The following is a 288,358-nucleotide window of genomic DNA, read 5'->3' as shown; positions in this document are numbered from 1 at the left end:
GCATACAATTGTTTAATAGCAAGACTATGGATTCAAACTAGTTCTACCTTGAGACAAATCCCAGTATAATTTAATTGGACAGTGTTTCTAAAATATTGGCTGTTTATACACCATTATTTAGGAGTTGACTATTGTCTGCATGCCAATTATATTATCATTTACTTCCTATTTTCCTTGGACTTCTTTTGTTATTATTTAGCCAAACCTTAGACAATAACATCCATGGAATTTATGGATTGACATACTCAATATTGTCCTAATACATATTAAAATAGAAGCATAATTATTAAAATTAAACATTTTTGTTTGCTTACCACCAAAATGACCTTGAGTATAATCAGAAATACATACACTTCCTAAGGCAAATAGTGCTTCCTGTAATGCTGCAGATTTAACTTGTACAAGGGTGGGGACAAGTATGATGGTCATATTTGTTGTCCTGCCTTCAGTTTAAAGGAAATAAATCAACTTATTTTGGAAGGAGCCTGACTCATGCTTCCTGAGCAAATTCCCATTACACCAAACAAGGAGGTTTACAAAACCTTCTTTCTTGGTCATTAAAACCTTCCAAGCAACTGAATTGGAATTAAACTTGGCAAAGATTACTAAATGCCACCAGTGTTAGACAATTGAGGGTTTCTGCAGCAAGAACAGAATTCAAGAAAAATAAAACCAAATTGTTGGAAAGCACCTACGCTGAGAGGCATGCAGGATTCAAAATTCTAAGAAAAGCTTCCTTGCATCTGTGCTGCCCCAGCTGGAGTTGACAGAATTGTTTCTATTCTTTCCTGTAAGTGTGTAGGGGGAGGAAGTAGTTGAATTGTCATTCTTGGCTTTTGAGTGGGAAGAATAATACAGCATTATCAGAGAAAATGGCCAAGGGGAAAAAGGGAGGGGGCAATATTTTTTTGAACTGCCGTAAAACTAAATTCATATTTCTGTGAAAAAAAAAACCTGGATTTGGTTTAATAGATAATATGGAATGTTTTCTAACATAATTAAAAGGAAAAAATAGAAGAGCCTCAGAAACTATAATAGAAAAGACCACAGTGGTAAACAATATAAATTAATTTTTTTAAAGTTTGTGAAATATAAATGTCTACATTGGACTGGAGGGTGCAGCTCAGAATACTTGCCTGACATGTGCGAGGCCCTGGGTTCAATCCTTGGCACTGGAAAAAATAATCTACTTTTGGCTTTTTAATATATCTCCTTTACAATGTCTTCAAGTCCCTTCACAAAACAGTTCCCTACCACATAGCCAATCCTCTTCTACCTACAAATGTTTTTGGGCATCCTGTGCCCCAATTAGCCTAAATCCAGGGTCACTAGCATGAATTTCATCTACATCTGGTCTTTAAGTAGATTATAATTTACAAACTTTAGAATTGCTGCCCTTTTAGTTTTTAAAATGAAAGATTCCAGATAGGATTTAGAACTAGTCTTGTTTTTCTTGAGGAAATGGAATCTTTTACAATAATTAGGACTTCATGATTGAGTGTGTGTTTTCATCTTGCCTTGGCCAACTGTGCGGTTAGTAACCTCGGTGACAAATGAAATGACTTCTAGTTGCTGAGGAATCATCATAAAAGAATGTGAGATAATTTCCCCCTCTGTCTTGGAATAGGATAGCTAGGACTTTGTATTCTGTTTGGTGAGGTCTAGGCTTCTTCACTGAGTTAAGAAAACATTTTTTTTTTTTAATGTAGGGTCCTGGAGACTTGCTGGATTGACCTTCAGGAGAAAATCTTCCAGAGTTAAAAGAGAAGGGGCTGGGTTACAGATGATTTGTAGAGTAGGAAAAAGGGCAGTCATAGGTCCTCCCACTGTGGGGATCAATACTGGGCTTCCTCAAAGGACTAGAAGTAGCAGGAGTTTTGAGGGACATGGGTTTGCATGCATCTGAACCCTAAGCTGCAGCCTTTCCTCTTGAGTGAAGTCCCAGTTGCTGAATTTGACCAGGAGGGAGATGTTATCTTTACCTTTGAATGGTTTACAACAATAATGTGGACAATGTGCATCTCATCAGCAAGGAAATGGTTAAGGACTCTCTTCACACCCCTCTCTATTGGTGTTCTCAAATTATGTAAGTTTCTTTTATGAAGGATAAGGTAGAGCCCTCTAAAGATTACAGGTTAAATTATCACTTTAATAGGCTCAATGGATTTAATTTAACCTAGGAAAATAATGAAATGTGACATCTTCTACACTTTAATTGTACTAGCTATCTATTGCTGTGTAACAATATTATCATGAACTGAATGGTTTAAAAAAGTATTTGTTGTCTCATAATTTCTCTGAGTTGTAAATCTGGGCATGACTTAACTTAATCCTCTGCTTCAGAGTCTCTCATAAGACTTTAGTCACATGTCAGTCGAGGATGGGGTTTCACGGAGGAAGGCCCTCTTTCCAAGCTTGCATGCTGTGAGCAGCATCTACTTTCTTGTAGGATGTTCGACAGAGACCCTCAGGTTGTCCACAGTAGAATGGAGGCAGCCTTCAATTCCCTGTTACGTAGGTCTTTGCTTATGGTGACTTGCTTCATCAGAGCACCGGTGAATCAATAGAATCCACTAGCAAGATCAAAGTTACAATCTTACATTATGCAATCATGTACAGACATAACATCATCTTTGTCATGTTCCATTGGTTAGAAGCAAGCCACTGGTCCCATATACATTCAAAGAGAGGTGCATACATGAGGGCATAAATAGTAAGGACTGAGGATAATGTGGGGCCATCTTTGTATTTATGACATAAATTATCAAATAATTTTATACTGGTTAATATTAAGAAGTTTGTGGGGAAAAAGTGTAATTTAAATGCAATAATTTATCAAGAACTATGCAATGTTTTGAACAACCAACAATAAAAATTAAAAAAATAAAAAATAAAAATAATTGCAATAATTTACAATGGTTATCATGTTAGTGTCCCAGAAGAATGGGGAGGTGAAGTTCCAAGACTTGGTTTTTGGGTCCTGATGAAAGAAAATTTAAAGACAGACATGAAAAGTCAAGCGAGAGAATTTTATTATAAGAGAAGGCAAAGTAAGGCTCAAGCGAAGAGCAGGGGGTCTGGGGGAATGGGTTGTCTCTGAGCAGAGAACGTCAAGGGAAATAATGCTGCTTCCAAAATTATTGCTGTTTGATGTTCTCCAGAATTGCATTCTGCCTTCTGCAGTCTTTACTAATCAGATGTTTGTCTCCTTCACATAGGACAGGGGAGTTTTTGACCCTAGTTGGTCCTCTCTGGAATTGTTTCGGTGGCTATCCTATTTGGGGGGCTTCATGTGTATGTCAATCCTGTGTTAACATGGGTTAATGGCTGGACAAAATTTACTTTAATGTGCCTGTGCTGATAAGGAAATTTCTCTTCTGAAATACATTGAGAAACCCCTATGGCCACAAATCCTAACTTTAGGATGACCCCTACTGATCCTGTCAGGAGTTAGTCCCATTGATCTTTCTTTCTTGAAATATTTCTTGATTGGCTCTATTCATTTCCACCTGTTCATTCTCAAGGTATGTGTGCCTTATTTTTCTATAAGTTAATTTGATTATTCATTTGCCTTAAAAGTAATTTAAAGAAAACCCATGATCCTGACATGTTATTGGTTTGCATTCCATTTCTCATAGTACTTCCTAACATTAGTATTCACCTTTTTCTCAGCCTATTTTCTTCTTTCATTTATAATTTACTACTATTTTTCATGTCTCTTAAACTTCTCAAATCTTTTGCAAAAAGAGGTGGATAGGGGCTACGAATGTGACTCAGTGATAGAGTGCTTGCCCGGCATGTGTGAGACCCTGGGTTGATTCCCAGCACCACAAAAAGGTAAAAAGGAAAAGAAATAATGTACTTAATAAATAATAAGTAAATAAAATAAGTGTACTTAAAATACTTAGTATGGAGGAAGATGGCCGCTGCGTGCGGGGGTTGCTGAAGTGCTGAGCGTGGTGCTCAAAGCAGCGGCTTTAATAGAGATTTCGCACAGTCTGTTAAAGCTCCTTTCACCGTTAATCTGTAGTGGACCACTTTGCCAAGGAGCAGGAAGAACAAAGAAATCGAAAAAGAGACGCTTGGCTGCTCAGAGCCGCGGGCGCTTTGCTCCCATCTGCTTCCTCTTTTGCTTCGCTCCGGGCGGAGAAGCTGAATGTGTAATCAGCAGTGGATTGTAAGTACCCGAGGCAAAGAAAGCTCAGTGCGACCCGCCTTTTTTTTTTTTCTTTTTTCTTTTTGAATATTTTTTATACAGGGAGAGTTTGTGGATTGGGATTGCTGGCGGGGCTGTGGTTTCTGTGCCGAAAATCCACTCCGCGGGAGCCGCCATTTGCTTTCTGCTTGCTGTCTTGATGGCTCTGTATACACTGTCCGGCAGCCGCACCTAGAGGTTGGAGCTGGGCTGCGTGCCGAGCCCTGTCCTCCGAAGGCTGGACTGCAGCCTCGAGCGTCTCTGTGGCCTGTTTGCCGCTGCACCTTCGGGCAGAGCCTGCTCTGGGGTCGTTCTGCACCCCCCTGCCAGGGGACCCGTGCTCCGGAGGAGGGGGACGGAGAGCCGCGGCGGCAGCCGCTTGGGCCCCTGGGGCCTGGCACCGGGCTGAAGAGCTGTGGAGGCCAGGGCGGCTCTGCTACGGTCGCAGACAAGCGCGGACGCTCGTCAGCGCGGCCCAGAGTTTCATTCCTAGAAATCTGGACTGGAAACAGAAGCAGCAGTTTGTATAATCCCAAGAACTTGCTTATACCAGGAAGCTGTAAGGGCAACATGAATATCACTGAGGAGATGTAACATGGTGGCAGGCGCAGAGAGATCAAGTCTCTGACATCTTCAACTGCGCAGGCATAGGGAGCCGTAAACTGTCTAAATGCTGTTTGCTCAGGATCACTAGGCAATGCTGAGCTGACGTGGATCTGGGGTGTACAGGCTGGGCCCCTCAGAACACACACACAGAGCCCGAATCGGAGGCAATTAAGCTCCGGTTCGCCTGCTTCGTGTGACTCAGCACTAACGATCCCGCTGAAATAATTGGCCGGCCCTTAGGAACTTACAGAGGTAAAAGCCAACCGAGCCTTCATAGGCAGTGGCCACAGGACTGAAACGGGGATTGGGAGAGACAGTCAGGACCCACCCGTTGCATTGGTCATCCGGCAAAGGGAACAAACGGTCACCATTTGCATGGGATATCACCATGGCAGAGAAATGGCGTCACGGGCGGAGGAGATAACTGCATTGAAACCAGCGCGACAGGTGTGTAATCCCCTAGCCATCTCTCTCCACACAGCGGGGAAACCTTAAGGGCCACTCCCAGCTCTCCTGTGAACGCAATAGCCAGACCGAGGGAATCAGGAGTGGCGCGGGACTCGCGGCGCGGAACTCCCGGCTACCGCTCCCACCAGTGCTGACAACTGAGGTCTCTTGCACCAGCTACCGGGGGCGTGGCTACAGGAGGGCAAGCAAATTCGCTGGGGGATCTCAGCCCCAAGCTCTACAAACTTAGGGTCTGAGGGAGGCAAACAGGGAGAGTGAGCCCAGGTGTTCATGAAAACAGGGCTCCCAGGAGCAGCAGACCTGGCGTGTAGCCAGTATTGTGGTGAGCGCCACAGGTGAGCACGGCCTGGCTTGAGGAAACACAAGACAAGGCCCTAGACACTCAGGATTGGAGACCCGCCCAGTCTAGGAGAAAGAGCTGCTGCACAGTGAATGGTTCCCACCTATTGAGAGGAGAAGCTTGGCCCAGTGGGCACAGCTCCACCTACTGGAAGAGAAGTTAATAGAACTCTAGGACTGCATTTATTATTATTATCATTTTTTTTCTTTTCTTTTTCTTTTTTTTCTTTTCTTTTTTTTTCTTCTTTTTCTTTCATTTTCAATTTTTATTTGTTGTTGTTCTTTAATTTTTTTTCAATGTTTCTATTTTTTTAATTTTTTTTATTTTATTATTATTATTTTTTTAATTTTAATTTTAATTTTTTATTATCACTATTATTTTTGTTAAAATTTTTTTTTGTCTTTTCTTTCTTTCTTTATTATCTAATCTTTGTTATTCTTGTTTCTTTTGTCTTTTCATTTCTTTTCAATCTTCTTATTCCCCCTTCCTTGAATTCTACCTGCCTACTCTCATTCTCTTTAGTGACTTCTTCCCTTCCCTTCTAATATCTTTCCTCTCAAGCATCAAATAAATCTATAAGAGTAAACAGTAACTCAGCAGTCAAACGGAACAAGAAGTAACATGAGCAGCATAAAAAAGCAAGGAAGAAAAGGAGTACAAACAATGAAGGACAGCCTAAATATTCAGGAGGACCTAGAGTCAGCAGAAAAATGGTCATATAAAGAACTCAAGGAATACCTTAGACAGATGGAATGGAACCTTAAAGAAGATACGAGACAGCAAATCCAAACAGTGAAAGAACACTTTGAAAATGAATTACATAGACAGATAAAAGAAGAAGTTAAGCATCTTTATCAGGAGATTGAGATTATAAAAAAAAACCAAACAATAATTCTAGAAATGAAGGAAACGATAAACCAAATTAAAAACTCAATTGAGAGTATCACTAACAGAGTGGAGCAAGTAGAAGCCAGAACATCAGATAATGAAGACAAAATATATCATCTTGAAAAGAGCCTAGCCAACTCAGAAAGGCTGGTTAAAAACCACGAGAAAAACATCCAAGAGATATGGGATAACATAAAGAAACCAAACCTACGAGTCATCGGGATAGAAGAAGGTACAGAGATTCAAGCCAAGGGAATGAGTAACCTGCTGAAAGAAATAATTACAGAAAACTTTCCAGAAATAAAAAAGGAAACGGATATACAAATTGTAGATGCATACAGGACACCGAGCACACAAAATCACAGTAGACCAATGCCAAGACACATTGTTATGAAGATATCCAATATACAGAACAAAGAGAAAATACTAAAAGCTACAAGAGAAAGGAGGCAGATTACATTCAGGGGTAAACCAATAAGGTTAACAACGGATTTTTCATCACAGACGCTGAAAGCGAGAAGATCCTGGAACAACGTATTTCAAACACTGAAAGACAATGGATGCCAACCAAGAATTCTGTATCCAGCAAAATTAAGCTTCAGGTACGATAACAAAATAAAAATCTTTCATGATAAACAAAAGCTAAAAGAATTTGCAGCCAGAAAACCAGCACTGCAAAGCATCTTGAGCAAAACACTACACGAGGAAGAAATGAAAAACAATAACCAAAACCATCAGTGGGAAGTGCCTCTATAAAGACAGAGGGCGGGGGGAAAGCTAACCATGGAGAAACAAACTAAATTAAAAAAAAAAAAAAGAAGATAAATAATCAAACATGGCTGGAAGTACAAACCATATATCAATAGTAACTCTAAACATTAATGGCTTAAACTCTCCAATAAAGCGACATAGGCTGGTAACATGGATTAAAAAAACAAATCCAACAATATGCTGCCTCCAGGAGACACATCTGATTGGAAAAGACATACACAGGCTGAAGGTGAAAGGTTGGGAAAAAATATACCATGCACACGGTCCTCGTAAGCAAGCAGGGGTGGCCATCCTCATATCGAATAAAATTGACTTCAAGACTAAATTAATCAAAAGGGATAAGGAAGGACATTATATACTGTTAAAAGGAACCATTCACCAACAATACATAACAATTATCAATATTTATGCACCAAATAATGGTGCTGCGACATTCATAAAACAAATTCTCCTCAAGTTCAAGAATCAAATACACCACAACACAATAATTATGGGTGACTTCAACACACCTCTCTCACCATTGGACAGATCCTCCAAACAAAAGCTGAATAAAGAAACTATAGAACTCAATATCACAATCAACAACCTAGACTTAACTGACATATATAGAATATATCAACCATCATCAAGTGGATATACTTTTTTCTCAGCAGCACATGGATCCTCCTCAAAAATAGACCATATATTATGCCATAGGGCAACCCTCAGTAAATATACAGGGGTGGAGATAATACCATGCATTTTATCTGATCATAATGGAATGAAACTGGAAATCAATGATAAAAGACGGAAGGAAAAATCCTACATCACATGGAAAATGAACAATATGTTACTGAATGATCAATGGGTTACAGAAGACATAAAGGAAGAAATCAAAAAATTCTTAGAGATAAATGAAAATACAGACACAACATATCGGAATCTATGGGACACAATGAAAGCAGTTTTAAGAGGGAAATTCATCGCTTGGAGGTCATTCCTCAAAAAAAGGAAAAACCAACAAATAAATGAGCTCACACTTCATCTCAAAGCCCTAGAAAAGGAAGAGCAAAACAACAGCAAATGTAGCAGAAGGCAAGAAATAATTAAAATCAGAGCGGAAATCAATGAAATTGAAACAAAAGAAACTATTGAAAAAATTAACAAAACTAAAAGTTGGTTCTTTGAAAAAATAAATAAGATCGACAGACCCTTAGCCATGCTAACGAAGAGAAGAAGAGAGAGAACTCAAATCACTAACATACGGGATGAAAAAGGCAATATCACAACAGACACTACAGAAATACAGAAGACAATTAGAAATTATTTTGAAAACCTATATTCCAATAAAATAGAAGATAGTGAAGACATTGATAAATTCCTTAAGTCATATGATTTGCCCAGACTGAGTCAGGAGGATACTCACAACTTAAACAGACCAATAACAATAGATGAAATAGAAGAAGCAATCAAAAGACTTCCAACCAAGAAAAGCCCAGGACCGGATGGGTATACAGCGGAGTTTTACAAAACCTTTAAGGAAGAATTAATACCAATACTTTTCAAGTTATTTCAGGAAATAGAAAAAGAAGGAGCTCTGCCAAATTCATTCTATGAGGCCAACATCACCCTGATTCCGAAACCAGACAAAGACACCTCAAAGAAAGAAAACTACAGACCAATATCTCTGATGAACATAGATGCAAAAATCCTCAATAAAATTCTGGCGAATCGGATACAAAGGCACATCAAAAAAATTGTGCACCATGATCAAGTAGGATTCATCCCTGGGATGCAAGGATGGTTCAATATACGGAAATCAATAAATGTTATTCACCACATCAATAGACTTAAAAATAAGAACCATATGATCATCTCAATAGACGCAGAAAAAGCATTCGACAAAGTACAGCATCCCTTTATGTTCAAAACATTAGAAAAACTAGGGATAACAGGAACTTACCTCGACATTGTAAAAGCAATCTATGCTAAGCCTCAGGCTAGCATCATTCTCAATGGAGAAAAATTGAAGGCAGTCCCCCTAAAATCTGGAACAAGACAGGGATGCCCTCTATCACCACTTCTATTCAATATAGTTCTCGAAACACTGGCCAGAGCAATTAGACAGACAAAAGAAATTAAAGGCATAAAAATAGGAAAGGAAGAACTTAAATTATCACTATTTGCAGATGACATGATTCTATACCTAGAAGACCCCAAAGGGTCTACAAAAAAACTACTAGAACTAATAAATGAATTCAGCAAAGTGGCAGGATATAAAATCAACACGCATAAATCAAAGGCATTTCTGTATATCAGCGACAAAACTTCTGAAATGGAAATGAGGAAAAACACTCCATTCACAATATCCTCAAAAAAAAATAAAATACTTGGGAATCAACCTAACAAAAGAGGTGAAAGAATTATATAATGAAAACTACAAAACCCTAAAAAGAGAAGTAGAAGAAGATCTTAGAAGATGGAAAAATATACCCTGTTCATGGATAGGCAGAACTAACATCATCAAAATGGCGATATTACCAAAAGTTCTCTATAGGTTTAATGCAATGCCAATCAAAATCCCAACGGCATTTCTTGTAGAAATGGATAAAGCAATCATGAAATTCATATGGAAAAATAAAAGACCCAGAATAGCAAAAGCAATTCTAAGCAGGAAGTGCGAATCAGGCGGTATAGCGATACCAGACTTAAAACTATATTACAGAGCAATAGTAACAAAAACAGCATGGTACTGGTACCAAAACAGGAGGGTGGACCAATGGTACAGAATAGAGGACACAGAGACTAATCCACAAAGCTACAACTATCTTATATTTGATAAAGGAGCTAAAAGCATGCAATGGAGGGAGGATAGCATCTTCAACAAATGGTGCTGGGAAAACTGGAAATCCATATGCAACAAAATGAAACTGAATCCCCTCCTCTCACCATGCACAAAAGTTAACTCAAAGTGGATCAAGGAGCTAGATATCAAATCAGAGACTCTGCGTCTGATAGAAGAAAAAGTTGGCTCCGATCTACATATTGTAGGGTCGGGCTCCAAATTCCTTAATAGGACACCCATAGCACAAAAGTTGATAACAAAAATCAACAAATGGGACTTACTTAAACTGAAAAGTTTTCTCTCAGCAAGAGAAACAATAAAAGAGGTAAATAGGGAGCCTACATCATGGGAACAAATTTTTACTCCTCACACTTCAGATAGAGCCCTAATATCCAGAGTATACAAAGAACTCAAAAAATTAAACAATAAGAAAACAAATAACCCAATCAACAAATGGGCCAAAGACCTGAACAGACACTTCTCAGAGGAGGATATACAATCAATCAACAGGTACATGAAAAAATGCTCACCATCTCTAGCAGTCAGAGAAATGCAAATCAAAACCACCCTAAGATACCATCTCACTCCAGTAAGATTGGCAGCCATTATGAAGTCAAACAACAACAAGTGCTGGCGAGGATGTGGGGAAAAGGGTACTCTTGTACATTGCTGGTGGGACTGCAAACTGGTGCGGCCAATCTGGAAAACAGTATGGAGACTCCTGGGAAAGCTGGGAATGGAACCACCATTTGACCCAGCTATTGCCCTTCTTGGACTTTTCCCTGAAGACCTTAAAAGAGCGTACTACAGGGATACTGCTACATCGATGTTCATAGCAGCACAATTCACAATTGCTAGACTGTGGAACCAACCCAGATGCCCTTCAATAGATGAATGGATAAAAAAAATGTGGCATTTATACACCATGGAGTATTACGCAGCACTAAAAAATGACAAAATCATAGAATTTGCAGGGAAATGGATGGCACTAGAGCAGATTATGCTTAGTGAAGCTAGCCAATCCCTAAAAAACAAATACCAAATGTCTTCTTTGATATAATGAGAGCAACTAAGAACAGAGCAGGGAGGAAGAGCAGGAAGAAAAGATCAACATTAAACAGATACATGAGGTGGGATGGAAAGGGAGAGAAAAGGGAAATTGCATGGTAATGGAGGGAGACCCTCATTGTTATACAAAATTACATATAAGAGGTTGTGAGGGGAATGGGAAAATAAACAAGGAGAGATATGAATTACAGTGGATGGGGTAGAGAGAGAAGATGGGGGGGGGATGGTAGAGGATAGGAAAGGTAGCAGAATACAACAGTTACTAATAGGGCATTATGTAAAAATGTGGATGTGTAACCGATGTGATTCTGCAATCTGTATTTGGGGTAAAATTGGGAGTTCATAACCAACTTGAATCTAATGTATGAAATATGATATGTCAAGAGCTTTATAATGTTTTGAACAACCAATAAAAAAAATTAAAAAAAAAAAAAGAATGAGATCCTAATTAGAATAAGTTACACTCCATGTGTATATGTTAAAATACATTCTATGTGTGTATCTAAAAAAGAACAAATGAAAAAAAATGGCAGAAGTAAAAAAAAAATAAATAAATAAAAAAATAAAATAAAATACTTAGTATGAAAATAACACTTTTATTAAAAGGAGAAGATAGGTTCTATAGTATTTATATTTACTAAAATGGAGAAAAAACAAATTTCTACTAAATAGTTATGAAGGATATTTCTGTGATTTTCAACTTTACTCATAGTAAGAAATGTAAATTAAAACTCACTGGTATACAACATACATCAGATTAGCAAAAATTTGAAACCTCTCATGGTGAGGCTTGAGGAAAAAATAGATAAAAAACTAATAAATCTTATTATGTTAGATATTGATAGATACTTTGAAGAAAATTAAAGTAGGACAAAGTTAGAGTGACAGTATTTTTATTTTTATATAGGGTGGTCTAAATGGCACTTCAGAGAAGAAATTGGTGCAAAAACTTAAAGAAGCTGAGCCTTCAAGTATTTAAAGAAAAAAGTGTTCCAGGAAAATACAAAGCTAAAAAACAGGAAAAGTTCATAAACTTTAAAGAATAGGAAGAAGGTTTGAACAGCTGAGGTATAATAATAAAGAATAATGGTGAGAAATCAGCAGGAGAGGCAGCCAGGGGTCAGATTGAATAGGGCTCTGAGGACCACAGCAAAAAGCTGTTTGCTCTGTAAACCAAATCCACTTGTGACTTGAGAGCAATCATTATGGTTGCTAAAGAGAATGAGGGTAGGGAGGGGAATTGGGCAAGAGAGGAGGCGAAGAAACCAATTAATGAGAAGACTATATCATATAAAAACTGTCATTTTGGACAAGTTGCTTAATATCTCTGGTAGCACTTTCCTCATCTGAAAAATGGGAATGATAACTCATTCATTCAAATACATTTGCTGAAGCAGTTACTATGCGAACAGGACAAAAAAGATAGCCATCTGTCTAAACTGAGCCTGTATGTACCCTTATCTCATATTCCCTTCTTCATTAAAAATAATAATAATCAGTTTACAGTCTTTTTTTTTTTAAACAGTTCCAGGAATTGAACCCGGGGCTTCAAGCATGCTAAGTGACTAGTCTTTCACTGAATCACACACCCAGTTTATCACTGTAATATATAGCATTGTCCCAGACTATGAATAGTTTCCCACAATCAGCAATGTGATTCATTCAAAATGGATTATTGGAAAATATTGTGACTTTGGGGAAGCTCGTTCTTGTCATCTCACTTCATTTTGTGCTTTTCTCTTTTCTTTTTAGGGGTTTCGTTGACATTTCCCTTTGAGGCATATTCTGGGTCAGGAAAGTTTTCCAACTGCCCTGTCTGTCCATAATACCGGCCCTGTGTCCAACCCACACCAACTCCTGGGCCTCTGAGAGGTTAGTCTTCCCTCACCACAGCATGTAATAACTATTTCCATTTCCTTTTCTTCCCATGCTAATTTCTCTCCAGGCAGCATACGTGGCCCTTCTGACTCTGAAAACCCAAATTATGGAGTATTTTAGAGAGAGCTCTCCACCCTCTCTAAAAATCTCCCTTCCTTTAATACACCTCTTTCTGTTATATTCACATGTTGCTATAGATAGTTGTCCCATTTAAGGTCTCACAGTGGACTCCAATGACTCAAAACAACCAAGTAAAGCTAAGAATCCAGCCTGTAAAACACTTCCTCAATAGTCTGACATGAAACAAAGATAATCACACTCAGGCATTTAACCCAGGCCCAGGAGTCCACGGAAGTTAATTGTTTGGTGATTTCCTGTACTTGAAGCACAAATGCTTCCTTTTCCAATAATAGGCTCACTAAAGCCTCAGTCAATGCAATGAAATTAGGGACTTCGAGGGCAGCCTGTATTCAGGTAATGCAGTGGTAATTTAGGAGGAGAGGTTTACAGGATTGAAATGTGGTTTATAAAGAAACTACAGGTCCTCTCTCAGTTTGGGGATTCTTGATTATGTTTCTGAGTACTTCTGGAGGGGTGGTGACTCTCCTACCAATGATTCCTTGATTTGATTGCACTCCGTGGAGTTTGAAGCCTAAATCTTTCAAAGGAGAAAAGGGTGGGTGTAGAAGGTATGCAAGCATAAGCTACCAAGGAGTCCGAACTCCTAGGCTTAATACAAAGATCCTTCATCAATTGGCTCTTGACTACCAAGCCAGCATTTCCTCCCCTGTAGAGACCCTGTGTTCCAACCACACTAAATTATTCTACATTTCTCAAAACACTCCTTGCTTTTCCACGCCTCCCTTTCTCTCCACCTGCCTGGGAATGTCCTTCTTTGACTCTCTGCCTGATTGACTACTAGTCACACTTTAAGACCAAGATGACATCATTTATTAGCCGTGTCCCCTTTTTTCTATTCCTAAAATTACTACTACAGCTCAGGGCCTCAGAATTTTTTGGCCGGATGGCTTCCAACAACACATTCTTCAGATCTCTGGTGTTGAACCCCTTCAAATCCTTCTTCCATCCATTAGACAGAACAATTTACCTAAAACAATTTGATCATCTTATCACCTTCTCAAATTCTATTTTTGGGGGGAAGGGGGATTTATTGGGAATTGAACTCAGAACCTATGCATGCTAGGCAAATGCTTTACCATGGAGCTATATCTCCAGCCCTTTACTTTTTTTTTAACACAATACCTTTATTTTATTTATTTATATATGGTGCTAAGGATCAAACTCCGAGCCTCGCAAGTGCTAGGCGAGCACTTTACTGCAGAGCCAAACCTCAACCCATCTAGCCCTTCATATTTTTTATTATGAGATAGGGAGTCACTAAGTTGCCTAGACTGGCCTCAAACTTGTAATCCTACTGCCTCAGACTTCTGAGAAGCTGAGATTTCAAGGTGTGTACCTCCGCACCAGTGTTACTGCTATTGACCGGTGAGGAGTACTTGCTTCCCCAATGTTGAAGAATAACACCAGAGAAGCACGCCAAGGCAAGGTCAGAGTGGAAAATTAGAAGTTTATTAAAGGACAGCAGAAAAGACTTCTCCTGGAGGAAGAAGGGGACCCAAGAGATGGAATCCATTGAAGTGCGAATGTGTTCCACTTTTTATAGTTTTCAGTGATGGAATGTAGGTGGGAAGGCCCGAAGGGTTGGGACACAGGTGGGCCAAAGAAGTAATCTGGGCACTTCGGAGTCAGCATCTTCAAGTTTGCTGTTCATTAACACTTCTTTGGGATGGGCTATCTTCATGTTTGCTGGGGGCTGTTCATTAACTCTTCTTTGGGCTTTTTCCTAGACTTCATTAACATTTCGAGAGTTGCTCAACTTTTCTGGGAATTCATTCTCAACATGGCCTCCATTTTAGATTTCACTCAATATTAGACCCTATTTACCTAACTACACTGACTACCTAACTTTAAATCTGGCTTCACCAGGCCCCACTTGAATTCTTAAAGTTTTTCTCTTAACTAGAATATAAGATCATTAAAATCTCACACTCTAGTTAAGAAGGTAATTTTTGATCTTCCTCCAGCCCATCTCTGCCATTTCATCTTTCATCCGATGTTGCCTGCTAGTTTTCCTCTAGTGAAACCAAATTGCATGAGCCTTCCTCCATATACATCTTCTCTCCCTGTTTCATTTCCAGATTATTTCTCTTTATGTCTGCTTAAGTTTTTCTCCAGGAAACACTACCAATTGCACCCCTAAAATGTATGGTAATATCCTATAAATAGGATATACATTTTGGGAATGCATATTCCTAAACGTATATATTATAGGAATACTTTCTATATACAAATGTGCATAATACCCTTTATATGATCACTATTTTCTGCATTTACTATGTTAACTTATATTTTAACTTTTCTTTATTTCAAATGAGATTATTGCATTCTTAGGGCTTGGGCCAGGTGTGCGATCCTCAATGTTACTGTGTGATACACCGTAAGCTCCATAAAATATGTTTTCAATGAAGAAACAAAAGATTCATCAAAGTTATGTACATTTTTTTGCATGTCAACCATATTGCATGTCAATAAAGTGGTTTTTAAAAGAGGCAAACTAACACACAATTTCAAAAAAGAAATAAAAGGAACATTAGAATTATTTCCCTCCGTACACATATTTCCACAGCCAGGGGTTTATTTGGGTTAATAAGCTCTTCCTTAATTCTTTTTTTTTTCAAAGAGAGAATTTTTTTAATATTTATTTTTTAGTTTTCAGTGAACACAACATCTTTATTTTATTTTTATGTGGTGCTGAGAATCAAACCCAGCGCCCCATGCATGCCAGGCGAGCACGCTACCCTTTGAGCCACATCCCCTGCCCGTCTTCCTTAATTCTTAAAGAGGTATTAAAACCATCACTCATTCACATGTCATTGTGAATTACTTCCATCTGCTGAATACTGGGTTCAGATCAATAGGAATAGAGAGTTTAATCTATCTATCTATCCACACATATATAAAGATATTTATACATATGTTTATAAATATAAATAAATATATTTCTCTACTACATTGAATAGAAGCCAATGTAGAGAGGGTGGAGAGAGCCCAGTATATTTTGAAATATATTGAATATGTTTCTCAGTCTCCTTGCAGTTAGAAACTTGTAATCAGATAACGTTTGTACTGGACTTTGTGAAGGATAAAGAGATTAAAAAGCAGGCAATACTCAGGCCGGCAAGAGTGAGGCAGGTGCATCCAGACACCCAGGAAACAGTATTAGAGGTTCTGTTGGCAGGGTCCATGTCCCACATTAGTCAGTGTACAGGCAGTGACATTTCCCTGGTAGAGTTCTGCAATCTGATTTGGGTACTGCTCTTTCAAGACTGGTTCTTCCAATTTTCAGGAGATTCTGTGAAATACCTAAGGTTCCTTTCCTTCCTTCTTTCCTCCCTCCCTCCCTTTCTTTCTTTCCTTCTTTCTTCCTCCTTTCCAATTAAGTTTTAATGAACAAATTATAATTGTGTATATTTATGGAGTACAATGTGATGTTTTGATCTATGTACATATTAAATAAAACTTCAAGCTAATTAACATATTTGTCACCTCAACAACTTATCATTTTTTGTAGTGAGAATATGAAAAATCTATTTTAACAATTTCAAATTTTACAATACATTATTATTACCATGCAGCACAATAGATTGCTAAAAGTTATTCCTCCAGTCTAAATGAAACTTTGTACCCTTTGTTCAACATATTCTGTTTCTCCATTTCTTCCCCTCATCCCTAGCCTCTGGTAGCCCACCTTTTTCTGAGCTCATCATTTTTATATTCCACGTGCAGTGAAATTTTGCAAAATTTGTCTGTTCCCTGCTTATTTCATTTGGCATATTGTCCTCCAGTTACTTTTATTTTATCACAAATGACAGAATCTTCTTATATGTTAAGCTCTGTATAGTAGGTAGATTAGATAAATATATAGATAGATAGATATTTCCCCATTTTCTCTGTCTTTTCATCCACTGATGGACACTTAGGTAATTTCCATATCTTGGCTCTTGTGAATAATGTTGCAATGAACTTGGGAATGTGGAGTCTCTTTAATGCATTAATTTCAGTTCCTTTTGATACACAATCAGGCCAGATGCGGTGGCGCAGGTCTGTAATCCTAGCCACCTGGGAGGCTGAGGCAGGAGGATCACAAGTTTGAGACCAGTCTCAGCAATTTAGTGAGGCCCTAAGCAACTTAGTAAGACACTTTCTCAAAATAAAAAATAAAAAGTATTGGGTATGTGGTCGGTAGTAAAGTGACTCTGGGTTCAATCCACATTAAAAAAAAAAGCTGGATACATGGCCAGAGAGAGATTGCTGGATCATAACTTGGTTGTAATAACTTACATTCCAACCAATAGCGTACAAACATTGTTTTCTCTGCATCTGTGCCAACACTTGTTATAATTTATCTTATTGATAAAAGCCGTTCTATCAGATAGGAGGTATATCTGATTGTGGTTTTAATTTGCATCTCCTTGATGATTAGAGTGTTGAGCATTTTTTCATATACTGATGGCCATTCATAGTTCTTATTTCAAGAAATGTTTGTTCAGAACCTTTGTGGATTTTTAAATTTATTTTTTTGCTGTTGAATTGTTAGAGTTCCTTATCTATTTTGGATATTAGCCCCCTTACCAGCTGTATAGTTTGTCAGGGAGTCTCTTCACTCTGTTGTTGTCTCTGTGCAGCAGCTTTTCAGTTTGATACAGTCTTGTCTTTTGTTGTTGTTGTTGCTGGTACCTTTCAAGTACTGTGCAAGAAACTGCCCCAACCAACATCATGGAGTTTTTCCCCTGTTTTCTTCTAACAGCTTTATGGTTTCAGATCTTATGTTTAAGTCTTTTATCCATTTTTAGTTGATTTTTGTATGTGGTGTGAGAGAAGGGTTCGGTTTCATTCTTTGGTATGTGAATATCCATTTTTCACAATTTATTGAGGTGTCTGTTTTTCCCCATTGTGTGTTCCTGGCTCTTTTGTCATGCGTGCGGCCCGGGTTTGATACTCAGCACCACATACCAACAAAGATGTTGTGTCCGCCAAGAACTAAAAATAAATAAATTAAAAAAAAAAAAAAAGTCAATTGACAATAATACTTGGGTTTATTTCTAGACTTTCTATCCTGTTCCAATGGTTGATGTGTTTGTTTTTAATCTAATGTCAGACTGTTTCAATTGCAATAGTTCCATATATGTTAAAGTCAGGGAGTGTGATATTTCAAGCTTTGTTCTTTTTGTTCAAGATTTTCTTTTCTATCCAGGGTATATTATGGTTCCATATGAATTTTAAGATTTTCTTCTTCTATTTTAAAAATTTTTTTAATTTAGTTGTAGTTGGACACAATATCTTTATTTTATTTTTATGTGGTGCTGAGGATCAAACTCAGGGCCTCACATGTGCCAGGTGAGTGCTCTACCGCTGAGCCACAACCCCAGCCCCTTCCTCTATTTTTGTGAAAAATTACATTAAAATTTTTGATAGAAATTGTATTGTACCTATAGATCACTTATATCCTGGACATATTAACAATATTAATTCTTCCAATACATGACCATCGGCCATCTTTCCATATAATTATGTCTCCTTCAATTTCTTTCATCAATATTCATAGTTTTCAGTGTACAAATCTTTCAATTCCTTGGTGAAATTTACTCTTAACTATTTTATTTTTTCATACTATTGTAAATTGGATTAATTTATTTTTCAGATAGTTTATTGTTTGTATTTAGAAATGCCACTGATCTTTACATACTGGATGTGTAACATGCAACTTTACTGAATTTATTTATCCATTATAACAGTTTTTTGTGATGTGTTCAAGGATTTTTATATATAAGATCATGTCAACACATGAGACAATTTCATTTCTTCTTTCCCAATAAGGATGACTTTTTTTTTTGATTGTCCAATTGCTCTGACCAGGACTTCAGTTCTATGTTGAATAGAAGTGGTGAGAGTGGTCATCCTTGTTTGTTCCTGATCTTAACAGTAAATGCTTTCCACTTTCATCTTTGAGTAACACATATGGCCTTTATTGTGCTGAGGTGCATTCCTTCTATTCCTATTTTTTGAAGGTCTTTCAACATGAATGAATGTTGGATTTTGTCAATTTTTTTCTGCATCTACTGCAGTAACCATGTGGTTTTTACCCTTCTTTATGTTAATATGGTATATCATATTCATTAATTTATATGAGTTGAACCATCCTTGTTTTCTTGGAATGAATTCCACTTGATCATGATGGGTGATCTTTTTAATGTGCTTTTTAATTCGGTTTGCTAGTATTTTGTTGAGGATTTCTAGCTCAGTGTTCATCATGGATATTGGTCTGCTGTTCTCTTTTCTTGTAGTGACCTTGTCTGGTTTTGGTATCAGGGTAATGTTGACCTGTAAAATGAGTTTGGATGTATTTCTTCCTCTCCAATTTTTGGAAGAGTTTGGGAAGGATTGATGGTATTTCTTGAAAAGTTTGGTAGTGTTCAGTAGTAAGACCATAATATCTTGGGTTTTTATTTCATAAGAGACTTTTTATTTCTGATTCAATCTCCTTATTTGTTATCAGTCTGTTCAATTCCTATTTCTTCCTGATTCAAATCTTGGGAGATTGCATATTTCTATGAATTCATCCATTTCTTTTAGGGTAACCAATTTGTTGGTATGTAATTATTCATGGTTATCTCTTATGATACTTTGTATTTCTGTGATATCAGTCATAATAATCTCTCATCTTTCATTTATGATTGAGTCCTCTCTCTCTGTCTGTCTCTCTCTCTGTCTGTCTCTTTCTCTCTCTCCAAAGGTTTGTAAATTTTGTTTCTTTTCAAAGACCAATGTTTAGTCTCATTGATCTTTTCTATTGTTTTTCAAGTCTCTAGTTTATTTATTTCTGCTCTGATCTATTTTTTTTCTTCTTAAGTTTGAACTGTGTACTTTCATCCTAATTCCTAGAGGTTTTTAATTGGTTGCTTATGTGATATCTTTCTCTTTTTTTTCAAAAGATTGACACAATAATTGTATATATTTTTGTGGTACAATGTGGTATACTTCAATGCATGTATATATTATGCAGTAATCAAACTAGGATAATTAACATATGCATCATCATTTTTGACGTAGACATTATGACCTTAAACTTCCCTTTCAGAATGGCTTTTGCTGGATCCCATAGCTTTTGCTATGTTGTATTCCATTTTCATTTAGGTGCCCTGTTTAGAGTTATAATATATGTTTACAATTATTATCTTTTCTTGGTGAATTGACACCTTTATTATTGTATACTGATATTTTTTGTCTCTTTTTGCAGTTTTCAACTTAAAGTCTTTTTTTTTTCTCCTGATACAAGACAAGCTACTCCCACTCTCCTTTGGTTTCTGTTTGCATGGGCTCCCTCGTTTTCATCTTTACATTTTCGGTCTCTGTGTGTCTTTAGAGGTGAAGTGAGTCTCCTATGCACCTTGTTTTTCAAATCTATTTAGCTACTCACTACCTTTTTTAAAATTTTTTTTAAATGTCAATGGATCTTTATTTATTTATTTATTTATTTATATGTGAGAATACTGAGAATCGAACTCTGTGCTTTATACATGACAGGCAAATGCTCTACCACTCAGCTATACCCCAGCCATCAATGCCTTTTGATTCATCCATTTATAAAGTAATTATTGATAAGTAAGGACTTACTATTACGATTTTCTTACTTGTTTTCTGGATAGTTTTTAGATCCTTGTTCCTCTGTTCTTCTGTTGCCGTCTTCCTTTGCCGTTTCATAATCCTCTGATAATTATATACCAACAAATTGGATACCCTAAAAGAAATGGATGAATTCCTAGAAATATGTAACCTCTCAAGACTTGAATCCTCTGATGAACTTTGAATGTTTTTCTTTTTATCTTTTGTGTATCTACCAAATACTTTTGCTTTGAGGTTACCATAAAATATCTTACATTAATAATTGGCCAGCTTAATCTGATAATAACTTTGATCACTTACACAAACTCTACACTTTTACTCCCTCTGTACAATTTGTTTTTGTTGACATGTTTTGTATCTTTTACAGTTTGTGTCTTTTAAAAAATTACTATAGCTAAAATTTTAATTAATGAATTAATCGTACCAGGGATTGAACCCAGGAATGTTCTGTCAAGCTACATCCCTAGTCCTTTTTATTTATTTATTTTTTATTTTGAGACAGGGTTTTGCTAAGTTACCAAGGCTGGCATCGAACTTGTGATCCTCCTTCCACAGTCTTCCGAGTACCTGAGATTGCAGGCAAGTACCACCATGCCGAGTTTATAGTTGTTGATAACAGTTTTATCTTTTAATCTTCACACTAGAGCTATAATTGATTCTCACACCACCATTACATTATGAGTGCTCTGAATTTGACTATCTAATTACTTGGTTGGTGAGTTTTATATTTTCATGTTTCTACTTAATGATCTTTTCCTTCAGCTTTTAGTCTTAATTTTAAGAAGGTTTTAATGGTGGTAAATTCTTTCAGCTTTTGTTTGCCTGAAAAAGTTTTCATTTCATTTGAAGGATAAGACTGCTGGGTTTAGTGTTCTTGGTTGGCAATTTTGCTCTATCAGCTTTTTAAATTTATCATCCCATTATCTTCTGATTTGCAGGGTTTCTGATTAAAAATCTGCTGATAATATATATATATATATATATATATATATATATATACATATTATATTAATATATATAAACATATTATATTAATATATATATATAAACATATTATATAAATATATATAAACATGTATGTAACATGTTTTCCCTTGCAGCTTTCAATATTTTCTGTATTTAACTTTTGACAATTTGATCATAATGTGACTTGGTCTTGGTGTGAGAGTCTTTGGATTCATCATATTAGGTATTCATTGAGATTCCTAAATCTAGATTTCTTTTTCCTTCCCTACACTTAGGAAATTCTCTGTTGTTATTTCTTTGAATATTTTTTCTGTCCTTTTCTTTCTCTTTTCTCCTTCTGGTACAATGATAATGTGTATACTATTCCATTTGATGGTGTCCTTGTAAGTCTCTTAGGCTAAAATTTTCTCTCATTTTCATTGTTTTTTTTTTTTCATACTCAAATTGGTTGATTTCCAATGATCTGCCTTCAAGCAGGTCAATGATCCTTTCTTCTGCTTGATCTAGTTTGCTGTTTGATCCTTCTCTTGAATCTCTGAGTTCAGTTAATGTATTCTTTCTGTTCTTTGTTGAAGTTATCAGCTTGTCCATGCATTGTTTTCCTTACTTTGGTGAGCATATTTATGACTTTTTTTTTAAATTTCCTTCCAGGTAAATCCCTGCTTTTCACTTTTCTTGTTTGCCTGTGTTGATTTAGACATGTTAGATAAAAGAACTACCTAAGTCTACCTAACTCCTTCATAAGAGTCTTATAGAGGAGATGTTCCTCCCAGTCAGTCTTGCCAGAGAACCTCAGTGATTCTAAGGTCTTTGTACTTGTCCAATCTACTATCTTTGTTCTAAATGCTCTTCCTTCAAATTAGAGAGTGTCAAGTCATGCTATTGCCTTGAAAGGTGTGAAACCAATCCCTTGTGTTTCAGTTTAAGAATTTGAGATGTCAGATGTGTGTGTGTCCCAGTTTCTTCTTGCCTTACAGAAAGGCTAAGAGCCAAAGTTTATCTCCTACTAATTCTGTCCTACACCAAGAAGACAATCTGAGGCAGATGTCTGTACATTTGATCAAATTGTTTCCTTTGACCATGGGGAGATAATCATTTAAGGTTTGCAGATTTAAAAGTCACCTTTTTATTTTCTAGGAGACTCAGAAATACAGAGTTCCATCAACTCTTGAGAATTGGGCAATTTAGGAGCCAGTCCCTTGAGTGAAGGATGCCAAATTTGTAGTGCTTTTTGTGTGTAGACACTGCATCCAGGAGTCTGTAAATATGGATTTACTGTTGGAGTCAACTAGGAAAGAAGGAGCAGAGAGTGCTCATTCTCCTGTTCAAGAAAGCAGAAGTATCATTCTCCTAGCAAGACTTGTGGTATGGAGTTATCACTGAAGCAAGTCAGGGAGAAAACAGCAGGGAGTACTCACTTTCTTCACAGGCACAGACAGGTCCTTCTTCCTGCTTCTAATGAAAAAATTTCAGGCATTTATCTCTAAGGTCAACCAGAAGAGAAGGCACAAGGAGAGCCTTTCTTCGTTTTTGTTTTTGTTTTTTTTTTTTCCCCTGACAGTGGCCCACAACCTATTTCCAAGAAGAGATTGCAGAGCCAGGATTATCATTTTTTTTTCCTTTGGTTTATAATACTTTCTTTTTTTTTTAATTTTTTATTGTTGGCTGTTCAAAACATTACATAGTTCTTGATATATCATATTTCACAATTTGATTCAAGTGGGTTATGAGCTCCCATTTTTACCCCATATACAGATTGCAGAATTTCTGCAATCTCTTGTCACAAGAAGACTAGGAGGTCTCTGCGTGCTCAGAAGGGAAAGTGAGCATTCCATGTGACTCGTAGCTTGACTTGTTTCAATGATAATCCAGAGATTATCCTAGTCTTCTTGTGACAAGAGACCTCCTAGTCTTCTTGTGACAAGAGATTGCAGAAATTGACCTTGGGAACAATCAAGGGGAGAAAGCACAGAAAGTGCTGTCCCTCTTATTCTTGCTGATAGAGAGCTCATAGTGCTGGAATTATCACTGGAGCAAGCAGAGGACAAAGGTTCAGGAACTTGCCACTCTCCGGTTCAAGAAAGCAGAAGTTTCACACCCTCCTTTCTGGGGAGTGGGAGCGGGGGAGCCTGCTGGTCTAGAATTACTGATGAAGCCAGTGATAATGTGTTTTAATAAATTTGTTTTCTGCTTAAACTAGCAGAACATATTCTTACATTTTCTGTCTGATACTTCTGACTAACATGGAAACATGGAGGAAGAAGGTAGCATTTTATACATGGTGCTTTGGGGAAGATGAGCCTGAAACAGGATGGAGAACTTTGATCAGGAGAACAGCATTATAAAGACCCGGAGTCCTTGAAGAAACAGAAATGAAAAAGCAGATGTGATAGTAAATGGGAGCCACTGAACTTTGCCTACTTTGTAATTTTGCCTGTAATCTTCACAGGACTCACTAGTAACCAAACATGATTCCTCAGCATTGGAGAGCAAGGACTATTGGTACTTCAGTTGGTTTTGCAGATTTTAGTCTTCTCCAATCTGTTCAAGCCCCTAGGTCCAGAGCACCATGAACTCCTCTAATGCATATGGGGCCTTCTAAAATGATTTAGTTCCTTCTTTTTTTAAAAAAAGATTTTTTTAGTTGTAGATGGACACAATATCTTTATTTTACTTATGTATTCATTTTTTTTCAATGTGGTGCTAAAGATCCAACCCACTGCCTTACACATGTGAGGTAAGTGCTCACACTAAGCTACAAATCCAGCCCCGATTTAGTTATTTCTTGTATCATGTCTGTCCCTCTTTTGGTGAGAAAGAAAGGAAGAGAAGAAGGATAGGAAGGAAATAAGCTTTGGAAGAATAAAATGAAAGGAAAAAAGGAGGAGGGGGAAATGGAGATGAAAAACTACTCTGGAGAGAATAATATGTGCAAAAAAGATCAATGTATTTTTTATTTGGTTGGGGTTACTGGGGATTGGATCCAAGGGCATACGCTACCACTGAGCTATATCCCAGCCCTTTTTTTTTTTTTATCTTGAGATAGGGTCTTGCTAAGTTCCCAGACTAGCCTGGAACTTGTGATTTTTCTGCCTCAGCCTCCCATGTAGCTGGGATTACAGTGTCGCCACCACCACTGCCTTTTCTCTTCTTCACTTTTTCCTCGAAGTCATACACACAGTTCAAATGTTTTCCCATTTGAAAATCGTCCAGAACATTTTTCTCTGAAAATAGTAAGACCCTCCTGTAAACACTATCTTAGATATGGAATACCAAAATAAGTATGGTGTGGGATTTGGGAAAATATATTCATTTATTCTTTTACCTCCCAAAAAATATTTATTGAGACCCTTTATGTGCCAGCCACTAAATTTAGGAGTAGTGCTGAATGATAGATAATGGCCTTTGGGAACTTTCATTAGCACTGAACTCATCTATACACTCATGTTTCATAATCTATTAAAATAAATGTCCTCTCTTGAAATCATAGCAGCGGTACAATGGCAGATTAAGGTATCTATCCCAAGGTTACATACAGGTAGATGCTTAGTATAATTGCTTTGTAATGATAAAATGATGATACTATTAAAACTCTGAGTATAGTCAGGGTAATTTCTTGAACTTTATAAGGCATTGGAAAAAATTAATTTTTATCAAGAATATTAGAAAGAGCTATCCATCAGCCCGTCAGGACCCTCTAGTTAGACAAAGAAATGTATTTAACCTGTGAGTATGCTATTAGTGCCATTAAATACTTCTTTATGGTTCTTGATGTTTCTTCCTTTTGACAGGAGCCCATTCATGTATCTATTAGTATAGTGCTCCTGATCTTCTGCCAGTGTTGCACTCATTCCACCCTGGGGGTGATCAACGGGTCTGAAAAAGGAAACTGGACATGAACAGCTTAGCCTGTCTCTCTCTCTCTCTCTCTCTCTCTCTCTCTCTCTCTCTCTCTCTCTCTCTCTCTCAGAATATGTCTGAAGAGAGGCAGCACATGCTTTTAATTTTCCTGCTCCTGTAGCAACAGGCACTGGTGGTAAAGGATGGGTCTGCTTAGTTCCAGCACTGCCTGCAACTGGGTATACCTACCATCCAAATAATTCTGAACTCACTATTACAAAGCATACTTGCTCAGACATCAATTCCCCAAGCAAAGCTTTACCTATAATAAAGATAATTTATTTGTTCTACCTGCCTTACTTTTATGTCTTGTTTTTCCATTGATTCAGTTCAGCAAGAAAAGGGGCTAGCTATTGGTCTTTCAAATTAAATATTTTCCCAATAATTTTGAAAATAAAAACAGAAAGTTCAGTGGACAGTTCCAAGCTCTTCACATCCTCTCCAGCATTTATTATTGTTTGTATTTTCTAATTCTTTTCGTACCTGGGATTGAACCCATGGGCATTTTATCACTGACAGACCTTTTTATTTTTTATTTTGAGACAGGGTCTTGCTAAGTTGCTTAGGGCCTCCTCAAATTGCTGAGGTTAGCCTCAAGCTTGTGATCCTGCTGCCTCCTGAGCGACACGATGCCCGATTTGTATTCTTGATGGTTGCCATTCGAACTGGAAGCAGATATAGTTTTTGTTTGTATTACCTAATTGCTAATGATGTTTAACATTTTTTCATATATTTGTTGGCCATTTGTATTTTTTGTTTTGAGAAGTGTCTGTTTAATTCATTTGCCAATTTATTAATTGGGTTATTTGGTTTTTTGATGTTAAGTTTTTTTGAGTTCTTCATATATTCTGGATATTAATCCTCAGTCTGGAAACTAATTAGCAAAGATTCTCTCTCATTCTGTAGGTACTCACTTCACATTCTTAATTGTTTCCTTTGCTATGCAGAACCTTCTTAATTTGATGCCATCCAATTTATCAACTCTTGGCATTATTTCTTGAGCTTTAGGGGTCCCTATTTAGAAAGTCATTACCCGTGCTTATATGTTGGTGTATGTAACTCTACATGTTCTTCTTGGAGTTGCAGAGTTTCTAGTCTAATTTCTAGGCCTTTGATCCATTTTGAGTTGACTTTTGTGCAGGGAAAATGATAAGAATCTAGTCTCATTCTTCTACATATATATAACCAGTTTCCCCAGCACTGCTTGTTAAAAAGGTTATCTTTTTTTACAATGTATATTTTTGGCACCTTTGTCCAGGATCAGATGACTGTATCTGTGTGGGTTTGTCTCTGTGTCTTCTATCCTTTACCATCAGTCTATGTATCTGTTTTTATGCCAGCATCATGCAGTCTTTGTTACTATTGCTCTGTAGTGTAATTAGTGTAATTTGAAGTCAGGTATTGTGATGCATGACTTTTTTTGACTTAGAATTACTTTGGCTATTCTGGATCTTTTATTTACTATTCTAGGTCTTTTATTCCCTCAAATGAATCTTGGGACTGTTTTTTCTAGTTCTGTGAAGAATGTCATTGGTATTTTGATAGGGATTGCATTGAATCTGTACATTGCTTTTGGTAATATGGCCATTTTAACAATATTAATTATGCCTATACATGAACATGGGTGGTTTGTCCATCTTCTTGTATGTTCTTCAATTTCTTTCTTCAGCGTTCCATCGTTTTCATGGTATAGGTCTTTCACCTCCTTGGTTAGATTTATACTTAGGGTTCTTTTTTGTTGTCATTGTTTGTTGTGAGGCTATTGTGAATGGGATTGTTATCTTGATTTCTTTCTCAGCAGATTCATTATTGGTAATAGGAAAGCCATTGATTTTTGTATGTTGGTTTTGATACTTCATATTTTGCTGAATTTATTAGCTCTAACAGTCTTCTGGTGGAGCTTTTGGGATCTTCTATGTATAGGATCTTAACATCTGCAAACAGTGATAATTTGACTTCTTTGTTTTTATCCTTTTTATTTCCTTATCTTATTTTCTTCTCTTGCCTGATAGCTGTATACCTGCTCTTTAAAAAATAGTAATAGGTTGCTGTTGTGGTGGTGGTGATAGTGATTTTGAATAAACAGCACTTAGATAGTTATAAAATTGTTCAGCACTGGGATAATTGTAAGATTGTTTCTTCTTTCATGAAAGTTTCCCTCTTTTTTTATTTGTTCTAATTAGTTTTACATGACACTAGAAAGCATTTGACACATCATACATAAATGGAGTATAACTTCTCATTCTTCTGGTTGTATATGGTGTAGAGTTGCATCAGTCATGTAATCCTATATGCACATAGGGTAATAATGTCTAATTTATTCTACTATCCTTCCTACCCCTATACCTTCTCCCATCCTTTCACTCCCCTCTGCATAATCCACAGTACTGCTATTCTTCCTTAGCCCCCTATTGTGAATTGGCACCCACATATTAGAAAGAACATTCGGTCTTTGGTTCTTTGGGATTGGCTTATTTTGCTTAGCATGATATTCTCCAGTTCCATCCATTTACCAGAAAATGCCATAATTTCATTCTTCTTTAAAGAGAAGTAATATTCCATTGTGTATATATACCCATTTTCTTTATCCATTAATCTGTTGAAGGGAACCTAGGTTGGTTCCATAGTTTAGCTATTGTAAATTGAGCTGCTATAAACATTGATGTCGCTGCATCACTGTAGTATGCTGATTTTGAGTCCTTTGTGTATAAACCGAGGAGTGGGATAACTGGGTCAAATGGTCATTCTATTCCAAGTTTTCTGAGAAATGTCCATATGTCCACACTGCTTTCCATACTGGTTGCACCAATTTGCAGTCACACAAACAATATCTGAGTGAACCTTTTTCTCCACATCCTCACTAACATTTGTTGTTGCTTATATTCTTTTTTTTTTTTTTTTTTTTTTGCTTATATTCTTGATAATTGCCATTCTGTTCTACCTGGAGTGAGATAAAATCTCAGCATAGTTTTGATTTGCATTTCTTTAATTGCTAGAGATGTTGAACATTTTTTCATGTATTTGTTGATCAGTTGTATTTCTTCTTCTGTGAAGTACCTGTGCAGTTCCTTAGCCCATTTATTGATTGGGTTATTTGATTTGGTGTTGAGTTTTTTGAATTCTTTATATATCCTTAAGATTAATACTCTATCTGAGGTGAATGTGTACAGATTTTCTCCCATTCTGCTCTCTCTTCACATTATTGATTGCTTCCTTTGCTGTGAAGAAGCTTTTTAGCTTTAGTTTGATTCTATCCCATTTATTGATTCTGGGTTTTTCTTGTTGTTGTTTTTTCTTTTTTTTTTTTTATACTGAGGATTGAACTCAGGGTACTCACCCACTGAGCCACACCCCCAGTCCTATTTTGTATTTTATTTAGAGACAGGGTTTCTCTGAGTTGTTTAGCACCTTGTTTTTGCTGCAGCTGGCTTTGAATTGGCACTCCTCCTGCCTCGAACTCCCAAGACTCTGGGATTACAGATGCGCACCCATCTGGCCCATTTATTGATTTTTTATTTTACTTCTTGTGCTTTAGAAGTCCTGTTAGGGGAGTCAGTTCCTAAGCTGACATGGTGGAGATTTGGGCCTACTTTTTCTTCTATTAGGCACAAGGTCTCTGTTCTAGTGCCTAAGTCCTTGATTTACTTTGAGTTGAGTTTTTTGCAGGGTGAGAGGTAAGTGTTTAATTTCATTTTGCTACATATGGATTTCCAGTTTTCCCAGTGCCATTTGTTAAATAGGCCGTCTTTTCTCCAATGTATGTTTTTGGTGCCATTGTCTAGTATGAGATGACTGTATTTATGTAAGTTTGTCTCTGTGTCTTCTAGTCTATACCATTGGTATACGTATCTGTTTTGGTTCCAATATCATGCCGTTTTTGTTACTATGGCTCTGAGTATAATTTAAGGTCTGAAATATGTCTCCTGCTTCACTTTTATTGCTAAGGATTTCTTTGGCTCTTACACTTAGGGTTCTCTTATTTTTCCAAATGAATTTCATGATTAGAAAGTTTATCTTTTTTAAAAGAACACTATGCTTCCAAAAAAATAAAATACTCATTAATTTCTTTCTTTAGTGTTCTGTAGTTTTCATTGTAGAGATGTTTTACCTCTTTTGTTAGATTGATTCCCAAGGTTTTTGTTTTGTTTTGTTTTTGAGGCTATTATGAATGGGATACTTTTCCTGATTTATCTTTCAGTAGATTCATCATTGATGTATAGGAACGTAATTGATTTATGGGTATCAATTTTATATCCTGCCATTTTGCTGAATTTTTTTATAAGTTCTAGAAGGTTTCTATTGGAATTTTTTGGTCATCCAAATTTAGAGTCATGTAGTTGGCAAATAGGGGTAGTTTGAGCTTTTCTTTTACTATTTATATCCCTTTAATTTTTTCTTTTGTCTAATTGCTCTGACTAGGGTTTCAAGGACCATGTTAAATAGGAGTGGTGAAAGAGGGCATCCTTGTCTTGTTCCAGTTTTTAGGGGAAATGCTTTCAATTTTTCTCCAGAAAGGTCTCCAATGTTCTTGGATAGGCAGAATTAATGTTGTCAAAATGGCCATACTAACTAAAAGTGCTATACTGATTTAATACAATTCATATTAAAATTCCAATGATGTTCCTTATAGAAATAGAAAAAGAAGTCATGAAATTTATTTGGTAAAATAAGAGGCCGAGAATAGCCAAAACAATCCTTAGTGAGAAAAGTAATGTAGGAGGCATCATAATACCTGATCTTAAATTATACTACAGAGCTAAAGTAACAAAAAAAATGCATGATATTGATACAGAAACAGACATGAAGACAAATGAAACAGAAGACACAGAGACTTATCCACATAAATACAGTTATCTCATACTAGACAACAGCACCAAAAACATACGTTAGAGAAAAGATAGCTTCGTTAACAAATGGTGCTGTGAAAACTAGAAACCCTTATGTAGCAAAATGAAATTAAATCCTCATCTCTCACTCTGCACAAAACTCAACTCAAAGTGGATCGAGGACCTAGGCATTAGACCAGAGAACCTGTGCGTACTGGAAGAAAAAGTAAGCCCAACTCTCCATCATGTTAGCTTAGGAACCAACTTCCTCAATAAGACTCCTAAAGCACAAGAAGTAAAATCAAGAATCAATAAATGGGATGGTATCAAAGTAAAAAGCTTTTTCACAGCAAAGGGAAAAAAATCAAGAATGTGAATAGAAAGCCTACAAAATTGGAGAAAAATTTTCACAACCAGCACCTCAAATAGAGCATTAATCTCCGGGATATACAAAGAATTAAAAAAACTTAATACCAAAACAAACGAACAAACAAAACCCAAATAACCCAATCAATAAATAAGCAAGGAACTGAATAAGTCCTTCACAGAAAAAGAAATACAGTCAACAAATATATGGAAAAATGTTCAACATTGTAGCAGTTACAGTAATGCAAATTGAAACTACACTGAGATTTCATCTAACTCCAGTCAAAATGCCAATTATCAAGGATGAAGTTGTAGCTCAGCTGTAGCTCAGTGGTAGAGCACTTGCCTCCCACTTGTAAGGCACTGGGTTCCATCCTCGGCACCACATAAAAATAAAATAAAGGTAATGTGTTCACTTACAATTAAAAAACGTTTTTTAAAAAAAGAATGCAAATAACAATAAATGTTGATGAGGATAAGGGGGAAAAGTTTCACTCAGACATTGCTGGTGTGACTGCAAATTGGTACAATCACTGTGGAAAGCAGTATGGACATTTCTCAGAAAACTTGGAATAGAATCACCATTTGACCCAGTTATTACACTTCTTGGTTTATACCCAAAGGACATAAAATCAGTATACTATAGTGACACAGCCAGATAGCCAAGCTATGGAACCAACCTAGGAACCCTTTAACAGATGAATGGATAAAGAAAATGTGGTATATATACACAATGAAGGATGAAGGATGAAATTATGGTATTTTCTGGGAAATGGAAGGAGCTGGAGAATATCATGCTAAGTGAATTAAGCTGGTTCCCCGAAAATAAAGGCCAAATGGTTCTCTCTGATATGTGGATGCTAACCCACAAAAAATAAGGGTTGGAGGGGAAAAATAAAAATTCATTGGATTAGACAAAGGAGAATGAAGGTAAGGTGAGGGATGGGAATAGTATACACCGTAGAATGAATCAGACATAACTTTCCTATCCTTATCTATGAATACATGACCAGGGCAACTCCACATCAATCATGTACAACCACAAGAATAGGATCCTAATTAAAATTAGTTATATTGCATGTATGTTCAATATGTCAAAATACATTCTGTTATGTATATCTAAAAAGAACAAATAAAAAAAATACTCACCAACTACCTAAAAATTACACCTCTTATATGAAATATTGTATGTCTTCAAATTTGGTCATTCAAAAAGTTCTTTGCTGTTCCCCAGCACCACAAAACAATAATAAGAACAACAACCAAAGTTTTTCTGTGGCATTTAGGGGAGCTGAGAGTACAACTGAATTAAAAGTAATCATTTCCAGTTTATTATCCTTTGATTATCCTAGAGAAAAACCTTGATGGTTATAAGGTTTTTCTTTAAGTTAGAGATGATGAATGCTAAGAAATAACAAACATTCTCTCTTTGGTAGACTCTTTGTGTTCCCTCATTTTTAAAGTTCATGTTGCATATATAAAATTGTAAGTCAATGTATCTGCATTCCCCCATCCCATAGGCATCTTCCTAAACACAATTTTATCACTTCTGTCCTTTATTGCTGATTTTAATTCACCATTGACAAAGGTGTGACTAGATAACAGATTTATGAAAATAATCCAGATGTTTCCATTATATATCTGATGCATGCTTGCCAAGGTCCATTGGGTTTAGAGATTTTCACATTTAGCTCAAGTAAATGAAACCTTTGTGACCCATAACTCTACTGAAAAACAACATACATTGATTTTAGATTATGTTATTTGTTATGAGGACATTTTTTTCACTTTTTTTCCTGTCCTGGAAGTTGATTATTTAGAAAATTTTCTCTGCAAATGTTTTAGGTGTAAAGTATGTGAGGGTCTTCTTCTTTTTTAATTAATGTTTTTATTGTTCATATCATTCTTCAATAAAATTACATATCAACAAGAACACAAGTAAAACTACAATGAAAGAACCAAAACTAAAACAATACTTTCATGCCGACAAGTGGATACTGTGTTTTTGCAAAGCACTAATGAGTGTGGATTATAAGAACTTCAAGCTTTAATATTCTATTATGGAGGGTTCATATAAGGAACCAGCCTAAAGAGAGGGAATTCAAAATCAAGTGATTTTTTTCTACTTCTAAGCACATACTCTATTCTTGGCTTCCAAGAAGTCAAGTTTTCTCTTTAGTATCTTTTTTAGTTTCTTTTTAGTTCATCTTCTCCCTATGATAGGGAAAGTAGTTGAAGGACAACATATTTGCTGAACTAATTATTTTAACTAATATGTTAATTACAATTCTTTCAGTGGAAAGTATCAAAGACTCAACTTGAAATGACTTAAGCAAAATTATGAATTTATTGACTTAGATTAGTCCAGAGTTATAATCGATTTAGGTATGTTGTATCCAAGTGCTCAAACCAATGCTATTCAATATAGATATAATACAAGCCACAAATATGAACCATATTTTTAACTATTATATTAGCAACATAAGAAAAATAAGTAAAATTAATTTTACTAATATATTTTATTTAGCTCAATAAATACAAAATATAATTCTAATGTATAAACCATTAAAAAGTTATTAGTAAGAAATTTTACATTCTTTTCTTTTTTTTTTTTGGAGGGTGGGTACCATGAACTGAACTCAGGGGCACTCAACCACTGAGCCATATCCCCAGCCCTATTTTGTATTTTAGAGAAAGGTTCTCACTGAATTACTTAGCACCTCACTGTTGCTGAGGCTGGCTTTGAACTTGCAATCCTCCTACCTCAGCCTCCCCAGCTGCTGGGATTACAGACATACGCCACTCAGCCCAGCACATTTTTTTATTGTTTCAAAAAATTTATATATATATAATAAAAATTTATATATATGTATATAATAAAAAATATATATATAATAAAATTTATATATATATTTGTAAATGTATTTATATATATATATTTGTAGATATATATATATAATTTATATATATATATATATATATATATATATATATATATATATATATATATATTTGTAGATGGACACAATACCTTTATTTTATTTGTTTATTCTTATGTGATCCCAGAGATCAAACCCAGGGCCTCACACATGCTAGGCAAGTGCTCCACCACACCCCGGCTCACGTTCTTTTATTCTTAATAAAACTTTACAACCCAATTTGAGATTCTGGGGATGTAGCTCAGGTGTAGAGTGCTTACCTAACAAGTTGAAGGCCCTGGGTTTAATGCACCACCAAAAAACAGAAATCAAGAATAGTGTGATTTTATATTTATAGCACACTCAGTTTATGCTAGCCACATTTCAATTGCTGAACAGCCATAGTGGCTAGTGGCTACCATTTTGGACAGTACAAACTAAAACAATGCATTGGGAAAATATTCTCCCTTTGTTCTGCTCTGCTTTCCTCCTTGTCAGCTTCATCCACAGAAAGGCAAGATGACTACCCTCAGCTTTCCACTTATAGCCTATCAGCTTAAAAAATAGAGTGAAAGAGCATTTTTTTTCCCAAATAGTTGATTCTGATATTCAATGGTCTGTATGGTATCACGTGATTCTCTTTGAATCAATCATCAAAACCATGACCAAGAAATATGGCACTTAGATTGGTCAGATCTTCTCACAAACAATTTCTGAGCTAAACGTAGGATAAATGTTAACTATATGGCTACAGATTGAGGGACAACCTCTCCAAAGAAACAAGTGTTATGCTATCAGAAGAAAGGATCAATTTCAGATAGCCAAAAACTCATCATACCCACTATATCTATTAAATTCAGTCTCCCATCATATGAAAGAATAAGATGAGCAGCTCTGAATTTATTAATATACCTCTCATACAGCTAGGGTTATCCTTAGAGGAATGGCCAGGGAAAAAATCCCATTGCTCCTTATTCAACCTCTCTCCAATTACCTGAAAGAAAAGGGGTGTTGGGGGGAGACCAATTAAATGGGGATATACAGCAAGGGAGATTTAAAAAAAATTTAGTTGTAGATGAACATAATGCCTTTATTTTGTTTATTTATTTATTTATTTAAAGAGAGAGAGAGAATTTTTAAATATTTGTTTTTTTTTTTAGTTTTCGGCGGACACAACATCTTTGTTTGTACGTGGTGCTGAGGATCAAACCTGGGCCACACGCATGCCAGGCGAGTGCGCTACTGCTCGAGCCATATCCCCATCCCTGTTTATTTATTTTTAATATGGTGCTGAGGATTGAACCCAGTGCCTCACAATGCTAGGCAAGTGCTCTACTGCTGAGCCACAACCCCAGACCCATCAAGGGAGATTTTAAAAAGAGGAACTCTCAGAAAGGTTGGGCATGGGGTTGGGTATGGATATAAGTAGAAAAAGAAGCGAGGAGACTAACTCTGTTACTTAAGGATTAGCTAAGATGTTTTAGGGGCATTGTCTCTAGAAAAGCCCACATCTCGATGGGTATGGTGGTGCATACCTGTAATCCCAGCAATTTGGGAGGCTAAGGCAAAAGGATCACAAGTTCAACATCAGCCTCAGCAATTTAGCCAGGCTTTCCGCAACTTAGCAAGACCATGCCTCAAAACCAAAAATAAAAAGAACTGGGGATGTGGCTAGGTAGTTAAGCACCCCTGGGTTCAATCCCGAGAGAGAGAGAGAGAGAGAGAGAGAGAGAGAGAGAGAGAGAGAGAGAGAGAGAGAAGGGGAGGGGAGGGGAGAGGAGAGGAGAGGAGAGGAGAGGAAAAACAAAAACAAAAGCAATAAAAGACCACTTTTAAAAATCCCACCTTTTAAAGTACCAGCTTCTTTTGTACTTTCTGTTAGACTTTGTCTCTTTGAGTCACTTCCCAGTCAACACTGGACTCTGCAATCCACTTAACTCCAAGAACATTAGATAAATCTGAAATGACACTTGTGTTTCTATTATAAAGGAGGGTTAAGATTGCTGCTTGCCCAGCATGCATCCATGGGAGGAGAAGAGTTGTATCATCTGTGATCTAGGATCAAATTAACTTCTAGTTTCCAGGAAGATGTGAGAGGCACAAGTGGGTGAACAGGAGTGTAGAGATACTCTTTAGAGTAGGGTGACCTTGTTATTATTGTAATATTTCTGAGACATGGCAAAGAGTAAATACCAAAGGAAAGCGACATTAGGGAGAGGAACCATGTGGGGAGAACAGAGACAGCTGCTGGCCAGCCAGTCTTAATGTAAGTGACTCTAGCAGGTTTCAGCTCCAGATGGCAGCACCTCCAACTACCTTTCTCCAGATCAATAACCCTACTGCCTATCTACAAAAGGATCACTTGGCTTTGGAAGACCCTTATATTGCAAGAGCATTCTATTTTCTTGTTTCTTACCTATGACTTTCCTAATGTAAAAACAGCTTTATCTAGAGCTGATGTATTATTCTGCATTCAATCAGAAAAGAAAAATCACACAGCAATTTGAGGAGGGTAAGCTCAATATAAATGTGATATAAAGAAGGTAATGAAAGTAATGTGGGATTAGCTAGTAAGAAGTAAAGGGAATTCTAAATAAAAATAGAAATAGAAAATAGAAGGAGCTTCTTCTAGGACTGAGATAAAGTGCCAAGAACAATTTCACTCTCATCCACAGGGCTAAACTATTGATCTTCTTGGACAGGGCATGGGTGTGGCTCACTGGATAGCAAATAAATCACTGTGGTTGTTGTGCTGGTGGGATGGAACTTGCTGGGAATTTGCCAGAAATCCACCCTCTGGGTTGCTGGGAAAACTGTTTATCAGAGGTACTCGACCCAAAGACAGTGATGGGGGAAGTTCATGACTGCTAGACGATGCTGGCCACCACGTACTGCAAAAGCCAGGCAGTGGGGAAGCCAAAAGTGATACAGGACCTGCTGAGCGAGTTCATGGGCAAGGAAAGGAAAACTCATTTCTTCCTGCAATGTCTTGTCATCATCATCCTCTATTGACAAGACTACAGGATCAGCTGTTACAGGGAAATTTATTTACAGAGCCCAATCCGTTTCTCAAAGAACAATTTAAAAAGGGCTAATTTGGAGCCAGGAGACAATAAAATGATAATCATCCCACTGGTTCCCAGATTTTTCCTAAGAAGTAAGTTGGCATTTCTTTTAGAGACAAATATCCATGTGTAAACAGTAGCACAGACTTTAATTCTGTCATTTTTTATTTAAGAGAGGCTGTTGTCACAATGCAAATAGAGGGATGTTCTTACAGAGATACTCCCAAAACTTCAAATGACATGCCATAATATATTCCTTTGCAAATACCTTACGAGTGAATTATTTTGTTGGAAATTTAGAAAGTTTCAACTTTTTTACTACCATGATTAATGTTGCAAAATAGAACCTATGTTAGTCAGCTTTTCATTACTATAACAAAATGCTAGGGTAATACACTTATAAAGAGAAAAGGGCCCTTTATAAGATATTACTGTTTTTATTTTATAGATAAGAAAACTGAGCTTAGTATTTATCCTTGATTTTTCACTCATCCTGTACATGTAGGATTCTATTTTCAGTATATATCTGGAGGCTGAGAGAAGTGATTTGCCATACCAAAGTCATGAAGAGAATAGAAAGCACTTGCTGATCATGAAACATAACAGAGTTATTCACAAGAGAAGAGAGGGACTGAATCCATAGTCTCAACCTCCAGGTTCACCTAAACTCTAGTTTTCTTTCAATTTATACATCTTCTTCCCTATTCAGCCTTTTTTACTGGTAAATCCCTAGCATAGAGAAAAATACTAGGCACATAGTGGGTATCCAAATTTGTGTTCTTATGGTAAAGGTAGTAAAGGAAAGTCACCATTACCAACAAGAGAGAACTCAAAGTTACTGATACACACAGAGGGTAAGATTTCAACATCTTTTTACTCTCATTCATATTCTTCCTTACATAGAAAGGATATGGTGGGTTCCATCATTTGCATAATAAAAGCATCATTTACACAATATTAGAATTATGCCCTCATTTGGTGGGAAAAAACATTCTTTATATTTGTTCTGAGTTGAAGAACCTTCGGGAAACTTTTTTTTTTTTTTTTTGAGATTAGAAATTGGGCTGGGGCTGTATGTAGCTCAGTGGTAGAGTGCTTGCCGCATATGCCCAAGGCTCTAGGTGAATTTCTAGCACTGTAACCAAAGAGGGAGGGGGGGTGGTTGATTCGAAACTTAATAAACAGGAACAGTGACTCCAAAAGAGAAAAGGACTGGAATGAGAATAAGAATTTGGGAGGCTAGAATCAGAGTAGTAACAGATGCTAAATTGTACCTGGCTAACACTGTGGTAAAAATTTCAGGTACACATTTACTTAAGCCACATAATAATATTGTAATGCTACACCTCTAATATTATTGTAATTTTTTAAAAATTTTCATTGCCTCATATATTTATTATTTATTTTGTTGGAAAATTTGAACTCTTCTAGTTCTTTACAAAATACATAATAAATTATTGGGAATTATCATATCCCCTCTTCCACAAAATACTAGAACTTGTTCCTCCTCCTTCACTAAATTCAACACTCACTCTCCTGTCTCCCTCCACAACTTTATGGCCTTCCCTTCCTAGCCTCTGATGGACAATACTTTACTAAAACCAACTTTTTTAGCTTCTAAGTTTAAAGGAGCATTTGAAGAATCTGTTCCAAAGGTGCATGTCCATGTTTAGGTGCCTAGATCCTGAAGTTCCTTGGGCGCACATCCATGTTTAGGCCTTGGCATCCGGAAGTGCCTCAGGTGCACGTCCATGTTTAGGCTCTAGGACCGAAGTTCCTCAGGTGTCCATATTTAGGCTCACGGATCCGGAAGTTCCTCAGGTGCACGTCCATGTTTAGGCCCCTGGATCCGGAAGTTCCTTGGGTGCACATCCATGTTTAAGCCCCCGGATCCAGAAGTGCCTCAGGCATCCATGTTTAGGCCCCCAGATCCAGAAGTTCCTCAGGCGCACATCCATGTTTAGGCCCCAGATCCGGAAGTTCCTCAGGTGCACGTCCATCTTTGGGCCCTTGGATCTGGAAGTGCCTCAGGCATCCATGTTTAGACCGTAGCATCCAGAAGTTCCTCAGGTGCACGTCCATGTTTAGGTCCTAGGATCAGGAAGTTCGTTGGGTACACGTCCATGTTTAAGCCCCCGGGTACGGAAGTTCCTCAGGCGTCCATGTTTAGGCCCTAGGATCCAGAAGTTCCTCAGGCGCACATCCATGTTTAGGATCCGGAAATTCCTCTGGTGCACGTCCATGTTGAGACTCTAGGATCTGGAAGTTCCTCAAGAGCCCATGTTTGGGCCCCCAGGTCCAGAAGTTCCTCAGGTGCATGTCCATGTTTAGGCTCTAGGATCTGGAAGTTCCTCAGTCCTCCATGTTTAGGCCGTATCATCCGGAAGTTCCTCAGGCGCACGCCCATGTTTAAGCCACAAGATCCAGGATATTGTAATTTTTAATACTACAGAGCATTCGACTGAACTTATGTAACATAATGAAGTTCCCAAGGTGACTGTTCTGTTCTTAGCCTTTCCTCTTTTTCTCAGTTGAGATATTCTCTCTTCTCTCATATCTCAAATAACATCTGTTTTCATATTTTGAATTTCCCTATAGATGCTGATTAATTCAAACTCAATCTACTGGACCTTTCTATCTGAATGTCCTACATATACTTCAAACTTGACTTGTGCAAAACTGAATTACTATTATTGGGTTTTGCCAGGCTGGGGATTGAGCCCAAGTCCATGTGCATGCTAGTCAAATGTTCTCCCACTGAGCTACACTACCAGCCCTCCTCTGGTTAAGTGTAAAGTCTTAAAAAATAAACATGGTATAAGGAGACTCACAGTTAAACTCTGTCTAAATGCAGAAAGAACTAGGACATAGTAGAGAAAAAATTTTAAAGTGGCTGGAATCTGCTTAGACAGTCTGAGTTTGTATTGTAGCCCACTCTACAGACTCGACCATACCCAAAAGGCTGAAAATGAAAGAGTTTAGCTATATTTCAGTGCTCTTAAAATAATAGGTATTATTCACTGAGATACATTTGGTGAGAAATACGGAAGGGGAAGGAGGAGGAAGGAATAGGGAATAGGAAGTGAAGAACAGGTGGTTATCAGATGGCTTTCAAAATAGTACTAATTATGTAAACAATAAGACAAATAGCTAATCTTTGAGTTCTTGCGATGTGCCCAGTGCCTGAATGATTTAGCTTTATCCTCCCAACAATCTATGACATTTAGGTTCCCTTGTTTTACAAAGGGGCTATCCTACTATAAGAAATCTGTGGCTTGCTCATCATTTCCCTTGGGAATATCTTCCAAGTTGTTCCTGAATAGTTTTATTATTCATTCTTCTTGAAGAACTCTCTTTCCTTGACTTCTTTGATGACACATCACTTCATTCTTCTCTTACTTCCACTGTCCTTTCTTCCTATCCTCCTCTTCCTCACTATCCCTTCTCCACCTCTTTCGTTGAACACTTGCTTTCTGTCCTCAACTTTTTCTTTTTCTCAGTTGACACATTCTTTCTTCTCTCATACTCAAATAACACCTGCTTTCATACTTTCAGTTTCCCTGTAGATGCTGATGATTTCAAACTCAGTCTACTGGAACCTTTTTATCTGAATGTCCTACATATACTTCAAACTTGACTTGTGCAAAACTTAATTATATTCTTCACTTACTCCCCAAATCTCTTCTCTCTCTGACAAGCTTTTACTCAGTATAATAGTCTGCTTTTTGTTAATTGTTCTACAACTGAGCTATAACCCCAGTCCTTTTTATTTTTTATTTTGAGACAGGGTTTTGCTAAGTTGCTTAGGGCCTTGCTAAGTTTGGTGAGGCTGACTTTGAACTTGTGATACTCCTGATTCAGCCTCCCAAGCTGCTGAGATAATGATAGGTGTGCACCCCTGTGTCAATTTTCTTTCTCTTATGATGTAATGCATTTGTGGTGATGGTGAACCATGTTGGAACATGCATATAAGGGCAATGTCTCAGGGTCCATGACCTTAACTAGCCCTAGATTGTTAGGTTGTCTGTCACAGGATTAAACCAGTCAGGGTCACCCCAGGAGAACTAGGCTGGCATGAATTAATGACACGCAGACAGAGAAATACCCTTTTCTTTGGGTTCTGTGTAGGACCCTCTGACCCAGCTCCCACAAAGGAAGCAAGGCAGGCAAGAAAGAGAGGGAGCATGCCTTGAACCCGGGTTTTATTAATTGGGGGAGCTAATCCATAGAATATTCTATACAAAAAAGGACAAAGGGTAGGGTTAAACAAACAAGTGAGTGTAATTCAACCTCATTGGGTGATGCCCACTCCTTCTGCATCTTTCTTATCCGAGCAGAGGTAAAGTCCACTTGCATTGCAATGGGTGCAATACCAGTCCAGTACCTCTTTACTCAGGACATAAAGGTGTGTGCATAGCTCCTATTCATGGTGGCCCCTGACATTAGGTGAGGAAAGAACTTTATTTTTGTGCCAACCACTGTTATTCGGGTTTCGATTACAGTAACCAGTGCTGTAGACTAATACACTTGGATGAATGCAGCAGCCTTCTGATGCGACTTCTTGCCCCAATTTGAACTCCTCTTCAATCTGCACAATTTGTTTCCTTCATTAAAGTCAGAGTAATCATTGCCAAATTCAAATTTGATTGTATCGTGCCCTGCCATCCCCCACTTCTGCCGCAGTCTGGCTGGGCACAATTCAGGAGCCACTTGTCAAAAGAAACTAACTTTATTTTTAGAACCACACACGCCAAACAAAACAGCTCCTCAGGAAAAACCCTCAGAGCCCAACTCTCCTGTTGGTATACCTAGATAAGGCCTTATCCAATTTATGTCTCCTAATAACTTTTGAAAGTCGTTAAGTGATTTGAGTTGATATACTCGTATTTGAATTTTTGGTGGATGGACCATGGTTGAGGATAATAGAACTCCTAAATAATTAATTGGAAAATTTAATTGTACTTTATCTATTGCTATCTCTAGATTATAATTTTTTAATAAGTTTGTAAGTGTGGCATAACATTCTAGCAATGTGTTTTTATCTTTGTGTGCTAATAATACATCATCCATATAGTGAAATATTTGTAGTTCAGGATTTTGATTTCTAAGTGGCTGGATTACTTTGTTAACATAAATTTGACACATAGTTGGGCTGTTAGCCATCCCTTGAGGGAGTACTTTCCATTCATATCTCTGATCAGGACCTTCATGATTCAGTGCAGGGATAGTAAATGCAAAACGTGGACTATCCTCAGGATGAATTGGAATTGAAAAAAAACAATCTTTAATATCTATAACTAAAATATACCAGGTTTTTGGCAAAGCAGACAATTGAGGAATCCCCGATTGAGCAGGTCCCATAATAACCACCTCATTATTAATGGCTCTTAAATCTTGCAATAATCTCCATTTACCAGATTTCTTTTTGATGACAAAAATGGGAGTATTATGGGGAGATACAGAAGGTTGTATATGTCCTTCTGCTAATTGTTGTTTGACCAGGTCATGGGCTGCTTGTATCTTTTCTTTAGTCAGGGGCCACTGAGGAACCCATACTGGTCTTTCTGATTTCCAAGTAATTTTGATTGTCTCAGTGGCCCTTTCTGAAAATCCAACCCATGTCTGTCTGTTCCTTGATCTATTTGTATTGGTGCTGCTATACCTTGTTCTTGTTTTTCTAATCTTTTTCCTTTCCTAAAACCATAATAGTGGGTGCATTTTGATTGATGTTATTTGTTAATGTCAAACCTAATTGATCTAGGACATCTCGTCCCCATAAATTTACAGGAAGATGATCCAATACATATGGCTGTATAGTTCCTTCACATCCTTCAGGATCCTTCCAATCTAATACCATTGCACTTCTATGGGGATTAGTCGCCACTCCTAGGCCTCGAAGCGTTTGAGTGGCTTGTTGTAATGGCCAATGTTTTGGCCATTCTTGACGAGAGATGATGCTAAGGTCTGCACCTGTATCCAGTAGCCCATTAAATTCATGTCCTTAAATATTTACTTTTAGCATGGGGCGAGAATCTAAATTTAAAGAAAGCATAGCCCAATCTACGCCTGTGGAGCCTAATCCCTTGGATCCTTTTTCTACAGTACGACTGGAAAATTTATCATGTAGGCTGGGTATTATTAGTAACTGTGCTATTCTGTCTCTTGGTGAAATTACTGATATACCCTTTGGAGAACTGGCTATAATTTTTATTTCACCTTCCTAATAGGGATCAATTACCCCAGGACTTATCATAAGTCCTTTTAGAGTAGAAAAGCTGCATCCCAATAATAAGCCTACTGTTCCTTTGGGAAGAGGTCCTTTTACCCCTGTGGGAATGATTTGAACTCCCATCTCTGGAGTTAGTACTGCTCTGGCGGAGGTGCAGATGTCCAACCCTGCGCTGCCTCTGGTTTGTCTGATGAGGGATCTGATGGACAATGTGTCCTGGGCACTACCCTGATGGGGTTGCTGGGTTCCTCCAGTGCTCTGTATATTTGTGGTTTGGGGCCCCGGAGCATTGGGCCCCCCTGTCCATTTTTTGGCAATGGAGCCCGATGCCTTTCTCCACGATATCATGGATAAACACCTGGTCCTTGTTCGTTTTTTGATAATGGAGTACCCTCTATGGTGGTTTGAGAACGGCATTCATCAGCCCAATGTCTCCCTCTATGGCATCGTGGGCAAATACCTGGTATTCTACTCCTTTGATACCTAGTTTTATTAAACCCTCCTCCTATGGGGCAATTCCTTTTAAAATGTCCTGTTTGTTCACAATTGTAGCATGTTCTTGGCCTGGCATCTAAAGCCTGTTTTACTGCAGCTGCCACGACTTTTTCTTGTTCATTAAGGTCTCTACATAATTTAATATATGTGTTTAAATCTTCATGTTTCCATGGTCTAATGACTTCTCTGCACCAACGATTCGCTTGCTCATAAGCCAGTTGTTTTATTAATGGCATTGCTTGTTCTGTATTCCCCAAAACTCTGGTAGCTGTTTGAATAAGCCTATCTACAAATTCAGCGTAAGATTCATTAGCTCCTTGTATTACCTTAGATAATTGACCTTGTAAACCTCCATGTCCTTGTAAAGTCTTCCATGCCCTAACGGCCTCTGCAGCAATTTGTGCGTATACACCAGGATCATATGCAATTTGTTGCTGCTGATCCTCATAAGGTCACTTTCCTAACAACATATCTAGATTTCTCTGAGGATAACCAGCTGCTGCATTTCGCCTAGCCGTCTCCTTGCAAAATTCCTCATTGGCAACCTTCCATAACAGGTACTGTCCTCCATTTAGCACAGCTTTACACATATTCGCCCAATCTGCTGGCGTCATGTTCAAGTTGTTAATGGATTCGACCAAGCTTACAGTGAAGGGCGCTTGAGGACCATAGGCTATTACAGCCTGTTTTAGCTGCTTCACTGTTTTGAAATTTAAAGCATGGTGAATTTGCTGCCCTCCTACCTCAAATACAGGGCATGTTAATATTTGAGATCCTGTCTCAGGATCGCAAGTATCAACTGCGGGGGTTGGGAGCCTCCCAGCATATGGAGGTGGTGCTGTTGGTTGGACATTTACGCCCTCTGGTGATAGAAAGGTGTTAGTAGCAGTCTCCTTTTGTAACTTTCCCCCTGATGTCTTTTTCTGCTTGAAGCTTTCTTCCTCTATCTTTGTCTGAACTGAAGGCTTTGGACTAATCAAACCAGATACCAACGCCCACAATGTCAATGTGCCAACTGGCAGAGTTCCTGGGCTTTTCTTTTCTATTCTTTTTAAATCTTCACCATGATGGTTCCATTGTGATATATTTAACACACTTCCCATACCATTTCCTCTAGTGTGTACTTTATATTCCTTAGCCTGGCAAACCAAACCCTTCATAAAATAGCCTCTGTTTTTATCTTTCCAGTCTCACTTCTGATCACCCCTACTTTATACTCTAAGCTCTTACCACACAGAACCATTTGTAGTTTTACAGACTAAATCAAGCCCTCAAATCTCAGTGCATCTGTACATGCTTTTTGCTCTGCCCAGAATCCCCATTCCCTTCCCTGGCTAGTTTCCTTGCCTGGATAGTTTCTACTTTCCTTTAGGATTCAGGTCACCTCCTTTTGGAAGTCTTTCTTGACCACTGCAGGATCAGCTATTAGTATCCTTTTGTATCTTCAAAGTGTTCTCTGCATGCATTTATAAAAGAATTGCCTGTTTACTTCCCTCCTAACTTACCCCATCACTCATTACTTCCTAGATACCAAGAACTATTCTCTCATTCATAGGTATATCCCCAGACCCTAGCAAAAACCTTGGCACAGAGTAGCCCTGTAAAAATATTTATTTAGTGAGTAAGTCAATGATTAAATGGATTCCATGGAGTCAAAGAAAAATAGCATTTAAGTGAGCATACTGGCTTAAGTTTTGTACCTGATTCTATGACTTTTTCGATGGTTTTAGGTGAAATCACTTCATTTAACTTGAATTAATCCAGATAAGCTCTCGGGTTCCGTCCAGATCTATGATTCATAAGCTTATATACTACAGGAAGCTAAAAGTATGCAAACTTACAGAGCCAACAAACTTAAAGGGCTGGCTAGTAATTCTGTACATAAAACTGTCCTTTGAAAACACATGTCAAATAGAAATGAACTTTTATAGCAACATTTAAGTTCTTTCTACTTATAGCTTTTAAAGCTATTTTTGTACTTATTTTTGCAAAATCTTTCACAAATATCTAGCATAATCTCTATTTGAAAAGTAAAGAAGGTGAATCTAAATGATATTAGACAACTTATTAAATCCAGAAATAGGGACTGAAGCAGAGTCATAATCTGATTTAGTATTGATTTGATAGAATATCCCACTGTCTATAAAAGTCTTGTGATATTATAGAGCTAAATCACTGAAGAAAGCAGTGAGGTGCTGGGGTTGTGGCTCAGCAGTAGAGTGCTCGCCTAGCACATGTGAGGCACTGGGTTCAATCCTTAGTACCACATAAAAATAAACAAATAAAAAATAAAGATAGTGTGTCCAACTACAACTAAAAAAATAATAAAAATGAGTAAACTAAAACAAACTGCAAACATATTAAAATAGCAAATATCAAAACTAATGTATAAGATAATAATTCAGTTTAGATCCATAATTATGTGTCTGGCAGCATTCTTGAGTGGTCATCATTTACCTTTTCTCTACCTATAAGCAAGGCTATATCTAAGTAATCCCTGAATGGGCAAGTTATGCATTTTTAAAAAATATTTATTTCTTAGGTGTAGATGGACACAACACAATGCCTTTATTTTTATGTGGTGCTGAGGATCGAATCCAGGTCCCACCAGTGCTAGGCAAGCACTCTACCGCTGAGCCACAATCCCAGCCCCAAGTTATGCATTTTTTAAGAAGTATTTGCGGGGGAAATTCTACAATTATTTTTCATATTTGTCTCAATGCTTTGATGTTTATAACAGAATTTTTATTTACCTTTAGCAAACATCTGTTGGCATCACCTTTATTTTATAGCTGAGGAAAGTGAGGTCCAGACAGTTTGAGATTTGCTCAGTCACATAGAGAGACTGTGACTGAACCAGAACTAAAACACCATTCCCTGAATCCAGTTTTATCAAGAGGAATTTTAACTGTTGGCACCTTCCTCATTCAAGTGTCCATGTTTCATGGTAAGTTTTCAATCTGGTCCCTAGATCCCCTTACCAGGCCTCAACTCTTAGTTCACAGACTAAATAAATTATAGCAATTATTCAAGATTCAGATCGATTCCTGTCTGGGACAGGCAGAATTCCACAATAGTTTCCAAGTTTCCTGTCCCTGGTGTACATGTTCTGTTTAAGCTCTCTCCTTTCATTTGGGCAGGACTTATAGATATGAAGCGATGTTACATTACATAACAAAGGGATTGTCACCTTTGGTCATGTAATGATAGAAGCCCTACAAAGTAGCCTTACATATACTTAATGAGACAATGAAATGTTATGCAAATATAGCTCCCTTTACTTGTCTTATTTCCACCTCTATAATGCTATATGGTTTTCCATCTTCTTCCTCCCTCCCAAGTTAGTGGGTTAAAGCTACCTCTATCTCTTCAAGATTATCAAGAGTGTCTTATATTTTCACAATTTACTCTCGCCTTTAAGTCCTTGTCTACAACCTACAAACACATAGAGCATCTCTACCTGATAGAGCCTTTCTAACTCTCTTGAACTCTGTGCTTTTTTCCTTTCTTCGAGTCAGATCTGCTTATTTCAGATCTGCCCTACTGTTCCTACAGAATTCTGGGCTCAGCTCTACCCCAATCAATAGTGTAATCAATAATGCCCTGAAGGTCTGTGGTTCTTAACCCTGTGAAATGAAATGAAATCAGGACAGTATGGTGCCATTGGCATTGGTTTCAAACCGGTCCTAGACCCAATAATTCCTCTACTTGTTTTGTTTCCTTAACCCTTTGCTGCTTAGATCTTCTAAGTCTGGCTACACAATTTGTTCATTATCTGAGCTTTCAACATTCTTTTTTTCTTTGTCTCTTTGTCTTGTTCTTTCTGAAATCAATCTCACTTTGGGGCCTTTTTTTTTTTTTCAACTTAGAAAGAATGATTTAATGAATCCCCATGTTCTCATCATGCAGCTGCAACAATTAGCAACTTAGGGCCAAGTCCATGTTGGATTATTATTAAACTTAACACCAGATTTTATATAATTTCATCCATAAATACTTAAGTCTGCATCTGCAAAGAATAAAGGATTCTGTCTCCTTTCTTTGCATAACCATCATCCATCATGTCTCTTTCTCTTGGTTTCTTTTTCTTTTCTTTCTTTTTTTTTTTTTTTGTAGTTGTCAAGACCTTTATTTATTTATTTTTATGTGGTGCTGAGGATTGAACCCAGGACCTTGCACGTGCTAGGTGAGCACTCAACCACTGAGCCACAACCCTAGCCCTTTTTTTTTTTAAATTAAAAAAATGTTTTTAGTTGTAGATGTTTACAGTACCTTTATTTTATTTATTTATTTTTATGTGGTGCTGAGGATTGAACCCAGTGTCTCATATATGGTAGGCAAGAGCTCTACCATTGAGCTACAACTTCAGCCCCTTGGGTTTTTTTTTTTTTAATCAATTTCTCTCTCTCTCTCTCTCTCTCTCTCTCTGTGTGTGTGTGTGTGCGTTGAGAGCCACAGCCCAAGCGGCCCCAGCAAACTTCCAGCTGATTGGCTCACAGCGGCCCCAGCAGAATTCCAGCTGATTGGCTCACAGCGGCCCCAGCAAACTTCCAGCTGATTGGCTCACCATGGCCCCAGCAACCAGCTGATTGGCTCCTCTGCGGTGATGTTCATTGGGCTGTTTCCCCGCCCTTTCAGAACATGGAGCTGCTCATTGGTGCCGCAGTCTGGCTGGGCACAATCAGGAGCCACTTGTCAAAAGAAACTAACTTTATTTTTAGAACCACACGCCAAACAAAACAGCCTCTCAGGAAAAACCCTCAGAGCCTCAACTGCCACCACCGGCTTTCCACAAGCCTCTCTCTCCCACACAAGCTTCTCCCCACCTCCCACAATCCTCCTGCTCTTGAGGCCGATTGGCTGGGTCACATGGGCGGAGCCAAAAAAGTCCCCCAATGAGGAGCTCCGTGGTCTGAAAGGGCAGGGAAACAGCCCAATGAGCATCACCGCAGAGGAGCCAATCAGCTAGATGTTGCTGGGGCCGCTGTGAGCCAATCATCAGCCAGCAGCTGGAAGTTTGCTGGCAGCTAGAAGTTTGATGGGGCCCCTTCGGCTGTGGCTCTCAACACATTGGGGGACTCTTTTGGCTCCACCCACATGACCCAGCCAATCAGCCTCAAGAGTGGGAAGAGATTGGGGGAGGTGCTTGCAGGGAGTGCCTGAGGTGGCAGTTGGGCTCTAAGGCAATTCCTGAAGAGCTGGTGTGGTGCTCCGAGTGTTCTAAAAATAAAGTTTGTTCCTGCTTGATAAGTGGCTCCTGAATTGTGCTCAGCCAGACTGCGGCACTCTGTCTCATAAGATGAGCTCTTTCTCTGTTGCCTAGGCTGGCCTGAACTCACCATCCTCCTGCTTCAGCCTCCTAAGTAGCAGAGATTGTAGACTTGTACCACTGTGACTGGCTAACATGTCTGCTAGCCTTTGGACTGAAACTATACAAATAGCTCTCCTGCTTCTCAGGCCTTCAGATTTGTACTAAAACTATATCAGCAGTTCTCCTGGGTCTCTAACTTGCAGACTGCAGGGGTTTGGGACTTGGCCTCCATAATTCCATAAACCAGTTACTTATAATAAATATCTCCCTTTGTGAATGTCTACACACAGACATGCACACACAATTTTCTCTGGAGAACAGTTTTTAATATGCCTCTAAAGTCTATTTTATTCTTTTTTTTTAAATAACAGTTTTATTGAGATGTATTTCATACAACATGCAACTCATATACTTTAAGTACACAATTCATAGTTTTTAGTATATTGAGAGTTGTATGACCAGAACAATTAATTTTAGAATATTTTCATCACTCCAGAAAGAATCCTTATGCCCATTAACAGTCATTTCCCATTCCTACCTTTTCCCAGCTCTATTTTCTGTCTTTATGGATTTGTTTATTCTAGACATTTCATATAAACAAAATTATATGCTTTCTACACAAAAACATGTGACTGGCATATTTTATTTAGCATAATGTTTTTGGGGTCATTCCATATTGCAATGTTTCAGTACTTTCTTTTTATTGCTGAATAATATGCCATTGTTGGACATACCACATTCTACTTATTCATTTGCCAACATCTGGGGTGTTTCTACTAGTTGGCTATTAAAAACATGCTTGTACAAGTTTTTGTATAGACATTGTGTCCACATTTCTCTTGGATGCCTACCTAGGAGAGGAATTACTCAGTCATTTGATAATTCTGCTTCATCTTTTGAGGAACTGCCAGATACTTTTTCAAAGTAGTTGCACAAAAACACATTCCCAGCAGTATATGAGGGTCACAATTCTTTTGATTCTATTCATCCTAGAGGCTCTCTGTAGTTTTGATTTGCATTTACCTAATGGCTAATGGCATTGATCATCTTCTTATATGTGTGCTGGCCATATGCATATCTTCTTTGGAGAAATGTCTATTCAAATAGTTTGCTCTTTATAAAATTGGGCCATTACTTTTTTATTCTTGACATGTAAAAGTTCTCTACAGATTCTAGATACCACTGTCTTATCAGATTAGTGATTTGCAGAAATCACTTGTCCTGCATTTTCTCTTCACTTTCTTGAAAGTGTCTTCTGAAGCACAAAAGCTTTAAATTTTGATGCCATCTAATTTACCTTTAGTAATGTGTTCTTCTATTATTAATTTAAAAATTCCTTGCCATTTATTTATTTTATGTGTTCTAATTAGTTATACAGCCTTTTATTTCTTGAATATATGTCCTATGATGCCCCATGTTTCATACATGAATCTGATCATGTCCTGCAGAATTTCCCATATTCTGAAGTTTGCTGATTGTAATTTGAGAGCATTAATGTGTTCCTCACTCCCTTTCTTGTATTTTCTATAAACTGATAGTTAGATTTAGAGGCTTGACCAGATTTGTGTTCAAATTTCTGCCAGGTGTATTTCATGGTTTGTGCTGTCAACATCCTACACATCCCTTTACTTCATATGAGCAGACACATGGCCACTGGGGACTCAGTGTGTATGTGTGTTCATCAGCAACTTCTAGTCTTACCAGCCTAACCCACCCATTTAAAGTTACCTAATAGGTTCTTACCTAATGGTTTAGCAACTATAATACATGGGTCTGTGCTGTCAAATAGAACTTCCTATGACGATGAAAATGTTCAGTCTGTGCACTGTGCAATATAGTAATCTCTAGCCATGTGTGAATATTGAGTACTCTGAAATATGTCTAATACAACTGAAAATTAAATTAAATTTTATTTAAATTTTATTCCCCACATGTGACTAGTGGCTATTGTATGGAATTGTAGAGGTCTAGACTCATTATTTCATCAGAGTCTACATTTCTTAGCTAGAAGTCAAAGAATTTCCCCTTATTATATGACCACTTAAAATACAGCTCTCTCAAGAAAGACATTATGGGGAGGGGGGGCTGGGGTCGTGGCTCAGTGGTAGAGCACTCACCTGGCATGTGTGAGGCACTGGGTTCCATCCTCAGCATCACATAAAAATAAATAAATAAAATAAAATAAAGGTATTGTGTCCATTTCCAACTAAAAAAAAATTTTTAAAAAGAACTTTTTAATTATTTTTTAAGTTCCCCACTGATAGGAAGATACTAGCAAAATAACATTCAGGGCCCAGGACTGAGCCTGACTGTGGGCCATTTTGGCTGGGGTGTCCTGAACTTTTAACTCTTTCACTCTGCAAAGCAGCAGAACCATGAGGTTCTATTTCTTATAAGTAGCAAGTATGTTCTATGATGCTCCATATTTCATCCACAAATCTGATTTTAGTTGCAGCTGTGATAGATAGTTTTCATGCACACTCTTGGCTTCCCACCTGAAACACCCACATCTTTTGGTTTTTTGCAGCATGAAATATGGGGGTGATTAATGTCCCCAGGGTAAGCCTTTAACCAAGGAGTCTAGAAGTCATTAGCTGCATACCTAGCATCAGAGAGACATTTTTGAGGTACAGTCTTCACCTCAGGCAGGAAAGCCTTGGTTACCCACAGTGGTAACACCACAAAAACACACCATTTGCTGACTTTGCCTCCTCTGTTCCACTCTCTCCATTCCATCATTCCAGCTTCTTAGCAATACTTCCCTAATATACTACTTGCATCCAAGTGCTTTTGGGGGGTTAAAATGTAAGTTAAGGTAGGATCTGAAAATAATTTAGTTCATGGCTGTCCACACAAAAACATTTACTGAGAGATTACAGTGGATTAGGCAGTGTATTAGATGTGAGAAATTCAGTGGTGAAGAGGATCTGGGTACATAGAATTAATAGGCTGTAATTGAACAGTTTACTGAGTATTATTAATTGTAGTGAGTTTTGAAACAGAATAAACACAGGTGCTATTTGTTGGGAAGTATGGCAAGGGTTAGGATTCCTGAATTGTCTCTTGCAAAAAATCACATTTCTAGGTATCAGGAGAGGGTGTGAGGACAGATGATAATGTCAGGCAAAAGTATACCTAGCTTGGATTTTTTTGCCCAACTCCTAAACTCTAGTTTGAGATTAAAGTAAACCCAAGCGGGATGCCCCAGTCCTCCCTTCCTCTGGGCCACGCTCATTTGGCCTTGCTAGAGGCTTCCTGTGAAGGGATATCTATGTTATATGAATCAGTGGTATTTCCTAGAGGCCAACCTTGAAAAAGTTAAACAATCTTTATGCCCCCCAAATCCTGAAAGAGAACATAATCGGACTGCAAAGCCAGAAAAAGTTCTCTTATGACCCAAGTTATCCCTCATGACACACTTTTACTCCTTTGTGTAGTTGCCTTAGAACCTTGACGGTGCCCCAGCTATAATCCTTCTTAGTACTACTCCAAAGAGGGAAACTTGAGCTTGATAAAGGTTGGAATGTGAACTCATATGACTTTCCCTCTTTTGTCCTTTTCTGCTTCCTGTCATATCCCTAAGTGTTCTGCATTAGGAAATTTAGAACACTTGTATGTCTAATGAAAAAACCTAAAAATTGCTGTTTTGATGTTACTCTGCCAAACCAGTCCTGGCCCTGATATGTTATTTTGCTAGTATCTTCCTATCAATGGGGAACTTACATCCTGAATCCCATCCAGTGGTGAGGCCACCGATGTTTCCAGAGTTCCAACCACTTTTCTGCAAAGGTTAAAAGAAGGCTAACCTGCATCCAGCCCTCACCATTTTTACCAAATAAACATTCTGCTGATAATCTAGTCTTTCTTTTTTAAAAATATGTAATTTTTAGTTGTAGTTGGACAGCGATACCTTTATTTCACTTATTTAATTTTTTATGTGGTGCTGAGGATCAAATCTAGGGTCTTGCATGTGCCAGGCAAGTGCTCTACCACGGAGCCACAACCCCAGCCCTGATAATCTAGTCTTACCAGATGCTAAGGCTGATATTATCTGGAACTTAACGATACACACATCGCTAAAGTTTTTCCTTTTTCAACACTTAACAGACTGTGTATTTGTCTCTTCAACCAGACTCAACTCCTGGAGGCAGGGGCCTAGTCCTGTATATATTTCATAAATATCAGTTGAATGAAGGCCTGTATCAGGTAAGAATTATCAGTTGTTAACAACAGAAATCCCAACTCAAACAAGCTTGAAAAACAAACAAAACCCCACACAAAACAGCAAAGTCCAAGGTTCATATGTCATGCTATAAGGAGCTCATCTTTTTCAATTTTGTTTGCTTTCCTCCTTGGTGCATTTGGCTTCACTATTGGGTAGGCCTCCTTCATATGGAGTCTCTGTGTTCAGCAAATGCCATTTTCAGTTCTGACTGAGTCCAATTAGGTTTGATTCATATGCCTATTCCTAAAACAGACACTGAAGTCACCGGGATGTGCTGGTCTGCTAGGCTAGCCCTAGGTCACATGCTCACCCTCAAAACTGGTGGGAAGGGAATCAGTTCCTCAGAAGTATGGTGAATTGAGACTGATGTGTATGTGTGTGTGTAGATGTATTGTGGGGAGTTGGTCTATTGTGTGGGTGCTTGTCAGCCACAGCAACTCTACTTTCACTCCCATTGCTGTGTTCTATCTATGTCTTTCCCTGTGACTGAACCCCTGTGGGGCACGGATATGAGCTCACACTGGACTTGGTCTTTTCCTCAGAGGTGGGTGCCATACCTTCTGCTTGGAGTGCTCTTTAGACTCTGTCTGCCCAGTTCACAGCTGGCTCCTGCTTGTCCTCTTCCTGTTCTGAATGTTTCCAGTAAGCTTCACAGTGCATGAAATGTCTTTTCAGACACTTTGGCAACTAGTGAGTCATGTATACAAAGAACTATTCAAAGCAAATGTGGTCAGTCTCTAAGAGAGTACTGAAAAGATGTTTGGCCAGCAGAGATAAAGGCCTACAACATCTGGCTGGGAGCATGAGTGCAGACAACTGATTCAGGGAATATCAAGCATCCAGGACAAGTTTAAGTGTAGGATGCACAATGACAATAATAATGGCAGCTGATCAATTAGTACTTACCATGTGTCGTGCTTTAAGAACTTTATATGAGTTAACTTAATGAATCTTCACAACCCCCTTTTGAGCAGGTATAATTTTCCCCATTTTAGAGATGAGGTTAAGTAACTTGCCCAAGGTCACATAGCAAGGAAGTGGTAAATAGGACTGGGTTTCCATCATGGAGGGTCTTAAAGGTTAGGTACAGTATTAATCTAGACTTATACTTCTTTGAGTAGCTAGTTCATCGTTCTTCATGGACTTGAACTTTCTGAAAGTCAAACTGTTTATCTGTACTCTTTAGAACATCTAGATGGGTTCTACCCTTAGGAAGAAGCCAAATATGTGTTCTCTTTGAATAGACTGTTTCCCCCAGTATATAAGTACGTTAAAAGCCTTGCACTAGAATGAGCAATGCTATACAAATAAACTCTTCCAGTCAAGTAGAACACTAGACAGGAAGTTATGGACCTGAGTAATGGAGGCTTTCACTTCTGACTCACTGTGTGACTGGGCAAGTGACCTAATAGCTCCAAGCTACAGATTTTAAAAAGAGAGGGAACTGTACCCAACATGTGCCATAAGAATACACTGGGAATATAATAACAATAAATCAATACAGATACAAAATTCTTGCAATATTTAAGAGGAACACTACCACAATAAACCAACGTATTTTTCTTAGTTTCATCATAATTTCAGTAATAAGTCAATATGCATTAGGAACCAATCATTCTGGACACTATGAGATTACAGTGGCATAAGAGACCACTATCTATTTTATGGACAAAGTCAGTTTCAATGGTAAACACTGAGGTTTTTTAACAGAACAGCAAAATGGTGAAGAATATGAACGCTCCTCTGGAGATAGATAGATATAATGATACCCAAAAAGAGTTAGTAATGAACTCAGGAGAAGTAACAGAAACGAACTATCCTAAAAACAAACAAACAAACAACAACAACAACAAAACACCTGGGCTGTGATTGAACCTCAGTGTGCCTCAGTGGAAGAGTTTACTATCTGTGCCACCTCGAGCTAGTCACTTAGCTTTTCTGAGCCAATTTCCTTCTCTCTAAAATGGGGATAATAACAATCTACTTCAAAGCGCTGTTGTGAAGATAACACACATAAAATCATGCATGTAAAACTTCGATCCTGTGCCTGGCTATGCACCACAAATCGACTGTTACTATTCTGCAGGAGCGAAGTCTCTTCTGGCCCCTTTTCTATAAAAAACAAAAAAACAAAACAAAACAAAAAAACCCCCATTGTTCCTCCAGTTAGACCCCACTCCAGCGGTAGAGGCAGAAAAGTGCTTTCAAGTGCTGGGAGATGAGCGCTGCAGGAACACAGATCCAGCCTTCCCGAGCGGCAAAGCACAGCCCCCTCGGCAAAGCCCATCTTCCATTTCCTTCCCTTCCTTTTAGGGAAAGCCAGGCTCCCCCCACGCGTTTGGTTATCTTATTTTCCTGCCGCGCAAGGTCGCTGCCCCCTTGGGCTTCTCTTCGGCGGTCTTCCCAACCGTGCGGGTCAGCGACAGTGAGGCGGGGGGGCCAGCGTCCTGGTCCCTCCACGCCCCCTTCTTGCTCTTGGCTCCCGCCGGCCGAAGCCGCCCACCGAAGCCGGGGCTCCCGCCGGGACTGACGCGCTGGGGGAGGAGCGGTTTGCTCGTGCGCGCCTCTAAGGAGCTTTACGGCAGGACTCGTTCCCGGCTCCGGCGGCCAGCCCCAGCCTCCAGGGTCCGGAGCCGGGACTGGCGGAGGCCGCGAGGGAGGGAGCGCGAGCGAGGAGGCCCGCCGCCGCCGCCGCCGCCGCCGCCGCCACAGCAGCCATGGCCGAGCGCCGCGCCTTCGCCCAGAAGATCAGCAGGTACATCCCGGGCGTTGGGAGCGCCGCCGCGGCCGGACGAAGAGGCGCAGAGCCCTCCCGGCCGGGCCTAGGAGAAGGGTGGGTGTGGCGACGCGGGCGCCAGCGCCAGCGCGGGGATCCCGCGGCCCGGCCCGGCTGGCGGAGGGCGGAGGGGTTGCGGGGTGCTCGGGCGCCGCCGAGGCCTCCTGACGCCCTGCGATCCTGGCCTTCAGCCCTGGCCCACTCTGGCTGCAGAGGCGGGGGACGGCGCGCTCTCCTCTGCCGGCTCCGCGGCCGCGCGGGCCTGGAGTTTCGAGGCGGTTCATGGAGGGCGGGTGGGGGAGCTCGGCGTCCGACAGCCGGCACTGCCCAAATTCTTTGTGTCCCCACCCCCGGAGCCGGGGGCCACCGCCGCGTTTGGCCCCCCTTCCCTCTCTCCCCCCGCCTCCCGGTGGTCCCGGAGGGTACGGGGTCCGCCCTCCTCCACCCCAACAAAAGGAGCGGCGCGCGGCGGGCGAGCGGGTGGGAGGCCGCTGCTCCTTCACGTCTCGCACCCAGCCGGGAAAATCTGACAGGCACCCTCTCTGCGCCCAGGGGCCCGGTTCACAGTGGGTTTGCGCACCCAGATTTTAGACATGTGGCTGCAATGAAAAGTTGAGGATTCGGTGTGCAGCCCCCGATCTAGGACAACGTTATTAGTTAGCATGTGAATTTAAATGTGCGCCTGTGTTTCTCATAGCCTCAGAGAAGATGGATGATAGACAGTGTGCTTTGGACGTTGGCCTTGCACTCTTACTATAGGAGTCTGGAAGTAAGCAAGTGATCAAGGTTGAGGTTTCCGAGCATTTACCCACTTGTAGTGGGTTGGTTGCCACTTTTCTTTCCACTCTCCAAAGTGAAATTGACTTACGGTGGGAGGAGTCCAATATTTGTAGAATTTCATTGTAGAATGTACTTAGGTATCAGGCGCTAGATATTTTAAAAATATTATTTTTTTAAATTTCTGGTTGGATACTATATATAGTTTAGGATTGAGCCCAGTGCCTCGCACGTACCTCTGAGCCACAACCTCAGCCCAGGCATTAGACATTTATTTTATTTTAATAAAATCATATTTCTGTGGATTATGATGTTCCAAGAAAGGAAACATGCTAATGAAATACTTTTTTAAAAAATATTTTTTAAGATGTTGATGGGCCTTTTTATTTTATTCATTTATTTAGCTGTAGTGCTGAGAATCGAACCCATAGCCTCACACATGCTAGGCAAGTGCTCTACCACTGAGCCATAACTCCAGCCCCTGAAATACTTTTTTTTGACCTTTTTTTTCCTGTGGCTCTGAATCTTTTTGGTTTGCTAACATTTCCTAAACGTTTTTTAATTTTTTAGTGTTGGATGGACACTATATCTTTATTTTATTTATTTATTTTTATGTGGTGCTGAGTATCCAACCCAGTGCCTCACACATGCTAGGCAAGCGCTCCACCGCTGAGCCACCCCCCACCCCCAAAGGTTTTTGAACAATCAAAAAAGACCTAAGAAGACTACTTGACCTCTGTAATGTTAACTCTCTTTTGGCATGTATTTCATTTAAAACTAACATCTTTTTTTAAATATAAACTCTATGTTTTTTTTGTTTTTCAAGTTTTAAAACAGATTTAATTTTCTTCTTTGGAAAAGTATTAAGTACTTAGGAACATGATTGTACTGTTGTACATTGACATGGGTTCAAAATCCTGCTATTTTCTAACTTGGGATCTTGTTCAAGTTGATGAACTCTATTAAGTTTTAGTTTCCTCATCTGAAAAATGGGAATAATAATAGTACCTAGGTCGTAGGGTTATGTGAGCATTAAATGGTCTAATTGAAGATTGCTGTGAATGCTTATAATACCAGTCTCCAGAGGCTGAAGAAGGACAATCACAAGTCCCAGCCAGCCTCAGGAATTTACTGATACCCTGTCTCAAAAATAAAAGGGAGTTCAGTGGTAGAGTACCACTGGGTTCAATCTCTAGTCAAAAAAACCAAACTAAACCAAAACAGATAAACAAACAAACAAAAAAACCCCAAAACCCCAAAAACAAAAAAACAAAAAAAATTCTGTGAAGTGCTTTAGTATAGAGTATGGCCTATACTAGCTATCTTTGAATACTTGTAATAGTATAGCCTAGAAAGTTGGGAAAGGAAATCATTACTTTTGTTTTCATACATAACTGGTTTTTGCTTCTAAAGGCAATGCCATTTAAAAAAAAGATTTATTAACTGACACTTTTTTATATTAGTTTTTCTTTAATAGAATCAAAGTTTATCTCTGTAAACATTGTGCTGATCATCAAGTAAGTGCACATTAGAGTAAGATATCAAATATATATACAATGTCTGTTCTCTACTAATGGAGTTTGTCATCAGATGGTATAGGAGCAACACCAAGAAAAAAGATAATCAGTTGTGCAAAACAGTCCCAAATGCAAATGAGGATTGCCTTATAAAGTTACAATATTAAGGCAATGGGGATGTAGAGATAGGCACTGCTTAGAGAGACACCTAGAGTGTATACATGGCAGTGATTAATGATTGATTGGATATGGAAGGTGAGGAAGATTGAGGAGACATCCAGTTTTTAACTTGGGTAACCAAGTGGATGATAGAGGCAGTTATTGAGGTAAGGGAGTATAGGAGGAAGAAGGAATTTGAGAATGGGAAATGAGGTTGGATGGAAATGATGATTTAGTTTGGAACATATTGATTTTGAGAGGCTGATGAATCATTTAAAGAGAAACATCTATTAAGTTATTGGTGCAGTTTAAGGCACTGGAGATTGGGCCGGAAATCTAGATCGGGAATCATTAGCAAGTAGATTGTAGTCGAGTTTTGTTGAAGCCAGGGAAGCCAATGAGATTGTTCTGGGAGAATGTGCAGACTTCATTTGGAGGAAAGACCAAGGAGAGAACTGCAGTAGATAATGATTATCTGCACATTGTGAATAAAAGGTACTTTCCTCCTTATTACCAAATATGGTTGAATGACATTTCTGAATAGATTCTCATTCTTCTTCTGATTTTCCTACTAGAGGAGGCATAGCACAAAATCTGGAGATAAACTTTTTGATAGACTGGCATTGCCACTCATTGAATAAACTTGGGCAAATTACTTGAGTCTACTTATACCTCATTTTCCCTGTCTAAAAATGGGGCTAATAGAATTTATCTCAGGATTTTTGTGAGGATTAAAACAGTAAACACCTCTAAAGTATATTGATTATAGCAGTGCTTTGTACATAATAAGTACTAAGTATTGACTTTTTTATTACAATATTTATAATGTGGTTTGGGACCTTTTGGAACTGGTAATCCTTTTCATGTTGTACATATATGAAATTTGTTGCTTTGTAAGTAGCCTGTTGCTGGGCACAAATCACCAGCCACTCAAGCAGGAACAAACTTTGTTTCCGAACTCACTCGAACGCCACCCACGTGGCCCTTCCAGGCACACCACACACCAACCGGAACTCCCTCCACTGGAACCTCACCAACCAACGCAAACTCCCCAGGAATCCCGCGAGAACTCCAAAGTAGTGGGCACCCGAGTTGGATAGCAGGGGTCTATATACAATTGAATACACAGCCTGTTTCAATCCAGGATCATCCAGTCACAGCAATTATACACAGCTTAACTTAATTATCATCATCTTAATGGCTCGCCTCTCAACCATTACTTCAGGCAAAAATGCCAGGGGCCATTCAGACTGGGCTGTGGCTCTCAACACTGTTTGAAACTTTTTTTTTTTTTTTTTACAGAAACTTTTACTTTAAAAATAACTATACTGATCTCTTTTCTGGATCAGTTTTTTTTAAGCACTTTGCATTTAGTGCTATCTGAATGTTCTTTATTCATGTATCACTAATAAAACTACTTACCTCAGCTCCTCATAGAAAGGAGCATATCAAGTAATTGCCTTTTTGTCTGTGTCTGCTTTTTGAGGTTAAGGCCCATTCATTTATGTTGACTGTAGATTAATGACCTAGGATTTTATTTGGATGATTTTGTCTTATCACTTCATATTCAACAGGAGGATGAACACTTTTACACACTAATGCACTTTTGACTTCCTTTTCATCTTCATAACCCAGCAAGGCAAAGGTACATAGTAAAGTATATGGGCTCTGGGGTCAGATTGCACAGGTTGAAATTCTGCTTATACCAAAAATAGTTGTGTATTTCTGAGCAAGTGATATAATTTCTCTGTGTGTTGATTTCCTCATCAGAAAAGTGGGGATTAAAAACCTCCATAAAATTAAAGTTAGAATTGAATGAAACATAACATAGTGGTGCCTGGTACATAAGCATTCAAAAAATCTTAGCTACTGCTATTATTATGTGTATATTATTTGCTATTGTTGCTACTACCATATTTCACATCAGGAATTAAGGCTTTTAAAGAATGGTATTATTTGCCTAAATTGGTATTCAAACTTTAGTCTTTGGATTTCAGATATTACACTCTTTTTTTTGTTGACTATATTTTCTTTCTGTAACACATTTTCCATGGTAGTTTCTTTCAGGCTTTCTAACAGTATGACTGTTAGCATCCCAAAAGTTATGTTTTTTTTTCTTAGTCTTCCCTTTGTTGATTGAGTATTGTTTTGCTGCCTAAGTAGCAGAATTTATGAATTATTTTTTTTGTCAGATCTTCATTTCTGGATATGGGCTTATTTAACTCAACTCAGTTTTTAGTCTTGTAGCTGTTAATAACTGGCTGGATGGTCCTAGTTTTTCAGTCTGCAGAATCCACTTTGTTCAATGCATAGTTCCATATATTATCAACTGCTTCATTGCTGCCTGTTTTTCTATTTGGACACATGCAACTCCCTGTTTTTTTGTTGTATATGATACTGGAGTCCTTGGGTGGGAGGCCCTGCCTGGCTTCTGGGGTCTCAAAAGACCAGGCTGGACTACCTGTTCAAATATGCCAGTCAAAGAGATGAGCAGTGGTCAAGGGCAAGAAAGGAGCTTTAATCAGGAGCCACACCAGGAAGAACAGATCTAGTAGTTCAGTGACCAAAGATCTTTCTTAAAGGCACTCACAAAGAAAAAGGTAAGGATTGGAGGTTTGCATGACTTGGGGTTTGTATAGTTAGCAGAGTAGGTCATCTTGGTTAGGACATGGTCTGGTTGATTATTATCTCAGGACTGCTTCTGTGAAGCTCTGGGAAGGTCATCATCACTTGAGAGGGTGATTTGGTTCCCCAAATGAGAAGATTGCCCTTGCTTAGGGAGGCAGCTTTGGTTCAGTGATGGGGTAGTTGCTTCTGCATAGGTGGGCAATCTCAGAGTGGACTGTTCTGCTAGGCTCCCTGTTACTTATGAGTAGCTTATCAATCAGATTTGTGGTTCCTGGAATCTAAGGTAAAGGTGAAAGAAAGTGGCTCAGAAGAAAAAAGTTAGAGGCAAATGGAATTAGAGAGGGACAGAATGGAGTGTACCTCCTCCATATTGATTTTACTTTTTTTTTTTTTGGTGATGCAGGGGATCAAACCCAGGACCTCACTTATGCCAATCAAGTGCTCTTCCACTATGCAACACCCCCAGCCATTATATCACTGATTTGTAGTGCTGAATATCTAACATATTTTTTGCTCCTGAGTTACATAGTAGTGTCAGAGGGAGACTAGAACAGTTAAGAGTTGGCCGTTTATGAATTAATGTCTTATTTTGAATGAGGTTCAATCCATATCATTTTTTTTTTGTTTCCCTACTTCATCTTTTACTGAAAAGTTTTGAGTTCAACACAGGTTGTTCATTTTAACCTAAGCATACTACTGTCTCAATATGTCATTTAATCATCATTCCCTTGAACTTGAAAGATCTCTTCTCCCTAAAATTTACTCATTTTTTTTTTTTTTGACTTTGAAACCTTTTCATTGCCACTTGCCAAAGAACTTGATTCTGTATTTTCCCCTTTTCTGACATCGCTCATGTGTGTGTGCATGTTCGTGTATGCATGCATGTGTTTTGCTGGGGATGAAACCTGGGGACTTGCATGCTGAACTCTTGATCTACCACTGAACTACACACTTTTTAGCCTCTTTAATCTATTCCTCTAATAGACCTTTCCCTTCAATCATAAGAATTATCTTATGATTACCTTTCTCTTCATAAAACAAAGAACTGTCAACCAGTCATTCCTTTTTCTTTTCTAGTCACATTGCTCCTATGTATGTGGTACATTCATGACCACTTGCTGTTTGTTTTCCTCCTTATACATCCTTGAACCTTATGTAGATTTGAGTTATAGAACTCTTGAGGGTTGAAAATATTTGACTTTTTTCTTTTCCTTATACTGATTTCATGAGATAACTTTTTAAAGAAAAAGCTCTCTTGTTCTCTCTACTGCCTGCACCTCCATTTTTATACTACTTTTGAGAGCTCTTTAATGGCAGGTCTAGGTCTTGTCTTTTTTTTCCTAATTTTTTTTTTTTTTTTTTTTTTTTAGTTGTTGATGGACCTTTATTTTTATTTATTTATATGTGGTGCTGAGAATTGAACCTAGTGCTTTACACATGCTAGGCAAGTGCTCTACTACTGAGCTATAATCCCAGCCCCCTAGGTCTTAACTTTTCATCTCTAGAGCTTAGCAGAGTCTTGTGGATACTAAATACATAAGAAGTGTTTGAACAAATGCCCACCTGCCTCTTTGGGGCATGTTTCATTAGCTGATCAGGTTTCACCATCCTCTAATTCAGGTGTGTTGCACAGTCTCCCTCCAATGTGGCTTTCATGATGGCCTTTTCTTCAGGAGTGCTTTCTTGTGTCAGATCTGAACTTTTGCTTGTATTTTGAGGTAATCACAATCTGGTCTTTCTCTTGGGCTAATTCTATAGTTTACACTTTCTCTTCCAGTCAGTCTGGTTATTTTCATTGTTTAATAACCCATAAATGCTGTGCTCATTTACATTAGTATGACTCTTCTGCTATTCTTTCTTTTTGATATAGCTTTCTTCTTTTGAATGTCTTGCCCATTCTTTAGACTGTCCTGACTTTTGGAATAACCATCTCATTTGTATTTACCACCTATGAATGCATTTCTAAGCAATATAATTTTTTTTTCTGGTTTTGGAGGTATTTGAACAGAATTATATGGCACATTTGTATGTTTTCTGTCTTGTTTATTTGCTCAAAGTTATATTTACAAGATTCATTCATTATATTGTGACTTGTTGAAATTACAGTATTTTGTTGTATAAATATACCACAATTTATTTGTTCTATAGTAGATGAACATTTGGATTAGTTTCTTTTTTTCATGGTTCTGTGGATTATGCCCTGAGTCCCTCACATACTAGGCAAGTGCTGTACCACTGAACTATATCCCCATCCCTGTTTCCAGTTTTTGACTATTGGAAAGAATATTGTTAAGAGTATTGTAATACATATATTCTGGTACAAATATGCATGAGTTTCTCTAGGGTGTACTCAACTGTGGAATTGCTGGGCCATGGATACTTATTGCTCATCATAACAGTGTACTTATCATCAAGTTTATTTGGTGATGCCAAACTTTTCCAGAACTATTACCTCTGTTATAAAGTTTTCTTATTTGTGGGTCTTTTCTGGGTTCTCTATTTTGTTCCACTAGTCTGGTTTTATGTCTTTTCACCAGTTGTAACTGATCTCAATTATTGTCAGCTTTGAGATTTAGTAGACCAACTCCTCCCCCACTTTAAAAAAAGCATCTTGGCTGTTCTTAGCCCTGTGAATATATCAGAATAAAATAAAATACTGGGATAAAAAAATAAAAACCAAAAACCTGATAGAATTTGATTGAGATTGCATTTAATTTATACATAAATTTGGTGGAGAAATGATATCCTTTCAATATTAAGTTTCCAATCCATGATTCATTGTGTATCTCTCCACTTATTGAGGTCTCTATTTTGTACAATGAAATTTTATAGTTTTCTCTATAAGGTTCTATTTTTAGTTAGATTTATTCCTAGGTATATACCAACTTTTTTATCCAGGTGTACGTTGCTAAATTCTTGTTAATTTTAAAAGTGAATCTAGATTCCTTTGTTTTTTCTATGTAGACAACCATATCATCTGGGAATCACAAATTTTTATTTCTTTCAAACCCTTAAGCCCTATTTTTTTTGTCCTTTAGACAGTTTGCTGTAGTTTAGATCATGACTGTCCCTTAAATGACCAAGTGTTAAAGGCTTGGTTCCCAGGTTGGTACTATTGGGAAGTGATGGAACTCTTATGAAGTGGGGTCTACTGGAAGGTATTTAGGTTATTGGAGGTTGATCTTGAAGAGGGTGGTACAGCCTTTTCCATACTCTCTCTCTCTCTCTCTTTTTTTGTTTCCTGGCTTTGAGGTAAGCAATTTTGCTGTTCCAGATACTCCTTCCATGATATACTGCCTTATCCCACTCCCAAAGCAAATGTTCCAACTGATCATGGACTAGAACTTCCAAAACTGTAAACCAAAACAAATCTTTTTTCTTTATAAGTTGATTATCTCAGTTTATTTAATAGTGATGAAAATACAATATACTATGAACTTGTATTACTGTGCAGATTATTCCCATTTCTATTCAACATTGTATTTATATTGAGCATTCTTGTTTTTTTATGATCTTAATTTTTTATGATCTTAAAAGGAAAACTTTTTATGTTTCACTACTAAGCTTAATGATTGCTGAGAGTTTTTGGTAGATTTTAGGGAATTCAATTCTTTCAGTGTGGATTCCCTAGAAACAAACATTCCCTGGAAACAGAGTCTGAGATAAGGCTTAAGAATTGATGCTTTATTTGGGAAGTACAATCCCAGGGCATCTGGAATGATTGAAAAGGGAAGTGAGACAGAGAAAGATGGGAAACAAAGTAAGGCAGTTCCATATGTTTCTGGCCACTGCTTCACAAAGAGCTAGAGAGAGATTGCTTGGCGGGTGTGCATGCCTGGCCATATCTCTGGAAAGAGGAATGATTCCACAGATTAGTATATAGGAGTATAGAAAAAAAAAAGGAATTTATTTGCCTCTTTTCTCCTATATTCCAGTCAATTAAATCTCTACAGAGAGTTAACTCCCCTTACTTCATTTGGATCCCTTTGGCAGTTGTTCTGGAAGTCTCACTACTTTTTCAATGTCTTTTTATCATGGGAATTTTTTTTGGGAGGGGTGCATTGATGCCAACTCAGATTAATTTACACACACAAGTGTTCACTCATGTGGCTGAATACCTTGGGTTTAGTGGTACAAATGATGTAAACAGGCCTGTTATCTTCATTTTTTTGGATAGATTTTTTTATGAAATGATTTTATTTTGAGATTTGACTGTCAGTCCTGGGCTGTAATCCCACCAGCAGAAAAGATTCAGAGGCTTGATTATTGGTCTGCCTTGGGTCACATGTCCTCTATTTAGGGATCTAGAGTTATCTGCTCAGTCTTAAGTCTCATTCCCTTCTGTACAACTTGGGAGGGAGATATGATTGAGTCAGCCCCTACCAAATCTCAAGGAATGAGTTTGTTACCAGAATGAAAGGGTTTCTAATATAAAGAGGAAGATGAGCATTCTCGTCACATCAAAACAACTGATGTTCTTTAAAATCAGTCATTTTAAGTTCCACATCGCTATAATTACTTAAATCCATGGCTATATAGCTAGCTCTCCTATCTGTAATTTAAATGGAGCTGGTGGAATACAATACAATATTACTTGATGAAAGCTGTTTGTGGATTCCCTGTTCCTCTATTTTTTTTATAAAAGTTTCGCTCAGACCTTAATGCTAGGTCATAGCCTTCCCAAGAACATCTGCCAGTTTTTTATTTGAAATTTGGCATTCTCCTGCTTTCTTCTGCATCTGTGTTCACCAGAAAACTGAATTAATTCCTTCACTCATATTAAGGATTTAATGATTTTGTAATTTTTGCTAATGATACAGGGATTGTGGTGCAGAGTTTTGCAGCTCTTCCACCATGGTTCTTTCTCTAATACAGTTTCTTTCCCTTATCTACACAGAAGAATCCCAACTATACCTAGGTTCTTTTAAAAACAACAACAACAAAAATATATCTTTACTGAGGTGCATTTTATTTGCCATAAAATTCATCCACTTAAAATATACAAGTAAGTGATTTTTAGTGAGTTTATAATTACAGATCCATCATCCAAAACCCAGCTTTAGATACTTTTTTACCACCTCCCCCCAAATCATTTGTGTTAGTTTTTGGCTATTCCTCATTTCTACCATAAGCCTCAGGTAACCCACTAATCTACTTTGTTGCTTTCTAGATTTTTCTTTCCTGAACATTTCATGTAAGTGGAGTCATATGATATGTAGCTTTTTGTGTCTGATTTCTTTCACTTAATGTGCTATTTTTATGGTTCATCTATATTGTAGCATGTATCTGTACTTCATTGTTTTTATGACTAAATAATATTCCACTGTATGTAGCACATTTTGTTTGTCTATTCATCAGTTGATGGATATTTAGACTGTATCTACTTTCGGCTATTGTGACTAGTACTTCTGTGAACATTTGCTGGCAGACTTTTGTTCAAACACTTGTTTTCAGTTCTTGTGGATATGCACCTAGGAATGGAATTGCTGGGTCACATGGTAATTTATGTTTAATTTTTTTTCAGGAACTGCCAAATTATTTAACAATGACTGTACCGTTCTACATTTCTATCAGCAGTGTGTGAGGGTTCTTATTTCTCTATATCTTTGTGTATTTTTATTATTCTCCTTTTAAAAAATACTTTTTAAATTTTGATATGAGGGATTGACCCCATGGGGGCTTAACACTGAAACATATCCCAAACCCCCTCCCCCGCCAAATAGTTTTAGGTGTAGATGGACAAAATAACTATTTATTTTTTATGTGGTACTGAGGATTGAACTCAGTGCCTCACATGTGTAAGCTTTCTACCACTGAACCACAACCCAGTCCCCAAGCCCTTTTTATGTTTCATTTTATTTTAGTTTTGGTACTAGAGATTGAACCCAGGGAAACTTAACCACTGAGCCACATTCCCAGCCCCTTTAAAAAAATAATAATTATTATTTTTGGAGACAGGGTCTTGCCAAGTTGCTTCGGGCTTCATTAAGTTGCTGAGACTGGCTTTGAACTTGTGATCCTCCTGCTTCAGCCTCCTGAGCTGCTAGGATTACAGGCGTGCCCCACCATGCCTGACTGTCCTTTTTTGATTATAGATAGTCTGATGAGTGATATTTCATTGTGTATTTCACTAATGACCAGTCATATTTTTATGTGCTTATTGGCTTTTCACATATCTTCTTTGCTGAAATATCTATCAGGTCTTTTGCTTATTTTAAATTGGATTACTTACCTTGATTCCAAATTGCAAAAGTTCTTTTTTTATGTTTTTTTTTTTTTTTTAAATTAGAGCTTTGTCGCTATACATAGTAGTTGGATTCATCCTAACAAACTCATACATGCATGGAAATTGATTTCAGTTCATCACTTCTTCCTTTTCCCATCCCCTTTTCCTTCCAATCCTCCTTCCCTTTTTCCCTCTCCTTCCTCTGCTCTACTAGGCTTCCTTTTGCTTATCTATTAATTTGTATTTGATTGTTTCTTTTTGTTATCTTATCCTTCCCTCCCTGTTTCTCTAGCTTGTGCATGAGAAAAAACATTTGACCTTTGAGTTTCTTGAATTTTGTCTAATTTCACTTAGCATGATATTCTCCATTTCCATCTGTTTACTGGCAAATGCCATAATTTCATTCTTTTTTTAATGGCTGAGTAGAACTCTACTGTGTGTGTGTGTGTATGTGGGTGTGTGTGTGTATCACAATTTCTTAAACCATTTATCTATTGACAGGCGTCTGGGTTGATTCCATAATTTAACAATTGTAAATTGTGCTGCTATAAACATTGTGGTTGTGTTGCTTTAGTATGCCAATTTTAAATCTTTTGGGAAAATACCCAAGGGTAGGATAGCTGGGTCATATAGTGGTTCCATCCCTAGTTTTCAGAGGAATCTCCAAACTGCTTTTCAGAGTGGCTGCACTAGTCTGCAGTCCCACCAACAATGTATAGGTGTTCCTTTTCCCCCCACAACTTCGCCAGTATTTGTTGTTGTTCATGTTCTTAATTATTGCCATTCCGACTGGAGTGAGATGAAATCTTAGTGTAGTTTTGGTTTGTGTTTCCCTGATTGCTAGAGATATTGAACATTTTTTCATGTATTTTTTGGTCTCTTACGTTTTTTTCTGTTGAGAAGTTTCTGTTTAGTTCTTTTGTCCATTTGTTGATTAGGTTATTTGTTTTTTTTTTTTTTAGTTCTTTGTATATTTTGGGTATTGTATGTTCTCATGGAAGTTAAAAAAGTTGATTTCAAAGAAGTGAAGAGTAGAATATGCTCAATAGGGGAAATGAGGCAGTGGGGTGGGGTAGAGGTCGGTTGGATAACTTATACTGTTCAACCCCAGGGCTTTGATCCCAAAGAAAGAACTTGGGGACTCAGTGGAGAGGATTGGGACATTTTATATTATTACACACTCTGTGGCAGGAGGCTGGGACAAAAATGGAGTGCTGCCCTGCATCTATGAGCCGGGAGAATGTATAAGGGATAGATCACATGCTGACTGGGCAAATATTTCGGTCAAATGTTTTATAAGTACCTGACTTTACTTCACAACCAGAGTCTTTGTGCTTTGATGCCCATCTACAAGCTGATGATTATGGAAGTGGCCAATTTCCCTCCTCCTCGCCCCCTGACACATTCCTGGGAATCCTTCATGTTTACCTTTAGAAACATTGAGCCTTCTAACACTGACTTACATTTACCCCAACAGGTACCAAAATACAGTTACACAGAAGGAATAGGTTCTAATTTTCTACAGCACAGAACAGTGACTGTAGCTCACAACAATTTATTACAGATTTTGTAAAGAGCTAGAAGAGAGAAGTTTGAAGGTTCCCAACACAAAGAAATAGTACATGTTTAAGTAGATTGAAATCCTAATTATCCTGGTTTGATCATTCTGGATTTTTTTTTTTTTTTTTTGCATTTCCACAATTATATATGTATTGAGTTAAAAGAAAATTAGTTGACCATAAATGTGAGAGAATATTTCATGACATTCTATTGTTTTATTGATCTGCATGCCTATACTATAACTGTTCTGATTACTGTTGCTTTATAGTAAGTTTTGAAATATGTTGAATTCTCCAGCTTATAACTTCTATTTCAAATTTGTTTTGGCTATTCTGGATTTTTTTTTGCATTTCTATGTACATTTTAGGATCAATATCAATATAAAGTTTTCAGTTTCTACAAAAATCTTGTTGGAATTTTGATACAGGTTGCCTCAGTCAGTCAGTCAGTTTGGAGAGACTGCTCTTTGAACAAATTAAGTCTTTCAGTTCATTGAAATGGAGTTTCTATTAATTTATTCAGATTTTATTTACTCTGAAGTTTTCAATATATAGGCTTGTATTTCTTTTGTGAAATTTATTTCTGTGTATTTTGTTTTAGCCGTATCATGAATGGAATTTTTAAAGAATTGGTTTGTTCATTGCTAGTTTTTGTAAATACTATTGATTTTTGAACATTGAACTTGTATCCTCTAGCCTTACTGAACTTGTATATTAATTATAGTAGTTTTTGTGAATTCTTTAGATTTTCTGTATATGGGATAATTTTGTCTATAGTAAGTAAACAGTTTTAATTTCTTCCCTGAATGCCCTTACCTCTCCCCTGCCCTATTTCATTGGCTAGAACCTGCAGTACAGTGTTGAGTAAAGGTAGTAAAATCAGACATCCTTGCTTTCCTCCTGATCTAAGGTGGAAAACATTCAGACATTTACCATTAAGTATGGTGTTATTTGTAGGCAGCTCTGTAGGAAAAGGAAGGAGAGAACAGATTTGAGAAGTATTTAAGAGTTCAAATAAATAGGACTTCACAACTAACTGTATACGGTTTACATCAGGATTCAGTTTGTGTTTGTGGGTATGAAAATTCTGGATTTATTTTTATGAAATAAGGTAGATACATTTATCTCCTTTTGGGAGTATTAAATTTTAAAAAATATATGTATTTTTTTGGTGTAGATGGACACATACCTTTATTTTATTTTTATGTGGTGCTGAGGATCGAACCCAGTGCCTCTCGTGTGCCAGGTGAGTGCTCTGCCACTGAGGCCCAGCCCCAGCCCAGGAGTGTTAACTTTTTATAGTAGAAGATTTTCCCCTCTGTTTTTGGTTGCCAGTTTTAGGTCAGTGTTAACATTCACAGATGCTAAATTTTTGAACATTTTTGTAATTACAGTTTAATATATTACATGAAGTGTAAAATAATATTATTACCATGTGTCAGTTGAGGAAGTTGAGGTAGAGTGAATACTATGGATCACTGTGTTGAAGATGTTTAGGTTTCCCTAATTCAATGCTTTATAAATCTTTGACTTAAACCTTATCCTAAAAATAGTGTCAAATGGGATACATGAGACATCTAATATCTTTTTTTTTTTAAAATCTCCTTCAGGAAAGGAGCTGGTTTTTAAATGTTAAGATATTATATAGAAGGTCTATTATTCTTTTTAAAAGTTTTTAGTTATAGATGGACATAATATTTTTTATTTTGTTTATTTATCTTTATGTGGTGCTGAGGATCGAACCCAGTGCCTCACATGCGCTAGGCAAGTGTTCTACCACTAAGCCACAACCCCAGCCCTAGAAGGTCTATTATTGTTCTTTAGTTTTTTATGTCAACATGTATGTATTTCAGTTTTCTTTAGCCTTTAGTGATTACTCTGGTCCAGTTCTCCATGTTTCTGAAGACTTTAACCAGAACTCTAGCTGACAAGCAACATAAAAATAATGCCTCAAATCTGGGTTTTAATTAGCCATCCATGAAAAATAGTAGACAGATCATAACAGTGATGACAGTCATTGTAACTATTCCTATTAATAATATGTTAGTATATATAATCTGCATTTTCACTGGGTGTCTTTAATTTACCTCATAGGCTAGGCTTTGGAAAACAGAGAATATAGTTAGAACCATTTATCTTTGGAAACTTACTTCCATGGAAAGAGGCCTTAGGTATCTAGATATGAATTCAAACCCTTCCTCTACGTTTCATAAGATCAAGCAAGTTACTTTATTCTTAAAATTTATCTGAAAGATCTATTTTTTTCTCATTATAAAATAATAGTGTTATGGTAAGTTTGGAATACAGAAGGCCTAATAGAGAAAATAAAATCACCCATAATTCTCCATTCAGACAAAAATCTTTGTCTTCCTGGTGCTTCCATTCTAGTGATAGTCTTTGTAAAAACTAAAAATAATCATAGTGTCCATCAGGAGAGACTGGTTAATAAGTTCCACTTTATTAATAGCGTGAGTTCTATAGCAGATAGAAAGGGGATCAGTAGTTAAAACATACTCTCTATATTCAGATTTGGGCTTTATTCCTTATTAGGTATGTGACCATAATGACCTCTTGAAGCTTCAGTATCATTATGTAATACCTACTTCATAGGATTTTTTTTCTGAAAATTAAATGAAGTTTAGCAGATGGCATGCTGTAAGTACTCCACAAATGTTGCTAGTATTATTATTAGTTTTATGTACTGATGGAGAAAAATTTCCAAGATGTATTATTATATATGATGTAAAGTATCGAGAAAAGATTATTGTTAGGTGCTGTGTATGGACATTAAAAAAAAATAAGGATTTCTTATGCTGATGTGTATACATCTTTTTCTTGAAGCATACCCAGGAAAATATTAAGTGGTTACACTTGAGGACTACAAGGATTGGGGATTGAAAGTGGTAGAGAGCTGTACCTTTTGTTTTTACCTCTTTGTGAAATTTGGGTTTTTTAATGTCATGCACATATTCCTTTTATTTGTTTTGTTTAATAATTCCTTCCTTATATCAGGGTTTTGTAGTTGTTTAGTTTTGTCTTCTTCATATTGGGAAATCTTCTGCCTATGCTTTTCATAATAATTTTATTTACATAATAGTAGAGCTTGAAAGCACTTCTGGAACTAGCCCTGTGTAGATATGCCAAAGATATGTTAAAGACTATTTTGAGATAAGTGAACAAATTATTTATCTTATTGAAATTGTTTTTAAAAAGTTTCACATTGAGGGTCTGGGGCTATAGTTCAGTGGCAGAGTGCTTGCCCAGCATGTGTGAGGCACTGGGTTCGATCCTTAGCACCACATAAAAATAAACAAATAAAGGCATTCTGTTCACCTACAACTACAAAAAAAAAATCACACTGAGTAGGGAAATATTGTATTTCAATAGAAGTTTTTAAATCTTACTAGTAAACAAATGAGATGATGATGTTGACTAGGCCCCTAAAGAAAAGTTTGTCTAACTTAGACTCTTCTACAGATTGAGATTCCGTCTGCCAGCAAATATTAACCTATTTTATAACAGTAAGAACACATACTTTTCTCTTCCGTTTCCATTTAATCATAAACCAACAACATTTACAGATTGGTTTACTCTGGAAGAATTTTTTTTGGTGGGGTACTGGAGATTGAACTCAGGGGCACTCAACCACTGAGCCACATCCCCAGCCTTATTTTGTATTTGTTCTGAGACAGGTCTCACTGAGTTGCTTAGTGCCTCCCCATTGCTGAGGCTGGCTTTGAACTCACCGTCCGTCCTCCTGCCTTAGCCTCTTGAGCTGCTGGGATTATAGGCCCTGCCACCATGCCCTGCTCTGGAAGAATTTTGGAAGTTTGTATACTAGGTAGTGTCTAAGTTCATTCTTATATGCTGCCTTGCTTCCTCTCTCTCCACGTTTAGACTTGTCTCTCCATTTTTCTCTCTCTGCTCCATTGTTCTAGACTTTGAGAATGTAAAGATTAGTAAGATATGGTCCCTGCCTTCAAGGAGCTCACATTAGTTGTTCCATTCTGACATTCTTTTTCAACTACTTTTAGGGGAAAGGAATTATGAATTTCTGTCTTCTGTTTCCATTTCCCCCTTCAGCTCTATAAACATTTATTAGGTGTCTTGTATGTGCTAGGCACTTTGCCACAGGATGCAAAGTTAAATAAGATGAAGTTCTGCCTTTTAATTATTTTAGTTCCTTGCAGGAAAATAGGTAAACATAGTTGCTGTAACTGAGGTATTTTGTTTAGGAATCACAGTAAGGTAATTTTTTATAGAAAGATAGCACCAGGGGCTAGCTCTGTGGTAGAGCACTTGCCTGGCATGTGTGAGGCACTGGGTTAGATCCTTAGCACCAAATAAAAATAAATAAAGGTATTATGTATCTGGCTACAACTAAAAAAAATAAAAAAAAATACCACCAGAGTTAGGAAACATATTATTTAATGGCAGAAATTAACTTGTTTTGAGACATTTATACAAGATAAAACTCCAGTCAGAGGTGAGTTTTCTTTTCCTTTTTTGGGAGGTACTGGGGTTTGAACTCAGGGGCACTTGACCACTGAGCCACAACCCCAGCCCTATTTTGTGTTTTGTTTAGAGACAGGGTCTCACTGAGTTGCTTAGAGCCTTACTTTTGCCCAGCGAAGTTTTCTTTTATATATATATTTTTAGTTGTAGATGGACCCAATACCTTTATTTTATTTATTTTATGTGGTACTGAGGATTGAACCTAGTGCCTCATACATGCTAAGCAAGAGCTCTACCACTGAGTTACATATAACCCCAGCCCAGTGAGGTTTTCTTGTCCTTGCTGATTCCTCAAGGAGGTTTTGAAGAGTGAGTGCCTGACACAAGAAGCCAAATTTTTGATACTTTCCTATACTTCTCACCATATTTTTATACTTTTTTTTTAAAAATTTTTTTTGTTGGTTGTTCAAAACATTACATAGTTCTTGATATATCATATTTCACACTTTGATTCAAGTGGGTTATGAGCTCCCATTTTTACCCCATATACAGATTGCAGAATCACATCAGTTACACATCCATTGATTTACATATTGCCATACTAGTGTCTGTTGTGTTCTGCTGCCTTTCCTATCCTCTACTATCCCCCCTCCCCTCCCCTCCCCTCCCCTCTTCTCTCTCTGCCCCCTCTACTGACATTCATTTGTCCCCCTTGTATTATTTTTCCCTTTCCCCTCACTTCCTCTTGTATGTACTTTTGTATAACTCTGAGGGTCTCCTTCCATTTCCATGCATTTTCCCTTCTCTCTCCCTTTCCCTCCCACCTCTCATCCCTGTTTAATGTTAATCTTCTTCTCATGCTCTTCGACCCTACTCTGTTCTTAGTTACTCTCCTTATATCAAAGAAGACATTTGGCATTTGTTTTTTAGGGATTGGCTAGCTTCACTTAGCATAATCTGCTCTAATGCCATCCATTTCCCTGTAAATTCTATGATTTTGTCATTTTTTAATGCAGAGTAATACTCCATTGTGTATAAATGCCACATTTTTTTTATCCATTCATCTATTGAAGGGCATCTAGGTTGGTTCCACAGTCTTGCTATTGTGAATTGTGCTGCTATGAACATCGATGTAGCAGTGTCCCTGTAGCATGCTCTTTTTAGGTCTTTAGGGAATAGACCGAGAAGGGGACTAGCTGGGTCAAATGGTGGCTCCATTCCCAGCTTTCCAAGAAATCTCCATACTGCTTTCCAAATTGGCTGCACCAATTTGCAGTCCCACCAGCAATGTACAAGTGTACCCTTTTCCCCACATCCTCGCCAGCACTTGTTGTTGTTTGACTTCATAATGGCTGCCAATCTAACTGGAGTGAGATGGTATCTTAGGGTGGTTTTGATTTGCATTTCTCTGACTGCTAGAGATGGTGAGCATTTTTTCATGTACTTGTTGATTGATTGTATGTCCTCCTCTGAGAAGTGTCTGTTCAGGTCCTTGGCCCATTTGTTGATTGGGTTGTTTGTTCTCTTATTGTCTAATTTTTTGAGTTCTTTGTATACTCTGGATATTAGGGCTCTATCTGAAGTGTGAGGAGTAAAGATTTGTTCCCAGGATGTAGGCTCTCTATTTACCTCTCTTATTGTTTCTTTTGCTGAGAAAAAACTTTTTAGTTTGAGTAAGTCCCATTTGTTGATTCTAGTTATTAACTTTTGTGCTATGGGTGTCCTATTGAGGAATTTGGAGCCCGACCCCACCGAATGTAGATCGTAGCCAACTTTTTCTTCTATCAGACGGCGTGTCTCTGATTTGATATCAAGCTCCTTGATCCATTTTGAATTAACTTTTGTGCATGGCGAGAGAAAGGGATTCAGTTTCATTTTGTTGCATATGGATTTCCAGTTTTCCCAGCACCATTTGTTGAAGATGCTATCCTTCCTCCATTGCATGCTTTTAGCCCCTTTATCAAATATAAGATAGTTGTAGTTTTGTGGATTGGTTTCTGTGTCCTCTATTCTGTACCATTGGTCCACCCGCCTGTTTTGGTACCAGTACCATGCTGTTTTTGTTACTATTACTCTGTAGTATAGTTTGAAGTCTGGTATCGCTATACTGCCTGATTCACACTTCCTGCTTAGCATTGTTTTTTCTATTCTGGGTCGTTTATTTTTCCATATGAATTTCACGATTGCTTTCTCTATTTCTACAAGAAATGCCGTTGGGATTTTGATTGGCATTGCATTAAACCTATAGAGAACTTTTGGTAATATCGCCATTTTGATGATGTTAGTTCTGCCTATCCATGAACAGGGTATATTTTTCCATCTTCTAAGATCTTCTTCTATTTCTCTCTTTAGGGTTCTGTAGTTTTCATTGTATAAGTCTTTCACCTCTTTTGTTAGGTTGATTCCCAAGTATTTTATTTTTTTTGAAGATATTGTGAATGGAGTGGTTGTCCTCATTTCCATTTCAGAGGATTTGTCGCTGATATACAGGAATGCCTTTGATTTATGCGTGTTGATTTTATATCCTGCCACTTTGCTGGATTCATTTATTAGCTCTAATAGTTTTTTGTAGACCCTTTTGGGTCTGCTAGGTATAGAATCATGTCACCTGCAAATAGTGATAATTTAAGTTCTTCTTTTCTTATTTTTATGCCTTTAATTTCTTTCGTCTGTCTAATTGCTCTGGCCAGTGTTTCGAGAACTATGTTGAACAGAAGTGGTGAGAGAGGGCATCCCTGTCTTGTTCCAGATTTTAGAGGGAATGCCTTCAATTTTTCTCCATTCAGAATGATGCTAGCCTGAGGCTTAGCATAGATAGCTTTTACAATATTGGGGTATGTTCCTGTTATCCCTAGTTTTTCTAGAGTTTTGAACATAAAGGGATGCTGTACTTTGTCGAATGCTTTTTCCGCATCTATCGAGATGATCATATGGTTCTTATTTTTAAGTCTATTGATGTGGTGAATAACATTTATTGATTTCCGTATATTGAACCAGCCTTGCATCCCAGGGATGAATCCTACTTGATCATGGTGCACAATTTTTTTGGTATGTTTTTGTATCCGATTCACCAGAATTTTATTGAGGATTTTTGCATCTAGGTTCATTAGAGATATTGGTCTGTAGTTTTCTTTCTTTGAAGTGTCTTTGTCTGGTTTAGGTATCAGGGTGATGTTGGCCTCGTAGAATGAATTTGGAAGTTCTCCCTCTTTTTCTATTTCCTGAAGTAGCTTGAAAAGTATTGGTATTAGTTCCTCTTTAAAGGTTTTGTAAAACTCTGCTGAATACCCATCCGGTCCTGGGCTTTTCTTAGTTGGTAGTCTTTTGATGGTTTCTTCTATTTCCTCAATTGATATTGGTCTGTTTAGGTTGTCTATATCCTCCTGACTCAATCTGGGCAGATCATATGACTTAAGAAATTTATCGATGCCTTCACTATCTTCTAATTTATTGGAGTATAAGGATTCAAAATAATTTTTGATTATCTTCTGTATATCTGAAGTGTCTGTTGTGATATTGCCTTTTTCATCCCGTATGCTAGTAATTTGAGTTCTCTCTCTTCTTCTCTTCGCTAGCATGGCTAAGGGTCTGTTGATTTTGTTTATTTTTTCAAAGAACCAACTTTTAGTTTTGTCAATTTTTTCAATTGTTTCTTTTGTTTCGATTTCATTAATTTCAGCTCTGATTTTAATTATTTCTTGCCTTCTACTTCTTTTGCTGTTGTTTTGCTCTTCTTTTTCTACGATTTTGAGATGAAGTATGAGATCATTTATTTGTTGGTTTTTTCTTTTTTTAAGGAATGAACTCCAAGCAATGAATTTTCCTCTTAGAACTGCTTTTAATGTGTCCCATAGATTCTGATATGTTATGTCTGTGTTTTCATTAATCTCTAAGAATTTTTTAATTTCCTCCTTGATGTCTTCTATAACCCATTGATCATTCAGTAACCTGTTGTTCATTCTCCAAGTGATGTATTCTTTTTCCTTCCTTCTTTTATCGTTGATTTTCAGTTCCATTCCATTATGATCAGATAGGATGCATGGCATTATCTCTACTCCTTTATATTGTCTAAGAGTTGCCCTGTGACATAATATATGATCTATTTTTGAAAAGGATCCATGTGCTGCTGAGAAAAAAGTGTAACTGCTTGATGTTGGGTGGTATATTCTATATATGTCAATTAAGTCTAGGTTATTAATTGTGTTATTGAGTTCTATAGTTTTCTTATTCAACTTTTGTTTGGAAGATCTGTCCAGTGGCGAGAGAGGTGTGTTGAAGTCTCCCATGATTATTGTATGGTGGTCTATTAGACTCTTGAACTTGAGAAGAGTTTGTTTGATGAACATAGCTGCACCATTGTTTGGGGCATATATATTTATGATTGTTGGTGTATGGTTCCCTTAAGCAGTATGTAGTGTCCCTCTGTATCCCTTTTGATTAACTTTGGCTTGAAATCTATTTTATTTGATCTGAGTATGGACACTCCTGCTTGTTTCCAAAGTCCATATGAGTGATATGATTTTTCCCAACCTTTCACCTTCAGCCTATGTATGTCTTTTCCTATCAAATGCGTCTCCTGTAGGCAGCATATTGTTGGGTCTTGTTTTGTGATCCATTCTACTAGCCTGTGTCTCTTGATTGGTGAGTTTAAGCCATTAACATTTAGGGTTATTATTGAGATATGGGTTGTTCTTCCAGCCATATTTGTTTATTTCTGTTACTAAACATGGTTTGTTTTCCTCTTTGATTATTTTCCCCCCTTTACTGTCCTACCTCCCACTGTTGGTTTTCATTGTTATTTTCCATTTCCTCTTCCTGTAATGTTTTGCCAAGGATGTTTTGAAGAGATGGTTTTCTAGCTGCAAATTCTTTTAACTTTTGTTTATCGTGGAAGGTTTTAATTTTATCTTCCATCCTGAAGCTTAATTTCGCTGGAAACACAATTCTTGGTTGGAACCCATTTTCTTTCAGTGTTTGAAATATGTTATTCCAGGATCTTCTAGCTTTCAGAGTCTGTGTTGAAAGATCAGCTGTTATCCTGATTGGCTTACCCCTAAATGTGATCTGCTTCCTTTCTCTTGTAGCTTTTAAAATTCTCTCCTTATTCTGTATGTTGGGCATCTTCATTATAATGTGTCTAGGTGTGGGTCTCTTATGATTTTGCACATTCGGCGTCCTGTAGGCTTCTAGGATTTGGGATTCTGTCTCATTCTTCAAGTCTGGGAAGTTTTCTCGTATTATTTCATTGAATAGATTGCTCATTCCTTTGGTTTGAAACTCTGTCCCTTCCTGTATCCCAATGACTCTTAAATTTGGTCTCTTGATGTTATCCCATATTTCTTGGATTTTCTGCTCATGGTTTCTTAACAGTCTTGCTGAGCTGTCTATGTTCTTTTCAAGTTGAAATACTTTGTCTTCATTGTCTGATGTTCTATCTTCTAAGTGTTCTACTCTGCTGGTAGTATTCTCAATTGAGTTTTTAAGTTGGTTTATTGCTTCCTGCATTTCTAGGATTTCTGTTTGTTTGTTTTTTATAACCTCTATCTCCCTGTATAGTTGATCTTTTGCTTCTTGGATTTGTTTATGTAATTCATTATTGAAGTGATCTTTCATTGTCTGATTTTGCTGTCTGATGTCTTCCTTGAGACTCCAGATCATCTGAAGCATGTATATCCTGAATTCTTTATCTGACATTCCATCTGCTGCAGCTATTACCTCTTCTAAAGTTGAGTTGACCTGCATTGCTTGTGGTCCTTTCTTACCTTGTCTCTTCATACTGTTCGCGTTCCTTTCTACTTGGTGAAACTGTTGTGCTATTGAATTTTCCCCCTATATATTTATATTGGTCTTGTATAGTTGCAAAGTCTCCCTTGCAGGCCCCTCCTCCAATTGGGGCAATGTGCCTACCACGCCGGCAGGCCACTGGGCCTGCTCTGCCGGTCGGTAGCAGGTCCGCCTACCTTGCAGGCGCGGGCGGCGACTCTGTCCCTCTGCGGGCCGCTAGGCTTGTTCTGTCGGTGGTCGCAGTTCTGCCTACTTTGCAGGCGCAGGCAGCGGCACTGCCCCTCTGCAGGCCTCTGGGGCTGTTCTGCCAGTGGGTCGCAAGTCCGCCTACCTTGCAGGCGCGGGGAGGGGGGCGGCTCTACCCTTCCTCAGGCCACTGGGCCTGTTCTGTCTGTCGGTTGCAGGTCTGGCCTGTTCTGTTGGTGGTCACAGTTCCGTCTACCTTGCAGGCGCGGGGGGAGGGGGCGGCTCTGCCTCTCAGCAGGCCGCTGCTCCTCTTCTGCCGGTGGGTCGCAGGCCCGCCTACCTTGCAGGAGTGATTGGAAGCTGTGCCCCTCCGGGGGCCACTGGGCCTTTTCTGTCGGTGGTCACAGTTCCGCCTACCTGGCAGGTGCTCGGGGTGGGGGGCGGCTCTGCCCCTCAGCAGGCCGCTGGGCCTGCTCTGTGGGTGGTCACAGTTCCGTCTACCTTGCCGGCGCAGGGGGAGGGGGCGGCTCTGCCTCTCAGCAGGCCGCTGCTCCTCTTCTGCGTGTGGTCGCAGGCCTGCCTACCTTGCAGGAGTGATTGGAAGCTCTGCCCCTCCGCGGGCCACTGGGCCTTTTCTGTCGGTGGTCACAGTTCTGCCTACCTGGCAGGCGCAGGGGGTGGGGGGCGGCTCTGCCCCTCAGCAGGCCGCTGGGCCTGTTCTGTGGGTGGTCACAGTTCCGTCTACCTTGCCGGCACAGGGGGAGGGGGCGGCTCTGCCTCTCAGCAGGCCGCTGCTCCTCTTCTCATATTTTTATACTTGGTGATTGTGTTACTGCTATTCCAGGGAATGCTTGTTTGCAATTTTTATGTTTTGTCAAAAAGAATGTTTATAAACTTTTCTGAAATCAAACTGAGTGTAGGATCAAGGATATGTAACATGAACTTTAACAAAATAACAAATACTTATATGGGCTTCATTAAAAGATTTAATGGCCTCCTCAATAAAGTGAATTGCTTTTCTTTTCACACAGAAGCTTTATATAATTTGCCCTTTACCTTCTTCTCAATCTGTTCTCCTTCTCAAAGATTTCATTTCCTCTCTAATTTTCAACTCTAACCTCGATTTGTCTTTTTCTTTTTCTTTCTTCCTTTTGTTTTCTTTCTTTCTTTCTTTCTTTCTTTTTTTTGTGGTGCTGGGGATCAACCCAACATATTAGGCAAGTGTCCTACCATGTGCTATATATACCTCAGCTCTAATTATTTTCTCCATGTTCTTCCTTCTTCCCTTGTTCAGAGTTAGCCTTGTTTTTATTCTTTAATTTAAAAAAATATTTATATTGTGTTCTTTTTAGTTATACATGACAGTACATTACAATTTGAGATATTTTTACAAACATGGAGTACATCTTATTCCAATTAGGATCCCACTCTTGTGGTTGTACATGATGTAGAGATTCACTGTGGCGAATGCATATATGTACATAGGAAAGTTATGTCAGAATTACTCCACTGTCTTTCCTATTCCTGACCCTCTCCTTTGTCTTCATTCCCCTTTGTTGTTGTTATATATTTTTTTTAAATTTATAATTAATAGACTTTTCTGGGGAGAAGATTTAGGTTTGTTGAAAAATTAGTGGAATGTGTAGATTCCCTCCCTTTCCATGTTTCCCCTATTATTAATATTTTGCATTAGTGTGTTACGTTTGTTGTAAATGATGATCAATATTAATATATGTTATTATTAACTAAAGTCCATAGATTACATTAGGGTTCACTCTTTGTGTTGTATATTCTATGGGTTTTGACAACATATAATGGCCTGTATCCACCATTACAGTATTTTACAGAATAATTTTACTGCCCTAAATATACCTTGCTTTCTACTTACTCATTAATCTTTTCTTCTTCTCCCTCTAACCCCTGACAATCACTGTTTTCTTTTCTTTCTCCAGTTTTGCCTTTTCTAGTATGTCATATAGTTGGAATCATATAAAGCCTTTCCAGATTGACTTCTTTCACTTAGCAATATTCCTTTCATGGCTTGAAAGCTCATTTCTTTCTTTTTTTTTTTTTGCTTTAATTTTTAATTTTATTTTTTTTAGTTATACATGACAGTAGAGTGTATTTTGACATATCATACATATATGGAGTATAACTTCCCATTTTTGTGGTTGTACATGATATGGCATTAACAGTGGTCATGTATTCATATATGAACATAGGAATGTTATGTCTGATTCATTCTACTGTCTTTCCCATTCCCATCCTAATCCTACCCCTCCAATCCAATGAACCTCTACCTCTCCCTAGCCATTGTGAGTTAGCATCTGCATATCAGAGAGAACATTCAGTGTTCGGCTTTCTGGGATTGGCTTATTTCATTTAGCATGATAGTCTCCACTCCATCCATTTACCAGAAGATGCCACAATTTCATTATTCTTTATGACTGAGAAATATTCCATTATGTGTATGTACCACATTTTCTTTATTCATTCATCTGTTGAAAAGCACCTAAGTTGGTTCCATAGCTTAGCTATTGTAAATTGAACTGGAAAGCTCATTTCTTTATATTGCTGAATAGTATCCTTTTGTATGGCTATACCACAATTTGTTGATCCATTCACTTACTGAAGGACAGATTGATTGCTTCTGAGTTTTGGCATTATGCGTAACGACTTAGCCTTTTAAAACACAGATATGATCTAGTGACCTTCAAGTTACCTATAAAAAAAATTGAGCTAATTCAGTATCTTGAACCTTAAACAATGATAACTTTTATCTTTGAATCAAAAATTTCTAATTGAATATTCATCTCATAACAGTGCACAGTAAATTTTTGTAGAATGATTAAGTGTAAAAGAAGAAAAAAGATATTAAAGAGAAGTAGGGGGAAAGATTATATATTAAATCTGGATAAGTTTTAGAAATTGAGGTTTTCTTGAAACTTACCTGGAAATTCTAATGGGAACCATCATGTTCATGGCTCTGAATTCAACCATTAACTTAAGAGCACTCCAAAACAAATGTCACCAAACTTCCCAGAAAGTAGGACGTTTGAGTTTGTATCATTTTATGTTCTTGGAATGACAGGAAGAAAGTAGGGTTTATTTTGGGGAAAAAAGAATAAAAGACAAGTTTTATAAAAAAATAGAGAAATTTTATAGGGTAGAAGCTAGATATTGACATCAGGAATATAATTGCACAAAATCCATAAATGTTAGTCTTTGTTTTGTATTCACAAGTCACATTGTCTGCTTAATAAAACTCTTAACTAATATAATGGAGGACATTATTATAGGATTTAAGAATTACTGAATGTTTCGGTTTATAGTTTGGTGGAATTTGAGGAATATAGAGATTAATGACATAAATCCTTTTGAATATCTAAAATATTTTTGTTTTAGAAATGCTATTTATTTAAGTATATCAAAATGCTAGTGTACCCTTAAGAGTTAACAACTACCTTTGAAATCTTGGAAATTCTAAACCCTAATCTTTATTTTCCAAATAAAGGGTTCCAAATCTTCCAAATGAAGATATATCCTTTTTTTTTGAGTGGGGCATACTGGGCAGTACCCTAGAAGCTCTCAGTCACTGAACCACATCCTCAGCCCTTTTTTATGTTTTATTTTGAGACAGGGTCTTAATAAGTTGCTTAGGGTCTTGCTAATTGCTGAGGCTGGCCTGGAACTTGGGATCGTCCTGTCTCAGCTTCTTAAGTTGCTGGGATTACAGATGTGCGCCACCATAGCCAGCAAGATTTATTTTTAAATTGTGGTAGTGCCTTTGTAGTTTGCTCAGTTTGTTAGTAGCACTATATATTTCATAGGGCTTAAACATTCATTTTTTCTTTTTTTTGAGTATCATATGTTAAATATATAGGGCTGGTGTTGTGGCTCAGTGGTAGAGCGCTTGCCTAGCATGTGTGAGGCACTGGGTTCGATTCTCTGCACCACATAAAAATAAATAAAGCTCCAACAACATCTAATAAAATATTTAAAAATATATGTATAGAAGGAAAAAAGATGAATACGACCACTGCCTCTTTTTATAGAACATTACATGAAATGGACAAAATAACTGGGAAGAAAATACAAGTTAGATTTTGGTAAATGTTTGAAGAGTTTATGTAAGTGTGGTATTTTTGGCTATAGTCTACAATAAATTTGCATGATGATCTTGGTATTTGTGTTTTACCCTTAAAACTAGTTAAGAATTGGGTTAGTCAATATAGGAGGGAAACAGTATTCTAGGAAGCAGTTATTTGGAAAGGACCTGAAAGGTTGGAGAAGTAAATTAGATTCAGAATATGGACAACTATTAATTTGGGGCATTATTGGTTAAGTAAAAATAGAATATGTTCCATAAAATGCCATATTGAAAAAAGCTTTATATAAGTTGGCTCTAACTTTTTATCATACATCAGCATAACAAAAATGTTTTAATGTAATTATAATATTTAGGTAATTATATATTTCCTATAATATTTTAAATTTATAGGCATTAATATGCCGAGATTTTGATTGTTCTTTAAGTGAATCTTCAATGTACTTCCTCCTATTTAAATAAAAAAAAAATGTATAGAATGTATTTGCTTTTTTTGTTTTAGAACTGTGGCAGCCGAAGTTAGGAAACAGATCTCTGGACAGTACAGTGGTTCTCCCCAACTGCTGAAAAACCTCAACATTGTTGGCAATATATCCCATCACACCACAGTAAGTAGCATGTTTTACAGGTATATTACTGGCAAGATCATGCAAAAGTAGAGGAAAGATAAGAGCCAATAAATTAGTTTCTATCACTGGTCTCAAAATTTTACTTGATGCTTTTTTTTTGGCAGGCTGGCCTGCCTGTCTGCCTGCCTGCCTTTCTTTCTTCCTGTTTTCTTTTATTTTCTTTCTTTCTGCTGGGGATTGAACCCAGGGCCTTGTGCATACTAGGCAAGTATTCTACCACTGAGCTATGTCCTCAGTCCAGTAAATACTTTTAGTAGGCTTTGTGTATTTTTTTTTAATGGCTACTATAAAAAATTACCACAAACTGGATGGCTTAAAGTAATAGAAGATTATTCTCTCAGTATTGAAGGACAGAAGTCTGAAGTCTGTATCACTGGACTTTAATCAAGTTTTTCAGGGCTACACTTCCCTTCAGAAGTTCTAGAGAGAATCGTTTCCTTGTCTCTTTCAGATTCTGGAGGCTTCTGGCATTCTTTGAGTCTTATGTCTTTAAGGCTAGAATCTTCAAATTTTTCTCAGATCCATCTTCATTTGGCTTTTTTCACTGTTTATATGACCCAAATCTTCCTCTGTCTTACTATAAGAATACATATGATTCCATTGGGGGCCCACCCAGATAATCTGTATTTTACGGTCCTTAATCCATGTGCAGAGACTTTTAAATTTTTTTCATACAAAGTAGTATATACAGAGTCATGGTTTGGGATGAAGAGAATTTTTGTATCAATATTGTGTTCCAAACTACAGTATGGTCATGTTTTTACAAGAGCAATCAACAATAACAATAAATAAAATAAGAGGACTGTTTAGAAACTTAGCAATAAAAGCTCCAAAGATATAAAAAAAAGAATCCTTCCTATGAGTACTTTGAAAAGTGTAAAGTTTAACATGACTGTGAATTATTATTACTATTTTTATTTGAGAGTTATGGGCAAAGTCTAAGCAAGAAGGTTAAAGAGGGTATGACCAAAAGCATAAAAGGAGTGTAAGACCGATGTTTTCTGGTTTCCTTAGAGCCTCTGGCTGATCATCCTGTTGAAATTATAGAAGGAACTAGATTAAAGCATTTTATATTTAAAAAATGATTTTCCTTTGTGGGAAATTTTAAAATTCTTATTTTTACCTCTTCCTATCTGCCCACCTCTCATTCTCACCCTTCTTTATAAAGGTGCCCCTTACTGAAGCAGTGGATCCAGTGGATTTAGAAGATTACCTCATTACTCATCCTTTAGCTGTGGATTCTGGCCCTTTACGGGATTTAATTGAATTTCCTCCAGATGATATTGAAGTTGTTTATAGTCCCAGGGACTGTAGAACCCTTGTTTCAGCTGTACCTGAAGAAAGGTAAGAAGACACCTATTTGGGGTTTTAGTGTAATAGAAAAGGCTCTCTTTCATTATGTTATTTAGATTCTATTTCTTTTGGTAGTTCCACTTTCTATTTTAACAACAAGAAGGACAGCAACCAAATTTATCATTGCTTTCCTAACTAAATTACAAAAAATTTTTCTTTCTTAAAACAGTGAAATGGATCCTCATGTTAGAGATTGTATAAGAAGTTATACAGAAGACTGGGCCATTGTGATCAGAAAGTAAGTTGTGTGTTTATTATAATATATAAAAATATTGAGTAGGATTTATAAATGGATTAAGGTAGATTAATAATTACGAGGCTCGAGAATTCATAACAAAATAGTCAATGAAGAAAAAGAAAATATCTTGTATAAAGATACTTTTTCCTTTGGAATTTTATAATTACTTCTGTTTACTTTCCTCTATTTGGTTTGTGGGAATAGTATTTCTATATTATCATAAAACAATAATAATAATAATGGGGGTTGGGGATGTGGCTCAAGTGGTAGGGCGCTCGCCTGGCATTCGAGCGGTGCTGGGTTCGATCCTCAGCACGACATACAAATAAAATAAAGATGTTGTGTCCGCCGAAAACTGAAAAATAAATATTAAAAAATTCTCTCTCTCTCTCTTTTTAAAAAAATAATAATAATGATTTGTAAGTATAATTCTTTTATGAAATCACGAATAGATATTATTAATGAGTAATCTGTTTTTCTTAATAAGATTCCAATTTAGTGAAAGTTTCATAGTTAAGCTTAATGGCCAGTTTTCCAGATTTAGCTATTTGAAAGATCTCTGCTCTTTATAAACTATCCAAATACTTACAGGTCCTTGACATATACATCCACGCAGGTAAATGTTGGTGAAAAAATGCTTTATTTTACCACATAATTTATTTTTGTAAGGGACTGTGTTCAAAATACCAATTCAAGTTAAGAAACAAAACACAATTAATTTCCCCTTGCCAGTTTGCATAATGAAGCAAGGTCTTCATACTGAATCTTTTTAGCCCTGTTTTATTTTTAAAGCAGTTGTAATAACCAGTAGTAGAGAATTCTGTTATGGCATTATAGTTTTCACAGATTAAGGAATCTATACCAGAGAGTACTAGCAGAAGTGATGTATCCATTGCATATTTCATCATCATAGCTACTGTCTTATTTCTCTGGGCTTGATATTGTGTATCATTCTGGAGGATACTGGTGATATGCTTTTTAGTTTTAGTGTGACCTAATAAAAGCACTGTCTGCTACCCTTTATGTAGAAGAACTCTTTCTGTGAACTTAAAACATTGGTTAAAAATTCTAGTAGCCAAATTTTAGACATTACCAAAGAAAACACTTCCTCTGTCAGGTAATTCAAAAGTCTTTATTTGTTTGCATATATGTTGGGAACCTATAATCCAAAGTCTTAATAGGTTAGTTGTAAAATACATTGGTCTCAGAATCATGGCCTCTTCTAATCATAGTGTTGCTAAGGCTGGTTTAAATAAGAGGGTAAGGGAATTAACATTTATGAGGACTTATTATGTGTTGGGTATTTATTGGGCACTTTGTACTTTTCTCCTTTAAAGTTTCAATATATGAGATAGCTCAGGACAGAATGCTCCTTTTGAGCTCAAATGAAGGAAGTGAGAGTAAGTCCTATGGATAGCTGGGCGAAGTGTTTTTAGGCAGAGGGAAAAACCGCACATGAAAACCACATATTGGAAATGCCAGAAATATTCAAGGAAGAACAAAGAGGTCTTTGTGGCTGGAACAGAAAAAATGAGGGTGAGAATGCTAAGAAATGAGGTCAGAAAAATGGTGTTGTGTGGGGTCGGACGGGTAATCGTGTAGAGCCTCATCATAGCAACTGACTAGAGAACAAGATGATAAAGAAGAGTGTTGATTATGAGTCATTTGCAGCTCTCTTCAATTTCATACTATCCATTTTTTAAGACAGAATGAAAGACTGTTTTGATTTATCAAAGCACATTACATATACAACATCACAGATTGAAGTACTTGAAACATTTCATGAAAGATAAGATTCTCCTGCTGAATAAACCTTTCATATTATTATACTAAGTATCTTTATTTTAGTTCTTCCAGAGAAATGCTTTCTATTATTTTGTGGTTATACTGTGAACATCATGTAACTTCCCTTTTAATAGCTGTGGCAGCAAGGCATGATGTGAATCATATAAAATATGAATTTTTATTATTTCACAAATTAGTTGATAGCAGGAACCATACTATCTGCTGGTAATTATAATTGTTTTGTACCAATTTATGTATTTCCCCAAAACTTTGACTCTATGTAGTTTAGAATCATGAATAAAAATTATTTGTCAGTTCTTATTTGATATGCTTTGATATTGACAGGAAAGAAATTTACATTAATTTAAGAGTTATTCTGGAGCTGAGGTTGTGGCTCAGTGGTGGTGCGCTTGCCTAGCATGTGTGACGCACTGGGTTCGATTCTCAGCACCATATACAAATAAATAAAAAATAAAGGTCCATCAAAAACTAAGAAATATTAAAAAAGTTATTCTTAGCATGTGCTCTGTGCATATATAATTAATAAATAATATAGATATATAGAGGTGTGCAGATCTTGCTATTTTTCATTTTACAAGTTTGTAGCTTTAGTTCAAACTTTTTTCTACTTAATGATATATGGCAAAAACCTTATGAATAATTTCAGTGTTTCATATACACATGAAATACTTTTAAAGTTTATATTATTAATAATATAATGTATTTCTTCTTTCCCATTTTATTTTTTAACCTGGCTTCTCAGCTTTTTACTGACCAAGTCTTTAGACTAGAAATACAATTTAAATTGTACCCCTGCTCTTGGGTTGGATTAAAGGAACCTTGATTGGAAATTTTATTGAACTTCTGGTTAAATATTTAAATACTCAAAACTTTTAGAATAGATCTTTATGTGAAGAAATAATGAGAACATTTGGCTTATTACATGATGATGCTGAAAAAGTGAAAAATTTAAAAAATTTGATATTTATTTGTTTTATTTTGAATAGATACCATAAGCTGGGAACAGGATTTAATCCTAATACATTGGATAAACAGAAGGAAAGGCAAAAAGGTTTGCCAAAACAGGTCTTTGAATCTGATGAAGCTCCAGATGGCAATAACTACCAGGATGAACAAGTAATGATTTTATTCTTAAATAACTGTAAAAAATATTTTAAGATAACTTATTAATTAATATATTATATTTAACATTTCATATGACAGGATGATCTTAAAAGACGTTCAATGTCAATAGATGATACTCCAAGGGGTAGCTGGGCTTGCAGTATCTTTGACTTGAAAAATTCGCTTCCTGATGCATTGCTTCCTAATTTACTTGATCGAACTCCAAATGAAGAAATAGACCGCCAGAATGATGACCAAAGGAAATCAAACCGTCACAAAGAACTCTTTGGTTTGCATCCATCACCAGATGAGGTATAGATGTTTACATACAGAAGAAGAAAATGAGTATTAAAATAGACATTTTTGGAGTAGGATTTATAAGTAGAATTACAATAATGTAGAAAATAAAACCTAGAAACCCACATATGATTTTTATAAATGAAATATACTTTTAACTACTGAATTTGTGTGTGTGTGTGTGTGTGTGTGTTTAATGCTGGTGCTGGAAATTGAAACAAGGGTCTAGCACATGCAAGGCAGATGCTCTACCACTGAGCTACATATACCCGCAGTGGTGAAAATTTTCAATGAGTAATTTCTTTGAAACGAGCACATGATCCAAAGACTTCTGTTTATGGACAAAGAAGTTATTCTTTACTATGTTAAATTTTGAAGACTAAAAGTATTAGATTAGTAAAATAAGTTTTTAAAAAAATAAATTGCAAGGGGTTGAAATATGATAAAGATGTTATTTTTGTGTTGCATGTCAATTTATAGGAAGAACCAATAGAACGACTTAGTATTCCTGATGTACCCAAAGAACATTTTGGTCAAAGACTTCTTGTGAAATGTTTATCACTTAAGTGAGTATTAATTTCTTTTACTATATAGCTTTCTGGGGCAATATTTTGATATTTTGGCTACTAGTATAACAAAATCTTAGTAGATTTTATACAATTATGTATGTCCTTTTGAGAAGTATTGTCCTATACATAATTTTAAATGCTGTTCAGCCTTCATGCTTATATCTGAAGTTAAGCTTTAGAGCATTTTTGGTTCCGAGGTGAAGGTAACTCTTAGCCTTAGTTGTACAATTAGTCTTAAAATTGGAAAAACATTCACTGAAATATTATTTATTTGACACTGTTATTGATTGAGGAGTACAAAGACAAGCTATTTTTTTCATTAAAGAGTTAATTTTATATTTGTTACATGGTAGGCTTTGTGTTTTGAAGACTTGGAAGTATGTATATATGTGTGTGTATGTATTTGGAAATATATATATTTTTTACTTATTTAATTTATTCTAATTAGGAATTATATATTTTTAACTTTAAAAAATTTTGTGACTTCTGACATCGTTGAGGTGACATTTTATATTCATATTCTGCTTTACAAATATTTTATTTCATGCTGTCTTCAGAGTAATTCTGTAAGATATTATTTTCTTCATTTTACAAATGAGGAATTCTGGATTCAAAGGAATTAGCAGAACATTGGCATGATCAATATTGGGCAATCTGGAAAACAAACTTCATATTCTTTTCATTAAAACATATTCATATTATAAATTAAATGTGAGTTCTGACTTCAGGAAAAAAGTTTAAATTAATTCATAGAGATCTCTAAAAGCAGCAATTTATAGTGACAGACAGCTTTTGTGTGTAATTCTGGCAACTTTCTTTCCTTAAAATCTAAGTCTTCATATATTTAGTTAAATTATCCAGAAACCTGTAAGATTAAGTATGTTGAGTGTTTTGAATATCTGACGCCTAACTGTATCAAATTTATAATCTTTTTTTAACAGCTCTTCTGTAGTATACTTTGTGTATCACAAAATCTACCCTGTTAAGGTGTACAAATCAGTAGTGTATACTCATAGTATTGTGCAACTGTCACTATTGTCTAATTCTAGTATATATTCATCACCCCAAAGAAACTCCATACCTTTATTCATCAGCTTGGGCTGCTATATGAATACCATAAACTGGGTAGCTTATCCAGCAGAAATTTATTGTCACAGTTCTGGAGACTGGAATATCTACCTTATAGAATTACTCCGAAGACAGCATGAAATAAAATAAGAGAAAGCACTTTGTAAAGCAGAATATGAATGTAAGATGTCACCTTAATGATGTCAGAAGTCACATAACTTTTTTAAAGAAGGGGGTTGGTTTTCAGTGAGGCCTTGCTTTCTAGCTTGCATATAGCTGCCTTTTTTTTCCCCCTGTGTCTTCACATGCCTTTCTGTCCTTAATGGACAGAAAGAGAGGTCTCTGTTGTTTCTTTCTTTTATAAGGACACCAGTTCCATGGGATTAGTGTACAATCTTAGGATTTCATTTAATGTAAATTACTTCCTTTAAGGCCCTATCCTCACCTACAGTTACTTTGGTGTTAAGGCTTTAACATAAGTTCTAGGGAGATTAATAATGTCACCCCTGTGCCCTCTTCCCCTTAGCCTCTGACAGTCATTAAGTTGCTTTTTGTTTCTGTGAGTTCACCTATGTAGGTGATATTTCATGTAAATAGAAATATACAATATATGGCTTTTTGTGTATAGACTTTGTGTAAAGGTTTCTTCACATAGCATACTGTTTTTATGGTTCATCCATGTTGTAGCATGATCAGTAATTCATTCCTTTGTAGTGCTGAACAGTATTCTACTGCATGGATATACCTCATTTTGTTTATCTGTTCAACAGTTTGGAGGTGTTTCCACTTAAAAAAAAAAACAGCTTTATTGAGATACAATCCCCTATTAAGTAGTTTACCCAGTATTTGCTCAGTATACAGGGCACCAGTATATTCACCTCATTCATTAACTATACAAGTCAATGGGTTTTGTTATGTTCACAGGTCTGTGTAACTTATCACAAGAAACTTAAGAATACATTCATCACTCTGTGTTTGTGTGTGTGTGTTATTGTTGTATGTGACAAAAGTAAACTTGACCACTACCTCTCTCCATTTCCAAAAAGTTATTTACAGTTTGAGATTCTAAATATGAAAGGTAAACAGTAAACTTTCTAGAAAAACATATAAGGGTAGCTTCATGAAAGGAAGGAATTCTTTAATATGATGTAGAAAGCACAACCCTTGTTTTCATTGATACTTTTTACTTCATTAAAGCTGATTTTGTTCATCAAAAGGCACAAGAGTGAAGACAAGCCATAGAGAAGGGAAAAAATATTTCCATACACACTTTGGACAGTGTGCTGAGATTCAGAATACACAAAGAACTACTCATTGCTGAGGAGAAAGTTAAATAATAAATAGAAAAATGTATCAAATGAAGGTGTCTGGGCTGGCGTTGTAGTTCAGTGGTACAGTGCTTGCCTAGCATGTGTGAGGCACTAGATTCGATTCTCAACACCACATACAAATAAGTAAATAAAAATAAAAGGTCCATTGACAACTAAAAAAAATATTAAAAAAAAGAAAGTATCTGAATGGTCAGTAAATATGTGAAAAGACGTAGGAAAAAATCTAGTGCTGTACTACTTGCTTGCTGCAGTAACAGTATCAAGTGTAGAGGATGCAGAGTACATTTTATAGAGACTGACACACACATGGACAGGATCATCAGGTTTCCTTTTCTTTAATTTTTTTTTAAAAAAATTATTATTATTATTATTATTATTATTATTATTATTATTATTTTATAGTATTGAGATTGCTGAGCAACATCTCCAGTCCTTTTTATATTTTTATTTTGAGAGGGCATCTTGCAGAGTTGCTGAGGCTGACCTACTGGCACTAATCCTGCCTCCATCTCCTAAATAGCTGAGATTATAGGCATGTGCCCCCACATCTGCCTAAGGTCCCTTTGCTTTTAGTTTCTGGTTGAGTTTTACTAAACAGACATTAAGAGGAAGTTGGAGGGTGGAAGAGAGTAGATCATGTGAGGTATTAATTCCTCTTACTCTCTTCTTCTGAGTCACTTTGACTTGTTTCTTCCTTCTCCTCATAGTTTCTATGAAGAGCCCTGGATTCTACTATTTTTTTTTTTTTTTTGGTTACTTCTTCCATGTTCTTTTTCAGCCCTGAGTTTATGATGATTCCTACTGTTGCTAGCCCCAGGGAGTGGCACTCTGCATTGTTTTTCCCTAGATTTATCGAAACGTTTTTAAATGGCTCTGTATTAAACTCAGCCCTATGTGAATATGTTGTCTGTCTCCTATAAGGACCTCAACTGATACTCTTGTAATTCAAAAACAGTGTAATGCAGAGTTATTTCAACTTCAGCACTATTGACATTTTTGTCTAGATAGTTCTTTGTTGTCAGCATCAACTCTGTATAATGTAGACTGTTTAGTCACATACGTAGGCTTCTATTTGCTAAATGCCAGTAATAACTGCTGCTGTAGTTGTGATAATAAAAAATGTCTACAGCCATTGCCAGACGTCCCTTGATGTCAAATTTGTCCTTTGATGAGAACTATTGCTCTAGTTTAATTAATCTCACATCACATATTATTTCAATTAATAAGTATTTACTCAGTGTTTACTTTGTGTAGGCAATTGTTCTTGGAAATGAATTAAACATCTCAAGCATACAGTTAAAATAAATTTTGACATAGATATAAAATGGGAATTACTATACCAGCATTGAAAATAAGATTAATATTACTGACATGGAAATTTGCCTAAGTGAAGTAAGCCAATCCCCAAAAAACAAAGGCTGAATGTACTCTATGATAAGTGGGTAATGATCCATAATGGTAGGAGGGGCATGGGAAAAATGAATGAACTTTGGGCAAATGGGTGGGAAGGTTCGGGGGACGGGGGCAGGAAAGATGGTGGAATAAGATGGACACTATTACCCTAGGTATATGTATGACTGCACATATGGTGCAATGCTACATCATGTACAGCCATAGAAATGGAAAATTGTGCTGCAATTGTGTACAATGGATCAGAATGCATTCTGCTGTCATATATACCTCATTAAAATGAATTAATTTAAAAATGTTAGGTTAAAAAAATCAAACTACTAAATATTATGTATACTCTGACACTCTTTTTTAAGAAAGGTCTAGATGGATTAGGTACTAAACCACTAATTATGGCTCTTTCCACATTGTGGAATTTTGGATGCTTTTGTTTTATTCTGAATGTTTTTAAATATTTTTAAAGTGTTTTGTATTCAATACATGATTCATAACCTGAAAGAGAAACATTAGGTGTTTAGTTTTAAATCTTTTGAAAACTGAACATATATACTTATATTTTAATTTATATGTTTGTATGTAAACCAAATTACAGGTTAGAAAGTGATTATTGACACAAAATGGACATAACATACCATGAGGCTTTTAGGAAGTTTGAGATATTAAGGAGAATTACATAGAGTAAGTAATGATTGATTTAGGCTGTGAAAGACAAGTATGGAAAAGTGTATTTTAGGAAGAATGTGTAGTGTAGGCATAGGTACAAATATAGTAATGTGCAATGTATTAAGGTAATTTAGTTTTGGAATCAAAATTTCTCTGTAGCTATGTCTCCTATATGTATTTTAAAGTTATTTTATCCTTTTTCTTCATGAAGATTTGAGATTGAAATTGAACCCATTTTTGCAAGTTTGGCTTTATATGATGTCAAGGAAAAGAAAAAGGTAAGATTATATAAATTTGACTGTAGCCATAATCATAGGTTTCAAAAACCTATTTTTAAGTTTTTTTTAGAAGGTGAATAAAGTAAGTTTTAAAAAATTATTAACATGTGTCTTTTGAAAAAGGGAATAGAAACTTATCAAGACTACTTAAATATTTTCTTTAAACAAAATTTTTTTTTGTAGTTGTACATGGGCAGAATGCCTTTATATTATTTGTTTATTTTTATGTGGTGCTAAGGATTGAACTCCAGCTCCAGCCTGGGTCTCACTAATTCTTCAGACTGGCCTCAATCTTGCCATCTTCCTGCCTTAGCCATCCAAGCAACTGGGATTACAAGCATGCACACCATGCTCAGCAGCATTTCCTAATTTAGTATTATAAGCATAATATATAGTAGAAATCTTAAGAGCTGAGGCTCTGACGTCTTCTGTGAACATATGACATAATGATTTTTTAAGCAGAACTCTGCTCCAGTAACTTGTATCTCAATCAAAACTGCTGATACATTCTTCATGTTGTTTATAAAAACCCAGTTTGAAGTCATTCCTCTCAGTGATAATTTCCTTGGATGTTTTATTAGAGGTTATATTTTTAATCCAAAGAGTTTGTAGGAGGATTCTTTGGAATTATAGACTTTTTAAAATATTTATTCTATTTTCCCAAAATTTTCCATTTCTTTTCTTTGATTTAAAGTAAAGATTGGTCTCAATAACATAAGATAAACTGCAGGTTAGAGTATAATGTCCTGATTAATGTCTGAAATATTTTAAAACTCAGTATGTATGATTATTGTGAGTTTTTAAAAAACACACAGATTTTAAATTTTAATATGTGAATATATTTTTTAGATTTCAGAAAACTTTTATTTTGACCTTAATTCTGAGCAGATGAAAGGATTGTTACGTCCGCATGTACCACCTGCTGCCATCACCACTCTGGCACGATCAGCTATTTTTTCTATAACTTATCCCTCCCAAGATGTTTTTCTTGTAATAAAGGTAAGAATAATGTTAAATATATTTGTTTATTATATAATGTTTGTATACTTTTCTTTTTATCAATACTGCTAACTCTTTAAGGGCAGAGATTTGACTTTTACTTATTAGTTCTTTTCCCTTTTGATATTCTGTAACACAATGTGGATATACACTATAGGTGCTATCTTTCTTTTCTTTTTTTTGATACCAAACATTGAACCCCACTGAGTCACATCCCAGTTGCTTTTAAAATTTTATTTAGAGACGGGGTCTTGCTGAGTTGCTTAGGGCCTCTCTAATTTGCTGAGACTGGCTTTGAACTAGTGATCCTCTTGCCTCAGTCTGCTGAGCCGCTGGAATTACAGGCATGGGCCACTGTGCTTGGTTTATCTAGATTTTCTTGAATGTAGACCTCTATTAGGGTTCTCTGACAAATGGAACTGGATACATTTTAAGGAATTGTCTCATACCATCATGGGGGTTGATAAGATTGTGATTAATATGGCAGGTGGGCAAACTGAAAATTCAGGTAAAAGTTGAGTTGATTTTCAACTCAAAATGCATCAAAGATCTAGGAAATAGGCCAGAAACTATGCTATTTCTAGAAAAAACAAAACAAAACTAGGGCCAACACTACAGCATATAGGCACAGGCATTATTTTTCTCAGTAGGACCCCTTAAACCTCAGGAAATAATGTCAAGAATTTATAAATGGGATGCTGTCAAATTAAAAAGCTTCTGTGTAGCAAAGGAAACAATTAGGAATATAAAGAGAGAAACTATAGAATGGGAGAAAAATCTTAGCTAACTACTCTTCTGTCAGAGGATTGATATCCAGAATATATAAAAAACTCAAAAATTTTATACCAAAAAATCAAATAATCCAATAAATATATGAAGAAATGTTCAACATCATTAGCAGTTAAGGAAATGCAAATCAAAACTACACTGAGATTTCATGATTTGCAAATCAGAATGACAGTCATCAAGAATCCAAACAATAGCTGGATGCAGTGGCTCACGCCTATAATCTCAGCAACTCTGGAGGCTGAGGCAGAAGGATCATGGGTTTGAAGCCAGCCTCAGGAATTTAGCAAGACTGTAAGTGACCTAGTGAGACCCTGTCTCAAAATAAAAAATAAAATAAAAGGACTGGGAATGGGACTCAGTGATTAAGTGCTCCTGGGTTCAGTCCCTGGTACGTCCCCCCCCACCCCCCCCACCCCCAAAATCCAAACACTAATAAATGTTGGAGAGGATGTGGAGATAAAGAAACATTTCTACACTATTGGTGGGATTGTAAATTAGTATAGTCACTATGGGAATCAATGTGGAGGTTACTTAAAAGATTAGTCATGGAACCACCCTATGACCCAGCTATGCCACTCCTTGGTATTTATCCTAAAGAATTAAAGTCATTAGGGAGGAAAAGGGGAAATACTGGGGACTGAATTAGACAAAATTATATTCTATACCCTTATAATTATGTCAAAATGAATCCCAATGTATATAATTAAAAAGAATCAACAAAAAGGGGAAAAAAGAATTAAAGTCATCAAATTATAGTGATACCCACGCATACCCATGTATTTAAAAAATTTTTTTTTCCAGTTGTAGTTGGACACAATACCTTTGTTTAATTTATTTATTTTTATATGGTGCCTAGAATCAAACCCAGTGCCTCACACATGCTAGCGAGCACTGTACTGCTAAGCCACAACCCATCCCTCATACCCATGTTTATAGCATCACAATTCACAATAGCCAAACTATGGAACCAGCCTAGGTGTCCATCAGTGGATGCATGGATAAAGAAAATGTGGTGTGTATATACACAATGGAGTTTTATTCAGCCATAAAGAAGAATGAAATTATGTCATTTTCAGGAAAATGGATGCAACTTGAGACCATTCTGTTAAGTGAAATAAGCCAAACTCAGAAGGTCAGGGGTTGTAGGGAGGAAAAAAGGAAAGGAAAAGTGTGTGTGTGTGTGTGTGTGTGTGTGTGTGTGTCGGGGGTGGGCTCAGTTCTAGTGAAAATCAAAGGGAGATTAGAAGAGGAAAGGGATCAGTGGGTGAGGTGGGTGAAGAGTGATGGAGACATATTGGCTAAATTATATTGTTATATTGAGTGCATGTATGAATACATAGTAACAAATGCTATCATTATGTACAACTATAATGCACCAATTAAAACTGTGAAAAGAGAGGCAAAATGGAGTAGATTTGATTTTATAGTCTTGAGTCCAAAGTCCACAGGAAAGCATACTGGAAACTCAGGCAGGGTTTCCAGGTTTAAAGAGAATTTCTTATTTGGGAAAACTCTCTTTGCTTGCAAGCCCTTGAGCTGCTTAGATGAGACCACCCACACAATAAACTGCTTTACTTTCAGTCTCCTGCTTTAAATGTTAATCAACTTCTTAAAAAAAGCCTTCATAGCAACATTTAGATTGTGTTTGACCAAACAACTGAGCGTCATACCTTAGCCAAATTGGCACATAAAATTAACCATCACAAGAGCCATACTATAGTTTTGTCAGTTTCTAAATCATATTAATATTGAAAGCTAAATCATGTCAAGGAGCATTATGATTTGAGTGTCAGCTGATTAAGAAAAAGAGTTACAAATTCTGAAGTTACTAAGCTACTTAGCTTTGTGTAACTTAAAGAATAATTTACTTTAACTTGACCTTGACTTGAGAGTAGCCTAAAATATATTCCTTAATCACTTTATCTTTATTTATATAAAATTATCATAAAAAGGTAATGAATTTTATAATAAGGTTATGAAATGGATTTTCATGAAATGAATTCTTTTTACCCACAGGAATAATGTCCTAATTTGTGGGTATATTCCTATGAATTCAGGTTAAAATAAATTTTAGTTAAATGAACAGTACTGCAAGTAAAGATTTATATTATATAAAAAATATAATATATATAGTTATTTTACATGCTAAAAGTTAGCTGGTAATATAGAGATAGATAGTGGTTGAAATATTGGTTGCTGGAAAATGAGATTAGTGACAAGATTTGTTGTCATAGGAATGAATGGTTTACATAGGAATAAGAATAAAAAAATTGTATGTAAATGTGCAATATAAGGAAATAAGGACTTAAATCATTGTACATTCATGTGATGTAATACTATGTCCATTAAACCACAATTTTGAAGAACTTTTAATGTTACAGAAATGTATAATGAAATAATATTAATGAAAAATCAGTATGGTACAAATATAGAGTATAATCTTGTGTGTCTAAAGATTTTTCTCTAATTGCAAGAAAAAAAAACACCAAGTGAAATTATTATTTAAATTTTAAAGGAAATGTATTTAGGAGATTTTCTTTTTCATTTATGACTCATCAGGGTGTTTTTTGTTTCTTGAGAGAAATATTACCCTGGCATTTGTATTGGATGGTTACTGCTGTACAAGAACAAAGAGACAGTGCTCCAGTGGGTACCACAATAAACATTTGTACAGTTCATGGATCTGAGTTGTCTGCTGGTCAGCTAGGCTGTACTCTTTCCAGGTGGAAAGAATTAAAAAGAATTAAAGTCATTACACTGTAGTGATACCCATGCATCAATGTCTGTAGATTGGCTGAGAGTTTGATGATTTGGCTGGTGGTGTTTTTTGGATGTCTTCTTTTCCAGCAAGATATTCTGGCTAGACTCAGTTGCATAAGCACTTTTCAAGTCTTTGGTTACATGGGGCCTGCTGACATTCCATTGACCAAAAGCAGGTCACATAACAACATGAGCTCGAGGAATTGGGATATATACTTGGTCTCATTATAAGGAGAAACTGCAGTGTCATATAGCAAAAGGAAGGAAAAAAGGGTGAAGAATTGGGACTATTAGTGGAGTTTGTTTCTGTCTAGGATATTGAGGTTTGGGTCAGCCAGAATTATTGGCCCCTTGCTTATTTTTATGTTCCTTAGTACAGTTATTTTCTGACAAATATGTGAAGGGATTACACCACTATGTTTGGGTTTTTTTTCTTATGTACACTTTCCATTTTGGTGAACAAAAAAATATAAAACATATTGAAAGAAAACCACAAATAGACAAACAAAAACTTGGATTACAGTAAGGAAATTTTCATAATGTTCACTTAAAATTATTTAATTAACTAACTAATTATTTAAATAACTAATTAATTAATTATTTGAAGACATAATTATAGAAGTTATAAATATATAACTTAATTAATTATCTCCAAATGAATACACTTTGTGACCAGCCAGCCAGGTTTAGAAATAAAACATTGGCAGAATCTCAGGAACCATCCTGTGACCTATTCTATTTACTGCTTCCTCCTTTTTCCAAAGCTTGAGGACTGTTATTAATGGGACCAAAATGTGATTAGTCCATGTTGTTGTATGCAACAGTTTTAAAATTAATTTTTATTACTTTGTAATATTTTATGGTCTATATATATCACAATGTATCCATTTTATTGGTGATGGTCATTTTGGATCATTTAAGTTTTTGTCTTCTATTGGTGAGTCTGTGAATATTTTCAGTCTATGAAAATAGATAGTTTTACTAATTTCTAATTAGAGTCATAGGATGTTTGTATATCAGCTTTGGTAGATGCTGCCAAACAAGTTTCCAAAGTCTCTTTGATAATTATGTTCCTACCAACAATGAATATGAGTTTGAGTTATTTAACTTGATATTTATCAATTTTAATTGAAATACAAAGTACATTGAGCCCTGAATAGTATACATATTTGAGGTAAATAGTATGATGATTCTTACACATGTATTCATCAGTATAATCGCTGTTGAGCCTAAGTTATGTACCGTCATCATCCTGGAGGGTTCTCTTGTTTCTTTCTAGTGAGTAGCCCGTACTTCCAACAGATAACTTGTATTTTGACTTCTTTCACTGTCATTTAGCTTTTCCTTTTATTCTTCTACATGATTTTTGGTACAAATATGTTGCATTTCTATTGGGAATATTGTTATGTTACTTGAACATCATGTATTTATATCTTCAGTTTTATTAGAAAACAGCTAGTTTCCTAGCATGGTTTGTTCAAAGTATAGTCCCATCAGCAGTGTTTCAGAATTTTAGTTGCTCCAATTCCTTCTTATTACATGCTGTAATCAGACTGTGCTATTGTATTTACAAGTTTTTATTTTTTTTAACCTGAAAAATTCTATTGGGGGAAAGGGAGACATTTTAGAGCAATATGGTAAGTAGTAACTATTATATTAGCCACTTGTGAGTTGTAATTTTTAAATTGGGATTTTGCATATTGATATATTAACTGGAAATAAATTAATGACTGACTGCTTTTAAAAACATTTTTAATTGTGGAAAATTACACATAACATAAAATTTATCATGTTAACAATTTTTTAGTATGTGGGTCAGTATTAACTGTTTTCACATTGTTGTGAAACCATCTCTAGAAGTTTTTTGTTGTGCAAAAGTGAAACTCTATACTCACTAAATGACTCCCTGTTAGATGCTCTTCCCCAGCCCCTGCCAACCTTATTTTACTTTCTGTTTTTATGAATTTGACTACTCTAGCTACCTCTTATAAGTGGAATCATGCAGTATTTGTCTTTTTTGTGACTGGCTTATTTCTCTTAACATGATGTTTTCAAGGTTCCTGTAGGTTGTAATGTATGTTAGGATTTCCTTCCTTTTTGAATAATTTTTCATTGTAAATGTATATGAAAAAAAAAATATATTACATTCTAATCCATTCTCCACTTTGATAGACACTTTGCTTCTTCTGTATGGCTATAGTGACTAACGCCTTTATGAATATTGATATATAATTATCTGTTTGAGGCCTTTCAATTCTTTTGAATCTGTACCTGGAAATAAAATTACTTTATAAATTCTATTTTTAATTTTTTGAGGAAACTCCATACTCTTTTTCATAGTGACTTTACCATTTTACATTCCTGCTAATAGTGCATAAGTGTTTCACTTTCTTCTCATCCTCACTCACACTTATTTTCTGTTGTTAGCTACCATCCTGATGGATGTGAGATGATAATTTCATTGTGATTTGCATCTCTCTAATGTGTGATGTTGAGCATATTTCCACATGTTTGTTGGCCATTTGTGTAAATTCTTTGGAAAAATATCTATTCAAGTCCTTTGCCTGTAGGTTAATCAAGTTTTTGTTGTTGAATTGTAGGAGTTTTTTTTATATATATATTGTTGAAATTAACTTCATGTCAGATGTACGCTGTGCAGATATTTTCTCTCATTTTGTACATTGCCTTTTTGTTCTGTTTATTTTGTCCTTTGATATAGTAAATGTAAGTTTCAGTGTTGTCCAATTTATCTACCTACTTGTATTGTTTGTGCTTTTTGTGTCATATTTTAAGAAATCATTTGCAAGTCCAGGGTTATGAAGTTTCCCCCTATGTTTTATTATAGGGACTTTATGGCTTAAAGTCCTTTTTTTTTGCTACCAGGGATTGAACCCAGAGTTCAATCCAGTCATTTTTTTTAAGGGCTGAGCCATACCCCCAGCCTTTTTTAAGTTTTTATTTTAAGACAGAGTCTTGGTAAGTTGCTGAGGCTGGCTTTGAAGTTGCAGTTCTCCTTCCTTAGCCTTCCAAGCCACTGGGATTATAGATGTGCGCCATCATGCCTGGCATGATTTTAAGTCTGATTTAAGTCTTTGATCCATTTGACTTAATTTTTTGTTATTGCTTTTGTACTACTTGATAGAAACTCCTTAAGTAGAAGAGAATTTGTTTTATCTATATAGGTGTAAGTGAAAGGGTGGGGTTGTTAAATACCCAGTACGTTATTGAGAAAATATATTGTACAAATATATCAACTCATTTTCTACTATGAAAAACAGGTTTCCTTCAAAATGCCCATAACTGTGTCAGGGTAAATTCCACACTGTTTCTTTTATGAGGCCATATAGTATCTGGCAACTGACAAAACTTACTGAATTCATTACACTTTATTTTCTATTACACTAAGTTTTCAAAAGCACATTCACTCCCCATTCATATAGAGTGTGACATGTATATATCCATTTTATTGAGGTATTTTTCTCTAACTTGCTTTATATGACAAAGTCATTGCGGATTTTCTTTTTTTGTTGTTAGTTTTATATTAGTACATAATAACAGTGGGATTCATTGTGATGTATTTGTACATGCACATAGCATAATTTGGCATTTTGACTTAATTTTGGTGTAAGGTAATCATGGCGTAAGGTAAGGGTTGTTTTATTCTTTGCATTTGGATATCCAGCTTTCCACAATATTTGTTGAAAAAAATTATCTTTTTTTCTGTTGAGTGGTCTTGGCACTGTTATCTAAAATCATTTGACCATATATATGAAGTTTATATCTGAACTTTATTTTATTTCATTGTCTGTATGTCTGTCTTTATTCTAGTACCATACTGTTTTGATTACTCTAGTTTTGCAATAAATTTTCACATCTGGAAATGTGAGACCTTCAACTTTTTTTTTAAATTTTTCACTTGAGGGTGTTTTTTTTTTTTATGATTCGGATCCTTTTGAGATTCTTTCTGAATATTAAGATGGGTTTTTCTATTTCTGCAAAAAATCTCATTGGAATTTTGATAGAGATTTAATTAATAATAGATTACTTTGGATATTATTGGCATCCTAATGTTATTAAGTCTTTCAGTGCATGGACATGGGATATCTTTCCATTTATTTGTGTCTACTTTCATTTAACTATGTAAATATTTTAGTTTCTTTTTTATGTTTACTCCTAAATATTTTATTCTTTTTAATGTTGTTATAAATGTAATTGTTTTCTTAATTTTCTTTTGCAATTCCTCATTGTTAATGTGTCATTTTGGCAACCTGCAATTTGTTGGATTTACTTATTAGTTTTGATAGTTTTTTTTTTTTTTTTTTTTTGTGGGAGGTGGAATCTGTGAGAGTTTGGTACAGAAAAGATTATGTCAGGGCTGGGGCTGTGGCTTAGCGGTAGCATACTTGCCTGGCATGTGTGAGGCACTGGGTTTGATTCTTGGCATTGCATATAAATAAATAAATACAATAAAGGTCCATCTACAACTAAAAATATATTTTAAAAAAAGATCATGTCATCTGCAAAGATCATTTTAATTTTTACTTTCCAGTTCAGATACCTTTTATTCATTTTCTTAACTAATTGCTCTGGCTTTGACTTTCAGCATTATGTTGAGTAGAACAGGCAAGCCATGGACATATTTGTTTTGTTCTTGGGTTTAGAGGAAAAGCTTTCAGTCTTTCACCATTGGTTACAATGTTAGTTGTGAGTTTTTCATATACTGCCTTTATTATGTTGAGGTTCTTTCCTTGTATTCCTAGTTTGTTGAATGTTTCTATCAGGAAAGGATGTTAACTTTTATCTACTTTTCTGTATCTGCTTTTTATCTGCTTTTTCTGTATTAATTGAAATGATCATATTTATTTTCTGCCTTCATTTTGTTAATGCATTGATTTTTTTTGTATATTGAACCATCCTTGCATTTTTTGGACTTTTTTTTTTTAAAGCTTAATTAATCTTTACATTTTCCCTTTTACAGCTAGAAAAAGTCCTACAGCAAGGAGACATTGGAGAGTGTGCAGAACCATATATGATTTTCAAAGAAGCAGATGCCACCAAGGTAGAATGACATTTCCCCTTCACATTATTACTGTTGTTAATTTGGGACAGTAAATACAAAGTATATTAAAGAATTTCACTATTATGTCATTTTTGTTGTTGTTGTTATCCTACTTCCTTTTTTCCTTTTTTGGGGATCACGGTGACTGGGAATTTAATCCAGGGGTGCTTACCCACTGAGCTATATTCCCAGCCCTTTTTATTTACTTTTTAAAATTTTGAGACAGGGCCTCGCTAAGTTGCTAAAGCTGGTCTCAAACTTGCTGTTTCCTGCCTCATCCTTTCAAGTTGCTGGGATTTCAGGTGTGTGCCACTACTCCCAGTTCTTCCTTTTTATTTCCCTTTATTTCTCTTTCCATCTCTTTCCAGCCCTAATTTCTAAGGTAAGATACTGTCTATCCTATATCCTATAGGAAAAGAGTGTGTTAGGGAGGTTTTCAGTCAGACCATTGGTTAGCTCTTGCAGGCCACCTTAATATTTGTTTCAGGGGATATCTTTGTAGAAAGAATTGAGATTGTTGAGTGGTTAAGATAATGCATTGTTACTTGATCTCTGAAAAGTATAAATTGCCTTTCTTATCTTTGTTGAAAATTTAAAACTCTTAACCTACCCCTTTATATAGTATTAAATAACATCTAATTGATTTCTTTCAAGCTTAATAATGTTTGAAGTTCTTTTTTGCAGAATAAGGAAAAATTGGAGAAGCTGAAAAGTCAGGCTGATCAGTTTTGCCAAAGACTCGGGAAATATCGCATGCCTTTTGCTTGGACTGCCATTCATTTGATGAATATTGTTAGCAGTGCTGGGAGTTTAGAAAGAGATTCTACAGAAGTAGAAATCAGTACTGGAGGTAAGCATGTTTTATATAAAATATTTCTAAATGTATAATTATTTTTTCTTATATAGTCTTATTTATATACTGCACAGTGTGGCATAGAAATAATTTTTTTCTTCTTTTTCATTTAACACTTTTATTGAAGTATAATTTGAATATCATACAATTCACCTATTTAAAGAGTATAATACAGTGGTTTTTGTTATATTCACAGTGTTCTGCAACCATCACCACAATCTAATTTTGAAACACTTTTGTACCCATTAGCAGGTACTCCTCATTCTCCTCTAATTCCCAAACCCAGCTGTAAATAACCACTAATACACTTTCTGTCTTTAAGGATTTTCCTATGCCAGGCATTTCATACACAAGCAGTTTTACAATATGAGTTCTTTTGTGGCTAGCTTCTTTTACTTAGCGTGTTTTCATAAGGTTCATCCCATTTGTAGCATGTATCACTGCCTTTTTTTTATTGCCATGATAATTCATTGTATTAATGTACTATATTTGGCTTATCTGTTTATCATTTGATGGCCATATGGGTTGTTTCCACTTTTTGATTATTTTGAATAAATGCTGTAATGACCATTCATATATAAGCTTTTGTGTGGACATATATTTTTATTTCTCTTAAATATATAGCTAGTTGTATGATAATTCTGTTTAACCTTTTGGGGATTTATCATATTATTTTCCAATGTGACTTCACTTTCAAACATCTTGCTATCAATTTATGAAAGTTCCAATTTTTCCAAAATCTTTGCCAGTACTTAGTTATCTGTTCTTTGATTATAACCAACCAGCCAAGCTCAGGTGAAGTGTTATCTCATCATGGTTTAGATTTGCCTTTCCCTGATAACTAATGATACTAAGCATCATTTTGTGTGTATTGGCTTTTTGTGTGTCTTCTTTGAAGATTATAGATTATTATCCTTTGTCCATTTTTTAATGGCTTTGTTGTCTTTTTGTTATTTAATTAATGCCTTATTTTTAAATGTGATTTTTATCTTCTTGTCTTTGAGTTGTTAGAGTTCTTTACATGTACTGGATACAAATCCCATATCTAATGTATGATTTGAAAATATTTTCTCTTATTTTGGATTCTCTTTTCTTGGTGGTATTATTTACAGTACAGAAGTTTTGAATTTTGGTGAAGTCCAGTTTTTCTATTTATTTTTGTCACTGTGATTTTGGTGTTGTGTCTAAGAAACTGATACCTAACCCAAGATTAAGACAATTTACTGTTAGGTTTTATTATAACATTTTTGTAGTTTTAGCTCTTACATTTAGGGTTATGATCAGTTTTAAGTTAAAATTTATATACAATACAAGATCAGGGTCCAACTTTATTATTTTTTTATTTGTCCATACACCATTTGTTGAAAAGGCTATTAAAATAACCCATTGAATAGTCTTAGCATGCTTGTCAAAAATCTATTGATTATAGATTGTAGGTTTATTTCTGGGCTCTTAATTCCATTCCACTGATCTAGATGTCTAACCTTATTCCAATACTATACTGTTTTACTTTAGCTTTTAGCAAATTATGAAATTGAGAAAACTGGGCCTCTAACTTTGTTAGCTTTTCTCAAGATTATTTTGGCTATTTTGGATTCCTTGTATTTTTATATGAAAGTTTGGATTAGTTGTCAATTTCTGTAGAAAGACTGCTAGAATTTTGATAGGGTTTGCATTGAATCTATAGATCAATTTATAAATTATTGTCATCTTAATGATATTAAGTCTTTGACTCCAAGAACATGGGATGTTTTCCCCCATTTATTTAAATCTGTTAGTTTTTTTTTAGCAATGTTGTGTAGTTTTCAGTATATCTTTTGCCCTTATTACATTTATACCCAAGTATTTTATTGCATTTTGATACTATTTTAAATGGAATTATCATCTTGATTTAGATTTCAGAATGACCATTTTTAGTGTATAAAAACATACTTGACTTTTGCACATTGATCTTGTACTGTGAAACATTTTTTAAATTTGTTAATTCTAATTGTTATTGTTTGTTTTCTCTAGATTCCTTGGGATTTTCTATATATAAAATTAAGACATTTGAAAATAAAAATAGGTTTACTTTTCTAATCTGTATGCATTTTAAAATTTTTCTTTTCTAATTGTCTTAACTAGAATCTCCAAACAAAGATAAGTAGAAGTGGCAAGAGTGGATATCCTTGTTTCACTCCTGATCTTAGGATGTATTCATTCTGTCTTTTACAAACATCAAGCACTGTGTTTGCTATAGGATTTTCTTTTCACTCTCTCTCTCTCTCCCTCTCCCTCTCCTTTTCTCTCTCCCTCTCCCTCTTCTTTCTCTTCTCCCTCCTTTGGTGATGGGGATTGATCCCAGGATAAGCATATGCTCTATCACTTAGCTAAATACCAGACTGTAGTAGGATTTTGGCAGATGTGCTTTAGTCGGTTGAGGAAGTTCCCTTTTATTCCTAATTTTTTTTTTTAGTGCTTTTATCATGAAAGATGATTGAATTTTATCTAATGTTTTTTTCTGCCTCTTGAAATGATTTTTATGTTTTGCCCTGTTGCATTGATTGATTATTTTTTGGATGTTAAATTAACTTTAAATTCCTGGGAAAGTCCTGTTTGGTCATGGCATATAATCTTTTCCATGTGTTTGCTAGTTATTGTGTTCAGGCATTTTGCATCTTTATTCATATGGTTTACTTTGTAGGTGTGTAGTTTTTCTTTCTTGTGATACCTCTGTCTGGTTTTGGTGTCAGGGTAATACTGGCCTGATAGAATGGAGTAGGAAGTGTTCCTTCTGTGTTTTGGAAGAGTTCTTGGATGATTGTTATTAGTTCTTTTAAAGATTGGAAGAATTCCAGTAAAGCTTTCTTGACCTGGTCTTTTCTTGTGGTAAGTTCTTCTATACTAATTAGACCTCTTCACTTGTTTTAGTTTTCTCTTTTATCTTGAGTCAGATTTATTAGTACCTTGTATCTTTCTGGAAATTTGTACATTTCATGTAAGTTTGAATTATTATCTAAGTATTGGCCTATACTTGTTTATAATATTGATATATATATTTCTTTTAACCTGTAGATTCAGTAGTAATACTGCTCTTCAATTTATGACATTAGTATAGTAAGCTTTTCCATTTTTCTTCATTAATTTAGCTGAAGGTTTGTGAATGTTTTCTTTTTGAAGAAATAATTTTTGGTTTTATTGATTTTTCTCTGTTGTTTTCTCTAGTTTCTATTTCATCAGTTTCTACTCCGATATTGTCTTTTCTGTATCCAGCTCTCTTTGGTCTTAGTTTCTCTTTGCTAGTTCCTTGAAGTATGAGATTATGTTACTGATTTGAAATATTTCTTTTTAATATAGGCATTTTTTAGCTATACATTTTCCTCTGAGCACTGCTTTCAGTATTCCACTTGTTTCATTTTTATTTTCATACATCTTACTTTATAATTTCCTGTGTATAATCCCTTCTTTTCCCATTGGCTATTCCCAAGTGCTATTTCACTTCCAATTGTGAATTCTTCACATTTTTTACTATTGATTTATAATTTAATTCCACTGTTTTTAAAAATATTTTTTTTTAGTTGCAGATGGACATAATACCTATATTTTCTTTCTTTATTTTTATGTTGTGCTGAGGATTGAACTTAAGAGCCTCACATATGCTAGGCAAGTGCTCTGTTACTGAGCTATAACCCGAGCCCCAAACTCCACTGTTTTTGGAGGACATATTTTTCATGATTTTGATTCTTTTGGATTTATTGTATCTTATCTTATGTCTTATTATATGGACTGTTTTGGAGAATGTTTTATAAGTGCTTAAAGAATATGTAATTCTCTCTTACTTAGTAAAGTCTAAAATAAATGTCTCTTTGGTCCAGTTTGTTTATAGTTTTGTTCATATATTCTGTTTCATCATTGATCTTCAATTTGGTTGTTCTGTTTGTTTTAAATAGTAGAATTATCTTATATACACGGATCTTTTGCACCACAAGGAAAAAGAATTACCTCGTGAAGTTTTTATCTTTCAGTTCTGTTTCAAATTCAAATGCTAAGACTGTATTACCATTATAGGTGACTAAAATTTCCATTTTGGCAAATATGTCATATAAATGAGTAGCTAGCTCCTCCATAGCTGCTTTTTGTAGTATATCTTTGATCATACACATAGCTCCTTGTGTGTTATAGTCTTTTAAAAAGAGAGCCAAAAGATTCAAGAGATTTCTTCCTAATCTCTCTAATATGCTACAATTTTCAATTTTAGTGTATTAGTGGATTCTTCCCTAGGTTTGAAAGCTGCTTTAAATTTAAAATTTTATGAAAATGATTGTCTTATTTTATTTCCCCTTGGTAGAACGAAAAGGGTCCTGGTCAGAAAGGAGGAATTCTAGTATTGTTGGCAGACGATCACTTGAAAGGACAACAAGTGGAGATGATTCTTGCAACTTGACCAGCTTTCGACCTGCTACTCTTACAGTGACCAATTTTTTTAAGCAGGTATTGTTCTGTCATGTAGGAGTTCTGGGAAGATGTTTGTATATAAATTTCTTTTAGTTTTAGTTCAGGAAAGTAATAATTGTACCATACATGTACATTCTGTGATTCTTAGAATCATGTGTGATTCTTAGAATCATGTGTGATTCTAAGAACTTTTTAAATTTTTTTAAAAATACATGACAGCAGTGGAATGCATTACAATCCTTATTACACATAAAAGCACAATTTTTTAGTATTAGAACTTTTATTTATTTATTTATTTTTAATGGTGGTAGTGTGGATTTAACCCAGGGCCTTGAACATGTTAGGCAAGTGCCCTACCTCTGAGCCATATTCCCAGCCTAACTTTAAAGAAAGAATAAAAATTTAAAAAATAATAAGAGTAAAAGCTATAAGAATAAGAAACAATTTATATTCTATTGTTTTATTATTATAGTTATATAAAATTGACTTTAACATTATTAATGCATCAAAATTAATCTTTCATACCTATATCTTATTTCTCATTTGTAATGTATAACTTATCTTAAGCATTGATGATTTATGAATTTCCTTAGAGTGAATGTGTACTTTTCTTTGTCTTCCCCACCCCAATTTTTCTGACCTAGACTACCATAATCTACAGTATGTGGAATAAAACATTTAGACCTGTATAGTTCATTTCTGTGCTAAATTGTAGTCAGTGTTTTAAGAGATGGATTTATATATCCAAGAGTGTTTTTTCTTTAAGGACATTTTCTTTGAAAGCTGTTCCTTCCACTTCAAATCAAATCAGTATTTTTCACAAGCCAATCATGACCCATTAGTGGTATTGGAAACCAGTTTAGAAGTTAATACCCAGCAGAAAAAATAATAGTGTGTTGTGCTTCCTGTGGTTAAATATTGCTTAGGGAGCCATTTTGTGTATATGAGTATTTTGGGTTTTGATGTAAAATGGATTATTATATTGCAATCAAGATCAACAAATTTTGAAAGTTTTTGTCCTAAGTGAGAAGATGAATGGATTCATCTATGAATAGAGAGGAAACTTAGATTGAAGGAAAATGCTAAGAATTATCTCAGACTTCTTCATTTTGAGGTGTTATTTTAAGGAATTCTCTAATTATAATTTGAGAGGACAAGGTCAGAATGTTCATTGAATTGACAGCAATCTACTTGAAGCTCCCTTCTCTGAAACAGGTCAGTGGTATTCATAGGTGACTCCTGTGAGACATTCTAATGGATAAAAAGCAAATGATAAAGTGGTAAGGGTCTTTTTATTATGGACAGTTATAAAAGAAAGCATCCAGAGAAGGCTATAACAGTGTTACCTGAATGAAATGATAGGACAAATACAGGTGGAAACCAGGGCAGTAGATTAATCTGAAACAATAACACAATCTTGGAGATATGATGCTTCTTTCGGTTTCTATTTCAGCTGCTGTGTCACTTCTGCTACTGTTTACATAGCTTTCTTTTTATTTCATCAACCTTCTATATCCTTGAACTGGTGCAGTAAACCAGAATCAATAAGCCATCTACCCCTCTCCTGTTTAGCCAACAGTTATATTTGGAGCATTCATCATGTAACAGACACTATTTTTAAAAATTAAATTTGATTTATTTTAAAATTTGTATATAAAAACAAAAATTATACATATTAATGGGGATAATATGGTATTTCATTATATGTATACAGTGTAATATCTTTAAATGAGGTTAAAAGATTTCTCTCCTCAAACATTTATCTTTTCTTTATTGTGAAAACTTACAATATATACTTCTTTTTGAAATTTGATGTTCATTATTGTTATCTATAATCACCCCACTGAGCAATATAGCACACTGGTAGACACTTGTTTTAAATACTGGTAACTGGAAATTAGCACTAAGTACTTCTGAAAACTTAAATGATTACTAGAAGTGTAGAGCAATAAAAAGGAAAGCATTTGCAATTTGTTTTCTGAAATTCTGTACTAAATCTATTTAGCCATGAGCATGTGCTATTTATTTATAAGTATTTTTATTTTTATTATTATTATTTTTTTTAAAGAGAGAGTGAGAGAGAGAGAGAGAATTTTTTAATATTTATTTTTTAGTTCTCGGCGGACACAACATCTTTGTTTTTGTATGTGGTGCTGAGGATCGAACCCGGGCCGCACGCATGTCAGGGGAGCGCGCTACCGCTTGAGCCACATCCCCAGCCCCTATAAGTATTTTTAAATAGCTAGAAAATTATACATTACACAAATGCAAATTAAGTAAAAAGCAGAGATACAGTTTTAGCAAAGTAGAATTCAAGACATAAATTTCCCTTAAATGAGACACAGTAAGCAGTTTTTCCCCTATTTTATGAGAGATTACTATCTACAGTTGGGATGATTTAGTTATCAAGAGTGTTTATATATAAAATGTTTCAAGCCAAAAATTATTAGAAGTATATTAAGATTTTAAAACAAAGTCAAACTCACACATTTGCTTTAGAGACATTATTCTATACATTGACAGCTTCATGAGTTATTTGTAGTCTCAGGATTACAGAACAGTAAACAAGCAATGATGAGGGGGCAAGTGTCAGCTAGACTACTCCAGCAAACTAGTGTTTGAAGGTTGGCTGGTATCAGCTGATCTAGCCTGACTTCTGCTGGTTATACTGAAATGACTCAGCTTTGTTCCATGGCTCTGAATGTCTGCTCTTATCTTCTAGCAGGTTAGCTTGGTCAGGTTCTCATAGCAGTGCCAGAAATTCAAGAGAGAGAGAGGGCAAGCTAAATTGTGCAAATGCTTTCTAGTTTCTTTTGCACATATTTACTTACTGGCCAAAGGAAGGCACATGACCAAATCTAGAGGTGGGAATTATGGCACAACCAGCTAAAGGCACAGAAATAGGACATAAATGGTAGAGGCCAGTAATATAATTTTATAGGTTAAGTAAATGGAAGTAATTTAGTCTAGAGATAATCTGAATGTATTATGAATAAGGACTATATTAATTCTGTAGTCAAAAGGAGAGGATTTATTCTTTCAGTAACTATTTTTTAGTAAATGAACCTTTATCTTAGGTAACTGAAAAAACTTTATATATAGTCAAATTCTCCAACCATAACCCAAATAAGAGTAAAAACTGTTTAAAGGTACCAACAAAAAAATCTATAACCACTTAGAAATTAAAAATCACTTCCCAAATAATGAGATAAAAGAAGATCTATTCTGTTCCCAGTTAGAATATAATAATGAACAAATGAAAAATGTCTCTAGGGAAGCTCACAGTAACAAAGTAGTCTTACATAAAATACAGGACAACATACAAATAAGCATATATACAAATAAGAAAATGAAATGTCAAAAGCAGGTGGTTTGGATTAAATACTGACTCTTAGTAAAGGAAAAAAAATCAACCTCGAACTATTTTAATTATAAGAAAAAAAGAAAATATTAACATTAAATTGAAAATTTCATATTATTCAGATTTTTGCCCACTTTTTGTCTCGGATTGAGATAATTTTGGAAGATTTTTTTTTTCTCATAGTCTTAGTATCAGGATAGTTATGCTTTTCCTTAACAGCAGTTTTATTGTTGTTTTTCTTTTATAAAAAACTTTAACCAATCTGTAGATTTTGCACTTGAGAAATTAGGTAATATAAAGTTGAAAAGACAAATATGAACTCAAGTATAACAAATTTATAAGACTTGTAGATTTTTGCATTTTACATTACATTGCTTATTGATTCTGTTTTATATCTATATTCCTTTTTTTCTTTTCACCTACCTCTAACTTGTATTTGTTTTCTATATTTTATAGTGTTCTCTAGTACTATATAGGTGTAGATAATGGACTATAAGTAAATAAGAAAGATAATGCTATCATAAATCTCAGTAAAATTTGAAAGACCAACAGAAAAGAGAATAAGTTGAGATATTTATACTTATTAATTGAATTTTTCATTCTGACAGCATTATAGAAGAATTTCATGCTAATTAGCAAGCAGTATAAATGTATTTCTGTCTACTATATTTGTTTTACCACGTACTTCTATTTCTATCATTTAAATCAGGAAGGAGACCGTTTAAGTGATGAAGATCTGTATAAATTCCTTGCTGATATGAGAAGGCCATCTTCTGTCTTACGGCGACTGAGACCTATTACAGGTATTTTCAAATATTTGAGTATGTTTGGTTACGACTGTTGTCATCACTAATATATTAGTTACAGTTATGCATTCCTTATTTTCGCTTATTTGGCCCATACATATTTCTATGCTCAGTAATTGTCAATCTTCTTCACCTTATCAACTATAATGTGTTCTAATGATTTATATGTAGGATTTAGCACCTTTGATAATTTGAGTTCTAAAATGAAAATGATGAGTAATATTCTGGCTTAAAATTATTTTCTAGAGGGAAAAATGTGCACATGGAATGCTAAATATTCAGAACAAACCATTCCAGAGTAAAGCTGTTTTGAAATCTACTAAGCCAAAATAAATCATTTAGCCTTGAACTGTTGGCTTATCACTGTACGTTTTTTTTTTTAATTCTTATTGATTTCTTCCATTCATTATTCAGAAAGCATTTGTTAAGTTATATGCATGTATTCAGGTATTAATAATTTCCAAGTTCGAGACTCAATAAAATAAAATGATTTAAAGTCTGAGATGATAGTAATTTGACTTCTGTAGTATTCTTCCCAGACTTTCTGCAAAATAGGATCTCAGTTCTTCCCAAATCATTTTTATCATTATTATAGTCAGCTTTCTATAATTGTGACAGATTATTTGAGAAAAATGAACTTAAAAAGGAGGAAAGATTTATTTTGGCTTTTAGTTTCAGAGGTTTTGGTCCATAGTTGATTGGCTTTGTTGCTTTTGGACCTGTTGTGAGGCAGTGCATTATGGCGGGAAACATGTGGTAGAGCAAATCTACTTACTTCATGGCAAGTATAAAGCAAAACCAGAGAAAGTGGCTGGGTCTCAGTATCTTCTTAAGGGTCCCACCCACAGTGACCTAACTTCTTTCACTAAGCGCCACCTCCTAAAGGTTCCACCAATCCCAATAATACCACATGTGGCTATCAACCCTTTAACACAAGAGCCTTTGGGGGACAGTTCAGATCTAAAATATGCCAGTCATTGAATTTTTATTTATTATGATTACATTGTTCTTACATTTTTATATGTAGCTCAGCTGAAGATAGACATTTCTCCTGCACCCGAAAATCCTCATTATTGCCTAACCCCAGAGCTGCTTCAAGTGAAGCTTTATCCCGACAGTAGAGTCAGACCTACCAGAGAAATTTTGGAGTTTCCTGCAAGGGATGTCTATGTTCCAAACACTACTTACAGGTAAGAGATTTTTGGAGACTGCTGAGATAAGGTATTATATATTCTAAAGTATTATATTATATATACTAAAGTAAAGCTAGAAAGAAACTGTCCTAGAAACTTTATAGCTTTGTTACTTATTCCATCTCTCACTGTGATGGAATGTTTTTATATAATGGTTAATAGCTGTTGTGTATTAAGTTGTTACTGTGTACCAGGTAAATTACCTTACATGAATTATCTTATTTAATCCTCATACTTTGTGTATGAGGATTAAATAAGATAATTCATTTTAGAGGTGAATAAACCAAGGGATAGAGGGTTTAAAAATATTGCTGAGCACCATACTTTAGTACAGTGGTGGCTGGCATTTGATACCTGGGCTGTTAGGTTAAAACATTTGAACTCCTAACTCATATATTTTCTCAAATGTTTATTATATAACTAATATTATACATGAACCAAATTTACATACTTACATTATTTTCTAACAGTTAGTAAAAAATATGGGTTAGGTGTATTCTACCTAGAGAATACTAGGTACATAGTTGTTGGATATAACTTCTTAGGCAGAATGCTACACAATGTGAGGAGTGTCATTTCCTGATGAATGATGCTCTTTTTGTTTGTGAATTCTGAGATCATGACTCTGTTATTGAGATATCCAACAGGGCAGCTCAGATATGATATTCTGAAACAGAACTTTGAGTTTTCATGCAAGACTTCCCCATCCTAATATATTTTACTACCAGTTACCAAATTCCCGAAGAAAAAAATTTTGAAATCACAGTTTCTCTCTTTTCCTTACCCCAGCATTTATTCAGCCAAGTTATTATAGGCTTTACTTTCAAAATATATCCTGAATCCAATGCTTCTTATCACTTCCACCTTTTAAAAATTTTAGTCTAAGGCACCAGTAGAACAGCACTATCAGGTAGAAATACAATGGGAACCACATTTGTAATTTAAGATTCTATAGTTGCTACATTAAAAAAAGAATCAAGTGAAATTAATTTTAATTATGTTGTTTAACTTAGTGTATAAAAAATATTATTGCTTTCACTTCAACATGTAATAAATGTAAAAAGTTGGTATTTTACTTTTCTCTCCTAGTAAAATTTTTGAAATCCAGTGTATATTTTATTATTAAAGCACACTTCAGTTCAAATGATCCACATTTCAAATGTTTAGTAGCCACTTGGGACTGGAAGCTACCATATTGAATAGCTATTTTTTTTCTATCCCCAACTCAGTCACTTCTCAGTATTACAGCTGAAGAGATCTTTAAAGGTTATAAGTTTATTCATTTCTCTGTCTGAAACTCTCAAGTGACTTCCATTAAAAGCAAACAGGATTTTTTTTAAAAAAATAATAGTCTATAAGACTTCTTGATCTGGCTCCTTTCTCTAATTTCACTTTGCTTTACTCCCTTCATTTTACCTCAGTGGCCTTTCTGTTCATCCTTGAACAAACAATTCCATTCTGCCTAAGGTTTTTCCATTTGCTTTTGCTCTGCCATTTTTGTTTTCTTCATATTTTCACATGACTTGTTTCCTTATCAGTCATGCATTTGCTTATATGTCACTTTCTAGAGAGGCTTTTCCTTATTATCCTAACTAAAAAGATCCAGTGTTTTCCTCCTCTGGCTCTTTACCCTATTTATATTTTCATTATCTGGGGTTATAACGTATAATTAAATGATCTTTTTTTGTTTTGTTTTGTTTTTCTCACTTGAGTGTAATACTGAAAAGGGCAGGGTCTGTTTTGTCTCATTTACCACAATATTTCAGAGTCTAGAATAGTTTTCTACCTCATAGAAAGTATACAATAAATGTTTATTCTATCAATTAAAAATATTAGAAACTGTAGAGTGGTAGAAGAATGTGGTTTAAAAATTATACATGGGCTGGGGATGTGGCTCAAGCGGTAGCGCGCTCGCCTGGCGTGCGTGCGGCCCGGGTTCGATCCTCAGCACCACATACAAACAAAGATGTTGTGTCCTCCGAAAACTAAAAAATAAATATTAAAAAATTATAAAAAAAATAAAAAAAAATTATACAGATGTAACTGTTTATTATTTGGATGACAACGTTATGGGTCAGCTAGCACCCCTCCAGGGTAGTTTCTTGCTCAGGAGGTGATGAGCCAGCTAAGTAAAAGAAAGTCTGAAATATTTAGTAAAGAAATAAGAGCCAGAGCCAGAAATTAGGTTCAAAAAAGGGGAGCTCCTGATAGGTCCTCCAGTCTACATAGGAGCTGGAACGACTAGAAAAATGGTTCCTGTCCTTCATTTAAGGGAGACTACATCAAAGGCAGGGATAAGGTTTCAGCAAGAGGATTCTTGATTCTTGGTGTGGCAGGGGACTTGCAGCAAACATGTTGACTGGCATCTTGGCAAGCCACCCATCTCTGGTCCTGTGCGGAACCTGTGGCAGAGCTATATAGAAAGTCACATGTACTAGGCAGTCTCAACCATCAGGGATGCCGGCTGCTGCTGGGAGTTCCCGGATAGCAGACTTTCCTACCAATGGTTTCTGTATCAACTGGGTTCACGCACATTTCACAGGTTGCTTCCAGCAACTTAGGGATAATTACTTTATTGGCCACTGTTTTCATTTTAATAAAATGTGAGATAATAATACCTGTTTTCTTTTGGATGAGTGCAAAGCACAAAACTTTCCATGTAATTGATAATGTGAGTTAAATTCCTGGGGCTTGCAACCTAAACAAGAAGATACGATAAAGAGAAAAAAAATTGTGTGCATATGTGTATGTGTGTGTACTTATTTATGTAGCTATAAAAAGAAGCAAAGTAGGGGTTCCGGTTGTGGCTCAGTTATAGAGCACTAGATTTAGCATGTGTGAGGCACTGGGTTTGGTCCTCAGCACCACATTAAAAAATAAATAAATAAAAGTTATTGTTTCCATCTACAACTAAAAAAAAGTTAAAAAAAGAAACAAAATAGAACAAACTATTTGACAAGTTGTGTACATGCCTATTTACAAGGACATGGAATTAGAATAATTTTATAATTAGAAGAATTATATAATCTCTTAGAGGAGATGAAAAGTAAACACACCAAAAGATTTTAATGGTTTTATAAATTATAAGTTACTATGGTTTTGTTTTGAGTTTATACAGAATGTATAAGTGTGTCTTAGTAGCTATTTAAGATAACTTGTTTATTTGGATTTGCTGTTGGTTTTTTTGGTAAATGCTTTCTCATTTGAAATAGTATTGGTAAGACTAGTTGGTAGTTTATAAACTAGAATTAGTTTCTATTCTTAGAGTAAACTTTTCTGGCAAAGGAATGAATCATAACATATTAGTTGGGAATGATCTTGAGAGATTGTTGACAATATCTTGGGTCATTTAGTTTGGACTGTCTAATTACTCTATTAATTCTAGAGTTAATACAATTCCACATTATTATTAAAAATATATTCTAGGCAAAAAGCTTTTTAAAAAACAATTCATTATGTATAAGTAAGAATTTTTCTTCTCTCATGAGTGAACAGTTTATTCCCAGAGAAGACAGAATTAGCTAAGCTCATCAGGAAGATTGGACATTCCTATTTAATATGTATTGAATATGAATACTGTTTTTTTAGGTGAATTTATTTTTTCATTCTTTTTAGATATGTATGACAGTAGAGTATATTTTGAAATATACATACATGAAGTATAATTTATTCTATTTAAAATCACATTCTTGTGGTTGTACATGATATGGCGATTCATTGTTGAGGTTAACCCAGGAGGACCTAGTCTTTTTAAATCCTTTACCATGGTAAACGAGGATATATAGACATGTAGTCATTTCTAGCAATCAGGAAATAAATGACATATTTCTTGTTGAGCCAAACAAGTGAGGTTTACATCAAATGATTCCTTTATCAATGAAATGTTATCACAGTATCATAGAAGAGGTAGCAATGGGACTGTTACCTTATCACAACCAAACAATAAGCCCTTTCTTACTGGCAGGAAAAAAAAATCTTTATGGAATATCTTAAATCATCTGAAAGTTAGATAGTAGATCCTGTGCAGTGTTACTTGTGTGCTAAATTGTTACTTGGCCAACATTCTTGCATTTGAGTTGTAACAGATCAAGGTACATCTAATTGAGCAAATGCTTATGTGTTTTATTGACATCCAGTTTTTTAAGAGATGTGTCCACAGAGCACATGATATTCTTGGCAGGATTTTTTAGTTAGTCTCTTTCCCAACAATAGCCTAGGTGTAATTAAACCTGCTGAACTTTTGTTATTCTATCCAGTTTTTTTTTTTTTTTTGGAGGAGACTATGGCTAGAAATATTACCAAGATTATAAGAATAAAGTGGTACAGACGTCATAACTATTACTGTGAGAAACTAAATGAAAAGATGTGGTAGATGATGTTCTTGACCTTCACAGGAGTATCTCTTAATAAACTTTAGTAAATCTGTTTTTTGTGAACTAACTGGAACATAGTTTAAACTTTTTGTTGTATAAAATTCCAAATATAGGGCTGGGGCTGTGCCTTAGTGGTGGAGTGCTTGCATCTTGTGAGGCACTGGTTTCGATTCTCAGCACCACGTATAAATAAATGAATAAAATAAAGGTCCATCAACAACTAAAATAAATAAATAGGTAAATAAGTAAGTAAATAAGTAAAAAATAGAAATTCCAAATATATACAAATAATGAGAAAAGTGTAGTTAATTACTGTTAGCATTGTTATTCTTTTTTTGGTACCAGGGTTTGAACCCAGGGGTATTTAACCATTGACACACATCTCTAGACCTTTTTTTTAAAAAAAGAAAAAAAATTATTGTAGATGGACACAATACCTTTCTTTAAGTTTATTTTTATATGGTGCTGAGAATCAAACCCAATGCCTCACATGTGGTAGACAGGTGTTCTACCACTGAGACACAACCCAGCCCTCCCTCGACCTTTTTGAAACAGGGCTGGCTTTAAACTTGTGGTCATCCTGCCTCAGCTTCCCAAGTCGCTGGGATTACAGGCGTGTGCTACTGTGCCTGTGCCCGACTTGTCATTCTTGTTTCATCTGTAACTTATCCTTTTCTCTCTCTCCAGTCAGACTTGAAAGAAATGCACCCATCATAGCATTTCAATTGTTAAGTCCTGCAATATGTATCTAACAGATACTTTTTAAAAATTAGCCATAATAACAAATGAAATGCTTTATGATCTCTTTATGGATTTATTATTCTCAGTTTTTTTCTGAAGAGTTTAATGAGCTTATTATAGACTGATTGAACTTTTTAACCTAAAATTTTGTTTCTAGAACTAGCTTGACGGGTCAGAGTGAGTAAATACCTGAAATACCTGTTCTCTCCATTGTGACATGAGAACCATGTGATTCATGTTTCTGAAACTAGGTTATTATACCATGTTAGGTCTTTCATTGGAGCCCATTTAATAATTTATTTATTTATTTCTGTGAATCTTGTGATCTTCATTTTTGGAATAAAGTTTTTAAGTGCATAAAATAAAATTCATAGGATAATAAAAGAAATAAATTATGTTGAGTTAATATCAAAATATTAAAATTGTGATCTTTCTTTATTAGTGAATTAAATAATAAGATATAGCCTGAGATGTAAAAACTATTTTCTAAATATATTACAACAACATTTTGAGATATTTGTAATAGTTTTGATATAAAAATGTGTGATTTTTATTCATGATAAAGTCTTATATACTGCTAAATACTGCTGAGGTTATTAGTTTCTTACATTCTTAATTTAAGGAAGTGCAAACTTCATCTGATTGTTACTGAAAATTAAGGAACTTTTTTTCCCCATTTAAATGTATAGTTCCCTGTTTTAGAGGATATTGGTTTTTGTTTTTACTTTTAATGTTCATTGATGTCTCATACTAATGTCACACTTGCTATTTTGATTTTGCCCTAGATATAACACTCTTTTATCTAATTGGTTCTAGTTTAACTAGAGAAACTCTTGAGTTGAGAGCTCTTTCCTAACATTTTAACATGACCACTCAGGAGTTTTTAGGGGCTTGCCTTTGAAGGTATATCGAAGATGTTAGAGTCCCAGAGGAAAGAAGTAAAGTTCCAGAAACAGCAGACTGTGAAAAGAACAGTTTTGTTCAGCTTTCTTAAGAATTAAGAGTATTTTAAATATCATTTCCATGAAGGAATGTGGTGATATCTAAGACCCAGTTTTTAAAAATATATACATATGTTTAAAACATAATAGTTCATAATTATTAAAATACAGTATTAGAATTGATTAAAACTACATGAAATAGATTTGGCAGGTCATCATTATTATTATGTTCTAGATGTACAAACTGAGACTAGTGTTTATTTGAAGATTAATAGCGGAGACCTTACATCTTTAAGATTGTAGTTTATTGCTCTTTCAAATAAACCTTATTATTTTGTTAGCTATTTTATTGTTCTTATGGCTAAACACATTTAAGCTTTAGAAAAACTTCTGTTATTTTAGAAGGACTCCTTAATTACATTTTGTACTTTCTAAAATGTTATTGACACCTCATCTAACAAAGGTTTATTATGGGAGATTATTAGTTCTACTTTCATGACCTTGAACTGCACATTTTGCACCAATTGAGTAATTTTGCCCTAGTTGATTTGTGCTGAGAATACTTTGGACTTTGTTAAAAGTGCCAGTTGATCCCTTTCTTTGCATTTTTGAAAGCTGCAGTATTGGATAATCACCCAGTAGTATGTGCATAAATGCAATGCTGTGGTTATTAGTGATGGGAAAATACAAAAGGAAATTTAAGTATCTATAACAGAAGGGAGAATATATGATTATACAAATTTGGAATACAGGATTTTTTTGTTTTTGTTTTTGGTACTTGGGATTAAACCCAGAGGCACTTAGTCACTGAGCCACTTCCCCAGCGCTTTTTTATATTTTAGTTAGAGACAGGGTCTTGTTGAGTTGCTTAGTGCCTTGCTAAATTGTTGAGGCTGACTTCGAACTCTCAATTCTCCTGCCTTAGCCCTAAGCCATTGAGATGGGATAGGTTTTGTAAAAGAGACATTTAATAAATGTTGCTTAATGAATATATTTTTGAAGAATGAATGAGTTAATTGACTACCATGAGTTATGTTATTGGAAAGAAGAGACATATGCATGAAAACGTGTTGATTGTAGGATGGAAAAGAATATAAATGGATTGTAAAAGGTGACCCTGAAATGAGAAATGTGTGTACTTGAGAAAAAAAAGTTTTTATCAGATTAAGAGACATTTCCAAAAAAGGTTGTATTCGACTTGGTGGCTTACGGTATACATTATTTACAAAGTTAAGTGAAAAATCCTGGGAGCTTAGTAGAAATATTAATGGATATAAAGAAGTTAGGGAGGAAAGTGTTAAGTGTACAAAGGAAGAGAGAAAGGGTTGAAGGGGATCACAGAGACAGTAAGTGGCTGGTGAGTTTATTTGATATGTTGAATTTGAGAAGACTATAGAAGATGGATCCAGGTAAAGGATAACGGAGTATATAGTGATATTCTGGAAGCAAAATGAAGGTTAAAATAACAAAAAGGGATTGGGGATATAGCTCAGTTGGTAGAGTGCTTGCCTAGCATGCACAAGGCCCTGGGATCAATGTCTAGCACCACCCCCACCACAAAATAATAATAATAACAAAAAAGAGGATATTGATATTAGTAAGTTCTAGAGATATCAAAGGGAAAGTAGGCTGAGAAGACCCATTAGGTTAGATAGCTGTTTGTGGTGAAATGCAAACCTTTTTGGCAAAGTAGTGAGGACAAAAGGACATCATTTTATGAACTGTAATGAAGAAACTCTTTCTCTACCATAATTATTTCTCAATCTGAGCTTTCTATGGATAAAAATCCAATCTAGTATTCCTAAAAGGAGCAAAGTGAAGCATACTGTATGAGAATTAAAAAAAAAAAAAAAGGAAAACTGAGGAAAAGCAACTGGCATATTATATAATGCTTATTTTGCATTTGATAGCTTTGCATTTTGGTGGTGGTGAGGGAGCCATTTTGGTATCTGGCTCTAAAAACAATATAAATGTTGATAGTTTGGGCTGCAGTTCTGAAAATTATAGCCTGTGTTTTCCTTTACTCTTTTGTGTTCTTTGGAGGGAACTATTTATGTAGGATTCACATAGATATACCTTTTTTACTAAGTAACATAAAATATGACATTTATTTAATAATTTAATATATACAATGCTGAATATTGCCTGTGCTAAGTCACCATATAACTTAGGTACCATCTCCTTTAAAAACTGTATTTAATTTAAAATTTTACTTCTCCTTGGTAGTTTTTTTTTTTTTTTTAAAACACTTATTTAAAAAAATACTGGCAATTTGATGTTATGATCAAAAAATGTATCTAATAATCTGTGGTGATTTAGATTTTAAATTATTTAAGTTAGAAATGTCTTAGTCCTATGTTTATTATAATGTCAATTAAAAAACTACAAGAATTTAAATTTCTAAATTTAGGGACTGAGTCTTTATTAAAATTTAAACATACATACATGATTGTCATGCTATTTTAACATTCCATAATGTGTTATGATTGTCAGTTCAGCTTAAAATCTACACAAACATGTTAGACTCATAGCATGTCCAGGGGGAATACATTATTATTATAGTTTAACTTAATGCCTCAAAGGCATTCATTCTTATTGTGTTCTGACAAAATCCATTTAAAATTATTGGTTTTCACAGTATTAAGTGTTAAAATATATGAAATACATACAATATAGATAAGCTAACAAATATGTTAAGGTACAATGATACCTGATGTTAAAGTCAATGTGACTTAGTAATCATTATCTACTGCATTTGTAAAAGACATTGAGCCTGTTTGAGTGCAATTTTTCATCTTGGTTAAGTAAACCATATCAGACATTTATTTCAAGTTATTTTGTAGCAAAATAAAGCATCAGACTTATCATTTATATTACAGGTTTCCACATGTACTATGACTGAATTTTAAAATTAACCGTCATATTTAAGAACTCTTGTTAGTCTGTTGTATTTATTCATGTTTAGAATTTTAACAAGAAAACTGTCTTTTTTTTTTTTTACGTTGGGGAAATTGTGAAATTAGCCTGTGACTTTTATAATTAATTTAAAAATGCTATTTAAAAATTCATCCATTATTTATGATTTAGATTTGACCATCTAAGTTTTATTCCCACATCACAAAATATATGAACAAACAGTATCATAAGAATTTTGGTTGAGAAAAGTGTTATTCTTTGAGTGATGTGATGATGTTTAATTTAAATTGATAGTGACTTTAAAATGAAAATTTCTCAAGGCTTCCATTAAGAATTTAATACCAGATTATTAAACCACAGTAACTTGGGATGAGTTTAATGTTTAATTTATTGGCTTTTTGATTTGCTTCAGTTCATTCAAAGCTTTCTGAATCTACTGGATGGATTAACATTTTGGTTGATTTAATAGAGTATAACCTTCCATTTTGAGACCTCCAGCATATTCCTCTTCTCTTCTCTGGCTTAGATTTTGCTCTTGGTTTATTATATTTTCCATTTAGGTTGTTTTCTCCACATACATCATGCCACCACCAGCCTCCTAAAGAAGATAGATATGCAATTTAATGGATACAAACACATATATACTGGTATTCTATTTCTCCATATATAGATCTTCATTTCTGTTAACATTACAGTGTTGTAGATGCATGTATTCTGATTTTAAATAATCTGTATAACTTTTATTATAATACCAGAAAGAGAATATCTAAACCTCCTAAGATATTAGAGGTAAACTACCTAGTTGAACTAGAATTAATATTTTTGGGGGGTAATGGTTTAGATTTGAAAGAGTTGTGACATTATGAATAATAGCTAAAACCATAGGAAGATATTTTGTAGACGTAAAAATTAAGTATTGATATAAAAAAATGATACCTGAATACATTTCTGGACAGTTGGAGTGTCCTTTTGCTTTGTGATCCCACGTAGAAAATGTCAAATCCCTGTGTTCTGGGAGTGACTTGGGGACATTTCCAGCAATCTCAACTAGATGTAGTGTGTAGTTGGTTTCATGATTTCCCAAGTGAAAAGAATACTCAATATAATGCTTGTTGTCTTTCCAGTCTTCTAGCTCAAATTGTAAAATGTAATTAGATGTTTTCACTATGGAATATATTTTCTCTAGGCCCAACCAAAATTCTCCTGAAAAAGAAGAGTTTTAAAAATCTGTGAATTGTTAGCTGTAGATTAGGCCTCAACTGCTGTAAGTGAATAAGTGATTTTAGTGCTGAATGTCTTTTTTCTAGAGTCTTTCAAAGTATTTCTTTTAAAAACAATTTTATCAAAGATAGTTTATACACTAAGCATGTTAAAATATTAATAGATCTGCTTCAAGTCTGATTATCCTTTTTTTCTAAAATGGATATTGCCAGATGTTTCACATCTGACACATATGACACTATTCCATAATAGTCTTAATATTTTTTAGGGTTGGTCATTGGTAGAGTAATATCTTATGTCTAAATTGTTCCACCAGCTTTACTGTCAGCTCTTTATTAATGCCTACATAGTCAAGAGGCTTGTTAAGTATTCTTGGACTTGGATAATATGATGGTGCCATTTTTATCATATATAAACTGGGCCTGTAGTATTTGCTTGATAAATGTTTTCTTCATAGAAAAGAAGAATATACCCTGCCTCTTTTGGTGGTACCAGAGACTGAACACAGGGCCTCATACATCTTTTCTCTGTAATGAAAAATATATTTTTGTTTGGAATTTAAAATGTAGCACAACTATTAATAGATTATTTTTTATCACAGTCTTTATGAAATTATTTAATTTAAAAAGTCCATGTTTCCTTACTGATATTGTTAGAAAGCTTCATTTAAGCATTGTAAATACTACTACAAATGGCTTACTTTCTCATCAGAAATAAATAAGCATTCTGGACTTAACCATCAGTCTTTACATTTGGGTTACACTCACTCTTTGAAGAGTTGGAGCTACAAAACTTATCATTGAATATACCTTCTAACTAAGGATTTAATTGGCACTTTGAATATAAAACATTTTAAATGGTCAAATAGTAGTGAATATTTTAAAATTTGATATAATAATATTTGTTTTCTACTTTGTTTTCTTTTCTTTTCCTCTTCTTTTTCCTTTTTGGTACCGGGGATTAAATTCAGGGGTACTCAACCACTGAGCCACATCCCCAGCTCTTTTTTGTGTTTTATTTAGAGACAGGGTCTATACTGAGTTGCTTAGGACCTTGCTAAGGCTTTGAACTTGGTGATTCTTTTGAATCAGCCTCCCAAACTATTGGGATTACAGGTGTGCGCCACCACGCCTGGCTTGTTTTCCAGTTTATAAGTGGGCACTTATATATGATTCATAGACTTTATAATGTACTTTTAGGATTTTTAATGTCTGTTACTTTTGCTTATTTTATATTGTTATGTGATCAAAATAGAATAAATGTTGAGTTAACTAAATCAATTTAAATCATATTCCATACTATATATTTATAATATTTAAATAATTAGAATTTTAAAATTCATACTGAATATCTGACAGTTTCCTGTCCCCTTGTTTATTTTATTAACATGATGTTTTATAGTGCTGGGGATCACACCCAGGACCTCATGATGTTAGGCATATACTCTTCCATTGAGCTAGTCCTCCAGTCCTCTTCTAACTTTTAATTAATTAATAGTTAAAATGTTAATGAAGAATATAATAACTAGTGCTAGGAATAGTTATCTTTGCAGCTCATTTATAAGCACCACTTATCAAAGCACTTAGCACTTAATCAAATTTTTCTTGAATAATTACAATTATGAAATTATAAGCCATCAAATTAAGTTGTGATAAGAATAATTAAGAACAGACATGTAATTGTGATAATGCTAATTCAAATAATGACAGTTATAATAAATATAATTAGTAACAAATGTGTAATTATTTGTTAATAAGTTTTATGAAGACTGCAACAGTTACTTTTCATTGCTGTATTTTCAGTGCCTAGTCTGTAATAGGTTCTTTTTTTAAAAAAATATTTTTATTTTAGTTGTAGTTAGACACAATACCTTTATTTATTTATTTTTATGTGGTGCTAAGGATTGAACCCAGGGCCTCACAACCCAAGCCCCTATAATAGGTTTTTAAAAAATATTTCTAAATTAACAAGTGAATGAATGATTGAATGAAATCATCTTACCATCAAGTCTCCCAAAACCATTTCTGTAGTTCTCCCATGTTTCATTGAAGTTTTGTGATCCATCTATTCGGTGTTGAATTAAGGTCCATGGATTACCTATATATAATGAATGAAATTGTATATGTTTAGTAGATTGATGTTGACGATATAAAAATATCTTTTGAGTTTGGTTTTAATTGGTGACTTTGTAAGTTAATGTGGTAACATATGGTAAGTGTATGGTGATATACTTCATATTATTTATTATGGTCCCAAACAGTTAAGGGAAGAACAACTAATGAATTTTTTCTTGGTAAATTTATTGACAGTAGTCACTTCAGATTCTTTTAAAGAGGAAATGGAGAATATTGAATAAATACATGAATAAATAAACAAGTATAAGTAATATATAGTTGTATTATACATATTTAACACAAATAGAACAGGCTTAGTCTTTCTAATAGATAATGAATAACTTGAACTGTCTATTACTGTCCATTTTCTCCTTAGGCAGGTTTTACCTGATTTAACTTCACAGTAGACGTCAAAAGCTTGTGAGTTGCTTGGTTTAATGGTATATATGCCACTTGTACGTTCACCTCTTTTATAAATGGCAGAACAATCAGCAGGAATGCCTAGAATCAACAAAATGTTATCATAGAAGATTTAGTAAGAAGAATATCTTTGGAACTTGAGGTTTTACTTGCAATTTCATGGAATTGTAGTGACTACAATTTGTTTCAGGAATATGAATGCTAAGGCATTTTTCCATATGGCTATATTATCCAAGGAATATAAAAATAGTATTACCAACCTGAATTATTTCTTTTTAAAAATATTTTTATTAGCTGTTGATGGACCTTTATTTTATTTATTTATATATGGTGCTGAGACTCGAACTCAGTGCCTCACACATGCTAGGCAAGCACTCTGCTACTGAGTTGTGACTCCAGCTCCCCAACCTGAATTATTTCTAAAGAAACATGACAAAATGAGAATTTTGAGCAAATATCATCATCATCATCATCATCATCAGACATGGTATGAATATTAGGTGGCAGAAATGCGCTTGAAACTAAGTACAGAAACTTAGTACCTGCTTGGTCAATAGCAGATAGTTAGTTAGCAGATATATGTGGAGTAAACTTACAAGGAGAAAACTAGCAATGTAGACCTTTTTTTTCTAAGTGAGTTACATAAAAAAGTGAATGTTATGAGAATATATTGTTTTGAGACTGGTGTAGTGGCACATGCCTATAATTTATGTTACTGAGGAAGCTGAGGCTGGACGATTGTGAGTTTGAGCCCAGCCTGGACAATTTAGCAAGACCCGATCTCAAAACAAAGTAAAACACCATATTGAGGAGTAAATCATAAATGTATCATTTTGTTGAAGTTTGGGTGGGAATGGAAACTTTGTTCCCTGCAACTTTTGTTTTTCTTATGAAAATTTTCAAGAAAAAGAAAAGTGAAAAGAATTATTGAGGAAAACACCATAGTCTTGTTTGTATTCAACCATTGGTAACATCATACCATGTATGCTTCACACACAGACACACACACACACACACACACACACACACACACAATCACAAATGAACCATGTATTTTGTTTGTGCTGTTTGAAAGTAGTTTTCGAACATCATGACTCAAACCCATAAATATTTCAGCATGCATTTCTTAAATGCGAAGTTGAAGTTGTTGTTTTCATAATTGTAATACCATAATCACATCTAAGATAATCATGCCATATTATCTAATATCAAGTTCATATTTATAGCTTGCTTATTGTCCTAAGAATTCCTTTTATAGTGTTAGAAAAACCCAGGAGCCAGTTTAAATTGGTGTTTTGTATTTGGAGGATATGCCTTCTACTGTTAGTATAGATCTGAGTATAAGGATTCTGATGATAATGGTTTCAAGAAGAAAACCCATCAAATGATCTTACCATCTTGTTCTGTATTTTTTGTTTCATTCAGCTGCAGAGGGGGAGTAGTTCTTGGTGCTCTTGATTTGGAAGAAAGTGAATTTTCTGTGGGTTCTTGAATTCCAGTCCTTCTGAGCTGATAAAAGAATATAAATCTACTTTTAAAAATTGATACTGAATATATAATTAGGATAAATCTGAACTAAGGATATCAAAAGTATAATTTCTTTGTATCTTTCAGTTCACAATATTATGGCAAAACAAAAAACTGAGAAAATAACAACAAGCCCCAGGCATGCATAAAAAAGAAAACAAACAAAAACAGGAAGGCCAGAAGTTTTGCTTAAAATATTTTGTATATTCTCTTTATTTATATGAAAGATATACTTAATATTCTATTCATAAAAACAGGCAGATTTTAAATTTAATCACTCAGGGTTGTAGGTCTAATTGAGTCTCAGATTTGTCAGAAAGACATAACACATAATTTGAACAAGGCTACATAACACTGCTTTCTGGGTAGTTTTGTGTTTTTTTGTTTTGGTACTGGGGATTGAACCCAGGGATGCTGAACCAGTGAGCAACATTCTCAGACCTTTTCTTTCTTTCTTTCTTTCTTTTTTTTTTTTTTTTTAATTTGTATAAAGACAGGGTCTCACTAAGTTGCTTAGGGCCTCACCAAGTTGCTGAGGCTGGCTTTGAACTTGTGATCCTCCTGTCTCAGCTGCTGGGATTACAGGCATGCACCATTGCACCCAGCTCTGGATAGTTTTTTTTTTTTCTTTTTTTAAAATTATAGATGGACATAATACCTTCCTTCAAATTTATTTTTATGTGGTGCTGACGATCGAACCCAGTGCCTCACACGTGCTAGGCAGATGCTCTACCATTGAGCCACAACCCCAGCCCCTCTGGATAGTTTTTAACCTGTAAATACATCTGTAGAAATTGGCAGACCTTTGAATGTATTTCAATATACTATTTTATTTAAAGCCTGGGTTTGCAATTGATTGCTTTTCTTATTGATGATGAGAAAAGCAGAATATGATATTTAGCATTATTATTATTTTTTCTTTTTAAAATACTTTTTTTAGTTATAGCTGGACACAATACCTTTATTTTTTATTTATTCATGTGTTGCTGAGGATCGAACCCAGTGCCTCACACACATGCCTACCACTGAGCCACAACCCCAGTCCCAATATTTAGCATTATTATTATTTGCATGTGGTGGGGTGGGGAGCAGTGCTGGGATCTAGCCCAGAGCCCTTTCACATGCTAGGCAAATACTCTACCACTGATTTGCATCCCTAGCCCTCCTGTTAATTTTTTTAATACTGGCATAAATGGCATTTCCTAGAACTTAATTTGTAAGAATCTGTTATAAAATTCAGTTACTGGATGTTAGTCTTTTCTTTTGAGTAAAGTGATCTTGAAGTCACTTAACTTTTTTGAATTTTGATTTTATAATTTAAATTTGAGAAGTTAGATGATCAGGGACTTCTTCCAACCAGAAATTTGCTTTGATTTCTTTATACAGAATTTCCCTTTATCCATGAAATCCATTATCTTATCTTCTAGGACCTCCCAATGAATGCCTGAAATGGCAGATAATGACAAACCCTCTGTATACAATTTTTTCCCTGTATGTACATGCCTGTGACAAATTTTAACTTATAAATTAGGTATAGTAGGATATTAATAACAATAACTAAGAATAATATAATAAAAGTTAGTTAAAGTGGCCTTTCTTTTAAAAGAATCAAGACAAATATTAATATTTATTATTTTTGGTCTGTAGTTTACTAAGGGATGGGGAGGACACTACTGTGTATTTAATGTAAAAATAGAATATATATTGTAATGGTGCCATTTCACTTTTGTGAGTGGATGCATTGAATAATAATAAAAATATATAATAAAAAAGAATTTAGAAAGTAATATTTAATATAAAGGAAATTATGGAAATTAAAAGTAGTTGGCAAATTTTTTTTTTTGAAAATTAGTATTACCTACTAAAATGATGTTTGTTTAGTTGAAATCCATGGTGATACTTGTTTTATAAACTTGGGGAATATTTTCTTACCAGTTTCTCTGTTTTTTTTTTTTAACTCAATGCATGGCTTTTAAATATTACTAATTAATGTTTTTGTACTGTTCTCCTTTGTATTAGAATGCTTAGATTGTGGACATACCATTTAAATATTGACTTACCTGATTTTCTATTTCTTTTATTTGACTGTGCTGTTGGTTTAATTGTTTATATTGCTCTTCCACAGTCTGGAGAAGGTCTTTGATGCTATTATCTTGCTGTTCTACAAAAGTCTGGACATAGTTTGTAATTTAGTTAAAATTTTCTTTCTTTTTTTTTTTGTTAAAAGTTTTTATTAAACTATCACCGTTTGTTTTTTTTTAAACTACCAGTGGGTTAGAAAAATGAATAGAGGTGATCATTTTCCCTTGTATGCTTTTTGAAAATAATACATAATTTTGTTCTTACATTAAAAAGTGTCATCTCTAAAATGTGATTTTCTGAACTTTACTTCAATTAAAAGAAATACCCTACACACAATATTTTAATAATAGTAAATCTACCATAGACTGTATTACATGTATCTACTTTGGAATACTGAAAAATAGTTTTTATATTTAAATTTCTTCAATTTTTTTTACTTATATCCAGTTATTTGCCAATAGTATAACAATCTGGTGTTCTAAATTTTATTACTTAATTCACTTGTAATTTTCATATGAAATGTAAAGTTTAGTTTTCATATATAATAGTAGGGAAGCAGAAACCAACTTTAACTTATGATGGGAAAATTTATTTTCTATGTGTTATATTTCCTAAAAAAAATAAAGTATTTCAACAATGCAACAAAGTATTTCAAATAGTATGTCTTAGAATTATTTTAAAACTCCACACTAAGAAATCATGAACTGTTGTTGGTTTCTACTTACCTTAAGTGAAGTTACTTCTGGATGTTCCTGAATTTCAGGTTGATTTTGAATTAAATTAGTTAATTGTTCCTCCAAATATCTCACTTTGTGCTGTAGTAGAATTTTTTCTTCTAGGAGGCTTTCAAGTTTTGAGTTGAGTTCAAGTGACATATTTTTTACCTCTTCATTTTTCACTTGTAATTTGGATGTAGTTCTTCTTAATTCCTTTTCTTCTTCTTTGATTTCATTAGTTTGCAGTGATAGATCATAAAAAGATTGATCAAATATGTTTAGTTTTTGAAATATGTCATTAATTTGGCCCTTAGTCTTATGGACAAAATCTTTAAGACCATGTCCCAACTGAAGGAGGCCATTCGCTAAAATTTTTACATCATCTAGCATAGCAAATCTTGATTTTGGTTCTGAAGATATAGAATCAAATGATGAATTGTCTTGATCAATTCTGGAAGAAATAACTAGAGGAACTATAAAAAGAAAGAGCTTAATTTTATACATTTTTATCCCAATTATTCAATTTTAAGCAATTTGAAACTATTTTTCTCCCATAAGCATACCTAGACTTCTTTATATATACCACTATTTGCCATATAAACAGTAAGGTTGGCAAGGGAATATAGTTAATCGTTAAGCTCTGTTAACTTGCACGAATGTAACCTTTCACATTGAGTTATATCAATATTAAGTAAAATCAAGGAAATGAGCAACTAACTTAATAAGTAATTTGAAATTATTTGTTGTATTGTAAACTGTGCTTTGAGTGTTAAGGGGTTGACTTTTTTTTTTAAAGCTTATATTAGTATTTTATGATTTTAAAAATTTTTAAAAAACTTGTTTTTACAGGTAATTTATCCTCAAAATTGAGGCAAAATTAATGAGTTAAGTATGCATTTTCCAAATTGTATTTTAATTCTTACAGAAGCAATCATGTATCCCCAAAATGCTTTCTCTGGAAGCCGTCCTCATTTCCTTCAGGTGGTGTCATGGTGCCCCATGCTGTGTTTATGAATAAGCTAACACATAATTGTGTATTCTCTTATTTGTTACTATAATTATTTTTAATATGTCTTTTTGCTTCACATATGTCTTAATCATCTTTGTATATTTGACAAATCTCATACATAATAAATGTCAATAAAGGTACTTCTCTTCCTTTCCCCATTATATTCTATATCTCTGTGTGCTAGACTCTTTTCTACATATCTACTGAAGTACCTACCAATAAATATGTATGGTCTTCTAAAGTCGAACTAGAATTAATTCTTAAATTCTTCCAAAGTCAGAAACAATTTTCCCATCAGAAATTCTTCTCAGGTTTTCTGTGGTGAGCTTAGCAACAATTTTCATAATATAAATTTAACCAAAACAAAAGACTAATAATAGGTCTAAAAATAAATGTTCCACTGTTCTAAGTTAGTGTTAAAAGAAAAAATATTAAATGCTAAATTGTAAGTTATTTCTTAATTTATTTTCTTTATTTCTTTATTTAAAGGCAGAATCTAATCTTTGCTTGAACTTGTGCCTGTTTATTGAGTGTTCATATTAAGTGCTTTTTGAGAAAATAAATTTATAGATTAAATTTACTAAGAATATGGATTCTAAAATCAGACTATGGTCTCAGTTCAAAAGCCAGCTGTAGATGTCTGGGCTTTGACAAATTATTTAATGTCCCCATACCTTAGTATTTTCTTCTGTAAAGTTGGGGTAATTATAGTATGTAATTCACAGAGTTATGAGAATTTTTTTTTAAGTATGGAGTATTTCAAACAGTGTCTGGCAAATAAGAAGAACTTAGCCATGTTAGTATTAATAAGTCACATGAAATTTTTAGCTGGTGTATGTTGGTGTATATATAATCAACTATCTAATTAAAAGAAAAATTTCATAAAGTTAATACCTTTTTAACAAAGAGAAAAATATTGACAAAATGAATTTCAGTTTAAATTTTAAGTTGCCAAGCATTTTTTTATAAAATGAACCATTCTCAAAATTCTCTTCTTAGAAATGCCTCTACCTGCTGAAAAATAGAGGCCTTTTCTTTTGATGATTTAGTATTAAGAGATTAGATATATTAGATACTAAATATACCAAGTGATTAAAGAGTGTGATTCTGAAGCAGGACTCCTTAAATTAGAATACTAGCTCTGTTATTTTTCAGCTTTGTTACTCTTGGTCAAATTAATTAGCATCTCTGTTTTTTTTTTTTAATCTGTTGAGTAAAGATAATACCTACTTTATAGGGTTGTATAAAGATTAAGAATATTTTCAAAGCACTTAACATTGCCTGCTGAGTAATAATCACTATACATTATTATATATTAACTAACTTGTAATTAGAAACAATCAATGCAGATATACTAATACTATAGTTTTTTATTGGTGAAAATGATCTAATCCTGTAGTAAGGTCATGTAAATTTGGGAAATTTTGCTAGAATCTAAATTTTCTGAATTTTGGTCTCTTGAACCTTGATAAGGAAATTTGATTAGCCTGTGTATATTTTTTTCTTAAATTCCCAATAAGGAATCATATAATATTTGTAGCAGAAATAAAAAAAAGTAAAATTTTCTCCTTCTTTAAATGGAAAATTAGTTATTATTATTGATCATAAAGGACATATTTTGGAATTTTTCTTAACTAACCTGCCAGTTTTTGTGACTTAGAACTATAGACCCTGATATTTTTATTCACTTCTACTGTAAACCTTTTATTTGCCAGATCTGTATCTGATTTTAATTTTTATCCTTAGAAGCTCTTCAGTATAATGCTCATCAAATAAAAAGGGTGTATGGAGAAATTTTATTCCATAGTTAGACTTTTCTAGTATTAACACTTTCTGTACTATTTATGCAATTCCTCACATGGAGAGATAAGTAGTGGTTATGCATTCTTGATTTATGATACATTGTTTTTAAATAGAAATATCTGGATTTTTTTTTCTGATAGTTGCTTGACTTAAATTATTGAGTGTAATTAAAGTGAGTAATTTGCCTAATTACAAGCTACAGAAGCATTTCAAAAATGGAAAAATGTAAAGAAAATAGTAACTTTATAAATGATATTATACCTATCTCTCAGTGTCTTCTGCCTGACTACACATTGTTAAAGGCAGAATCTAATCTTTGCTTGAACTTGTGCCTATTTAAATAGAACCTTGATGAAATATGACCAGTAATTTATAAAAATAAAAAAATTCTGTCAAAGAAAATAAAATACTATTAAGCAAAGTTAGATCCTGATTTAAGGATTTGTAGTTTCTAATCAGTGTACAAAATTTCCTAGGTACATAGAATTTTAGGACGTTTAGCAGCCTAAATTGTTTAACTTCCAAGCAAAGCAAAGTCCTTTTGCTTTTCCAGGTTATGCAATCTTATGGAGGTGGACTCCAAATAAAATACAAGATAGTTTGTGTTTTTTTATACATTGTATTTCTTCAGTTTCTTCATCTTTAGTCATGTCAGTTTGATTTTGAATTAGAGGAGTAGAACAACCCTTATACATGATTTTTTTCCTTACGTTTCAATTTTTCACAGTCGCCTGTGGTGCAGAAATGTTAAAGGAAAAATTCCAGAAATCACCAAGTCATTACTTTAAAGTGTACACCATTCTTAGTAGTAGCATGATGAAATCTGGTGCTGGCTTACTGCATCCCATCAGGATGTGAATCATCCCTTTGTGCACACTGTTTGCTGTATGTGCTACCTCAGCTGTCTTAGTTTATTATATCCACTGTTGTGGTATCTATCCCAGAGCATGTGTTTACATAACCCTTATTTTACTTAATGACAGCCCTGAAGCACAAGGGTAGTGATGCTGGAAATAAGTGAACAGATAATTAAAGTTTAACTTATATAATTGGGGATCATCTATAGTTAAAAATTTTTGGTAGCCACGTAAATAAAAAACTAAAGAAACAGGTTAATTTTAATAACATATTTTAGTTAATCCAATACATTAAAAAATGATCATTGCAACATGTGATCAGTGTAGAAGTATTAATTAGGGGGGCTGGGGATGTGGCTCAAGTGGTAGCGCCCTCGCCTGGCATGCATGCGGCCTGGGTTCGATCCTCAGCACCACATACAAAGATGTTGTGTCTGCCGAAAACTAAAAAAAATAAATAAAAATTCTCTCTCTCTCTCTCTCTCTCTCTCTCTCTCTCTCTCTCTCTCTCTTTAAAAAAAGTATTAATTAGGTATTTCAAAATTTTTATACTGTGTGTTCAAAATTTGTGGTGTATTTTGTATTTACAGTGTAGTATCTCAGAGCCAGTTACATATGAAGTAATCAGTTTTCTCAGTAGACTTTCTTATTAGTGTAGATCCAAAAGTTATTAGTGTAGATCCAGAAGTTTGAGGGAGTAATTTAATTTATCTTACTGTTTTTATGTTCACTATTAATAAATGTTAATTTTTAATTATTTTTTGTAGTGCAGGGGATTGAACTGAGGGACTTGTACATGCTAGGCAAGCACTCTACCACTAAACCACACCTCCAGCCCAGTTTTTGTTTTTTTAAATGCTGGAAGTACTAATTGTGAAAACTCAAAAGATATTTTAGAAATGTATAAAAAATTAAAATCCTGACTCTTCACTACTAATGTTTTGTGTTTTAAAAACACAAATGGGATCTTACATATAACTTATTTCATATATGTGTATATGTATTTATAAAAATTCAAGACCTAAATATTTAAAATCTATTTCCATATGGGTGCCTTAAGGTATACTGTGCTCTTTTTAATGGCGACACAATCTTTTATTATATGGATGTATTTAACCTTAATCACCTTCTCCATGAATGATGATTTGAATTATTTCTGATTTTATAATTATAAGTAGTATATATAGAAAATATGTCTTTATGTAGGTGGACAAATATTTTCACATAGGCTATAGATGTTGACTTTTAAATATAATTGCTTTTGTCAGATTGTCCTCAATGAACCTACCAATTTACATCACTGCCAGGAAAATATGAGTTTCTTTTTTCCATAAACTGTTATCAATGCTTTGAGTGAAAAAAAAAAAAAAGTTGATAAATCTAATAGGCAAATATAAATCTAGATTTTTTTTGGCCACATTTTCTTCTCTTTTTGAATTAGTTGAATATGTACATAAATATTTCCCCACCCTGCCCTCCTTTTAAAAATTTGCCTCTTTCAAACTAATTTTAATAACCACATATTATGGATGCTCACACTCTTTGTCTTATGTATAACAAATAGTTTTTTTTTTTTCAAATTGTCATTTTTCTTCTATTTGTGTTTATGGTATCACTTTCTATATAGAAGCTTTAAATTTTAAGTTTCATGATATTTTATTAACTTTTAAAGTACAATTTAAAATCCAGAATGTACAGTAACAATAATCACAGGTCTGCATGGGTTAACAAAAAATCAAAGGATAGCCTTAAATCTCTAATACATTTATCAAATAGTGTTAATAATCAGAAATTGACTTAGTTAAGGCAAACAGATATAAGACAGGTCTTCAAATGACAGTGTGGCCCTTGTATGTCAGATGCAATGTATATTGGTTGTCCTGCCAGTAAACTTATGTAAACTTTCATTTTATAGACTTTTACATAATACTTAGACAAGACTTACATAAATAGTTCTCAAATGCATACTTATACCTAGTCACATATATTTTGGGTGTCAACAATATTGTTATAACTTAAATAACAGTTGTTGTTTAACCAGTCACAAAGTAATCATTTAAGACTTTAAAACAGGTACAAACCCTAATTCCTTCAAGACTTTGTTTCCCCAAATAATAAAACCTAACAAATACAATAAAATTATCGATATATAAGAGCAGATCAGGTTTTCAGACTTTGCATCATATCAGTACATCAAAGTTCAAATAACTTTGTGCTAATTATGGCCAATTTAATTACAAACATAAACTTTTTGAGATCTACCTTCAATAAACCTTCTGTGACTTACTTAGACATTCACAGATTTACGTCCTTAGTTTTATCCTCTTTCATCTTAGATTTTAGCCCAAGAATATTACTTTACCAGACAAAATACTTTTTCATCAAGAAACATTTTTCCCCTTTAATTTTCCATACTAAAATATTTCCGTACCTACAAATTTCTTTTATATAATTTTTAGTTTCAGACCCTTCCTTTTTAAAAATTTTTTAGTTTGAATATCCATATGTATTTTCACATATATATTCTGTATAAGCTCATATGTTTATATATATGTGTATATATATATGTACCCTAATGACAACCAAAATCCTACCCATAAATTTTCATATATATTCAGTTATATAATCATATCCTGTGTCTTACCAAAATTGTAAACATCCATCTCAAAAGAATAATAACTATATATAAATCCATATCCATTTAAATATTTTAATATATGCTTTTATATATATATTCATATTTGTATTCACATATATGGATAAAAATGTTCAAACCCAGTATTATCGTGTTGTGCTCTATTTGCTTCTTGAAAAGAGTTTGTTTGATGTACGTAGATGCTCCATTGTTTGAGGCATAAATATTTATGATTGTTATATCTTGTTGATGTTTAATAATTCCCTTAAGCAGTGTGAAATGTCCTTCTTTGTCCCTTCTGACTATCTTTGGCTTGAAGTCCACTTTATGTGATATGAGGATTGAAACCCCTGCTTGTTTATGTGAGTGTTGTGTGTTTTCCCATCCTTTCACCTTCAGTTTCTGGGTTTTTACCTATGAGGTGAGTCTCTTGCAGACAGCATATTTTTGGGTCTTATTTTTTAATCCAATCTGTCAGTGTCTGACAGATTGGAGTTAAGGCCAATCTGAGTTAAGGTCATTAGCATTCAAGGTTATTATTGAGATATGATTTGTATTCCTGGTCATTTTGGTTTGTTTCTAGTTTTTAATTTGAATTAGTTTCTCCTTTGATTGACTATTCCTTTAGGTTAGTTTCTCCCTTTGCTGGTTTTCACTTTTTTTTTCTTTTTCATTTCATCCTATGGAATATTTTGTGGAGAATATTCTGAAGTGCAGGGTTTCTTGTTGTGAATTCTTTTAATTTTTGTTTATCATGGAAGGTTTTAATTTCATCTTCAAATCTGAAGCTTAATTTTGCTGGATATAGGATCCTTGGTTAGCATCTATTTTCTTTTAGAGCTTGGTATATGTTGTTCCAGGACCTCCTAGCTTTGAGGGTCTGGGTTGAGAAATCAGATGTGGTTTGTATTTGTTTCCCCTAATATGTAATTTGATGATCTTCTCTTGCAACCTTTAAAATTCTGTCCATATTCTATATGCTAGATATTTTCATTATGATGTGCCTTGATGTGGGTCTGTTGCAATTTTGCACATTTCAGGTCTTGTAAAACTCTTGTATTTGATTTTCCATTTTATTCTTTAGATTTGGGAAATTTTCTGATATTATTTCATTGAAAAGATTGTGTATTCCTTTGGTTTGTATCTCTGTGTCTTCATCTATTCTGATAAATCTTAAATTTGGTCTTTTCATGTTATCCCATAATTCTTGGAAGTTCTGTTCATGATTTCTTAACATCTTCTCTCTCTGGTCAACTCTATTTTCCAGATTATATATTTGGTCCTCATTGCCTGAGGTTCTGTATTCCCAGTGGTCTAGTTTATTGGTGATGCTTTCTATTGCATTTTTAAAAATATTTATTTTTTAGTTGTAGTTGGACACAGTACCTTTATTTTAATATGGTGCTGAGGATCAAACCTAGGGCCTCGCATGTGCTAGGCGAGCACTCTACTGCTGAGCCACAACCCCCGCCCCACTATTGAATTTTTAATTTGGTTTATTGTTTCCTTCATTTCAAGGATTTCTATTTGTTTCAGAATCTCTCTGTCTACTGAAGTGACCTTTTGCTGTCTGTATTTGCTTTCTTACATCATCCTGTACTTTGCAGATTAGTTAACCATGTACATTCTAAACTTCTTCTCTGACATTTTTTTCCACTGTGGTGTCGATGGATTCTGTTATTGGAGTATCTTAGTTTGCTTTGGGTAATTTGTTCCCTTGCTTTTTCATGTTTTTTTTTTTTTTTTTTTGTCTACCCATCAAACAGTGTGGATCTGAGGCAGTAGAATTTCTACCCTGTGGACTTATAGTACCCCTGAAGGTTCCCAGTATCTCACTGTTTAGGTGAAGACAAATAATAACAACAACCAATGCAAACAATTTACAGCATTAGTTCCTACTTATGATGTCTACAGTGTTCATTATCATATGATAATGAAACGATATGATCAGTTATTGCCTATAATAAAACAGCAAGTTTGTAAAAGGGTTTACATTTTCAGATGGTGGACAGGGAGAGAACAGAAATGATATAGGATGTGATGATTATAAGGGAGGTGGAGAGAAGACAGAAGTAAAAGATTAAAGAAAGAATGAAAGAGAGAACAGTAGTTTGGCCATTAGTAGAAGAGAGAAGGGAAACAGGAGAAAAAAATATATAAAGCAAAAATTTTTTAAAATTAAAAATAAAAATGAAAGAATATAAAACAGAACTAAAACATACTAACCAAACATCCTAGTTCACAAAAAAACGAATCCATGTCTAATAACTGGCTTCAGAAATGCTAGCGATGAGAAGCAAAAAAAAGTTGGGCGGGGGGAACTGTATAAGTGTCCATGTACCATTAAGGTCACAGTTAAACAGTGAAAAAGAATTGAAAAAACTGGATGAAAAATTAAAAAATTCTTTCTGTTGGAGTTCAAAATATTCTCAACATTTTTAGGTGGGGTTGCTTGGTGTGTAATGTTCCACTATGTGGATTACTGTATCAGAGAGGTAATTCTGTAGGTGGAGTTCCTAGAGGCAGGGTTTAGGTTTAGTTGGGCTCCAGGCTCTTTGTTGAATGCTTATTGGTCTGGAGATGTTAAATCAGCACACCTTCAGTGCCCAGTATTTGCTCGTCCATGCTGGAAGAATTACCCCTGGGATCTCCCCTGTGTTCCACTCATGTGATGGGATAGCCAATTCTTAATCCCCTACGTCACTTGTAAACCCCATGTTTCCTGGTCTTGGGTTCAGTCTCCAAACAAACTCTGGTCCAAAAGTGTCTCTTCCAGCTGGTCCTGCAAGCAGTCGGATTGGAGGGGGAGTGTAGAGCCAGGTGTGTTTCCACAACCCATTGTATCCTGTGTAAACCTCTCTACATGTTTGATTTTCTTTTGGTCACTTAAGCACACTCTGTGCCATGCAGTGTGTGTTTACTGGGCCTGTATTTTGGGCCAAACTTGGGTTTGTTAGGAATTTGTTCCCTCAGTTGCCATCCTCCACACTGCAGGTGCAAAATGGTTCCTTCTTTGTCCTCCACACGCTGTCTGGAGAGATGGTGACTTCTTTTCCCACACACAGATATTGTGCAGCGAGTAGTCTTTCAGGTTTGTTGGGCAGTGTCTTTGATCTCTAAATGCTCCATACCTAGACACTCTTCGGACTTCAAAAAATGCAGGTTCCTTTAATTCCCTTACTCCTCTACATAATGCTCATGGAGGGACCACTCTGGCTGGAGCTTCTGGATGAGCTGTGGCAATGGCTGTACTGCTGGGGATTTTTTCCTTATTTTATTATGTCCAATGTCCTGTGTCCCTGGTCTGCTTTGAATGTCCAGTTTTAGGTTCCAGTAAAGTTTCCCCTGCCCTTTTTATGTTCACCCACCTTGTGGAGAAGCTGCCTATCGGCTTTCTTAGTTTCATCCTGTATTCTGCCATCTTGGATATCTCCTGTTTTATGCTTTTTGTGGCTGTGTGAAGAAATGGCTTTCTTGCCTATAACATCTGGTTTCTGTAAAGCTCTTCTACTGCTTTATGATTTTATTATTTAAGCCTTTGATTAATTTGGAATTTATTGCAATAGGGAATGCAATATAAATTTGTCTCTTCTCCCCTAAGTGTCTAGTTATCTATCTTTAACATTTTTCTTTAATCTGCCTTATCCTTGCTGATTTGAAATTACTTTGATGGAATATTTTGAAATACAGAGTGAAGATTTACTGGTTCATTTGGGAATTTATTAGTAGTGTTCTTAGTCAAAGGGAAAATAATCTGGATTCAATCGCATGCCTTCTTCAGATAAGTTGAGTTTAAAATTGCATTGCTTATAGTGAAAATCAAACATAGTTTATAGATAATGTTCAGTTCATTTCTATTTATGCTGGAATTTAAATTCCTAGAAATATTAAATCACTAAATTTCATGTGCATTCTCTACTATTCATTCACTCATTTATCAGTAAATATGAAGTATCATTTTGGACATTGGGAATATAGCAGTTAAATAGATATACAAGGTCTTTCCCTCATGGAGTTTGGGCTCTATTACAGAAGTTATGTTTTTAAAATGAAGTAATACATAAATGAACAAGATTATTACAGATTATGTAATCAAATTACAGGAGCATGGCTGGTATATTTTACTTTTCTGTGTGTTTTACATGTCTGTTTTATCTTGAAACTTACTCATTGAAATTTGTGGGCGGATTATTTAATCCTCAGGTGGGCTTTAGTGGCATTCTTTGTTCACAGTGCTTATTATACTACATTATATTTATCTGCTTTTTCTGATTTTCCTTTTGGGCGATGAATTCTTTGAGGTCAAGGATTTCATCTTTTACTCTGTATTGTCACTACCTAGCACACTTTGGAAACTAAGTACATGTTTGTTACAAGGAATTATAGACATAATGAATGTTGAGACATTATTATATACTTTGGATACTGTTCTTTCACCATCTTGGGAATCTTACTTTCTTGTTCTATTATCTTGGGAATCTTACTTTCTTGTTCTAATATTTGCAAACTCTGTCTCAATTGAATTCTTTTCATTAGAATTTAATCAAGCTCTAAATTTTCCAACCTTAAAAGACTTCAAGAAGCGCCCATTTTCTGTACATAGTTATTGAATTATCTCTTTCTCCTTCTGAGCAACACTTTTAAGAATTTTACTGACTTATTTAATTTGCTTACCTCTCCTGCTTACTCTAACTGAACCTACTTTTATCTGTTTTCAATGTGAGATTATGAATGATTTTCATGTTGCTAAATCCCATGGATGTTTTTCAGTTTTTATCTCATTTGGCCCCTGAGTAGCATTTGTTTTTTGTTTTAGGTTTTTTGATACTGGGGATTGAACTGAGGGGAGCTTTACTACTGAGCCAAAACCCCAGCACCCACTCCCCCCCCCCCCCCCCCCCGCCTGTTTTGGGGACAAGATCTCACTAAGTTACTTAGGGCCTCTCTAAAGTTGCTGAGGCTAACCTTGAAATCATAATCTTCCTGCCTCAGCTTCCTGAGTCGCTGGCATTACAGGTATGCACCACCATGCCTGGCCTCTGAATAGCATTTGATATTACCTGTTTTGTTATTCTTTTCTTTCTTTGGTTTCTACATCATTTGGTTTCCCTTCTAGACTGTGGCTACCATGTCCATGTTTTTGTCAGGCTTAACCCTGTCTGACCACAGAACTTTGGAATACACAAATTAAGTGACGTCTTCGAAAATGATTCTTGGCATAGGAAAGATTGTAGATGCAATATAAAAAATATTAAGTACAGGGCTGGGGTTGTGGCTCAGTGGTAAAGCACTTGCCTCGCATGTGTGAGGTACTGGGTTAGATTCTCAGCACCACATAAAAAATAAATAAAATGAAGGCATTGTGTCCATCTATAACTAATAAAAATATTTAAAAAACAATTAAGTACATACTTTATAGTCCTGATTTGAATTGATAAAATAAATATGGACTCAGAAATTATTTAATGTTAAAAACATTTTTCTTCTTTTTGTATTTAAATGTCCTAAAAATAAAAATGACTAAACCACAATGAATGCTTCAAGTGGTTTGAAAAAAATGTTTATTACTTAAAAGAACCACAGTTTCTTAGAGAAATGACAGATTCCAGGTCAATGAAGAAAATGTACAAGAAGAACCTGGATTGTCTTATCATTAGAAAGAGCAAGAAGTTCTCAAAGATCACTATAACTAAGTCTACAATCAGTTTCAGTTGTTTTTTATTTGCCAAAGGTGGGACACTTTGAATATTCATAAGGATAATAACTGGAATGTATTGAAGCCCATTAAGAAAACTTAATCTATAAGTAAATAAAGGTTGCTTTTTTTTTTTGTTAAGAGTGATTGATCCCTTTTAGAGGGTTATAGTATACCCACTTACTGCTTTGAAAACTGGAAAATAATGGAAAAGAATCAAACATTTATTCATGACTGTCATATAATGGCTCTCAGGCAAAGCAAATAGTAAGTGAGGGAAAGTGCCCTTTACAGAGGTGTCCCAGCTGTTAAATAAAGAAGGAATGATAAAATTACCTTTTAGCAACCCTTAGTGGATTAATGGATTTAGGCATTGATCATCACTGTTCACTAATTGCACACAAAAAAAGAACCAAGCATTTCTTTCTGGTAGAAAAAAGCATGATATCCTTTATGAAGTAATCTTGCTAAAAAAATTAAATCTAAATAAGACCAAGGCTTTAGATTTAATTAAGAATATGGTAAATAACAATAAAGGGATGCAGTCATTAAAATCTATGTTCTGGAGAAAAAAATGACACAAACCAATATGCTTTATTCAGAGAGGTTAGTACTTATTTTTTCCTCCTATAGCTTCTGAATACCTCTCTCATAACACTAATTTTTTGAAATAGTCTGTTTATAGGCAGTTTTGTCCCATTGGGCTGTATGTTCCTCAAAACTAGGGAATGGCCTCTTAATCTTACTTTACTTTACTAGTGCCCAATTATTATGTATGACATTTGTTGGGAAGTCAGATTTTCCGTGTACAGATTTTATTTGATGACTTTAGTTTTTAGTCATAATCATCTTTGTGTGTGTGTATGGTGGTGGTGGTGGGGAGTGCTGGGGATTGAATTCATGGCCTTGTACATGGTGAGGTTCTACCAACTGAGCTATATCCTCAGCCCCTCATGATCATTTTTGATCTCTAGATTTTTTTGATTAGCAGACTGACCAGTCATAATATTTTCATATTTGCCTTTTACACTTCACGGGGCTAGCGTGTCATTGCCCAGGAGGATATAAGCCAACCTAAAACTAAAAGTCTCAAATAATTAGTGAATAACAAAACAAGAATAGTCAGAAATATATTTACAATAGTGAAGCCCCTGATATGTCTAGTCGACATGGGTGCTGGAACTAGACAAAGAAAAGATGGTTCCAGTGGTTTATTTAAGGGAGTACATCAAAGGGAGGGATAAGGTTTCAAGGGCGGAGTTTTGCTTCATGATGTCTTGCAGTCAGCAGGTTAATTGATCTTGGCAGGTCATACCCATCTCAGATGATGTGAGGGCCACTGTAGAGCAGGATAGAAATTCATTGTCCCTGGGCAGTTGACCAGAGAAAATGTCCACTGGCCATTCCCAGACACCAGATGTTTCTCCAACTAGGCTCCATGTGTGGTGACTCACATGTAACCCATGGACAGCTCTTGACGTAGACTTTTGACTGTTTTGAGTACAACTGACTCTTCTTAATCTTTAGTACTTCTAGAGTGTATGCTCCTTGTCAAAGGCAGTTCCATCCTCCATCATTAAAATTGCTTTATTGCCTTTTTAATTGCAAAGGTCATGTATTTTCACTGTAATAATTTAAATAAAATGGAAAAGTATAAAAAATAAACTTAGGCCATCACTGTTAACTAAAAAGAAACTAAAGTCATCATTATTATTTATTTAGAAATAATTTTATTCATTTTCTCTTTCTTCCTTTCCCTCCCCTGCCACATCACACACAGATGCCCACAGAGAATTTTCCATAAATACAGTAATGTCACTATATATCCTACTTTGGGATCTCCATCACAATAGGTATTTCTTTCCACATTGATTAATACTGGTACATATCATCATTCTGGAGACTCCATAGTATACCTTCTTATTGATTTATCTTAGCTTAATCAGCCAGTTCAGTACAAATTGAGGATCCTTTATCTGAAATGCTTATCATCAGAAGTATTTCAGATTTTAATTTTTAAAAAAATTTTGGAATATTTACATGTACATAATGAAATATGTTAGGGGATGGAACCCAAGTCTAAACATGAAATTCATCTATGTTTAATACATACCTTATACACATAGCCAGAAGGTAATTTTATATAATATTTTACATAATTTTATGCATGAAACAAATTTTTGTACATTGAACCATCAGACTTATGGCATCATGTCAGTGCTCAAAAGTATCAGATCTGGATTTTGGATTTTTAGATTAGGGATGTTTAATATACTAATAAACATTATGTTTCAATATAATTATTTATAATTATGAAAAATGTTATAATGAATTACTTTCAAGGTACCCCTTTATACACGTGCATAGTTTGGGATAGAGGTGGGTTCATTGAGTCAAAGATCCATTTAAAATTTCTATATTGCCCTACCACCCTCCAGAAAATTTAGACCTATATTCATTGCCCCAGCAGTTGATTAGTAGGGTTTTATTATTCTTGAAGTCTTATTTTTTAGCTCTTAACACTAGTCTTCAGGTAAAGTAACTCACTCTCTCTCTCTCTTTTTTTTTTTTAAGCTTAGCTCTTTCTTTTAGTATCTTGAATTATTTCTCTACTTTATGTTGACAGCAGTAGGTACTATTAAAATGCATAGTCATGAACAGGACAAGAAGTCAAATAAATGCAGTGTAGAATACAATTGCCTCAGTAATTACCTAATTCTGTTATACCCACTATATTATAATATATTTTTAACAATACTGTGAAATATCATACCTCTTAAATCCTTAATCACATTTCTACAAAAACTGTATTTATAAATTCCATCCTACTTATATTTGCTTAGAGGTACTCAGGTAATATTATAATAGTCTTGTCTTAATAAAGTGTTAGTCCCTTCTCATTTATTTCCCAAAAGCCTCTTGTAGATGAAAGATAATGAGTTTTGAAGTCTGACTGACTTGTACTCTAATTCCGGCTTTTTCACTTACCTAATTTTGTGTAAAAATTGGTTAACCTGGGTTTCAATTAATCTGCAAAATCAGGATATATTTGAATGTTGTGGATTTGAATGATTGCTCTAAGGATCAAGTAAAATATACATGAAATTTTTTAGCCCAGTGGCTTACAAATATTAATAATTTAGTATTTTCATGTTTCTTTTGTGATTCATAGTGTTTTTAGTTATGTATTCACTATCATTTATAACGTTGCTTTCACAGAAATCTTCTCTACATATATCCTCAGAGTCTTAATTTTGCCAATCGTCAAGGTTCTGCCAGAAATATAACAGTGAAAGTCCAGTTTATGTATGGGGAAGATTCAAGCAATGCCATGCCGGTAAGAAATGTTCTTTACTGTTTCTATTATTCATAAATGATTCAAGTAGATGTTTTGGTATCACTTGGTTGGCAGTTCCAAAATGGAGATTAATATGATATTATAAACCAGCTTTCTAGTTGCATCACTTTCTATACAGACAGTAATGCATTTATTTAAAGTCTAACTTATTTTTTGAGGACTTGAATATGCTAGGCACTCCCAGAGATACAAAGATGAATAAGGTTTGTAATCTAGAGAATATAAAACAAATACATAAAAATAGTGGCTTTTCAAAGAGGCTCAGATTTGTATCACTGAGGGCACTCTATCAAAATACAGACAGCTTTACTTCTGGCCTTTGTGGTTCTGATTTTCCTCAACCCCCTTTAGAGTGAAAGGCCAGGTAAAGGAGGGGGAGGTGATGTGGTATATAATGTTGTATTATAGTTTGAAAACGCGTCCCAGGAATTCTAATATATATAACTCTTTCTGCCTTGGTTGAGAAACACTGGTATTACTTCTGTCTTGACTGCATATTAGATTCATCTAGGGAACTTTTAAAAATATACTGGCAACCAGGCTGAATCTCACTTGAATTGAATCATAGTCTAGGCATCTGAACCAGTCAGTTATCAATATTTTAAAATCTCCTCAAGGTGTACATTTTGCAGCCAATATTGACAATTTTTGCTAATCATTGGAAAATTGGTATAGGGATTCCAAAGATTAGGTGTTCAGAGATGGGAGAGAATGCCTTACTGAGGTAACAAGCACAAGAAAGGTAATTCTGTATTAAAACCAAAGGCCTTGATGATGTTAATGGCAGTGGGTCTGGAGAGTGGGGAAGGAAAGCAGTTCTAGGATTGTCTCTGACCGTGCCAAGTACAGGAGTTGCCAGTGAGCCAGAGCAGTGCGAGCTAAGCCAGAAATAGTAGACAGAGGCCAGACTGGAAAGTTTCTTGACTGCCAAAATTGTCACTTAGTATTTGGGGAACACTAATGGATGCAAGTTCTATGACAGTAGATTTTTGGCTCAACTGAACTTGGTAACACGGAATAGAAGTCAGCTATGACTATAGATTAATGTTCACCCTCTGAGAAGCAAAAAAATGAAATGCATAGCTGAGAATGGGTGCATTGTTAAGAATTTTATTTTATCCTGCCCTGTCTGTCTTTTAATCAGGTTCTTTTGAGTCTCCACTTAGTAGGAAAGATACATTTTCTTCTTCCCTAGTCCCTTTTTTATCAGCATTTTTATATGACCTTGACAGCAGTGAGCATAAATTATTCATCTTTGTATTCTCCCATGGCAGCTATTTCAGATCATTGCATATAATACATGCTGGATAAATATTTGTTGACTAAATGTAGAATTTATTTTTGAGGTTTGAAATTATCATTTTACGTACTTTATTAGCTCTCCATTTCCACTGAAGAAATGAAAGTACTATCATAACTGATGAAAAGATACTAGACTGTGAAAATAATTGCTTCATCAGCCTATATGTAAATTGCTGTATGAATTTGAGTTCATAAGTAATGTAGATTATGTACAATAAACTGTTTTTATTGTTTGCCTAACAAATTCTTCTTGTTTTAGCCTTTTCTACAGAGCCCCTACTGTACCCCACCTATATTGGCAGTTAGACCCTCCCTCTCTGGTGCTACCATAGCATCTTCTCCCTTTCACAGGCTGTATCACTCTGATTATATGTTTATTTCTTCATCTCACCCATTACATTGTGAGCTCCTTGAAAGCAGGGGCCATGTCTTCATGTCTTACTCATATCTGTATAATAATGCCTACCATAATGATTGGTAAATAATTGATGCTCAGGCCATGTTACTGAATGATTAAAAATACACGTTCAGTGGTCAAAAAAAAAAAGAACACCTTCCACTTTATGTCATTTTTGTTACAAAGATAAGTTATTTTGTGAAAAGTGATAGCCTCTCTGAGGAATAAAAGATACTGCATTTGTTTTACTTGTGTGTTATTAATCATCTGAAATATAATGCTTTTGTATTTATGTGAGTAACTGGCTTGAAAGAGTATATACACATGAGTATGTGCTTGCTTATTTTTTTTTAAATAAGGACTATTCAAATAGATCCTCAGAAATATTATGATTATATAATATCAGTATTTTAAAATTATAAACATCACAGTTCTTTCTTTGGAACATTTTATAAAAACATACTAAGGTATTTCATTAATAAAGCTTAACTAGGAGAATCATAGTTGTTTTATTTTTATATACCCGTAAAATTAAAGGATCTGCTTAAAATGTTACAAAAAGAAGCAGGAATACTTACTCATATGCGCTTTTAATAAAGGGTGATAGCCAGTTAATCCTTTTACATAGGAATGGACGTAGAACTGTTTTACTGTTTGTGTTGATGGAAGTATACTGATGTGTCCACATTCCTTTTCATGCATATGAAAGTTGGCTAGCCAGACTTAAGAGTTTTAATCTATGGCTAGGTAACATTGCATGTCTAATTGTCTCTCATAGAAATAATAGCTGTAACCTTGATATCATTAAGCCATTTCTGTTATCAGCTGCCCTAATTAACCACACAGTATTCCTGTTAGAATTCAAGAGGCAGATATATAAGGCTGAATTATTTTCTCTCTGAACTTTCTCCAGAAGTAATACTGTATTTTTTTTAATGTGGTGTGTGTTTTTTTTTTTAACGTATATGTGAGAATATAAGAACAGAGCTTCTCCATTGTATAGTAGCTTGCAGGGTATACTAGAAGCAAAGGATACATAACTTGAGCTAATAATGGGATTTTTATATCATTTATAAATATTTATATATGACTTTCAGAATGACTCTGCTGTTTTAGTGAAAAAGCCATCAATTTGTATAGTAGATCTATGCCTCCATTCTAGAATCATATTTCTTATATAAATTCCAAATAATATGCTACATTCAGTTTAATAATGAAGTTTTCACTTTCTTTAAGAGGAAACAAATGTACCTTATTGCTCAGAAGACAGAAGTATGATTGATAGAAACTTTTTGAATGTTTGAATGTCAGATGGGTCTATCATCGAACAGAAATTTATAGTTAAGCAATTAAGCTTAATGAACGCCAGTAGGCACATTGTTCTTCATTGGGCCAATTTTGCCCAATTTTCTCAAAGTTATTAAATCAGACAAATTCTTACATAGATATGAAACATCTAGCATTTATTACAACAAAGTTTCAACATGCTGTTATTTGTTACAGGTAATCTTTGGTAAATCTAGCTGTTCAGAATTTTCAAAGGAAGCCTATACAGCCGTAGTATATCATAACAGGTACTGAATTAAAATATTTCTTTCAAAGTTACTCACTTCTCAGTGGCATTGTTAGCACTCACATTAGTGTGTTTACCAAATGCTGTGCTGCGCTGACTGCCAAATTTAAGGCTGACATCAAAGTTATGATTTTCGTCTGTAAATGCACAGCCATTCTCCAGAGACATCTCAAATATAAGACTTTGTACAAAAACCGTCTTTTCTATCTAATTATCTGATCCTTGCATTTTTACAATACTATTATTGTCATTATGGTCTCTGATCCTTTGATCTATTCCTGTTGTTTTCCCCTACCACTTTCTAGTTTTTATTTAACTCTTCACTAAGCTTAAGCCCACTATAAAATTGTTGGTATTCTCAACATGCAATAATCCTTTGATATAATAACTTTCCATTTTACTTCCTTGGGAAATTGCTAATTTTGGTTAACCTTAATTTCTGCTTTCTTTTGGGGGGATTATTGAATGCTGTTGGAAAAAAATCACAAAATTGCACAAATCAAGGATATTGCAAATTGATGTTATTGTGTCATGTGATAGAGCTATATTAATTTATTTTATCTTCTTTTGAATCATTGTTTTTTCATAATTTTATTGTCACTGTTTTTGTTTTTTTATTTTAACCTCTCTCACATAAGAGTAGCTGCAGGAGTTTCCTCTAGGTCCTCCTTTTCTTTTTGCTTTACTCTCTGTGTTCCTCTTATTATGTTCATGAAAACCATCCAACTCGAGATTCATAACTTCTCTACTTTTCATCTCCAATTATTACCATGCACTTCTGCCTTTCCTTATATTTCAAAAGTAGTAATGGCCTACTTCCTGCTCAATGTGAATTGTTCCACCTCTGTTCTCTAACACTGGTCATCCAGCCTCTTCCAGAATAGTTCCAATCAGTTATTCCTTCTCTTGGATCATCAGTGTTTGTTTTATTGTCTTTGGCTCTTATTCCCAAATATGTTTCCCTGACTGAAAACAGTAACAACACATCTTTCTTTAGTGTGGTTGTATAATATGTGTTTTCTTTGCTCTCCTTACAACTTTTTTTTCTCTCTCACTTTTATTTTATGGCTATTTGCCAGTTTTCTTCTACTTCTTAAAACATTCTTTTTCTTTTTCCTTTTGGTAATAATAATTCTTTATCCCATATGTATAGGCACTCTACACAAAACACTAAGGCTTTGTTCTTAACTCTTTTTCTCTGTATATTCTCTTCCTCAATAATTTCATTTGTTTATCTCTGAGTTACATTCAATGAAAATACTTCTAATTTAATGTTTATATGGATTGTTTCCACCTCTTTATTTTTAGTACTAACCCTCCTTCTGAGGCGCATGTATGTATTTTTATTAACCTACTGGAAATATTCATTTCAAAAGGTGCTCTGCTGCCTTTTTAGTTGCTATGTATCTGTCCCTGATTCCATCTCTAATGTTATGTTTTTGTTCATGGTACCACCATTTTTCCAGTTGGTCCAGCTCAAAATTTAAAACAGCTTTGCCTTCCTTCTTTTATTCCCTAATAGCCAATGCTCTCTAGGTCTTGATGATCTTTCTGCTTCCTTAGCAGATGTCTTGTGTTGTCCTGTTTCTGGTCCTCTCTTGGATCTTCTCTTCTGTTATGGTGACAATTCCTTGTGTTTATTGAACTCCTACTCATTCTGTATTGCCTATCTCAAATAACATCTCCTCAATGGTAGGTAATCCCCTGATCTCACACTTGAAGTAATCTGTTCTTCCCTGTTCTTAAAGTGCTTAACCCTGCATACTCTATACCAGGAGTTGGCAAACATTTTCTTCTTTCTTCCTTTTCTGTTTCCCCAGTGCTGGGGATTGAACTGGGTAAAGGACTTTACTTATGCTGGGCAAGTATTCTACCACTAAGCTGCATCCCCAGGTCATAAATAGTATATGTTTTAGGTCTGGGCCCATAAGCCCTCTCCTGCACCCATTGAACTCTGCCACTGTAGCACAAAAGCAACCATAGACACTAAAGTTGCAAATAAATCAATGTGACTATGTTCCAAAGCTTTATTTATGGACACTGAAATTTGAATTTCATATAACTTTCAGGTGTCATGAAATATATTATCTTTTGATTTTTTTTTAACCATTTAAAAACGTAAAAACCATTCTTAATTTGCAGGCTGTATATAACTAAGCAGGGGACTGGATTTGGCCCTTGAACCACGGTTTGCCAACCCCTGTTTTATAGCATAGCTATTGATATCTGGGTCTTATTTATATTCCTACTAAATTAAACACTTTTTGAGGGTAATTGTTTGTTTATATTTATCTTTAAGACCACCGCAGAAGTAACAGTGTTTAGCCTAAAGTCAGACAAATTAAACCTACCCATTGAATGAGTAATTCTTGTAGATAACTTAATTTTTCACAGAAGCCTTCATGTAATATGAATTCAGGAAAAAATGAACCATAACACTCAATTCTAGGAAAGATACTGATAAAGAAGGTAGTAATTTTTTAAAATTTCTGTTTCGTCTAGGTTGTTGTTGTTGTTGTTATTATTATTATTATTATTATTATTATTTTGCTCTCAGCATTAGTGGAATTAAAATGGCAGTACCGTCTGACATTGCTCATAAATTCAACTTTTTCATAATTCAGTGATAATTGGTGAGATTAATAATAGGATTTATAGCCCTTTTTTCCCCCTCCAAAGTCATTAAGTTCTCAGATGGCTAGCATCATCAGCTCTTTCTTATTAGTATTATTTAAAGCCTAGATCCTCTTAGTATTTTTGTGGCCAAATCCATACCTATTAACTTGTTTTTGAGGCTTATATGAGAGGGAAGGATGTTTGACTAATTAGCCTATGAGAAAAAAAAACACAAAACTATAATTGGTGGGACAGCCTTTATTTTAAAGATGGGTGGAGATGTATGGTTTAGTTGCATTTTCATAAATATAAATTTTAGTATGGAAGGTTGGGATGCTAAGGTTCTATCCCTTTTAAATGGATATCATGAATAACAATCATGCTTTCCTTTAAAAATGCCCCATCTCTGTGGATATTGAGACAAAATATAATGAAACATGTTTGATGAAACATGATATTTATTGTATTCTTTTAGTATGTAGGAGCACTTCTAAACTGTGGGACAAACTTAATTTTTGAACATTCCCTGATTTTATCTTTTTGTTCTTGCTGTTGTTTTTATTTAGGTCAATTCTAGTCCATGTTTTGGTAATATTTTTATTTTGTTAACAGTAGAATAATTGATATAAGACATTCCACAGAGAGTTTATCTTCATATTAGGGTATCTTTAGAGATATCTTTTTCTTTCTTTCTTTTTTTTAAGATGATACAAATTAGCCTTAATATAAAACGGTACTCCTACAAAAGAAAAAAAATGTTTTTCTATGGAATGGTTTTAAAATACACATTTATAAAGCTCATATTATTTTTTCTCTGTGTGTCAGAATAGATTCGTAAATATAGAAAGCTCTATGTAAATCTCTTTTTACATACAGATTCCAATGCAGTATAGGTCTCAGTATCAAGGTGGTAATAATTAATGAATTTTTGAGCAGTAGGATTACTCACCCACTAATAAAAATGGGATGAGAAATTTCAGAAATAGTGATAGCTCTCTCATCTAGAAATAGAATTTGATCATTTGGAGTTTGGAAATAAAGAAAAATATTTTGGATTAGAGGAAAAATAAAGCATGAATAATAAAATTAATTTAAAAATTGCTAAAATATACAAATGCAATAATTATTTTGGGCAAATTACTGATTACTGATTTTCGTTTTTATTTTTTTGTATGAAGGTCTCCTGATTTTCATGAAGAAGTCAAGGTTAAACTTCCTGCTACTTTAACTGATCATCATCACTTGCTTTTTACTTTCTATCATGTTAGTTGTCAACAGAAACAGAATACTCCTCTTGAAACCCCAGTTGGATATACAGTAAGTCCTTTTTATTAAATATTTAGCTCTTAAAATACTTATGATACTTAAGATAATAATTGATGTTTCTTATTATTTGAATATTACCTGATTCCATACAGTTATAAGTTGCATTTGTAAGACAATCATCATAACAAGATAATACTCATTAGTGCGATAAATGAATCAATAAATTGATTAACTTGCATAAACATATAGATGTTGATCCTGAACATTGAGTGTTTACCCAACAGTGCAATATAAGGAGAGAATGGTTTGAATGTAAAATTAATAAAATAAACTCTTACAAAAGAAATTAAAACTCTTGAATAATTTTCAGAAATCTTTGAAATACAAGGTAAAACTCAGATCATGTGCTATAATATAATTTTGTCAGAAAAATCATGTTTCCACCCAGAAGAGGAAACCAACATTTGATTTATTATTTTTGTTTCTTGCATTGGTGACATGAATTTTGTGAATTGTAAGAAAATAAATTTGCATTTATACTTTTAGTTTGGTTATCAGCATTCATAGGCTGATTAATCTTTCATTATTCACTTTGAAACTTATCACAGTTTTAAAATTGATTCACTTCATATCCTTTTTTAGGGATTAACTTTTCCTTAGGTAAATAAGAACCCCCTATATTATACATTGAATGGTTAGTAGTAATGTTTTGAGGATCCTCCTTGATAAAATGTCATTAGATTTGTCTAGTAGCAGATAACTGTATTTATTGCCTTTAGAGAAATTATGAAAACATGTGATTATTACTTATATAATTAAACTGCCTTATGTTTGGTAATAAGAGATAAATTTAACTAATACCAAGTTCTTAGGACAGTAATTATTTTTATAACAAACACATTTAAATTGTTTACTTTTCATTTAAAAGTGGATACCAATGCTTCAGAATGGACGGTTGAAGACTGGCCAGTTTTGCCTACCAGTCTCACTAGAAAAACCACCACAGGCTTATTCTGTACTATCTCCTGAGGTCAGTATCTCTCATATTGTAATTCTTCAAATCGAATGTAATGGCTTATTCATTATAAAAATGTTTTCACCAAACAAAACCTTGCTATTTCTTCTATCTGTAAGTATATAGATAAGGAAGTAATATTATTTCCCTTACATGAAGATTCTTCTTATGAAACTTAGAAGCTTTAATCCTTTTTTTAAATTAAAATAAGTATATTCATTTTAAAGCCAAAATTATATATGAAATGTAAATTCAAAGAAAAAATAAGTTTGCAAGATTTTCGTATTGTAATATGAGAAGCTTCTTTAAATAAATGAATGCTTTTTTTTTTTTTTTTTTTTCCTTGGAACCAGGGATTGAATCCAGGGGTGCTTAACCACTGAACTATATCCCTAGCCTTTTCTTCCTTCCTTTTTCATTTCTTTTTTTCTGAGACAGGATCTCACCAAGTTTCTTAGAGCCTCACTAAATTGCTGAGGCTGGCTTTGAACTCATGGGCCTCCTACCCCGGCTTCCCAAGCAACTGGGATTATAGAGGTGCGACACCATACATAGCTGAATGTTCCTTTCAATAGAGTTTTAGATTTCACTAAAAGACTAGAGGAAAGAAAACAGATTTGAATTAATTTTTAGTATCTTTTTGAAAATGAGGATCAAGTAAGTGAAAATAAAGTAGGTATCAACATGCAATACAAGAAATATTAGCAGCTTTGATGAATGGCATTATTGACTTAAAAGACTTTAAATAAAAACACTGGGAAACTCTTACGAATCAGCAGCCACTGTTCAAAAACCAAAGTGGCTTGTGAGACAACTTTTCCATGATGATTACCAGTTTCTCTAAATCACATTGACTAACTGGTTGTAAACATTAATATGAACTCTGCCTTTTGTATATTCTTCTGATGGCATTCGTTTTCAAAATACAACTAAAAAAGGGCATGGTGGCTCACACCTTTAATCGCAGCTATGTGGGAGGCGGAGACCAGAGAACTGCAAATTTGAAGGCATCTCGGAAAATTTAGTAAGACCCTGTCTTAAAATTAAAAGGGCTAGAGATGTAGCTTAGTGGTAGAGCACTTGCCTAGTGTGTGAAAGATCCTAGGTTTGGTCCCCAGTATGGCAGAAAGAAAAATAGAAAGAAAAAAAAAGCATTTATAAACAATTTGAATTTTTATTTAAAAAAGAAAAGCAATACAACTATTGCTCTGATCTCTGTTTTCAACATTCTCTGTCACTCATTCAGCCCTCACCACATATCACCCAGCCTTTGCTGTTTGTTCCTCAGACACACAAAGTTCATTCCCATCTTAGGCCATTGCAGTCCCCTGTGTTTGCATTGTTCTGTCACAAGGCCTACTTGTCATTTCATTCAGACAACCATTTAAATGTCTTGTCTCCAGAGAAGTCATCCATGATTATTCTGTCTTAAATAGCAAAGTCTACTACTTCACCTCTTCTTTTAAAATTTCTCCTCATATCATTTGTCATTGACTTCACATTTGAAATTTCTTTAGTGAAGCCTTTTTTTTTTTTCTTGAAAAGAATGGTATTATTCATTTATTACAGTGATTCTCAAACTTGTCTGTATACCACAATCCTTTGAGGAGTTCCTTTTTTAAAAAAATTATTGGCTCTTAATAGAAATACATGAAAAAAATAGAAATACATGAAAATATGATTCATTTTGACATAATTATAAAAACATGGAATATAATTTTTTCTAATTCAGTTCCCAGTACTTCTCCTTTCCCTCCCATCCTTCATCTCCCTGTTCCCTTCCCCCTACTCTACGGATCTTTCTGCTATGTACTTATATATTTTTATTGATTAGTTTCTTGTGGATGCACATGATGATGAGATTCACTGTGGTATATTCATGTATTTATATACATAGGAAAGTTAAGTTAGAATCACTCCACTGCCTTTCCCTATCCCATTCTCGCTCCCTTGTCTTCATTCCCCTTTGTCTACTCTACTGATCTTACATTCTTTTTTTTTTTTTTTAATTCCCCTCCCTTTGTTTTGAATTAGCTTTCTCATATCAGAAAACATTCGACCTTTCACTTCTGGGGACTGGCTAATTTCACTTAGTATGATAATCTCCAGTTACATCCATTTACTGGCATATGCCATAAAGTTATTCTTCTTTATGGCTAATACTCCATTGTGTATATATACCACATTTTCTGTATTCATTCATTTGTTGAAGGGCACCTAGGTTGGCTACGTAGCTTAGCTATTGTGGATTGTGCTGCTGTAAACATTGATGTGGCTGTGTTACTATAATGTGCTACTTTTAAATCTTTTGAATTTATACTGAGGAGTGGGATAACTGGGTCTTTTGGTGGTTCCATTCCTAGTTTTCTAAAGAATCTCCACACTGGTTTTCAGAGTGATTGCACTAATTTGCAGTCCTACCAACAATGTATGAGTAAACCCACACATCCTTACTAACATTTATTATTACTTGTATTCTTGCCATTCTGACCTGAGTGAAATGAAATCTCAAAAGTAGTTTTAATTTGCATTTCTCTAGTTGCTAGAGATGTTGAAAAATTTTTTCATATATTTGGTGACCATTTATATTTCTTCTTTTGAGAAATATCTGTTTATTTCCTTTGCCCATATATTGATTGGGTTATTTGGTTTTTTTGGTGTTCAGTTTTTTGAGTTCTTTGTATAACTTGCATATTAATATCCTATCTGGGAGCAGGTGGCAAAGATTGTCTCCCATTCTGTAGGTTCTCTCTTCATGCTCTTGTTTCCTTTGCTGTGGAGAAGCCTTTTAGTTTGATGACTGATTTTTTTCATTTTACTTCTTGCACTTCTAAAGGAGTCTTTAGAAGTCAGTTCCTGAGCTGACCTGTTGGAGTGTTGGGCCTGCATTTTATTCTAGTAGTTACAGAGTTTCTAGTCTAATTCCCAAGTCTTTGAGTTGATTGTTGTGCAGGTTGAGAGATAGGGTTAATTTTCATTCTAGTACATATGGATTTCCAATTTCCCCAGAACCATTTGTTAAGAGGCTCTCTTTTCTCCAATGTATGTTTTTGAAACCTTTGTTTAGTAGCAGATAACTGTATTTATGTGGGTTTGTCTCTGTGTCTTCTGTAGGTCTTCATGCCTGTCTTGGTGCCAGTACCATGCTTCTTTTGTTATTATAGCTCTGTAGGATAATTTGAGGTCTGGTATTATGATGCCTACTGCTTCGCTTTTCTTGATAAGAATTGCTTTGGCTATTGTGAGTCTTTTATTTTTCCAAATGAGTTTCATAACTGCTTTATGTGACATTCTGTGAAGAATGTCATTGGCATTTTGGTGGGAATTGCATTATAAGTTTATAGAGCTTTTTGTAGTATGGCCATTTTGACAGTATAATTTCTGCCTGTCCAAGAACATGGGAGGTTTTTCCATCTTCTAAGGTCTAGTGAAGGCTTTTTGATATGGCTTGGTTACATAAAAATGTGGTCTTTTATCAGATATAGTATATTTCAAAGGAAATTTTTCAAAAGAAAATATGCTTTTGTGGAATTTTTAGATTTGTTTTTACTTAGTTGATTTGCAAATGCAAGGTTAGTTTCTAAAGTTAATTCTGATGAGATCTCAATGTAAATGAGGAACATGTTATTAGAAAATAGAGAAAAGATAATCCTTGTTGTATGGTAGCATAGAACTTAGCTGAACTATGTTCTCTTGTTTTATGAAACATAAAACTTGCATATGATGAAACTGGATATTTGGCTGAAGAGCTTTCTAAAGGAAAGTGATGTTGAAGGAGCAGCATGATTCCTCCAGACTGGAGGAAATGTGAAAGCAGAGAAATTAATTGGAAAAGGAATTGTTAAACCCAAAGGCAATTTATAAAAATCTTAGCCTATTTGTTTTATTAAAATTGAGAAAGCATGTTTTGATGATAATACCAAGGCTCTTTATCATGTGATAAAGAGTTTATAGGATAATATAAGCAGATACACTGACAGTTTGAACTAAAGGATATGATGTTGCATGAAATGAAGGAAGACTCTTGGGCTTCCTGGGTTTGACAGGAGAGGAAATAAAACTATTTGCCTGTAAATGTACTGTTCTTCAAGAAGAGGAAAGTGGAATATTTTGCCAAGGATGTTCTGTACTGCAGCCTTTCTAGTTGTAAATTCTGTTAACTTTCGTGGTTTATCATGGAAGGTTTTTATTTCATCATCAAATCTAAAGCTTAATTTTACTAGAATAAAATTCTTGGCATCCATTTTCTTTCGGAGCTTGGTATATGTTGTTCCGTGATCTCCTGCTGAGATACAAATTGATCTCCCTCTATATGTGATCTGATTCCTCTCTCTTGCGGCTTTTAAGATTCTATTCTTATTCTGTATGCTGCACATTTTCATTATAAAAAAATTGAAAGCATTTGCTTTAAAAACTGGAATAAGACAGGGATGCCCTCTTTCACCACTTCTATTTAACATAGTTCTTGAAACACTGGCTAGAGCAATTAGAGAGTTGAGAGAAATTCTTTAATTTCTATATATACCTATACAGATAGGTAAAGAATAACTCAAATTGGCACTATTTGCCAACGATATGATTCTATACCTAGAAAACCAAAAAAATTCCACCAGAAAACTTCTAGAACTAGTAAATGAAATCAGCAAAGTAACAGGATACAAAAATCAACACCCATAAATTAAAGGCATTTCTGTGTATCAGTGACAAATTCTCTAAAATGGAAACATGGAAAACTATACCATTTATAATAGCATCCAAAAAAAAAACCTTGGGGATCAACTTAATGAAAGAGGCGAAAGAACTCTATAACAAAAACTACAGAACGATAAAGAAAGAAATTAGAAGATGGAAATATCTCTCTTGTTCTTAAAAAGAATTAATATTATAAAAATGACCAAACTATCAAAAGCACTATACAGAGTTAATGAAATTACAATCAAATTCCCAATGACATTCCAGATAGAAATAGAAAAGGTAGTCATGAAATTCATCTGGAAAAATAAGAGACCCAGAATAGCTAAAGCAATCCTTAGCAAGAAGAGTGAAGTAGATGGCATTACTATACTAGACCTTAAACTATACTATAGAGCAATAGTAACAAAAACAACAGGGTATTGGCACCAAAATAGTGGTTCAGATAGAGTACACAGAGACAAACCCACATAACTATGTTTATCTTATGTTTTACAAAGGCACCAAAAACAAACATTGGAGAAAAGATAATCTCTTCAACAAATGGAGCTGGGAAAATTGGAAATCCATATGCAATAAAATGAAATTAAACCCCTATCTCTCACAATGCATAAAACTCAACTCAAAATGGACCAAGGACCTAGGAATTAAACCAGAGACACTACATCTATTAGAAGAAAAAGTAGGCCCAAATCTCCATGATGTCAGATTAGGCCCCAACTTCCTTAATAAGACTCGTATAGCACAAAAATTAATATTAAGAATCAATAAATGGGATGGATTCAAATTAAAAAGCTTCTTTCAGCAAAAGAAACAATCAATGAGATGAATAAAGAGCCTACTAATTGGGAACAAAATTCTTACCACATACACGTCAGATAGGCCACTAATCTCTAGGGTATAAAAAGAACTCAAAAAGCTAAGCACCAAAAAAACAAATAACCCAATCAGTAAATGGGCTAAGGAACTGAACAGACACTTCTCAGAAGAAGATATACAATCAATCAACAAATATATGAAAAAATGTTCAACATCTCTAGCAATTAGAGAAATGCAAGTCAAAACTAAGATTTCATCTCACTCCAGTCAGAATGGCAGCTATTAAGAATAAAAACAACAATAAGTGTTGGTGAGGATGAGGGGAAAAAGGCATACTCAGACATTACTAGTGGAGCTGCAAATTGGTGCAGCCAATATGAAAAGCAGTATGGAGATTCCTTGGAAAACTTGGAATGGAACCACCATTTGACCCAGCTATCCCACTCCTCAGTCTATACCCAAAGGACCTAAAAATAGCATACTACAGGGACACAGCCAAATATTATGTTTATAGCAGCACAATTTACAATAGCTAAACTGTGGAACCAACCTAGATGCCCTTTAGTAGATGAATGGATAAAGAAAATGTGGTATATATACACAATGGAACATTATTCAGCATTGAAAGAGAATAAAATCATGGCATTTACAGGTAAATGGATGTAGCTGGAGAATATAATGCCAAGTGAAATTAGCCAATCCCAAAAAAAACAAATGCTGAGTGATTTCTTTGATTTAAGGATGCTGATTCATAATATGTTGTCGGGGTGGGGGTGATGGGAAGATTAAATGAACTCTAGATAGGGCAAAGGGGAAATAGGAGGGAGTGGAACGAAGGGGGCACAAGGGTAAGAAAGATAGTGGAATGTGATGGTCATCATTACCCTAAGTACACGTATGAAGACATGAAGGATATGACTATTTTGTGTACAATCAGAGATATGAAAAATTGTGATCTGTATGTGTAATATGAATTTTAATGCATTCTGTTGTCACATATAACAAATTAAAATTAAAAAAAGAAAAAATTAAAAAAAAGAAGAGGAAAGTGATCCCAATAGTGCCTCAGAGATTACCAGTGTCACTGCCCTGGTTTCAGTAATCCAACAGCCTCTGCCTAAAGCTTAGGGCAAAGTGTTGGGGACCAGTTTCCCTGCTGGCTGTGCCAGGAATGGATCCATCCTGGAGCAAAAGAAGTGATGCTGCTGTCCCAATGAGCCTTGAGAGCAGATCATCAATCCAAAGAATACTCTTTAGAGATACCAGAAATAAACCCAAACATATAGTATATGAATTTTTGACAAGGAAACCAGGAAGACACATGGGGAAAGGATAGTCTCTTCAATAATGATACTGGAAAAACTGTATTTCCACATGCAAAAGAAGGAAATTGGAACTTTATCTTACTGCATACCTGCAACTCAATTCCAAATGAATAAAAGACCAAAATTTAAGATCTGAAATCTTAAAATTCCTGGAAGAGACGCATGGGTGAAAAGTTCCTTGGCATTTACCATGGCAGTATTTTGGATATCAATAAACAAAATCTCAAGCTATAAAAGCAAAAATAAAAATAAATAATAAAAAAATTTTTAAATTAAAATGAGATTATATTGAACTGAAAAGCTTCTACATAGCAAACAAAACAGTCAACTGAGTGAAATGACAAAACAAAAATGAAGTGGCAACCTAAGGCTTGGGAGAAAATAATTGTAACTCCTATATATTTGATTATAATTGTAAATCATCTATTAGGTGTTAATACGTAAAATTTTAAAAGAACTCCTACAACTCAATATTAGAAAAATAACCTTATTAAAAACTGGGAAAAGGATTTAGTAGATATTTTTCAAATAAAAAAAATCACCATCAGGGATATGAAAATAGGCGTAACATCATTAATTGTTTGGGAAATGCAAGTCTGTACTGCTATTAATATCATCTCATATCCATTAGGATTGATATTTTCAAAAAAGACTAGATGTAATAAATGTTGGCAGAGTTGAAGAGGCAAAGGTACTTTTGTACACTCTTGGTGGAAATAAAGATTAGTACAGCCCTTGCAGACAACAATATGGTGGTTCCTAAAGAAACTAAAAGTTGGAACTGCCATGACTCACCAATCCCTCTTCTGGGCATATGTACAAGGAAATGAATTTACTATCTTGTAAAGATCTGCACTCCTGTGTTCATTGCAACATTATTTATAATGGCCAAAATATGGAAAAAAACCTATGGAAAAAAAACCTAAGTGTCCATCAGTGGATGAATGGATAAAGATATTGTTGTATATATTCAATGTAATACTATTCAACCTTAAAAAGGAGATCCTGCCATTTGCTACAATATGGATGAGTCTGAAGGACATTATGCTAAAAGAAATAAGCCAGGTCAGAATAAAAATTATTATTCATCTCACTTCATGAGGTCTATAGTTAATAAAGATAAAGCCATACTAAATTTGAGATTCTTGATAAATGAGTAAGTTGTAGCAAAACAAAACAAAAAATGGTAAGTTGATGAATATTAATCTGCTTTACTACAGTAGCCATTTTATTATGTTTATGTATCCCATAATATGTTGTATACCTTAAACATACACAATAAAATTTCTTTAAAACAACAGCAATACAGAATATTATTCTTGAGCCTTGGAAGCATTGTTAGGTTTTAGATTTGCTTGGGACATGTCACTCCTTCCTCCTTTCCTGTTTCTTTCATTTGAAATAGTAATGCCTATCCATACTTGTCCTACCATTGTATTTTGGAAACTCCTGACTTGTCTGGTTTCACAGGTTCATAGCTAGAGAGGAATTTTGCCTTAGGATGAATTGTATTTCCATTTTCACCCATATTTGACTTATATGATATTTAGATGAGACTTTAAACTTTAAACTTTAGCCTTGATGCTGGAATGAGGTAAATGTCCATGGTTGTTGGAAATAATGAATCTATCTCGTATTCCAGAGGATAATTTGGAGAGGACCAGGACAGAGTGCTATGTACTGAGTTTTGTCCCCGCAGAATTCATGTGGTAAAGATTTAACCCCCCAATGTGATAGTATTGGAGATGGAGCCTTTGGGAGATAATTAGGTTCAGGTGACGTCATAAGGGTAGGGCCCCTGATAAGATTAGTAGTCTAGTTAGAAGAGATATAGAGAACTTGACAACTTCCCTGATACCTGCTGGCACCAGTGTGAGGACATAAACAACAAAGTAGCTACCTGCAACCCATGAAAGATCTCTCACCAGAAACTGATCATGCTGACATCTGATCTTGGATATCCAGTCTTCTGAACTATGAGAAAATACATTTCTGTTGTTTGAGCCACCCAATCAATGGTAATTTGTTATGGTATTTGTTAAGACAGTCTTTGTATTGCATCTTTATCTTCTGTAAAAATGGGAAGAATAATTAATACCTATAATAATGAATTATATTGATAAGTGAATGATGGAGAACATTTAGAATGGTGACAGTTAAATGAAAAGTGCTTTAGATGTTTTGCTACTATTATGTCATTGCTATCGCCACTGCTCGTTACAGTAGTTCAAGGTAGCAGTTTTATTTTTAAACCGTCAGATTTACCCAGAAGGTTTCTTGTAACTCTAGTTGTGAACCTTACCCCCAGTTTCTGATGTAGTAGGTATAGGTTGGAACTTGAGTATTTACATTCCTAATAGTGTGCCCAGATGACATTTATGCTGCTGATTCCTTGACCAGACTTTGCAAATTGTTTTTAAAGAAGTATATATGTACATTTTACTTACGTCTTGTTTTTTAAAGCTGAAAACAAGTGTTTTGGGTTGAAAGAGCTAATATTGTTTCTTGCTTTGAGAGGTTTCAACTTGTTCTAGCATCTTTGTTTTTCACAAATGTTTCACTTTGTAATTGGCTTCAGTAGAGAGATTGAATATCTTACTTAGTGATAGAATTTGTAATGGGAAACTGACTTCATTTGGTTTTCTTTATACATATAAAAAGATAAACCATGAGAAAGAAATCCCTCTTTTTTGCTGTTCATTTTTTTTTCATTCATTTCAAGGTTATTTGTAATTGCTTGTTGAATCATTTTTTTTTTTTTAATGGTAGCTACTTTTAAACTCTTGCCAGATCTATTCAACATCTATGTTACCTTATTATCAGTGTCTGATGATTGTCTTTTCTCATTTAGGTCAAGATTTTCCTAGCCTTGGTATGATGCATAATTTTCAGTTATATCATGGATATTTTGGGTATTATGAGACTCTAAATTTTGTTTAAATATTTTGTCTTAATAGCAGGAAAGGGAGAAACTAGTACCAGGAAAGATGAAGTCCAAATTTCACAAAGTGTCTACTTTCACTCCCTGGGATTTGTTGGTTGGGGGCATCAATGTGAGGTGGAGATGGGATTGCAACCTCCTTGCTAGACCTCTACTGACAACTCCCTTTTGGGGGGTGTGTGTGGCGGGGTGCCTTATTACTGTTCTCTGCTTGTGTCCACTGATACCAGGGTTAATTGGCGAATTGTTATCATCAGAAGGGAATGGGCTACCATCTGTGTCTTCTAAATACCACCTAAGTATGGTTGGTTTGGGTACCTCATTATAGCTAACTTTTAGCCTGGGCCCCTCCCTCAGTCCAGGGAAATGAGAGTGGACCAAGATTTGTTCCCTTATGATTGTCTGGAGTATTGCTGGCTTTAGCTATAAGGAAAATGTTTTTCTTGGGGCATTGCTTGTCTGTGTCTTTTGGCACTTTTGGATTGCCATTCTCTCTAGCACCCAGTTCTGGATATGTAAAGCAAAAATAAAACCCATGAAATACTGCCTTATAGTTTCTTGTATCCTTAGGTCTCCAGTTCATCTTCATTCTCATCTGCACTTTTCAGTCTTTCCATTGATTTTATATACCGTGTTCCAGGAGTTTTAGCAGCACTTAGCAGGAGGAATTGAGAGAATATATTTATTTGCTTTTAAAAATGATTTTTATGAAATAATTTTGATACTACTAGCAATACATCAGGAAAAAACCCCTATAATCCTTAGGACAAGAGTTTCTTTGCTTGTGAATGTTTTAAAGCCCAGTGAAAACACAATAGGAATACTGAAAATAAAAGGGAATGCTATAAGCCATTAAAATTACATCGTCTATGTGAATTTATTGGTGTAAGTTAGATTCATAATGAATAGTATGTGAGAAATAGTTTTTAAAATAATAATGTTTGATATTAACTATGAAAGGTTTATGTGTAAAGATGAAGACTTGGAATGATATTAAGGGGTATCTCTGGAAAGGTAGAAATTTGGGGCATTTCTGTTTTTGCTCCTGAGCCCTTTAATTTTTTGTAAAATTATTAATTTTGTAATAATGAAATTTAAGTATTTAATTGATTTACAGTGATTAAAATATATTTCCACAGTACTTTTTTCTAATTGAATTGTTCTAATTTTTTTGTTTGTTTACTGAACTGATAACCTACTTTTAAAGCATCTGTGATATGATCTTTCAGGTTCCTCTACCTGGCATGAAATGGGTAGATAATCACAAAGGTGTGTTTAATGTTGAAGTTGTTGCTGTTTCATCTATCCACACACAAGTAAGTGAATTTTAATAACTATTTGATTAACTTTTATTCAACTAATTAAGAATTATCTCAAACTATGTCAGTTTTGTTATCTGCCATCAGAGTTATAGGAATGTATGTCAGTTAAAAATATTTAGAAGTTGTTTTGTTTTTTAAAGGAATAAGCAGAAAGTCATTGACTGTTAATAAAAGCAAACATTTTGCTTAACAATTGTCATTGACTTTATTTTGAACACTTAAGTGTCTTTTTTCTAAGTTTCTGGTAAATGATAGAGTTTTAGAGTTGAAAAACTATCGTCCAACTTACTTTATTTTTCATAGGTTAATTATTTCAAATGGAAATAGTTTTTAAAAGTCATTTACTCCAAATCTACACTTTCTGGAACACACCAACTTCTTCTCTAAGATTTTATACCTTGATCTTTGACTAGAATGCTTTTCTTCCTAATATTCATTTGACTTCTCAGAGTTTTTTTTTTTTACTTCAAAAAGACTACATTCTTTGTCAACTCATTTAGACATAGCAAGCCCATCACTCTGTGTCAGCTGACCATGTGTTTTCTACTGAGTACATGTATGTATGTGTCTCTGGCATTTTCACGCTCTTGAATTCTCTCGTGTATCCCCTCCCACACACATATTTATTGTGTTTCCTCCATATATGGCAAGTAAGCTCCATGAGGTCAGCTATATTACCTGTCAAGAGGTTTCCATTTAGCCAGGCACAGTGGCACTCACCTGTAATCCCACTGGCTCAAGAGGCTGAGATCACAAGAGGCAGAAAAAGTGAGGCACTAAGCAACTCAGTGAGACTTTGTCTCTAAATAAAATGTGGGATGTGGCTCAGTGGCCGTTGAGATACCCTCTCCCTCAAAAAAGAGTTTTTTATTTAAGAAATAGGGGAAATGGGAAAATATCATAATAAAATTAATACTATGGAAATTAGTATTGTGGTACTAATGGTATGGATAATTTGGCTAAATCCTTTCAAGTAGGAGGACAAAGTTGTCTGTTCTGCTAAGGACTGAGATGTTGCATTGGTAAGTAGAATTTACCATACTGAGAAAAGGAGAATGGCAACTCAGGTGAGCAGATAACAAGTGCAAAGTGATAGTAAGTAGTCTATGTTTAAGGACCAGCAAGTAATCTGGTATAAATGCAATTTAAAATGCATAGGAAATCATAATAGATGAGTATAGAAGCCCAGGTTGATAACAGATTAGGAAGAACCTTAAATATCATAGAGTTTAGAGTCTAGGTAGATAGTAATTTCTAACCTAACAGAGAGTACAAGTAGAGTAAACTTGGAGCATATAAAAGTAGAGCATATGAAAAGAGAGCAATTGAGACTCCATATCATGTACCGCCACAAGAATGGGATCCTAATTAGAATAAATTATACTCCATGTATGTATAGTATGTCAAAATATACTGTCATGGATATTTAAAAAGAACAAAAAAATTTAAAAAAAGAAAGGAGAGCAGTTATAGAGCTAATATGACTTTACTTTTGAACTTGTTAGTTTGAAGTATCTGTGCACTTCAGATGGAAATGTCCTAAAGGTAGTTGTAATTATTTGGGAGTTTGGGGTTGAAGGTGATAGAACAAATGTGATAGGTGAAATTAAATTGGTGAATGTGATTTTCTAGGGAGAAAAGGTAGAGTGAGAAGAGGTGAGTGTTTAAAATAGAATTCAGGGGTTTGCCAACCTATAAAGGCAAGGGATGTTTAGAGGGCTTCCCCAAACCACCTTAGGTTCAGTGATTTGCTAGGAGGACTTGCAGGGTAAGTCATATAGTAATACTCATAACTGATTTATTTTAAAGAAATGATGGACATAGTCAACGAAGGGAAAAACTACCTGGGAGGAATCCTCAGGAAACAAGGCCCAAGTTAGTCCTTATCTGATGAAGTCACATAGAACAAGTTGAAAGAACATATGTAAAATGCTGTCTGCCAAGGAGGTACAGTAGAGGCTTATCGGGTTGTTTCTGGGGGCCAGTGTTATAGGCCGTCTGCCTAAAACATATTAAAATTCTAGACTCCCCAAAGGAAGGCAGGTGTTTACCATAAAGCATACTATTTACTTAGTTTAGGCATGTGAGCTATTCCCTAACAGTGGAAACCAGCCTGAAATCCAAGTTCACAGATACCCAATGAAGATCAACCATGTAAGCAGGCCTTTCTAGGATAGCAGTCTTAAGCCTGCTATTTTAACTCTTTTCTGCACATTGAGGTAGGGGAAAATAAAAAGACATGGCACCTCTATGCTGTTTAGAAAAAAAAAAATTGGTAATCTCTAGGTTTTGTTTAGTAGTACACAAGTAAGACCCCATAACAGAGTAACTCCAATGGAATTTTTCCTTTTCTGATGTTAGTGGATGTGTCCTATGCTTCCTATATATCTTGTTCCTTGGTTGGTGAAAAGATTGACCTGATAGTATACTGTTGAACATATTCTTTCCTTTTATAGGAGAATTCTTAATATCACATTGTGTCTTCCTAAATATACAAGTACTCTCTTTTTCATGCTGATTTTTCTGCCATTTCTATAATTGTTTTTAGTTTTTTTTTAGAGTTGTCAGTACATGGTTACTCCTAAGTTTGTTTCTCTGGATACAGATTATGTGTTGTCCTTATGTGACAGAAAAGAATTTAGGGCAAAATATATTATGTAACTAGTTCAGAATCTATACAATGTAGGGGAAAAATAAAGTGCAATTGTCTACTGTTTAGCAAGCATCCTGGCACCCACAGTCCTGAAGATTAATATTAAAAATTTTATTAATTTGAAAACTACATAAAACAAATAGAGCAATTATTATAACCTTTTTAAAATAAATTTTTTAGTTGTAGATGGACACAATACCTTTATTTTATTTATTTAGTTTTATGTGGTGCTGAGGATCAAACCCACTGCCTCACACGTGCTAGCTAGGCAAGCACTCTACAGCTGAGCCACAATCCCTATTATAACCTTTTTAAAGGATCAGTTGAAAGTAATAAAAATTTTTTATGATATTTATATTTTACTTGTAACTTTTTGAAATATATTGCAATGATATAAAAATTGATAAAAAATAAAACAAATTGATCAAATATTATAGCCTTTTAAAAAGATTGATTGAAGACAACTCTTTCTTAGGATGTTTTATAAATTTTTTTATAATTCTTTGAAATATACTAAATATATAGTTAGAACTCAATTGATTTTTTTTATTCATTTAAATACATACTGTAGAACTATATTAGAATTTTAAATGTGAAGCTGAGCAGCATTGCTACCTTTTCTTGAAGTTTAATTTCATTGTGAAGTAAGTGTCAATCTTCCCCTAGTTCAGTAGACTTGCTCACACCTCATTGATCAGCACATGGTTATTTCTAGGTATAAAGAACCCTGGGAGAGTAAGCTTCTACTGCTTAAATAAGACTGGTTCTGTTGGCAATGTAGACACAGGCTTAATAATACCAGTCAGGATTTAGTTGGGAGACAAATCCATCAATGATTTGAATGTGGGAAATTTAAGGCAAATAATTATTGACTAGGTTAAAGATGATTTGCTAACTAAATGGGGGTAAAAGATAATTATATGAGGATAACAGAGATAACAGTAACAGAAAGCATCAAGGAAGGACTTAGACACTTAGAAAGGATCCTGAGGCTGATAGACTTCTGAGGAGGGGATGCTATGGTTATAAGAACACACCCCTTGCTATTCAGTGAAACTTGGTGGAGAATCCCTACTATGGAAATATGAGACCCACCACTACTGTGGTGACCACTTCTTCCCATGTCTCTCACCTCTGAGCTGCAGCATTCACATCTCCTAGCCATCACCTGTAAAACAACTAAGAGGAAAGAAAGTCTCTTTATATTCCTCAAGCCTCCAGACTGCCTCCTGTACTCTCTACTGTCTGAGCCTGACCATAAGCAGCTAACAAAAGAGAAGTATAGTTTGAAGAAACTGGCTCCAGTAGTATGCAGTAGGACAAAGGTGTGGATTTGGCGCTGAGAGACAATACATTAATAATGGGCCCACGTAGATTAGTAAGATACCTGCCACAGTAATTGAGCTCCAAATGAATAAGCTCCAAACTGAAAGAGGAAAGCCTTCATTAGTATTAATAGATTTCTTGAGTAACCAGTAATATTGGAGGCAGCTGTCCTACAATAATTAGAATAGATGTTTTTCAATTGGAAAAACTGTTTAGGTAAACATATATATATATATATACATACATACACACACACACACACACACACACACGTGTGTGTGTATGTGTGTGTGTGTGTGTATGTGTTATGTATTAGCAGTTAATATGAGAGATCAGTGGTCCATAGCCCTTTAGGATTGGGAAGTTTTATAGTTATAATTGTTTAGTGCTTTTGTTTATTTTTGGTTTTAGGATCCTTATCTCGACAAATTTTTTGCTCTGGTTAATGCTCTGGATGAACATATGTTCCCAGTCAGAATTGGGGACATGCGAATCATGGAAAATAACTTAGAAAATGAATTGAAGAGCAGTATTTCAGCGTTGAATTCATCACAGTTGGAACCAGTGGTCCGATTTCTTCATCTTCTGCTTGATAAACTGATACTTTTAGTTGTCAGACCTCCTGTCATTGCTGGCCAAATAGGTAATTTATTTATTTATTTATTTTTAACTTGGAGATGAAACATGAAATTTATAAATTTGAAATTTCTAACTTTGTTTAAAAAAAAGAGAAGCCTTGCTTCCATTTTGCTGATAATAAGGCTTGTTTTATTGGGGGAGGTTATTTATTTATGTCATCAGAAAGTAATAACTACTTTTTAAAAATAAAATGTGCCATATAGACTTATTATAGAAAATAAGTTTCAAATTATGGAAACTCATTAATTTATGCATTCATCAATTACTTATTTACTGCATATCTGATACTGATAGTCGCTGTCCAAGGCATGATTCCTAACTTGAAGATCTCACAGACTAGTTAAGAAAACAGACAAATGGAGAAAGCCTATTACATTTTACAGGTCATATAATCTACCACATCTGCATTTTCATTCATCTGCTGTCTTCCATTGAATATAGGTCTTCTTTCCTTCCTTTGTTCAAAATCACTGTTTTCATTTTCTTCTGTGTTGTTCTAGAAGGAGCAATGTTTCTTATCCTCACTCTTGCCAAGTTTTACTCCTCTCCTTTTGCCCAGTTTCTACCCAAGTCCTATAAAGAAGTTGAACTTGAACTAACTTATTAGATTGGGTTGGGCTGGGGATGAGGCTCAGTGGTAAAGCATTTGCCTAATAGCATAAGGTTCTGGGATCCGTCTCTTGATTGCAAAACAAAACAAACAACTCCTGCTGAACAAAAAAGATGAAGAAAGGTTCAGTTAAGGGATTAGAAAGATCCTGTTACAAAAGTTATAGGAAAAGCTTTTAAGAAAAAACAGGCCAGCATTGTTCTTTGATGTAGATTGTATAAATTAAAATATAGTAATAACAATAATAACAAACACTTGGATAGCACTAACTATGTTCCAGGAATCGTGCTGTGTGCTTTATTTATGTTACTGTATGAAATCCTCACAATGACCCTATGTAGTAGGTGCTATTATTGCCATCATTTCATGAGTAAGTAAAGTGATGAACATAATGTTTAAATTTTTTACCTAAGGTCGCTCAGCTGGTATAACATATCTCAAGCAACAGGCTCTTGAGTGCCTCAACTCTTATCTGGAATATTTGAGAGTGTCCATTGGTAAAATTTACAAAAACAATTTAGTCTAATTGAAGGTAGAAATAATTTAAGAAGTTTAGAAGAGAAAGCAGGGTTGATTTAGAGAATAAGAATGGAGATATTTGAGCATATTAGGGTGTAAGAATGGATATATTTGAGAAAAATGTATAAGATATGCAATAGGAAAGGATTTAGTTAATAAAGCAAGTGTGTGAGGTAAGAGTGAAAGTTCATAATATCATTCATACAGGGAAGGGGCACTGTTTCCTTTGGAGAGGAGATATAAGTAGTTTCCATTTTTTGATAAATTTGTTGAAAAACTTGAGGAATTTCATGCTTTAATATATTTCTTCTGTGAGATTAAAGGCAAGATTTGCTAAGAAGGACATACGGTAGACTTGAAGTTTGAGGATTCTTTGAAATAGTTACTATGAGAAAACAAACAGGGAGAGGAATTAACTAGGAACAGGTAGAATTGCTAAACCCCATTCAGGCTTCTGTTTCTGGTCTCTTTCCCTTCTAGTTCAGTATATATAGAGTAATATTACTAAATAACCATTTAGTTTGATTATTCTGCTTTTAGAAAGCTTAATTGGGCCTCATTATCTATTCATAATTTCCTGTCTTAATTAAATACATTACAATATCTGAGGCTCATTGCTCCAAATGACTATTTGGTTTACATATGCAGTGTGCTATTAGAATTTCTCCACTTTTGCAAATTTCTTGTGATATACTGACTTGAATGACTGAATAGGTAGTGCTTATCCAGGCGTTGAAAATGCTATACAGTCAATCTGCTTTTCTAGCTCCTTTTTCCCTTCTAATTATTTTATAAAAATGCACTAATTTCAACTGTTGTTTATTCAGCTATTCTCTTTTCATATTTTTGGTAGTTTTAATCATTTTTCTTGATATTGTTAATTTTATAAACAAAAGTAATATGTGCTTATGGTATGCAGTTTAGACTTTCAGAGTCATCTTTAAAATGAAAAATTGCTTCTCAAGGGGATATAAAAGATAGTTTTTTTTTTTAATCATGTACTTTGTATTGTTTTATGAAATAACAGATACCTGTTGGGTAATGTTTTGGTTTTTGACCAATCAAGCCCATACAATTTCATATTAAATTTGTAATATAATTTTTTTCTCATTTTGTTTGCAAAAATCTTTTTGGTTCAGCTAATCCATCACTAAAATTAGTATCAAATATTATCTTTATATACTTGCTGTGTGTAATCATGATTCTTAAATCCTATAGTGATAATAAAATCTTGGTTTTCATGGAATTTAGATTCTAAAAGTTAAACTATTTTCTTCCTTTTTAAAAGTTAATCTAGGTCAAGCATCTTTTGAAGCCATGGCATCAATTATAAATCGACTTCACAAAAACTTGGAAGGAAATCATGATCAGCATGGTAGAAATAGCCTTCTTGCCTCATATATCTATTATGTTTTTCGCCTTCCAAATTCTTATCCTAATTCACCATCACCAGGTATTTTATTGTTTTTACTGTGAAACTGTCTTTCATAAATTAAATGTTCATGGCAAGATTAAAACATTCTTTTAATCCATGAGCTTATGTGTGCATTCGATAGCAAATGTTTATTGATACTGCCTAAATACCATTCATCATGCTAAGTTGCTGAAAAGGTTATTCTTTTAAGTGTCGTTATTTATACAGATTCCTTTAACTTGAATTGAGATCTTGGTTAAAATAATTCTTGGAAATGGACCTTGAAAATAACTTCTATGTCTCTGAAAGTGTTTTAAAATTCTTTGTTAAGATAAAAGAACCCGATTTGTCAGTCAGAATGTTGCTGGGCATTAAAGAAGAAACATGGTAGATTAGCAGTTCCTCAACAACCCAGTGAAACCTATAATATTGTAAAAAATTATTCTCTACAAAAGCTCTCATTTCTTCTTGATCAGTAAAATAACAGCCTTTCAGAGTATTGGGGCCACAAGTTGTTGCTTGTCTTTTGTATGACTTTGGGATAGTGGTGGTAGTTGTGGGGGATGTCTTAATTTGAACAACCTTTTAATTGTTCAGTTAATGATTATCATGTATATACTTTCAACCTGCTGACATGTTTGCTGAAGGTAATGTATGTATGTTTGTTTCCTATTCATTTTGGGTTTTATTGTACATGTAATGTGTAATTTAGAAACACTGAAGAAATAATTATTTTATTTATAATTCGTATACTTTTGTCAACTGCTATAAAATGGAATTTTTTTGTGTAACTATTGACTGTTCTTAGGTGTTTTTATTTCTGTTGGTATTTTTTAAAATAGAGTATTTTTCGTTTCGAAACAAAAGCAATTCATGATCTTTGCAAATTTTTATATAATGGCAGAGACTTTTTTCAGGTCCTTCCCTGAGTAATTTTCTTAATTTAATTTTGTGCTGTTTTATGTGCAAATCCAGGTCCTGGGGGTTTGGGAGGATCAGTGCATTATGCCACAATGGCTAGATCTGCTGTGAGACCTGCAAGCCTTAATTTAAATCGTTCTCGAAGCCTTAGTAATAGTAACCCAGATATATCTGGGACTCCAACATCACCAGATGATGAAGTTCGGTCAATCATCGGCAGTAAGGTAAACTGACCATATGCATCATAAATTTGGTTTTCAGTTTATGAACAAATTAGAAATGCTCAATTATTTTAATTTATTTTTAATTTTTAGATGTATATGAGTTAAGAATAAGTCAGAAATTGTATATTTCTATTCTGATATAGGAATAAGCAAGAAATTGTACTTCTATTATGTCAAAAAAGACTATTTTATGTTTCTATCAAATATAGTTGCTAGTACAAACTGGTTGGTATACTCTCTTAAACAAAACAAAACAAAACAAAAACAAAAACAAAAAACCTGCCAAATTCTAAAATGTATCCAGGATAATTAGTTACATGCAACTTATTGTCATCTGCATCCTACTCTATTGTGTGAAAAATGGCTAGATTGATTTTCTTTACAAATTAAAAGGGACCTATGTGACTGATGTATAAGAGACATGCCATCATTGATGTGAACTATGAGACCACACTTTCAAAAATTAACCTTGATTAGTATTAGAACCACATTTCACAGGAGACTCTATGAATTTAGCACTAGACTTATAAAAAAGTATGATTTCTTTAATGATGATTAATGATTATCCCAGACAACAAGAGGCCATATAGTATAAGATCCAGCTATATTTTGTTCAAATCATCCATCTTTATTATGTACCCTCCCAAATACTTATTACATTTCTACATGTAAAGCATGAACATAACTTATGAGTTTAAGCAAGACAGACCAAAGCAAAGACCAAGGCCAATAAATCATATCATGCGTTTTGGCTATATTACTTCTTATTTTTTGCTATTCGAAAAGAACATATTATTTTCCTTGGCATTTTACTCTGTTGATTTGGATAGGAAGAGAATTAATAAAGGATTAACTAATAAAGGATTAAGGATCCATGTTCAACTCTTAACTTGAACTACTATGAAAGTTTTAAAGACCTAGATTTGTTAGATAATAATACTTGAACATTTCTCAAAACCAACAGAACTATTCTTACAGTTTTATTGTATAAAAATATAGATAGCTTATGTAGTTACAGAAATTTTACACTCAGAAGCTCAATTTACATTAAGGAATGTTAACACATAGTAAGGTGCATTCATATTAAATAATTTGTAGTTTCTTAGATTTTTTTTGCAGCCTTAAAATTTAAATAGTGATTAAAACATCTCAGTAAGATCTGTATGAATGTCTCTCTTATGAAACAACTTTGACTTTTTGAACTCCTAGGGAGACCAATGTGTAGATGTATATAGGGACACTGCAGAGTAAGCTGAGTAATATAGCAACTGCAAAAAGAGAAGGCTCCTTGCTAACATATGTTTTCATGATTGGGAAAATAATTCCTATTTTTTAATTCTTGTTTTCATTCTTGATCATATCTCATTGTAACAGAGGTAGTACTTAGCATTACTTATATGCTATATTTATAAATTATGAAAATTTCTACTATAGACAGCATATTCCTCAAGGTTCTACTTTTAAAGTGTGTCCCCTTCTGTAAGATTTGTATTATGCCTCATTTAACATAATTCTTGAGTTATTCCTTATAGATGTGTTTGATAGATTATAACCTCAGGATTTATAACAAAGAGATATATATGTTGGAATGATTTGTTGCCTTTTTTCAAGATCATTAAATGGGACATAACAGTTTTACATAAGTAAATATAAACTAATTTCTGAGAAAGCCTTCACAAGATGAGAATTTGTCTTATGACAATTCAGCTTTCCCCTAATTAAGTTTTATTTGAATAGTTTATGTGTTGTTTCTTCTTTTTATTGGAAAAGTCTTATTAGCTACTTCCATATTGGATTATCATTTAGTTATAATCCCTAATATTAATGGTATATAATTGTGTTTCAGAAAATGTAAAGAATCTACATTCTGTATTCCATATGCTGCTCACCATTTATTCTCCCAGGAAATGATTTCATGCCATAGTATGTTACTCAATACCTCTCTCCTCATCTTCCCTTTCACTTTATCTCCAGTTTCACTGGGCAAACTGAAGTTATCAGAAGAAAAATTTCATAGACTTAATACTTTTTCCCTTTCACTTTATCTCCAGTTTCACTGGGCAAACTGAAGTTATCAGAAGAAAAATTTCATAGACTTAGTACTATCATAGCTACCTACCTACTACTGACTACTTAATAATCTGCTATAGATGACCTATCCTTCTTTCTAAATTTATTCCTTCCACTTGTAGAGAAGCTCCCATTTCTTATTACTGCTACCTGTAGTTATAGTTTACTCCAGCAGTTTTTTCATCTCTCTCCTGCATTATCTATTTCTACACACACAAACACACACACACACTTTTTTTTTTGTGATGGTGCTGGGGATTGAACCCAGGGCTTTGTGCATGGAAGGCAAAAAACTCTACCAGCTGAGCTATATCCCCAGCCCTGTTTCTTCCTATATTTTGAATCATTCCCATCCATATACAGGCATGCTATTATTCACTCATTAAAAAAAATTCTCTAGTATTCTGCTACTATCTTCTTTTTCATTTGTTCACTGACATGTCTAAAGCACTAAATGTGCAGCACACTGAAGATGCTTAATAAATATTTATCCAATGGATGATTGTAAGCATGGAGCATCCAGAGCAAGAACAATTTACTTCTTAAAAAAATCAAGTTGTTGGGGCTGGGTTTGTGGCTCAGTGATTCGTTCGCCTAGCCCATGCAAGGTTCGATCCTCAGCACATAAAAATAAATAAATAAAATAAAGGTATTGTGTCCATGTGCAACTAAAAATTTTTAAAAATCAAATTGTGCTTTTGCTCACAGCCTTACTATTAATTAGGTATTTTAAAATCTTCAAAGATTTGACCTTAAGGAAGTTTTGGTTATATTTGATTTCCTAATATTGAATGCAGAACATCTAAAACTTAAGAATATTTACACAATACAATAGGCATTTATTATTCTAGTAGTTGTAAACATATATTTTTGAGATTTTGTTTATATTTATTTTGCCCAAATACTTGTGTTTTCTTAGTCATAGTAAGAGTATTTTAACATTCAATTATATAAGCATATGGTTACCTCAGGAGTGAATTTTATTGCTTTATTTGTGAAAAATGAGAGAATCTGTTGTGTTAGGCACTGAGATATTATGTATATAAGGCAAAGTCTTTGTATTATAACATGAATATTGATGTCAAATCACATGTAGTATGGGCCTTGCTCAAGGAACTTTTCTATACCTATGGGACAAAATGAGAGCTGGGAGTACAACTTGGTGGTAGAGTGCTTACCTTGTATGTTTGAGGCCCTGGGTTGAATCCCTAGCACCACAACAATATATAATAATAAAAATGTTACTGGAATTTGGCAATCAAAAAAACCATTCAAATACATTCATGTGCACACCCTAACCCTAACCTAAGTTTATCTATTCTTTATTACTTGTGGATCTGTAAACATAAAATTGTTACATTAGTAAATATAAGTCAAAATTTGCTTAATTAGAGCTGTTTGATGTGATTAACTAGCTTTTTAATCCTCAAATTATTTGCTTTGTAACCCTGGAAGTTATTTGCTTTAAAAAATAATTGGCCACAGGTTTTCTTTAAATAGTTAACCTTGAGTTGAGCACAGGGGCATTCACCTGTAATACCAATGACTAAGGAGGTTGAAGCAGAAGGATCACAAGTTCAAGGACAGCCTCAGCAACTTAGTGAGTCACTAAGCAATTTAGCAAAATCCTGTCTAAAACTAAAAGTTGTTAGGGGTGTAACTCAGTAGTAAAGTCCCCCTGGGTTCAATCCAATCATCATCATCATCATCATCATCATCATCTTCTTCTTCTTCTTCTTTGACTATATAAGTATAACTATTGAGAGCATCAGTATTGTATACATGAAATAAAGTTTGTGGTAAACAGATACTTTTTTATTCTCACTTTATAGATTATCATATACCTCAGCTTTAAATAAGAGAATTATTAAGTAGTAACTTAAAAAGTGGCTTGAAGGGGTGGTTAAGTTGTTTCTTTTGTGGAAACTTATAGGAGGGAAAAACACATTTATAATTCTGCAAAACTCAGATGTTCATGTTTTGTTACTTTTGTAACATGAGAAATGATTGTAAAAATCTAATATGGCAGAAAGAACCTTAGGCTTATACAGTAAAGACCTAATTTTGGAAAATAGTGAAAAACTTTGTTTTAACTTACCTGAAATACATGTGTGTTAACTTGTTTAACTAGAAATATTATAAAGGAGTTTTGAGAAGGCAGGGATTTTATTTTTAATAAATTATTATTTATCAAATTTTACTGGTATTTGTATAATATCTAATTTACTCTGCTACAAAGTATTTTTTGATAAAACATGTATGGAAAGTTTTTTTTAAATTTGACTTTGAGAGTTTACTATATTTAAGACATTGCATTTGTTAATTTACTTCTACTATTTAACTTGATCCTTAGAATTTGAAGAAGATACTATCATTTCTCTATGTAGTTTATCTTAGATTTTGTAGTTAATAAGCAGAAGAACCTGGATGAAACTTCATTCCCATTTTAAACATTTGTTGTCAAAAAATAAGAAATAGATGATGATTGTATCATATTTCAACTTCTCTATATACTTGAAAGAAAAAAAAAAAAAAAAAAACGGGAAAAGGCAAAGGAAATATTCCTCCTAAAACCAAACTCCTAAATAGCTACAGTTCTTTCTTTGCCTTTTCTTCATCTTTTGAAGATCTCTTGAAATATTTTAAAAATACTGGGACCTCACATCCAGCAACTCTGATTTAATTGTTTTGAAGTAGAGCTCTGCACATAGGTGCTTTTGTTAAGCCTCCCAAAGGACACTACTGTCTAGAAGTTGATTGCCATTATTACAACTCTTGTGTGTTCTTTTACCTGGCTGGCCTTCCTTTGGTGATTTCTGGTTTGGGTCCATACTCATGCTCTAATATTTTAATCAGCTTGTCTTGGGTTGTATTATTATTATTATTACTACTACCACCACCACCACCACCACCACCCCCCCCCCCCCCGATAATCCTCTAAAAATTCCTTATAGCTTGCTCCAGTTCCAATTAGCAGGTTCTCATTTCCTTAGCTCAGTTTGTTGAATTAGAATTTTTGGAGGTAGGGCCCAGAATCTTGATTTTATAAAACTTTTAAGTGATTCTGGTCATCTGTCAGGGTTAAGAAATAAAAGTATAGCTTAAGTTCCTTTCACCAGGTATCATAGTAACCCTTTCACATAAAGACAGACATAATTCACTTCTAATCATACCCATTAATTAATTAAAGAAACTATAAATTAATGAAGGTGGTGATAAAGATATAAGTCCTATAAACAGATCCAGCATATTTTTCTTATAATATTTATGTAAAATAGTAGCCCATTATGTTAAATTACAACAAGTACAATAAAATCTTGTACAAAAAACAGAACTCCAAATCTACTTTTTTAAAAAAATATTTACTTTTTAGTTGTAGATGGACACAATACATTTTATCTATCTATCTATCTATCTATCTATCTATCTATTTATTTTTATGTGGTGCTGAGAATGAAACCCAGGGCCTCACATGTGCTAGGCAAGCGCTCTACCACTGAGCCACAACTTCAGCCCCTCCAAATCTACTTTTATTATTAGGAAGGAAAAAATATTAGGATAATTTTCTTCATAATATTTTACTTCATTTTTCCTAGTCCCTAAAAGAAAGTGAAATAGGAGGCATGGTCAAATAGAAATGTGGAGTATTATTGTATAGTAGTTCTGATGAGAAATGTAACTAAATTAGTGTTTAGCATAGAATGAAATGTTTTTCTTAGATTTTTTTCCTTTAAACCTCAGTTTAGTTCAGAGAAAATTTTCTGATGCTAATTTGAACTACCTACCTTTAATAAGAATTTGAGAGGGTGATGGTATGAAAACTTTAGTTGTTAATATTTGGCCCATTAAATGCTGTACTTAATATTCTTGGTTATCTTTTTTAAAAAAATTATATTACATAATAATATAATTTTGGTGAACTAATACTCTATAGGTGCCTAAAATTTTGATTGCTTTAACAGTACTAATTAAAAACATGTTTGCATTGGAAGGTCTGGATTTCTTTAAGAATAATATATAGCATGCAACATGTAATATTTCTTTCCTTTCCAACTGCTTTCTATTATATGCTTAGGGTTTAGATCGCTCCAATTCCTGGGTTAACACTGGTGGTCCAAAAGCTGCCCCATGGGGATCCAACCCCAGTCCAAGTGCAGAATCAACACAGGTGGTGTTTACATTAGAGGTTTCTTTATTGGCTGCTGATGTTTCCCTTTAGAACATTACTTTTTAGTACATACTATGATTTCAGTGGCTTGCTTTTTTTTTTTAATCATTAAAGTGTGTATTTTTGTTTCCTTAGCACATTTCCAACTACTATGCATGAATACCACCAATAGCACCAGTAATGTTCTCCTTTCCTATTTCCTTTCTCCTGTCCTTCCTCCTATACTCCCTGTCAATATTTCAGTGCCTGCTGCTTATGCAATTGATGGCTTTTATAACAGTTTCTACTTTAGGGGTTGCACATCTTTAGTAGGAATTTTGAATAGTTTTTGTGGAAAAACCCAACAGTTTTCCTATTGGATTTTGTTTTAAGGGTAGCTATTATTATATCATTTTTGTTTAGCATTCACTGTCTTTTTTTTTTTTTCCACAATCACTGAATAGAAAGAGGGGTAGGGTAGTAAGTTGAAATTAAATGTGAATAATGTATTATCCCTATGCTATAAGATTAAATGACAGAAGCAAAAATTCATTTTAATTTGTACAGTGTTGCAAAGTATGAAATGTTATAATTTAGTTGAATTAGGTTTTGCTTACTTAAGACTAGTTGCTTGATAGCTAATACCTGCATGATACCTCTAAATATACTTCTCACCTGTGTGTTGGCTTTGGAGGAAAGTCTCTTATTCTTAAAGAAAAATTTTAATTCCATTTAATATTAAAAATGATTTATATTTGTTATACTACATAACATACTTGAGTGATAGCTTTTGATAATAGTGAAAAATGAAAATTTAATTTTAACGTTTTATTCTTTATTAAATACAAAATTCTTGGTTTCTTTTTTGGTCAGAGACCAGTTGAGAAGTATGTTTTTACTTTTTATATATTTTTACTAGATATGTGCATGTATAGAGATCACACAGATAAAAGTTTCATTCTTTGCAGCACTCTAAGTAATAGTCATTAAAATATTTATTTTTTTACAAACAAAAAATATATGGAAGCCATTTTGATACTTATCATACATTATTATTAAAACACTTTAAAATATTGTAAATGAGATGAGCAATAAAATAGATGGTTGTTGAAACCATAGTAAAACTCTCTTTTTAAATTGTGCATAATCCTTGAGCTGCAAAGTCATCCACTGCAATGTTAATGTTATCTGGTCGTTCATTCATCTTCACTCCATAGGCTATGGATCGAAGTTGTAATCGTATGTCTTCGCACACAGAGACGTCAAGTTTCTTACAAACATTAACGGGACGCTTACCAACTAAAAAGGTAGATTCATATGAAGACAAATCATAGAGGGGGAATATGATTCCATCAACAATATAGTTGCAAAATTTCTTTACATCATCAATAAGAGATATTAAAACAATGACGTTGTGTTTAAAAATACATCTTAGCAAGCACTGCTTGTCTGATGCCTTTAACCAATACTTCTCCAATGTGAACTCTTTTACTTAAAGATAATGTTTTATTTGGGGGATTGACTGTTTAATTTAGGGTTTAGTTAATTCAAATTTGATCATCAAATTTTAGTACCAAAAAATGTATCAATTCTTAATTCTGTTTCTGTAACTGCTTCTGTTTTGTGTTTTAAATCTCCAGGGAAAGGAAGATGAGTTAGAAAAATTTTCACTCTTAGTAAGATATGTTGATTTGCTTCCCTTCTGCACAGTTTTGTTAGTCCTTTTTCATATTAATATACACTACTTTGCAAATGCTTTGTATGCATATCCATTATAATGCAGGGATTTTCTATGATTTTTGAAAAAAGATTTTGAACACTTGAAAATTAAAGACTTCTAGCAAAATTTAAAAATTTAAAGGTATTTCCTAAATTGTACCAGCAAAGTTCATGAGTGTATTTGTGTACGTTAAAATATGTATTTTAGACACAAACAAGATCTTATTTGTAACTGTGAGTTCTTGGTCCAGTTTTTGTTTGCAGGTACAATTTAGGAGACTAGTTCCCAGCTGTCCTTTTAAAATTACATTTTACTCCAAGATAACATGTAATTTTTTCAGCTCTTCAACATGCCACTGTCTTACATGCATAAATAGCCGTTTCGTTAATGGGTGTCTTCACTGCATCATTGAATGGTTCACATGCCTTCTTTTGCTTATCCTCATTTTATCTTCATTTGTACTTGCATTATTATTTGGCTTATGTTATCATCAGATTTGACTTTGATAATAACTTTGGATTTACTTCTGGATAGCTTTTTCACGAGGAGCTGGCTTTGCAGTGGGTTGTTTGCAGTGGCAGTGTTCGGGAATCAGCTTTGCAACAAGCCTGGTTCTTTTTTGAGTTAATGGTGAGCGAACTAAACACATCCCTTAATATTTTTTCCCTTGGTGAACAATTTTGTGTTAGCTCATTTTTTATCTTAGAAGTATTTTCTGTTGCACATCTTATGGTCTTATACATACCTTCAAGACAAAATTATATGTATTACATTTCTGAATAAACACTGTGACACTCAGCATGTTTGAGGTGAAATTGTAAAGAATAAGGTTCATGGCCAGGCATGGTGGTGCATGCCTCTAATCCCAGTGGCTCAGGAGGCTGAGGCAGGAGGATTGTGAGTTCAAAGACAGCCTCTGCAAAAAGCAGGGTGCTAAGCAACTTAGTGAGACCCTTTCTGTAAATAAAATACAAAATAGGGCCAGGGATGTGGCTCAGTGGTTGAATGCCCCTGATTTCAATCCCTGGTACACTCCCTGCCAAATGAGGTTCATTTTAACTCTTTTTACAGGGATAGTTGCAGAAGCTAGCAGTCTTTTTCCAGGAAACTTGTGCTATATTCTCTCCTAGTCTGGACGTACAAGTGTATAATGGCAGTGCTGTAGATTTTATACCAAACAAAGGTAAAATGAGCATTATAAATGTCTATCACCATTATTGTACCTAGAAAGCTCTTAGGGAAAAGTCAGTTACAGCCAGTAAACAACCATCTTTTGTTTAATTCGATGATATTAAAAACAAATAAATGAACTAATATTTTAATTAATAAATATAGTTATAAGAAAACATGTATATATGTACACATACCAAATTAAAAAAATATTCTTCAGTTGGGTACAATATTCTAACATATTACCAAGATACAGAAAAGTTTAAGTAACTTAATCTAAATATATACAGCTTAGAGGTAGCAGAACTATGATTTAAACACAAGCATGCTGGCACTAAGGAACTTCTTCTTTCTCCTTATCTCTGTAAATCTGGATATCATTGAAACTTTTCTTCCAAAAAAGGAGTAGATAAAAATAAATAAGAAACAAAACCACAACAAAGGAAGAAAGAAAAAAGGAAAGTGGGGGAGAGTGAGGGATGAAGAAAGGAAAGGGGGAAGGAAGGCAGTAAAGAGACCATATATAAGTGACAGAAAACTCATTTTTCCTCCTAGATGATAAGTAGCAAATTTATAAATCATATGCTTTATTATAATATAAAAATTATAAATTTGACCTTTTTTTTAAAAAAGAAAAAATTCTTTCTACTGTGTTCAGATTTCTTAAATGTAAGTCAAAAGACCAGTTCAAGACTTAGCTACATTGTTTACTAACCTTAGGACTTGAGCTTCAATTTCCTTGAATTTAAAGTTTAAATCTCTTTATTATCATTACAACAGCATTGTAATAAAGATTCTATCTAAAAGCATTCTATGAACATAAATCACTGTTAATTTTTATCTAATATTTTATTATTAATATTTAATCATTAAGTATGTATTGTATTCCTACCATGTGCCACTTTACAGTAGATACTAAAAACACTACAGTGAAGACAGAGTCTCTAACCTTTCAAAGCTTAGAATTTGGGGATATGGAATAGCAAAGTTAATTAAAAATTTTCTTAAAGGATTTTTTTTTCTGTTGATATACACTGACTGTTTTTTCTGTTGAAATCCAGAATAATTTTATGAAGATAATATAGTGATTGACTTGTATTGTGTTTGATATTTCTTTGACACACACAAAATATTATTTGAAAAGCTAAAAATGTTTCAGCCACTCATTAAATAACATGGTATATTGAAAAAGTAGCCTGAGTGTTTAGAATTATTAAAACTGTTAAGAAAAATCATAAGAAATTAAACAAATGGCTTATATCTTTTTTCAGGTAAAAAGTATGGTACACCACTTATACTTTAATGATAAACTTGATGCTCCAAGGAAAAGTCGTTTTCCAGAACGTTTCATGGATGACATTGCTGCTCTTGTCAGCACAATTGCTAGTGATATAGTTTCCCGATTTCAGAAGGTAGTGATAACTTTTTTCCACTTATCTCTTTTCAAGCTAAGATTAAACCACCATACTTTAATTGGTTTTTGCTTTATATTCCATTTCCTAGGACACAGAAATGGTTGAGAGACTCAATATAAGCCTTGCGTTCTTTCTCAATGATCTATTGTCTGTTATGGACAGAGGATTTGTCTTTAGCCTTATAAAGTCCTGCTATAAACAGGTAATATATAATAAGTAGTAATTAGTCATAAAGTAATTTAAATGTTGTTAGCTCTTTCCAGAGCTGGAGGTTTCAGAGCACGTTCATTTATTGGTATTAAAACAAAAAAGTAGCATAAACTAATGTATTGTTATTACTAAGGTAAAAGTACATTTGTTTTATCAGGGCACAAGCACTTTGGCATGTTTTGCTATTAGTACAGTGGCTTCTGTTGAGTTGTAGTGGTTCACTCATGATTCTTTAATTCCCCTTCTGGAGCAGACAGTCAGATCAGTAGTAATGTAAAGCAGCCTCAAGATACCAGGCAGGGGCAGCATTTATACAGCATGAACAGCTAACTGAATTGCTTGTGTTTTGAGTAAGTTTTCAAAGTAGCTGCATTTTGCTGTATATTTCTCCTACTCTATAATCTTTGACCTTATAGAGGTCTGCTGAAGTCCATAATATTATTCATTATCTTGGCTTTAGTTAACTTAAAGCATCCTGGACTTCTTCCACAAACTGCTGATTTTGTTCTAAAATTTTTATGAACTGATTAATGAAACCTGCCTTTCAGGAAATATTAATTGTTGGTCCTGACAGGGCACGTGGTTGTGAGCTATATCATTGTTCCAGAAGTAACTTCTAAAGGAACTTTAAAAATTATATAGATCTCTGTGTCCCATTGCAGAATTATTAAGTTTTAATCCTAGTTGGAGGTCAAGGGTAGTGTGAGACATGATGTTTATGAAGCACTTCCCACATGGTCCACAGATGAGTTTTGGGTAACTACTGGTTAAGAATTCTATTTGGCGATATGAAATTTAAAATTCTGAAGACCTGCTTTATTGGATGTCTTTATTGTTTCTTTTAATAGCGTTAACTAACTATACTTGGGCACTGACCTACTTGAAATATTTGCAAAACTTTGTTTTTGTTTTACCTTTTTTCCTAGAATTTTATATTCTATTGCAACCAAAAGTCATCCTGTCTTATTCTTGATGTATGAACCCCTATACTTGCCAAACATTGAGCTTGTCCCTAGGGATACTGAAACTTTTAAGTCAGTTTATCATCTGACTCCCAAATAGCTTACGATGTAGCTGGGAAAATAGTCAATTATAAATATTATAAATATAGGTGAATGCAAGATGCTATAAAAAGAGTAGATAGTTCATTTTTAGTGATATTAGGTTATTTTGTTGGTATATTTTTCCTTCACAAAGTAGATTTTCAAGAAGTATTTATTAATGCTAAAGGTAACATTACTTTTAGGTTAGTGAAATTCATTTATACAGTAAATCTTTTAGTTTCAAATTTTTAACTTCATTGGTAACTCTGGAAAAAGCTGGTACTGTTGTTAAAATTATAAAAGCCAAAACTGTTCACTGAGTACTATCCTTTAATTCTTTTATCTGTCATTCTAATATCAGTGATAGAAAAATAACGTATCGATTAATGTTGTCTTATTTACACAATACTTACAAGGTGTCTTCAAAGCTTTATTCACTATCAAATCCAAGTGTCCTGGTGTCTTTGAGGTTGGATTTTCTACGAATCATCTGCAGCCATGAGCATTATGTTACATTGAACTTACCCTGCAGCTTACTTACTCCACCTGCATCTCCATCACCTTCTGTTTCCTCTGCAACATCTCAGGTATGCAAAGTGTGTAAACATACATATAAAGTTCACCTTTGTGAAAAGGTTTTAAACAATGGAAAAATGATAATACTTATTGAGTAATAGCTGTATGATAGGCTCAGTTTCAAATGCATTATGAATGTTAGCTCATTTAATCCTTAGAACAACTCTAGGAGGTAAGTTCCATTATTATCCCCACCTTACAGTTAAGAAAATGGAAACATAGAAAGTTTACTAAGTAAAAAATGGCAGCTTTGAACCAAGAATTTGTTTTAGAGTCTATGCCTCTACTTTGTGGGTACATGATAATTAGTAAGGATCAATACCCGTGAAAGGAAGGGGGGGGATGAAGCGTAACTAAGCAGAGAAAGAAATCAAATTGCAGTGTAGGCTTGCCAAGCCCCACCTAACTTGTATTTAGAAAACCTGAAGGAAACTAGATGAACATTTAATTTTCAGTGGGTAGCACACTTGATATAAACAACTAGCAGTTTCTCTAATGATAAAAAAGGGTAATTGTAATAATTAGTGAATATGTCCTCTCATATAGATTGAGATTAAGGGATTTTTATAGTTTTAGTACTAAAGAAGTCAAGATTTTCCTCCTTCCTGGCAAAGCACTCTTTCTGCTATGTTATTCCTGAGGTAAGCAAGCTACTTTCTTAAGCTCTCGATGTCTAAAGTCAAAGTTGAACTTAATTCTGTTTTCAAGATATTAAATTCTCAAATGGAATTTGATGAAAAAAAATAGTTAAATTCCCCTAGAAAGACTGAAAGACATCAGAAAGCACCCACAACTTTTCATTTTATCTTTGCAACAAATTTGGATCAACCCATTGGCAATTTTCTACTTGGTTAGCACATCATTTCTATAGTGAATCAAACTGATCTTTTACTTTCTTTTCCTATCTTCTGCCAAGATGTGGAAAACCTGTAATGAAACATTTGTTTGTCTGGCTCCTTACTGAATATTGCATTTAGCCAGGAAATTCTCACAGCATTTCTTTTGAGAGGGAACCTGAGTTTTATGTATTTATTAGGAGATGATTTCTCTGTAGAGATATCTGAAATCTGTTATTCTTCTTTAAAACCCTTCATGTGTGATTCTGAATATGGAATATATATTGGAAGAATGCTATTTCACAATAGTGAAACTTTAAGAAACTCAGTAAGTAGACCACAGAAAGATAATAATTCTAGAGGTAATATATTCTGTAAAAAATAACTTGGTATTTGGAATTTCTGTACAAAAACCAGTACCCTTGACTATAAATATTTCTCTTGTACTCTGGGATGAGTGTATATTCTAACATTTGCCTTGTTCCCCTTGAGAATATGATATTGTGAATGTTAGGCGACTTAGAGAATAAAGAAGAAAACAAATAGAAGATTTTCTGTGTGAGAGAAAGGAAATTAATTAAATTTTCTATTAATCAGTTTTAATAATAAAATGATTACATTAGTGAGATGATTTGTCATGGTTTCCTATACCAAAAATAAGCAGTTTCTTTCTCTGATGCTGTTAATACTAATATAAAATAAGCTACCCGAGGTACTGTTTATCTCTTTTTAATAATGCTAACATTTCATTCGTTGTGCTGCTCTCACTGTAGGGTATTTTGTTGCACAGCTGTTATACTTTTGTTCTACTTCACTCCCCAACAGAGTTCTGGATTTTCCACAAATGTACAAGACCAGAAGATTGCAAATATGTTTGAATTGTCTGTGCCTTTCCGCCAGCAGCATTATTTGGCAGGCCTTGTGTTAACAGAGCTGGCTGTTATTTTAGACCCTGATGCTGAAGGGTAAGTAGACCAGTTTTTGCCTCTACAATGGAGAGTGGGACAGAAGCATCTCACACTGCCTAAGAATCTCTACTTTTCTGTTCACCAAGTTCAATATGTATATAATTTCTGTATTTCCTCAAAGAAAGACACTTTTTTTTTCATATTTTGTTGCCTCTGAATTTGAGATTTGTCTTAAAACTGATAGTTTTAATGAAAATAATATTAAAGATAATAAACCAGCATGGTTTATTTCATAGCATTCTTTTTCTTTTTAATTGTACATAAAATATATTGTGTATATTAGTAGATGTACTCAGACTTACCAAAATACAGTAGGTACTTTTCATTTAAGGAAAATAGACTAATTTCTTATGATATCCCAAGTGAAGAAAGTTCTATGGATTATTTTATTCAAAAATTTCACTATAAACAAATCTTAGACTTTCAAAGCTTCCAATGTTATGATTACTTTTAGATTTTTAGAAATTGAAAAGAAGGGATACTGTTCAATAATTTAAATTTATTGGTATAGCTTATTGAGGCCTGGAGATACAGCTCAGTGATAGAGAACTTGCCTAATATGTGTGAATGGGAGCTCTGGATTCAACCCACAGCAAAGGAAAGAAGGGAAGAAGGAAGCAGAAACAAGAAAGGAAGGAAGGTAGTTAATTTGTGGTCTAGTATCCTTTATGGGCAATGTCCATCTTAATATTTGCATGGCACAGTGGTACATATCTATAGTCCCAGTTAATCAGAAACCTGAGGCAGGAGGATTGGCAACATAGAAAAATTGTGTCTCCTTTTAAAAAGTACAAAACCAAAAACTGACCATAATACATTTGATTAGTGGATTTGCTTGTTGTTTTTTTCAGTACTGGGGATTGAAAGCAGGGGCTTGCATATCTCTAGCGCTGAGATATAGCCCCGGCTCTTTTGTTTTCTTTTATTAGTGTGTTATAGTTATAATAATGAGATTCATTTTGACATATTTATAAATGCATGTAACATAATTTGCTCCATTTCAATCCTCAGTATTTCCCTTTTCTCTTCTTTCCTCCCTCCTCTGACCCCCTTCCTCTACTCTATTAGGTCCTTCTTATATCTATGGTTTCTTTAATTGGTTTATTATCATTAATTTAATTTCAGACAGGGTTTCACTGAGTTGCCTAGGCTGGCCTCAAATTTGTGATTTTTGTACCTCAGCTTCCTGAGTAGAATTATTTGGTTCAATTAAAAATTTTTTTTCTGATAATATGATCATTAATCTTATAATACAGATCAACCTCATATAAGGTTTCCGTAAAACAAGATTTACCATTAAACAGGTTTCACTAGGGTTCTTTGATTATTTGAGGAGCAGATGAAAGAGGAGGCTTATGAAGTTCTTAGCAATATGTCCTGGCCATAGTCAATACTCAAAAATATTTTAAAGGCCAAATATTTTATACATGAAAGACATGCCTTTTGTTTTTTTAAATAATGGTTTAACAATGGCAACCTCCTATATTTGGAATATATTTTTGAAACAGTAGTTTTCATACTGCATTCTGTATGGTTCTAAAGAGGTATTTAATAGGTTTCTATGTAGGATGGAATGAGGTGTGTGCAGACTTTGGAATGTGGAGAGGGAAAACTAAGTGGATGAAACTCTGGACCTCCCAATCCTGCTTGCTACCACTTTCATATTTGGCATTTGACAAATGAATATGATGTCAATTGGAAAAAAATAAAGGGATCCACTGTCTGGGAAAAAAGCTGTTTTGAAAACAATTTGAATACACTAGGTTTCTTTAATAACTGGTATATTTCATTTGAACTTTTATTCCCAGTATTTTTGCTTAATATATCAGGATATTTTGGGTTGCAAGAAGTAGAAAATTCTCCTTCAAACTGGCTTTATTAAAGGAAGGTAAATTTATTATTTCATATTTGGAAGAAAGATAGGGTTTTTACTCTGATTTGGCTCACCTGCCTGTCATGTACTGCCATGGTCACCAAAGCTATGCAGGTTCCTGGGTGGATTAGATTAGTTCTGCTTAAATATGATCCATAGATTCAGTGGTATGTCTGTTACAGGGCACCATATGAGGAGCTGGTGCCCAAACATAAGTCACTTATGTCTCGAAATACAATATTGGGCCCATAGGACTTTTGATACTATTATTATTGTGAGACCTACTCAACTAAGGGAGCAATGAATTGATTGCTCCTCTCAGACTATCACAAAACAGCCAACCAGATGGCTGTTTTAAGTAGCAGGGCTGGTCTGATCAGGATCTACTCCTGAAATTGGAGATGGAGTCAGCTTGTCCTGAGCAATAGGGAAGGAATGTAGACCTGAACAAAATTAGTTCAAGGAGGAAGAAAGGTAAGGGGAGCACAGATCGAATAGGAGCTCAGTAGTATCTGCTATAAAGAATGGAGCATTTTAGCAGTCAGATATTTCTCCATTGAGATTTCTTTTCCACATCCAGAATCAATTCCTTAGCACAAGTTCATGTAAACACAAAACTGATGAAAGAATTCTTTACTGCTTTTTTGCCTCTTCAAGCTAGGATGCGTTGGTCTTTGACCCTTAGAAAGGTTTTCTGTACAATCCAAAAAGTAATGATAGTTGTGTTCACTACCACCTTTTCTTGTGCATTCAGTTAAACAAGATATTGGAAGAGCTTGAAATAGTAATGTGTTAGATTATCTTAACTTTTACTCCTGTTTGTCTCTTCCTTTTCCTACTCTTTCCTGTACCCAATCCATTACCCAATCCTGTACCCAATTCAACAGGTTCTACCTCCAAAATATATGTCAAATTCAGCCACTTTTTTGAATCTGCACTACTATTTTTCTGATTATACTTCCATCTTTGCCTCCTTAAAATTATTTTGTTTATACAGCTGCCTTAATGGTCTTTTGAAAGTGGGAATCAGCTTATGCCATTACCTGGCTTAAATATTCAGTGTGTGTATATATTTTAAATAGTACTTAGAATAAAATCAAACGTTATTGTCTACTCCCACCAATCTCTTCCCTCCTCTCATTATAAGATCTAACCATTCTGACTGTTTCTGAAATATACCCAGCTCATTTCCATCTTAGGGCTTTACAGTTTTCTTTGCCTGAAGCAATACTCAACTGGCCTTAGGCTCTCAACATACCCATTTCTTCCCATAATTCTTCAGCTCAGCTTTCCACTCAAAACATCTCAGTGAGGTTTCATTGACGATTCAAACTAAATTATAGCCATGTTGCCCTTACCATAATCATTCTTAACCATATAACATTGTTTTGTTTTCTATAAAACATTTATCTGATATTTCCTTTTTTCTTGGTTTGTATCTTTCCATTAGAATGTGAGCTCAGAAACTAGGCATAGTGGCACATACCTGTAATCCCAGCCCCTCAGGAAGCGGAGGTAGGAGGGTCACAAGTTCTAGACCAGCCTCAGCAACTTAACAAGACCCTGTCTCAAAATAAAAAGTAAAAAGGACTGGGGATGTAGCTCAGTGGTAAAGCCCCCTTGGGCTCAATCACCAATACATATTCATTTAATTTAAAAAAAAAAAAAAAAAAACAGGAATGTGAGATCCGGGAGCCCAAGAGCAAGCATCTATTCCTTTTTGTTTACTGCTGTGCCTAAGAATTGTGTCTAGCACAAAGTTGACATTTAGTAACTATATGTTAATTCAACGAATCAGTGATTGTGAGAGACATCTCTTGTCTTGAATTTTACATTCTTGAGAGGTATAGAGATGATATGCAGCATATATTGTCCTAGATCATTGAGAGGAATCTTTGTACTCTATCTGCTCTCTAAGTAATCAAGAATAATTCCTTGAGTGGCATAATATGTTCTATAATTCACCAAAGATTTGCTCTTTTTAAAAAATATGTTTTAAGTTGTAGATGGACACAATATCTTTATTTATTTATTTTTTAATGTGGTGCCGAGGTTTGAACCCAGTGCTTTACACTTACAAGGCAAGTGCTCTACCGCTGAGCTACAGCCCAAGACCCAAAGATTTGCTCTTTAGAAACTTTCATATAGTTAGAAAATTAAAACTAAAAGAATATACTATGATTAAATGCTAATTTTATGGTACATAGTTCTTTAGAAGATTAGAGGACTTACCCCTTGATTATACCATTTGTATTATTATTTAAAAAGAAATTTTTTTTAGTTGCTGATGTACCTTTATTTTTTATTTATTTATATGTGGTGCTGAGGATTGAACTCAGTGCCTCACACTTACGTGCTAGGCAAGTGCTGTGCCACTGAGCCAGCCACAACCCCAGCCCCTGTATTATTATTTTTGTTATTATTATTTTAGTGTCTCTTTCTCTCTGGCTAAAGTGAATTCCTTAAAAATAAGGACAATGTCTTAAACATTGAGAATAGACCATTACAGATCTTGCATAAATATATATTTAATAGTTGAATGTGACTGAGTTATATAATCATAGGGAAAAGCTTCAAGAAAGCAGATAGGTAGAATTTAGGCAGGTTGAAGTCTAGCTCTGATAGTTGCTTAGAGATGAGTAATATCTATCCAGGTTTAAGAATCATTTGTAGTGATACAAGAAGTAAAAGGGGAGAACAGAAAGCAAATTTCTAGAATCTAAGCCTTGAGATTGGGTGATAGGGAATATGAGGAAGGATGGAAACTATCAGAAAAAAATACTGAGAAGAGAAAATGTAAGATGATAAAATGTCAGAAAACTGGAGAATGTGAACTGAGATATATGTGTCTGTTAGATGTGGTTCTTTACAGTGCTTAAAACTACATTTTTTGAATAAAAATCTAGAAGAAAGAAATCTCCAGGAAGCTTTCATATACAGTTATGTAAAATGCTTACAATCAAGGAATCTGGATTAGGACTACCTGCTATCAAATCACAACCTTTTCAATATTAAAAATGCTTATTTGAAAAAAGAAGGAAAGAACTTGATGAGGGGGAACATTGAAGCTATTACAGAAAGATGGAGTTCATTGACCATATTTAGAAATTACTTTTTGAGAGAAGGTACAATGTTTTCTGAGACAAAAAGAAAATATGATTTTGGTAAGTGTAAAGATGGGCATGTGTAAAAGATCTGGCCAGAGCAATTTTAGAATGGTCCTTCTTTCCTAAGATACAGAGAGAAGTTATAGGTAAGGTCTTCAATCAAGTTTGTTAAGAGGCTTAAGAAGAGAGAGTTCTAAAACTGGTGCTAAGTGCAGCATTAAGGGCCAGTTAGAATGGATTGATTTTTAATAAGGATGATTACATAGTCAAAGTGTCTCTAAGAGACAAAGAACGTAGAAAGGGAGAGTTACCCTTGCTAGTGTATTAGCTCAGTGAAAACTGAGGGGGGATCGGGAGTCTATTAACTAGAGATGTCAGAGAGACACCATTCTGTGGACTACATGGACCATTAGGTAGAAGATTCTTTTTTCAGAAAAAGGAAAGAATTTATTTTTGGTAAATGGGAAAAGATCTGATTTGATGAAATACAGTTTAAAGCTATTTAAAATTTATTTTTTGAAAAAAATGTTACTATAAGTGCACTTAAAAATTTTTAATTTTCAAATGTACTAATGAGGAGTTAAAATGTTCAGTTTTACTCCTAAGTGAATTTGCTTAGTAATTCCTTTTTCCCCAGTTCTTAATTTATACAATTTTATACTTTCATATTGTTTTATTTATTTTAAAAGGGAATACATGCATATAAATGGCAAAGTTAAGAAATGAACAAAATTGATTTAGTACCATGACTTACTGTTTGTTTTAAAGATATTATCTAATCTCTGTGACCTTACTACTACTTCTTCTTCATCTCTTCTTTTTAAATAGACTCTTTGGATTGCATAAGAAAGTCATCAATATGGTACACAATTTACTATCCAGTCATGACTCTGACCCACGGTACTCTGACCCCCAGATAAAGGCTCGAGTGGCCATGTTGTATCTACCTCTGATTGGTATTATCATGGAAACTGTACCACAGCTATATGATTTTACAGGTACTTGATATGATTAAGACAAATTTTAAAGCTTCGTGTCTAAAAGTGTTAGAAAATATCTCAAGGATTATTTTATTTTAGCAAAACAAATGTAAAGAAACATACACTGATAAATGTTTAACCATATTGTTGAAAAACTTTTGATTGTGTAAGGGAATTCACTATAAAATCCATGTAAGTAGTTTATAGGATGAATATAAAAATAATAATTTTGTAACAATGTATACCTACTTTTTAGGTTTGTTTTTGTGAGTATGTACTATACATCTTTAAAAAGATACAAGGAAAGTTGACATGTTCTGCTACTCTCAGTGTCAACTTTATTCATATATGTACATAATGGAAACTAATATTCACCTGAGTTTCAAGAATTATGCTCATTATTAACACTGTTAATAAGTTGAAGTTAAATTGCTTCTTAAAAACTAGAATCGATACAGTTTTATTTCTCTTGCTTTAAATATTTACATTTTTACTTAAATTAGACTTTACTTAAATGTAGAATTTTGGTTGCAATAATATTTTCCGTGAATAAATTTTAACTAATAATTAGTCTCATAAAGAATACCCAATTTAATAAAACCAAAAACATTTTCTGAATACCTGATGTGTATTAAGAACGTCATATGATGCTACAACAAAGATAACTAACTCTTTGCCTTTAAGGGACTAATAGTTGAGTATAATCTTCCCAGTATTTTGATCTTAAATTTATCTTAAATTCTTAAGAATTTCCTTACTTGAAGGTAGAAATGTTTATATTATTTTATCTTTTTTTAAAACTAGGAAGTTAAAGTTCTCCACAAGTTCGAAATTATTACTGTAGAAATGAATTCTTGTTTAAAATATGTTTAAATCGTAAATTTAATGATAAATATCACTTGGTTTGAGTGTCTGGGTCCACCTTTAGGCAGAAATTTTTTTTTAAAATATTTGCAATCATACAAAAAAACAGACCACATACTCTAGAAATGTTGGAAAAAATGAGAAAAAGTCAGATGTCATGAATGCATAAAATATATGTAGATGATAGTCTATTTTATCAGTTATTACCATAAAATATTCACAAATCTATTATAAAACATTATATAATTCATCAAAATTTACACAGAGTATACATGATGCCATTCACATTTGAGAGAAATGTAAAAAGATGCAGAATTAAATCATAACTGCACAAAGTTAACTATAGTACATACTAGACTACTATTGCTGTTGCAGTGAATTCAAGTGTGGTGAATATTTGCTGGAAATGCTGTATGACAATCATCAATCTCTGTGAGCAGTTCACCTGGCCAATAAATTATGTATCAGTAAAAAAAAGATCTCTGAAGGTCCTTGCCTATTTTTCACTGTATAAAATGCAGATAACATACAGAATATGTGTACTGTTTATATTATTGGTGAGGCTTCTAGTCAACAGCAAGCTATTGGAAGGTAAGTTTTTGAAAAGTCAAAATTTACGTTAAAAAAGGTTACATATAGATTTTTGATTCTGGAGGTCTGCATCTTTATACATTTTTATAATTTCATATTTTATACTTTCATATACTTGCATTGTTCAAGAATCAACTGTATATGTTAAAAGCATTTTCTTTTAAAGAATGATGGAGAATAGGGAAAAGAAATAGTGGCCTCAATAACTGTTAGTTGAGTTAAGCAGTTTTGTTCTATGTTTTTTTTCTTCAGAAACTCACAATCAACGAGGAAGACCAATTTGTATAGCAACTGATGATTATGAAAGTGAGAGTGGAAGCATGATAAGCCAAACAGTTGCCATGGCAATTGCAGGAACATCAGTCCCTCAGCTAACAAGACCTGGCAGTTTTCTCCTCACATCAACGGTAAAGCAGTCCTCCTACAGAAATTTTTTTCTGGAAGATATTTTTGAGGATGTGCTCATACTAACAGAGATTGTTTTATTAGCTCATGCAGAAGTACTCTGAGCTTTATTTATTGAATTAAAACATTAAAACTCCCAGAATATCTACATTGTTTTAAATACTATTATATCAAGCTTTATGGGATAAAACTGTTTTTTGTCATTTAGAATTATTGAAAATTGCCCTATTTTATAAAGCTCATTTTCTTTATTTCTAAAATCCATGCTTTTATACTTTATCAGCCCCACGATATAGTGTCACTTGAGCAGTTGAGAATATTTTTTAATCTGTGAAGATTTATACTTTTTCATTGTTTTATAAATTGGTATTTACTATGTCCCTATATTTTTTCTTGCTATAAAAGAGAAGGGTATGTGTACCAAGAGGAGGCAAACTGCCAATAGAGCAAGTTCAAGTGCTAAAAGTTTTAAATGACTTTTTTTCAGAAAAATATATAATACTTATGAAATTTGTCCTCCTTGACAACTTTTTATAGCTTTATTAAGATGTTCAAAATTCACCTTTTTGGTGTTTATTATAGAGTTGTGCAGCCTTCAACTTAAATTAATTTCAGAACATTTTAATCATCCTAAAAAGAATCCTTATACCTATTAGCAGTTATTCCCCATTTCTTCCCAACCCCTAAATTAGAGAGTGACTAATCTACTTCCTATTTATATAGATTTGCCTATTCTGGGTATTTCATGTAAATGAAATTGGGTACCATGTGATCTTGGGTGTTTGACTTCTTTCACTGAACATAATATAATACTTTTGCAGTTCATCCATCCATGTTATAGCATGTATCAAAGCTTCTTTCTCTTTTTATTACCAAATAGTATTCCATTATCTTGACATACCAAAATTTTGTATATCTCTTTGTCAGTTGGTGAACAATTTGGTCATTTCCACTTTGAGGCTGCTAGAAATAATGCTATTTCATAGTGAACATTTGTGTACATGTCTTTGTGTGCACACGTATTTTCATCTCTCTTAGCTACCCAAGAGTGAATTTACTGGATAACATGGTATCTCTACATTTAACATTTTGAGAAAATTTTAAGATCCTTTTTTTCCAGTGTGTCTGCACCAGTATTCATCCTCTCAAACAATGCATGTGAGCTCCTTTTCTCCAGATCCTCGCCAACACTCATAATTATTTGTTTTCTCAATTATAGTCATGTTTAATGAATATGAAGTGGCATCTCATGGTGGTTTTGCTTTGTGTTTCCCTAAGGATCTAATGATGTTGAGCACCTTTTCCTTTGTTCAGTGGCAAATTTTTCATTTGTCTTTGGAGAAACGTCTTTCCAGATTCTTAAATTGTATTATTCTTTACATTTATTGAATTCAGAAAGTTCCTTATTCTAGATAAAATCCCTTTTCAGATATTTAATTTGCAAAACTTTTGTCTCCATGAATTATCTTTTCACTTTCTTAATGGTGTTGTTTGAAGTGCAAAAGTTTTGAGACTGGTTGTTTGTTTGCAGAAATTTATTAAAATTGATAAGATGTGGGGCTAGTGTTGTGGCTTAGTGGTAGAGTGCTTGTCTCTCATGTGTGAGGCACTGGGTTTGATCCTCAGCACCACATAAAAATAAATAAATAAAAATTAAGGTATTGTGTCCATCTACAACTTAAAAAAAATTTTTAAAGACATTGATAAGATGTTTAGTCTTCTATCTCATGAATGTCCATCTAGCTGCCTGTCAGAGGGCAAGCTGCATGCTTTCTGATGCCGCAAAAGTCCTTAAAATTTTCAAGATAACAAACCTAACTGTGCTTCTATAAATGTGAAATCTATTGTTTTCATTTTATTTATTTGTTCTAATTAGTTATACATGACAGCAGAATGCATTTTGACCCATTGTACACAAATGGAGCCAACTTCCATTCTTGTGGCCATACAATGCAGAATCACCCCGGTCGTGCAGTCATACATGTACATAGGGAATAATGTCCGATCATTCCACTATCCTTCCTACCCCTTCTAAATGTGAACCCTTTTTTTAAATAAGTTTTTTAAAAACATTTTTATATGTTAATCTTAGTGGGTTTTTTATAACTTTTATTTTATTTATTTATTTTTATTTGGTGCTGAAAATCAAACCCAAGGCCTTGCACGTATGAGGCAAGCTCTCTACCGCTGAGCCATAACCCCAACCCCTAAATGTGAATTCTTAAATCTTAAAACTAACAAACTGTATAATATAAGATACTTACAGATAAGTCATTATATAGTAATCTAAATCCCCAAACATTTTCTGTGGGACAATAAAAGGCTTACTTCCTTTTAAACAAATAAACAAGATTGTTGTAGCCAGATATATCCAAGTACAAAAGTTTTTAATTTTAGTGAATTCAGTTTATTAGTTTTTCTTGTCAATTGTGTTTTTGGTGATTTTTTTATATACAATAGAAAGTTATAAAGTGCATGTACAAAATCTAATAATAGAAAAAGCAGCAGTGTACTCAATGGTTATCCTAAGAAATAAAATGCCATGAATACCTTTGAAGTCTGTTGTCCTTAATTCCATTCTTCCTTTCTCTCAAAATGACCACTATTCTCCATTTTATTGACCGTACTTTTCATTTTTTTACATGTCTAACTATGAAAAGTACACGAAACGCAAATGAGCAAGTTTTCAAAACATCAGAAAACAACTTTGTACTACCACTATGGACAAAAAAAGAGAACATTGGCTATCTTTCAAAAATCTTTGGTATGCTCTTTTCCAACCACAGCTTTCCCTCCCAAGTCATCCACTATCCTGACTAATGAAATAATGGCTTGATTTGCTTATGGTTTTGTTAAGTTTGAATTCCTAAATATCATAGTTTAGATTTACATTGTGTTTTTAATATTTATCCATGTTATAAGTTATAGCTATATTTCACTGATTTTAATTTCTGTATAATATTTCATTTTCTGAGATAATTTTGTTTATTTATCCATTCCTAGATAAGTAGGTGATTTGGGGTTATTACAAATAGCAATCTTATAGGTTTTCTTTTATATATCATTTATGCATATATACATATTTATTTAGGGTATTCTCTAGGACTGGAATTTGTTGATTTGATAGAGTGATTAGACTCTACTATCTTCATCTTTACCAGATTATGCCCAACTATTTTCCAAAGGGTTTGTTTCAATTTATACTTGCAGTGTAAGGTCCCATTACTTTACATATTCATCAGTATTTAGAATTGTCAGACTTTGGTTTTTGCCAGTATGGTAATTTATAGTTGTATCTCATTTTAGCTTTCCTTTCCTCAGTGGTTTATAGAATATGCACTTTTGCATGGGTATGTTGGCCTTTTAGATTTTCTCTTTTGAAGTATCTAGAAGTTTTTTTTTCCCCATTTTCCGTTGAATTGTCTGCCCCTTTATAGGAATTTGTAGGAGTATATGTACATATTCTTGATCAAGTCCATTTTCAAGTATAAGTGGTTCAAATAGTTATTCTCTAAGACTGTTTTCATACTCTAAATTGTGAATTTGGAGGTTAGAACATCTAACTTAAAAATTTTTTAAATTTCCCAAATTATTTTCTGTCCCTTATTTAAGAAATTTGGGGGCATTGGTAGAGTACTTGCCTGGTATGTGTGAGGCCCTGCATTCAATCCCTAGCACCATCAAAAAAAAAGGAAAACATTTTTTCTCATTTCAAAATTTTGAAGTATTCTGCTGGGTTATTTTTTAAATGCTTTTTTAAATTCTTCCTTTAACATAATTCCAAAATCTATCTGGAATTGACTTTTTAATGTATAATATAATTTGAGGAGTCCAGATTCACATATATATTTATTTAGCATATTATACCAAATACTCTCATACCATTTATTGAAAGAGTATTTTCCCATTCACCTTTGGAAAAAAAAAAAAAAAAAGGAATGTTTTCCTTATTGCTCTGAAGTACTGCCCCTATATAGTTTAGAGTGTGGAAAACTCCTTAAACCTTAAAGAAAAAATTATTCTTGGCTGATTTTTTACCCTCTGTTTTTCTGCACAGATTTTAAAAGCAGCTTGTAAGAATTCCACTGAATTAGAATTAACAAAACCCAATGAATTTTGGGGAGATTTTGGTTAATATTGTATTGCATTATGGATCAATTTTGGAGAAAATGGATATTCTTACATATCAAATCTCCTAATTTTGAACACATTAGATTCCCTATTGTTTAGGTTACATTTAATATCTGTGAATACATAAACTTATGATTTCCACCACAGAGACTCAGCCCATCTTTTATAGATTTATATTGGTCCTTGATCTTCTTTTAATGGTCATCTTTTGAAAAAACATAATCTGTCATCTTTTTTAAAAAATTTCTATTTTCTAACTTTTGATTGCTTTTATGTTAAAACAGTACTGATTTTTATACAGTGATTTTTGTTTCCATCAGAATTGCTAAGCTACTAATATGTTAATAAAAATTTTCTATTTATACAATCATATTATCTAAGAATAATGGCAATTTAGTTTCTTCCTTTCAGACTTTTTCATAATTTATTGTACTGACTAGGACATCCAGTACAATATTGAATAGAAATTGTAGTAGTTGGCATCCCTAAAAGGAAAACTTTTAACATTTCATTCTTAAATATATATTCCATAACTGTGTATTTTTTAATATACCCTCTATTGTATTATGGAAATTCCCTTCTGTCTGTAGTTCATGAAGAGTTTATTTTTTGCTTTGTCCTTTGCAGTGCTGGGGATCAAACCAGGGCCTCATACATAGTAGGCAAATGCTCTGTCACTGAGCTCTACCCATAGCCCAGAGCTTTATTTTTCAATCTTCAATAGTCATTGAATTTTATCAAAAACTTTTATTTTATGTGTTGACATGCTTATTTATTTTGCATTTAATCTTTTGATGTGGTCTGCTTGTCTTTCTATTATTAAGCCAACCTTGAAATCCTGAATTAAATTCAGCTTTTTCATGGTTGTATATTGGTATATTTGTCTTGCTGGTATTTTATTTAGGATTTATATATTTATGTTTATAAGTAAGATTGCCTGTAACTCTTCTTTCTCATAATGTTCTTTTAAGATTTGAACTCAAAGTTAGGTTAACCAATTAAAATGAGCTAGAGTTTCCTCTTTTTACTCTGTTCTTTGCAAGTACTTGTTTAAGATTAGAATTATTTCTTCCTGAAATATTTGGAGAACTTGTGGGAGAAACCATCTGTGCCTGGAATTTTTTGAAAGTTTTTAAATTACTGATTTAATTTCTTCCACAACTGTAAGACTGTTCAAGTTTCCTGTCTCCTTATACTAGTTTTTGTAAATTGTATTCTAATGGAAAAAATTATTCAAATTTCTTAGCATATAAAGTTGTTCTAAATATCTTGTATGGTCTTTATTGTCCATACCATCTGTAGTAGATGTAAATAAACCCTTTCATTTCTGTGACTAGCTTTTCGTACCTTTCTTATCTTAATCATCTCTTCAGAAATTTGGAGTGTATCTTTAGTACCAGTTTGGGGATGTTCTTGATCCTCTCTTTTGAATTGTTTATTATGTTTTTAAATTTCTAGTTGTAAAAATTGGTGATTTTTGGCCTAATTGGATTCTCAAATAGGACTTAACTGTGTGGTTTTAATTAGTCTGTTATATTTTGGGCAATTGATTTTATGTATAATACATGGTTAATTTTTAAAAATATCTCATATCAAAATGGACGAATGTTCTTCAATTTTTTGTCACAGTTTTCTGTATATTTCTGTTATTCCCCATTTCAATCTTCTTAGCCTTTTTTGAGTTTTGACTGCTATTCTAATACCCCATTACAATTTTAGTTCAGTCATTTCTCCTTGTTCTGTCAGATTTTTGTTTCTTTTGTGGCCTGATTATGAGGTATTCAGAAATTTAAATTATTGTATATTTTAGGTGAATTGTACCTTTTTTCAACATGTTTAATGCTTTTAAAAAAAGTATAGTTAATCCTGGTTTCTTTTGCCTAGTGTTTATAAATGTCGTGAGTTTTTTTATCCTTATTCTTTCAATATACTTGTATCATATGTAAAATGTATCTTATAAATAGCATAGTTAGATTTTGTCTTATATTTTTAAAAATGTGGCCTGGTAATCATTCCCTTTCACTAAAGTTTTTAATTATTATATTTAGTATAATTAAATTTAATGCACTTAGCTTTTTCTTTTTAATTTATATTGTTTCACCTATTATGGTTTTTTGTCTCATTTACTGACTTCTATTGGATTTTTTCCCTCATTTTCTCCCCATGCCACCTGCTTTTCCCTACTCATTTGAAAGTTATACAATCTGTTTCTTTTCTTTTTGTGATTACATTATGAATCATGTTATTCTTTTAAATTACCAAATATAATATTAATCGTATCTTTATTTTCCCATTAGTTAAAAGAAGGATCTTAGAACAGGTTGACTCTACTTACCTCTCTCCCAATTTAAAATAATTTTCATGCATTTTTATTTATAAATATCATTATAGTTCTTATGGAAGTATTATTTAAATTATCATTATCACTACGGCTATATAGAGCCAGTTATTATTTAGATTTGCATGTGTGTTCACCATGTTTTTTGTTCTTTGTTCTTTTATGAATTCCTGATCTTCTATATGAGATCATTTTTCCTCATTGTGAAATATATCCTTTAGAATTTTCTATGCTGTGGGTTTGCCTGTGATAAACTGTCTCAGTGCTTATTAGAAATATGGTTTTATTTGACTTTCATTTTTTAGATTAAAAAATAGAATCTGAGTATTCTAGTTTATTTATGCAAGCTGAGAACATTGCTCCCACTGTCTTCCCATTTCCATTGCTGCTGTTGATAAGTCAGCTGTGACCTAACTTGCCTCCTTGAAGATAATCTGTTTTTTCTGTTGCTTCTTTATGATATTCTTCTAAGAATGGTTTTCTGTGAATTCACTGTGTTGAATTGTTTAATTTCTTATATTTATCCTGATTTGTACTTTATGAGTTTATTTTTTTAATCTGATTCAAAATTTTTCTTCAGTTCTTTAAAATTCTCAGCTACTAACTGTCTAAATTTAATGGCCTCTTCTCCATTCTGTTTCTCTTCTCTTTGTATTCCAGTTATATGCTAATCCTTTTTATCATATCCTCTTTGTCTTTCTCTTCTTCTGTATAATCCATCTTTTTGCTTAATCTATATTCTAGTTAACTAATTCTTTTCTTTACTATACCTGATATTACATTAAACCAAAACATTGAGGTCTTAATATGGTTATTGTGTAAATTTTTCTCAGTTTTCTAAGTTCTGTTTGCTTCTTCTGTCCCCCTCATCCCCCAAAAAAATCTTTTTATACTTTCAAGTTTGATTATTTTTAGTTAGATGAGGGTTTGATTTACCTTGTTCAGCATTGTCCAAAACAGAAGTCCCTCCTTGTTTTTCTTTATAGTTTTGCCACCTTTTTTTATTTTCTCTTTTGGTCTGTTTTCTGTTAGAATGAAACATGAGAAACTGAGTAATTTAGAAAGGAAAGAGGTTTATTTAGCTCACAGTTTTGGAGACTGAAAGTCCAAGATCAGGCAGCTCTTATCAGTTTCAGCTCTGGTGAAGACCATCTTGGCTAAGGTACCACATGGCACATATCATTATGGCAGAGGTCTTTGGAGAGGGAGAGAGCACATGATGAGGCAGGAAGTTAGAGAGACCAGAGAGGGATCAGTAATGATTTCCCTCTAGGCTCCGCGTCTTAAAGGTCCCATCAATTTTTAACGTTGCCACATTGAAGACCAGACTTCCAACACATGAACCTTTGAGGTAATGTTTTTGACAATATACCAAAATAATATTTTGTTCACCTTTACATGATTTTTATCCTTTTTATGACTATATACTATGAATACTATATGAGAGGCATTCATGTTGATATGTACCACTGCAGTTTGTAATCTATTATATGAAAGTATTATACATTATATATTCTATCTCAAAGGAAGTTTATGGTGTTTGCACTTTTTGACTATTACAAACAACGATATCAAAAGGTTTCACTAGTGTGTGTACCCAGGAGTGGAATCATAGTATATTCCTTCTAAAATTTGAAGTTTTTGCCTTTTGCATTTAAGTTTCTTCTTTATCTGGAATTTAGTTTTGATAGAATGGTGCAAGGTCAGACAGAATCCACTGTTTTTTTCTCCCACCAGGGAAATCATTTGTCTCAATATTATTAAACTGTTCATCCTTTCACCACGGACCCACAGTTTTAGCTTTGTCATAGATCATATTTTCAAATATGCATAGGACATTCTTTTTGTTCTCTGTTAGATTATTTGTCTGTCCATATGCCAAAATCACTGACCTTATCATTCTCATTTTTAGCAGCATTCCTATCTGGTAGAGCAAATTTATCTCCCCTACCCGCTACCATTCCACCTGGTTCTTTTTCCAAAGTGACTTACATATTATTGGCTTCTGCTGTTCCCCTTAAGATTTTTTTTTTAAATTTTTTTTTTTAGTTATAGATGGACACAATGCCTTTATTTTATTTATTTATTTTTATGTGGTGCTGAGGATCACACCCAGTGCTTCACACATGCTAGGCGAGTACTCTACCACTGAGTCACAATCCCAGCCCTCCCCTGTTAAATTTTAAAAATCAGGTTATCAGATTTCCTGACTGGGGTTTTGATTAGGATTGCATTGATCCTATAGAAATTTTAGAAAAAAACTGACATTGTTACAATATTGAGTTTTTTCGTTTCTTTAACTTCCTTTCAATTTTGTCACAATGTTATTGGCAGTTTATATGGGGTATAAGAAATGTCAGTGTGTGCCTGTTGGTAAAGTTTAAAGTTCAGAATAATTTTTCAGTTGCATTTCTAAATAGTAGGTACTTGAAAATTCAGTGCATTGTTGCATATCTGAAAGTTTATTTATAAAAAGTATCTACTTTTAAAACAAATGAATATTTTCTTATGAGTAAGATTGTAGATTTTGGATGAGATTCAAAGTTATTTGTACCTAGATCAGTTATTTGTACCTAGATCAGGAAGCACAGCATAGTGGTTAAGTTAATTTATGTAGGTGAATTCACTTATATGTGCTTGAGTACATGAAAGAGAGTAGACATGGTGAATAAGAGCTTGGACTCTAGAGCCACATTTTCTGCATTTGAATACCAGTCTCACTGTTGATTACATAACACTCCTATGGCTCAGTTTTCTTGCTGTAAGATGGGATAATAATATTTTTCTCTGATAATAATATTTTTCTACTACTGTAAGGGATAAGTAAATTACTATATATAAAGTGTTTACTATATTACCTAAAGCCAAAGTAAGTATTATGAAATTATTAGCTGCTACCATTATTATGCAGAGTCGAGAGAAGATCTGGAAGGTAGTTAAAATCATGACCCTGCCATTTAAGTATGTTCAGTTTTCCAGGGTCTTTCCTCTCAACATCCCTTTCACTGATTTCCCATTATTATTTACTATATTTATCAACCAAATATTAGAACATGATATAAAGATGAGGAGCGTAGACTTTAGAATCTGGTTAACTAAAATCTTACTTTTTGTGGTTTGTGATTTAGGGCAAATTATTTAACCAGTAGCCTTCAGTTTTCTTACCTGTAAACCAGAAATGAGAAGTTATTATTATAAAGATTATTGTGAGTTATATAAGAAAAAGTGATAGCATAGTGTCTAGCACATTTCAATTTTTATTTTTATCATTTTCATTGTCATTTTATATTATCTGTAAAATCGATACAACTTGCTTGTTAATATAATTGTAGAAGTAAATTAATGTTTGTGGAGTGCTTAGTAAATTTTGCGGTTAATGTTACTGTAAATGTTCTTATTTTTAGTATTTCACGTACCATATACTGTTGCAGATTAAACATTGAATATAGCATTTCAACTTTATCTGCCATGAGTAAAAAATAGCATTTTACTTTGGTACACTCTTTTTCCCCTTTATGTCAATGGTCCTAGATAACAGTGGTCTTCTAACCTTCACGAATATGATTTTGTTATGACTTTCTATTCTTAACACCTCTTGCTTAATCCGAGTAAGTTGCTTTTTTCTTTTATTTTCATCATGCCTGATATTTCATGCTATCTTCTTTTAGTTTTTAATAATCAACATTTTCCCTTTATGTCTTCTATTATAACATTTTAAAAATTCCCTGCTGACAGTCCTGCCAGTGACTAAAACAAACTTTTAATGCCAGGAAAAGTTCATTAAACTTTAATCCTTAACTTTAAAGTTCAGTATGATTGTTTTATGTGTTATCTAAATCAAATGGATCTTTTAAAATCTCTTGTTTTTAAGCAATTTTTGTTTTACTATTTTTAGAAGGAAACAATTGACAATCAAAAGGATAAGAAATGGTCATTGGTCTATCAATATCATTCTACTTCTCTTTGTTTTCAGAGTGGCAGGCAACATACTACCTTTTCTGCAGAATCAAGTCGGAGCCTTTTGATCTGTCTACTTTGGGTTCTCAAGAATGCAGATGAAACAGTTCTACAAAAGTGGTTTACAGACCTCTCCGTCCTGCAGCTGAACCGGCTATTAGACTTGCTTTATCTCTGTGTATCTTGTTTTGAGTACAAAGTAAGTGGTGATTATACCATTGCAGACAACAAGAAAGGAAAAATAATGTGGTAAAGAAAGAAGAAATTTTTCTCAATACCTTTTCTTTTCAATGTTTAGGGGAAAAAGGTGTTTGAAAGAATGAATAGTTTGACCTTTAAGAAATCAAAAGATATGAGAGCAAAGCTTGAAGAAGCTATTCTTGGGAGTATAGGTGCAAGGCAAGAAATGGTGCGCCGAAGTCGAGGACAGCTTGGTATGTACCCAGTATCTTCTCCTTCTGGTGAGGGTTATTTTCATTTCTTTTAATTACATATTATAATCATCTTGTTTGAAGTCACCAATGATAATCCTATGCTTTCTTTTTTTTTTTTAAGGCCAATTTTTTTTTTGAGGATTTTAATATTTATTTTTCAGTTTCCGGCGGACACAACATCTTTGTTTGTATGTGGTGCTGAGGATCGAACCTGGGCCACACCCATGACAGGCGAGCGCACTACCGCTTGAGCCACATCCCCAGCCCCAATCCTATGCTTTCTTAAAGATCATTTTAAATGTAATTTTGAATTAACATGGGTAATTATTTTTCTGTAGGAATTCAAGTTAGAATCCTGATTTACAGAGTGTAAACATAATTTTTGCTCTGGCTTATCTCAGTTTATGCCTGTTGCCCTTGTGTGATTATTATTATATCATTTCCACTCCTTGTTAAAATTGACTCTTCTTTTTTAAGTAGTTTTAGATTCACAATAAAATTGAACATAAGGTACAGAGATTTCCCATATACCCTCTGCCAAGGCACATGCATAGCTTCCCCCATTATCAGCACCCCCACCTGAGTGGCACAGTTGTTACAGTTAGTGAATCTACATTGATACATCATCATCCAGAATCCATAATTTACATTAGGGTTCCTTCTATGCCACATCCCTTCTTACTGTTAGAAAGTGTTCTAGTTTTCACAATGCATTAAAATACCCTGTTTTGAAGGCAAAAATATTGCCCATCAAGGAGAAAATACAATTTAGTAGCATTCCAGGTCTATTTCTAATCCCAGATCTGCTGCCTATTAGCGTATAACCTTGTCCATGTCATTTAATCTCCCCATCTTCCTTTTCTTCATCTCCTTGTGATTGTTTTGAGAATGTAGAAGGTGCAACTAACTAACTAACTACAGTAATAAAGAATTCTTTCTGTTTTGTTTATTTATTGAACAGAAACTTATTGAGCTCTCAATATGTGCCAGACACTTTATCAACATGGGCATAAAATACTGTACAACTAACTAACTAACTGGTGTAACTAACTGATCTTACCACCTTTGTAGTGATCATATATGTGTAAACATTTTGTAAATTCTGAAGTGATATACAAATAATAATATTGTTTTGTTAAGAGTTCCTGAATGTCAGGGGCATGGCCTAGTCATCTGTGTACATAACACATGCTAGCATCACAGAATATATTTGTAAACATAAAACATGAATGCTTATTTGAATTAGTACCTTGTAATTGTAGTTTCCAGGCAGGATATTAGCATAGTGATCATTTATTTAAGTAGCTTTTGTATGCTGTGTGTGTTTGGAATTTAATAATGACTAAGACACAGTCTTTGCCTACGAAGGAATTGATAGAGCGTCATTTTTTCACTTGAGTTATATATAGTAACAGTGGACCTTTGAGGATTTTTTAAACTTATTTTTTCTGTATTACACTCTAAAAGTGTATGAAAATTTATATTTACTTAGGTCATTTAACTATTATCAAAACCTAGTGAATAGTTTTATATATATATATGCACATATATATATCTTTTGGGTTAAGAAAATAATAAATAACTTGCCTGAGGTCATAAAACTAAGTAACAGAAGCAGAATCTTTTGGTTTCCAATTAGTATTCTTTGTGTTATACCACACCTCTTTTTTTAAGGTGTATTTTCCGAGAGAATGGGACTATTAACTCTTATCTTATATTGTTTTTTTTTTTTTTTAACCTGTGGGCCTGAGTACAACTACTATTGTTTGAATGTAAAAATTAAAGTTTTTCTTGTGTTAAAAAAGTAAAGCTTTTATTTTTCTTATTTAACTTCGGACATCTAAACTATGTCACCTAAGGAAGAGAGAGAGAATTTCTTGGGGAAAAAAGAAAATGATAGAAATGTAAATAGATTACATGCATTTATTTTTCTAGCTACCTTATTATAAGCATGTATTTTGTTTTCTTTTACAAAATTTCTCAAAGATAGAGATTTTTAAATAAAAAGGGAAAAGAAGGGAAGAAAGGAAAGGGAAGAAAATAGGAAAGTGCATAGACTTTTTTATCATTTGGCAAATGGTAATTGTTTTTTTTATTTTTTAAATTTCAGTTTGAACTATGAATTTTCACTTTCATTAATCTTCCATCCTCTCAACCAATTTAAAGTATCTTTTTCAAAAAAGATCATTAGTGTTCTGGTTGAAAGCTTAAAATCATACTGATTCCTTTAAAGTATGTTGTATATTTCTCCACAATTCACAATGCCTTCTCCACTTCTGATGGATTTTTATGAATAATTTGTACTATCCCTTAAAAGAGCCCATAATATTCTAGTCTTCCTTCAAATCTAGAAACCTCTCCAGAGAACGCCCCCCCTCCTTCCTCTTTTCCCGCCTTATGTAGACCAAGGGAAGTAATAAAGAATTCTTTCTGTTTTGTTTATTTATTGAACAGAAACTTATTGAGCTCTCAATATGTGCCAGACACTTTATCAACATGGGCATAAAATGCTGTACAAAATAGATATCATTTCTGTTCTTAAGTAGCTTATATTCTTGTAGTTATATGTGCTATGGAAAGGAATAAAACAAATTAAGAGAAAGGAAGTGTTGGAGAGTAGGGGGAGACTTTTCTGAAAAAACGATGAATGATTTGTGAAAATTCTGAGAAAAGCAATCAGGTAAAAGGAACAACAGCTGTTACTGAGGCCCTAAATCAGGAGTACATGAGACTATACATGCTAATAGGGAATAGGAAAGAGAGCAAGAAAACTGTAATGAGGCAAGCGAGGGGAAGTGGTAGGAAGAAATATCATATCATGCAAAGTCTTGGAAGAAAAGCATTGTTAGAACCTTTGTTTATTTAAAAGAGTGATTTTTAAAAGAAATATCCCATGTAGCAAACATTTTTTTTGTAACTATTTTGAAGGTGTCAAATAAAAAACATCATTGTCGGAGGTTTTTTCACTTGTACTAAGGATAAAATGACTGTACAAAATTAATGACCTGCAGCATTTCTTACATGTTTACAGATATACGTAGATGTGATTCAACGGAAATATCATTTTTAAATTGGTTTTGAAATTTATTTGACAGAGAGAAGCCCATCTGGAAGTGCCTTTGGAAGTCAAGAAAATCTGAGATGGAGAAAGGATATGACTCATTGGCGTCAAAACACAGAGAAGCTTGACAAGTAATATAACTTTCTAATTTATATTTCTTATGGACTTGTTGAATTTCAAATGGAAGAGGAAGATGATTAATTTTAGTTTTATATTTATTAGGCATTCAAATCTCAAAAGTTAATATATCTAATTTTTAAATTTTAGATTAGAACATATTTAGCGAAATGTGTGATATATTTCAAAACCTATTTCCCCCAATAAATCCAAGGGGAAAGTGCAATGAGCAGCTATTTTCTGAACAATTTTAGGTGTCACACTAAATTAAAAATTTCAAGTATTGCAAAGAATTACAAAATGAATATTTGCCCTCTTAGATCTTAGAATAAAATTAAAGAAAGATAAAAATAATGCAGATCTTTTCTTTCTAGCATGCAAGCAAACTAGTGACATGGATTCCACTGCTGAAAATAAGTAGAAATGCACTTAGACTGGACGACCCCCGCCTTTTTAAAAATACATTTATTTTATTTATTTATTTTTTTATATGGTGCTGGGGACCAAACCTAGGGCCTCATGCATGCAAGGCAAGCACTCTACCACTGAGCTACAACCCCAGCCCCGGACGACCCTTTTTACCACCCAGAGGATTGTGATGAGACTTCCCTAGCTGGAAGTCTGGCATAGAGGGGCTTAAATTTTTCACCTGAGAATTCGTAATTGCTAGTCCTCAATTAGCTTGGCTAACCCCCAAAATAAGCTGACTTACTCATCCAGGTTCCTTCCAGTTTTAGCACTGATCTTCCAAGGCAAACCAGGAGGGTGGGTCACCCGGGTAACCATTTGTAGCCCAAGCCTCAGAAGATTCTCACAAATAAACTTCCAGAAATTTTTTCTTACAGACAGTAAAATCACAAAACACAGGAAACAAGGCTGTGTGAGAGCCAGCAGAGAGAAAAATAACAGTATCAGTATCATATATATATATGAGAGTTTCAAATGATCAGAGACTAAATGTAATATAAATATGTGAGAACTCTTCAGGTTTGAGTGTACTTTCCTCAACTGCCAAGTCCATTTTTCTGGTTGCTTTTCCCTGTATTGTTGTTTTCAGAAGTCACAAGCAGCCAGGCATTATTAATGTGTTACTTTTATTTTTTCATTTGTGTAACTTATTCTCTCAGCTTCTCTTCTCTGGTTTGAGAAAGACTTTTTGGGTGTTTTCTTAATTGTTTTTTTTTTTTTTTTTTTTTTTTTGCTTAAATTGTCTTGTTATGTTTCTTTATGCAGTCTCACTGGAAATTTTAAGTGTCAACATTAAATATTTTCTTTTCTAATTTAATTCTGATAATGGTTGTATTTTATTTTGTGTTTTATTCGAATGCCTTCTAAACTTGCACTCTGCTACTGAGCTAATATTTTAATATAAAAATAGTAGTATTTAATATTTTCCTCAATTTGTAAAACATTAAATTCATGAAGCATTTTCTTTAGTGGTTTAGTGCTAATAGTGAAGACACAAAACAATTACAGACCTAAGAACTTCAAAAAGTTAGCATTTAGTATGTCCTTTTACTTTTGTTTTATGTGTTGTTTATCCACTTTAATACATAGGTTCTATCTGTTGCTACTTAAAAATGTCAACTTTACCCATAAATAATTTTATTGATTTTTAATTTCCATTAAGTGGTATTTATATAAATGTTAGTATTCAAGTAAACCACTTTGTTGCATCAAATGGCTTTCTTTTTCCTTATTTGCCTTTTCCACTTTATTGAGTAATAATTAAAATATGCATACTTACAGTGTACCACATTATGTTTTGCTATATGTGTGTGCAGTTGTGAAATGATTGCCACAAAGTAATTAGCATATCTATCACTTCACATAGATTTTTTTCAGTTTTATTTCTAATGTATGATTCTATCTCATCTCACTGAAGATATTATGAACATATTTGTATAAAAAAAATTGGTAGAAAGTTAGATGAAACCTGAGAAATAATAAGTACTTTTGTCCTGAATAAATACTTTGAAAATTTTGGGAATGCCAAGATGAATTCTTAATGTTTTCTGCTTTACAGGAAGCATTCCTAAATACAAATCCACATAGCACCACCTAGAGTCAGTGTACTAATCTTCATAATGAAATTACACGTTTATTGCATGTTTGAAAGCTAAAACAAAAGTATTTAAATATTTACACTTTTAGTGTCATTGTGCTTCTGTAGTAGGGTAAGAGAATGTGTATTGGCATGGTCAACAAATCATAGGATAAAACAAAAACATTTTTTAAATACTGCCTTTTTAAATAATTTTGTTATCCACACAAATATTTAAAATGTTTTCAAGATTTTCATTTTTATGCATCCTCAAAGTCTTTTAGGGTTATGGCTTTTAAAAAGATAAATATAATTTCTTATGCCATTTTATATTAGGTCAAGAGCAGAGATTGAACATGAAGCACTAATTGATGGAAATCTGGCTACTGAAGCAAACCTAATCATTTTAGATACATTAGAGATTGTTGTCCAGGTAAGAACACAAAGAAGAGGGAATTTAAAGTATAGACTTGGTAAATTAAGCTAGGAGGAAAGTAGTTATTGAGTTGTGTAACTTCATTTAAGTATCAGTAATTTCTAAAGATTTAGTTCTAAGCAGTCTGATTCTCTAATTATATCTCTTCTCACAGCCACAGTATCAATGTTTATTTTTTTGAGGATGATTATAAAGCTGTATCTCTTTTTTTTTTCCCCTTCAAAGCTTAACCTTGCATTTCTAAATGACCACTGAGTACTTATTTGTTTGGTTATCCTTACACACTATCTTAAACTTGTATGCATAGCCATGCTTACCTACAAGAGAGTTCTAGGACTTTAATTTACACAGTCTTCTTCCCTCCCTCCCCTCACCCCTCTCTCTGGTACTGGAGATTGAACCTAGGGCACTTTGCCACTGACCTACATCTCCAGCCCTTATTTTTTATTTTGAGACAGGGTCCCATTAAATTGCATAGAGCCTTAGTAAGTTGCTGAGGCTGTCCTCTAACTTGTGATCCTCCTGCCTGAGCCTTGTGTGTGCCACTGTACCATGCTAAGCTTTTTATATATTTATATTATTTGGTCCTATTAGTAGCCTTCTAGTCAGTTTTATCCTATTAGTGTCAGTAGTTACAGTTGACATTTATTTAATTTTTTTCTGTGTCAGATACTGTCTTAGGCACCTTACAAATATTAACTCTCATGAGTTCTTACAAGAAACTCATGCAAGCCAAGCAGTGGTGCATGCCTGTAATCCCAGCAGCTTGGGAGGCTGAGGCAGGAGGATCATGAGTTCAAAGCCAGCCTCAGCAATTTAGCGAGGCCCTAAGTAACTCAGCAAGACCCTGTCTCTAAATAAAATACAAAAAGGGATGGGGATGTGGCTTGGTGGTTAAGCACCCTTACGCTCAATTCCCTGTACAAAATTAAAACATGCAGTTGAAATCATCAATATACCCATATGGTAGATGAGAATAGTTAGCCACAGAAATGTTAAGTGATTGCTCTTGATTACACAGCCAGCAAGTAGAAGATAGAATATTTAAATCAATTGCCAAGATTTCTCATTTGTTTTAGTAAATATGCCTCTCACCTTCTACTTCCATTCCTGTTCAACTACCACCACTCTGTCAGGTTCTTATTTCAAAGCTATGTCAATGACTGCCTATTTCTTAATAATCACTCCGTATTCTTTTTAATCCATTCTCTACCTTTCCATGAGATTATTCGTCTTAAAATATTTTACTTAATTTATTTATTATTGCCCTACTTAAAATTTTTTTAAATATAAAAAATTCAGTATTTCTTGGTTGCCTAAGGATAGGAAACTCTCAGATGTAGAAGCTCTTATGTTTTGGTACTATATTAATTGAAGTAAAAAAAAAAAAAAGAGAGAGAATCAGAAGAAATAATAAATCCAAGATAGCTAATTCAAAAAACTTTTTCAGTCTTTAGCCCTTACATCTACATTTTAGTCAGTGCAGCAGAAGCATAGTATACACTTATGCCTCTCAGGGCATACCTCAAAGGATTAAACTTCTCTTTTTCCCTTTTCTCTGTAGCTGGATTCAGAGTTCCCAGCTAAAATCCAAGATTTCTGTTCCTAAAGAAAGAATCCTAGCAGGCTGAGGCAGGAGGGTCGCAAGTTCAAAGCCAGCCTCAGCAATTTAGTGGGGTCCTAAGCAATTCAGTGAGATCCTTTCTCTAAATAAAATGCAATAAAGGGCTGAGTGTATGGGGATATGGCTCAATTAAAAAAAGAAAGAAAATGGTTTAAAAAAGAAAGAAAATAGCTATAGCCGTGGCATACAACTGAAATTCTCTACCATAGGCACCATTCCATGTTTTCAACCTTACTCTAGTTATTTTCTACATAAATCTCAAGTCAGTCCAGATTTATTTACAAATTTCCCTAGAACATACTTTATGGTTTCTTACTATTATATGTGTGCTTCTCTTTTTTTCCTTCTCATTTAAATTCTGTCCATTCTTTTTTTTCTGTTTCCTCCTTATATTATCCAAATCCTACTCAGTTTCTACTTGAAGTCCTCCTACTTGTTATTATTTTCTTACCTTATAAAAATTTGTTTTTTTATACACATTTTACCTCCCTGACCAAATTGCAAGTGTATCTCCATTCTGTTTATTTATTTATTTCTAAATTGCAGACAGTTTCTGTAACAGAGTCCAAAGAGAGCATTCTTGGTGGAGTGCTAAAAGTTCTGCTACATAGCATGGCCTGTAACCAAAGTGCTGTTTATCTGCAACACTGTTTTGCTACCCAGAGAGCCCTTGTGTCAAAGGTAGGTTATTTTGTACCTATAGTCTTGTTTGACTTTGCTTTCTTTATTACCGTTATCCAAGATCACGTTTTTTTTTTTTTTCTCATTTATTTGGATCACCATTGACCAATTTTTAATATAAAAGATAAGAATTTTGATGTGGAAAATGGTCTGAAATTAATAGTTAATCTTAAATTTGGGGCTTTTCTTATTTTCTCTTCACCTTGTTCTTTTTTCCACTTGATTTATCAGAAATGTAATGTATGAGCAATCAACCCAGTGAAATTAATTTATCCTATGATGAATAGAAAAGTATTTATTTGTTCAGGTGCTTCAAATACTTCTTTCCTATGCTTATTTTCCTCTAAAAAATATAGTATATTAAAAATATAGTATATTCTTAAATTTTAAAGGTAACTGTTTGATCTTTGTGTCATCCTAGAAGATGAAATACAGTGTTGTTGATTAAATTTAGCCAGTGAAAATATTTTTATACTGTTTTATAAAAATAAAAAATATAGAACTATTATATGTTGGTAATTAAACTGTGTTTTTTGCACATTATCTGATCGAAGCCTCATAACAATCCCATGTAGATATTGTTATTAGGCCTACTTTATGGATGAGAAAACTTGTCCAAGGTCACCCGACTAGTAACCTTGGTAAGTAGCATCATCAATATCTGAACCCCATCTGTCTGGCTGTGGTCCCACTGTTAACCATTAGTTAATATTGTACTTTAACCATCCATTTAGTTTCTGTGCTGATCTGCCAGATGTCCAATTCAGGTTTATATTAATATATCTCTGGAATTTTTACTGTGAAATTCAATGTTGATATTGTTTTTATAGTTCCCTGAACTCTTGTTTGAAGAAGAAACAGAACAGTGTGCTGATTTATGCCTCCGGCTTCTTCGACACTGTAGCAGTAGTATCAGTACTATCCGGTCACACGCTAGTGCCTCACTTTACCTACTCATGAGACAAAACTTTGAGATTGGGAATGTAAGTATTTTCCCATGAAAATTCTCTGGATTCATAATGAAATATAATTTTAATAGATAGCTATTAAATAGTTTTTTAGAAGAGCATGGATATTTTATACATTTCGAGTCTAATCTTAGATTATCTTGATATTTCTCATTCTGTGAATATCTTACAGAAGTCCAAATCTCCAATTTTGTTTCCTATACCATTTATATAGATAGATATATACATATACATACATTTGACAATATAGACTTAGAATATAAATGTATGTTTATCAATTTAAAATGTTAATTATCACTCAATAAAAAGAAAGTAATAAAGAAAATTAAAGGCTTAAATATTTTGGCTTCTTGGCTTGATATTTTTATGATTGCATTTCACAGTTTTTAAAAAATTCCTTTTTTTCATTTAAGTTTTTATTAGATATTCATATGTTGTATTTTTTCTTTTTTTGATACCAGGGATTGAACCCAAGAGTACTGAACCACATTCCAGCCCTGTTTTTTTTAATTTTTATTTTGAGATAAGGTCTTGCTAATTTGCTTAGGGCCTCTGCCTAGAATGTTTCTTGGTACAGGCTGATTTTTGTTGAATTTTTCAGGCATATAATGTATACTTTCAATTCATGTATTTCAGAAAACTTTCTTGAATATAAATTCCATATTTGTGTTGTTCCAGTATTTGGGTTTCCTTCCTGTACCAGTTATACATAAATTGGATCTTTTTTTGCTTTACTTTTTACCTATCATATTCTTTTGTTTTTTTGACAGTTTTAAAATTTCACTTTCACGTAAATTTTTTCAAGTAGAATTTTTCTTGTACCATCTCACATTTAATCTCCTATTTTATTTGATTTTCATTCTTACCATCTTTCCTTGAGTTCTCATAATTTCCTTTTTTTCTTCCTAAAAGTAACATCTTCATAAATTTGTATAATATAAAGCAAAATATTTCCTTAGAATTTTCATCTCTTTGATTACAACATTTTTCTATTAAGTCATACATCTTTTAACAATGTTGTGGTCAATGACAGACTACCTATACAATGGTAGTCTTGTAATATTATATCACCATATTATAGCCAACTTGGTGTGTGTAAGTACACTCCATGATTCACACAATGACAAAAACATATTTCTGGTATCCCTGTTGTTAATGTATACATGTCTGTATTCTTTATCTGGTGAGTTTTGCTCATCTTTTTTTATCATTTTATTAATCAACAGAATAAATTGGATTATTGGTCCAACTATGCATAGGAAGTGCCTTTCAGAATGTATTTTTGTTTCTGAGTGTCTGATGGATCCCTAAAAATCCCAGCTGCTCAGGAGATCAAGGCAGGAGTGTTGCAGGTTCAAGTCCAGGCTGGACAATTTAGCAAGACCCTGTCTCAAAATTAGAAGGGCTGGGGATGTAGCTCAGTAGTAGAATATTTGCCTAACATATTCTAAGCTCTGGGTTCAGTTCCCACTACCACACCCCCCCCCCCCCCAGCACACACACACACACACACACAAATGTTTTTACAGGGATTTTGTTATAAAATGCACATCTTTCTTAACTTCCTGAATTTTCTGAGTGGTTCATCTTTGAGTCCTACTAGATTTTTAGATTATTTGTTTTCCAGACAAACTCACTTTAAGGCAAGTTTCCTTTTTAAAGGGATTGTTTTTTTTCCCTTTAGTTCTGAAATCTGTGCCCTGGAATACCTCACTTTATTTCCCTTTATTTGTCTTATTTTGGAACTACTTCCTGTCTTAGCTTATCTTAACAACCCTTACTCACTTTTTAAATTTATGGATTTTATGTCTCACCTCATTTGGATGAAGATAGAGTTTATGGGATTTTTTTTCCCCTATTCATCTTTTTTTTTTTTTTTTGAGAGAGAGAGAGAGAGAGTGTTTCAATATTTATTTTTCAGTTTTCGGCAGATACAACATCTTTGTTTGTATGTGGTGCTGAGGATCGAACCCGGGCCACACGCATGATAGGCGAGCGCACTACCACTTGAGCCACATCCCCAGCCCCCCTTTTATTTTTCATGAAATTCAGGAGGAGTAGTAGGAAATTGCTATTCACACAAGTCTTCTTTTTAAAATTTTTTTATTTTATAGATTCTTCTTAGTACCAAGTGCTCTTTCTTAATCCAGAACAAAAGAGTCTAGTTACTTTATCGGTTTTAGTTTTTGAAATAAAGTCCCTAAAATTTTACGATACTTAGAGGTTTTTCTTGATACTTTTTTCTGTTATTTTAGGAAAGCTTTATATAGTACAGGGAAAGGGTCAGTTTATCATATTATTAACAGGTAGTGCCTCTAAAAAGGAATAGGTGATTTAAAATTGGCAATGGTGTGTATGGTTGATATATTCAACAGACACTAAAGTATTCACCTGTGTGCTCAGTTTGGCAAACATAGATGAAAGGAGAGTCCTTTTTTTTTTCCCAAGTAGCTTAGCATTTAATGGGACAGGATATGAATAAGCAGTGTTCATCTAATAGATGAACCTATTGTGGATGGTTCTGTGAGTATTATATAAATTAATAGTAAGTAAAACACAACAGTGTGTGGTATTGAGCAGGTGCTGAATAAGTGCTTGCTGTTGTTAATATAATGAGATATAAGCAGAGGGCACTGGTGTAAGCTCATAGAAGAGCAGCTTATGACTCGGGAATGGGTTTTCAGAAAGAGAAAATGCTTTAACTGCAAAGGTTTACCCAAGATTAACTAATTTATCCAGATGAATAAGTGGATAGAATTTTTTTAAGTCAAGAAAATGGTACATGTATAATTAGAAAGTCATGGAGATAAGAGAAGGAAACAGGCAAACACAAGCCTTTTGTCACTCTTTGATAGTTGTGGCTGGAAGAGAGAATACTAAGGGATAAAGTCATAATTGCAAAGACCTAGACTAACTTATAGGCAGATATTTCTTTGGTTTTCAATGTACTCTCACTTGCACTGTATAGTTTGACTTATTTACTGAATTGAATACTTGAATTTTATCCTTAATGCTGTGAGAGGTCACTGGAGTATTTTAAGGAGAGAGTGATGTGTCAGGATATGCATATTACAGAAAAATCCCTGGTGCTACACAGAGAAGATGACCTTAAGACATAAGAGAAAAAGTCAAGGAGATTAACTAGGAAATTATTACTGTAATCCAAGAAAGAAATTGTAAGGATGTAAAACTAAAGCAGTGGCATTGGGAATGGAGAAAGGACAGATTAGAACAGATTTGGGGATAGCATGGATTAGATTTATTATACCAATAAAATGGAAGAATGAGTATGGGATGGCCCCTAGATTTTTAGCCTGCATGACTACAAGAAGAGTACCATCATTTACTTAGATAATCAAAAGGAAGGCAAAGTATGTTAGACATGTTGACCTTGAGGTACTCTTGAAACATCTGGATGGAGCTCTCTATTAAAACAGGATAGTCTGAAGCTCTAGAGAGAAATTTGAAAACAAAAATACATATTTAGGCTAGTTGAAGGCAAAAGCATCAGAGCATATCAAATGTGAAGAGATATTTTTGACAGAATTTTGGGAACACTGGTATTTAAGAAAGACAACCAAGGAACAAAGGAGTTGAAAGAGGAGTGAAGAATAGAAAAACCAGTATAAAGTGGTGCCACTGAAGATCTAGGAAGAAATTTTCAATTATCAGTATATCCAAATATACAAAGATTTGTCAAGTATAGGATATTGACAAAAAGTATCCCGGATTTAGCAATTAGTTGGTTATCATTGATAACCTCCTAAGAGTGGTTTCATAACAAGGAATGGTGGAACAGAAATGGATTTACACTAAAAAGGGAAGAATGTACATCTTAAATGTTTAAAGGCATCACTCCAAAAGATTCTGCCCTAAGTTACTTAATGCATGAAGTATGTTAAGGACCTAATTAAATGGACTAGAGTTTAAATGCTACCTCTACAACTTAAGGGTTTTGTGATGTCAGCCAGGCTTCTTAACCTTATCAATAAAGTAGTGTTATTGTTAATAACATACCTCACAATAGATAAACATAGAGAACTAGACAATTCTGATTCAACTCTTAACACGTGCCTTTTTTTAACCCTTTCTTAGCACATTACTCGTAGTAAGAGTCTAAGTTTGTAGTAAGATTCTAAGATGCGTTAAGATTAAAGATAAGATTTCAATATGCATATTTCATTACTTTAAAATTTATTATTAACTCAGAATGGTATTTTTTTCATGAAATATTTTTTTTCTTCTGGCAAAGGAAAAAAAAACATTTTTTACTCTAAGCTTTCTTATATGAAATACTGACCTGACCATTTCTCTGTTACAGAACTTTGCCAGGGTTAAAATGCAAGTAACAATGTCACTATCCTCCTTGGTGGGCACATCTCAGAATTTTAATGAAGAATTTTTAAGACGCTCTTTAAAGACAATATTGACATATGCTGAAGAAGATCTGGAATTGAGGGAAACAACATTTCCTGATCAGGTCAGAAATGTTACTTTACAAATTATTAATTGAAGTACGTTTGTTAAATAGGCACTTTTCTGATTGTTAAATCAAATGTCCACTTTTGCTGGTGAGTCCTTTGTTTTTCTTTCAGTCCTCTTATCATGTGCCTCAGAGAAGACTGAATCTTTTTTTTTTTTAATTAAGATACCTTTCCTTTTGGGGATACTCAGTCTCTTTCGGTTTAATTCTGTATATTTGTAACAAGTAAAACCATAGATTTAGGCAATACAGACAAAGTGTTATAATGAAACATTACTCCCACTTATTAGTCAAATAGTAGTTTGCCTTAAAAACTAAAGTTTCTACAAATTATATTTTAATCAAATCAGAAACATAGGACAGAATTTTTCTTTTATACTTTTTATTCCCTATATCTTTATAGTTTATTTCTGCTTATAGCTCTCCATGTTTCCAGGTGAAAGAACTGGAAAAACATGGTCTAAGCAATTTTTACAGTTTACTACTCTTTCCTTTCCATACCCCAGCATTCCTACCCTCTGTAAAACTCTATCAATATCATATAATTTGTTCTGAAATATCTAGGTGTTTATCTGAAATATCTCCCAATTTAGTGATTGTAAATGAATAATAAACATTTTTATATAATTCTCTGTTGCAGGTCCAAGATCTGGTTTTCAATCTCCACATGATCCTTTCTGATACTGTTAAAATGAAGGAACACCAGGAAGATCCTGAAATGTTGATTGATCTAATGTACAGGTAATATTTGTTTGATTCTCTTATGCTTTATATAATGGGTAAGACTTAAATAACATTAGATTTTAAAAATTAAATGTACAAATATTATTTAAGTGATTTTCTAATGGTAGATTGAAAAGTTCCAAGCTGCTTTTTAGATCTTCTGTGTCACCTCTTAAGAACTACGTAAAATTGTAGTAATAAAAGGCAGTTCTTGACTGGGAATGGTGGGAGAAGAAGTGAAAAGAGCAAGAGGGAATATAGACAAACAGGTATGAAAAAACTTGAGATTGATGAATGTGTTCATTATATTATCTTACTTGTGGTGATGGTCTTATGGGTATATACATGTCACAACTTAGCAAATTGTACATTTTAAATATCTGCAGTTTATTACCAATCACTTATGCTGCAGTTAAGCTATTTTTTAAAAAAAGAACTATGCATACCAGTTCATTGCTTATCAAAAACAGGATTTCAAAAATAATCATAGACACATATTTGACATGTTGGTGTCCCAGATCCCAGACTTCTTATATTTTAGGAAACCTGTATTTTAATAGTATAAATCGGTAGAGCACTCTTGGGTTCAATCCCCAGTACTCAGTACTACAAACAACAACAACAACAACAAAAGTCACTTTGATAGTTTGTATGCAGAAACAGAAACTTGCCCATGTAAACTCTGAACAAGCTATCTAAAATTTCTCCTAGCTTGCGAAGCACATGCTAATAGAGAAGAATTTCTGTTTCAATTAGAATTGCCAAAGGTTACCAGACCTCTCCAGATCTACGATTGACCTGGTTGCAGAACATGGCTGGCAAACACTCGGAACGAAGCAATCATGCTGAAGCTGCACAATGTCTAGTCCACTCAGCTGCACTCGTTGCTGAATATTTGAGCATGTTGGAGGACCGGAAATATCTGCCTGTGGGATGTGTAACATTTCAGGTAGGAGTCTGCCAGGTATACATTAAATCAAGGTATGTTCTGTTCGTGTTCTAAATATTACTCACTGGTATATAAAAAAGAGTCCTTCAGTTTGTAAAGAAAGCACAAAAATTAAAGCTCAAGGTGATGAAGTCAATTAACATTAATATTATACTATCATTGTCACTAATGTATTTTTTTCCACTAATGCATTTTAAAGAGTATTTCTTATTAACTTTCTTTCTATAATTTCTTACCTGTAAATTATCAATAATTCCTTTTTTTTTTTGCCTTTGCTGCTTTGTAACCAGTTATGGTCTTTAGCATTTTTGAAAATGTGCTACAGTCCACATTGTTAGTTGGCTTTTACTAAACACACCAAATAAATAAACATTCTTCATTCTCTGTGTAAAATATATTAATATCATAATTTACAGATGATAGTTTACTCTCTAGTAGAGGTACTTTCCTCTCACCCACTAATTGAATTCTTTTCTTACCAAGAGTCAGTTATGGTCAAGTGTGGTGGTACACTCAGCAACTCAGGAGGCTAAGGCAGGAGCATCACAAGTATAAAGCCAGCCTGGGAAACTTTAGGGATACCCTGTCTCAAAATTCTAAAAAAGGCTGGGGGTGTAGTTCAGTAATAGAGTATCCTGGATTCATTCCTTTATATTGCCAAAAAAATAGGAGGCAGGAGGCAGTTATGTTTTGCCTTCCTTCAAAAACCTGTGAAGACAGGTTTGGGATATTACAAAATTTAATTAAGTATTATATCTTCTGATGATATTAAAATGAAGAAAATTACTTGTCTGGAAACTAAATTAAATGTTTTGCAAAGATTCAGTAAAGGTAAACCTCTAAAATAATTGCTATTGAATTAATTTTGTATAAGACAAATATAAAAAAGATGGAAGGGAAAATCTACTAAAAATTTAGGATAATTTGATTTATCTTCAAATTCAAGTTTTTACTTTATACTCAAGAGAAACTGCATAAAACTCTGATCTGGATACCCATGTGCAAAGAAAAGGCCTTGGACCTACTTTAAAAGTTGACAATGAGTGTACATTTACAGTAAAAGTTTATGTTAATATATTTAAGGTATGTATGTATGTATCATGTCTTACTTTAGAAACAATGGCTGGTTGTAATATTATAGGGTAATAAGGCTTTTATTACACCTGCCTTTTTTTTTTTATTAACTTAGTGTTTTTTAGGCAACCCAGGAGACCACTTTTGTACTTTATTTCCCTTACACAGAGATCTTTGAGATCAGCTAAATCAAGAAGAAAGACTTAGATGTCCTAAGTCATATCATTCTTTAGTCCTTGATTTTTCTTAATCTTTTTTTCCCACAACTTTTTATTGAGGGAAAAGTTATCTAGCAATAGTGTTGCCATTTTATTGTCATTTTCAAAAACTAAAAGTCTTTTTATTATTTACCCTTTTTTTCCTAGCGCTCAGAGTTGAACCCAAAGCCTTACACATGCTAGGCAAACACTCTGCTACTCTGAACTATGTCCCTAGCCCTTCCTATTTTTTTTTAAGCTTAAGCTGACAATTATATGTCACCTTTAATTACTTCTTCATGTGCATTTTTCATGCTACAAAATTAATTCCATTTTGCAAATCTTTTCAATTTTTTCCCCTAGAATATTTCATCTAATGTTTTGGAAGAATCTGCAGTCTCGGATGATGTGGTATCTCCAGATGAAGAAGGTATCTGCTCTGGAAAGTACTTTACTGAGTCAGGACTTGTGGGATTACTGGAACAAGCAGCTGCTTCTTTCTCTATGGTAGATGACTCTTGTTCATTCTCTTTCCACAGTTTCATACCTCCTAATTATCAGTGACATGTATATTTATTTTCTCTGACTTGTGATCTTGCCTTTCCTTTAAGATAATTTCCTCCAAATACCTTTAGCATGTAGGATTCATCATTGCTTACCTTTTTTGTTTTAATAATCTTGTTATTTACCCAGTGTTTTTCATTTGTTTATGAACCAGCATATAGTCTGCAACAGATAAAATAAAACTTCCCTGGGTAATTTAAATTCTACTTGAGTGGACTAACATGGCTGTATAAATAGAGCTTGTATACAGGGTGAAATGGAGACTCTTCTTTCCAGTGTGTTGGGTGTTGCCTTGGTGAGCAGAAAATTATAGCTAGATATCCATCCCATTGGTTGCTTTTTAGCCTTATTAGGTAGATTTTGGGGTCTTGAAACTTACCTAAGTTTTCTAAACTATGTTTGGAATCCCTTGCCTGACTACCGAAAATCCTTATCTCCTCCCATCTGTTTGTGAAGAATTGAAGCAGTAAGATGGAGCCCAGATGGTATATTTACAGAAGGAAAACAGCCAAATTATGCTTGGAGCTTTCTCTGATTTTCTGCTTAGTGTTCAGTGTTTCAGCACCAAGGTTTGGAAGATAATGAGGTTCATGGTAGGATAAGAGTGAAGCCTGAGGAAACATGCAAAGCTGCTCTCCTTCCCAATTGGGAATGGGTTGTTTCTTCTTCAGGTCTTAGCCCTATCCTGTAGTAGTATATTGGCTAATGACACAGATTTAGAAGGCATATTGCCAATGTTCTTACCTTTGTTACTTACTTGTTTTATTACTTCATGGTACAAATTAATCTATGAGTGTCTCACTTTTCTTATGTATCAACTTCACCTCGTATAGTACTTACCTCCATGGAATTGTTATTAGGAGTCAGTGAGTTAAAAAAATATGTAAAGTGCTGTGTCCAAGTAAGTACTACTATGCTTTCTGTTATCATTATCATAATTATTGGCACCTACATCTGTTTAATGTAATGAAATTGGGCATGGTGGCACACAGCTATCCCAGGAGCAGAGGCAGAATTGCAAGTTCCTAGGCAATTTCGGTAATTTAGCAAGACCCATCTCAAAATAAAATATAACAAGGACAGAGGATGTGGTTCAGTGGTAGAGTACCTCTTGGTTCAATCCCCAATAACACAAAATTCAGTAAATAAATAAATAAAATGTAGTAGTGTTAGTCTTAAGAGTATAAATGTCTTGCCTCTAATGACCTTGACTGTCCAATTCCTCCCCTCTTCTGCAAGGGAGAAAGCTTTTTGGGTTTTTACAGAATATTTCAGTAAACATAACTATATATATTATGTGTGTAATTTTCTAAAAATTTTTTGTAGTTATAAATGAACACAATATTTTATTTGTTTTTATGTGATGCTGAGGATTGAACCCATTGCCTCCCATGTGCTAGGTGAGCACTCTACCGCTGAGGCATAACCCCGGACCCTTGTATGTGTAATTTTGATAATTTATAGTAGTGCATTTAGATTGGGTGACAATGACCTATATTACAGAATTTTTTTGCTTATATATAATTTCATTCTTTTTGTATATAGCTGTATATTGCATATACATAATTACATGTTGCATAATTATGAATTCCATTCTTTTTCAGTTTAATCTGTTTGAATTTAATTTAAATAATTACTGAACATCTTAATTATGTATTTCACGATTAGCTATATTATTGCTTAAATATACTTGTATGAACTAAGAAATATAAGGGCCTCATGTATATATCCTTGGGAGAGTATGCTTGCTGATTTATGAAGCAATGAGAATTCATCAACTGCTTTTGTAATACATCTCCATCTTCTCTCTACAGTATCAATCCATTTTTAAGGATAAGGGATGAAAGAGTAGTACAGACACATTTTGTCTCCCACTCTGATTATAACCAGATCAACCAGTGGCCGACTAACTAGCCCCCAGGAGAAGAAAATCTGGTGCCTCAAAACCTTCTCATATTTTGTTAATGATCGAATTGTTTGAAGATTTTTCTATAGGAGATTCTCTATGTCAACTTAGTATTTTTGAAAAGTAAATGGTTTTAATTTCCCAGGAGGACCCAGATTATCAGATTATAGTAGAATTAGGTATCAATGACCAGTATAATAATTGAATTTTTTTTATTCCTCTGCTCAAAATTAGTTTCCACAAAAATCTTTTGAAGTAAGTATATACACACATACACATATATACCTTAAAGAAGTAATTATGGGATACATAAAAGCAGAATGTCCAATTCAAATTATATAGAAACATAAATATGCATATGTATATGTGTGTGTGTATACATACATACATACATATCTATCCATCCAGAGGAGATCATACATTGTGTAAAATTCTTTTGTTATACATTTTAATACAGCTAAAAAATAATAGTGTTTATTTTAATGTCCTATTGGAAAAGCTTCAGTGGTATTGTCAGAATCACAATTATTTTACTTTCTTATTAATATAAAAATGCAATGTCTTATAAACATTATTTTTATAGGCTGGCATGTATGAAGCAGTTAATGAGGTTTACAAAGTACTTATTCCTATTCATGAAGCTAATCGGGATGCAAAGAAACTATCCACAATTCATGGTAAACTTCAAGAAGCATTCAGCAAAATTGTTCATCAGGTAATGATTCCAATTTCTAGCTTAAGTATAAGCAGAGAAAACTGTGTAAAAGCCTTAGTGTTCTGATGTCAAACTAAATTCCATGAAGTGATCATTTTAATCGGGTTATAAGTGAGCACTCAAAATGATGGTTAATGGCTAAAGACTAATTAACAAAAAATGAATTTGCTTAAAGTAGATGATGATCATTATGACTTTATACATAGCCTGTTTTTTTTTTCTTTTGTTTTTTAAAAATAAATTACTAGACCAGGCATGGTGACCCACACCTGTAATCCCAGCAGCTTAGGAGGCTGAGGCAGGAAGATTTCAAGTTCAAAGCCAGCCTCAGCAACTTAGCAAGGCCCTGTCTTAAAATAAAAAATAAAAAGGGCTGGAGATTTGACTCAGTGGTTTCACACCTCTGGTTCAATCCCTGGTACCAAAAATAAATAAATAAATAAATAGAAACTGCTTATTAGAAAGTTTTTAAAAATATTGATTTATTTTCTGTTTCACAATGTAGGTTATAATTGAATCTGATTTTTAAATTGATATTTATTCCTTTGCTGCCAAAAAAGTTTCTAGATTTACTTTTTTATTCAATGATGTGAAATTGTACTGAACTCTAATAGTTTTAATGACTGCAACTGAACTTCATTCTTCCTAGATGTTTACATTATCATCTTTTGTTATATTTGTAATATGAAAGTAGTACTTAGTGAAAATAATGAAAAAAATAGATCTTATATAATTTAATTATAACAGTATGATTTAATACTTTATAGTTCATTATGTAATCCCCATGTTGTCACCAAAATTGAAATTAAGTGTGGTTTTAGCAATTGATTTTCAGGCTCCACTGAAATACTCTGAAATGTTTCATTGAGCCTTCTCCAGTCTCCACTTTTCTGTTTTCTTGCCTGTGCTACCGTGCTATTACCTGCTGCTGCCATTCTCTACAAAGGAGGTAGAGTAGAATTTATCTCCTTTCAGTACTAGTCCTACTTTATTATCTTATCAGCTTGGCCTTCTCTTTCTTGCTATGGGCTAAGCAGTTATAAATGAATTTATATGACCTAAAAATAACAGAGGGCTGCTGATCCTGTTAAGCCAGGATTCTGTTACTTTCTAAAATATTATAGTTGCTAAAGTTTGATTAGGCTTCAGGATCATAACAGGTGGGTCTTTTTATAATCAGTTGTACATCTACTAAGGAAGGAACCTTATCCCAGTTTCTAGAGCTATAAATTACAAATTGTTGATGTCGAGTTTGGAACATCTAGAGCTAGTTATTTCCAAGAAATTTCATCCCTTTATATTAGTAGCATTTGAGCAAAATCAAAATTTATATTCCAATTTAACCTGGATATTTCAGTGAAGCACAGCTCACCATAGTTGGAGATCTGATTTAGACACATAAATGGAACAAGTGTCTGGTTTTCTTTCCCCAAAATGTGTACTTTGATTTTAAAAAGTATTTTCCACTTTTCACTTCAAAAGTTTCAAATTTCAAAAGGCAATATTTTAACTTCTATGTTTTAAACAAGCACTTTATAAAATTATTATAGGTCTTAAGTGAAAGAACATGCTATTTTAAATATTATAATGTTCTGTTCATGGAGAAGAAATTATGGTATATGATGCCTTACACTCTTCATCTTCCTTTGGCCTTTTTTTTCTTTTTAAATATATTTTTTAAAATATGACTTGCCCTTTTTTACTTTTTATTATACAGAGTACTGGCTGGGAGGTAGGTAATGTTTTAGTTAGTTAAAGACACTAATAGATTGATTTGATCAGATTTCTTATGCCAATGCTTTACCCACATCTGCTAGCTGTGGGCATTCTGTTGCTATCTGCTATCAACTGAATTCATTAACCAAAGAAATTTTGTTAAAATACTGTAAGTTATTTTAAGAAATTTATTATTAAGAGGTGTAGGCAGTGCATGGAAATCCATATGTTACACTAATGAGATTCTTTGGTAAATGAGCCACTTTGTCATCACTTTAGTTTGTTTTTATCCTTTGAAACATTTCTTTCATCAACATTTATACACAGATTTCTTTTTTTAACCATATTGTTTCACCTCATTTTACAGAGGTCGATTTATGTTTATTGCTCAGAGGTATAAATATAAAATACCATATTTCATCTACTCTAAGATGCCATAAATTGTAAGACATACTATTTACTTTAATATGCCTTTAAGAAAGGGAAAAAACAAACAAAAACAAACCCTTGAGTGTTAAACCAAGGCATCCTGTGAGTTGAGAGATGAATACCAACTACAGAGATATTAAAACATGAGCAAAAAAAGCCATGCATCTTAGCACCGATGAAATACTGTGTTAATTTGATCTTGAGTTATATCACCTTGAGTTTAAGCCCTCTTGAGGAAAGAAATTCACTTTTGTTATTTAAAGTTTGTGATGAGAGGGATAAAAAGATCAATAGAACTTGAAATTTAATTTGATCTCATATTCTGATAATGTTAAAAACTATATGTACTTCCTTTTATATGTTAGGCTTGTAAAAAGTTATGTGTAAACCAAATCTTACCTGGAAATTTTCAGGAAAAAATGATTACTGTTGTTTTATATCTTTCTGAAAAGAAAAGAATTCTGTAAATTATGCCCTAATTTATTTTGCTAAGGTAAAACTAGGTAATATAAATCAGGTTTATTTAAGTCTAGGGGTGTGAGTGTGAGTGTGAGTGTGTGTGTGTTTGAGTGTTGGCAGTGCTGGGAATTGAACCTAGGGACCGTTACATGAGAGGCAAGCACTCTGCCAACTGAGCTATAACCCCAGCCACTTAAAGCTAGGTATATTTGTAAAGCTCTCTGCTTTGCCTCTCACTTTGTAGTCAGGTTTATCTTGACTCAACAGCTTAGAATTCTCTGTTTGGTTTTGCATTGCAATATCTGTTTTGGAACCCAAATAGAAAACCTTAGGAATGAATGTTATGACAGTGTTTTCTTCTATTTCTGAAATAGTCCCCACCTTTTGCCTTTCTTTAGGTGAAGCCAGAACCTTTACATCTACTTTAATTCTCTAGATTAAATGTATATTACTTTATTAATACCTGAGATATAATTCATTTCATTGGTTCAGTTAAGAGCCAATGGTTATCTGTGAAAGATAAAGTTCCTTATGGATAGTCTAACATGTAGTAGAATTGGCTGAAAATTAGGCCTATGATGAAAATTATTGTATAACGAAAATTATAGTAATACATTGAAACCTCTGAGCAGTTTATTACTAGTCTGCTTGATGTTAAATCGACCCCTGAAAGGTATTATTTTCACTGGTTATGACATTAATACCATTCTTTCATCATGTTTATTGCATGGTAAAAGTTGCACAGACTTTATTTTCTTGTTTGTATTTTTGTCACTACTTTTTACTGGACCTTTAGCTTTGTAGCTTCTAAATTTGTTGCACGTTTGTTTTTTGCATTTCCCTTGTAAAACTTAAATGGATGCTTGCATTTTCAAAAAGAATGTGTTTGCTACCATTTGCTGCTTAATTATTTTGAAATTTCCCTAATTAAAATGCTTTCTGTTTTCTCTTCTCTCTTGCCCCTGGTTGCTGACCCTACTCCCTACTTTTACTATTGTCTATTGTGGTAAGTTCCTATGTCGTGAATATTTTTCTTTATGACTCTGTGAAAACCTCAGTAATTTCATTTTTTTCCTAAAAACTATGATTTCTAGCTAATTTCTTAGTGTTCTTATAGAACTTTCATGAATTGAAATCCAATAAGGATAAATTATACCTTGTAGGAAGACTTTTTAAATTAATAACTCACTCCTAATTTACAGAAAAAAGCCCTTTGGGTTTATATATTAGCACTGTGTTTCATTTTTCATTATGCTCCTTTGTTTTGTACAGACTTGGCAAACTTTTGGAATGGGGAGAAAAAGAGATAAGAGTTGTGATATTTAACAATTCGGTGAAGTATTTACCATTCAAAATAACAAATCAGACCCCTCAAGGAATTGTGTGGCTGTTTTCTACTCTGCCAGTTTCCATTCCTTAATGATTCTTTAATGTTCACTTTTTCCACAAGGCCTTTTATTTTTCTTGAAATTATAGGAGATGAATCATTTCTTTCTTGGGATGCAATTTTTTTACTTTTAGAAGAAAGAAAAATATTGACTCTCTTTATGAGAATTTTATAACTGTTTCATATTTTGTGTGCATGTTTATTTTCAAAAGTTATATTTGTCCATTTGCCAAATAGTGATCAATTTGTTTTCAGAAATATACCAATAAAGTTTACACTTTAAAAAAAAAAATCCACCCCAGATTCTAATAACATTATCACATGACCCTTCGTTTTATTTTTAAAGATTACAACATATTTCTTTTAAGGGAATACCCTGCCTTTGTAGATACATCTTATAGTCTTCAGAAAGGCTAGAAAGATGGTGTTAGCTTTATTAAGCTAAACTCTCTACTGTATCAATAGAGAAATGTTGGTTACTGAAATTTTGAGATTGAAACATCCAGAATGACTATGTTTTAACTCTTTTATTAGTGGTAGTGGGTTGGATGAACATAAATGAGTCAATATTTGGTTTTTATGTGCTCAGAAATAGACCATAGATCTGACCTAATGGCTTCTGTTGAATTTTATAGTCTTTAATCTGCTCTAAACCTGAGTGAGAAAAAGTAACTCATCCAAGTAAATAAAAAGTGGAGCAGAATTAAAAACAGCTGATTATATTGACAGAAGGGAAGGGAATGTACACTGAAAGAAGGAGATTTTTAAAAGTTGAGAGGATGGAATATAAAACAAGTATTTTTAGGCAGCTGAGTGGGAAAATATGACAACAACAACAACAAAAGGCTAATGTAGGTATAAAACATCAATTGAGTACCTCAGGAAGGTGAAGTTAAATATGGAGACATTTAAGGAAAACACAGTAAGTGGGAAGAATCTTACTGTCTCTAAGAGGAGATACTTTCTAGTAGTTGATGCGTCCCTGATAATTGATATAGACCATTACTGAGCCGCTGATGAGAGATACTATACTGCTGATTTTGTTCTGCTCCTTATGCTATTTTTGTGGAAGAAAAAGATATAGACAGCAAATGTTTAATGTGTAGACATTAAGCATGACTTTTTTTTCTGAACTGGGGTATATAATGGGCAGAACTAAATTTCTGATTAAGTAATGGAGTAAGGTATATCTTAGAAGAATATGTTTGATAGGTAAGCCAACTTGAATTTTATGCTGGAGTACATAGGAAGGATATGCAATTTTGACAAAACAATTACAGTAAAGAACAGAGAAAGATAAAACACAGGGTGGTAATTCTCAAGTGAATTACTCAAGAAAACTCACAGGAATTATCAAGGAAAACATCAGAGAAGAGGATGATAGTTCAAAGGTCATACTTAAAGTTTTTATTGGTATATAGAATATAGGGAACATAGCTTAATCAAGAACTTGGATTTAGGTGTCAAGTATATTGGGTTTAACTCCCAGCTCCACCACTTAATAAAAATGTGATCTAGAGAAAATTGCTTTTGTCTCATATGTAAAGAGTACCAATAAGTGTACCAATCTCTTAGAGTTCTAATAAGAATTGATATGATACATATGAAATAGTTAGCCAGTGTCTAGAACAGAGTAAGTACTTGAAAACTGTTGAATATCATTATTTTTGTTGTTACTATGATTTTTTAATCATCATTAGTATTATTAGTGTTACTTGAAATCTTAATAAGATTTAGAATAATAAAATCTATGATTTGTTATGTTCCCGAGTTGAGATCTATGACTAGAAGGAAGTGATAAATGTACTTTAACAGGAATAGATCTAATAGGAAGAGATATTACCATTGTGTGAAAATCTGGTATACCTATATGGAAATCAGTTAACTTAAAGGAAGCATAGTGGAAAGCAACTGGGTGAGACTAAAAGAGATTAGAAGTGATATCCTTGTGGAAATATACAGCTAGCCCAACAGAACTCTTTCATTATAAAGATAAAACTAGAACTGATTGAAGATAGATTTGCCATAAGAGATTTCAATCATTTAGAGACATGGCAGATGAATTTCTTTGTCTGGGGCATAGTTTCACCTCCCAGAAAATTGTGAAAGCAGTTAAGTAGAACTGCTAAATAAGAATGAGCCATAGTATGGGAGTGATGGGAAATTCAGAAAGAATTCATAGAAGTAAAGGAAGATCATTCTAGATAAACATAGGTTAGATTATAGGAAAGTAAATTAAAAAAAAAAAAAACAAAACACAGAAACAGGGATCATCCTATGGTCCAAAACTGAAGAAATAAAAATGAAGTGATGTCTTTCCTGAAGGTGAAGCTATGATTATGCTTTTGTTAACTGGATAGGGCCAGTGGTTTCATGGTAAAGGACTCTTTCTAAATTGAAACTAAAGTTATCCAAACTCATAGTGTTTGTTTTTCTGTAGCCTCAACCCTTGATATGTCTTGCCTAACTCATGTATACACATGCACGCACACATACACACATTCATTTTAAATGCCAGTACTCCTTATAGTTACTTCTCTGACTTTATCATCTCCTGCTTTCACCCTTACTCACTCTCCTCTAGCCACATTCTTCACCTTCCTGTTCTTCAAATGCACTAGGTAGACTCTTGTCTCAGGGACTTTGCACTGGCTTTTCCTCTGCTTGGTATGTACTTCCTCCTGAGATCCATGTGAATATCTCTCAGACCACCCTCAGATGTCACCTTCTTGATGGGGCCTACCCTACCTCCTACGTCTCTTTTGTTCACTGATTTATCATAAGTATCTAGAACAGTTTGCTGACACATAGTAAGCACTCAATAAATGCTTGAATGGATGAATAAATAACTTCCCTCATATATGTTCTGTTTTATGACTCTGCCTCTCTTTTCCTCCCACTCTGTCTACTAAAATGTCACTTCCTTCCCTCCCCCCTCCATTTGATCAATTCTTTTGAGTCAAGAACCCAGTCTATGACTAAAACCTTATTTGTGACTTGGCTCCAACAAGATTAATCTTTCCTCCCTTCACAGCACTTTTTGCTATAGCATATACTGCTTTATATTGTAATGATTTGAATACATTTTTTATTCTCTTGAGCAAGAGATTGGGAGACTCCTAAGAAGCAGAAGTGACCTACTTCCTCCAACTAGGCCCCACCTTACAATTTCTACTACTTTTCCATAAGAGGTCAGATCCCTCATGATCCAGTCACCTCCACCAAAGCCCCACCTCTGAACACTGCTGCATTTGGGACTAAGCCTCCAACACATAACCCTTTGGAGGACACTTCACATCCAAATCATAATGCTGTATGAATAAAATTCAATGTCCAGATTTAGGGAGGCAGTGATCCTACTGATACCTTCACTAGTCAGGTCACATCTACAATATTGTGTCTATTTCTAGGATACCATATTTTAAAGGTAGCATTGAAAAACTAATAACATGCAAACAGGATTGTAATTCCTGTCATATGAAGATCAATTGAGAACTGGAAGGTTTAGGTAAGGGAAATAAGTCCAGATTGCCAACCTCAAATGTTTACAGGGCCACAATATTGAAGAGTTGAAATAGTATTTTAAACTAGAAATCTCTCAGTAGTATAGCTAGAATAATAGTATTTTAATATTTTTGGTTTTGTATAGGTATATTATTTATGTATGTGACTTATTTTAAAAATAACAATCACAAACTTTTAAGTGATTTTTTTCAGATGCCTTTATTTCCCATTCAATGCCTTCTTAATTTTGTCAAATTACTAATATTATATTGTTCCATTGGTGTACTAATGGTTTTAATCAGTATTTTGGTAGGTTTAAAAAAAAAAAAAATGGGGGGGGGCTGGTCTATTTTTTATTTGTTCTTTTTAAACATATATGACAGTAGAGTGTATTTTGGCATACTGTACATAAATGGAGTAGAACTTATTCCATTGAGGATCCTATTCTTGTGGTTGTGCATGATGCAGAGTTATCCTGGTCATGTGTATTCAAATACAAGGATAGGAAAGTTATGTCCAATTAATTCTACTGTCCTTTCTGTAGAATTTTGTTTTAATTCATTTACTATACCTAGAGATTTTATTTGCTATAGAAATCAGTTAATATTATGTCTATTAAATTTTGAAATAAACTGTGAAGAAATGTTTTTGATTAGAAACCTCAAGTTTCTTTATCTCCAAACATTTATCTTTACAACTATACTTATTTTGAATAAAGATATAGGGATATTTTAAGTCACTGTATTCTCCTTTCCCTTGGTTTTGTGAAACTATCAAATTAAGTGTCAAAATTTTCTATTTTGCTTAATTACCCATAACATTTGTAACTTACCTTTATAAACTCTGGTCTTTACTGTATAGGAAAAATAAACATAAAATAAATTTAGGCTTAAAGAGAATTCAGAGTAGTATAAATATTTAATGTGTTGTTGTGTATATAGGAGCTGCCATAAAATCCTTCAGAAATAGCTTTGTGTCTAAATTATAAAAATAGCATGGAAAGCTTCCAAATATTTATCTTCAAATGTGCTTGTTTAAGAGGTGTCAATATATGATTAATGCATACAGTGAGTGGTTTGGGGGATTTACAATAACGTCATCTCAAAAAAATTTTTATTTCATTTACAGATTTTCTTTCTGTTTTATCTTTAGTTACTCTTCCACATATAAATACTTTTTATCAGTGGAGGGATATTGATAGCAGATTTTGTGCTTTACTGCTTCTTGAGAGCCTTGGCATTTTACTGACTGTCCACTGTATGGCAGATGCTATACTTGGCTCCTAACTTTTCTCATTTTTATACTTGTAAAGAGTTATGTAAAGGCATTAATGCTAATTTGAAAGTATGTTAGTGTTGTTTTTCAATGTACCTTTAATATACTCAAATAATATGACAGTTAAGACACAGTTCATATTATACCAAGCATCTTTTCTTGCAGTAAGGATTTATTTTGATTATATGGACTTAAAAAAAAAAAAAAAAAAAACCTGACCAATGTTATAGCTTTAACAAACTCTGAAAAAATATACCATATGTGATTTAGTCATTTGATAAAAGCCCTACTTGCATAATTTTTGTGATAAAAAAATGAAAAAAGACGGTTTATGTTGGTCTACCTTCATTTGAAAAATAATAAAAATATTTATATTTTTAAGTAAAACATTTTGCAATGTTTTGATAGTAATATAAGCAGAATGTGAAAAACAAAAAGATTATATTAAAGTTTCTTCATTTTCCTAAACCTAGGATGGTAAGCGGATGTTTGGCACCTATTTTCGTGTTGGTTTTTATGGAACCAAGTTCGGGGATTTGGATGAACAGGAATTTGTTTACAAGGAGCCTGCAATAACCAAACTTGCAGAGATATCTCACAGATTGGAGGTGAATACTGTGGTGGTTATAAAATGTCATCTTTAGTTTGTATTCTTCTTTGTAAATGTATTTTCAGATCCAGGTTTAATCCCTAAAATAAGCTGGCTCCTGCCAAATAAACACTCTTATGGAGTATAAGGATTTTTAATATTTTCAAATCCTTCAGATATTTTATGGCAACAGTAAAACAATATTATTAACTTTTTTTTTTGAAGCTCCATTTTCACACATATTTTAGAAACCCTATATCCTTTGGAATTGCTGTGCCCTGTGGAGAAATGTATGCATTATCCACATTTTGTGGAAAAAGACAAGAAGTTAAGTAGCATCCGATAATGGAACTAAAAGCAGAACCCCAGGAAATTTCTGACCCAAGTGCATTATCTCTGGCTTAACCTGTTTTCAGTGGCACATCTTTAGAATTTAAATGCCTGAAATCACACCTTGAAAACACTAAATAGAATCTCTTCATCTTTATAACTTTTTTCTCACCACAAATGATTGATTTTCATATTTGTTCAGCTAATCAATCTTTTTTGTTAAAATTATTCTTTCCCACCTTTCTGTAGTCTTATTACTCAAAATGTGGCCCATAGATAAGAAGCTTAGTATCACCTGTGACATTATCTGAACTATAGAATCTCAGACCCCGCTGCAGGCTTTCTGAATCAGAATTGGCATTTTAACAGATCTCCAGGTGGTCTGTACTCACAAGCAGTTTGAGAAGAAGAACTTTAGGATTGATTTTATTCTCAGCTGATGATGCACCCCCTGCGTCTTTCTCCCCACTTATCTGAACTATAGAATCTCAGACCCCGCTGCAGGCTTTCTGAATCAGAATTGGCATTTTAACAGATCTCCAGGTGGTCTGTACTCACAAGCAGTTTGAGAAGAAGAACTTTAGGATTGATTTTATTCTCAGCTGATGATGCACCCCCTGCGTCTTTCTCCCCAACCCCATTTCTGGCGATTGAACCTAGAGCCTAACTCATGATAGGCAAGCATTCTACTGATGCGCTACATCCCCAGCCCTGATATTAATTCTTGAATGTTAAGTTCTTACTGGTGATTTTGCTGGGCTCAACTTTCATAAAACTGGCTCAATCTGTGACACTTTATTTTTCAAGAGCTAGGTCAGTCTTGAAAAATATTGATTTCCAAGCTTAATCAAAAAATTGTCTTTGGGGGAAGGGGTGGGAGTGTCTTTGCCCACTCAGATTTAGTTTTCCCTTCTGAATAGCTCCACCCATTGCCCATGCTGCTTCCATCATGGGGAAAAAGTCACTTTTCTTGGCCCAGGATTGCTTTTTCAAAATCTAAATCTGTAAAAACTTCAACAGGTCAATATTTTTATTTGAAAATTATGGAATGCTACTTTAAATCATTCATAAAAGTAAATGCTTATTAATTAAACCATAGTATGTAAGAAATCATGCCACAACAAGCTCTCTAAAAGTAAAATCCTGTACATCAAAGGTAATGAGTTTCTTTTGTCCTCCTTTCACTCCATTCCATTTTTGTTTCCACAAGAACCCCTTGTGGAATCCTGTATTTTTATTGGATAAAGTTGTTATTTTTCTCTTATTTGTGTTAAAGTGCATGGATGGGAATATTAAGTAAATATTCAAATAAGTAATTATTTATAATAATTAACTTACTAAATCCCCTGATTTTGCTCAGGTTTCCCTTTTTTTATTTTAGGGATTTTATGGAGAAAGATTTGGAGAAGATGTGGTTGAAGTAATCAAGGACTCTAATCCTGTAGACAAGTGTAAATTAGATCCTAACAAGGTATGATTGATTAGACTACAATGACACATAGGCTTATCTTTGAAGCCTACATATGCACTTTTAGCTTTTGCAAAAAAACTATGCAATTTTGCTTGAGATTCTAAATGATTTAACAGTGAGGTAATGAAGGACTTTTTCCTTTTCTAGGCATACATTCAAATTACCTATGTGGAGCCATACTTTGACACATATGAGATGAAGGACAGAATCACATATTTTGACAAAAATTATAATCTTCGCCGTTTTATGTACTGTACACCCTTCACTTTAGATGGTCGAGCCCATGGAGAACTTCACGAACAATTCAAACGAAAGACCATTTTAACTACTTCTCATGCTTTCCCTTATATTAAAACAAGAGTCAATGTTACACACAAAGAAGAGGTAAGTCCGTAAATGGGGAAAATAATAAAATAATGAGTGAAATATTGTCTAGTCATGTCATATAACAATGTGGATGCAACAGAAGATATGTACCGTCCTTCACATAATAGTAACACACTAGAACTTCACCCGTTTTTCAGTCTTTCATTTTTGCCTTTTTAATTAAGTAATTAATTCATCCTCAGTTTATGCTTTAAAAGGTTTTTTTTTTGTTTTTAAGTTTGGAACTTCACTATTACATGAAAGTTTATAATTGGTCCACTTTTTTTCTAATTTTAATTGGTTATACGAAGCTCATTAAATAGTTTATGATCAGTACAATGATCTAACAGTTGCTGTTTTACTCAGATCATCTTAACACCAATTGAAGTTGCTATAGAAGACATGCAGAAAAAGACACAGGAGTTGGCATTTGCAACACATCAGGATCCAGCAGACCCCAAGATGCTTCAGATGGTACTCCAGGGATCTGTTGGCACAACAGTGAATCAGGTTAGTGCTTTTGCTACTGCTATGTGATTTTAGTTATAAGACTTAGATTAATTTCATTATTTTACAAAATCATTAATATATGCTAAATCAACTGGAAAGAATGTGTTGAAAATGATTACAAAAAGACATTGAAATATAAATGAAGACAAAGTGAAGCACAAGTTGTAATCTCAGTTGTTGTTTTCACACCTGCCTTCTCTACCTTATTATTTTTCCATTCTTACAAACTCTTTTAAGAAAGAACTGAGTCACTTAAAATACCTTTCTTCAAAAAGCTTGTACTAAAAGAATGTTATCTAAAAAGGAGGACTCATTTTCAGAACCATATACATATGTACATGATACCTTTACCATCTTAGATTCTTGCTGTATCATCTTCTCCAGATCTCCTTGATAGTGGGTTCTGGGCATTAAATAAATGATATGGAATCACTTTGTATAATTTTATATAAAAATAATGTATAATTTTAATAATACATGAATACAAGATATGATGGTTATTTTGTCATATGTCTTTTAGAAGCCGCCCCCATCTTCCTTGTAGTTGGTTTTCTCAGATTCTCTTGCTAGTAATGATTTTAATCATTGCCCAGTCTTAAGGAATAGAAAAATCCAGAAAAGCTTATATCTTAACTACTTTTTGTATTAAAGGAAAAAAGCCAAAAATACTGTTCTGAAATGGAAATAAACACTGTAAGGCTTATATCCCCCCAAAATATTCATGATTTTGAGGCTTTACCACCAAAATTATCTAACTTATTCACAAAGGATCATCTTATTTAACTTATAGTGTCGGGAATACCTTTGGAATGCTGGGGGAAGCTGTCTTGGCAAAATTATGTCTAATAATCAGTGGATTGGGAGATAGTAGTTTGAGAACTGGTATATTTAGGATAAATTAAAAAAAGAAAACCCAGGGCTGACTGCATCAATCAACACAATAGTCCTTGAGCTCCTACTCAGTTTCTTTGAATAATGAACTAAAAAGTTAGTAGGCAAGAATGTAGATATGAAATTAGGAAAATCTGAAACAAAGTCTGTCTCTGAAGAGTTTTAATAAAGGCATAAACATACATGCATTAAGCTTAAGTGAAACCATTCTCAGTGATAAAATAATTTGGATAAGTTCTGTCTCTGTGATTTTTACTTCTTATGTAGAAATCACACCTTGAAAACACTAAATAGAATCTCTTCATCTTTATAACTTTTTTCTCACCACAAATGATTGATTTTCATATTTGTTCAGCTAATTCATCTTTTTTGTTAAAATTATTCTGTTTTATTTCTTATTTTGCAGGGCCCTCTGGAAGTTGCTCAGGTTTTCCTGTCTGAAATACCCAGCGACCCAAAGCTGTTCAGACATCATAATAAACTGCGACTCTGCTTTAAAGATTTTACTAAAAGGTATTCAAGGCTGCTTCTATAAAGATCTTCAAATTGAGAATGTCTAATACTACATTTTGACATAAGGGTCTTAACTATTAAAAAGAGAAAACATATAGGGTAGTGGTTCACAATGAGAAATAATCTGTGTAAAGTTTATTGTTCTTTAATAGTGTATATTCCCAGTACATACACCCATACTCTGTAATGCCATAGTTTTTTATTTTACAGATTGGAGAAGCCAAGGCTCAGAAAATTTTTTAACTTGAAACTATTATTAGACTAACTTGAAAGCTGCTATTTATTATGAATCTTCAATATGTGAGTTTTTGTTCCCCTTCCCTTAGGGAAGTTAAAATAAGAAACTTGGATGCCAAAAATTAATATTCACATCCTGACTTTATCTATGTATGTCTGGGTCACTTAACCTACCTCTACGATACTCAGTTTTTCAAGAAGTCTACAAAGTAAGAACAAAGATACCTACCTATCATAGGGAGGTTGTACAAGTTTGATGAAACAATACATAGTAGTAGAAGTCCCCAAGCTCACCCCTCAGTTTCAGTGATTTGCCAGGTGGACTCTGAGAACTTGGCACAGTTGTACTGGTTGCTGTGATTTATTGCACTGAAAAGATACAAAGTTATGTCCACTAAGTATGTAGTGAAGTCTGCAGGAAACCAGGTACAGACTTCAAAGGGTCTTCTGTCAGTGGAGTAGCATAAGGTATGCCTAATTCCTCTGCAATAAGTTGTGACAACATGCATGAAATATTGTCTACCAAGGAACCCCATTAGAGACATGGTGCCAGACGTTTTTATTGAGAACTTCATTTTCCAATATCCAATTCCCTGATTGTGTACCAAAATTCCAGACCCCCAGAATAAAAACAGATTTTCAACATAATCCGTACTATTTATATGAACAGTTTTGGGACAGTGAGCCATTTTTATCTTCTGAGAATAATGAGAATCCTGAAATCCAAATTCTCAAAGGCTAATGGAGGACCAATTTTGTAATCAGGCCTTCCTAAGGACAGCAGGCTCAGCCATGCAATCCTAACTCTCTGCACAAATAAAATCTTTATAGGCTGATACTTGGCACATAATAAATAGACATTTGTAAATATTAAATTTTGAAATAATAGGGGAAAATAGTCATTTATCAACTGATAATTCTTGCTTTATTAACACTGATCACAGAAAAGGGAACAATTAAATGAGATTTTACAGTATGATTTTTTAACTTAAGTTTATTTTTAACTGATACATAAAAAATTAAAATTATATGTATCTATGGGTACTAAGTGATGTTTTGGTACATGTATACATTGTGCAGTGTTAGGATAAACTTTCTCAGGACATCACTTTCCTCAAGTATTCATCATTCTTTCTGGTGAAAACAATCAAAATCCTCTCTTCTGGCTTTTTGACGTACACAGCACATTAACATTATCTTTAGTCACTCTACTATGTAATAACACACCAGAGTTTCTTACTCCTATCTAACTACAACTTAGTACCCTTTGATCAATCTCTCCCTGTTCATCCCTCCCCAGTCTTCTCCCCAGCCTCTAGTAGCTGTCATTCTTACTCTCAGCTTCTGTGAGATCAACATTTTTAGATCGCACATAAATGAGATCACGTGGTGCTTGTCCTTCAGTGCCTAACTTATTTTACTTAACATAATGATTTCCACTTTGTTTCATCTTAACACAATAACAGGACTTCATTTTTTTTTTATGGCTAAATAGCATTCTATCGTGTATATATGTACCACATTTTCTTTTCTGTCAGTTGATGGACCAACTTACATTGTTTCTGTTTCTTGGCCATTGTGAATAGTGCTGCAGTGAACATGGGAGTGCAGATGTCTCTTTAACAAACTTATTTCATTTCTTTTGGATATATATCCAGTAGCAAGATTTCTGAATCACAGTTCTATTTTTAAATTTTGAAAAACATTCATACAGTTTTCTATAAAGGCTTTACTAATTTCCATTCCTACCAGCAGTACAGGGTTCCCTTTTCTCCACATTCTTGCCAGCACTTATTATCTTTTGTTTTTTTGATAATAGCCATTGTTACTGGGTTAAGATAATATCTCATTTTGTCTTGATTTGCATTTCCTTGTGATTAATGACATTAATCATTAATGTATTTTTTGAGACAAGTATTTAGGTCTATTTCCCATTTTAAAATCAGGTTTATTTGTTTGCTACTGAATTTTTAAAATTCCTTACAAATTCCAGATATTAACTCCATGTCAGATGTATAGTTTGCAAATATATCGTTCCATTCTGTAGGTTGTCTCTTTACTCTGTTGATTATTTCTTTTACTGTGCAGAAGCTTTTGAGTTTGATGTTAATTCTTTAACATGACAATTAGTATATATGGCCATATAGAATTGGTTAACAGAACAGATGACCTGTGATGATAAACTTCTTTCCCACTTATAGAATTTATTATTTGGGGCTTTAAAACAATATCAAAATAAATTCCGCTGTCTTTGTGAGCAAGGAACAATACATACTTTATTAAGTGGTAGACATTTAGTAAGAGATACCTTTTGTCTTTGCTATTGGTTTGGAACCAGTTTTAAACTGGTTTTAAACTACAGTTTTAAACAAATGTCTTTTTGTATATATTTATTTTACAGTAATGAATTCTTGTAGTCAACAGGTCTCCTTAAGTGTTATTTTACCTGTTGAGAAAATGTTTTCTTGTAAACTAAAAAAAAAAAAGTAGAAAAAAAACTACAAATAGACTTTGCAAAGAAGTTATGTCCCAAATCACATTTTTCCATTTTACCACTGATTTTTATACCAGTATGCATATATATTTTAACATAATTAAATCATAGTATACATATAATCTTAAATTCTTAGTTAATATTATTATCCTAATGGTTATATTATTTTCTCAATTTGTATGTTCCTATTTTTTAAGTTGAATTCGCTGAATGTGAAATAGTACTACAAAGGATCTTTTTTTGTTAAAACTGTTGAATTTTTAAAATTTTCTTTCTTTTTTTTTAATAAATTTATTTTATTTATTTATTTTTATGTGGCACTGAGGATCGAACCCATTGCCTCACAGGTGCCAAGCAAGTACTCTACCACTGACCACAATCCCAGCCCCTTAAATTTTTCTTTTTTGAACCCAGGGGCACTTGACCCTTGAGCCACATTCTCAGCCCTTTTATTTTTCATTTTGTTGCACTTTTTTTTTTTTAAATGGGGCTGGGGATTGAACCCATGACCTTGTGATGTGAGGCAAGCACTCTACCAGCTGAGCTATTTTCCCAGCCACTTATTTTTCATTTTGAGACAGGTTCTCACTAAGTTGCTTAGGGTCACTAAGTTGCTAAGGCTGGCTTTGACCTTGGGATCCTTCTGCCTCAGTTTTCTGAGACACTGGGATTACAGACATGCACCACCGCACCGAACTGAATTAAAATTTCTATCATGGTTTTTCAGTTTTTCCACCTTCCTCCCATGTACGCTCAGACAAGTTAGTTAATCCCTTTGTCTTAATTTCCTTTTTTGTAAAATGGGAGAAAAGAACCTACCTCAGAGAGTTAAGAGAATTAAAGTGTAGGAGTAAAAATAAAACACTTTAAAAATTTTCTGTTGTGAAATTACTAAGCCAAAGTACATGAACATTTTTATTGGCACTTAATATATAGTATATTTCAAAAAGTTTCTCAATATTAACAGTGCCAAGAAAGCAGCTGTATGCATAGCTTGCTTTTAAGTCATGCTACATAAATACATTGTCTTTTGTTAATCAGTTTTAAGTGGTACTTTAGTTTGCTTTATTACTAAAAACAATAAACATTTTTCCATGTGTTTAACTTTTTATGTTTTGGGGTTTTGTCTTTTAAAACTTTTTTTCATTAAATCTTGAATAGATTGAAAATAATATTTGTAACAATTTGCTGTTAAAGAATAGTAATCCCAGTGGCCCCGTAGGCTGAGGCAGAAAAATCTTGAGTTCAAAGCCAGCCTCAGCAACTTAGCAAGGCCGTAAGCAACTCATTGAGACCCTGTCTCAAAATAAAACACAAATAAGGGTCTGGGAATAATGAGAATCCTGTGGTTCAGTGGTTAAGCACCCCTGGGTTCAATTCCCAGTATCACACATACCAAAAAAAAAAAATTTAAGAAAAAAGTCATGTACAGACTTAAGATATTGAGTATTATTATTACTTTGAGATCCCTTCCTCATGTAGCCTTCTCTGACTTATCTCCCTCTCTGCCTTTGAAGATGACCAGTATCCTGAATTTTCTCATTTATCATTTGTTTTCTTGTCTCTGTAGTTTTATCAGAAATGAATATATCCCTAAGTAATATATTATTTTGTTTTACATCTTTTTAACTATTTTTTCATTTTTTAGCATCCTTTTAACTTTATATAAATGTTCAATATGTATAGTCTTAATAACTTGCTGTTTTTAGTTTTTGTGAGCTATTTATAAGTGTTACTTTAATTTTTATATACTTAATTGTATGAATATACCACAATTTATTCTTTTTTTTTTTTTAAGTGAGTACAATACCTTTATTTTTGTTTATTTTTTTGTGGTGCTGAGGATTGAACCCAGTGCCTCACACATGTGGGCAAGTGCTCTGCCACTGAGCCCCAGTCCCAGCCCCACAATTTATTCTTTTAATGAATATTTTGGTCATTGAGCCAGACCCTCAGACTTGTTTGTTTTGTTGTTGTTGTTTTTAATTTTATTTTTAGTTGTAGATGGACACAATACCTTCATTTTATTTATTTAATGTGGTGCTGAGGGTCAAAACCAGTGCCTCACACATGCTAGGCAAGTGCTCTACCACTGAGCCCTGGTTGGTTTGTTTTTGTTTCTAGTTTAAAAGAATATTACTCAAATATTCCCATAGCTATTTCTAGACATACTTGTATAAGAGATTTTCTAGGATTTATACCTAAGAGTAGTATTGCTGATTCATAGGTCCGTCTTCAACCAGTTGATGCCACATTTTCCCCAAAGTATATAATCCACGATTACCAGTAGTATGAAAGTTTGTATTGTTGTACATCCTCACCATTACTTGGTATTGTCCATCATTTTAATTTCTCCAAATCTGGTGGATGTGAAATGAGATGTGATTGTGGATTAAATACGCACTTCTTGATAACCTGAGAGGTTGAATTTCTGGTTGACTGCTCAGCAATTTCACTTTTCATCTTCTGTAAAGTTATATGCCCAAGTCTTGCCACTTTATTCTCAGAATCTTTTCCTTATTAACTTCTCAGAGTATTCTGGGTATGTAATGCTTTATTATTTTTAAGTATCACAGGTATCTACTCTGAACTTGGGGCTTGTTGCTTTTTAGTTTGTTCTTAAATTTTATGTGTTTAGGTGATTTAGTCTTTTCCTTTATAATTGTGTGTCATGTTGAAGAAATTATTTTCTTTGTAGTAATAACTGTGCTTTTGACTTCTAAAAGTTAGAGGGGGGATAGTGGGCTGAGGTGGCATCTGGGCCACCCTGCACCCCTGAGGAGGCAGGTCTACCAAGAAAGAACAGGGCTTTGGGGGGCACCATTTGCACCCTCAGGGCTCTCCTGGGAGACTCAGATTTCCCTGAGTCAGGAGCGTAAGGGTCTGGCTCAACTGTCCTCCAGTTCTGCAGTCCACACAAGGGCATGGGGACCTGTCCCGAGTTGGAGGGTTGGATCAGCCCCAAAACTTCCGCCAGCCCTGGAAAAATTAACCATCATCGTTAATTTTCATGTGCACATGTAGAATGGCCCTTATGTGAGTCTGGTATAATTTGGCCTCCTGAGATTCTGCCATTCTGCCTTAGCAAGAAATAAATGGGAAATACTCCTGGGGGAAAAAAAAACAACAACATAAAACAATAAGAAGACACAACTTATTTTTACATGATTGTAAGCTTACTTACCAAGGTAGACACTATTTCCAACACTTTTTCCGCCTGGTGGAGTTCTGTATCTGAGTTTCAAAAAATGTTAATCGATGAAAGGTTACAATGTAAACATCATAAAATTACTTATCAGACTCTGAGAGTTGAACACACCTGCATTAACTCCCCCAAAATTGTTATTGTTAAGAGCCCAAAGACAACAAGAACTAAAAACTCCAATATTGAGAATATTCGGGGAATCTGGATGAAGGAGTGGAAGAGTGTAGAGCTGAATGTAAGAAGCTTTGCTGTGAACACACGTTTTCAAGTCAGAATTTGAACACAAGAAGGAAGAATTTGCCCATATTTCAGAAGAAGAAAAAATATTAATCAGAGATTGCAAGACTAGGGAAAGATAAAGAACAGTCTAACCAGCTGTTTAGTATTGATCTCACAAGCGAAAGCAAATGAATGGAGCAACTTGAACTAGAAAAAGTCCATTTGACTCAGAAATTAAGTTTTAGAGGCTGAAATATTAGAATTAAGGACTTTTCTGCAAAAGAGAATTCTGGTGCTCATGTGAATACAAGTGCAACAGTTGGAGGAGCTGCACACTATAGTAGGACCCCTGGAAGCTGAAAAACAGTTAAGCTATAAGCTGAACATTGGGAAAAAGAGCTATAATCCAGCAATGAACAAAATACTTTTTTAAATCAGTAAATTGCCTAAAGTTGACAGAGAAATACATACATTGACTAGTAAGGTAAAGCAGCTTAAACATTCAAACAAACTAGAATTAACAGAATCAAACTGGAGTTAGAAGAGTTAAGAGTGAGCTAGAAAGAGAAAGGGATAAGATCAAAGTGCACTGGATGCATTACAGTGAAATTCTCAAATCAGCCTTTGAACACCAGGAAGTGCTTTGGTAAAGAAGGATCATGAATTAATATGTAAAGTACTAGCTGCCAAGGAAGAATATTGGAAATGCAGAGGAAGAAAAAAGATGAAAATTCTCAGAAATAGCAAATCAGTAGTTTGCACATCCAGGTGACTCACTGGCACAGTCAGAATGACTTGCTGAATTTAAACCAAATGCTGAAGAAAATGATGGGGAGATTAAAACACAAATGCCAAAATTTAAGAAACCAAATTGAAAAAGTACAACTAGATGTTGAAAAGACATTGGAAGAAGAACAAATGACATATTGTACGTACATAGAATAAGTATAACTTGTTCCAATTAGAATTCCATTATTGTGGTTGTATATGAGGTGAGTTAATTAGTTGTGTATTTATATGTTAAGAAGAAAAGTGTGAGCTTCATGAGAGAAGAAAAGTATAATCAAGCTAAAGTGAAACTACAGTGAGCTGCAGTTGCTCAGAAAAAGAAAATCTCTTTATCAAAACAAATTGAAGGGGCTGGCGTATGGCTCAGTGGAAGAGTGCTTGCCTAGCATTCATGAGGCACTGGGTTCGATCCTCAGCACCACAGAAATATAAAATTAAAATATTGTGCCCATCTATAACTAAAAAGTAAATATTTTTTGAAAAAATTAAAGAGACTACAGGAGAAAATGGAAGTCTTGAAGGCAAAGAAAGAAGAATTAGAATAAGAAAATCAGATGTTAAGTAGACAAGATGTTTCACTTGAAGAATATACAAGGCTCCAACAGACTAATGGACATACAGAAAAGACAATGAATTTTGCAATCTGTTCTGGGTTCCTAACATGCCTCCTACAGAATCTGTCAATCCTGTTAGTGTTCAGTCATCAGCCATGGTTCCAGGCATGGCACTGTTCTTTCTTCCTCACAAGGAGGAACAGCATTAAAGGGAACTGTCTCTACTAGAAGAACTAGAAACACTAAGAAAACAACTAGAGGAACTTGGATCTCCTGGGGAATTATATTCTTGGATAAAATTCAGATAGATCAAAAGGGATAAAATAAAGAGGCTAAGTAAAGCATGAAGTTTTAACACAGTGGCATTGATATTTTATTATTTTTGGCCAAAATATTTTTTATTCTTTCTGGATAAATAATAGGAGGGTATATTTTGACATATTGTACGTACATAGAATAAGTATAACTTGTTCCAATTAGGATTCCATTATTGTGGTTGTATATGAGATGGAGTTACATTAGTTGTATATTTATATGTAAAGATAGAAAAGATATATCTGATTCATTCTACTGTCTTTTTTCTATTCCAGTCCCCACTCTCTTCCCTTCATTCTCCTTTGTCTCCAATGAACTAGCTTTCCCCTCATTGCAAGTCAGAGAGAATATTCTGCCTTTGGATTTTGGGGACTCACTTATATCATTTAGCATGATATTCTCCAGTTCCATTCATTTTCCAGCAAATGCCATAATATTCCATTGTGTATATATACTAGTTTCTTTATCCATTCATATGCTGAAGGGCACCTAGGTTGGTTCCTTAGTTTGGCTTTTGTAAATTGAGCTGCTATAAACATTGAAATGATTGCATCACTCTAATATGCTGATTTTAAATCCTTTGGGTATAAACCAAGGAGTGGGATAACTGGTTCAAATGGTGGTTCCATTCCAAGTTTTCTGAGAACTCTCCTTGCTCCTTTCTATAATGGTTGTACCAGTTTGCAGTCCCACAAGCAAAGTGAACCTCTTTTCCCATATTCTCCCCAGCATTTATCATTACTTGTATTCTTGAAAATTGCCATTCTGAGTGGAGATGGAATCTCAGTGTAGTTTTAATATGCATTTCTCTTAATTATTAGAGATATTGAACATTTTTTCATATATTTGTTGACCATTTGCATTTCTTCTTCTGTGAAGTGCCTTTCAGTTCCTTATCTCATTTATTGATTGAGTTATTTGGGGTTTTTTTGTTTGTTTGTTTGTGCTGGTGTTAACTTTTTTGAGTTATTTATATATCCTAGAGTTTAATGCTCTGAGATGCTGGTGGTAATGATTGTCTCCCTTTCTGTAGGCTGTCTGTTGGCAAGAATATTTTAATATGCTTCAAGAAAAGATACTACTGGGCTGGGTTTGTGGCTCAGTGGTAGAGTGCTTACTTCACATGTATGAGGCACTGAGTTCGATTCTCAGCACCACATATTAATAAATGAATACAATAAAGTCCATCAACAACTAAAAAAAAGTACTAGCCATGTGCTGCATTGCACAAGTATCAAAGTTTTTAGGATCATCCTAAATGATGAAGCATTAAAAGAAAGTTTCAGAGATATTTATAATATATTGTGACAACCCTTTAAGAACATAAAAATAAGAGGAACTAATTAGGAAATAAAGTTTTAAATTAGTTTTACTTTGTTGGATTTTTGTCATATTGCCTAAAATATGCCCTTCTTGAATTCTTTTTTTTCTAAAACCTATGTACACATAATTTTAAAATAAATATTTTTTCTACTAAAATTTAAAAATTAATAAAAGCATGGTGGTATTTCTAAAATTAAAATATAGGTTAAACAAAGGGTGGGCAAAAAATAACCTTTTAATTTTTTGATACTAGCTGAGTGGTGCATTGCACAAGTATCAAAATTTTTAGGATCATCCTAAAGACAAAGCATTAAAAGAAAGTTTCAATATCTACAATATATTGTGACAACCCTTTGAGAACATAAAAATAAGATAAGATGAACTAATTAGGGAAAAAAAGTTTTAAAATTAGTTTTCTAAAGAATCCATTTCTGATTGATTGATTTTTTTTTTTTTTTTTTTTTTTGGTATGGTACAAGGTAGGGATCAGTTTGATTTTTCTCCATACTGTTAACAGTTAGTGATCTCAGTACTGTTTCTTTAATATGCTGTCAGGTTTCTTTTCCTTAGTGAATTTCAGTTGCCCAACATTACTATTTGAAAGATTGCCTTTTCTCCATTGCTCTCAGTATCATCTCAATTAAAAATTAACTGCCCGTTTGTATGCATCAGTTTCTTGGATCTTTATTCTCTTACATTTCTTAACCAATGCTATGCTAATGATATCAGCTCTATAGTAAGTTTTGGTATCTGGTACAACAGTTCCTCTCACCTTGTTTTGTTCAAGGACTATTTGAGGGCTTTTTAAAAAATGTTTTTAGTTGTAAATGGATCTTTTATTTTATTTATTTATATGCAATGCTGAGGATTGAACCCAGGGCTTCACTCGTGCCAGGTAAATGCTCTACCACTGAGCCACAACTCCAGTCCTGGGGGTTTTTTAATATAAATTTTAAATTTTAGAATCAGTTTGTTCCCCCCGCTTCCAAAAAACAAAATAGCCTGAATGTATACATTAACATCTTTATTGACGTGAATCCATGAATATCATGTATTTCTCCATTTTCTTTATTTTGAATAATTTGAATGTTTTCTTAATATTATTTAAAATTTCTGTTTAGAGGTGTTGTACATCTTTTGATTTATCCTTTAGTATTTAATACTTCTATGCTTTTGTTAATAACTTAAAATAATTTCATTTGCTGATATACAGAAATACAGTTGATTCATATATATTTTACTTGAGAACCTTATAAAACTCACTTGTTAATTTTAATAATTTATCTATAGAATCTTTTTCTTATACTAATAATTAGAGCCTCCAGTGCTATACTGTATAGGAATAGAAGACATCATTTCCTTACACCTGATCTAAAAAGAAATGTTTTCACCATTGAATATAGTGTTTCCTGCAGGGTTTTTTTTTTTTTTTTGTAGATATTTTAATTAGGTGAAGGACATTTATATATATATATATATATATATATATATATATATATATATATATATAGTTGTCAATGGACCTTTATTTGTTTAGCTGTGGTGATGAGAATCACACCCAGTGCCTCACACATGCTAGGCAAACACTCTACCACTGAGCTACAATGCCAGCACCTGGGTTAAGGTTTTAATTAAGTTTAGTATGACAAGTTTTAAATTTTTTTTTCAAATACTTTTTCTACATCTCCTTTGATCTTTTAGTGGTGTGAGTTACATATATTGATTTCTTATTGTTAATCTTCCATTTATTACAGATAAACAACTTGGTCATGGTATATGTGTATGTGTGTTTTTAATACATAGGTAGAACAGTTTCCTGTTACTATCTTTGCATGTTTTATAATCATACTTATGGGTAATATTGAATAAGAATTTTTTTCCTTAGTCTTCATTAGGTTTTGGTATCCTAGCTTTGAAAAAATTAGTTGAGAACCCTCTCAGGAATAGTTCTTTTTTCCCCTTTGAAAGTTTATTTTACTCTGGAATAATTACATTACTTGTCTCTAGAGTGCTTAGTAAAATTTTCATTTTAGTGTTTTTGTGTATAGATTTGTGACTTAACTGATTTAGTTTGATGGATTTAGGGTTATTCACATTTTTAAAAAATAATTGTTATATTTATCTAGAAAAATCTTTTGCATTAAATTGTACATTGTATCCTTCAAGACTGTTTAGATATTTGCTATATTTGATTTTTTTATATTCCATTTTAAATTTCTAGTAGGGAATATTTGATCTTCCCTCATTTAATCTTGATAAAGTTTAGTCTGTTGTTTGGGTTTTTCCAAATAACTAATTTTTCCCTTTTTTGTTGCTGGGTTTTTTTTTTTTTTTTGTTGTTGTTGTTGTTGTTTTTGAAATGAGGTTCCTGGCTGGCTCTAAATCCTTGGGCTCAATTAATCCTGCCCAGCCTCCCAAGTAACTGGGACTACTATAATGCACTTGGCTTCTAACTTCTCCTATTTTTGATACTCTGTCATGCTTTCAAATTTTATTATTTCCTCCCTTATATTTAGTCTGTTCTTTGTAAGTTCTGACTTTTCAATTTTATTATTTTATTATTTAGAAAATAAAATTATTTTCTAATATACACATTTAAGGCTATACATTTTCCTCTAAGCATTGCTTTAGCTGCATCCTACAAGTATGGATATGTATATATTGTTTTTCAATCGTAATTTATTCCTTTATCAGGATCCAGAGGTTTTTCTTAGGTATATGAGTAAGTTAGATAAAGGATTGTCATCCAGATCTGTTCATTTTAGAAAACATTTATTTGAACACAGTTGACAAGTACTGTGTCAGATGCCATTGGTGCCACATAATTTGACTACATTCCTTAAACAGTTTCTAGTCTGTTAGTGATATGAAAAGGATGCCTTCATATTTAACATTAAAAATATATAAATTTCAATTTAATGAAAATTGGAAGTGTTTGTTAGATTTAATGGAATTCAGTTGATTATCTGTTTAAACCTAAAGCATAAAAAGATTATTAACATTCAGCTGAAAAGCTGAATATCCTTATCATAGTTAATATAGTTTTAGATAGATAGATAGATATAGATATATGTGTGTCACCAAGTCTACAAACTATGCCAGAAGAAATCTTTTGATAACATGCCTTTTCTCTTAGGTGTGAGGATGCCTTAAGAAAAAATAAGAGCCTAATTGGACCAGATCAAAAAGAGTATCAAAGGGAACTGGAGAGAAACTATCATCGCCTTAAAGAGGCTCTACAGCCACTGATAAACAGAAAGATTCCTCAGTTGTACAAGGCAGTATTGCCTGTCACTTGCCACAGGTATGCTTATTTTCTGAATTGTTTTAATAATGAATTATTGTTAATTTTACTTACATGGTTTCAGATATTGTGCCCCCTGAAACCTAACTGGTTCAAATAATATAAACCTTTTATCACCTATACCTTAATAAGTCTGTAAGATAAAGTCACTTTCCTTCCTGTAATTCGCGCATTCATACTAACTAGGACAGCATTCATTCATCTAGCCTCCTAAAACTGTTCCTTAAATGTAGGGTCACACTTTCTGGTACTTTTGTGAGAAAGGCATTCATTTTCCTTCACCTGTGACAGTAAATAGTACATAATCTTCTAGAAATGTATTAAAACAAATAACCCCAGTGAGTATCAAAAAGACTTCAGTATTTTTCTCCAAATTAGAAGTGGAAATAACTTAGAACTTTCTACAATTGAATCCTAATTCTACTTGAACAGGTAATTTAGTCTGATTTTTAGATTTCTCTTCTTATGTGATAAGATAGTATTTACTTTGAAAAGGTTGTGGTGGAGATTAAATGGCATTACAAAGTTCCTGGGACAGTGCGTGGCATTTTGCTTTTAGCCCCTGAATTCTGAAAAGGGCACAAAAACTGAGAAAAACAAACTGCAATTTTTACAGTTTGAACTCAAATTTACATGCAATTGTTGAATTATTGTGGCACTGATATTTTACCACCCTTTTCTTTGAGTAAAAGAGTATTACATTGTTGTTGTCCAGTAAATTAACATTTAGAAGATTGTTCAAAGCTACTTGTATGAAAGCAATTTAGATGCAGAGTATACTAAACTGCAATAAAAAAGTTAAACTGGCTAGCACATGCCTATAATCTCGGTGATCTCAACTTTGAGGATAGCCTCAGGGCGCGCATGCACACACACACACACACACACACACATACATACACCCAAGGGGCTGGGATTGTGGCTCAGTGGTAGAGAGCTTGCCTAGCATGTGTGAGGAACTGGGTTTGATTCTTTGCAACACATATTGGGAAAATTAAAAAAACAAACAAACAAAAAAAAAAAAAACAAAGGAGCCAGGTGCAGTGGCACACACCTGTAATCCCAGTGGCTCTAGAGACTGAGGCAGGAGGATCATAATTTCAAAGCCAGCCTCACCAATTTAGTGAGGCCCTAAGCACTCAATAAGATCCTGTCTGTAAATAAAACAAACAAGGTTGGCTGGGGATGTGGATTGGTGTTTGAGAGCCCTGGCTTTAATCCCCAGTACCCACCCTTCCCACACACTGCCCCCCAAAAGGCTGGGGATATAGCTCAATGGTCAAGTGCTCCTGTGTACCCAAAAAAAGGTTCGTTAAATTAGCTGTTTTTTAGTGGTCTACTTTTATACTTAAAGAGCAGTGGGAAAAAAAAAAATCTACCCTCACATTAATTCAAAAGTCTACCAAGTGCCTGCTGTATATTATGTCCCCCAAGGGAGCAAGTACATCATCTCAAGTCTCTTCTACAAGCTACAGGAGCAGAGCCCAGAGGGCCCATTTTAGATCCTCTGACAAAACATGTTTTGCACCAGGCACGTTGGCACATGCCTATAATCCCAGCAGCTCTGGAGGCTAAGGCAGGAGGATCATGAGTTCAAAGCCAGCCTCAGCAAAAGCGAGTCCCTAAGCAACTCAGACTGTCTCTAAATAAAATACAAAATAGGGCTTGGGCATGTGACTCAGTGGTTGAATGCCCTTGCATTCAATCCCTGGTACCCCTACCACGTAGACAAAAAAGTCTTGCTTCCATTATCTATTCTGATGTGAGACATTCTAGGAAGTAGTTTCCTTTCAAAATTCCCGATGGTTTTACCTTTAGTTTGGAACTTCTTCCTTCTTGCTGCCTCCACTTCCCTACATCAGTCCTACCCACCAAGTCAAAGGTCCCAGAGGGTGAGAGTGCTGTGTCCCCAAGATAGTCAAGCAATTGCCTAATCCTAGTGTCAGTTCCTTCCGCTGTCTCCAGCTCCTTTCCTTGGAAAGGCTGTGTTCTTCTTATCTGAAGGAAACTTTCCATTATACCATATCCTGAGTTTGCCCTTCTCTGTGATCTACTTTATGCCATCTTCTAAGCTTTAGTTAATATTTACAGGCAACTTTTTGGCATTTAGAAAAAACCTTTTCTTGATGAACAGTATCCAGGTTTCAATAATGTTTTCTCTAGAACTGAAAAAAAACAAGCTTTGAGATTCAGAGCTGAATGTGATCTCTTTATACCTGCCCTCTCCTTTCTTAGGGATATAAGGTTCCTCCTGCTTAACCTTAATAGCAAAAGAAACCAACTTAAGGGTAAAGAAAAATACACCAAGAGGTTATTTCAAGAATATCATTCCTTTCTATCTCAACTTCAGAATTTTTTGGGAAAAAGTCAGAATTTTAATTTTTGTTGATTTATAAAATACGGAATGTTATTTTGCAGTAAGGCCTATGGGGCTTAAGAGGTGATCTAGGACCCATGGGGAGTCCCTAAGGCCCTTTTCAAGAGGTTCCTGAAATCAAAAACTTGTTTCATCTTAATACCAAATATTGTTTGCCTTTTCACTGTCATTATCACAAGGGCACGGTAGAGTTTTCAGATATAACATGAGATGTGATATTTTAAGACTGAATACAAAAAAAAAAAAAAAAAAAGACTGAATACAGAAGCAGATATGAAAATCTAGACCTTCTATTAAGCCACGCATGAAATATTTAAGAGTGCTATTCTTCTACAATCTCTTGCAAGTTATTTAATAAACAGTGCTATATTTATAGTAACATGTAATTGGTTGTTTTATAAAATAATAAATTTTTCCATTGTCTTATATGGTAAAACATCAATATATAAGTCACATAAAGATTCCTGTGGGGTCTTCAATAATCTAAGAATATAAAATTAAGACAAAATTCTTAAAATTTTTAATATTTTCAAGAAACACCTGCTTTTTTGCCATTTTCTAATCCCAGGTCTTTTCCTGAAATCTCCCATTGTCCCTAATTGTCCTTGTTTTATCACAATATCTGCAGCACCTACTAAACAAACAAATAAATAAATGATCAATAGACCTGGCAAACTGGTTACTATAATTCACTTCTGGAGAAATTTGTTACCCAGAACATATAAGGCAGAGTATGTGTACAAGCATCTAACAAAAGTCAGTATAACTGGTGACAAAAATTTTGAGATTACTCTGGTGGTGGTGGGGAGGAGTATGTAAAACATCTTAAAAGATATACACACACAAAAAAATTTGTTTTTTGAGTATGGCACATTTATTTTGTTCTTTTATAACTGTCTTCTTATTTTTTCCCAGAGATTCCTTCAGTCGAATGAGCCTTCGCAAAATGGATCTCTAAAATAAACGCACTTGTTTTATTCATTTGAAAAGAGCCATGTATTCAACATTATGAAAAGAAGTTAAGATCTGTTGAAAACTAGGACTTGGGATGTAATTCTGGAAATTATTAATTTACTCATTGAAGAATGCCAAAATGGTACCAAGTGTAGATTGTAAAGTTTGAGAATCGTGGCTATGGTTTCTGACATTCTGGTAACATACTGTTATCTTTTTTTAAAGCTATTTTAATGACTCGAAAAGGTACACTATAGATTTACCATTATTTATACCATAGCTAATGTTAAATTTATTTACTTTAAGTTCGTATTTTTTAATTTATATTACCATTTATAGATTCATTTTGGAACCATTTTAAATGTAGTAATGCTTATTTTAAAGGTACTATTAAATATGTGAATGTTTACACTAATTTTTAATGAGTGGGACTTTGAAAATTTTTCTTTATTGAAAGAGGCAGAGAAAATTTGAGTTAACTGGCTCCAAAACTAGCAAAATCAAAATTGGCAGTCACTTTATAGGCCCAAAGAGCCATTAATTAAATGAGTTAATGGGTGAAGGTAGTAGTTACTGGTAACTGCTTTATATGAAGTTTTTAAACTGGTTTCCAATTTAGGGTATCCACTTTAGACACCCTAAAAGAGAAATTTAGAATTCAAAAATGAGTTCATCTGATAAAATTCTTGTCTATAAAGGATTAAATACTGAAACAGCTAATACTGGTGACAACAGCTTGGTCTTTATGACAATTTTGTTTATTAGTATAACTTCATGATTCTCTGCAATTAAAATATATGATTTGTTTCAGATTAAACAGGCCAGTCATCAGTTTTTAATGATATAAGCCAATAAATTAGGAATCTGTTTTAAAGCTATGTCACCATGAAGGGTAACACAGAGCTGGAGTTTATTCCTTTTAATCTACCAATTAAATGAGAAGTCATTTACTTTTTGACACTTGCAGATTTTACAAAGCATATGTTAAAAAGTTAAAATTAGCTGCATTAGTCAAAATTAAATCACTTAAAATCATAACTTCATATGAAAAAATAATACAGAAAATATTATTTCAATTACTTTCATTTTCTCAAAACAGTATATAGTCATGATTTCTGGAGGGGGTTTTGTGTATTATTATTATAGAATGGACCCTTGAAATAATCCTTTTGATGTACTGATCAGTTACATGAACCACGTAAGAACTGATTAGAATTAATACCATGACTTCATTCTCTAGTTGATATATGTAGGTGATGGTTTATCTTCCCCCTCAAACTTAATTTAGTGGGCAATTATCCTTAATTCTTATCTGCATCAACTCAAAGACTGAATCAAAAAATTTTTTTCAGATAGTACATCTGAAGAGTCCGAAAGGCATAACTTCAAATATTTATTTGGGGTTGGGGGCTGAGTGGTATAGCACTTGCTTAGCATGGGCAAGGCCCTAGGTTCAATCCCCAGCACTGCAAATAAAAGAAATCTATTTGGGGAAAATGGAGCTAAATGAATAAGGAAAGGCAATAAGAATTGAAACTCACCCACAAAAATGACAGTCTTCCTGTTCTTTGGGCATGAAAGAGGGTAGATATAAGGATATTAAGTATCACCTAAGCCATTTCTCATATTAATTAACTCCTAGGTCAATTCTCTTACATATGTTTGGACTGTTACACACAAGTCTGAAATACTATATTGAAGACTTCAAGATTTCTATAATTATGGTTTTGTTGTCTTGCAATACCAACTACTCTGAGTCAATACAGAAGCTTCCTTTTACTCAAACTTTGGTATGACACAGAATACTTAATTTCTTACGTGTTTTCTTAAAATGTAGACTTTTTCACATCAGGAATCTGTACTAGTTCTCAACACTGGCTATCTTTTGAGTTATTCCAGGCCCAGTTGCTATCCTGATCTACTCCACCAGAATCTTACAGATAGTGCACAAAGCTGTTTATAAAGTTTCATCGGTGATTCTGAATATAGAAAGCAGAAGCACAACTTTATTTTTATCACATCACAGAATCTTGTAGGGAAATATAACTGTCTTTTTTTTGTTGACCAGGTATTCTTATTTGTTGAAATAGGATGTTATTCCAATAGCATTTAAATATCCAAAACCAGAATCTTATTACCAAAAATGTCCTTTAACAAATCATATAATTAACCATTTATTGATTTAGTATACAGTATTTAAAATTGTAGTTTAACCTAGGTTTTTATGTGTGCCCAAACATATAATTCTCATTTTGGATTCCATTAAATGTCTAGTTTAAAGGGCAATTAAGATGTGACAAATTTTTCTTGTAAACCTCTTTTAAGTATGATAACCAGGCTGGACCAAGCAGTTTCTCAGATATTCTTCATGTCCACTGTCAGAAAATATTGAATATTATTAAAGGTAACATGCATGTGTGTTCTCTCTCTCCAGACACACACACACAATTTATTCTGTTCAAGTAAAAAAATTTGAGCATTTGTATACATAGTTGTTAAGCAGTTTAAATTTTATTGACCTCCCAGTATTTAAAAAAAAGTTAAATTTAAGGTCACACCTCTAAGTTTGATGTACTATATACAGATCGTGCAGAATATGAATATGAAGAGATACAAATTAGTCCATGCCCAAAAAGATTTACTAGAATACAGAATCATCTTCATAAATACATATAAAATTCTTATGAAGATACAGAGGACTGTCCAGGTTTTCTGAGACACTTTTCGAAGTGATTCAAGGCACAAAATGTAGACCATTGTAAATACACATTCTAGACTTTGTGCCTCTTGATACAGCCCATCAAAGATTTGGCTTCCTGTTATAAAACTAAATGTACTGAATGAGATTCTGTTTAAGCGAAAAAACACAGAGCTATAAACATCATGTAGATAATTACTCCAAAATATGGAGAATACAAATACAAGCACTTTATTTTTAAAAGCAAACACAAAAGATTGGTGTAAATCCAAGTGTTTAAATGCTTCCCATTTCATATAATTCAATTAAGAACCTATACAAGTTTGTTCCCAGAAGCTAATGCATCACTAGTCTCTAAGGAAAATTCTAAAAATTAACATGGTTTTCAGTATTTCAAATTTCACTATTTATATAAAAACCTAGAGAGACCAATAATATCCAATAGCTTCAAAAGATAAGCTAGACTCTGATGTAATTGACTTTACCAATGTTTGTCCAGGTTTGTTTAATATATATACAAGGAAAATACACTCACTCTATAATTTCTTATAAAATAGCAAGTAAGGAGTAGATGTAGGAGATGTAGAAGGGGAAAGAGAATTCAAAAAGTCCTTCTCTTCAGTAACTTTCACTTCAGAATCATCAAAAAGCAACCACTTCCCTTCATATTCCTTTAAGCTTTGCACTACGTATGAAATTTTGTTCTCAAATCCACTAATGTTAATGCCTGTTTGGTCACTGGATTCCTTGTTTCTATCAGATTCATGGGTCCCATTAGTATTGTTAGTCTCAGAATTTCTACTTTCAGCAAATGCTGTACTGGCAACCTTATCAGGATTAGATGTTTTGTTGTATAGCTCATAATCTGCTTTGCTCTTTTGTCCTCCAAGAAGTCCAATAGCTTCTACATTTTTTTTGTTCAAAACTTTACTTGGCTGTGTATTTCCACCAACTCTAATCGACACTTCTTCATCATCATAATTTTCAACTGCATCCCTTGCTTCCTCCTCATTCATTGGTTCTGGCTTCCCTATTTCACACGTTTGGTCAACCACAAAATTTCCCTTATCTAGTTCTAAACTATTAAGGTCAGTGACTTTAACAGAAGCTGTGTAATGCCCACTACTAATGGTAATTCCACTATGCATCACAACTGCAAATAATCCATAGCTGTCATTAGTTGGCTTTGTACTCCATTCTTCTAGTGACAATTTAAGAGGTGTCAATAAAGGAGTGTTGATCTTGGAAAGTCCACCACCATAACAATCAAACCTTTGGGGAAAAAAAAAGAAATAAGGTTTCATGTAATTCCATTTTAAATAATAATTGCTAATATTCAGGTATTTTGTGGAGGATATGTATAATTTTTCATTATCTTTATTTTCCTAAGTACACCAAGAAATTAGATGGTATTTTTAAAATACTGAACGTTTGCCGGGTGTGGTGGTGCATATCTGTGAACTCAGCTACTTGGGACAGAGGCCCTAAGCAACTTAACAGCAAAAGACCCTGTCTCCAAATAAAAAAGGGGGGGTATGTGGCTCAGTGGCAAAACACCCCTAGATTCAATCCCCAGTACCAAAAACAAAACCAAATCAAAAAACTGAATTTTTGAGACTAAAATCCTTTACATTTTAGTTATTTTAATATGTCTTTATCAAGATTGGGAACAAAAATAAAATAGCACTGTAGCAAAGAATGCCCACTGAGGGCTGGGGATATAGCTCAGTCAGTAGAATGCTTGCTTCGCATGCACAAAGCCCTGTGTTCAATCCCTGGTACCACTAAAAAAAAAAAAAAAAGAAGAAAGAAAATGCCACTTAATCAAAAAAAAAAAAAGACAACTATATGCCATCTTATAATAATGTGTATGTCTGTGTGTAGCGTGCATGCGAGACCAGAAACATGCAAGCAAGCAAGCTATTGGGAAGCTCATGTCATTTTCAAATAACTCATTAATGTGGAAAGGAATGAAATCAGCAATGACATATGTCAGAAAAAAGACTATCCAAAATGCAATTAGTGTTTTTATAGTTATCTTCAACAGCTTTTATACATTTAAATTCAACTGAAGAAAATTTCTCATCTTTTTCAAAGATTAGTTTGATTTTTAGCTTACCTTTTAAAACAGAATTTTGCCTTTCTACCCTTCAAAAAAATCTCAATGTATTCAGATTTCTTCTCTGCTTTAATCAGATTCCACTAAAATTGAATTCTGCAACTAGCATCTACACAATGAATATGAAAAAGATATATATAGAAATCATACTAAACAGAACATGTGCTCATACCAAAAGGATTTAAACCGATGCGTTTTACAAGGAAACTGTTTAAAGAGAACATTTTTAGGGGTGGGGCGGTACCAGGAATTGAACTCAGGAGCACTTGACCACTGACCACATCTTCACTCCTATTTTTTATTTTCTTTAAAGACAGGGTCTCACTGAGTTGCTTAGCACCTCGCTTTTGCTGAGGCTGGCTTTGAACTCACTATCTGCCTTTCCTAGCCTCCTGAGCCGCTGGGATTACAGGTCTGCACCACCACACCCAGCTAAAGAGAACTTTTACAAGTTAATTCCTTTCTCCTCTATAGCAGCTTTTCTTCATCTGTAGCTTTTATTTACAATACTCACTCCAAGCCACTAGCAGCAAAACACTTCAGATGAATAGTTATGACTTCAGGCATTTTGTCAAACAAAAGACTTCTTTCGGCTTCAGTGTAATGATGGCAATTTTCACAGAAATATTTATCTTCTCCTACAATCCTCTCCACTGAAGCAAACTGTGAAATTGCCCATCTCAAGGTCTTCATTTCTGTTTTTGGCTCTGGAGAAACTATTAGGGAAAAAAAAAAAAGAATCCTTTCATTTACAAATACGATATTCAAAAATTAAACTAAAGTTCCACATGCAAAATTAGCATTCAGTTTCAACTGACTACCCCATTTCCAAATAACTAAAGAGATTTCTTTTACTTTCAGAAAATCATCCTTAATAGCACACATATCTTCAGATGTGCCAAACAAGTACTCTACCATGGAGCTACAATCCCAGCTCTGTATAAATATCTTTTAAATAGTATAATATTATAATTGGTCAGCCAAAAATACTTATGTGATACGCACAGCAAAAACTAGTCTATCTCACTGTTAAGAGATGAGTTTAATAGCCAATTTTCAGTAAAACGGTCTCATTATTTTGCATGACATCTCCATTTTATGGTTTGCACTAGACACATAGTGGTTTTAAATGGTGTTAAAAATTACCAGGCAAGGGGGATGGGGTTGTAGCTCACAGTAGAGCGATTGCCTAGCATGTGTGAGACCCTGGGTTCGATCCCCAGCACCATATAAAACTAAATAAACAAAATAAAGGTGTTGTTCCATCTGTAACTAAAAATTAAAAAAATTTATAGGTAGCTTTGAAAGATCAAGATCCCCAAAATTAACTTTTATTAAATAAGCACTTCATTTTTCCATTCTAACATACTTTATACCAAAATAAAGATGATGCAATTCTTCAAATGATATTAACAAGTGAAACTAAGTAAGTAGAAAGGCTAGCTAGGCACAATGGTGCATGCCTACAATCCCAGCAACTTGGGAAGCTAAAACAGGAGGATGGCATATTCAAGACCAGCCTCAGCAAATTAGCAGTTTGGCAAGACCCTGTGTCAAAAAATCAAATGGGCTGGGAATGTGATTCACTGGTAAAGCTCTCCCAAGTTCAATCTCCAGTGCCAAAAAGAAAAGCAAAGCTATACAGTAGACCAGGGACACTAAAACTGTATTGTTAAAGAAAACTATATTATTCCATAGTCCAATGAGACTCTAATTTTCCTTACTTTCAGAATTCTCCTCTACTTTGGAAAGTTCATCTTCTTGTACTGGCACGCTGATGTCCTGAAAATCTTCTCTTCTTTCTGTTAAACTTTCACATTCCAAACAACGAGTCCTTAATACGAGCTGACCTTGAAATAATTTCTCCACTAGCTCAAAACCAATTTGCTCTGCACCTGAAATAAAAAAATGAAAATATACGTCTATACAAATTAGTTTTTCAATATAGTCCAAATAACCAATTTTTCACTGAAATAAATTATATCATGAATAAAAGCCCCATTTTTCATGTGTTTATTAGCTTTAAGAGATACCTTGTTGATAAAGTGTAAAGTCCCTATAAAGCTTGTTTTAATTATGAATTTCTATTATCTTTAAAGTCAATTATTTTCTCAACTTGTTTTCCAGAGACACCTCCTTATAGAATGAGCCCAGAATATGTATGGCACTTTGGTGCCATCAACCACATCAACACTATGCATTTTCCCTGAGATATGTACATATGGACAAAACCAAGTGAAAACCTAGTTCAAGAATGGCATACCTACTCATTATTTCCCTTATGACTTTACATCTTCGTAGATAAAAGAAAAATATAGTCTCCATTAAAATGTATTGGACTTTCCTAGTTCATAAACCATAAATTAACATTTACCCTAATAATTAATGACATTACATATATATTATACACACACCACACTTAATCTAAGCACAGTGCTTAAAATACCACAGTTCATACCATGTTAATTACTTTCTCAAACTAAACAAAAATTCTAGCCACATGTATTATATATTGTATGTTTATCTAGAGAAGATTTCTATTTCTGCAGCTATTAAGACTCCTACCTATCAAAGTCTAAGAATTATACTGACCTTTGTTTATGGACTTAACTTCATTAACATTTACAGGTTTAACATTATTTCCTGGAGATTCAAGTCCACAACCATTAGTTGTATTATCAATTTCACACTTCCCCAAGTCCTCCTCAAGATCATATTCATTTTCTTTAGACTGTCCTTTGGATCCTTGGTTTGTTGTTATTTTTCCCAGACTACAGAATTTTGAAAGAATGCTGGGTTGCTTAGTTGCAGACTTCAACCAATTTATTTTAACTCTTGATTTCCTTTGTGAGAGTCTTGTACTCTCATTTTCAGAAACACACTTGGGGATCATTTTAGGAGGAATCTCTAATGTATCACCAGTAGCTTTTCTTTTTGACCTCGTTTGTCTCTGATTCTCTTCCAATGACTGGTGTTCCTTCGATACTTTAACTTTTTTCTTTGTGTTACCAAATTCTGTGTCACTCTTTCTTTTTCCATTCCCTTTTGGGAGTTTTTCTTTATGGTCTTCAGAATTCCTCATACCATCAGTCTCCATGCTTCTAATTCCACTCATTTCCTCTTTTTGATGAGGTTTTTCTTCTACCTTAGTAGATAATTCTGCCACATTTTTTACTTCTTCTTTTTTTAGAAGTTGGCATGTTTCTTGAATGTTTCCCAAAATACACTGTAGTACTTCCTGTGCATCATGCTGTAGATATCCTTCATACATAGGGTTGAGTTCCCTATAAATAAAAATGTCCATTTCATCTACTCTAGTTGTGAAGATGTAATATATAAAAACAAATATTTCCATAAATTACTTCATTTGGAAAATCTAAAAGATACTTATTCAGCTAATATGAAACCTATCACAAACCAAGTTTTATTGTAAATGCTTTTGATATTATGTGTATATATAGTCCTCACAATATCTCCTAGAGGTAGGTCCTATTACCACCACTAATGATATGGAAACTGTGTGGAGAGGTTAAGTAATTTGCCCAAGTCACACAGTTAAGATGAAAAATCGGGATTCAAATGTGCTCTTGCTACCCTTCTACAATGTTTCTTAACAAAGGCAAAACAATGTGATGTTCCTGTATCAATGAATGAGTCAATGAATTTTTAAAGACCTACAATATTAAAAAATTTGTTAAAATAATAGTTTTATATATAGTTTCACGTTTTAACACAACACTGGGAAGTAATCTAATCCAGTTAACCAATAGTTCTTTTTTAGGCACATAAAATATTTGGAACTTACAATTTTTACATATAACACATTTTTAATATAGACCTATAATTCCTAGTCTGAAATCCTTAGGATCACATGTGTTTGGGAATTCAAAAGACAACATGGCACATAAGCAAAATATATATAATCAACATGATATGGGGCAATACCCTACAATTAAGAAACCATTGCTATTTCCACAGAAACAATTTTGAATGTTCATATGAGTGATAAACACGAACAGACAATAAACAGCCTCATACAAATTCAAATCTAATAAATTTAGTACCAAATTTATCCCCCCAAATTATGAGAGTTTCTGGGATTTTCAAGTACCATGGATCTGGAGTTTCAATTTTCCTTGCCCTTTATTCCTATACTGCTCATGTACCATTCTCCCCAAAAGAAACAAGGAGCTAAATTATAATTGTAAAATTATAAGCTATACCTACCTGAGTGTGTTAAGCAGTCGCCTTGGCTGGGTAGCAAGCTCATCAGTATATTTCTCTGGATTTAAGAGAAAACTAGCCTGAAGCTGTTCTACTGAAATGATTAAGGACTGTAAACTGCATATAAGTTCATAACTTGCCAAAGAATCTTCTTTGCAATTTCCCTGTCAAGGAAAAACCACACAAACCAATATTTTCATTTATGAACAAATTAAGTACCTTCCTTCCTTGACTAGTATCACTAAATACACAAGCTTTTCTAAACTTAATTACATTATAGCACTAATTTTACTGGGTATAAAAAATAATTTTTTTTTTGTAATTTCAAGATGTTATTTTTAGCTACTTTCTATATGGATAATAATTTTACATTAGCCAAAGACTTATTTAAACATTTACTTAAATATTAAAAGTTGAGGATGGGGGGGGTGTACTCAGTAGTAGAGTGCTTAACATGTACAAAGCCATGGGTTTGATTCCTGGCACCACCACCCCCTCCCCCCAGCCAAAAAAAGCAAAAAACAACTAAAATTTCAAAAACATAATGGATAAACAATAAATGGCATGAGTATGACAAATCTGTGATGGTGGTATACAAATGACAGGTTTGATAAAACAATAAATGAGGGAATGGAGATAATACTCTGTACAGGGAGATAACCTGGTAATTCACCTCACTTGAATGATAAACACAGCCTTTCCTACAGAATACAGAACAATACTGAGAATTCCAATTTTCATTTAGTTATTGAGAATCTGTCACCCTCCTCTCCAATCCTCTTAAAAAATCTTTACCTTTCTACTTGTAAACAAGTGAATTTACATTTTTCTTTTTATATTACTTTTGCTGGGTTTTTTTTCCTTACCTTATCTTTTTGATTGGCTTCATCCTTTAGAGCTTCCTTCTTCCTTGAAATAATATTAAATAAGTGCTTCACTCCAGATTTAAAACCAGGACAAAAATATAATACCTATAAAAAGTGAAATTGTCCAAGTGTTATAAACAAACAACAATATTCCTAAAATCATTAAAGTATTACCATGCTTTTTGTAGGGCACTTTTAATAAGTATTACCTAAAATTCTAAGATTAAACTTTTTGTTAAAACTTTTCTTTGAAGCTCTGGGTTTGATCTTAGCACCGCATAAAAATAAATAAAATAAAGACATTCTTTCCATCTACAACTACAAAAATATAAATATATATTTTTAAAAACTTGTTCTCTGTTTCATCAATAGCAGCCTCTTTGGAATTAAGCACTAAGCCTTTAGCAGATAGTACTAACATGTAACATTACAAAGACATAAAACAATACTGTTTCAAGGTGTAAGATATCACAATACCAGGAATCAGGCAGAGAAATTAAAGGTTTGGCTACTTCCACTTAATCAAAGTCTACTCAATTTTTCTGTTGCACCTTTACTTAATATATCATTTTCCTCTCACCCCAAAAGAAGTTTAATAATCTGCAATTTAGGAGTCATTATTATTTTAGCCCATTATTATGGTTTACTTCCAATAAAGACAAGGACTGCACAATTACAGTCTTCCAATAACTTGGAATCCTTAGAAACATTGTTACATAATTTTTGCCTATTAATATTTAGTATATAACAAAATTATAGTTACCTGAAGTATACTATTAAGATAACAAGTATTGCCAAGATTATTCAGTCCCACAAATGGTAACAAATTTTCTCTCTTCTCACAGTTTATAGGTGAGGACTGTGCTGCAGGAACAACTTGATCACTATTAAGTATAGAGGGGAGGAAAGGCATAATGAAGCAGCATCTTAAAGAAACAAAATGGAAATATTGCTTCCCTAGATTTTCCTGTTCTCAAGAGTTATAATCTGAATGATTTTAGTGAGATGACACCTTAAGAAATCTACACTCAAAAATTGCCATATACCCAGAATAATCATTATTACACTCAACAAACTACAAAATAATTCCCCTAGGCGGATGTTTGTCCCATTTTTCAGAGTAAAAAAACTGCGAAACTGGTACTGTGATTTTTTTTTTTTTAACTTAGTGTAATGTTTCAATTAAGTAGTTTAATTCTGAATATGAACTTGGGATAAACTGACTAAAAAGTATTTAGGAGGCTGCATTAAGGTTCTATTAATAAAGATTAAGTAGAAAAGTCTATGAAGAGAATTTATCCCTCACTTAAAAATAAATTGTTTGTACCAGGCATCATGGCACACTCCTGCAATACCCAGGGAGTTGGGAAGCTGAGGCAGAAGGATTGCAAGTTTATGGCCAGCTTGAGTAATTTAAGGAGACCCCCATCTCAAAAAAGTAAAAAATGATAGGGCTGTAGCATTGTAGAGGGCCCCTGGGTTCAATCCCAGTATTAATTAATTAATAAGTCTATCATGCTTTCACATCACTTTAACAGTGGGTTCCCTAGTATTTTTGTGAACCTTACAGCCAAATTATTATAAGAGCACCTCAACGTATTCATAAGTATGAATGCTGATAAGCAAAAGGTTCACAAACTCAATGGATAACTGCTAGATACTAGGAAATTGTACATGGGACCAAATCGACTTTAGTCACCCAGCAGATTGCCTATATTTGAATAAGGAGCTAGAATAGAGCAATATGGAATAAAGTATTCCATTTTGTTCTGATTTCTTGCCAGTCACTAAAGAATTTCCATAAAAACATTTTTAAGTACATTTTAAATATCAATTACAGCTATATGCCTCCAGCAGGTATGATTAGTTATGACTGCACACCTACATGACTACAGAGTTTAAATAACAGACAACTGTTGTCTTTTGAACACCACAAAAACAAAAACACCCTCTTTAATCCTTACAACAAAAAATAATCAAGTGTAAACTCTAAAATAGAGAATTTAGTCAATTAACATTTCTCCAAATTATCCTAAATGGCTCAAGACAATGTTAATAAATTTGTACTGTGGTGTGATCCCTGTGGGGAACCACCAGCTTTGCTCTGTTCCGACAAAGTCTAGCAGCATGTAGTAGGAACAGAGCAAAGCTACTATTACTATCAGATCACTCTGGAGGTATTAACCCAAGCTCAATGCTTCTTTCTACACTGATTCAGAATTTTAAAAATACAGAAATAATACTTATAAGACACATACATTTCTGATCCTCTATATTCAGAAGCTTTTTCTTCATTTTCTTGAGAATCTGTGAAATCTAAGGCTCTCTTAGTTTCCTTTTTCTGAAAAAATTTCAAAGAAAGTCTGTTTTTCTTGGATGGACTACCTCTTGAAAGCCCATTACTTTCACTGGGTATGACACCAGGCATTTTCTTTTCAAATCCCAAGGAGTTGACAAGAATTAATTTATAGAGGGCAGTTGTAATCACCAATTATATCTGTTAATCACAAAGAAAAGGTTTCATTAGTTCTCCATTATTAGTGTAGGCAACCGAATCATCAATTGTGACAACATATTTACCAAAGAAATGGTAACAAATTAGAACTTTCAAATAATTAGGAAATTATTTGATAACCGAATGCAATATTTATTGCTTAAATGAAGGAGTATGCCACATTGTCCTTAACTTTGTTTTTAAAAAATGTGATGCTAAACCTTTATTAGCCTGCCATAGATTGAGGGCCAAACTACAAAATTTTCCATTTATTAGACCTACAGTAAAGTAGTAGTATTAAGGAGTAAAAACTCGAATTTTCATCATAACTTATTAATTCAAATGTTGACTTAGCAACTGCCATCTCTAACTGAAGTAAGAAGCGAGGAGGACAGGAAAAATCACAGTAGCAGACAGAGTCCTCCCTATGTAAAATAAAGTCTCAAAACTCATAAAGAAAGGCATATGGTGTTCAATTATACCTAAAAACCACAATATCCTATTCGTTTTCCAAACTTCTAAAAAACTGTTTTAAAAACTGCTTTGAGTAGGCAAGAAGATGGTAATTTGCTTTTTGCAAGCTTTCTACCATTTTAAAGTAAAACTTTATGATGAAAAAATATGGCAATATTTGTGGCAGCTATTTTATACATCAGTCATATTTTCCATTAGGACATCTAGGGGAAATTACTTGACTATAGAATATTACAATTACTTAAGACCCCAAAACCTCAGCAACCAATTTCAAATGTAGAAACAATAGTAAAATTAACTATGCAAAATTCACTCAAATTCCATCCTTAAACATTTCACTCAATTGACTCTAATCTAGAAACTTACTCAACTTGGCAGTGAAACCAATTTTGAGACCCAACTGAGGAAGAACTGGAAAGTTGGCCAATTTCCCCATCCTGTCTCCAATTCTATTTACTCTCCTGACCATTTTGTTTCTGATGAATGAAAAGCCAGTCTGCACTAAAAATGTTAGTACTCTAAGTATTCTCCTCGTAAAAGGTTTTTCCCCGACAATTCCAATAAATGACAGAAAGTGAATTCCCTAAGTGACAAGAGAAACCAGACTTAGAGAAGAAAAAATGATCCAACAACTGAAACAGCGGATAGTAATCTCAATTCAAATCCTCCTGGACCCCCAAAGCAATGATCAAACATTTAACATTACCAATTATACAGCATTTTACTAGATGCCATATTTTATGCTCTCATTTCCTTATAAGTGGAGGTCTGTTACTCAAGAAACGTTTCTCCTGTAACACAAACTTCACAGAAAACAAGGAATCCAACATTAAACATTCTTGACCCAATGACAGCGTGAATCTCAGTCCTATTAGTTTTGAATAATGACACAACTCCTATTTTTCAAGAAAAAAACGTAAAGTAACTAAGAACATCTTTGCCAAAGCTTTAAGACACGTGGCGTTCTACAGACTTCTGAGAAAACTGTAAGTTAAGAAAATGCGCGGTAAAATTTCGCAATTACCGACACAAGACAACATGAATGCAAACATTTCTCCTCCCTAACCTGCACCTCTCTACAGAACAGAAAGGAAACTTCAAAGCCTGCAGAGCCCAGGCAGTCTTCGTGCCCCCCAGACACCTCACCGGCACAGTGGGAGACTGGCCGGGGGCTCTCCAGCCCGCCCCGCCGCTCCTGGCCTCACTGCCCGCGGAGTTGGCCTATATACTCCCAGCCCGCACCTGCCTCCCCGAGTCCCCTGCGGCTGCAAAAGGGGGCGCCCCCCGGGGCAAAGAAGGCTCGGCCCGCAGCTGGGCCAAAGCACAGAACCAAAACGGCCCCGCGTCTTCCCGGCAGCACCTCTCCGGCGCCCGCGAACTTGCCTCCGCGCCCCTCTGCCCCAGGCCCTCTTACCCGGCCATGGCCCTAAGAGAGGTCCGCGGCGGTGACGCCGCTGAGTCCAGCCGAGATGAGTGTGGGTACCACAGGTGAGTTCTTGCCTGAGACGCCGGGTCCCCGACCCAAGGAAAACCTGATCGGATCGCCCTCCCGCGGGGGAGTGACCATCAGCTCAGAGCGGGAACGCGGGCCGCCGCCGCTCACTCCTGCCTAGCGCACCACCCACTACATCCCCGGAGCGGCGCCAGCTGCGCCCGCCTGGGATGGCTAGGAGCGCAACAAGCGGTGGTCGCGCTCACAGAGCGTCTGAACCGCTAGGGTCTCTCCCACTCCTCCACCGAGGGGAACTTGGCGCGTTTTCCTTAGTCTCAGGACCCCCGTGTTTTAGCCTCCGCCCGCGCCAGCGCTGCGATTGAAGGTGGCGTCCTTCGAAAATGCCGGCTCTAGTCTCCACGCTGCAGAGACGCGAAAGGCAAGAGCCGTCTCGCGACCGCCACTCGGCCCTGGCAGTACGGGCTCCGGAACCAGCTGGAACGGTAGTTCCCCGAAGATCCTAACGGGTTCTGCAGTTTCAAACAGCGCAGGCACAATCACGGGCAGCTCGCGCGGGTCCTCGCTGTGGGCGCGCGCTAGGTACTGGAGGCCTGGCTGGCGGGCTCGAGCCTCACGCCCTTTTTTTTTTTTTTTTTCTTTTAACCATTCGTGCGCGCGAGTGGATGGGAAAGCGTACGGGTCGGGAGACGGGACAGAGACAAGATGGGATGGGCCCTTTCCTCTAGAAGGAGCCCCCCCCTCCTCACCCCCGGCGCTCAAATGCGCCAATCCATGATGAACAATCCCAAAACCTTGTCCCCCACCACCACCACCGCCAGGAGAAGCCAATCAGAAGTACCTAGATAAAAGCCAATTGGATGGGTGGAGAAGGAAGCCCGGCCAATACCAAAAAAGAAGAAAGGAGGGCTCCAGCCAATCATTGTTGGGCATACATAGTGTTCCTCCAGAGCCGTTCCTCTCCTTCCGCTCTCATTGGCGCTCGAGTGCGCGCTTTCGCTGCGGACTGTTAAAATCTTGCTGTGCGTTTTGTTAAGCCTGGACGGTGGGACGCCACCGCGGGTGCGGCTTCCGGAGTGAGGCCCTCACGGCAGGCCCCGCCTCCCTTTCTTGCTTATGCACTCGGGCGGGGTTACCAGGGAGATGGATTTCGGAAAATGGCTGACCGGTTGCTTGCTCCTCTGCGCCTGGCCTTTCTGTTCGGAATGGCCGCCCGAGAGCCCTTCAATAAAGACAGGCTCTGCCATGAATAACAACAGATTCTCAGTCGAATACTGTAGAGCTGAAGCTCCTTCCTCAAGCCCCTTCGCGTCTTGTTTTCTTTTTGCCCTTTCCTTTGCGGCCGCACTGGACAGTATTTTAGTCCCAGATCCCGCTGCGGAAACTTCCAAGGGTTCCGCCTCGAGCTGGTACTAAAGACTCAAAAGCTGAAAAGCATGCCTTATCAGGTTTTTGCTTCCCTTTGTTTGCAAGCTTCCTTGGTGAGGTAACCTCACAACGCAAGTGGTTGTGGTTAATCGATTCTGTCCAAATCCACTAAGTGTTTTTTAGGCGCCTACTATTTGTGCCAGGCATAATTTCAAGGTGCTAGGCACACTACGTGAATGAAATACATTCCCTGCTGTAAAAGAGCTTTAGGGAGAAGACAGACATTAACTAAAAGGATATGAAATAACAAAAGGGAAAGATAAAAATAATAGTGCGTTAGATGTGAAAACTAGGAAAGACCTCTGAGTTGAAATGCAGCAGAGTGTTGAATGAAAGAGAAGTGAAACTTGGAAATCTGAGGAAACCACAAGTTCCTTGAAGCGTGATGTGCTTGGTATTTTGGGAAATAGGGAGATCGGGAAGCTTAGGGTGTAGCCTGGGTGAGAAGATCTTGGGAGATGGCGATTAGTGTCCTAGGCAGGGCTATAAGCAGGCTAAGGAGATGAATCAGTAGATGGTTCTGAGCAGAGGAGTGGCAGAATTTGTAAAGTGGCTACCTGTGGTGGTTAGACTGTACTTTCGATGACTATTTTTAACCCCAACAACTAAGCTAGAGAGTGCTTGGTCTTTGCTAAAATGTTTGGATCTGAGTAAACTCCGAAGTGGAAGTGGCCATTGTACTTAGATGTATTAAGAGCAAGATACTTATTTTACATAAAACAGACATCCAAAAAGATCAGGATCCAAATTGAGCCAACAGGTAATTCAAAAAGACAAAGATAGAAAATATAATTATAGATCTCTCAGTTACTATTGTGTATCATAGACTGGCAGTGCCTTGTTTTCTAGTACTAACAATTATTGCTATTTTCAGACTATCCAGATGAATAACCAGTTGTAGTTTCCTCTTTCTTTGAGATCCCTTTGAAACCACTACCCTTCCTTGTACAATTTACAATTATCAATCAAGGTTCAGTTGAAAATTTTACTTTGCATGGCTACATACCAAGTAAAGATCAAGCCAAGCACAAAGGTGTTCACTTATAATCTCAGTTAGGAGGCTGAGGCAGGAAGATCACAAGTTTGAGGCCAGCCTGGGCAACTTACTGAGATCCTGTCTCAAAAATTTAAAAGGGCTGGAGGCGCAGCTCAGTGGTTGAGTGCTTTTCTTAGCATGAGTGAGGCCTTGAGTTCAATTCCCAGTAACAAAAAAGAACAACAACAAAAAAAATGAGTTATAATATTAAAGAAGAATAGAACGGATATTAGAGGACAGATAGCATTCTCTGCTATGCTTTTCCTTACCAGATTAAAAAAAATAAATAAATAGAAAACAATTCCTCTGCTGATGAAAATTTCCCCAGAAGGTGAAAAATTGAGTAAGTACATCTTTGGTTCCTCACACAGAGAATGCACTGGATATCAATTTGCCACTTGTGGTTATATGAAGATGTGCTGCCCCAAATCCCTCTTCAAGGAAGAACTTTCTCCAAGCTACATAGAATACTTCCAGTTATAAACTTCATCAGGGTCAACTTCAGCTGCAGACAGCACCCTTTCCTAAAGTTATCCCCTTTCTAGGAAAGTTGGCTGTGAATGAGAGAGTAGGGCTGGGATATAAAGGATTAGCCATTATGACCCACCACTGGACACCCCTAGGGAGCAGTATTCCCTCCAGAGCTTTTTGCCAGGTTGGACAAAACTTTGTTGGCTCTATTGGAATTTGATTTCATCTTCCTCATTCTGTTTATTCTCCCTTTCACATCTTGTACACCAGGCTCTGTCTGGTGTCTGCTTCCAAGGAAGCCTACCTGCAAAAGTTTATACCAGGATTGGTTGGAATAACAGGCAATAAAAAGGATTTGGGAACTGAATCCCCAAATTTTGGACTACTTCCCAGTAGTAGATGAAGTATAGCCAGCCCCTGGCACAAGGTGATGGTCCAATTAGGATAATGTAGCAGGTGAAAGAGAATATACTAGCAGGCATAATGTATCAAGGCAATTAAGACATATGGTAGAAGTAGGGACTGTAAGGATGATTAGTTGGATAGCTATTACTAAACTACGGTCAGTAATGAACACCTAAGGGTTGCTAATAAGCAACTGAAACTCAGATGTGAAAGCCAGAATATCTCCTTTTTGTACACAAAGAAGCTCTCAACTGCAGGGAAGAAAGTTGAACACCAGACCAGAATTTTAGTGGTCAAGGCTAAAATAGTAGTCTGTTATGCCAATGAGTCAGGGTCATGGTTGCGAAAACTTAGCATCCTGACAGATTGAGAGGCCATATGGGTGGTGCTCCTAAAATATTTGAAACCCCAGGCTCCTCTGGTGCCTGCAGTGTGCCTCACCCCTACCTACTAGGAGCTATCATTTTGTCATACTGGGAGATATTGCAAAGGCTTCTACTTGGAAGCAGAACATGTTCTACCCTACTCCAGCAACGCCACTTCCACATCCCACCTAGCCTTCTGCCCAGTAGTCCCTATAATTAGAGGTAAAGCACAATCTAGTTGGGAAGATGCTGTCTTGATGATAAATTCCCCAAAGAATATGCAAGACCTAGCTAGCATGTAACAACAGGAGCTCAAGGAGTGTATATATGCCTGGATTCAGAAGATGCTTGATCACTAAAACAAGAACATAAAATTGGACAGGGAAAATTCTGTTGTATTGGGAACATTCTCATAAAATATAAGACTTAATGGTGGAGGGCAGGTGGGGTGCTGGGGTTGTGGCTCAGTGGTACAGCTTATGGTATCCTTAGGGGCAAAATAGGCAACCTGCCTAGCATGTGTGAGGCACTGGGTTCAATTCTCAGCACCACATATAAATAAATAAAATGAAGATCCATTGACAACTAAAACAATATTTTTTTAACAAAAAAAGACTTAACATCTTGGCAAGGACCTCTAAGAACTGGTGTGAGCTCACTACTACAATGGCTCCTAGACTCATGGAAAAAGCAATGAATCACACTGAATGAAACTGAAATAACAGAAGTGCTATGGCAGGCAAATGGGACAAGAGGAGATTGAAAGTTCAAGGAAGTTGGTGTGCTTGAATGGATATATTATGTGCCCCCAGAAAGGTATGATAACTTTATTTTCTGAGGGAAGGAACAGAGACACATCATTTACCAAGGCCATAAGGAATGCACTGATACAAAGGACATGAGCACAGCTAATAAGTTAAATCATGGCTGATGGTAACAGGCCTGGCCAACCTAGACTAGCTAATAACAATGAGAATAATAGGAGCCCCAAACAACAGATAGTCAAGAGGTAGTACTTAATTACCCGAAGCCAGGGGGTCACAATTATAATGACCTATTAAGGGGTTCTGACCCACAGGGAGTTACAAAGTAGCTGCTAGAATATGGTATTCTTAGGGGCAAAATAGGCAACCAACAAAATCCTAATTGTGCAAGTAGGAAAAAAATTGAGAATATATGACCAGGATGTCTAAATACTATCTATCACCCAATAAAGTCATGATTCCTTAGTTTCCAGACCTGAGTCAGTTTGTAGACCTGGAACCCACAGGCTGAAGAGGTCCCCAGGAGAAAGATTTCCTGCCCCACCTCAATAAGTGTGAATAGTAATGATTTTCCTCGTCCTTTCCAAAAGGCATCTTTGGTTATTTACTTGGATAATTTTACCCTGGGGAAATTGGCATATCCAGACATTTGTAAGAACTGGGAGCCACAGGGTCTGAATTGACATGAATATCCAAAGACCAGAAGCATCATCATGGCCCGCTGTTAAAATGGGAATATACATGGACCAGTTAATAAATGGAGTCATGGTAAGGTCTAGTTCAGTAAGTCTCCTGGTTCTGGGCCCCATTCAGCGGTCATTTTCCCACTCTCCAAATGTATAATGGGTTGACCTATTTGACAATTGATGTAAACCCATTAGAACCTTGCCTATGGAATACAAAGGTATTATGATGGGGAAGGCCAAGTAGAAGCCTATGAAACTGCCTCCCCTCCCCAGCCAAACATGGTACAATGTCTTAGCTCACTTTGCTATTACAAAATACCATAGACTGGATGGCTTAATTAACAGACACTTATTTTTTAGTTCTGGAAGCCAAGGAATCCAAGATCAAGATATTCACAGATTCCGTTTCTGGTGAGGTCTCTTTCTAGCTTGCAGACTGCCACCTTTTCACTGTGTTCTCACGGGGTCTTTTCTCAGTGCATGTGCGTACAGAGAGAACTCAGGTCTCTCTTCCTCTTCTTATAACAATACAAATTGGATTATGGGAATGGAATTCCCATTCCTCATGAACTCACTTGCTCTACTGTTTTTATTACCCCAAATTCACTGAACCCCAGTCCCCAATGTGATAATATTTGGGGGTAGAATCCTTGGTATGTGATTAGGAATGGCTTTAGTTGCCATTATAAAAGATAACATCAGAGAAGGCCTTTGCAACAAGAAGGTAGCCATCTTAGAGGAAGCTGGCCCTCATCAGATATAGAATCTGATGATGCCTTGATCTTGAACTTCCCAGCCTCAAGAAACATTAGAAACCAATTTCTGTTACAGACAACAGAAGCCACCCAGTCTATGATATTCTGTTATAGCAGCCCAAATGGACTAAGGTATCACAGAAACCTGATTATCTCCCAGAGACTCCACCTCCAAATATCATCGCACTCAGTGCTAGGGCTTCTGCATATGAATTCAGGAGGAGCACAAACACTCACTCCATTACACCAAGAAAATCAAATGATATCTCAGGAGGGAAGGACAGGAATTAGTGTCACCCTTATGAATTAAAGGGAACAGCTGCTGATTCCCATCATAGCCCCATTTAACTCACCATCTGGCCCTGCAAAAAATAGATGGACCCTGAAGGATGACCGTAGATCACTGCAAGTTCAAGCTATTAGTGGGCCTGATTGCAGCTGCCTGGCCAGATGTGGTGCATTTACCAGAGTAGATTAATACAGCCTCAGATATTTGGTAAAGCATCATTGATTTTGGTGAATACATTCTTTTCTATCCCAATCATAAGAAAGGATCAGAATCAGTTGGAATTCCCAGGAAACAAACGGAAGGACACATTGACAATCCGGTCCCAGGGCAATGTTAACCAAACTCCCACCTTCAGTCCTAAATAGCCTGAAGAGACCTGCCTACTGGATATCCTATAGTGCATCATATTGATCTATTACATCAATGACTTCCTCCTGAGTGGCAGAATGGGCAAATTTTAGTATAACTGTATTGGAAGATTTAAAGAAGAGAAAGTATATGTTGTGATCTGTTGGCAACAGGTCCACCTTGGCCCCTGGAGCCCTACCTCCACTAGTTTGTTCTGCATGCCAGTGTGGCCAGCTCACAAGGCCATGGCGAACTTGCGGTTTTTCTGTTCCTGCTTATCCGTCTGAGACATATGTATCCCACGGGAATGCCTTGACCTTTTCTGGTCTGATGGACTTATTGTTAAGGGAGGTTTCGGTACCTGACAATAATAGATGTTGAAACTAAATTTCTCCCCCCTCCCTCCTGCTTTTGGGTAGTTTTCCACTTCTGCTGCTTGGGGTATAAAAAAAGGTGTGTTAGCAATAATTATTATTGACTCCTGGATGAAGAACCTTGGTGTCCTGTGTGTCTTTTAACCTCGCCGTCCCTCGCCGGACTCGGCTCCCTTGGCCGGACGCGGCAGTGATCAAGGTGCACATCTTCCATATTGGGAAGTCAACAGATAATGACTGAAAAATCAGGAAGCAGAAATACAAATACATTATTTAGATATGTGGAAGTAAATACCAAAGAATCAGTCAAAAATTGAAAATGGATGCTTTGGAGAATGGGAATCCTTGTTGGAACCCCATAACCCTTTAAATCATGTTCATATATGACTTTGAAAAAAGGAGGGAATCCCCTCTGTGTTTTCTTATTTCATTTCCTGGGAAATGTCAGAGCAAATAGGCTTAGTAGGAATAGGATTATTTTGAATTGGGTGACCCTTCTGACCTTCTAGGTGTAAATTAAGGGAAGATTTGTTATTAGAGCCTTTGACCCTCCAGCATTTTTAATAAAGACAAACAACTTCAAAACAGCAGGCTAAGCCACTGTCCAGTTAACTAAACAAAAAACATACTTTCACAAATCAAAGTCTATTTGAAAGGTAAAAAAAATCTACCTGGTATCAGGATTTTAAATTCTTAGTCTCAAATTTTAAATTTTTAGTCTAAAGCCCCAGGGTCAGGTAGGAGGACCTCTCAAGGTTATGAAAGGAATTCCTTGCCCCACTTCTTAATGTTTGTTAACAATTTAGTGGGATGAATGTCCGGTGAGGGGGTAGCAGGAAGTCTCCTGGGCCTATTTATAGTTCATAGGAAGAGAGTTTTGCCTTTCTTATGCCATTAAATTTCTCTCATCCTTTGTATGTTTAACCCTTCCTGAAAGAGATCTACAATTAAACTGACAACAGTATTGTTTTTCTTCTCTGAATAAAATTTACTTTCATAAATACTAGGTATTTGATAAGGAACCAAGTTCTTATTTTCTTTTGAGTAGCAATCTCTTGGCTTTTTACAACCTTAACTTGTTTTAATTAAGTATAATCCTTTATTTCCTTTTTGAAGCAAAAAAAAAAAAAGTCACAATTTAACTTGTGGGAACTTCTTGTAAACTAATTTCTGGGTTCTGTCAACATTGTGAAAGCATCTTTCCTTCTGGCAAATTTCAAATTTCAGGTCCATCCTTAAAAGTACTTTCCCATCAACTTGAATATCCCATATTGTTGCCAAAAGCTTTGTCCTTGTCCCTAATGCCAACCAATATGAAGACTTATTGCTTTTCTAGCAAAGGAGAAACACAGGTGATTCCAGGCCCAAAGGCTGTGACTCTGCCCATCAGCAGGAACAGGGGGCTTTTGAAGAGGTGATTCAAAGGTTGTATACCCTGTGTTCTCTGTTGGAGTTGTAATTCACTTGTTAATTAGGGAGTTTGGTTATTTCTGAGATCTTTGGGTACTACCCCAAATTCTTCATTGATTGCTTCATTCCTGTGGTGGGTGTGTACTTAAGGACAGATAAATCTATTTAAAATGGGGAGAAAAGTAATCTCATTTCCCCTGAGATTAGGGAGGAGAAGGGAGAGAGGAAGAGAAAGAAACATATCATTTAAACGATAAGTTGCAGTGGCAGAGCAGCAAGGGCTATATTCAAAGCACAAAGTGAATCACTGTTATAAGTATATGGTGAGCTCTAATGTGGAGCTTTTGCGACCAATATGATGTAGTTTTCCTTCTTCCTAGCAAATATCTTATGTTTGTGTAGGCCTTGGTATGGAACCACCTCAAAACTTAAATAACAATTTATACTTTATGATTCTACAATTTTGCCACATAGCTCTTCTGCTGGTCTCCTTAGACACCCCACATGGGCTGCCTTGTCAGGCTTAGATGGACCCCTGAGCTTCTCTCTCCCTTTGGTCCCTCCACCTCCAAGATGCCACATCAGGCTTCTCCAAGTGAGGAGGGCAGTGGCACTCCAAGAGGGCAAGTTCCACTGCACAAGGATATACCAAGCCTGTCCCTCCGTCATCATATTACTGTACTTTGGTCAAAGCAATTCCCACAGCCAAGTCCAAAGTCCTTGTGTGACAAGTCTTATGCAGGGTTGCACATCTTTGGAGCCAATACTCTTACTATCTACTCCAGTCTTCCCAAGCTGTTATCATCAGGCAATATAAGTTACCTGAAAAGAAAGGCCCAATAGTGAAGCCAGATTTAAAGTTAGGTAGTCAGTGTAGTTAGGTAAATCGGGTCTAATACCGAGTGAAATCTAAAATGGAGGCCATGCTGGCAATGATTCCGGGAAACGCAGGACAACTCAAGGAATGTTAATGAAGTCCGAAAAGGCCCTAGGCCAAAGTCCACCTCAAAGAAATGTTAATGAACAGCCCCCAGCAAAAAGGTGCTGACTCAGAAGTCCTTCCTGACCAGATTACTTCTTTGGCCCACCTGTGTCCCACCCCTCGGGCCTTCCAACCTACATTCCATCACCAAAACTATAAAAAGGGGAAACAACCGCACTTCCACGGATTCCACCTCTTGGGTCCCCTTCTTCCTCCGGGAGAAGTCTTTTCTGCTGTCCTTTAATAAACTTCTAATTTCTACTCTGACCTTGCCTCGGCGTGCTTCTTTGGTGTTATTCTTCAACATTGGGGAAGCAAGGACTCGTCACCAGTCAACAGCGGTAACAATAGGACCTTTCTTTTAGCTCAGGAAAGGCTACCTTACTATTTCTAAAGAATTTTATAAGAGATTTGGTCTAACTAGCCCTTTAATTTAAGTTTTTATTAACACATATGTATATAGTGTCATTTTTATCTTTTTTTTTTTTTTTTTGTGTGTGTGTGTGTGTTGGAGATTGAAACCAGGAACTGAATTAGCATGTGACTCTGCCATCCCCAGCCTATTTTTCTCTTTTATAAATGACAGTTTGGTATTGCACTCTATTTTTTCCCCTTTAAGAAGTTTTTAAATAGGGCTAGGGCTGTAGTAGCTCAATAGCAGAGCACTTGCTTAGCACGGTGAGGCCCTGGGTTCAAAATTCAGAAGTTAAAAAAATAAAAATAAGAAGATCTTTAAATATGCACACACACACAAGCATACATGCATACACACTTAAGCTATAGTCCCCAAATCAATCAAGACATTTTAAAAATAATAATAAAATGCAATAAGTCAATATTATAATTAAGAATTATGTTTAAAACCATTCACTATGATTAAGGAAAATGCCTTCCATAGGTTCATAATTTATAATTTCACCTGTGATTCAGAAGAATTAATAAGAGAGCAGGTACATGAATTATGCTACATTTCAGCTGTAATCCCATGTTTATTTTTTTAAATGTAGTCACAAATGTATTTTAGTAACTTTAGGGAAGAAAAAAAGAATCTTTTCAAGGAATAAAATAAACTATGTTAATATTGTCAATACATTTTGTAGATTTGCACTTTCACTGAAGATGTAAACTATAACTCACATTTAAAAAATTAAAATTCACTTTTAAAAGCTTAATTTTTACCAATAGATTTTCTTTTTAAATTTCACTTGTTAGCACTGAAGAAATTTCCAGTAAGAAATGTTAACTTTCCTCAATTTATTATATTATATAATTTATTAACTTTGAACTTAAACACTTAATATAAAATATTTGGATTCAGAAAATTTACAACTAAGACAAAAAAAGAAGAAATATATGATTCTCCCTTTTCTATCAAAAAAGGAAATGGAGTGGCTTAACTACCTTGTTTTCAGTTCAGAATCCAGGGTCTTTGGGATCCGGTTTTAAAGTGACACTTTTCTTTTCCCCCCTCACTTAAGAGGCATGTAGGACAGTATACAAAATCAAAATACAAAAATCAATAGCTTTTTCATACACTAATAATGAATTTGTTGAAAAAGAAATCAGGAAAATAATTCTATTCACAATAACTTAAAAAAAAAGCCACTTAGGAATAAATCAAATCAATGAGTTGAAAAACCTCTACAATGAAAATTATAGAACACTGAAGAAAGAAATTGAAGAAGACACTAACAGATGGAAAGACCTCCCATGTTCATGGATAGACAAAAGTAATATTGCTAAAATGGCCATAGTACCAAAAATGATCTACAGATTTAATGCAGTCCCCAAGAAAATACCAATGATGTTCTTTACAGAACTAGAAAAAACTAACCTTAAAATCTATTTGAAAGAATAAAAGAGCCAGCCAGCACACTGGTGCCTGCCTGTAATCCCAGCAGTTTGGGAGGCTGAAGCAGGATGAGAGGATCGCAGGAGGATCGCAAGTTCAGCGAAGCTAGCTTCAGCAACAGCAAAGTGCTAAGCAATTCATTGAGACCCTGTCTCTAAACAAAATACAAAATAGGGCTGTGAATGTGGCTCAGTGGTAGAGTGCCCCTGAGTTCTATCTCTGGAACCAAAAGGTTAAAAAAAAAAAAAGAATAAAAGACCTAGAAAAGCCAAAGCAATTCTAAGCCAAAAAAGCAATGACAGGAGCCTCACAATACCTGACTTTAAATTATACTATAGAGCTGTAGAAATAAAAACTGCATGAGGGACTGGGACTGTGGTTCAGTGGTAGAGCACTTGCCCAGCATGTGTGAGGCACTGGATTCAATTCTCAGCACCACTTATAGATAAATAAAATAAAAGTACATTGACAACTAAAACAAACAAACAACAAAAAACAACCCTGCATGGTACTGGCATTAAAAAAAAAATACACATAGACCAAGAAGGGTACAGAATAGAAGATACAGAGACAAACTCACAATATAAAATCATCTAACCCTTGACAAAGGTACCAAAACATACATTGGCAAAATGACAGCCTTTTTAAAAAATATGTTAATCATGTTTTTTAATATATATGTGTGTGTGTGTGTGTGTGTGTGTGTGTTTGTGTGTGTGTAATATATGTATATTATATATGCCTTTATTTTATTTATTTTTATGTGGTGCTGAGGATCAAACCCAAGGCTTCACACATGTGAGGCAAACGCTCTACCACTGAGCCACAACCCCAGCCCATGACAGCCTTTTTACAAGTGGTGTTAGGAAAACTGGATATTCACATGTAGAAGAATGAAACTAGATCCCTGTGTCTCACTCTGCATACAATTCAACTTTAAATAGATCAAAGACCTAGGAATTAGACTAGAAATTTGTAGGGTCAATACTCCAACATATAGAGAGAGGCAATGACTTCTTTAATACAACTCTTAAAGCTCAGGAAATGATACCAATAATTAATAAGTGGGATGGCATTGACTTATAAAGCTTCTGTACAGCAAAGGAAACTATTAAAAGCATGAAGTGAGTACCTACAGAATGGGAGGAAATCTTTATATTTTTGTTATATATAAAGAATTTAAAAAACTTATCACCAACCCCCCTCCAAAAAAACCCACAAATAACGCAATCAATAAATGGACAAGTGAACTATAAAACTCTTCTCAAAAGAAGTACAAAGGGCCAAAAAAAATATGAAAAAAATATTCAACATCATTAGCAATTAGGTAAATTCAAATCAAAACTACACTGAGATTTTATCTCACTCTAGTTAGACTGGCAGCCATCAAGAATACAAATAATAATAAATGTTGGAGAGGATGTGGGGAAAGGAATCCTTTTACGCTGTTGGTGGGCTGGTAAATTAGTACAACCACTATGAAAATGAAAGTGTAGGTTCCTCAAAGACTAAGAAATAGAACCACCATAGGACCCATTCTTTGGCATTTAACCTAAAGAATTAAACCCAGTATACAATAGGGAAATATATATCCCTAAATATATATCAGTTCAATTCACAGTAGCCGAATTATGGATCCAGGCTAGGTATCTATCAATGGGTGAATAGATAAAGAAAATGTGGCATATATACTATTAAGTTTTATTTGGTCATAAAGAATAATAAAATTATGTCATTTGTGGGTAAATGTATGGAATCAGAGAACATCATGCTAAATGAAATAAACCAAACTCAAGAAGGAAGGGTCATATGTTTTCTCCCATATGTGGAAGCTAGAGACAAAAAAAAAAAAGGGAAAAGTAGGGGGTCTTATAGAAATATAAGAAAGACCAGTAGAGAAGAGGATGGGAACTAGGGGTAGGGAGGAGGAAAGGGAAAAGGGAAATTCTGGGGCCAAATTATACTGTTATATAAATGCTGGAAAGGATGTGGGGAAAGGAACATTTTTATGCTCTTGGTGGGATTGTAAATTAGTACAACCATTATGAAAATGAAAGTGGAGGTTCCTCAAAAGACTAAGAAATGGAACCACCATAGGACCATTCCTTGGCATTTATCCTAAAGAATTAAAGTCAGCATACTATAGTGATATATATTAATATTAGTATAATTCACAAGTGTAATTATATAAGTGAATATGCCAATATGTACCAACAAATTCCACTGTTATGTATAATTAAAATGCACCAATAAAAAGAAAAAAAATTAAAAATAATAAAATACAGCACCCCAAGCCAAAAAAGAAAAAAAGAAAAGAATAGATGGACAGACATGGAGGAACTATGTATGTGTTATCACAGGCATGTGCTCATGTGTGCACATACCCATGCAAAGGCATCTTATTATTACACTATTTTTTAAAAGTTATTTATTTACTCTAGTTAGTTATATATGACAGCACAATGCATTTTAATTCATAGTACCCATATAGAGCACAAATTTTCATGTCTCATTGTACACAAAGTAGAGTCACACCATTTGTGCCCTCATACATGTTATTTGGGGTAATAATGTCCATCTCATCTCATTCCACCATCTTTCCTACCCCTCCTGCCCCCTCCCTTACCCTCTCTCCCCTTTGCCCTATTTAAAGTTCCTCCATTTCTCCCATGCTCTGCTCCCCACCCATCCCCATTATGGATCAGAATTCTCATATCAAAGAAAATATTCAGCATTTGTTTTTTTGGGATTAGCATTATATTCTCCAGCTCCATCCATTCACCTGCAAATGCCATGATTTTATTCTCTTTTAATGCTGAGTAATGTTCCATTGTGTATATATACCAATGTTTTTCTATCCATTCATCTACTGAAGGGCATCTGGGTTTGTTCCACAATTTAGCTATTATCAATTTTGCTGCTATAAACATTGATATGGCTGTGTCACTGTTAGCATGCTGTTTTTAAGTCCTTTGGGTATAAACCAAAGAGTGGATAGATGAGTAAAATGGTGGTTCCATTCCAAGTTTTCCAAGGAATCTCCATACTGCTTTCCAGATTGGCTGCATCAATTTGCAGTCCCACATACAATGTATGAATGTGCCTTTCTTCCCACATCCTTGCCAACACTTATTGTTGTTTATATTCTTAATAGCTGCCATTCTGACTGGAGTGAGATGAAATCTTAGAGTAGTTTTGATTTGCGTTTCTCTAATTTCTAGAGATGTTGAACATTTTTTCATATATATATATATATATATATATATATATGATGGTTGTTTATGATCTTCTGAGAAGTATCTGTTTAGTTCCTTGGCCCATTTATTGATTCAGTTGTCTGTTTTTTGGTTTAAGATTTTTGTATTCTTTATATATTCTAGAGATTAGTGCTGTATCTGATGTGCTTATGGTAAAAATTTGCTCCTATTCTGTAGGCTATCTATTCACCTCACTGATTGTTTCTTTTGCTGAGAAGAAGCTTTTTAGTTTGAATACATCCCATTTATTGATTCTTGATTTTATTTCTTACGGTATCAGAGTCTTGTTAAGGAAGTTGGGGCCTAATCTGACATGATGAAGATTTCAGCCTACTTTTTCCTCTGTTAGGTGCAGGGTTTAATTCCTAGGTACTTGATCCACTTTGAGTTGAGTTTTGTGCATGGTGAGAGATAGGGGCTTAATTTCATTTTGTTGCACATTTCCAGTTTTCTCAGCACCATTTGTTGAAGACACTATCTTTTCTCCAATACATGTTTTTGGCACCTTTGTCTAATATGAGATAACTGTATTTGTGTGGGTTTGTCTCCATGTCCTCTACTCTGTACTATTGGTCAACAAGTCTATTTTGGTGCCAATACAGTGCTATTTTTGTTTCTATTGCTCTGAAGTATAGTTTAATGTCTGGTAGAGTGATGCCATCTACTTCACTCTTCTTGCTAAGGATTGCTTTAGCTATTTAACTGCTTTTTCTGTTTCTATGAGGAATGTCATTGGGATTTTGATTAGAATTGCATTAAATTGTATAGTGCTTTTGGTAGTATGGTCATTTGGACAATATTAATTTTGCCTATCCAAGAACAAGGGAGATCTTTCCATCTTCTAAGGTCTTCTTTAATTTTAAATTTTAATTTTTTTAGCGTTCTGTAATTTTCATTGTAGACATCTTTCACCTCTTTCATTAAGTTGATTCCCAAGTGTTTTTGTTTGTTTTGTTTTGTTTTTGAGGCTATTTAAATTAGGTAGTTTTCCTAGTTTCTCTTTCAGAGGATTTGTTGCCTCAGTCTGGCTGGGCACAAATAACCAGGAGGACACGAACCACTTGTAGATTCAAGCAGGAACGAACTTTATTCCCAAACCCACGCGAACTCCACAGGAACTCCGTGAGAACTCAACGGGAACTCAACGGGAACTCTGCGAGAACTCAAAAGTAGCGGGCACCTGAGGCAGCAGGAGCCGCCCCTTCTGTCAAAATGCCAGGCACCATCTTGACCTGGCCGTGGCTCTCAACATCTCCCCCCTTTTGTTTAATTAAACAACAAGTATGTGGCTTAGGGACCGTGCCTGTCTTAAGTTGTCCAATAATACATATGGTTCTTACCCGTCATCAGATGAGCTGACCTCAAGGTGTCAGCCTCCTGTCTTAGGTTGGTACCACTGCAATTGGATCTTACCCGTCATTGACTACTGGCCCAGCATTATTTAGCCATACTTGTGGATAGTGGTTTTTACACAAACACCATAAACAACCTGCTACAAGCAGAAAGGGGAGGATACAAATTGCCATGACACCAAGCCAATTGACGGCCCCTTTTGGAAAAATTGTACCACCGATGACATCATCAGCAAAGATAACCCTGGCACTACCACAATTCACTGCAACAACAGATAGTTCACAATACATACAAGTGATACATAGTCCAGGCAAGTTTTGCAAGTAGTTCAAAGCAGAGGAATCCATTAATATGTCCATTTCCTCCCAAAGTAAATCAACTCCTTGATTGAGTATCATTTGTTGAGTTACATTTGTCATAGATTCATCAGTTTATACAGTTTGTTGTGATAGCTATCGCAGAAGCTGTAGTTTTGTTTTAACTTTGTCTTCGCCGGCACTGGGATCAAGATAGGAATTCTGGGAATGATGTCTAAAAAAAATTATGTAACATTCCAGCAGGCACACACACAAAAAAAACCAATTTTCTAAACAATTTAGTATCCTAAATAGAATTAGATATAATGAAAAGGAAGGGTGAAAGTAAACAAACAGATCTGTTAACCTCCTTTTTTTTATTCACATTTTAAAACAATCCTCAACAGCTGTTTACCCAATTTAAATTAAACCATTTAAATCACGTGAATAAAAAAAACATTTGGATCCATTTTTTCATGAGCGCTCCTCATATATAATATATGGACATACGCACATGCAGACATACAACACAAAACACAAGTGTGCACATATAACACATAACATAATAGTAAAGGCCTTGTAGCTTTTCACAGGTGAAATCTCCATTGCAATGTTTAAAAACTCCACAAAAAATAGAACTGATCAGAAAAACATTAACCTAGGTCTGTATGAGCTCAAAAAATAAAATAGAACTTCATGATGTGGGAGAGGGCAATAATAAAATAGATATTGAAAAAAGCATCCTGGTTATCACCTGGGTTTGACTCTTCTTTTGATATCCCATCCTTCTTCCTGTAACTTGCATATGGGTCTGAAGGTATTCCCACAACCCCAAGGTTTTTTTACATTTGAAATAGGCCTTAATGTTGTTCATTATTCATTAGCCTCCAGGTGTGGAAGAACCACTGTCGCAGATGTAAGGATAGCTAAACTGAAGTTCTGGATATCAGCTGTTATGGATTTGAGCCAAATCATCTTCTTTTTGGTCTGTAGAAATCGCTTTAGTTAGTCTCTCTGGAATCCAAATCGCCTGCTGTTCTCCCTGTGAAAACACACAAACAGACCCCGACTCCAGACAATCACTGGGTCAGGACCTTTCCATTGTCCTGTTAGAATATCCTTCCAAAGTACCTTGGGCTTATGTACATTTTTTGGACACATGTGCCTTTCCGCAGCACTAAGCCCTGATGAATCCAAATTTAAAAAGTTTATAGAGTGGGCTGGGGATGTGGCTCAAGCGGTAGCGCACTCTCCTGGCATGCGTGCGACCCAGGTTCGATCCTTAGCACCACATACAAACAAAGATGTTGTGCCCGCCAAAAAACTAAAAAATCAATGTTAAAAAATTCTCTCTCTCTCTCTCTCTCTCTCTCTTTAAAAAAAAGTTTATAGAGTAAAAAGGGTAATTTTAAGTTTATCTTTGGGGGATATATATACCCCTTCCCAATTCCCTCTTTTTGCTTTAATAAGTACATTTTAATAGTTTGATGAACTCTTTCAACTATGCCTTGTCCCTGTGGATTGTATGGGATTCCTGTTATATGAGTAATGCCAAATGATGAGCAAAATTGTTTAAAAGAGGTAGAAGTATAGCCAGGGGCATTATCTGTTTTTAACTGTTTTGGAACACCCACAGTGGCAAAACTTTGTAAGCAATGAGCAATAATACCTTTAGATTTTTCTCTGGTATGAAGGGAGCCAATCAAAAATCCGAAAGAAGTATGAACTGTAACATGCAAATATTTTAATTTTCCAAATTCTGGCAAGGGTGTGACATCAATCTGCCAAATATGGTTAGGTATCAGTCCTCTAGGATTGATTCCAAGATTAACTTGTGGTAAAAATGTCACACAATTTTGACATTGTTTTATTATTTGTCTAGCTTGTTCCTTAGTTATTTTAAAATGCTTTTTTAAAGTATTTGCATTGACATGGAAGGATTTATGAAAATTTGTAGCTTCTTCTAGCGTAGAAAAAAATATGTATGTCATGTGTAGTTTTATCTGCTAAATCATTGCCCAAACGAAGGGCTCCAGGCAATCCTGTATGTGCCCTGATATGTCCTATAAAGAATGGATCTTTTCGGTCTCAGATTAGACATTGTATAGTGGAAA

General features: G+C 34.5%; 3 protein-coding genes and 1 pseudogene across 10 annotated transcripts; 2 read left to right on the top strand and 2 right to left on the bottom strand.

The window, feature by feature from the left end:
- Positions 1 to 55,724: 55,724 nt before the first annotated feature.
- Positions 55,725 to 256,263, top strand: Dock7 (dedicator of cytokinesis 7). Of its 8 annotated transcripts, XM_058581536.1 has the most exons (51): positions 55,725 to 55,858; positions 83,781 to 83,886; positions 85,076 to 85,251; positions 85,430 to 85,498; positions 88,291 to 88,420; positions 88,508 to 88,720; positions 89,186 to 89,271; positions 93,958 to 94,024; positions 94,874 to 95,023; positions 103,551 to 103,631; positions 104,316 to 104,481; positions 108,812 to 108,954; positions 112,989 to 113,082; positions 114,113 to 114,275; positions 146,548 to 146,665; positions 149,889 to 149,959; positions 153,753 to 153,891; positions 154,769 to 154,870; positions 165,862 to 165,948; positions 170,345 to 170,576; positions 172,990 to 173,154; positions 174,091 to 174,260; positions 180,406 to 180,498; positions 181,695 to 181,784; positions 182,118 to 182,153; positions 182,732 to 182,827; positions 184,639 to 184,779; positions 184,871 to 184,984; positions 186,452 to 186,622; positions 188,273 to 188,412; positions 194,224 to 194,393; positions 196,083 to 196,237; positions 206,678 to 206,860; positions 206,960 to 207,095; positions 210,191 to 210,287; positions 212,654 to 212,750; positions 214,924 to 215,058; positions 215,889 to 216,041; positions 220,348 to 220,506; positions 221,150 to 221,250; positions 221,989 to 222,181; positions 223,816 to 223,959; positions 226,506 to 226,637; positions 228,355 to 228,369; positions 235,890 to 236,015; positions 237,708 to 237,797; positions 237,945 to 238,181; positions 238,530 to 238,673; positions 239,971 to 240,077; positions 252,350 to 252,517; positions 255,810 to 256,263. In XM_058581536.1, exons 1-51 carry the CDS (start codon positions 55,821 to 55,823, stop codon positions 255,850 to 255,852), a joined length of 6,432 nt encoding a protein of 2,143 aa, XP_058437519.1. In that variant the 5' UTR covers positions 55,725 to 55,820; the 3' UTR covers positions 255,853 to 256,263. The 8 variants fall into 8 exon arrangements, with proteins under 8 accessions (XP_058437519.1, XP_058437521.1, XP_046307122.1 ...); XM_058581538.1 differs by lacking the exon at positions 180,406 to 180,498; XM_046451166.2 differs by lacking the exon at positions 182,118 to 182,153.
- Positions 123,620 to 131,884, bottom strand: Angptl3 (angiopoietin like 3). The gene is made up of 7 exons (XM_046451171.2): positions 131,339 to 131,884; positions 130,592 to 130,702; positions 128,399 to 128,513; positions 126,972 to 127,085; positions 126,472 to 126,567; positions 124,186 to 124,452; positions 123,620 to 123,847 (listed from the first exon to the last, which is right to left on the bottom strand). Exons 1-7 carry the CDS (start codon positions 131,831 to 131,833, stop codon positions 123,663 to 123,665), a joined length of 1,383 nt encoding a protein of 460 aa, XP_046307127.1. The 5' UTR covers positions 131,834 to 131,884; the 3' UTR covers positions 123,620 to 123,662.
- Positions 244,535 to 250,248, top strand: LOC131424426 (centrosomal protein of 83 kDa-like; annotated as a pseudogene).
- A 2,074-nt stretch (positions 256,264 to 258,337) lies between the features above and the next one.
- Positions 258,338 to 270,832, bottom strand: Usp1 (ubiquitin specific peptidase 1). Its single transcript, XM_046451170.2, has 9 exons — positions 270,138 to 270,832; positions 268,014 to 268,252; positions 266,519 to 266,639; positions 265,756 to 265,860; positions 264,893 to 265,053; positions 263,258 to 263,949; positions 262,390 to 262,560; positions 261,180 to 261,381; positions 258,338 to 259,818 (listed from the first exon to the last, which is right to left on the bottom strand). Exons 2-9 carry the CDS (start codon positions 268,181 to 268,183, stop codon positions 259,083 to 259,085), a joined length of 2,358 nt encoding a protein of 785 aa, XP_046307126.1. The 5' UTR covers positions 268,184 to 268,252; positions 270,138 to 270,832; the 3' UTR covers positions 258,338 to 259,082.
- Between the last annotated feature and the right edge of the window lie 17,526 nt (positions 270,833 to 288,358).

This window comes from Marmota monax, unplaced genomic scaffold, assembly GCF_021218885.2.
Source record: "Marmota monax isolate L192 unplaced genomic scaffold, Marmota_monax_Labrador192_F-V1.1 WCK01_AAM20220418_F8-fsc00023, whole genome shotgun sequence".
Lineage (NCBI taxonomy): Eukaryota > Metazoa > Chordata > Mammalia > Rodentia > Sciuridae > Marmota > Marmota monax.
This window is presented reverse-complemented; position numbering and strand designations above follow the sequence as displayed.

What these genes read in the sequence shown, in the direction of transcription:
- Usp1 (XM_046451170.2), bottom strand. Translation starts at nt 268,183, where the DNA reads ATGCCTGGTGTCATACCCAGTGAAAGTAATGGGCTTTCAAGAGGTAGT. An exon ending in GAATATAGAGGATCAGAAAT is followed by an intron (nt 266,640 to 268,013) that starts GTATGTGTCTTA and finishes TATACTTAATAG; the next exon opens with TGATCAAGTTGTTCCTGCAG. An exon ending in AGTTAAGTCCATAAACAAAG is followed by an intron (nt 262,561 to 263,257) that starts GTCAGTATAATT and finishes TTTTTATTTCAG; the next exon opens with GTGCAGAGCAAATTGGTTTT.
- Angptl3 (XM_046451171.2), bottom strand. Translation starts at nt 131,833, where the DNA reads ATGTATAAAATTAAGCTCTTTCTTTTTATAGTTCCTCTAGTTATTTCT. An exon ending in TAAAAGAAATAGAAAATCAG is followed by an intron (nt 128,514 to 130,591) that starts GTAAGTCAATAT and finishes TTCTTTTATCAG; the next exon opens with CTCAGAAGGACTGGAATTCA. An exon ending in TGGTTTTGGGAGACTTGATG is followed by an intron (nt 124,453 to 126,471) that starts GTAAGATGATTT and finishes CTTCTTTTTCAG; the next exon opens with GAGAATTTTGGTTGGGCCTA.
- Dock7 (XM_058581536.1), top strand. Translation starts at nt 55,821, where the DNA reads ATGGCCGAGCGCCGCGCCTTCGCCCAGAAGATCAGCAG. An exon ending in GGTTCTTTTTTGAGTTAATG is followed by an intron (nt 182,828 to 184,638) that starts GTGAGCGAACTA and finishes ATCTTTTTTCAG; the next exon opens with GTAAAAAGTATGGTACACCA. An exon ending in AAAACTTTGAGATTGGGAAT is followed by an intron (nt 216,042 to 220,347) that starts GTAAGTATTTTC and finishes TCTCTGTTACAG; the next exon opens with AACTTTGCCAGGGTTAAAAT.